Raw genomic sequence first — 288,358 nt, 5'->3', positions numbered from 1 at the left:
GTCAACTGTTCTCAAAGAGCAGACGATAGCACACGAGACTGTTCAGCCGCTGACTCGATTTCGATGCTTGCTACCACCCCACGTCCAGTTTTTGTATCGCTCTGTTATTCGGTTTTAGGAAACCAAACGAACAACACCGTTTCTGGCAAGCTGTTCGAATTTTCGCGCGCAATGACCTGATTGTATAACTCCAATGCTAGTTAAATCTGAAATGGTGCAATTTATCGAATTTTTCTGTAAACAGTTTCTCTCAGTGTAGTCTACCGTGCAAGATCCTTCCAAGCCTTACAGACTGTTTCTGTAAGCACAAGCTTCCGAAGAAACAATACTGTGCAACAGACCATTAAATTTTGTTAGACAATACCAACTCTACAAAAGACGTCAAGCACATTTGCAAAAGGACAATTCTTAGGTCATTTTATGTGGTTATCCGTATTGTTGTTTGAAACTAACTTTTCGCAGTGACATGAGTTCTCCGTTAACATGTACGAGAGAGCAAACCCAAAACCACCTAAATATGGATAGCCGAGTGGGAAATTGAACCGCCGTCCTTCTAAATATGAGTCCAGTATCTTACCACTGTCCCACATCGTCAAGTGATGAGGATGTCTGTACTGTTCCGCATTACGCAAAGAAAGTAATTATAGGTAACAGGATACAACGTAATTAATAAATAAAAAGTAAATAAATATGCGAAATAGCCATCTCCCCTTCTTATCGAAACCCACTGGAGAAAGAGAGCGTTCTAAGCTATTGGGAAAACTGGACAGTTCGTCACTATGTTCAAAAAGTCATCGGACACATGCACATAATAACGGACGTCTATCATCGACGTAAATATGTTTTAAGATAGTGAAGCAGATCTTACGCTTGCATCTTATGACCGTTTTGGATGAACTCGTCGTCGGGAAGCCGGGAGTTCAAATCTGTCTATTCACATTTAATACCCTGGTGTTTTCGTAATTCACTTAACACAAATTGCAGGACTATTCCTTTATACACTGCAGTGACAAAAGTCTTGGGATAGCGATATGTAAATATAAAGAAAGCGGTAGTATCGGTACACAAGATATAAAAGGCAGTGCATTGGTGGAGCTGACGTCAGTACTCAGCTGATGTGAAAAGGTTTCCTACGTGATAATCTACATCTACATCTACATTTATACTCCGCAAGCCACCCAACGGTGTGTGCCCTTTACGTGCCATTGTCATTACCTCCCTTTCCCGTTCCAGTCGCGTATGGTTCGCGGGAAGAACGACTGTCTGAAAGCCTCCGTGCGCGCTCGAATCTCTCTAATTTTACATTCGTGATCTCCTCTGGAGGTATAAGTAGGGGGAAGCAATATATTCGATACCTCATCCAGAAACGCACCCTCTCGAAACCTGGACAGCAAGCTACACCGCGATGCAGAGCGCCTCTGTTGCAGAGTCTGCCACTTGAGTTTGTTAAACATCTCCGTAACGCTATCACGGTTACCAAATAACCCTGTGACGAAACGCGCCGCTCTTCTTTGGATCTTCTCTATCTCCTCTGTCAACCCGACCTGGTACGGATCCCACACTGATGAGAAATACTCAAGTATAGGTCGAACGAGTGTTTTGTAGGCCACCTCCTTTGTTGATGGACTACATTTTCTAAGCACTCTCCCAATGAATCTCAACCTGGTACCCGCCTTACGAACAATTAATTTTATATGATCATTCCACTTCAAATCGTTCCGCACGCATACCCCCAGATATTTTACAGAAGTAACTGCTATCAGTGTTTGTTCTGCTATCATATAATCATACAATAAAGGATCCTTCTTTCTATGTATTCGCAATACATTACATTTATCTATGTTAAGGGTCAGTTGCCATTCTGCGCACCAAGTGCCTATGCGCTGCAGATCTTCCTGCATTTCGCTGCAATTTTCTAATGCCGCAACTCCTCTGTATACTACAGCATCATCCGCGAAAAGCCGCAAGGAACTTCTGACACTATCTACTGGGTCATTTATATATATTGTGCAAAGCAATGGTCCCATAACACTCCCCTGTGGCAAGCCAGAGGTTACTTTAACGTCTGTAGACGTCTCTCCATTGAGAACAACATGCTGTGTTCTGTTTGCTAAAAACTCTTCAATCCAGCCACACAGCTGGTCTGATATTCCGTAGGCTCTTACTTTGTTTATCAGGAGACAGTGCGGAACTGTATCGAACGCCTTCTGGAAGTCAAGGAAAATGGCATTTACCTGGGAGCCTGTATCTAATATTTTCTGGGTCTCATGAGCAACTAAAGCGAGTTGGGTCTCACACGATCGCTGTTTCCGGAATCCATGTTGATTCCTACAGAGTATATTCTGGGTTTCCAGAAACGACATGATACTCGAGCAAAAAACATGTTCTAAAATTCTACAACAGATCGATGTCACAGATATAGGCCTATAGTTTTGCGCATCTGCTCGACGACCCTTCTTGAACACTGGGACTACCTGTGCTCCTTTCCAATCATTTGGAACCTTCCGTTCCTCTAGAGACTTGCGGTACACGGCTGTTAGAAGGGGGGCAAGTTCTTTCGCGTACTCTGTGTAGAATCCATTTTGGAAATCGTTAGGGATTTCAGTATTCCGAGAACCGCCGTGTCAAGAGTGTGCCGAAAATATCAAATTTCACGCATTACCTGTCATCACGGACAACGCAAAGGCCGATGGCCTTCACTTAACGACCGAAAGCAGCGGCTTTCGTATAGAGATGTTAGTGCTAACAGACAAACAACACTACATGAAATAACTGCAGAAATCAATGACTGACATACAACGAACGTATCCGATAGGACAGTGTGGCGAAATTTGGTGTTACTGGACTACTGCAGCAGACAACTGACGCGAGAGCCTTTGCTAATAGCAGATCGCCCTCAGCGCCTCTCCTGGGGTCGTGACCTTATCGGTTGCATCCTAGACGACTGGAAAGCCGAGGCCTAGTCAGTTGAGTCCCGAATTCGGTTGGTAAGAGCTGAGGGTAGTGTTCGAGTGTGACGCAGACCCCACACAAGTTATCAACAATCCACTGTCAAAGCTGGAGGTGGCTGCATAATGGTGTGGGCAATATTTACATGGAATGGACAGGATCCTCTGGTCCAACTGAACCGATTATTGACTGGAAATGGTTATGTTCGGATACTGGAAGACCATCTGCGGCCATTCATGGACTTCACGTTGCCAAACAATGACGGAATTCTTGTGTATGGCAATGCGCCATTTCACCGGGGCACAACCGTCAGCGTTTTGGACATTCTGGAGAATCCGAGCGAATGATTGGGTCACCCAGATCGTCCGACATGAATCCCATCGAACATTATTGGCTCATAATCGGAAAGATGATTCGTGGAGAATCTCCTGCACCGGCAACACTTTTCACTACAGGGGCAGCATGGCTCAATATTTCTGCAGGAGACTTACAATGACTTGTTGAGTCCATGTCACATCGAGCAGCTACACTATGCCGGGCAAAAGAGGGTTCAACAAGATACTAGGAGTTTCGTCATCTAAGTATGAAGCATGTGTTCGACTGTCTTCATGAGCCTTCCCCAATGCGACGTTGTGCTCCGTGTCTATGACCCTGACGTCGAAGTAACCTTAAAACCCTATCTTATTCTTCCTCCGTTGACTTTTAGGAGAACGAAACACTGTATGTTTGAAGACTAGAGAAGCCCAAGTTGCTGGTAAATCTATACTGCGTAGCAGACAGTAATGACAAGCAAATTAGAGTCATAAATGAGATTTTATTTAATGCAAAGCATACATTTTGTCTGAAACAATATTTGGTATCGTTTTTTGTGCTTACTGAGTCATATTTCCAGAATTTGATGACATGTTATTATGGGCTCCTCTCTTATCCATCATCGAAGTGAAAAAGTGGGATTTCAACAAAGTGATGAAAAGGACAAAGAACTGAACAGTGTATACACAAGTTCAACATCTAGAAGCATTACATGTATTTCAGTGTATGCGGAGTGCCCTAGTGCAATATCAGAATAGTCCGTGATCACATTATCAAATGACGCAACCGAAGTACCAGCCTCGTAAGCGTATCTCTGTCTTGCATGTGTTAAGATAGTCCGTATTGCGGTACAGGAAGTTAATTGCAGATAAGAGTGAAGACAGATGGTGAAATATCAATCACGTGAAGTGTAAACTATCTGGTGTATATTGTTAGAAATGATGCTGATCGCAGATAATGCTGCTGTATGTAGAACCCAGGAGCAGCAGTACTAAAAAATGGTGGAGAACACTTATTTGTGCAAGCGCTAGAAGTACGCTTTCGTTATTTGCTGTCCATACTGTTGCAAGTTTTCGGTTCATTTACCGAAGCGGTGGGAATCCGTCGAAATAAGATTTTTATAGAGTAGATGCTTACAATTAGCAGACGTATGTTAGAGATAAGATGGTATTTTTGAGGGTAACTGTAACAGGTAAGGTAACGGTTCGTAAACTATCTGTGCAATAAACAACTTATATGCTGTCGAGGATATACCGTATCGTCGAATAAACTACGAAGTGTTGTACAGTATGCATTAGACGTCTGTACATCGAGTAATGCTATAAGGGGCTTCCTGTGAGTGAAAAGCCATATTACAGACCTGCTACGAATGGGAGATTAATCACAATCCTAAACGAAGTCAAAGTCTTATTCGTGGACAAAAGCCAGACGAAGCTAAATTAAACGTACCAAGTTCCATGTATAGAGGGTTCAATGAATTTAAATGTTACATTTTGCTGACCCATCTCAAGAAATTGCCAAAATAGTTTTAGCCATTTTGCTGACCAATCTCAAGAAAATACCAAAATAGTTCTAACCATACGTATAATAGATGAACTGTTTCCTTTAGCACAACTTTCTGAACAACTATTTCCGTCTAGTAAACAATTACGACGACCTGTTGAAGTAATGCCTCCGAATGTTTAGGTGAAAACTTTTAAAGGGTTTTACATAAAACAAACGTTTTTATGATTCTATGTATTTATTCATCATGTCTGCACATTTGTAGCCCTCTGTCGCTAGAGGACTCAGAATACTAGCATGTAATATGGCGGTGTATAACTTCACTACGTCGGTGCATGAGAAAGAGCGTACTGTGATCGAGTTTCGAGCCGGAAATGTTCGCCCACACATGCAGCAGCCTCTCCTTCTTCACGATACTGCCAGACCACACATGAGCGCTGCGACATTTGCAACATTCCGACGCCTTGGGTTTACTGTCATCGATCACCCTCTATACAATCCCGGCTAGGCACCATCCGACTTTCATCTGTTTCCTAAACTTAAAAAACGTCCTCAAGGACATCACTTTGATAGTAATGAACGGTGCATGCGCATATGAGGTTGTGGCTGCGTCAACAAAGTCGCACACTCTACAGTGACAGTGTCTGGTTGGGAGAGATGTGTTCCTCGCCCGGGTGACTACACTGAGAAATAAATACACTCCTGGAAATGGAAAAAAGAACACATTGACACCGGTGTGTCAGACCCACCATACTTGCTCCGGACACTGCGAGAGGGCTGTACAAGCAATGATCACTCGCACGGCACAGCGGACACACCAGGAACCGCGGTGTTGGCCGTCGAATGGCGCTAGCTGCGCAGCATTTGTGCACCGCCGCCGTCAGTGTCAGCCAGTTTGCCGTGGCATACGGAGCTCCATCGCAGTCTTTAACACTGGTAGCATGCCGCGACAGCGTGGACGTGAACCGTATGTGCAGTTGACGGACTTTGAGCGAGGGCGTATAGTGGGCATGCGGGAGGCCGGGTGGACGTACCGCCGAATTGCTCAACACGTGGGGCGTGAGGTCTCCACAGTACATCGATGTTGTCGCCAGTGGTCGGCGGAAGGTGCACGTGCCCGTCGACCTGGGACCGGACCGCAGCGACGCACGGATGCACGCCAAGACCGTAGGATCCTACGCAGTGCCGTAGGGGACCGCACCGCCACTTCCCAGCAAATTAGGGACACTGTTGCTCCTGGGGTATCGGCGAGGACCATTCGCAACCGTCTCCATGAAGCTGGGCTACGGTCCCGCACACCGTTAGGCCGTCTTCCGCTCACGCCGCAACATCGTGCAGCCCGCCTCCAGTGGTGTCGCGACAGGCGTGAATGGAGGGACGAATGGAGACGTGTCGTCTTCAGCGATGAGAGTCGCTTCTGCCTTGGTGCCAATGATGGTCGTATGCGTGTTTGGCGCCGTGCAGGTGAGCGCCACAATCAGGACTGCATACGACCGAGGCACACAGGGCCAACACCCGGCATCATGGTGTGGGGAGCGATCTCCTACACTGGCCGTACACCACTGGTGATCGTCGAGGGGACACTGAATAGTGCACGGTACATGCAAACCGTCATCGAACCCATCGTTCTACCATTCGTAGACCGGCAAGGGAACTTGCTGTTCCAACAGGACAATGCACGTCCGCATGTATCCCGTGCCACCCAACGTGCTCTAGAAGGTGTAAGTCAACTACCCTGGCCAGCAAGATCTCCGGATCTGTCCCCCATTGAGCATGTTTGGGACTGGATGAAGCGTCGTCTCACGCGGTCTGCACGTCCAGCACGAACGCTGGTCCAACTGAGGCGCCAGGTGGAAATGGCATGGCAAGCCGTTCCACAGGACTACATCCAGCATCTCTACGATCGTCTCCATGGGAGAATAGCAGCCTGCATTGCTGCGAAAGGTGGATATACACTGTACTAGTGCCGACATTGTGCATGCTCTGTTGCCTGTGTCTATGTGCCTGTGGTTCTGTCAATGTGATCATGTGATGTATCTGACCCCAGGAATGTGTCAATAAAGTTTCCCCTTCCTGGGACAATGAATTCACGGTGTTCTTATTTCAATTTCCAGGAGTGTATGTAGACAAATGTATAACCTTTGTTTTATTTAAAAAGCTGAAAGCGTTTTCAGTTAAGAAATTCGGAGTCATTGATTTTTAGCACGCCTTCGTAGTAAATAATATAATTTCTTCTTATTGTGTATATACGGCATAGTTAATAGTTAAATCTGTACTTGATTTGATGGCACACAATTTACCAATGTTGGTTCACAGAGCTGTCACCACCGGTAGTAAAAATGGCTCTAACCTGGCTGGCCATAGAGTCGAATTGAGCGTAAATGATAGATACATAATATCTAATAATAATCTGCTTCATCTGTGCGTCAGTGGCAAGCAATGCCAGTCTTTCGGGAGTTCATGGTAACCTGTGTTCAATTGATTGCAGAAAAATTTATAGTCTGGGCAACCACAGTGCGGTAAATCATGCAGAGAAATAAAACCACTTCAGCTGTAAAATTCTTTTATTCTTAGGCACGACCGGTCTCACAGAACTTACAGCTGCATCTTCAGGTGCAAATCTGTATGTAAGTGGAAAGAAATATGTAGAAAAGTATATAATCCCAAGCTAACACGAAACCGTAATGCAAAATTTACTCACGGGAGTCAAGTCATCAAATACCTAATGCACACTGGAGTGACAAAAGTCATGGGATACCTATCAATATCGTGTAGGACTTCCTTTCCCCGGCGTAGTGCAGCAACTGGACGTGACATGGACTCAATAAGTCGTTGTAGGTCCTCTGCAGAAATATGGAGTAATGCTGTCTGTATAACCGCCTCTAGTTGTAAAAGTGTTGACAGTGAAGGAATTTGTGCTCTGACTGAATTTTCGATTACATCCCATAAATGTTCGGTGGGATGTTTGTAAGACGACCTGGGTGGCCTAATCATGTGCTCGAATTGTTCAGAGTGTTCTTAAAATCCACCGCAAACAATTGAAGCCTTGTGACACGGCGCATTGTCATCCACAAAAATTCCATTGTTGTTTGGGAACACAGAGTCCATGAATGGCTGCAAATGGTCTCCAAGTACCCCAACATAACCATTTCCTGTCAGAGATCGCTTCATTTTGATGACAGAACCCAGTCAGTCCAATGTAGAAACAGTCCACGCCATTGGGGCCCCAACCAGCTTGCACAGTCCAGTACTGACAACCTGGATCAACGGATACGTGGATTCTCTGCCATACTCGAACCTAACCATCAGCTCTTACCAACTGAAAATAGGACTCATCTGACCAGGCCACGGGTTTTCAGTCGTCTGGGGTCTAAGCGACATGGTCACGAGCGCAGGAGTAACACAGTTGGCGATGTCGTGCTGTTAGCAGAGATTTGCTGGCATAGCCCATTAACGCCAGATTTCACCGCATAGTCCTAACGGATTCGTTCGTCGTACGTCCCACATTGATTTCTGCGTTTATTTCAGGTAGGGCTTGTCTGTTACCACTGCCAAGACTACACAATCGGCGCTGCTATCGGTCGTTAAGGGAAGTCTGTTAAACCGAGTCTTGCTGTCATAATCACCTCTAAATAAAGAATAATGACAGCTCCGCCAATGCACTGCCATTCTGTACCATGTGTATGCGATACTACCGCCATTTGTACATCTGTTCATCGCTATCCCATGTCTTTCCTCACCTCAGTGTATATTCCACCCGGAAACTGCTATTTTACATTCGGTCTTCAGCCTGCTATCTGTTCATATTAGTACAGGGGTATTACTACTACAGTCATTAAGAGGGACTAATTTTGAAACTTTCCTATGGACGCCCCTACAGTTAACAACTCCTTCACTTTACTGATGTGTCTGGTCGTTGCCATTTGCGAGTTTGTCGCTTCGCATTTTATTCATAAACTCCGATATCTTTTTACGCGGAATAAGAGTTAAAAATTTGTAGATTATATTATGCCTCCATGCCCTGTCCTCAAGTATAGGATGTTGCAAATTCTTTGAGGATTGCATGGAATGTCACTTCTGTGAAAGTGGTAAAGCTCAGTAGCTGATCTGGACAGTTGCACATGGAATCTTGCTTGATGGTTCACTTCTCATAACATTTATTTTTGCTAGGGTTCTCCTGTACTGACGTTTCTAGCGTTCACTCAAGATTGTAACTGGTCACTAACCTTTTTTGCCACGACCTTGGGGTTTCCTGACTTATGCAGAGCTAAGTTTTCAATTTTTTAGATTCGTTAGAAAGTAATCTGTGTAGTACGTCTGGAAGGAGCAACAAATGCTTCCTGTGTGAGAGATGTTATTAGTGAGAAATTAATTTTGTATTACGTCAGTTGCTGTAGCTTTATTAGTTTGATGCATTTCCATTATCCGGTTGCTATCCTGTATATCGGATGTGGAAATTATCCAAGTCATTTCCTGTTGTTGTGGGTCTAACATTGTGTCTGATCTCTGTAATGTGTGATCTCTTAATACTGTGACTCAGTTTGTGGGTGAGAGTGGGGTTTGACTGGAGATTGTGTAACAGTGTGCTTTTAATCAACCTTTGTTTTATTAAACAACAATTAACAGTGTTTCCAGAACGCAATTTTCACTCTGCAGTGGAGTGTGCGCTGGTATAAAACTCTCTGGCAGCTTAAATCTGTGTGCCGGAACGAAACTCCAACTCGGGACCTTTGCCTTTCGCAGGAGAGCTTCTGTGAAGTTGGGAAAGTAGGAAACGAGGTACTGGCGGAAGTAAATTTGTGAAGACAGGTCATCAGTCGGTAGAGCACTTGCCTTCGAAAGGCAAAGGTAACGCATTCGAGTCTCAGTCCGTCACACAGTTTTAATTTGCCACGAAGTTTCAACAATTTACAACGCGCGACGGCATACGAATACAGCAAATCCTCGTGCTCCAAGTACTTGCAACAAAAAACTTCAGATAACAAATAGCAACAAGAAACAATTATTTGTACAAAAACAATAAAACAAACTGATTTCCATGGTGAGCAACAATACTAAACAGTGAAGGTTTATCCTAAGATATAGGCATATACTGTATAATTAAAAAAATATTGTTTCTGTCCAAAAATGACTTAACATTTAGTTTTGGCAAGAAAATGATACCCCAAGAACATACATTTGTAGATGCCCAAATTCACAACTTCCACAGTTTTGATCTACTTGATGTCATTGTTTTGTTCACCAGTGCAGGTCCACGGTTTCTTCTGATAACTGAGGTTATTTTATTGTTGCGTTGCCAATTAATGACGAAAGAAGCTTTATGTAATGTTTGATCATTTTTTATTTCGATTTCGAATAAAAATATATGGACGACACAAACAGGAACATTGGCCAATAATTTCGAGGTGGCTGACTTCAGAGGTGACACCATAAAGTTATTACAAACCAAATATTGTTTTTTCACGTCAAGTGACATATTTTGTGTGTCATTGTCCCCTTGATACCAGCAGTTCCACCGAATCTAGGAGTAATTTCAGCTACTTTCTGTTCTTGTTTCCAAGTTTTTTAAGTGGTGCCACCTTTTTTCAGACTTTAAATGTCCCTATAAGTATACAGCAATTCGCTTCCAGGATATCGCTCATATAAAAAATTAATTTATATATCGGTTCAGACCCTAACACAGAGTCTAACTGTTGGATAAACTCAGTTGCAGACTGTCTCAAACCAAACGGAAGAACTCTACCTGTAACTGGCAACCATACAGAGAAATAAAGTGTACGTTCTACAACCATAAGTTAATGGCTGCAATGCTGGTTGATAATGTAGCTTTTACTCTTGAATGTATGCAGTATTTTGTCCATGTTTTCAGGAGAGTTCGTTTCTCTTACGGCTGTTTTATTCAGATGCCTGCGATCTAATACCAGTGTAAATGAGCGTCCTTCATTCTAACGATCAACAAAGTATTATAATACCTATATTTGCATCCCTACAGCACTTCAATTTTCTCCAAACTTCAGCTCCTTTTCCACAGCAGGCAAGTGGCGCTTCTAATGGTTTGCTAAGAATGGTGTATGGGTCAATGTTTACAGTATTCGTAGTTACTTGCTGCTGTCTCTTGCAAAACACATTATGCCTGTTTCACGGTTCACTCCAAATTCTTGCTTATTTTTTCTGTTAAATTTCTTGTATTTTATTAACCTTCATATCATTTAATTCTATTGTAGTCTCACTCTGAAGTTTATTTTGAAATAATGCCACATGTGAAAAACATTCACGCATTTTATTTGGATTATATTAATATTATTTTCCTTGTGCACCACAGCTTCACTGAATCACAACCGAACTCAATTTCCCTGTGAAAGCAAAGTTAGTATTCGTCTCACGCAATTTAAGTAGTGTTTCAGCTTCACTGATCCAGTCCATTGCTAAAACAATATTAACACACATCTCCGATACAACTAAACGACCTGTTTCAATCCTAAATCTTGTAAGTCATTTTAACTTTCTTCTCTACAAAGTTATTTTCTCTTCCAGCGTCTTCTCTAATTTTTATCCAGATTTCTTTTTATTTTATTGTATGACTAGGGTCCCCCGTCGGGCAGACCGTTCGCCGGGTGCTGGTCTTTCAATTTGACACCACTTCGGCGACCTGCAGTCGATGAGGATGAAGGGATGATGATGAACACAGCACAACACCCAGTCCCTGGGCGGAGAAAATTCCTCGACCCAGCAGGGAATCGAACCTGGGTCCAGAGGATTGACACTCCATCACGCTTACCTTTCAGCTACCGGGGCCTGAGTTTATCCAGATAAAGGCGTGTCAAAACAGTTTCTCACAGGCTGAAACTTGTCTGTTCATTTGACAATTCCATATATTTTTGTTTTTCATAAATCGTGATGCCATTGTTGCCATATTTTGCGTGTCTCTGCTATATCAGCTTCGATTGCTAGACATACGTTCATTGAGCAATCTCCTTAAATGCCCACTCAACAATTTTCGCATCCTTGGCAGGTCAGTTTTGGCTTTCAGCCAACAGTTAGAAGCCACAAAGTGTTCGCCGTCTGGAAGTGCTTCCACCATTCTGTGTTCTCGTTCTGGTTAAAGTCCTACTTCAGTTTGGGGGAAGACTGGCTTTGGTTGATTTGTGTGAGCTGCGTCGAAATTTGTACAATGTTGATGAAAGCCGGTGAGATTATTATACGCTGTATCAAATCTTAAGCGACATGTTAGGTCATTTTGGAAGTGCATTCTAAGGTTTTGCGCAGTTTATTCACAACTACTATGTGCTCAGGCTTGTGGCAATATCCATCTGCATAGCACAATAGAACCTCGTATGGCGCACAATTTTGGTTAAATAGAAGCTGATCATAGGAGGGAAATGTGAGCTTTTAAACCAGCTGCATTCATCTCGTAACATACATTGATAATATTCTTCTCTCAGTTATTTCCATCGAAATCAGGTCATTTCTTTCTTATTTGTACACAACGCAGCATATTGCTACGCACGTGAATATTCTGATGCTTCATAGGGAGTCCGTTGTGTTAAATCTGCAATTTCAACACATTATCAATTAGTATTTTGTCTTTATATGAAATTAAGAGTACAGATGTAGAATGGTAAGTCGACAACTGCCGTTACACACGAGCTCTACTTTATGATTATGCTATGGTATGACGTGGCACTTCGTTGAGATATTGGGTGGAACTGATAAACGTTTGTGCAGATCCTAATGATTCAAAAATTCTTTCACGCTTAGGAGCAATCGTTAGATGGCACTGGTGCATGTTTATGCACAGGGCATGTTTACACACACCACTTTTCTCAGGAATCGGGAACCATTGTTGCTGGACCACTACCGACAACGGAGAGTTAGTACTGCCATCTGCTGAGGGCACTCATGAACTGCACAGCACCAGCTTCGTCAACGTTTTTACTCAAATATCGAAGCTCCTAGATATATGTTTTACAACTGAGAATAGAAAAATATATGCGCGGCTTCTTTTTTCTTTTTGAGTCTTCAGTCTTCTGACTGCTCTGGTGCAGCCCACCACGAACTCCTCTCCTGTGCCAAACTTTTCATCTGAGAGTAGCTCTTCCAATCTACCTCCTCAGTTATTTGCTGGATGTATTCCAATCTCTGTATTCCTCTACAGTTTTTAGCTTCTATAGCTCTCTCACTAGTGTCGTGGAAGTTATTCTCTGATACTGAACAGATGTCCTATTAACCTCTCCCATCTTCTTGTCAGTGTTTTCTATATATTCCTCTCCTCTTCTATTCCATGAAGAACCTCCTCATTTCTCACCTTGTAAGTCCATCTAATTTTCAAGATTCTTCTGTAGGACCACATCTCAAATGCTTCTCTCCTGTTCCCGTTTTCCCACAGTTCATGTTTCACTAATATACAAAGTTGTGCTCCAAACGTACTTTGAAAAGTTTCAAGATGCTCCCTCCATTGACAAAAGATTCCGAATTAATCCCCCATTCGAATCTCCGGAGGAGGACTGTCAAGGAGAAAGTCACTACTAGAGAACAATTGAATAACCAAAGAAAGGGTTATGTTTACGAGTTGGGGATGAAATGTCAGAAGTTTAATGTAGTACGGAAACTAGAAAATTTGGAAAGGGAAATGCTAAAGCTCAATCTAGATATGGTGGGCCCAACTGAAGTGAAATCGAACGTAGATAAGATTTCTGGGCAGACGACTATAGGGTAATATCAACAGCAGCAGTAAATGGTACAAGGGGAGAAGGAGTCATTATGAATAGGAAGGTAAGACAGAGAGTGAGTTACTGTGGATAATTCGCTGATAGGGTTGTTCACGTCAGAGCCGACAGCAAACAAACAGCGAGATCAACAGTTCAAGTATTCATGCCGACGTCGCAAGCAGAAGATGCAGAGATAGAGAAAGGATATGAGGATACTGAACGAGTAATTAAGTATGTATAAGGAGAGGAAAATCTAGTAGTTATGGGGGATTCGAATTTTGTTGTGGGGGAAGGATAAGAGAAAGGATTACGGGGGAAAAGTATAGATTTTGCATTAGGAATAGGAGAGCAGACAGAATAATTGCGTTTTCCAGTAACTATAAGCCAGTAATAGTGAGTGCTTTGGTCAATAATTACAAGGGGAGGATGTACACTTGGGAAAGGCCGGGAGATACGGCAAGACTGCAGTCAGATTACATCGCGGCCATGCAGACATTCCGAAATCAGATATTCGATTGTAAGGCCTACCAAGGAGCAGGTATAGACTCAGATCACAATTTGGTAATGACGAAGAGAAGGTTAAAGTTTTAGAGTCTAGTCAGGATGAATCAATGCACAAAGAAGTGAGATAGAGAAGTAGCCTACTAAGAAATGAAGAGACGCGCTTGAAGATCCCTGAGGCTATAGATTCTGCAGTAATTAATTGTTAAGTAGACAGTTCAATTGAAGAGAACTGGACATCTCTAAAAAGGGAAATCACAGAAGTTAGGAAGAAAAACATGGGTACAAAGAAGATAGCTGATAAGAAACACTGAGTAACAGAGAAATACTTTAGTTGATCGACGAATGAAGGAAGTAGAAACATGTTCTGGGAAATTCAGAATACAGAAATGCAAATCACTTAGGAATGAAGTAAACAGGAAGTGCAGGTAACCTAATGCGAAAAGGCTGCATGAAAAATGTGAAGAAATCGAAAAAGAAGTAATTCTCGTAACGAGGGACTCAGTATATAGAAAAGTCAAAACAGCCTTTGGTGAAACTAAAAGCAAGGGCGGCAACATTAAGAGTGCCATGAAAATTCTACTGTTAAATGTAGAGGAGAAAACGGATGGATGGAAAGAGTACATTGAAGGTCTCTGTGATGGGAAGAATTATCTCATGACGCCAGAAAACAAGTAGGAGTCGATATAGAAGAGATAGGGGTCCAGGGTTAGAATCAGAATTTAAAAGGGCTTTGGAAGACTTAAGAACGAGTAAGGCATGAGAAATAGATAAAATTCCATCACAATTTCTAAGTTCATTGGAGTAACTCGAAACAGTACAGTTTTTCTCATTAGTGTGTGTAATGTATGTGTCTGGCGATATACCATCTGACTTGCGGATAAACGTCATCCATACAATTCCGAAGATTGCAAGAGCCGACAAGTGCGGGTATTATCTCACAGTCAGTTTAACAGTTCACGCATCCTAGTTTCTGACAAAAATAATGTACAGAAGAATGGAAAAGAAAATTGACGATGCGTTAGACGAAAATAAGTTTGCCTTTAGGGAAGGCAAAGAAACCAGAGAGGCAGTTCTGACGTTGCGATCGATAATGGAAGCAGGAATGAAGAAACATCAAGACACGTTCATATGATTTGTCGACATGGAAGAAGCGTTCGACAATTTCAAATGGTGCAAGGTGTTCGAAATTCTGAGAAAGAGTAAGCTATAGTGAAATGGTTCAAATGGCTCTGAGCACTATGGGACTGAACTTCTGAGGTCATCAGTCCTTTAGAACTTAGAACTACTTAAAGCTAACTAAACTAAGGACATCACACACATCCATGCCCGAGGCAGGATTCGAACCTGCGACCGTAGCGGTCACGCGGTTCCAGACTGAAGCGCCCAGAACCGCTCGTCCACTCCGGCCGTACTTTAGTGAAAGACGGGTGGTATACAACGTATAAAAGAGCCAATATGGAACAATAAGAGTGGAAGACCAAGAACGAAGCGCTCGGATTAAGAAGACTGTAATACAGCGATATAGTCTTTTGCCCCTTCTATTCAATCTACACGTCGAAGAAGCAATGACGGAAATAAAAGAAAGGTTCAAGTGATGGATTAAAATTCACGGTGAAAAGGATTTCGGTGATGAAATTCGCTGATCATATTTCTATCCTCAGTGAAAATGAAAAAGAATTACGGGATCTGTTGAGTGCAATGAACTATCTGGTTAGTATAGGATATGGACTGACAGTAAACTGAAGAAAAACAAAAGTAATGAGAAGTAGCAGAAATGACACCAGTGAAAACGTAATATCAGAACTGGGGTTCACGAAACAGACGAAAGTCAAGGGATTATGCTATTTACGCAGCAAAATAGCCCATGATGGGCAGAGTAAGGAGTAGATAAAAGCAAACTAGCACTGACAAAATGGGCATTCATGGCCAAGAAAAGTCTGCTAGTGTCAGACATAGGCCCGAATTTATGGATCAAATTTTTAGGAATGTACGTTTACATGAACATATTCTACTTTAGAAATTACATTTATCTAATCTGAAATCCTAAAAGTTACTACTGAAATTTCGGAAATAACTTTTTATACGTTTACACTGTTGTGTTGAGGCACCATTACGCACTATGTTGCATTGCCCTCCTGACTGGTGCCCCAGTCAAAGAAACTTTAGGAGAACAGCAATAGAAAAAGCAGTCTAAAAAAAGCCCAAGAGAATAAAAGGTAGAAAATGTTTTAAATAAAGCTACCTTAACCTAATGAACATAACGAATCTTAAGCAAAAAGATGTAATGCTATAAAAGCAAGGACTGGTAAGGGCAAGAAATTGCTAAAACCGAGAACATAGAAAAATGTGGGTAGGTCTACTTCTCGTATCATCAGTGTTATAGCCAAAGGAAGGTTTAGACGTGGTAACTCTCCATGCTCTCCTGTCTTCCACCATCCTCTTCGGTCCGCGCAATTTCGGCTTCACTTTACGTCGTCTGTCATATTGTATCTTCACCTCCCTATCAGTCTCCTCTAGAAAACGAGTCCTTCCAAAGAGTGTATTAGCAAGTACTCCCGTCTCAAGGAATGTCTTCATCTACATCTACATCTGAATACACACTCCGCAAGCCACCGCACGGTGCGTGACGGTGGGTACGCTGTACAACTACTAGTCGCTTCCTTTCCTGTTCCACTAGAAGACTGAGCGAGGAAACAACGACTATCTATATGCCTCCGTATGAGTCCTAATTTCTGGTATCTTATCTTCGTGGTCGCCACGCGAAATGGTGGCGTCAGTAGGATCGTTCTGCAATCAGCTTCAAATACCGGTTCTCTAAACTTTCTCAGTAGTGTTCTTCGAAATAAATGTCTCCTTCCCTCCAGAGATTCCCACTTGAGTTCCCGAAGCATTTCCGTAAGACTTGCATGCTGATCGAACCCACCGGTAAGAAATCTAGCAGCTGGCCTCTGAACTGCTTCGATGTATTCTTTCAATCCGACATGGTGCGGATCCCACACACTCGAGCAGTTCTCAAGAAAAGGTCGCATTAGCGTCCTATATGTGGTCTGCTTTACATGTGAATCACACTTTCCTAAAACAATCCCAATAAACCGAAGTCAACCATTGCCTTTCCTACCACAGTTCTAACATGCTCTTCTATTTCATATCTCTTCGCAACGTTACGCCCAGATATTTAAACGACGTAACGACGTGACTGTTTCAAGCAGGACACTACTAATGCTGTATCCGAACATTATGTGTTTGTTTTTCCTATTCATCCGCGTTAACTTACATTTTTCTACATTTAGAGCCAGCTGCCATTCTTCACACCAACTACAAATTTAGTGTAGGTCATCTTGCGTCATCCTGCAGTCACTGATCTTCGACACCTTCTTGTACACCAGAGCATCATCAGCGGACAACCACAGATTGCTCCCCCCCCCCCCCCCCCTATCCACCATATCTTTTATGTATATAGAAAATAGAGCAACTGTCCTGTCAGACTTCCATGGGGCACTCCTAATGTTATCACTGTCTCCGATGAACACTCGCCGTTGAGAAAAACGTACTGGGTTCTATTACTTAAGAAGTCTCGGAGCCAGTCACATATCTGGGAGCCTATTCTGTATGCTCGTACCTTCGTTAAAAGCTTGCAGTGGGGTGCTTTTCGGAAATCTAGAAGTATGGAATCTGCCTGTTGCCCTTCATCCATAGTTTTCATGTATTATGTGAAAAAAAGAGCAAGCTGGGTTTCACACGCGCGATCTCTCTAAAGCCGTGGTGATTCGTGGACATGAGCTCTTCACTCTCTAGGAAATTTGTTATATTCGAACTCGGAATATGCTCTAGAATTCTGCAGCAAACCTATGTTAAGGATATTGGTCTGTAAATTAGCGGGTTCCGCTATCTTACCCTTCTTATATACAGGAGTCGCCTGCGCTTTTTTCCAGTTTTTTGGTAGTTTGGGCTGTTCGAGAGATTCGCGATAAATGCAAACTACGTGGGAGACTAATGACGTAGAATGCTCTTTGTAAAACCGATTTGGCATTCCACCCAGACCTGGCGACTTATTTATTTTCAATTCTTTTATTTGTTTCTCTACGTCAGGGATGCTTATTACTACGTCATCCACATGGGACTCTGTGTGCTAGTCAAATGACGATGCGTTTGTACGATTCTCCTGCGTGAACGATTTCTCAATTGTGGAATTTAAAACACCGGCCTTCCTCTTGCTGTATTCTGCTGTTAAACTAGACTGTTCAAAGAATGACTGGACTGAAGCCTTAGACCCGCTTAGCGATTTTACACAGTACCATATTTTTTCTGGTTCTCCGTCAAATCTTCAGCTACCGGTATGATGGCAGTAGCAGTTGTATGATTCGCACATAGATCTTTTCACAGACGCACGAATCTCTACTAATTTTTGCCTGCCGTCATTTTCGCGTCCTCTTTTGAATTGAGAATGCAATCGCCTTTGCTTCCTGAGCATTTTTCGAAATTCGTTATCGTGCCACGGTGGGTCTTTTTCGTCCTTAATCCACTCACTAGGCACATACTTGTCCACAGCACAATTTACAATCTGTTTAAACTATGCCCATAATTTCTCTATGTCCATGATGTCTCTAGAGCTAAATGATTGCAGTTCATTGTCCAGGCGAGATGCTAACAGATGCCTATCTTCTCTTTCTAGAGGAAACACTCTCCTAGCCCTCTTGACTGGTTTATTAACTTTCGTGACCGTACTCGCTATGATGACGTCATGATTACTAAACCCCGTCTCAGTACTGACGCCGTGAATAAGGTATGGCCCGTTTGCCATGGATAAAGTATGGCCTGTTTGTAGCTACAAGATGCACTATGGGTTTGGTTGGCACTAGCCGCCTAGGTTGGTCATGCTTTCTATCAGGGGTGAGGTGACCTCTCGTGGGGTCGCGGGACATTAGCGGGAGAGAGAGTCCTGGTGGTGGCGCAAGTAGAAAGGGAGAGTTGCGGACGCAGCTAAGTGTGGGAGCTGTGTTGTGGAGAGCAAGTGACGTACCGGAATGTTGGACATAAGTAGAACCCGCCAGCTGGACGTGAAGATTGCTTCCGGATGATGCAGTGTCATTTTCCGTTCACTCGTCTGCAGCGTGCCGCTCATGGATGGCTCATTTGTTCCTTGTGGGACTTGAATTATATACCCCACGGCAAACTGGTTTTGAGAGTGCTTATTACCGAACAAGAATAAAGTTCTATAGAACCCCCTCACCCCCTGGTTGCTCCTCTCCTCTCCCATCCCCGCCCCCTGCCACGTCTTCACCGTTGTGTCCCCCCTACCCTCCATCTCTACACCCTACATCTCCTTTCCCAAGGTGGCTTCCATCAACTCCCCATCCCGGACGATGCCCTCTCTCCCTCCATTTACCCCTCCTATCAACTCTGATCCTCACTCCCCCTCCTTTCCTCTGTCCTTTCCCTGGGCTCCCTCTTCCCCCCCTTCCGTCCTGTTTTCTCCCCACTAAACCTCTCCCTACCTCCCTTCTCCCCCCCCCCCCCCAAGTCCTTTTGTATTCCCCTCGTCTGCCTACCCCACTCCCTGTCGCGTCTGCCCCCCACCCCTCTTATGGGTCCTCATCCTCCATCAGCTCTTTCCCGGTTCCCCCCTTCGCTTTTACTCTCCTTTACCCCCTTTTTTGTTTTCCCATCATCTGTCCAGTTTCCCCCCACCTGCTCTCGGCTGTGGTATGTCACATTTGCCAACTTTTTAGTGCAGTGTTCCAGTGACTATTCAATGTTGTTCGTCTTTCTCGTGTTGCGAACAGAAACCATGCTGTCGCTAGGTGTGAATTTTATGTCTTTTGCGAACAGAATCCAGACTGTCGCCGTGTTTTTTAATTGGCTGTCTATTGTTTTACCTGTCTGCTTCGTATGTATTTTATTAGCATCATCATCCCTCTGTTCTTTGTTTTAAGTTCCACGATTTCTTTTCGCCATGTTACTCTTTAAGTCTCCGATTTTATCGCCTGTTTTTATTATTTATTCTCTTCATCTTTCTCACAAAGTCTGTAGGCTGAAGAGCGCCATACTAAGCTGCTGCCAGCCCGCCCCCTTCGGGGGGAATTGAAATTCAATAAAGAAAAAAAAAAGTTCTATATACCTTGTATGAGCACGTCGCGTGTGCTTATTGGTACTAACTAGTATTCACAAACTAGCTTCGTACTGTGTCACTGTTTATGGAAGCTCCAGTGTTTATACGTTGTGCGTCGCTGGTGTGTAATACCGTGCTGCTGCAGGTGCGACCTGAGATTTTTTTATGTTGTTGTCTTTTGTTATTGAACATGCTGGTACGATCCGTACTCGAGGACTGGATGAAAGGGGAGCACCGCAGGGGATCCAAATTTACAAAAAGGAAAGGGAAGGAACGAGGTATGGGTTGTTACCTATCTGTGGATTCCTTTCCTGACTGCCGTATGTTGGTTTACCGGTGACTGGAAGGTATTTGTTTCTTACGTATTGTGTCGGTTCAGTTTAAAGTCAGAATATGACGATTATAGCATCCAGATATCATGTCTAGTCTGTTATGATAAATTCCTGTACTGGACAGAACGAAGCGTAGACATTAATAATTTTTTTTATGTTATCTATGTTCTAAGGCCTATGGTCTAATATTCTTTCTTTGTATTTTTTTGTGGGTAATTGTTGATAAAACGACCGACGGAGCTCCAAAGAATATTTTGCGGAAACTGAAGTAAATGTTACTAAGATTAATAAGGCAAACCCTCCTCCAGATTTCACATATGAGAAAAGTCAAATGTCTTTGGTGGCTTGTGTACATGGTAGCTTTATTTGTGCAACAAAATGCTACATTCGCATTCCTGTCTGATGTTTCAATTTACAAGCTTCAAGGTCCAAGATATTTCCATTACGTACGGCTGTAGAACTAGCTGCTCAAGAGTTTTCGGAAAGCGTGTTCAAAAGTACTTCACAAGAATGTCTGTCTGTACCCCCTGCAATGAATTCATGTAAGTCCCTTTCTATGCTCGATAGGTTAAAGTCACCATCAACTAGCATTGCATGATCTGGGTATTTATGCACAAATGACCATAGACATTCTCTGAATGACTCTGGAACTGTCACAGCGGAGTCGCATGGTCGGCAAAAACATCCAATAATTAACTTAGTTTCACCTAGAACTGTTAAGCGCGACCAGATAACTTCAATATCACACTCAATTTCAACTTCAACAAAGACAATATTTTTGTAGACTGCAATGAATACTCTCCCACCTATGTCGTCTAATCTGTCTTTCCGATAAACAGTCCAAGATTAATTAAATATCTCAGAACTTTTTACTTGGGCTTTAGCCACTTCTCAGTAATAAGACTAATTTGAGGTTGAGAACTTTCCTGGAGGAAATTTGGAAACTTTGTTACAAATACTTCGCTTATTTTACCGAAAAGTTTTTTACAGTCGACCTGCCTTCACTCTGAATGCAGCCTGATTTCCCTATATGCGTATCGACTGGCGAGTTTTCAGGAGAGTACCTCAAACTACCGCCTAGCGTAAAAAAGAAAGAAAAAAAAACCACATGCACTCCACAAGTACTCTGCTACCCGAGTAGCTGCTTCCTTTGTGCAGTGCACCCGTGACCTATCAAAGGGAGTCTTACAAATCTCCATCCTTTAAATCTGCAACCAAGGCTGACACAGAGACAACGAAGCCTTTGGTTGAGACCCTCCACTTGGCTCCAAACCAAAGGACCCCGATCGACTCTGGGAATGATGCTGTAATCTGCGAGCTCTGCCTGCACCTCGCATGCAAGGCCAGCAATCTTCACCAACTCCGCCAGCCGCCTGTAAGAACTTAGAATGGCGTCAGAGCCCTTGCAACTGGTGTCGTTCGTGCCGACGTGAGCCACAACTTGCAGTACTGTACCCTGGACGCTCGATAGCCGCACGCTCAGATGAGGCCCCCGTCAGACATATGGAGCGCACATTGGCTTTCTTTCCAGCCCTGAACGCTATCTTCCTAGGGGGCTCCATAACGCTCCTAACAATGGAGCTCCCAGTAACTATCAGACCCCTACCCACGTGTTCCTGCTCAGACCCTGCTGAAGGAAGGGCCTCCTGTTTACTCACAGGGTGAGTAGGCGAGGCCAGCCTCCACATTGACCCTCCGTCTCGAGTAACGTGAACGCATTAACACCTGCCTCTCACTCTACGAATCCATCATGTCTGGTACACTAGAAGGTGCCTCAGCTGTAGAGCCCTCTGGCGAAATAAGTGACATGTGGCGTGGCCCCTGCGACGCTCCAGTATCTTCGCCACCGCTAAACCCCAAGACAGTAGCCAGAAGGAGACTGATCGCAGTCGAAACCACATTCAACTGTTCACGAACTGCGTCTTCACACAGCAGTCACACATTCTACTCATCATAGCAAGTCTAACAGAAGTGTGAACAACAAAATCTGCCAGGAACCAAGATAAGAAAGTTGTTACCCTCCTGAAGTGTAACCAAGTGACGCTGATACCTCAGTCAACTATATAGCTGCCTGCTCAGAAGAAATGAAAACTGAGCTACAGACTGCTTGAATTTACACTTACAACTAACAAAAAACGCGAGCCTAACTTCTTAAATACCAAAACATGCAATCAATGAAACAAATATACAAGGTGGTCGGAAATTCCCGTTACAGAATTCTAGGACTTGTAGAGGGGAGTGAGTATACCGTATTTTGAGCAGGAACCCATGTCCGGAAACGCCATCCAACGAGACTACAGAGCGTCAAAGTTATAGGCGCGGGCGTCTGTAAATGTACGTATACACGGGGTGATTCCATGATGATGTTACAGACTTTCTAGGATGATGGAGAACGATAAATGTATTAATTTGAAGCAAGCATCCCTGTACCGGAAACGAACGAATCGAAAGTTATAAACGAAAACCGTTCTGATACCTCTGACAGTTGAATACATGTACCGGTTCTTGTGTTGCGAAGAGTGAAGGGCTGGTAACTTTCAGTGGTGGTAGTGAGGAGAAAAACGAGAAAAAATGTCCAATAAACGTGGGCTCTAAATTGCATACCTGAGGAGCTATGACCATTCGTTCATCTTCGCTAATGTGAAACACATTTCCTCTTCTGAGCAAGTGTTAATAGCTGTTAAGGTACGCACTTCAGAGCACAACGGCTTGGCATACTCTGGATCAGGTGGTCGAGCAGCTTCTGGGTTATAGCCTCCCATTGTTGCACCAGTGCCTGTCGGAGCTCCTGAAGTGTCGTGGGGGTTTCAAAACGTGCAATGATACGTCGACCGAGAGCATCCCAGACGTGCTCGATGGGGTTTAAGTCTGGAGATCAGGCAGGCCACTCCATTCGCCTGATAACTTGTGTTTTAAGGTACTCCTCCACGATGGCAGCTCGGTAGGCCGTGCGTTATCATCCATCAGGAGGAAAGTGGGACCCACTGCACCCCTGAAAAGACGGACATACTGGTGCAAAAAGACATCCCCATACACCCGATGTGTTACAGTTCCTCTGTCAAAGACATGCAGGGGTGTACGTGGAGAGCAATAAACAAGGAAATGGGAATACCAAAGACCCATGTGGAGACAAAAAGGAGAACAGGGCTCAAGTGGACTGCCTAGCCTTTGCAGACGACATAGCAATAGTAAGTGAGACGGAAGAAGACGAAAAGACACAACACGACAACTTAGGTAAGGTAGCCAGAAAGGTGGGACTGAGGATCGCCTATAACAAGACAAACACATTAAATACCACTGCAGACTGGGAAACACCGGAAGGCACTGTGAAAATGGTGAACAAATTTAAATACCTAGGAGACTTTATAACAGGAAGCAAGGACGGAATAACAGAGAGGATAAAGTTGATGAGGTTAGCCTTCTGCATGACGAGAGAGATATACAATAAAAAGAATATATCCACAGAGGCAAAGATAAGCCACTACAATGCAACGGTGAGGAATGCAGTATTATATGCTGCTGAGACGATGACACTAGGAAGAAATGGGGCAGAACAACTAGAGAAAGAAGAGAGAAAAATACTACGTCCCATAAGAGGTGGATAGAGGGGGGATGCGAAGACCTAGGGACGAATTTTACGGGAACATGAGAACAATATCCGGGGAAATCAGACTCAAAAGGGCAAGGTTTTCTGGACATGTAGTTAGGATGAGTATGGACAGAATGACGAAGAGAGTGTGGGAAACAACAGGGGGAACAAGGGGAAAGACAGGAACCAAATGGGTTGTTGAACTTCGGAAGGACTGGTTGGAATTAGGGATCAAGGTCGAAGGAAAGGAAAATTGGAGGAACAAATATACACCGACCAATATGCCGGAGACCAATGACAGAAGAATACGGGAAAAGGTTATTATGTCACCAGTGGAGCCGACAGGAGAAACGGACACTGAAGATCTCGGAAGAAGAGCGGGAGAGTAGAAGAGACAGAATGAAGAGGTTCTGGGAGAAGAAGAGGAAAATGCAGTCCACGAAGGGGCTACCCATGGTCCTACAGAGGCCGTGACGCAAGAAGAACAAGACGAAGAAAAAGAGGAACAAGGAGCCAACCAGAGGACAAACAGCTCCTCTTCCATGACGAAGTGTCAAGGAGTAATAAAAGAGCGCTGTTCCGAGTGTCGATAACGACCCCGATGGCGTATGATATGAAGCGGAGACAGTAGACACTATGAACGCTAAAATAAGTTTGAGATACGCCTCAGAAAAATAAAAGGGCAGATGGGAAGTTTAATAGTGAAAACCGGGAATAGTAAGAAAGACGAAAAGAAGATAAGTTATTTTTCTTTTTTCCGTTTTCAAAGACGTTTCAAAGACGTAAGTAAAGAGAAAATAACAAAGAGGAAAGAAAAATTTGACTAACATTTTTAGCATCGTTATCGGATTAGTTGGTAGCAGATTTATATCTGTATTAGTATCTGCATTAGTCTATGAGAGATTATAGGAAACTTTCCTTTCATTACAGATTCTGCAGAGAACCAATTCATTGCTTATATCCATCTAGTTTTCAAAATCCCTCTATAGGTTCAAATCTCAAACACTTCGATTCCCTTATTTTCTGTGCGACGTTACACAACATTTATTGTTCTGAGTAGCTTCCCTAACCAGCATTCCACACGGTCAAACCAACTGCGACTTCACATGATGTTTCTCGCACCTTAGGTGGTTGAGCTATCCACGTCTCTGTTTAAACGAATAGCTCGACAATGTCGAAGGTTGAGATGCACACGTTAGCTTACATGACCAGCAGCTAACTTGCTGCAATAATAACCTGTAGCTGTGATCCTGCAGTCAAATAGTCTATGCATTGGCTAGAACTGTGAATTAGCTATAAAAGAGAAGTATTAGATAAAAGACAAATGAAGAATTAATAAACAGGATTCTATTCTAACATTAGTAATTGATGTAGACAACATCAGAGAATTCTGTTAAGTAATGTTTATTCAAGAAAACAAACTTCAGATGTATGGGAAGAGGTCCTACAATAAGCACCTATATTACAGACAGAATGTAATCTTATTAAATTCAGTAAAGTTCCGTTGAGAGCGTTACGAGTATAGTAGTAGAATTCCTAAATTAAATAGTCTTTCAAGACTCGTAAAAAGTAAGGCCATTTCATGATCTCAATACACGAAATACTCACAGCTCAGATCATTAAGAGGTCAGCATGACAATTTACACGTTAATACACGAAAGGTAACGAGCAGAAACTCATACGCTGTCTATTCTCAATCCCATAATTCAGTCAGAAAAGTTAAAGTTCTGTACAGGAGCACATTCAGACCTCACGAAAACTAGTTAAATTATTGTAGCAGCTGAACACCGCCCAGAACCTACGACTTCTTCCAGAACTCACTTCAAAGTGTCCCAGTCGCTCTCTTGACCGCACCAATCAGCTAGTGTCCGTCTCTACTTGACTCCAACTGAGTTTCGCCACTGTCTGCTTCTCCATTGGCTGAAGTCCATCCCTACCCAAAATACATCCTTCTTATGTTCAACAGACATGTTCTTGACTCGCCTTGACAACTTTCCCCGCCGGCCGCGGTGGTCTAGCGGTTCTGGCGCTGCAGTCCGGAACCGCGGGACTGCTACGGTCGCAGGTTCGAATCCTGCCTCGGGCATGGGTGTGTGTGATGTCCTTAGGTTAGTTAGGTTTAAGTAGTTCTAAGTTCTAGGGGACTTATGACCTAAGATGTTGAGTCCCATAGTGCTCAGAGCCATTTGAACCATTTGAACAACTTTCCCCTCCAAACTAATCTCTTACAATAATATTTAAATAAAGCGATTGTCTAAGTATTTGGTCACAGATGACAATAAATGTAAACAGTAGATTGTTCATACATAAATAAGCTAGTATTATTGCGCCAGTGTGGCCACTTTAAATGACAACAGATATCATTAAATATTGTTTAAATAATTATTTGTGCCTGCTTGACAGAAGCATCTTTTGATACTCTTTCCAATGGTGGTTTCAGTTAAAACATGCGATTGATCAGTGTTTTGTGTTATCGATTGTAATTGTATTTGAATAAAGTTCTTGGTGAAATAGTAACAAATTCCTTAAACAACTACACAAGTATGATATGATATGAGGTATTCATGCAGCATTCAGTTGTTATGTTAGTAAATCAATAAATAAAATAGTTACAGATGCGTGGCTTTCAGGTATTATTGCTACAATGCAGTGCTATCATGTGAGGTACATTTGTTGCAGTTCCATGAAGCGTTTATAATTCGTTATTACTAAGTTTCTTTGTGAGAATGTTTAGTTAGTGTAAATTACTAACTTGTTGTAGTTTTTAACTTATTGAAGATATTATTGTTGCATTGGACGCGCCTCATTTTTCTGAGACTGCAGATGTATTCAGATTCGCCTTATTATGTAACTGTGATTTATTACAGAATTTCTGTGAGTTCTAGGAAGCCATATTTCAGACTGTCTTAAAGTCCACTATTTCTGGTACATCTCTTGCACCCACCATGTGAGCAACCGACATCCAACTCCCTCTACTTTGGGATTTACCCTTTTCTGGCCACTCTGGCTGCCTTGGTACCTGAGCTGACATGGAGCAGCCAAGCAGCCTCCTCGCCACACCGACTCACATCCATCCAATCAAGCAAATTCACCTCTCCTCAGTAGAAACACTAAATGGCCGAATAGCTGACTTACATACATGTAACGTCACATGTAATATTACCATAGTCTGTGATTCACTATCACATAACGCTGTGGAGCAACGAACATTTCCGAAAATTTCTTCCTCAAATTTAGGCCTATGCTTGATACTAATAGACTCCTTTTGCCCAGGAATTCCCTCTCTGCCCAAGCTAGTCTGTCTTTTGTGTGCTCCTTACTTCATCCATCATAAGTTATTTTGCTTTCAAAGTAGGAGAATGACTTCGCTTCATCTACATTGTGGTCACCAACTTTGATGTTATATTTTTCGCTAATCTCATTCTTGCTACTCCTCATTACTTGGTCTATCTTTGGTTTACTCTCAACCCACATTTGCGGTCAGCAAAATATTCGTTCCGTCCAAAAGGTCTTGCAGTTCTTTTTCACTACACGGAGAATAGCAATGTCATCCCAGTAACTTATCATTAAAATGCTTTCAGACAGAATTTTAATCGCACTCTTAACCCTTTCTTTTATTTAAGCCACAGATTTTTCGAAGTACAGATTTAACAGAAGGAGTGAAAGCCTGCATCCCTGTCTAATCTGAGCACTCCGTTCTATGTCTCCCACTCTGTTGCCTCTTGGTTCTTGTACATATTGCCAGCGGAAAAATGATCATATTGGAGCACAAAAAACGTGAATACAATCTTCCTGTATGTTTAAAAGTCTCTGACTAAAACGTGCCAGCTGCCTCATTCCACCTTTCTCAGTACCTTTATAAATTTTCCAGAAAATTTTGGCGTGCTAACATACTCAAGATTTTTTTAACATGCAACTCACTTCAAACTTCCAGAAGTTCCTCTAACTGTAACTGACTTAAATCCACTAGTCCATCGCTGGAAGTCGCTCATACCCATCCAATCCCTATTGCTCTTTCTCACTCACACGTTCATCCCAGCTCATTGTCCTTATCTCTTTGTATTTTTTCTATCATTCTCTCCTGTGTCACTGATACAGCGCCCTTCGGTCTGTCCTACTGCTAATCTCTCCCCTCACTGTCACTGTCTCCCACTTATTGTCTCTTACTGCTAATATCTCATTCGTTCCTTTGTACTGCTTCTCCTCTCTCCTCTCGCTATCGTTACCTCTCTCTTCCTCCCTGACATTGTCGTATACTCTGTCTCTGATTATCATTGGCTCTCATGCACTTCCCTTTCTCTTTCTCGTTAGTCTTCCCCTCCCCCCTCCCCCGTCCCCCCTCACCCTCCGGATACTACCCACTTCCCTCTTTTCCTAGCGCTGTTCCATCAGTGTGAGCCATGCTCCACTGCCACTCCGTCCTTTTCATTTTTATTAGTATAGTTAAACATAGTAAAACTAAGTGCCAAGGATCTGAATATACGATATGTCGACCTAGCGAAAGCGTTCGACCATGTAAAGTGGTGCAAGGCGTTCGAAATCCTTAGAAGATATACACTACAGTGGAGGGCTGGTAATACAAGAATCAAGATGGAACAATAAGAATAGAAACCCGGAGAAAAGTTCTCGAATTAAAAAACGCGTTTAGTAGTGCCACATGTCGAAGAAGCGATGAAAATGAAAATAAAAGAATCAGAAGAATAAGTAAAATTAAGGACAAAAGTAACCAACGATGTGAATTTCTGATGATATTTCTGTTCTCTTCGAATATGAGGAAAAATTAGAAGACTTTTCGAATGGAGTTATCGGTATATTAGGCACAGAATAAGGAAGAAAATATTTACAATGAGGAAAATGAGATTACCGACAAACTTAATATCAAAGTTAGAGACAATATTTAGACGGATGATATATAGTTACTAGTAAAGCAAAATTACGTCTGACGGACGTCGCAAGGAGGAATTAAAAAACAGACTTTTGTAGGTAATCGACAGATCACTGCTGAAAAATATGTGGATGGATAAGATATGAGAAGGTTCTCCGCAGAATGGCGAAGAAACGAATGCATGAAAAACTATGAAAGAGATATCCTAATATCATAAGTTATAGTACATCATGAAAAAATCCATGATACTATAATGAGCCCTAAACACAAAACTGTAATACAGAAATCAGAATATATCGAATAAGTGATGTTATTCCACAAGGAATATAGTATAAGAACAGCTAAAAGATTCAATAAAAGTGCTCTTTAATATAAGAATTAATTTGCATTCTGTCGTTACATGAATTTCATATTCGCAGTTAAGTCATCGGAATTTTGTCGCAAGAAATGTGAAGACATTACTATTCATCAGACTGTAAGTCTGTGTTCTCAGTAATACCCTAAACTACTACAAATTATCAGGTAGCACGTACTTTCATCTACGTCCTTCCTTTCGTTTTCTGTGGCACTTACAATGCCAGCTGCACATGAAGGGTCACAATCGATCACATACAATATACGAACTCTTGATGCACTACGTCTACGGAATAATTATTTAGCGTAGCTGATGAGTATGTAGGGAACCGACTCAGTGTCCCGGTCTGAGCTATGACTGCATGCAGGTAGCAGCAACTCACCGCACGGCACACAGTTTATACCAAGCATACTCTTTTACCTCGCCTTCTTGCAACTTACCAGACTTTCGTTAAAGGAATGAGACATCAAAAATTTTGTTTCGGCAGAGAAAGAAGTCTAAGTAGAGACGGTATGAAATGTAGACTGCCATTAACAAGAAAATCATGCCTGAAACAGAGAAATATGCAAAGGTCGAATAAAAGAAGTCTTTCTCAAGGTAATTGTATGAGTGTAGTAGCACTGTACGCAAGTTAAACGTGGTCGATGAACGTTGCAGACAAGAAGATAATAAGAGCTACTGAAACGTGGTGCTACAGGAGAATGTTGAAGATTAGTCAGGTGGATCGGATAACTAATAATAATGAACAATCCAATTGGAGAGAATAATTTATGTTCTATCTTAACTAAAAGAAGAAATCGGTTTATAGGAAAGATCTTGAGGCATTACGAAATGGATAATTTTTAACAGGTGAAACTGTGGTGGAGGATGGGGAGGGGGGATATTTTGGAGGAGGAATAAGGCCTGAGTACTGTAAGCAAGGTCAGGAGCCAGAATGACGGAACGCAAGTGTTATGCTAAGAATTAATTTTGCACAGAATACATCAGCTTGGAGAGCTGCATCAAAACAGTATTCGGATTGAAGATCGCAACAACAGGCGTGCATAATGAATATCCTTCAATAATAATATATCATCTTTCTAAGTTAATGTGTTTTATGAAAATGGTCGTTTCATCTGATTGTTCCTGTTTGAATCAACGCGCTGGGTGACGCCTGCGTCCAGGCTTCCCGGCCGAGTATTATGTCGTGCAGTGTTGCGGCCAATCAGGCAGTTCTTGGCAAAAGCTGGTCTAGGGTGCTGGCTGGCTGGCTCTGAGCACTATGGGACTCAACATCTGTGGTCATCAGTCCCCTAGAACTTAGAACTACTTAAACCTAACTAACCTAAGGACATCACACACATCCATGCCCGAGGCAGGATTCGAACCTGCGAACGTACGCGGTTCCAGGTTAAAGCGACTAGAACCGCACGGCCACACGGACCGGCCTAGGGTGTTTGGTGTCTATTAATTTATTTTCTCGTCATCGGAAAGAATGGGGTATGTGTTTTTCAAAAGCCCTCACGTTCCGAGGTTCTCGCTAATACCAGTGGTTATTTTTACTGCATAAACATCCACCCTCGAAGATGTTTTGAAATTGTAATTACCAGCTTTTGAAGACTGAATTTCTGATTACGAAAGTGTCATGCACAAAACTACCAGATTAATTCGAAAGATTTATACACATCTCATCTGTTATAACGCAGTAGATGCTCAGTTATTTTATGTGCTTTGAGCTTTCCACATTTCAAATGGAGCCTATAGGACATCTATTCTGTCTTCAAGGTAGACATCAAATTTGGTAACTCCGTAAAACGAACGGACAAAAGCTTAACATAAATGAGAAAAGTTGCAACTGCAGTTTCTTACAACCAAGATAAAATGCAATTTTAGTTAAACGGGTGAAAGAAGGGTGTACTTACCACTCCAAAGGAATGATACGTAATCTATCCATACGTGTTCTTACTGATGAATGATAGTCGTGAGTGAAAACCATAGCAAAATTCGCTGTAGAAGGCAGCACAGACATTGCGTGGATTTTTTACTTTCTTTGCACGTAGAGAAACCACATTGACAAGTAAGTTAAACAAATTTTTTTATCTTGCGAAACTCGTCGGCCAACAGCTACAAAACAGTCACACGGTGAGCACCAAATTTAACTTTGGATCATGGTCTCTCTGTCATAGACATTGCACAATCCGTGGACACTCTCGGCGCTATGAAAGCACAAAACATTTTAAAGGGAACAAATGGGGATGCCTTCCATAACCCAAGAAACATCATATTTATTTACATTATTTATTTAGTTAAAGAAGCTAAACTTAATTAAAATACGGGAGGATGAAGAAAGATGTTGTCATAGTAAAACAACACTTCACTTGTACTAGATACAGTTACACTAATATATATGGTGTAACAAGACATGAATCCACAATAGTAGAGGACACTAACGTGACACAATACTTGACAGAAATATGACAAAACGGACACCACTAACAAGGATAACGCCGTAATAGACGACAAGACAACTTAAAACACTGTGGCCCGGACACTGACGACCCTCACTGACTCCCTAGAAACGTCACTCAAAACTGAGCAACACAATGGCTGCAGCACAAAGTCACTTAAACCCACGCTCTAGGATACGCGTCACATTGTGTACCAGTGCGCAGCACTAAAGAGGGATACAAACAAGTAGCCACTACCAGAAGAGATGCTCGGTCATCCACAACGAACGGACCATGACTTCACTCCGGGGATTACTAGCGTGGTGGCTATTTGCCCTTCCTCAACCAAAGGTGCAAACCATGTTGATGTATTCGCGTCACTTCTGCATTCATCCGAACGTGACAAGCATTGCATGAACTGGCACACCGTGCTTCGGACACGTGAGCAAGAAGATGTCAGACAGAGAGTCTGCCATCATTGCCTGAAAATCTGCAGCATCCGTCTGGGTGCACGGCAGCAGAAAAGGGCAGACACACAGCCAGTATCCAGACTCCCTCCAACCAGACGCCGGCAGCGAGCAAATGACAGACACCTTTGACATATTGCCAGCGGGTCGGCACTGCCGACGTGGCTCAGCGGTCGCACCTCGGCGACTTCGTACATGCTGGCTGCTTCCCAACGCACTCCAGCCGATAGTGTGTTGACTTCCTCGTCCGCAGGCAGACTGTAACTCAGACTCCACAGTAGCCGATGCTGCTCCACTTACCCTTAGACACAGATTACACCTGCCACATTGCGGTCGCGGCAAGCCCATCTGGTATCAATGGCAGAGACGCCCTGGAACGGTTCAGTTATGAAATAAAGCAAATCAACTGTTAGTTGAAGGTCATTCTGATTACATCTTTCCTTGTATCAACTTGTATACAGTGGTGTCATGATGGTGATGTTTAATGTTATTCAAAAGAAATTGTATGTGTTCTGGACAATTAAAGGACTGTATGTACAAGAGGTATCCGTTCAATTATTGAAGAAAAATAAAAATTACAATGTAGCTCTTTTTTCCAGTAAGCAGAGAGCAAGAGGAGGATACCAAGCTCTTTATCGTCGCATCCAAGGCAAGGACGAAGAAAGTAAGATATCAAGAATAACGATATTAAATCTGCATTAAGTAATTCACAGCTAGGCCAAGTGAAACACTGCTAGCCTTGTCTGCTTTGTGGTTTGGTCTACAGAGACCGTAAGACCCGGTTACCAATCGAATGCGAAGAAATACAAGTTATCTTGAAGACACTGGAGCTGATGAAACGTATTCTAATAACAAAACTCTTTATCTGCTTCGACTGCCAAAGAGTCCGGAAACCGACGATTGAAGTAATCGGCAAAAACAGCAGTTCGGATCACCCACATATCTCTCCTTCACGAACGTCTAAGGAAAGAGGTGTGAATTTGGTGCACTTAGTCGTGGATACAGCTGCCATGGAGGTTGCAAAACATACTCTGAACGTCCTTCCTTCCTCTTTCACCTTGTGATCTCACGGTTTAGGCTTACATACAGAAACTCTTAGGGGGACCTCTGTCATTATGACAAACAGAAAATAGCTTTTAATTACAACATATTTACTGAAGTGAAATGTAATGAAGCACATAGTATAACGATACAATAATATCTTAAATCCTTGCAGACAGCATCCAGAGACTCTTCTGGCGTCCGTCATCTTACATTGTCCACAACATTAGGTTCACCGCATTTATACCTCCGTGGTACACCGCTTGGAAACTTCCCCGTAAAATCACTCTCACGTGCCCGTACCCAGTTTCGGCCGTTGGGGATATCATCGACTTCTGTGGTCGTATCCCAGGTAGCATATGATGCTTTGATTGTGTGGAGACGTAGTTGTTTCATCAAAAACACCAACTTCCGTTGTTTACGGGGGGTGCTAATCGATCCTATCCTAAACTAAAGTTGAAGGCCATATTCACATTCAAAATGGTCGAAAATTCGATTTTTAATTTCATTTTTTGAAACGTATATGTGTGTAGAATGTTGGAACGAAAAGTTTTTTCAATCAGTACGTTAAAAACGTTTCTGTAGCCCATTGTTTGAAGCAGTGTCACGGTCGCCGTGGGACACTGCCAGCCGGAGACGTCCGGTTCACAAAATGATTTTTATTGCAGTACGCATGGAAACTTATTCGCCGAAAAATTTGAAGAACAAGGTGTGTAAGCAGCCGAACGCAGCATATCTGGCTCAGCCAGATCTACATCTATATCTACATCCATACTCCGCAAACCACCTGACGGTGTGTGGCGGAGGGTACTTTGAGAACCTCTATCGGTTCTTGCCAGGAAGCGCGAGGGAATTGCTCTCCAGGAATGATTCGAGTTAGTAGAAGGGTTGATAGAAGGTCCCGGAATTTCAGGCTAAACCTAAGTAACGGAAACACGTTTTTTGGTTAAAAGGTAAGTGTTAGTCCACCATATTGAATTGGTCATTTTGAATTTTGAAAATATAACTTCGGATTTGTGTTCAGAGGATCAAAAACATATAATAACATGTAAATTTTTATGCAAATTGAACTAATAATACATGTAAAAGTTTTCCGTAAGCTTTAAACAGGTTTTTCTCTAAAAACGACTTTTCAAAACTGCGTGCTGTTTAAAAGAAAATAGTTCAACTTATTAGCTTCTACCTTTGATGGCCGAAAACTAAACACTTTCTTGGGAGCTTATACCTATGGTTTATGAAATTTATTAATATTAACTATTTTTTGTAGAGCCATATGGAGTTAAACAAATCTCCCAAAAAACCTATTGTTAAATTTAAAGTTTTTTCATTGAGGTTAGGTATAAGCGTCTATAAATTTAATGTAGTATCGACTAATGTTATTCATTTTTCATTCCCGATAACACCTGAGGGGCTACACTGCAACAAGTCAGCGTCCTTCAGACTCGCAGGCCCTTCATCAAACCATAATTATGGGGACCGTATTGTTGCTTCTTTTGTATTCAAAATCTAAAATAAAGTTTAACATATGATCAATCGTAATCCCCATACAGATCTATTGCATGTCTTTTCATTTTCTCAAACAAAATTTCCAAACTTTGACTATTTGATGCACATTTGAATTAGCACCTGGCCTTAAAGGTATCACATCTCATTCAGAAGTGAAGCCGTTCAAGCAACGTTTTCTTTTTTTTTTCTTTTTTTTTGTATTCATGAATCATGGTTGTGCTGTTTACTTTTATTGTTTCCTGTGTCTTCACTACCTTCCAAACCGCAAACTGTCCGACATCCGAGCCACACTGCAGAAACGCAGAACACACGGCTACGTGAGCCCGCTGATTTTGTTGCTACATCTCACACCTTAAATTCCCCTCTCCTCCCTCCTTCCCCCCCCCCCCGCCGACAATTATTCATTCTTTACATTTCCTACATTTCCACCCTCTCTTTAGAAAGGATTCTAGTTAGACAAGCCGAACACAACGGTCATCTGTGTGTGAGTTTTGTGCGTATGATTGTACGAGCGTTGCACAGAATGTAATGCAAAACAATTTTTTCTTCAACAGTTGTTTATTGAACATAATGAGAAATACACACCCTAGTTTTCCATGTAATCTCCATCCAGTTCTATGGCCTTCCTCCAGTGTGAAACAAGTGCGTGTATGTCCTGTCGGTACCAATCCTTGTCCTGGTGGCGGAGTCAGTTCTTCACTGTGTGAATGACCTCCTCATCGTTCTCAAAATGTCTTCCACGAATTGCATCCTTTAATGCTGAAACAAGTGGATGTCCGAGGGGGCTAGCTCAGGACTGTAGGGTGGATGGGGTAACACTGACCATCCCTGTTTTGCGATATGTTCAGCAGTCCTCACACTTGTGTGGGGCCGAGCGTTGTCATGTTGCAGCAAAACATCTCCTGGGGGTGCTTTGGCGCAAAACATAATTAAAGAGGTAGTTTCAAAGGTTGCGAATGATTCCGAGCTTCTGCTCCTCCTGTACCCGCCTCGCCATCGACGAGACATTGCTTAGTACAGGGGTGCATGAAAATATGGACACACCACAAACACAAGACATTACCATTCCTAACATGATCTAGGGAAACTGTTGGTATTTAAAACGACTTTCATGTGGCATGGATAAATACAGGTCTTCTGTGGTTTTCCAGGGACTCTTGTTCTATTTCTCCTGTAAAATAGTGGCAAGTTCAGGTAATAGTAATGGAGATGTCTAGCGATCAAGCAGCCTTCCTTTCGAAGCGGGCCACAAAGACTCAATAACATTCAGACCTGGTCCCTGGTGGGTGAGGAAATGGCGACAATTTCTGCTCGTGCTCACAAAACCAGTCCTAGTCGATGCGAGCTGTGTGAACAGGAGTCGTGTCCTCTTGGAACACAGCGTCACCATTGGGGAACGAACATCATACCACGGGATGGATCTGATCAATAGAAACTGCTATGGTGTTGGATCCTTGGCAATAGTCCGACCTCACGGAGTAACAATGGGGTCCACGGAATACCACGATACCGTCGCCGAAATCATCACGAAAGTCCGTCATATTTTACTCTTGCATCGTAAACTAGACAGGAAGTTAGGAACAGTGTGAAATATGACTCATCCTACCAAATGACATTCTTCCATTACTCCATAGTCTATGTTTTACGGCTTCGGCACCACGTTTTCCTAGTGCGGCCATTTGAATCACCGATCAGTGATTTTGGAATTACAGCTCGCCTGCATTTCCCAGCTTACAAAAATTCCTTTCGATTTGTTTGATACTGACTGGTTTCGTGAGCGCAACAATCAGTTGTGCAATGACTTTTGCAGCTCTCATCCCCTTATTTTTCGTTTCAGTCCTCTTCAGTGACCGTCTGTCACGATTATTCAACATATTTTTTCGACCGCGGTGCGACTTAGCGGATGTTTTCCGCTTTCACTGCAAGTAGTATGAATCTTCGATATGGTATGTATTAAAACATCAAACATTTCCCCCGCCTTGGTTACGAAAGCACAGCCATACTAACAACAACAATTTGCCAGAGTTCGAATTCACTTAGCTGCGACGTAATTTATGAACAACTACAAAGAAGACTCTTCTGACCATGACTGATAATGGCAACGTATTGAGGATATCGCAAAGGCACCCCTTGTGCTCACATACAACAACGCAGCTTCTACATCTACATCTACATATATATTCCGCTAGCCACCAAGCGGTGTGTGGCGGAGAGTACAATTCGTGCCAAAGTCATATTTCTCCCCTCTCTGTTCCACTCGCGGATCGCGCGAGGGAAAAACGTCTGTCTGAACGCCTCAGTACGAGCTCTAATTTCCCTTATTTTGGAATGGTGATCATTGCGCGATTTGAAAGTTGGTGGTAATAATATATGCTCTACATCATCGGCGAAGATCGGATTTCGGAATTTAGTGAGCAGCCCCTTCCACTGAGCGCGTCGTCTATCTGCAAGTGTGTCCCACTTCAAACTTTCTATGAGATTCGAAACGCTCTCGCAATGGCTAAATGTAGCAGTCACGAATCTTGCCGCTCTTCTTTGGACCTTCTCAATCTCTTGAATCAGACCCAACTGGTAAGGGTCCCATATAGAGGAACAATACTCTAAGACTGGACGAACTAACGTAATGTAAGCAATTTTCTTTGTTGAAGGACTGCATCGCTTCAGGATTCTACCAATAAGCCGCAATCTAGAGTTCGTCTTGCCCGTTACTTGTGTAATCTGATCATTCCATTTGAGATCATTTCTAATAGTCACACCCAGATACTTTACGGATGTTACCGCTTCAAAAGACTGGGAATTTATTTTGTACTCGTATATTAATGGGGATTTTCGCCTTGTGATACGCAGTAGGTTACACTTACTAATATTGTGTGATAACTGCCAGTCATTACACCACGCAATGATTTTCTGCATATACTCATTGATTTGTTCACAGCTTTCGTGTGATTCTACTTTCCTTTTAGACTACAGCATCATCGGCAAACAGTCTAATGCCGCTGTCAATACCATCAACCAGATCGTATATGTAAATCGTAAAAAGCAGCGGACCTATTACGTTGCCGTGGAGCACACCTGAAGTTACGCTTGTTTCTGTTGAAGTCACCCCATTCAGGACGAAATACTGCTCCCTGTCTGTTAGAGAACTTTCTATCCAACCGCATATGTCATCGGATAGACCGTAAGCGCGCACTTTTTGGATCAAGCGGAACTGTGTCGAACGCCTTTCGAAAGTCGAGAAATATGGCATCAACCTGGGAGCCGGTATCTAGAGCCTGTTGTATATCATGCACAAAGAGGGCCAGCTGTGTCTCGCCTGACCGCTGTTTCCTAGAACTGTGCTGGTTTCTGCAGATGAGCTTCTCAGAGTCTAAAAAGGTCGTTATGTCTGAACACAAGATATGTTCCATGATTCTACAACAAATCGATGTCAGTGAAATTAGCCGGTAATTATGTGCATCCGATTTTCTACCCTTCTTATAGATTGCTATGACCTGGGACCTCTTCCAGTCCCGTGGAACTTTCCGCTGTTCCAATGATCTATGATAGATGATGGATAAGAATGGTGCTATATTTGTACCATGTTGTTGTTGTTGTTGTTGTGGTCTTCAGTCCTGAGACTGGTTTGATGCAGCTCTCCATGCTACTCTATCCTGTGCAAGCTTCTTCATCTCCCAGTACCTACTGCAACCTACATCCTTCTGAATCTGCTTAGTGTATTGATCTCTTGGTCTCCCTCTACGATTTTTACCCTCCACGCTGCCCTCCAATGCTAAATTTGTGATCCCTTGATGCCTCAAAACATGTCCTACCAACCGATCCCTTCTTCTAGTCAAGTTGTGCCACAAACTTCTCTTCTCCCCAATCCTATTCAGTACCTCCTCATTAGTTACGTGATCTACCCACCTTATCTTCAGCATTCTTCTGTAGCACCACATTTCGAAAGCTTCTATTCGATTCTTGTCCAAACTGGTTATCGTCCATGTTTCACTTCCATACATGGCTACACTCCATACAAATACTTTCAGAAACAACTTCCTGACACCTAAATCTATACTCGATGTTAACAAATTTCTCTTTTTGAGAAACGCTTTCCTTGCCATTGCCAGTCTACATTTTATATCCTCTCTACTTCGACCATCATCGGTTATTTTACTCCCTAAATAGCAAAACTCCTTTACTACTTTAAGTGTCTCATTTCCTAATCTAATTCCCTCAGCATCACCCGACTTAATTTGACTACATTCCATTATCCTCGTTTTGCTTTTGTTGATGTTCATCTTATATCCTCCTTTCAAGACACTGTCCATTCCGTTCAACTGCTCTTCCAAGTCCTTTGCTGTCTCTGACAGAATTACAATGTCATCGGCGAACCTCAAAGTTTTTACTTCTTCTCCATGAATTTTAATACCTACTCCGAATTTTTCTTTTGTTTCCTTTACTGCTTGCTCAATATACAGATTGAATAACATCGGGGAGAGGCTACAACCCTGTCTCACTCCCTTCCCAATCACTGCTTCCCTTTCATGCCCCTCGACTCTTATAACTGCCATCTGGTTTCTGTACAAATTGTAAATAGCCTTTCGCTCCCTGTATTTTACCCCTGCCACCTTCAGAATTTGAAAGAGAGTATTCCAGTCAACATTGTCAAAAGCTTTCTCTAAGTCTACAAATGCTAGAAACGTAGGTTTGCCTTTTCTTAATCTTTCTTCCAAGATAAGTCGTAAGGTCAGTATTGCCTCGCGTGTTCCAACATTTCTACGGAATCCAAACTGATCATCCCCGAGGTCGGCTTCTACCAGTTTTTCCATTCGTCTGTAAAGAATTCGCGTTAGTATTTTGCAGCTGTGACTTATTAAACTGATAGTTCGGTAATTTTCACATCTGTCAACACCTGCTTTCTTTGGGATTGGAATTATTATATTCTTCTTGAAGTCTGAGGGTATTTCGCCTGTCTCATACATCTTGCTCACCAGATGGTAGAGTTTTTTCAGGACTGGCTCTCCCGAGGCCATCAGTAGTTCTAATGGAATGTTGTCTACTCCCGGGGCCTTGTTTCGACTCAGGTCTTTCAGTGCTCTGTCAAACTCTTCACGCAGTATCTTATCTCCCATTTCATCTTCATCTACATCCTCTTCCATTTCCATAATTTTTTCCTCAAGTACATCTCCCTTGTATAAACCCTCTATATACTCCTTCCACCTTTCTGCCTTCCCTTCTTTGCTTAGAACTGGGTTTCCATCTGAGCTCTTGATATTCATACAAGTGGTTCTCTTCTCTCCAAAGGTCTCTTTAATTTTCCTGTAGGCAGTATCTATCTTACCCCTAGTGAGACAAGCCTCTACATCCTTACATTTGTCCTCTAGCCATCCCTGCTTAGCCATTTTGCACTTTCTGTCGATTTCATTTTTGAGACGTTTGTATTCCTTTTTGCCTGCTTCATTTACTGCATTTTTATATTTTCTCCTTTCATCAATTAAATTCAATATTTCTTCTGTTACCCAAGGATTTCTATTAGCCCTCGTCTTTTTACCTACTTGATCGTCTGCTGCCTTCACCACTTCATCCCTCAGAGCTACCCATTCATCTTCTACTGTATTTCTTTCCCCCATTCCTGTCAATTGTTCCCTTATGCTCTCCCTGAAACTCTCTACAACCTCTGGTTCTTTCAGTTTATCCAGATCCCATCTCCTTAAATTCCCACCTTTTTGCAGTTTCTTCAGTTTCAATCTGCAGTTCATAACCAATAGATTGTGGTCAGAATCCACATCTGCCCCTGGAAATGTCTTACAATTTAAAACCTGGTTCCTGAATCTCTGTCTTACCATTATATAATCTATCTGAAACCTGTCAGTATCTCCAGGCTTCTTCCATGTATACAGCCTCCTTTCATGATTCTTGAACCAAGTGTTAGCTATGATTAAGTTATGCTCTGTGCAAAATTCTACAAGGCGGCTTCCTCTTTCATTCCTTCCCCCCAATCCATATTCACCTACTATGTTTCCTTCTCTCCCTTTTCCTACTGACGAATTCCAGTCACCCATGACTATTAAATTTTCATCTCCCTTCACTACCTGAATAATTTCTTTTATCTCGTCATACATTTCATCTATTTCTTCATCATCTGCAGAGCTAGTTGGCATATAAACTTGTACTACTGTAGTAGGCATGGGCTTTGTGTCTATCTTGGCCACAATAATGCGTTCACTATGCTGTTTGTAGTAGCTAACCCGCACTCCTATTCTTTTATTCATTATTAAACCTACTCCTGCATTACCCCTATTTGATTTTGTATTTATAACCCTGTAATCACCTGACCAAAAGTCTTGTTCCTCCTGCCACCGAACTTCACTAATTCCCACTATATCTAACTTTAACCTATCCATTTCCATTTTTAAATTTTCTAACCTACCTGCCCGATTAAGTGATCTGACATTCCACGCTCCGATCCGTAGAACGCCAGTTTTCTTTCTCCTGATAACGACGTCCTCTTGAGTAGTCCCCGCCCGGAGATCCGAATGGGGGACTATTTTACCTCCGGAATATTTTACCCAAGAGGACGCCATCATCATTTAATCATACAGTAGAGCTGCATGTCCTCGGGAAAAATTACGGCTGTAGTTTCCCCTTGCTTTCAGCCGTTCGCAGTACCAGCACAGCAAGGCCGTTTTGGTTAATGTTACAAGGCCAGATCAGTCAATCATCCAGACTGTTGCCCCTGCAACTACTGAAAAGGCTGCTGCCCCTCTTCAGGAACCACATGTTTGTCTGGCCTCTCAACAGATGCCCCTCCGTTGTGGTTGCACCTACGGTATGGCCATCTGTATCGCTGAGGCACGCAAGCCTCCCCACCAACGGCAAGGTCCATGGTTCATGGGGGGGATTTGTACCATAGTCGACATATAATCTTCCGGGGAACCGTCTGGGCCAGATGCCTACCTGGCGTCTAAGGATCTTAACTGTTTTACAATCCCAGATACACTAAACACTATGTTAGTCATCCTTGCGTTTGTTCGATAATTGAAATGGGAAATGGTGCTGCAGTCCTGCATCTTAAATGAGTTTTTGAAAGCTAGGTTTAGAATTTCGGTCTTCTGTTTATCATCATCCGTAACATTACCCGTACTGTCAGCAAGAGAAGGTATATAGGCTCGGCTGTCATCGGCACTTTTGTTAAAGCATGCACTTCTCACTGTGCTCGGTGTTTCCCTAGTTTTGCCCCCCCCCCCCCTCCTTGTGCGTATCATACTCCAAGAAATCAAGAAATAGACGGTACACTTTACAATTTACTCTTAATGGTTTTCTATTACTCCTTTACAGGAAAAATCCTATTGCATCGATTCATTAAGTCTAGCAAGTGACGGGTAATTCAAAAATTTTATAAAGAAGAAAGAAGCAACGGATAACCGGGGAGGTCGCATGACCATCTTTACCCAGAAAAAAAAAACCATTAGATACATAATGATGGACTTGACAACAGGGTATGTATAAAACCGTCTGAAGAAATGCAGTGAGAGACAATAGGAGGCAACAACAAAAATTCACAATTGCGACTCTCAATAAAGAAAGAAGAGTGAGAAGATGTGTAAGAGGGCTCTATATAATCACGACTTATGTGTTGCTTGAGGCTTTCGCGACTTACGTTGCTGTCAATCAAATAATCCTGAAACGGACAAAGCTGTCCTCGAACATTCCTGCAGACGGGTGCTTTACATAATTTTCTATAGATTTTTAAAAAGAGCAGTTCATGATTCCCGCCCTAGAAGCCGCTGGAGAAGCTGTTGAGCGCAAAGGGCGCTACGCGGCTCTGCTGAGATGCGCCGGAAGTCACCGGGCGGCACGCGGGGGCGGCTCTGCCACCAGCCAGCAGCCAGCAACAGGTGAGAGCGCGAGCGCGTGCCGCCGCACACATGCGTACACGCAGCGCCGACGCAGACACAAATAAACGCCCCGGCCCGGCCTCTGCTTTAAACTTCCTCCCTGCCCCGTTTCCGGGCTCGCGCCCTCCTGTACTCGACTCGCCGCACACCGTGTTCACGCATCTGCCTGTCACCCCTGCCGGCTTGCTATATTGCGCATACATAGGAAAAATAAATCGACTACTGCACAGCTACACTATTCGTGGCAAACAGTTGGAGACAGCGTCTGCCGTAAAATATCTAGGCGTAGCTATCCAGAGCGATCTTAAGTGTAATTACCATATAAAACAGATAGTGGGAAAAGCAGGCACCAGACTCAGATTCATCGGAAGAATCTTAAGGAAATGTAACTCATTCACGAAAGAAGTGGCTTCTAAGGCGCTTGTTCATCCGATACCTGAATGTTGTTAATCTATCTGGGATCCCTATCAAGTAGGACTGATATAGGAGATAGAGAAGATCCAACGAAGAGAGGCGCGTTTCGACACGGGATCGTTTAGCTGGCGAGAGAGCTAAACAAACTCCACTGGCAGACGTTGCAAGAGAGACACTGTGCATCACGAAGAAATTTACTACTGAAATTTCGGAACAGCACTTTTCAGGAGGAGTCAGACAACATATTACTTCCCCCCACATACATCTCACGTATTGACCACGAGGAGAAAATTCGAGAAATTATAGCCAATACAGAGGCTTACCGACAATTATTCTTCCTACGCGCTATGAGTAAGTGGAACAGGGTTGGAGAGATCAGATAGTGGTACCGAAAGTATCCTCCGCCACACACCATTAGCTAACTTGCGGAGTATGGTGTGGATATATACAGGCTGTTTCACGGTAATTTATTTGATTCCACAGATTCCAGCTTCTATATCAATGAAGATAGAAGCAGGCTAAATTTTAATACCGCCTAGATCTACAAACTCTTTCTTATCGAAATAAGTAGTCGTTTTTACAATGATATATCTTCTGCAAAATCTGCATGTATGTGTACCGTGGCCGTGGATGGTTAGGCGAGGTAACCCTACCATCACTAAAATGAACGATGAAAGCTTAACATAAAATGCAAACAAAGAAAAAAGGAAAAAAAAGAACGCATCCGCTGGTGAATGTGTACCATCAATGGCCCTGGTTAGTAGATGTGTACAGTAGAAGAGTATTAACGGTGCATCCAACAATGATACCAGGCATGGGCATGAATGTAACTGTCATCAGTTGATTATTGTTATGTTTTACAGCAATGCATCTACGGTCGACAGCAATGCAGCTATGGTCCGATCAGCGAACTTCTACCAACACCTTACCGTGGAATGGCGAAATCACAATTATAACTGCATATTCATGAACAGAAAGATCGCCGACAACCAATCTTCTTCAAATTAGTGTGTTTGATGCTAGGATGTGCTTCCCCACATGTCCCTGGACGTGCATGTGCCATTGATTTGTCTGTTCATTCAGTAAAATGTGTATCTAGATTGAATATTGCGGGACTATGAAAATACTACAAGACAGTTCTAAAACATACTGTTACGAGCAAACTGAACGAAATTACGTAAAGTTACAACCACTAGCAATGTTGCACTAAAACGTCACGTACTGCAATAACGGGAGAATTGCGAGGAATTTTAGGAGTACGTGATTGTTTGGTAAGCGATATCATAAATGGAGGACAGGCACGGTGACGTTATTTCTACATCGACGCCGGTAGCATCAACAAGTGCTTGAAGGAAAAATCTCATCATCGCATAAATTCGTTTAGCAACACCACGAAGAACCTACGTCAAATTTTCCAGGTGAATACTTGAACACTGACAGTTCGAAAGTATGTCAAATACTGCACTACCTCTTTTGTATGATGCAAAGTAACCTAATGTTATATTTAATGGCGCTTTTCACTTCATACAAGCTTTAATATAATCTAAAAGTCATAGGGTGCATTATAAACACCTGTACCTCCACGAAATGTTTCTCGATGTTCATGTTCTATTGTATTTAGTTATATTCCTTACCACAAAATTTTGATGACATGAAAGACACCGTCATTGTATTCAAGCGAATTTTTCGTTGTTTCCAATATACTATTTTAATAAATAGTGACTCGCGTTTCAGTAAAGAAGAGCAATGACAACCTTCCTAGACGCGATGCAAATCAGATAATCTACTGCCTCGTCAAAGCGTGTTACGCGTCGATGGTTGCTTAAATGAAGTGTATGTAACAATTATTTCAATCTAAAGGGTCACCTGCTGTAACAAAAGCTCGTTTATTGACATGTCAAGGAAATGGGAATACGATGGAAGTGCTACATTGGCTTGAGGAATCCCTGCTAGGAATCGCTTCAAGGGCGGAAAACGGGAAAAAGGTAGAAAGATGTATCTCTACGTTTCTTCGAAGCACCACCTCATAAAATAATTGTTAAGCCAGTAGAGTGAAGGACGGCGTTCTCGTACCTGGTTTACCGACACGTTAAATTTCTCAGATTTACAGTTCTTATTCAGGTAATAGCGCGATTTATGACAACCGTTCGTCGAATAGACACTGCTCAAATGAATTAGGTGAACATGACTTTAAGCGTGTGCCATACTCCACTGAGCAATAACTGTGGAGGGTATGTTACCAAATTTATCTTTATCTTTCATGAATTAATTACACAACAAAACAGCATTACATACTCGATTGTTTACATAAAAACGAACTAAAATGTCCGAACAGGTGTCGAAAACAAAGTGGAAACACTCATGCATCCCGCCATTCTGGGTGCTTTTCACTGGAATTTGGGAGCTTCAGTAAGGTGTATGGTCTCCGTGAGCGTTTGCCACTGTCTGACACCTACGTAGAATGCTCCGTATAAACCAACGGAGGTCACCCTGTTGTATCCCTTCCCATTCTTCAACACAAGCCGATGAAAGTTCTGGGAGAGTGTGTTGGAAGAGGACAACCACGAATACGTCTGTCAAGTATGTCCCACTTGTGCACGATGGGGCACTGGAAGGAATTCAGGGTCACCACCGTATACAGCACCCATCGTATTGTACAACATGATCTGCTCTATGTACTGCCTGAACGACCATGGATCTATATGGCTGTCAACACTGAAGCCTTCCGACAACATCACAGAATACTGGAAATCTGTCGATTCCCTGGACAACATTTGGAACATACCACTCACCAAGGTCTCTGCGCACGAACACTGCCATCAGAGGTTATCTCTGACTGATGACCCACGTCACACGAGATAACATAATAATGCCCCACCTTGGTCAAACGCGTCGCTTTTGACCAAATATAGAATAATGTGTGACCTAGGACTGTGTTCTAATATTCATATATTTTGACTCGTCTGTGAATAACACGTCTGAGTCTGTACATTACAGCCTGATCGGACACAGTGGCTGTAGTAGACCTTTCTGAGCTCATCTTGCAGTGCTCTGGTGGTATCCGTACCACTAACTCCACAACGCACAGATGGCCGGATATCGGTTTTCACGTGAAGTGACAATGCGTCGACGACTTTGTCCAATTCTACTTGTGTACTGAGCTCTCCCCCTGAAGCGTGTCCACAGCCTGTGGATGACACATGGAGAGGCATCGGCATCTTGAACAACGCGGCCGAAAGACCATGCTTTTTTGATCATGCAAACCTCCCCTGCAACTTGCACTACACCACTATGTCGCATTGCATGTGCTTGTTTGGCTACAACGTCCACAAGTGACAACTGTAAAACACTGGGACAACGGTACACACTCCTTTCTGAGGGGTCACCTGACACTTTAATGCATAGCACAGTCAATAGATACTGAATGATTTTAATTGTTACCTACATTGAAAGCGAAGACCTCAAGCCATGCGGTACTACCACAGGTACAGCAGGTATCAAAATAGATTTAACATAACGAACGTTGACACACGTGTGCTCTCCCCCCCCCCCCCCCTCCAGTTCTTTCGAACAGCGTATCTTTTGTCAACATAGCTGCTTCTTGCCATACATTCGATCCCTGTAAGGTCAGCAGATCCCCTGAAATCCCATCCGAACTCCTGTCACCAGAGGATAGCGTAAAGTAAAGCTCTTTTATTTGCGTAGCATAATAAGTGTCGAGTTAATAACCATGCAGCTGGCTCCTCCCTCATAATTAAAGGGGCAGCGGGTTGCAGGCTGCTGCGCAGTGACGGGGTTAGCCCACCCTGTGTGACAGGCGCCCCGCCGTCAGGTGACGGAAGTCGGTCTGCGAGCAGAGCAGGAAGCAACAGGGTTGAAGTCCAGGTGTCCTGACACGCCGCACATGCGCCACGCATAACGCCGTGGACTGTGGGATGCCTGCCGTAATTGGCAGACGCGGTTTTGCTGCAGCAGACGTTACCAACTGTGGGTTACTCGTAAGCATCGCCACAGAAAGAAGACATCTTTTCAGTCTGATGCTAATGCCTCCTGTGCCACCATCCACTGCCGACCGACGTATCTGTTTAGCGAAATATGCAATCATATTTCTTTATGCCGCAAACTGCCACAGTGATTGACATTTTATATTATATTAACGAGACACTGATTTACAGATTTTCAATTTTCTTGAAAATCAAGATTTATTACAATGTATGTCAGGTTATTGAAAGTACGTTTCACTCGTAAATAGACCATCTTCAGGAATAAAGAAAAGACATTAATTTCAGATCATGCGTCCAGTCATTATCATGTACAGGGTGTTACAAAAAGGTGTGGCCAAACTTTCAGGAAACGTTCTTGACACAAAAATAAAGAAAATATGTTATGCGGACATGTGTCCGGAAACGCTTAATTTCCATGTTAGAGCTCATTTTAGTTTCGTCAGTATGTTCTTCCACCTACGCTCAATGGAGCACGTTATCATGATTTCATACGGGATACTCTACCTGTGCTGCTAGAACATGTGCCTTTACAAGTACGACACAACATGTGGCTCATGCACGATGGAGCCCCTGCACATTTCAGTCGAAGTGTTCGTACGCTTCTCAACAACAGATTCGGTGACCGATGGATTGGTAGAGGGGGACCAATTCCATGGCCTCCACGCTCTCCTGACCTCAACCCTCTTGACTTTCATTTACTGGGGCATTTGAAAGCTCTTGTCTACGCAACCCCGGTACCAAATGTAGAGACTCTTCGTGCTCGTATTGTGGACGGCTGTGATACAATGCGCCATTCTCCATGGCTGCATCAGCGCATCAGGGATTCCAGGCGACGGAGGGTGGATGCATGTATCCTCGTTAACGGAGGACATTTTGAACATTTCCTGTAACAAAGTGTTTGAAGTCGTGCTGGTACGTTCTGTTCCTGTGTGTTTCCATTCCATGATTAATGTGGTTTGAAGAGAAGTAATAAAATGAGCTCTAAAATGGAAAGTAAGCGTTTCCGGTTACATGTCCACATAACATCTTTTCTTTATTTGTGTGTGAGGAATCTTTCCTGAAAGTTTGGCCGCACCTTTTTGTAACACCCTGTATGTAAAGTTGATGTGGATACAAAAGACCATGACTGGACGCATGTCCTGTACTTAATGTCGTCTTTTATGCTTGAACATTGTCTGTGTTCCGAGTGAAACTGGTAGTTTTAATATAATAACGTACAGCTAGTGTAGCGAAATACGATGTTCCAAAAATAAATTATTAATTTTTTCAAAGCTACGTAATCTATGTAATATACAGGGTGATTATAATTAAACTTTCAGAACGCTGTAGAAATAACACCACTGGTCAGAATGACGTCAAATTGCAACGCAATATTATCGGAGAACGGGGAAAACGTATGGCAGAAGAAAAATATAGTGTCAAAATTGATCACTAGATGGCGCTGTATGTGTCAGAATACGTAAATTGCCGGCCGTGGTGGTCTCGCGGTTCTAGGCGCGCAGTCCGGAACCGTGCGACCGCAACGGTCGCAGGATCGAATCCTGCCTCGGGCATGGATGTGTGTGATGTCTTTAGGTTAGTTAGGTTTAAGTAGTTCTAAGTTCTAGGGGACTTATGACCACAGCAGTTGAGTCCCATAGTGCTCAGAGCCATTTGAACCATTTTGAACCAACACGTGAATCAAAACACCTGTCATGCGAACGACCCACTGAAGTTGATATAAACACACACCGGGTACACGGCTTTTCTTCCTTTCGCGTCTGCGACGTTCGCCACGACTGTCTCAATGCATGATCGCGCTCTGCTTGTAAAGCTGTATTACAAGAATAGTGACTGTGCACACGTAGCTCTGCAGAAGTTCCGGATACTGAAGGGTTTGAAAAAAAGCGCTGGTCGGATGACTGCCGTGTGACTGGAGAAAATAATTAAGAAATTCGAAAAGACGGGTTCTTCTGGTGTGCAACCTGGTAGAGGGAGGACACGAATTGATTCAACGTCAGTAGAAGCAGTGGCCACAACAATGCAGGAGGAAACGAGTGGTGGTGTGCAAACGTGTACTGCACGGAGAATTGCCCGAACATTGGAGCACGGTGCGTTATCCTAGGAAAAAACCTTATTTGTTGTTGTTGTTATTGTTGTTGTGGTCTTCAGTCCAGAGACTGGTTTGATGCAACTCTCCATGCTAATGTATCCTGTGCAAGCTTCTTCATCTCCCAGTACCTACTGCGGAGCCGGTTGAATTGGCCGAGCGGTTCTAGACGCTACAGTCTGGAACCGCGCGACCGCTACAGTCGGAGGTTCGAATCCTGCCTCGGGCATGGATGTGTGTGATGTCCTTAGGTTAGTTAGGTTTAAGTAGTTCTAAGTTCTACGGAACTGATGACCTCAGAAGTTAAGTCCCATAGTGCTCAGAGCCATTTGAACCAAGCCAGTACCTACTGCATCCTACATCCTTCTGAATCTGCTTAGTGTCTTCATCTCTTGGTCTCCCTTTAAGATTTTTACCCTCTATGCTGCCCTCCACTACTAAATTGGTGATCCCTTGATGCCTCAGAACATGTCCTACAATCCGATTCCTTCTTCTAGTCAAGTTGAGCCAGAAAATTTCTCTTCTCCCCAATTCTATTCAATACTTCCTGATTAGTTATGTGATCCACCCATCTAATCTTCAGCATTCTTCTGTAGCACCACATATCGAAAGTTTCTATTCTCTTCTTGTCCAAACTATTCATCGTCCATGTTTCACTTCCATACATGGCTACACTCCATACAAATACTTTCAGAAACGACTTCCTGACACTTAAATTTATAGTCGATGTTAACAAACTTCTCGTCCTCAGAAACGCTTTCCTTGCCAATGCCAGTCTACATTTTATATCCTCTCTACTTCGACCATCATCAGTTATTTTGCTCCCCAAATAGCAAAACTAGTTTCCTACTTTAAGTGTCTCATTCCCTAATATAATTCCCGCAGCATCACCTGATTTAATTCGACTACATTCCATTATCCTCGTTTTGCTTTTGTTGATGTTCATCTAATACCTTCCTTTCAAGACACTGTCCATTCCGCTCAGCTGCTCTTCCAAGTCCTTTCCTATCTCTGACAGAATTACAATGTCATCGGCGAACCTCAAAGTTTTTGTTTCTTCTCCATGGATTTTTATAGCTACTCCGAATTTTTCTTTTGTTCCTTTACTGCCTGCTCAGTATACAGATTGAATAATATCGGGGATAGGCTACAACCCTGTTTCACTTCCTTCCCAACCACTGCTTCCATTTCATGTCCCTCGCCTCTGATAACTGTCTTCTGGTTTCTGTACAAATTGTAAATATCCTTTCGCTCCCTGTAATTTACCCCTGCCACCTTTAGAATTTGAAAGAGAGTATTCCAGTCAACATTGTCAAAAGCTTTCTCTAAGTCTACAAATGCTTGAAACGTAGGTTTGCCTTTCCTTAATCTGTCTTCTAAGATAAGTCGTAGGATCAGTATTGCCTTACGTGTTCCAATATTTCTATGGAATCCAAACTGATCTTCCCCGAGGTCCGCTTCTACCAGTTTTTCATTCGTCTGTAAAGAATTCGCATTATTATTTTGCAGCTGTGACTTATTAAACTGATAGTTCGGTAATTTTCACATCTGTTAACACCTGCTTTCTTTGGGATTGGAATTATTTTATTCTTCTTGAAGTCTAAGGGTATTTCGTCTGTCTCATACATCTTGCACAACAGATGGTGCTCTGTCAAACTCATCACGCAGTATCATTTCTCCCGTTTCATCTTCATCTACATCCTCTTCCGTTTCCATAAAATTGTCCTCAAGTACATCGCCGTTGTATGGACCCTCTATATACTCCTTCCACCTTTCTGCTTTCCCTTCTTTGCTTAGAACTGGGTTTCCATCTGAGGTCTCGATATTCATACAAGTGATTATCTTTTCTCCAAAGGTCACTTTAATTTTCCCTTAGGCAGTATCTATCTTACCCCTAGTTGTCCTGTAGCCATCCCTGCTTAGCAATTTTGTACTTCCCGTCGATCTAATTTTTGGGACGTTTGTATTCCTTTTTGCCTGCTTCATTTACTGCATTTTTATATTTTCTCCTTTCATAAATTAAATTCAGTATCTCTTCTGTTTTCCAAGGATTTCTACTAGCCCTCGTCTTTTCACCTACTTGATCCTCTGCTGCCTTCTTTACTTCATCCCTCAAAGCTATCCATTCTTCTTCTAGTGTATTTCCTTCCCCCATTCCTCTCAATCGTTCCCTTATGCTCTCCCTGAAGCTCTCTAGAACCTCTTTTTTGGTCAGTTTATCCAGGTCCCATCCCCTTAAATTCCCACCCTTTAGCAGTTTCTTCAGTTTTAATCTACAGTTCATAATCAGTAGATTGTTGTCAGTGTCCACATCTGCCCCTGGAACTGTCTTACAATTTAAAACCTGGCTCCTAAATGTCTGTCTTACCATTATATAATCTGTCTGAAACCTCTCAGTATCTCCAGGCTTCTTGCATGTATACAACCTTCTTTTCTTATTCTTGAAGCAAGTGTTAGCTATGATTAAGTTACGCTCTGTGCAAAATTCTACCAGGAATGTAGAAGTACGGCTCGTCGCCGAATGTACACTCAGTGCTACATCTAAAAAAATATAGCGTTCTATTGTTGGGGTGAAGTAAACAATACCTTAGTCGATATAGTAATTATTATTTTGCAGAATATTGAAAACACATTGTATTCCAGAATTACCAAAAAACAAACAGAGATTGACATTTTTTCTCGATGTCATGCTGGGGCTCTGCCATAAACAGTTGTCTTCAAGCAAATGCTGCCACCTACTGGAACGATGCAGAAACGAAAACAAGTGATGTACAGAAACCACAAGGTGTAAAGTATATACTACAATGGAGCATTGCGAAGTTAGTTTGCTCCCTGAGGCGGAAAAAATGAAAGTTGGATGTGGCAGAGGACGTTAAGAAGGAGATACGTGCGTCGGGACGTCAGCAGCGAGACGTTCCGCGGCTTGTAGTTGCTTCCGGCCAGGAGCTCTATGAGGAGGAACAGCGCGCAGCGAGCAGCGGGCGGCCCGGGTTTCCTTGTTCTCGCGCGTGCCTCGGTGCGCCGTTGCACCAGAAATAGCCATCCACGCAGCCCGGCGTACACAAACACCGGCCGAGGAGAGCGGGGCCGGGCCATCTGTAAACTTCCGACGCGGAGGCAACCACCGCCAGCGATGCAGCAGCAGCCGCCTCCCGCGGCCGCAAGTGGTCGTCCCCGGTGTCTGAGGTAAGGTTTGGGCCCCCACGGGAAACCCGGGCCCGGCAACCAACTTGTGACATCACACTAGTTAGCGTGCCCGAGACACATCCCGAACGCTCAGCTACGTCCGGATTCAGGCGGGAAATTAGGATACACTTCCTAGAATATTGCTCATTTGCATAGGACCCATAGCAAATAAGGGGATCAGTGGATTCAGAACTGTACAAAGAAATACAGCTCGGATGGTCTCAGGATTGTATAAGCCACGAGGAAACGTCATATATATGCTAAACCGGCAGACGTTTGAAGATAAAGGCAAACTATCCCGTGAAAGGCAACGTACTAAATTTCAAGAACGAGTAATAAGTTAGTAATCTAGAAATTAATAGATTTCGGACTCATAGGGAACGTAAAGATAAATTTAGACTTATTATGTCGCACATTAAGGAAGTTAAGTAGTCATACTTCCGCATTCGATGTACGAATGTGATAGGAAAAAGCCCTAATATAAGGCACAGTGGGATGTACCCCCTGCCAATCACGTCAAATGGTTCAAATGGCTCTGAGCACTATGGGACTAAACATCTGAGGTCATCAGTCCCCTAGAACTTAGAACTACTTTAACCTAACTAACCTAAGGACATCAAACACATCCACGTCCGAGGCAGCATTCGAACCTGCGACCGTAGCGGTCGCGCGGCTCCAGACTGAGGCGCCTAGAACTGCTCGGCCACAGCGGCAAATATCCCTTCTCAGTGATTTGCAAAGTATGTATCTAAATGTAATTTCCTGTAAGTGATCTACCTGTAGACGCTAGCGTGCACAAAGGAGTCGATAAAGTAGTTCCATTGGCACCACGTAGGCTGCAGAGAACCTCTACCACTGACGCATTTTTAAAATTTTCGGTGACAACAGACAGGCCTCCATCGATCTCAGTAAGCTACTCGTAGTTACTCCTTTTGCCCGCAATCACACAAAGTAAGTTTTAATTCTAACTTCTCATTTTGGTGTTCCAACCGATGTTGTCTAACATGCTCCCTACGTGTTATAGTCCTCTTCATTCATCTCCTACGACGGATCTCATATCATTTAATACATACAACAACAAAATGTTTCACAGTCATGATACTTAGGTTGAATTCTGGAACATCAAAGATCATATTACTAAAGTTTGTACTGAGATTTTATACATCTACATCTATACCTACGTGATTACTCTGCTATACACAATAAAGTGCCTGGTAGAGGGTTCAATGAGCCACCTTCAAGCTGTTTCTCTACCGTATCACTCTCGAACGGCACGCGGTAAAAACGAGCACTTAAATTTTTCTGTGCGAGCCCTGATTTGTCTTATTTTATCGTGATGATTATTTCTCCCTATGTAGCTGGGTTTCAACAGAATATTTTCGCAATCGGAGGAGGAAACTGGTGATTAAAATTTCATGAGATGATCCCGGCGCAACGAAAAACGCCTTTGTTTTAATGATTGCCACTCCAGTTCGCGTATCATGTCTGTGACACTATCTCCCCTATTTCGCGATAATACAAAACGAGCTGCCCTTCTTTGAACTTTTTCGATGTCGTCCGTCAGTCCCACATGAAGCGGATCCCACACGCACAGCAATACTCCAAAATAGGTTAGACAAGCGTGGTGTAAGCAGTCTCTTTAGTAGACATGTTGCACCTTCTAAATGTTCTGCCAATGAATCGCAGTCTTTGGTTTGCTCTACCAGCAATATTATCTATGTGATCATTCCAATTTAGGTTATTTGTAATTGTAATCCCTAAGTATTTAGTTGAATTTACAGCCTTCAGATTTGCATGGCTTATCGTATAATCGAAATTTAGCGGTTTTATTTTAGTACTCATGTGAATAACTTCACACTTTTCTTTATTCAGGATCAACTACCACTTTTTGCACCAAACAGATACCGGTACCTTATCTAAATCATTTTGCAATTCGTTTTGGTCATCTTATGATTTTACACGACGGTAAATGATAGCATCATTTGCAGACAATCTAAGACGGCCTTCTCCTATGTCATTAATATAGAACAGGAACAACAGAGAGCCTGTAACACTTCCTTGGGGTACGCCGAATAAAACTTCTTTTTCCTCCATGACTTTCCGTCTATTACTATGAACCCCCCCCCCCCCCCCCCCTAGAACCATGGACGTTGGTGGGGAGGCTTGCGTGCCTCAGCGATACAGATAGCCGTACCGTAGGAGCAACCACAACGGAGGGGTATCTGTTGAGAGGCCAGACAAACGTGTGGTTCCTGAAGAGGGGCAGCAGCCTTTTCAGTAGTTGCAGGGGCAACAGTCTGGATCTGGTACTGCGAACGGCTGAAAGCAAGGGGAAACTGCGGCCGTAATTTTTCCCGAGGGCATGCAGCTTTACTGTATGATTAAATGATGATGGCATCCTCTTGGGTAAAATATTCAGGAGGTAAAATAGTCCACCATTCGGATCGCCGGGGGGGGGGGGGGGGGGTGACTACTCATGACGACGTCATCATCAGGAGAAAGAAAACTGGCGTTCTACGGAATGCCAGATCCATTAATCGAGCAGGTAGGCTAGAAAATGTAAAAAGGGAAATGGATAGGTTAAAATTAGATATAGTAGGAATTAGTTAAGTTCGGTGGCAGGAGGAACAAGACTTTTGGTCAGGCGAATACAGGGTTACAAATACAAATAGGGGTAATTCAGGAATCGGTTTAATAATGAATAAAAAAGTAGGAATGTGGGTAAGCTACTACAAACAGCATAGTGAACGCCATATTGTGGCCAAGATAGACACGAAGCCCACGCCTACTACAGTAGTACAAGTTTATATGCCAACTACCTCTGCAGATGACGAAGAAATTGAAGAAATGTATGATGAAATAAAAGCAACTATTCAGATAGTGAAGGGAGACGAAAATTTAATAGTCATGGGTGACGGGAATTCGGTAGTAGGAAAAGGGAGAGAAGGAAACGTAGTAGGTCAATATCGATTGGGGCTAAGAAATGAAAGAGGAAGCCGCCTGGTAGAATTTTGCACAGAGCACAACTTAATCATAGCAAACACTTGGTTCAAGAATCATAAATGAAGGTTGTATACATGGAAGAAGCCTGGAGATACTGACAAGTTTCAGATAGACTATATAATGGTAAGACAGAGATTTAGGAACCAGGTTTTGAAATGTAATACATTTCCAGGGGCAGATGTGGATTCTGACCTGAATCTATTGAACTGTAGATTAAAACTGAAAAATCTGAAAAAAGGTGGAACTTTAAGGAGATGGGACAAACTGACTAAACCAGAGGTTGTACAGAGTTTCAGGGAGAGCATAAGGGATCAACTGACAGGAATGGGGGAAAGAAATACAGTAGAAGACGAATGGGTAGCTTTGAGAGATGAAGTAGTGAAGACAGCAGAGGATCAAGTAGGTAGAAAGACGAGGGCTAGTAGAAATCCTTGGGTAACAGCAGAAATATTGCATTTAATTGATGAAAGGAGAAAATATAAAAATACAGTAAATGAAGCAGGCAAAAAGGAATACAAACGTCTCAAAAATGAGATCGACAGGAAGTGTAAAATGGCTAAGCAGGGATGGCTAGAGGACAAACGTAAGTATGTAGAGGCTTTACTCACTAGGGGTAAGATAGATACTGCCTACAGGAAAATTAAAGAGACCTTTGGAGAAAAGAGAACCGCTTGAATGAATATCAAGAGCTCAGATGGAAACCCAGTTCTAAGCAAAGAAGGGAAAGCAGAAAGGTGGAAGGAATATATAGAGGGTCTATACAAGGGCGATGTACTTGAGGACAATATTATGGAAACGGAAGAGGATGTAGATGAAGATGAAATGGGAGATACGATACTGCGTGAAGAGTTTGACAGAGCACTGAAAGATCTGAGTCAAAACAAGGCCCCCGGAGTAGACAACGATGCATTAGAACTACTGACGTCCTTGGGAGAGCCAGTCGTGACAAAACTCTACCATCTGGTGAGCAAGATGTATGAGACAGGCGAAATACCCTCAGACTTAAAGAAAAATGTAATAATTCCAATCCCAAAGAAAGCAGGTGCTGACAGATGTGAAAATTACCGAACTATCAGTTTAATAAGTCACAGCTGCAAAATACTAACGCGAATTCTTTACAGACGAATGGAAAAACTGGTAGAAGCGGACCTCGGGGAAGATCACTTTGGATTCCGTAGAAATGTTGGAACACGTGAGGCAATACTGACCCTACGACTTATCTTAGAAGACAGATTAAGGAAAGGCAAACCTACGTTTCAAGCATTTGTAGACTTAGAGAAAGCTTTTGACAATGTTGACTGGAATACTCTCTTTCATATTCTGAAGGTGGCAGGGGTAAAATACAGGGAGCGAAAGGCTATTTACAATTTGTACGGAAACCAGATGGCAGTTATAAGAGTCGAGGGACATGAAAGGGAAGCAGTGGTTGGGAAGGGAGTGAGACAGGGTTGTAGCCTTTCCCCGATGTTATTCAGTCTGTATATTGAGCTAGTAGTGAAGGAAACAAAAGAAAAATTCGGAGTAGGTATCAAAATCCATGGAGAAAAATAAAAACTTTGAGGTTCGCCGACGACATTGTAATTATGTCAGAGACAGCAAAGGGCTTGGAAGAGCAGTTGAACGGAATAGATAGTGTCTTCAAAGGAGGATATAAGATGAACATCAACAAAAGCAAAACGAGGATAATGGAATGTAGTCAAATTAAGTCAGGTGATGCTGAGGGAATTAGATTCGGAAATGAGAGACTTAAAGTAGTAAAAGAATTTTGCTATTTGGGGAGCAAAATAACTTATGATGGTCGAAGTAGAGAGGATATAAAATGTAGACTGACAATGGCAAGGAAAGCATTTCTGAAGAAGAGAAATTTGTTAACATCGAGTATAGATTTAAGTGTCAGTAAGTCTTTTCTGAAAGTATTTGTAAGGAGTGTAGCCATGTATGGAAGTGAAACATGGACGATAACTAGTTTGGACAAGAAGAGAATACAAGCTTTCGAAATGTGGTGCTACAGAAGAATGCTGAAGATTAGATGGGTAAATCATATAACTAATGAGGAGGTATTGAATAGGATTGGGGAGAAGAGAAGTTTGTATCACAACTTAACTGGAAGAAGGGATCGGTTGGTAGGACATGTTCTGAGGCATCAAGGGATCACCAATTTATTATTGGAGGGCAGCGTGGAGGGTAAAAATCGTAGAGGGAGACCAAGAGATGAATACACTAAGCAGCTACAGAAGGATGTAGGTTGCAGTAGGTACTGGGAGATGAAGAGGCTTGCACAGGCTAGATTAGCATGGAGAGCTGCATCAAACCAGTCTCAGGACTGAAGACCACAACAACAACAACAACAACAACTATGAACTGTGACCTTTCTGACAGGAAATCACGAATTCAGTCGCCCAACTAAGGCGATACTCCATAGGTACGCAGTTTCGTTAGAAGACGCTTGTGAGGAACGGTGCCAAAAGTATTCTGGAAATCTAAAAATTTGGAATTCATTTGTCATCCCCTGTCGATAGCATTCATTACTTAATGAGTATAAGGAGCTAGTTGTGTTTCACAAGTCGATATTTTCTGAATCCGTGCGGACTATGTGTCAACAAATCGTTTCCTTCGAGGTACTTCATAATGTTCGAACACAGTATATGTCCCAAAACCCTACTGAAAATCGACGTTCATGATATGGGCCTGTAATTCAGCGGATTACCGCTACTTTCCATTTTGGGTATTGGTGTGATTTGAGAAATTTTCCAGTCTTTAGGTATGGATGGCTCTGTGAGCGAGCGGTTGTATATAATTGATAAATGTGCATTGTAAACAATGCATTGCATCTTCAGGACTAAAAAATGTTTAAAACATATTATTTTCAGCTTTTACGCAATTCAAAGTTAAGTCAACGAATTAAGACAAAAAACACTCATAGCATAATATATACTAGAATGTAAGTGTGACAGGGTTACAGAAAAATGCATAATATGTGGCTTCTAATTATCGCTATGACCTTGAATATGTTCCAGAGGTGCCTACTGACACATATTTTTGTACATGATAGTGATGAACAGGAAGCTACCTAATAATAGCCAGCCAAGGTAAATGTGTAAGATTAAGGAAACAGTGGCATCCGACGTTATCCGAAAAGACTTGAGCATTACTCACCATATATGGCCAAAAATTCTACTATTCAAATGTGGCGTATGGCAGTTTGGAGCAGGAAGCTTCGAAACTATTATACCTTTCTAATCAGCACTCCACTGAAGCCGTCTAAAATAAAAATACAGTACAACGGCACTTGGGGTAAGAATGCTATCCGCAACACATAGCGTAAGGGTTTGCTCCATACTGCTCCACTTACATCGTACTGAACAAACACAGCATTACAGTCATGCATACAAAATCGCGATCATCTCATCTTGTAAAAATGTTAAGCCGTATGGAATTGTTGGCTGCGAGACCTCCAAAGGATAGGTTCAGCTGCTTAGTCGGTTTTCTGCCCCCACACACAATGGACCCCTTCCCTGCTGATATATGAGAATTGTGTCTTATGAGTATTTTTTGAGTGTAGCTGTGTGAACGGATTTGTGTATAGTGCGGCGTTATGTTTGTGTATCATGATAAGGCGAAATACAGTACCGGCAGATAGTCTACTCCTCTTGAATAGCATCAAGAGAACCACAGGGCTTAACATCCTCATCCGACGGACGGACTGCAGTCAACAGTATTACACAAACTCATTTCGCGAGACAAGGCAGGGGAGGTCTGGTGATCAGGAACGTTCCTCCGTCGGTTCTTCTCTGCTTACCGGCTAAATAATGGTAGTGGAAATCTTATTCGTCACCAGGATTCGAACCGGCTTACTTCCGAGTCGAGCGCCACCACACAGATATGCGCTAGGGACTTCGGCTGCAAACGCTGCTATTCCGTGCTTTAACAATCCAATACTCGTCCATCGTTCAGTATGACCACATTTTGCTCACTGATTCCACATGCTCCTCAGTGTCAAAGCATCATGTCCTGTACGTCGCTGTTTGATAAATTCATTCCTTTATCCACAGATGAGCCACTGGTGATGAGTCTTCATTATCAAAAACGGAACTGTAGTGCAGCTAGAATGTCTTTTCCCCAGAAGCAGACACCACGCAAGAGGGCCCAGTGGTTAACACATTAGAATCTTATTCACGGGGAAGGCAATTTAATGGCAGTCCGCCGAGTCCAGCTTTAAGTTTTCCACAGCGTCCGTTAATCGCTTAGGGCAAATGCCGGGATGCTTCTCTTGAAAAGAACACGGCCCAATTCCTTCTCCACCCTTCCTCCAACACGAGGTTGTACTCCAACGAACGTCGTCGGCGGGACGTGAAACCACAATTGTGCTTGCTTACTTCCTTCATTCCGAACTGATTTCCCAATCAGCTATTTTTTATGCAGGAACTATTATTTCTTATATGCTGATTGCTACTGGATAATTCTCTCACTGAGAAATATTATTATTGCAAAGTTACCACATAAGTATGTTTATGTGAAGAATATGTTGTGCAACTTCTCTTACCCCCCTACCCACCACCCTCTCACCTTATTTCATTCCCGTAAACAGGGAATAACAATGGTCGGCGTTCCATAGAACAACCCCGAGTATTTTCTAGTTTTATAACCATAGTATTTGTGACAGTTTTTGAGTCGTATTGGAACGTACGTCCTCGGAACCACTTGCTTGTTGCGACTCCAGCGTATCTCGAGTCTGGGAATTTGCTTATTTGCAGCCAGATGGTGCAACGTCGTTTGGAAGTCCAAGGACTGTCAGCACGACGAGTATTGTGACTGCCCTTCGCACCGCAAGCAGAGAGATGCTGGCCGGGAGGGTGCGCCCACCGACCATAAACAACGTTTCAGTGGCTCCATGTGGTCTTATTAGCTGATTCCTAATTCTACGTACAGAATCATCATGGACATATCCGTGTATGGCAGGCTACGAGAAGGAAGGTTGACGGATTTCGTTCGTCATCGGCACACCGGCCAAGCACATCTTGTGGTATTATCGGCTGCTGCTGGGTACACAACACGATCACATCTAGCTGTCATAGTCGGTTAGCTGGGCATTGGCCGCTGGTGTGTTAAGGCCGGTAGTTCTGAGAAGAAAATATCCTCGGTGTAGTGAAGCAGCTTAAATCGTTAATAAAGGCAAGGCCTCTGGTAGTTTTGTCCTATCTTCAACAACAAACGCAAGCCCGAAAGTACCCTGTGTTGTCCTGAGCTACATTCAAACAGAGAGCGTTCGGCTGTTACCCTTTCCAGTAGGTTCTTCAGAAAAAAAATGGTTCAAATGGCTCTAAGCACTATGGGACTTAACACCTGAGATCATCAGTCCCCTAAACTTAGAACTACTTAAACCTAACTAACCTAAGAACATCACACACATCTATGCCCGAGGCAGGATTCGAAGCTGCGACCGTAGCAGCCGCGTGGTTCCGGACTGGAGCGCCTACAACCGCTCGGCCACCGAGGCCGGCGGGTTCTTCAGAACTGCCACTCACTGAAAGCGTCTAGTCATGGGTTGTATATCAGTCAAGGGACTGTATAACAGTTAGTTTCCTTTCAGAGTTTACTGATAGAATAGTTCCTTACTTAGAAAATCACACATCAAAAAAGTTTTGCATCACCTCGGTTCCCAGAAATCCTGAAGATAGACGTTGACTGTGAGTATTGTATCACGGACACAGTCCTTTTGACTGCTCAGAGGTGTCACTAAACCCGCCCAAAGACGTAAACAACAATGCATGAGCAGCGCCTATTAGACGGAGGGGGTCCGACAGCCGATCAGTTACAATCACTCCACCACGATGGAGGCACACGACTTGTATTGTCTGTAGTTCAACCACGCCTAAACGGTCAATACCGCGAGTCGATAGCGTCCGCATTGTTACTTTGTGCCAGGAAAGGCACTCAACAAGGAGAATGTCAACAAGTCTCGGAGTCAACCAAAGCTATGTTGTTCGGACGTGGAGGAGATACAGAGAGACAGAAACTGTCGATGATATGCCTCGCTCAGGCCTCCCAAGGGCTACTACTGTGGTGGATGACCGCTACCTAGATTATGGCTCTGAGTAACCCTGACAGCAACGCCACCATGTTGAATAATGTTTTTCGTGCATCCACAGGACGTCGTTTTACGACTTCAAACTGTGCGCAATAGACTGCATGATGCGCAACTCCACTCCCGACGTCCATGGCGAGGTCCATCTTTGCAACCACGGCACCATGCAGCGCGGGACAGATGGGCCCAACAACATTCCGAATGGACCGTTCATGATTGGCATCACGTTCTCTTCTCAGGATTGGCATCACGTTCTCTTCACCGATGAGTGTCGCATATGCCTTCAACCAGACAATCGTCGGAGGCGTGTTTGGAGGCAAACTGTTCAGGCTGAACGCCTTAGACACTATCCAGTGAGTGCAGCACGGTGGAGATTCCCTGCTGTTTTGAGGTGGCATTATGTGGGGCCGACGTACGCCGCTGGTGGTCATGGAATGCGCCGTAACGGCTGTACGATACGTGAATTCCATCCTCCAACAAATAGTACTGCCATATCGGCAGCATATTGGCGAGACATTCGTCTTCATGGACGACAATTCGCGCCCCATCGTGCACATCTTGTGAATGACTTCATTCAGGATAACGACATCGCTCGTCTAGAGTGGCCAGCATGTTCTACAGACATGAACTCTATCGAACATGAAAAAGGGCTGTTTATGGATGACGTGACCCACCAACCACTCTGAGGAATCCACGCCGAATCGCCCTTGAGGTGTGGGACAATCTGGACCAACAGTGCCTTGGTGAACTTGGTACAACATGCAATGTGTGATTTTCATGAGCAATAAAAAGGACGGAAAGGACGTTTATGTTGATCTCTATTCCAATTTTCTGTACAGGTTCCAGAACTCTCGGAACCGAGGTGATGCAAAACTTTTTTTGATGTGTGTAGTATACAACAGATTGCTCGTCAAAAGGTCGGTACATATGAAAATGGTTCAAATGGCTCTGAGCACTATGGGACTTAACTTCTAAGGACATCAGTCCCAGATGAATTACAGACCCATGTTGCCAACACCGATTTGTAGTACATACCGATTTTGGAACATACACTGTGTTCAAGCACTATGAGTTATCTCGAAGATAACGATTTATTGACAAACAGCCAACATGGATTTAGAAAATATCGCTCTTGTCAAACACAAAGAGCTCTTTATTCTAACGAAGTATTGTGTGCTACTGACAGGGGATGCCAAATTGATTCCATATTTTTAGATTTCCAGAAGGCTTTTGACACCGTACCTCAGAAGTGACTTTTAATCAATTTGGGTGCCTGTGAAGTATCATTTCAGTTGTGCCACTGGATTCGTTATTTCTTGTCAGAAACATCACACTTCTAGTAACTGACGCAAAGTCATCGAGTAAAACAGAAGTAATATCCGACGTTCCCCAGGGAAGTGCTATAGGCACTCTGCTGTTTCTGATACACACAGTCGATTTAGGAGACAATATGAAAAACACTCTTAGATTGTTTGCAGATGATGCAGTCATTTACCGTCTTGTAAAGTCATCATATGGTCAAAACTTATTGCAATATGACTTACAAAAGATGTCGGTATGGTGCGAAAAGTGGCACTTGCCTTGAAATTATGAAAAATGTGTAGTTATCCACGTAATGTAGCTTAATATATTTCCTGTAACAGTTATTAGTGTTGTCTTTTACCCTGCTTTTGAATCACGTTCCATATGTAATATCTAAAAAATGGTTCAAATGGCTCTGAGCACTATGGGACTCAACTGCTGTGGTCATAAGTCCCCTAGAACTTAGAACTACTTAAACCTAACTAACCTAAGGACAGCACACAACACCCAGCCATCACGAGGCAGAGAAAATCCCTGACCCCGCCGGGAATCGAACCCGGGAACCCGGGCGTGGGAAGCGAGAACGCTACCGCACGACCACGAGATGCGGGCTATGTAATATCTCTTCTGGTTGTTCTTAACTGTGCATGTCTTGCATTAATTTTATCTTATTGAGGCTGATGATTTAATTTAAATTATTATGTAGGCTATTAGTTTTCTACCTTATACGCATATTCTCTTGTGTTGAGTAGAATTCCTGCTAACGTTGCTCTTCTCCCGTTCAGCTCATCTTCACTCACATACAGACAAACAGTTTCTCAAGGTTTAGTGTAATGTTTCTTTAATTTTGTTCCCTTTATATTTACTTAATACTTAGTTTTTAACATTTTCAATTACGTTTCTACTGCACTGCCAAAATTGAAATTTATTTATTTGACGTGTTTGTGCCTCATTCCCGATGTTTAACGATTGTTGTTTACCGATATTGTAGCTTCTTTGACGATTATAGCTGGTTAAAGTTTTGTGATGTGCTTGTAAGCCGAAAACTGGTTAACTAAAGAAATTAATACTATAGACTACATTCAGCTTTTCATTGACAATGGTTTGTACGAACATTCGTCAATGTGACTTCCAAATATTGGAAAGGTAGTTATGAGTGTATTTCTTCTTTCACAAGAAAATAAACAATATAAAACGATATGTTATAAACGACGCTCAAGCACAAATTTATCTTAGCATTTGACGACTTCAGATGAATCGAAAATTGTTATCTAAATGCCTATAAAATGTACCCAGCACATTCTCAGATCTCTCTTTTGATTAGAAAAGTCTCATTCTACCCTCACTCTGCATGTCACCTTGTAAACTTAGCGATATTAAGTTGGACTACGCCTCCTCGTCGGAGTATTTGCACCTTTGCGTTTAGCGTAATGAAGTTCTGGACGTAATATCCACAAAATGAAAGAGAGTAATGCAAACTGGTGAGAGCTATGTGGGATGCGTCCTTGAAGACACAATGAGAAAGAAGTATTTGCTATCAGTCAAAATAACATAACAAATGTGAGACTTCGCATACATGTCTTAACAGAAGCACTCTGCTCAGCTCAGTAGTTTCTGAAACAGAAGAGGAATTAACAATTTTTTGCCTGCTTAAATAGTTTCAGAGAACTTGAATCCGCCATGATTACACAGCGCTAGTTCTGCCTTGCGCGTGCTGACGGTTGTCTCCTAACACCTGGCAGGTGTTGGGGCGCGTTGGAATTACTTCTCTGTGTGAGTCCGTTGCGCCGCAAATAGCTGCACCCGCAGCACGTCTAAACTAGAAGTTCTGCGAAGACCACCATTCCTGGAGCTGCAGCTGTCCACCTAGAAACTTTCCAGATAACGCCAGCACACACACACACACACACACACACCACTCTCCTCGTCGATCACACTGCAAGATAATGCAAAGATAACCGTCTATGCGAATTCCTGTTTGTAAACGTAAATTATCTTTCCATCCAGTAGTAAGTTTCCATTGGCGGCTTTCCGTCTCTCATTTACGTGAACGATGAACCTATTTATTATTTATAAATATTAATTTTAGACACACGTGACATTCACTTTATCAGACCAACATTTATCTTGGAAACATATAAAGAATAAGATACTACGTAATACTTAACATTACCATGCATTTTGATGGGACAATTCTGCTTGCGTCCTTGCAAGGACTGAACCTTAATGTTTCCCCAACCTCCTTGTTGATGCTGTTTTGTTTAATTTGTCAGCTCTGGATCTACTTTCTCCGGATCTCCTACCCTTAGTCATTATTGAAATATATGTAATTCGATTGAAATTATGCTAACCCTGGGTGGATATCCACCACTGATCAGTTATAATTCCCCTGGTTTTCCTCGGCAAATACGTACTCCGCTTTGTCTTTCAGTCGCAGGTGCCAACACTTTATACCATCCAACTCATCTGCTTCCTAGAGCGTCATTGACCCCCCATTCGTTATGAGCAGTACTTGATTCTCTCATACTGGCCCTTGCAGTCAGCAATCCAAACAGCCTACAGCACCATTAAATCTATATCGCACCTTCCATGCACCTAATGCATGTCCGCCATTTTTCGTCGTAATACGAACTACATCATTTTAGCTAAGAGAGAAAGCAACCCCGATTTTATAGTATATCCTTTGTACTGTCCCAACCTTTCCTCTCTTTGCATCATCTACACTGCCCACTCCCATCCACTTGCCCACTGTATCCATGCACCTCTACCCCCCTCCCCCCCCCCCCCCCATTGCCACTATGCCACCACGCTTCCCTGTCCCCTTACCCTCCCGCAAAGAAAAAAAAAAAGTTTTAGTAATGAGGACAATCAAATTAATTATCTCTTTACCAGAATCATGACCACTATCTCTCCTTACAGCCACAGCTATCATAAACGACTGAGAGAAGCTTCCTTTGCTACAACATGTCATTATATTCCATCTTATAAGGTGCTGTAGAACTGTGCAACAAAGAGATCTAGAAATATTGATCTGTAATTCTGTGCATATGTTCATTTACCCGTTTTGGGGTCTGAAGTCTTTTCCAACCGCTTGTTGTAAGCATACGTGGTCTATTTGTTTGGCAGAGACTTCTTTCTCGTACGATCCATAGCTATGTTTGTGAGTCGGCTGCTCTGGGGAAATTCACAGGTGAGCGACGCAGAGCAACATATGGATTCCCAAGTCTAAAATTTTCGGAAATGACGGCCCAATTCAGACGTTAGAGTTTAATTGTCGCTATTTAAAGAACGACTGTGGGTGGAAAGGTACTACAGTGGAGTGCTTCATTTGTCTCGTGAAAATTTGTTTGCGTTTGGCGGATAGTGCGTCAGACCGCGAACACAATCTTAATAGTCATCTCTAAAGTTTGAGAAATTTGGTCTGTTAAATTAAAAGATCAAATCAGAAGAAGTAATGATATAAAAATAATTAGTAACATCAAGCAAATGAAAAATCTTGCTGTCATAATTTCTCCAGCTGCCCAGCAGAGACACCACACAGTCGACGTACAGCGGAAGAGAAGAAAAAGATTGCAAAAAGCCATACTATTTCTGCGTTAATAATTTATATCAGCGCAGATAGTTCCCGGCCGACGCCCATCATCAGACGGTAGCGCTGATTTCACGTTTTTGTCTGCAGGAAGTGCTCCACTGAGGTACCACATGCTGAACCATACCGAGACTGAGGACAACATAGCTGCCACTTTGAGTAGGATCGATTACTTTTCAGTACCGGAGTTGCCTATTGCAATACCGCCCTTTTCCGAGATTTTATGGCGGTAAAATGATAGCACAGTTATTTTTGTAAATGCACTAATCGAATCCACGATATGACATGTTGACATAGCTTCATTTACTTAACGTAAATCAGAATTCCTGAGTTTTTCTGAAAGTTCTTCCACCAAGTTCTGACTGTATAAATTATTACAGGTTTCACATAAAGGTGTTGTTATGAAAGCATGAATTTTATTAACTTCTTTCTATATTCCTTTTACCCTTTTTCTGCGATTTTATGATCATACACCGCATCAGACCTTTGAACTAACTGGTAAACACTGTTGTCTACTGCGTCGCTGCATGAAACTGACAGAGGCTAATCGATTTTGTAGGCTCTTTGTCCGTCCGACTTCTGACGGTGTTATAGGTGCACTGAAATATGATGAATTATAATCTGTGTAGTACTGTACGTGTCTCTGTCGTCTATAATGTACATGTCAGTCCCTGAAGTTTCGTGTAAGGGTCATCTTGGCAACAGAAGAATTTTTGGCTTCTTGGCCTAACGAGTTTACGACATTGTGGACTGAAGGATTTGTTTTATCACAAAACTTGGTCATTTTCTGCTCGATGAGAGGGAAGACTGATGGTTGCTTTTCACTCCGCTGCAGAGTGTAAATCTCATTCTGGAAACATCCCCCAAGCTGTGACTAAGCCATGTCTCCGCAATATCGTTTCTTCAAGGAGTGCTAGTTCCGCAAGGTTCGCACAAGAGCTTCTGTGAAGTGTGGAAAGTAGGAGACGAGGAACTGGCATACCTGAAGCTGTGAGGACGGGTCGTGAGTCGTGCTTGGTTAGCTCAGATGGTACAGCACTTGCCCGCTAAAGGCAAAGATCCCGAGTTAGAGTCTCGGTCCAGCACACAGCTTTAATCTGCCAAAAAGTTTCGCTTTTAATGGTGTCTAGTTTGTGCATTCACCGTACATAATTTGGTGATAACTCGAAAATCTCTGTTCTGGAGGTTCTGTAGATGTTTCAGGAGACAGTCTATGGCTACTGAGTGCATTCCAGAATCATATAATTTTGGGAGTGTGATAGTGCGCCAGACGGTTAGTTTTGCGCCATCAGATTGTCCATCACTTTACACATCTGGTACTACTGGTAAAATAGATTGCACCATTCGTTGATTGTACAGAGTATGTGCGATCACCATGTCAGTATCTTCTCTATTATAGAACCAAGGTACTGACTCAGTCAGAACAAGTCTGTGTCACCAACAGTGAGTTGGCGGTTTAGGTGCATCGGTTTGGTAGCAAGCACAGTTGCTTAGTTGCATCGGTTTGGTAGCAAGCACAATTGCTTGGCTTTTGTTGGAATTTATTTACAATTTCAATACCTGCGGAAAGCAAATCGACAATTCAATTCCTGACATGTCAGTCACATTGGTCAACCTTAGTAGACGACCACTTATAACCACCATGCACCATATGCACCAGCGTTTCTCTTCTTAATTATAATGTTCTCTCATTGCCTTTTATTACGAGTGTCTTGTTGCCTCCGTTAATCTGCCTGTCCTTCCCAAAACCATGGTTGACTGCCGTAACATATAACTTCAGACTCGCTACAGAAAACGATAATATTAATAGTTTAATCACTAATTTAGAGTAAACTTAATTATCTTATTAATATTGACCGCACTCGTGCCTGTCTGAATATTAATTAAGCTATCGTACTTCTTCCAGAGCGTTTAATGGACAAACTAGGGGATCGTCATATCTATAAACAAAGTATACACTCCATCATTACCTCTAATTATCATTCTGATAATTAATGTTTCCAACTAAAGCATAATGACAGTACGTACAACCGGGTCGGGAATCAATAGCAGCTCGCCTTGGGAAGTTTCTTCCTGAAAACCAATAATTCTACTTACTAATTCCGGTCGCCATGTCCCGAAAGGATGAATTTTGAAAGTCTATTCATTCAACTTAGAACAGAAAATCAATTTATAATTCCAGAAAAATAATTATAGCTATTTCTACTAGAGTGAGACTAATAAGATGACTTCCTTTTCAAACCTTACTTTATGAACTTTGTCAAAAGAAAATAATGTTACTAATTCCATTAGATTGAATGTACTATAATCTTGAGACTTCTAGAAAATGAATTTACCAGACGAAATTTAATGAAGTATTGTAACAAAGCGACCTGTCAAAATTTCGTGTCTCCACTTTCTTAATTTCTTACTTCTTATTTTTCCACACACCACATCTTAATTTTAAGATAAGATTTACTGAAAGTAAACGATAGGTACTTGAAGCAAGATAGTAGCACTTGTTGTAATTGACTGTCTATATACTCCACATTTTATTTTAACGCTTCCTGTACATAAATAATGAAATAAATTGTCTGTAGCTTGTCTCGTCAGAAGCAGTGCAGTTGAGGATGTTGTGGAAAAATACTTGAGCAGATTCTTCACGCCTCTTATTAATTAGCTAGATCAAAAGATGCATCTATGACTACCATTGATAGCCGTTGTTGAAGTGAGGTGGCGTAGTTCTTGCAAAGTAGTCTTTTGCTTGGAAATGTCTTGCACCCACGGCTACATATTGCATGGGATGAGTTATTATTGCAGAAGAGCCAATTATCACCATCCTCCTTAAATCGTACCAAAGTTAACACAAAATACTTAGTAGCTTGACGAGCTCACTCAACCACTGCTGGCTGGATACCTTCCAACAGTTCAGTCTCTTTGCGGTATACTACCTTCCACATAAAAATTACGTTCACAAAATGGAACGACAAGGAAGAATGCTTGGCCGTCCTCAGGTCTAATGGCTAGCTCATCTTTTTGACAGCATATCACTCTTTTTCGTAATAATAAAATATAACATTGTTAGGACGAGCATAGAATTCACAAATGTGATTGTTTTAACTCCTTAAGTGTGTAACAGTGAAATCAAAGTCAAGTTACTAATTTCAGTTTACTTTTACAATTATCTGATAACATTTCTTTCTCATAATCATCACTAAATAATCATTAACTAATCATTTCAAACATCGACAACACAATGTGAGAATGTAAAACTAACGCTGCTCCGTTACACATTGAGTTCAGAGGAGCTGTCTATCCTTTAACAGGGAGAGTATTTCGCTCTCATCCCCAGAACTTTACTTAAGGAGGGTGTAAATTCGAAAATAGGGGGAGCTCACTGAAGCCTTCGTTGTGAAAAAAACTAAGGAAATGCAGTCTGAAACCGCTAGGTACTGCGTCGAGCAAAATCATCAGCATGCAACCTGTGAAAAAGACCATTTACAGCTATGAAGATCCGACAAGCGTTTTTTGATTCCATCAGCTGACACGGGAAACGCAGCTATTGTAATGAGGACCGAAGACTATGAGCAGAAAATACGTGATCTAGAATATATAACAACTTGCCGGGAGCTAAGCATAGATTCACAGTACCGGATGACAAGGAATACTAATCATTAATCAAGGCGGCTTGTCTGTAGGCAGACATCAGAGGAACCTACGCTACATGGAATCTCTCCCACCGCGTCTGTATGGATACCAAAAACCCATAAAGATGGTGTACCATTATGACCGATTATAACTGCTCCTAGCTCAGTACTGTGTAAACTGACAAAACACTTCGCCACTTTACTTCAGCTGCACAAAGAAGAGAATGACATGTACATAAAAGTCTTTGGATGTTTAAATGAGAAGTTGAGGAAACTTGGAATACATGACACGCCGGTCAGTTTTTTTGTTGTTTTTTTTATTTTTCCAGAGTGCCACTTAATGACTCTTTCGATCATATCAGTTCCATTTTCCCGCTGGATATCATAATTTCTTTCTTGGATGCCTTACCAGGAGCTAATTTACGAGCAATGGCAGTTTCTACAAATATATAAAAGACATTGCCAAGGGTAGCCCACTTAATTTGATGGTTGCCAATTTATTTATGTCGCATTTCGAAAGACAGAAAAGCTGTACTTGACATCTTGTAGATCTGTGATGTGGTACGGGCACGCTGACGAGAGCTTCGTCACATGGAGCCATGGTGATGAACAGCTCGGTGACTTCCTTAGACATCTGGATTCTCCAGGCAAGCGTTGAATTTACGACAGAGCTGGAAAAGGATCAGTAACCACCCTATCGAGATGTGCTGGTTATGAGTGAGAGAAACGCCCCTCGTCCACTGAAATTTGAACTACCGCCGCTAGTCATGCGCAGCGCTGCTGACCGTCGTGGCACATCCTGGTGGTTATGTTTCCCCGGACTAGGTTGGAGTTCCTCTAGAGTGCCGCCGAACAGGGTGGATGTGGCCATCAGCCGGTTTCACCTGCCACGCTATCGAAGAAGCGTACTTTCACGTTTAAACACTGATGTGAGGCGTGGCACATATGTATGTCGGGTTAACCGGTTGTCATACGTAGAAGAGTGCACTGGCGAACTTAGTATGAAGCTGAGTCAAGGCCAAGGTTGCTTGTGTATCTAGTGGTTCTTTCGTGGTTGCAGACTGCTGTGAGTCTTATGCATCAGGCAAAGTCGGCTACGTTGCATAGAACTTGCCTATACGTTAGGAACTGACTAAAGCTCTGGCCAGGCGTACTGGTAGGTACCTGCAAGAGCTCTGATGTCGCAATTCTTGCTGTCCGTTCCTTATTGAGTTATTAGTTTCGGAATTTTGACTCGTAATAAAAACCTTTATGATGCAGTATTATTTCTGCAATTCATTCACAGCGTGGAAGTGTTTGTGTAACTTGAAAATGTAAAAGCAGGAAGAAAGATGATTTCCTCTGTGCCATATGGGTAAGATTTCCAAGCAACACCAACAAGAAGCATTTTCACAGTAGGAAGAATACGATGGAAAAGGGCAACTGAATTTCGGCGGCAAAGCAGATCCATAATCCACAGTGTCTATAAATATTTAAAACATCTTGTACACAATAATGGTATACTGTTAGCAGTCCGCAGCTCGTGGTCGTGCGGTAGCGTTCTCGCGTCCCGCGCCCGGGTTCCCGAGTTCGATTCCCGGCGGGGTCAGGGATTTTCTCTGCCTCGTGATGACTGGGTGTTCTGTGATGTCCTTAGGTTATTTAGGTTTAAGTAATTCTAAGTTCTAGGGGACTGATGATCATAGATGTTAAGTCCCATAGTGCTCAGAGCCATTTGAACCATTTACTGTTAGCACCTACATGCGCGTTCAAGAAATCCAGTAATATGTTCCCGAGGAAACAATCAATATAAGAAGAAACCTTGCTAGCGTTCAGGCAATTTGTGTTGCAGCTTCTAACGTTGGTCTAAGAACTATCCAGCGCGTGTGTCTTGACGGAAAATTCCCGAAGTTCATTTCTGCAAGGAAAAACATTAAACAACATGGCTCCTTAACCAAACTAGAGAACTTACCAAAAGAACTTGTCAGGCGGACAGTCTATTAATTTTACAACTTCGAGTACTCAACATCAGAAAAAGTGAGAAAAACGTTAACTGAAAAAATAAATTTGACTGGATTGCTAGATCTGTTAGACGTATATTAAACGATATAAGATATAAATAGAAGCGTCAGAATGACAGCAGACAATTCTTACTTTAAGGCAACGACATAGTGTCCTCCATGATTAAATTTTTGTGGACGATGAGTTCGCTGCGCACTTCGGGTGAAATGCGACCTGTATTCATTTTGGATGAAACTTGGAATATTCAGAACCATTCACTAAAGCACATATCGCAGAATTCCAGTCAAAATGGGGGCTTTAAGTTACCATTTTGGAAAGAGATCAGTTAAATTTTTGTGCATGTGGGGTCAACGAAGACTGGTTTTCATAAGGAAAGTAAATTAGCTATCAGCTCTATCAAAACAAACATGTCAGAATATTACCATTCGGAAATGAACACAGGTAGATTTGAGCAATTAAGCACTTTATTAGCGTGCTAATTTGCTTGAAATTCCAGTAGCTATAATATATTGTACCCCGATATTTTTTCAGTTATTTACGTACATTTACACTTCATATAAGCATATACTACCTAATACTGTCTACAATAATTTTACGTGCTGTACACTGCAAATAATGAACTCAAAAGCAAGGCTTTTAAAATGTTTTTAAATTCAAATAATGTACACATACAGTACATTGCTTTCATAACGATATGACTGGCATAACCTAAATCAATATTTCACCGCAAAAACGTAATTATATGGATTTTGACCAGAGCAGAGACTATTACAACTAGTAACAAAGTTGCAAGTGATTATCAAGTGCTTGTGACTCACATTTTGGCAACAGCGCACTAACAGCCACTTGCCAGTATGCATGAGCAGAGCTACATCTGACCTCGATGCGAAGGCAGTCACTGTCCGCGTGAGTGCGTTTCCTGGAGCACAGTGGCATCACGCTTTGGTAAATCGAGTTTTGTGTTTCGTGTTTTGGATATGTACCTATACTGTTACATGCGAACCGCCTAAAAGCTCACTCACTGATTGTGTTTGTCGGTTACCGTCCACTTTCTGCTGTTGATTGATCCCGTCGAATTACTGGCATTGGCATTGGAGCTTCGTAGTATTCCTTTGTTACAGAGGTTCTGAGTTCTGTGCAGGATGTGGGTCGATGAACATCATGCAGGGGAACATCATAACTGAGTTTGTTGTTTGTTGTACGAAAAACTGGCAACACTGTGAGTGTAGTCAAACCAATGTTGACTACACAGTTGTTCAGTCAACTATGCCTCCGTTTGCTGTCAGCACAAGGCCCATTGTGAAAGCTACGTCTGAGAGACGTGAAGTTAGTTATATTCTGTTTTATGTATATCGGTTTGTGGTCTCCACTGAGTTTTAATTTAATTTCATCCATCGTGGGAACTCTTAAGCAAGTATTTGCACACTTGTGGGTGGAAAATTTGATGTTGTTGATTGCCTGGCTGTGACTGCTTGGTGTATAGCAGTCATTTAGTCTTTGGTGATTTTTTCAACGTGTGCGTGTGTTGGTTATTACACAGGATATATATTAATTAGTACAGTATATTCAATGTGTTTAGGTGTTGCTGGATGTTAAAGAATAGGTGCCTGAGCGCATAATGTTTGTCAGTGGCGAATAGCGTTAGTACGCTACCACTGTCTAATTCCAAATTAAGGCTGTACTTTAATAATTACTTGACAAATAGTCATACTTGCGTGTGAAGAGAGGGCTGCTTCCAACCATTAACTAAGGTACACTTGGTATTGCAGGTAGCGCCGCATCGGAATAAATTGGTTAGTGCCCGACAGCTTAAGTAAAACTTAGTATTAATGGCTATTGCCATCTTCTTAACGATACCTATTAATAAGTTAAGAGTTATCTAACCAGCGCTATAAAATATGCACTAGCTGTTTGTTAATAACTGGATATATGACAGAGGTATTGTGTATGATCCAACGAATCTTGTTACTGATAGTTTTGACCAGTACTTACTTGTGTTCATCATCCGTCTGTGATGCTTTGTGATGGGTGTCTTTGCGAGTCTGGCCGTGCAAGCCGATCGGAAAATTTTTGAGAGATTGCAAATTTGTCATTAAGGCTTTAAGGATATCGTTTATCAGATATTATTGAAGGCAGTCGTGTTTGGTATTTTAGGGAAATGTGTTTGTTTTACAGGATAGTGAAAAATTTTAATTAAATGTGTGAAACCCCAGAGTTGTGAAAAATAATTTCTGTTGGAATAAACGGCGAGGCAGATACATCCTTAAGAATCAACGCTGGATTAAATGTGTACAATGGATTACATTAACAGTTTAGAAGATCGCGGCTTTAGCAGTGACACTTAAATTAGAATATTCACAATTTATTATTCAAAAATATGTATCGTGATAGAGGATTTAATAACTAAGTTAATCAAAAGCATGATTTGCACAAACCCTGAATTCATTACAAAAGTTTAGGTGCAATAAAAAATGAAAAATGGTGTAAAATGAAGTTACTGGATACATCGTTAAATGTTGATTACATCGAAACTGCGATGATTCGAATAACGATTGACAAAATTAATTGGTGTTGAATTGGAATTTCCTAAATATCATTTTCCTTTCCTAAAGTATTTACCACAACGTGCCTATATATCAATAACAGTGACTAGCTTGAAAGAGGAACAGAAGTTATCCATGCAGCTGTGACTGCACTGTCATACATGGGAAGGTTCAATTCCCCTCATCTTAATGTGCCGGTGCTGCAAGTTCCTCTCCCCATCCTCGTTGGTGTAATGTGAGCAGACCACTGACGGTCAATCCCATCAAACATGAATCTGGAAGTGCTCTTCTGTGGTCTCCGACAGTGGACTCTGTCTGTCTCCTCTGCAGAGGAGAGCTGCTTCTGAAATCTGCCTTCCCAGTTAAGAGTGAAGCCAAGTCGCTGCCATGTCATATCGCCTCAAAAGCCCAAGTCATCTGATTTAGAAGGTAGAACAAAGCCTCTTCATGTCTAGAAAATTTCGTCCACCAATCCTTATAAAGATAAATTTTCTCTGCCAATGGCGTAACTCTTTGTTGTTAACAGTATCCGACCAGAAGTCAGCGAAGACTTCCAATCCAGTAGACTCGCTTTCCGCCCCTCTGTTCTCGCAAATATCGACTCAAATGCTACGTCATACTACCGACACACTACAGACACCAGCCTGTGGTCTTTTTAAGCTGCTAGAGTGGTTTCCTCTAGCTGTGGGGAAAGACTTAAGAATAGAAAGTAACTTCATTCGCTAGCGACAGCCTACGGGCAACGTGGGAAGCTACAATTCTGTTGAGTCATTTTCCCGTGTATTTTACAAGAGCTGAGAGATATCTGTCTCGTAGAAATAAAATTTTCTGTGCACCTCTCTCTAACTGGGCACAAGCCATAAACATCAACTTTCCACAGGTCGACCACTCGTTTTTGAATATGTCTGTCGCCTTGGCTCACATTGTTCCTGAACCACTAGCGCCGCCATGCGAGAGTCATTGAGCCTGCGTCCAGTGTTCCACTTTCACGCTGACAACGCATATTATGATCCTATCCACTTCCACCAATGCCAACCAGCTGCAAATCCTCATAATCGGTACTTGTTCAAATTTGCTTTCGTTTCACTCTGATTGTCCTGTCCCACGATCTGCGCCACACTGCAGCTTGAAAGCTCAGCCAGAGAAATAATTATAACGGCATGCACTAGGTTAACTGTAATAAAGAAAGAGAGGGAAATGAAATCACCCCTTGCAATCACTGATATAACATTATCTACCATGAAAAGTGTCCGCACGATCTGTATAAATTTTAATACGTTAAGTCAAATCCACGTAGTAACAAAAATGAAAAGCGACTAACCAAAACAGCTTGACGATTTTCAGATGTTAAAATCATTGCAAGTTTTAAACGCTTTCTTGTATTATGGTGCCACTGAATGTTTAGAATACTTCCATCTGCCAAATCTGCAACGTTGCTATAAGGAGTGTGTCAATAATAAAAGGCTATTTATTTATATAGTTCTCTGTTTCAAAGCAAACTGTTTGTCATGTCTTGTTGCAGTCCACCCGCAGCCACTACGTAGTAATGTCGTTGCTGGCCCCAGTGACCAAGAAGCAGACGTCCTGAAGGCACAGGTGGACTTATTTTCTATGAAACATTTAAGTAAAGGAAAATTCAGCTCAACCGATTATCAGTTAATAAAACCTAGACCAGCTGTCCATTCCCAAACGATCTTACATGGTACATGAGGAATGGTGGTATCCTGGGACACAGTGTGCTTTAGGGATGAACAATATTATGAAAACGATAGTTGCTACTTACCATACAGTGGAGATGTTGAGTCGCAGATAGACATGACAAAAAGACTGTCGCATAGTGCGCTTTTGGCCAACGAGGCCTTTGTCGTAAAAAGACAACAGACACACACACACACACACACACAACTCACACACACACACACAACTCACACATGGATGAGAACAGTCTCATGGTAGCTGAAGCCAGACTACGAGCAGCAGTGGATGATGGGAGAGGCAACTGGTTGAGGGTAATGAGGAGGCTGGGGTGGGGAGGGGGAGGGATAACTGGGTAGCTGTGGGGGACGGTAAAGTGGTGGTAGTGGGAGCATGCAGGCTGAGGTGAAGAGAGGGTAGGGCAGCTAGGTGCAGTCGGCAGGTTAGATAGAGGGCGTGAGAGAGAGCGGCGTAGCAGAAAAGAAGTAAAAAGACTGGATTTATTGGTGGAACAGAGGGCTGTGTAGTGTTGCAGTGGAACAAGGGAGGGGCTGGGTAGGTAAGGACAACTACTAACGAAGGTTGAGGCCAGGAGGGTTATGGAAACGTAGGATATATCGGAGGGAGAGATCCCACCTGCACGATTCAGAAAAGCTGGTGTTGATGGGAAGGATCCAGATGGCACAGGCTGTGAAACACGTAATGTTATGTGTGCCTCACTGGTTTTTTTCTTTAGCTTATTTGTGCCTGATTTTATTCTGAGAAGCTCAGTAATGTATGTAAATAACGTAAATGTAAATGTGATTCAGAAAGTACTTGAAGTGAAGTGAAGCGCAGCTGGACAGCAACAAACTCTTTAGCGCGCAATCCCTGTAACGATAGTAGTTGTGAATCTTTGAGTATGGACTCAAAAAAAAAGACAATTGATTTTATTAAAAAAAAAAGACTGTTAATCTGTATCTTAGGAAAGAGAACGTGTTGCTATGCCGTCGCTCAGAACGTATTGTTACATTTAATGAAAATTGATATTTTACTGACAAAACCGAGTGAAGTATGTGTAAGAGTTGCCAAACAGTTATGTATACAAATTTTCTGGAAGTGAAGAATAGAAATATCTTGTTTTTGGAAAAGGAGGTGAACTTCATTGTCGTTGCCGTCTATCAATCGACAGAATTGTTAGTGTACAAAGTTCACTAAAACACAGGAAAATAAATGCATTCTCTATAGTTTTCGTTCAATAAGTAACAACCTCTCATAATTTCTTAGTTACAGTAATTGGATTATGTTCTTGTACAATAGTATGGTGCTGAACTCCACTGACCAATTTTGGTGTAGCAGGACGTGTAGTTTGAAGGAAGTTTGTGTGCCAAGCAATCTCCTATTCTCACGAAAAGCAGATTGCTGTTTGATCTTACTTAATTACAACAGTGGTCCCATAGGTATGAAAAGCTACGAAAACATGGGCTCAAAGCTATCCGCAATACTAACAGAGTCGTATTTTAAATCGTATTTTAAACCTTAAAGAACAATAACTTCCTCCAAATTGCTATACGTCAGCAACTGGTGCAGAAGCTGATCATTCAAGGAGCCAGCAACCAAAATTCAGATACCAGTTACGACTTAAAGTAAAAATCTCAACCAAAAATCAATCTCTCTCTCTCTCTCTCTCTCTCTAAACACATATTTAAATATTGATATTATTATTTAAAAAAGTCATTTTTATATTGGCGCCCGAACAGTGACGCGAAACGAAATTAAAAAATATTTCATGCTGTTCGAAACGCCTTTGTAATTATCTTGTTACTGATATCAAGAACATCAAGTTGGTGGCGTGCTCAGTAATGGGGTGGTCCATTTGTTTCTTGACCATTCGTGCAGACAGATAGCTTGTTGGTTGTCATGCCCATGTAGAATGCAGAATGGTGGTTGCAGCTTAGTTTGTAGATTACATGACTGTGTCACAGGTAGCCATACCTTTGATGGGATAGGTGATGCTCGGATTGTACTAGAGTAGGTGGTGGTGTAAGTATGTATGGGACAGGTCTATTACAGAGATATGAGCCATGAAGCAAGGGTTTGGGAGTAGGGTTTGCTTAGGAATGGACGAGGATATTGTGTAGGTTCGGTGGATGGTGGAATACCACTGTGGAAGTGGTGGGAAGGATAGTGGGTACGATATTTCTCATTTCACACTACGACGAGAGGTAGTCGATACCCTGGCAGAGAATGTAGTTCAGATCCTCCAGTCCTGGATGGCACTGAGTCACGAGGGGAAAACAACGCTGTAGCCAACTCCTCCCCGCACCCCATTCGTTCTGTTCTTTATTCCAGTTCCCATCTACTAATTTCACGTAATACAGTCGCATCTGCCGCCCTCCTTTTTCACACTTATTCACCCACAGACCCAAAACCAACATTAAAAATTTTTTTATTTACATTTCTTATATGGTCTCATTTTGACTTCACACCAGTTTCAGTTGGTTTTCGCCTTTCATTATCGACGTACTTCTTCAGTTTGCATCTTGTTTACCCTTATTTCATCCGTTTGATCCTTTTTATGAGTTTTTCCACGTATTTGAGATAATTTTTGCGTTTTATTCGGACGTAATTCTACGTTATTTACGTATTTTTTCGCGGCACCACTATAGATACTTGCTCCTTCCATCTACGTCAACACGGATATCTTTCCTTATTCCTAGCCGGAACCCACTCCCATATAAGGTTCCTGTATTGTTCCTTGGCTCATGGAATCCTCCCAAATGGCCTTACCATCAAATTAATCATCTCCAGCTGCCACCCTTCCTTCCATAATGACATTCATCTTATCAGAATCCGCCAATTCTTAGTCCTCACTAGCACAGTCCTGCAAAACCACATTAATCATGCCCAAGCCTCCTTGCAACATCTTCTCACCATCTGTAAAATTCTCCTGCTATGCAATCCCAAATTCCTGGATCCCATAACACACATTGAAACACTTGCCTCTAGGAACTAAAGAAACATGCACAACGTTACCTCAAAAAACCCTCCACCTTGCTCACTCCGTACTCCCACCTTGGACTACCACTGTCCACCACACCAACAACAACTTCCAAACTTACCCCACGGCCCCTCATAGCCGACAAACACTGTCTCACAGACCTACTATATTTATCCCAAACTCTTCCTCTGACAACCACATAGGGTCCAGAAACTAAACAGACTCAAAAATAGTAATGAACTTTTCTTCCAAAGGTCTTAGCACCACAGAAATATCAGCCCTTTCCAAAGGCCTTACATTTTGTCAATCTCCCAAATTCAATCATACTGGACTTTTTAAAGACCTGCTCTCCTTCTCCAGGCTCCTACAATGGGAACACTTTTTGCCACCAACCCTACGAATTAAACTCAACCAAGGATTAATGTTGAACCCTGCCTGACACTTTTCACTCCTCCATCTAACCATGACCCATCCACATTGACCCCAAATCACCCCTGTTAACTTTCCAGAATTTTTTAACCTTGAACTTTCCTTCACCATAATTCCCCAAATCCCCTAACATGCAAACTGACCTTACATCTGCATAAAGAACCGCAATGCACCACTTAAAAACTGATCCCAATCTTATAATCCTACATGCTGAAAAAGGCTCCACCACTGCTGTTTTGAACTGCAAGGATTACCTGGCAGAAAGACTCTGCCAGCTGTCAGATTCATCCACATGCAAACAGTGCCACAGTGACCACTTTCCAGAAATCCAGCAGGATCTCCAGTCCCTCCTCAAATCCTTAGACCCATCACATCCCTGGAATCCATCTCCCTCCTCAACCCTACTGCTCACTGCACTCCTACCTTCCACGTGCTTCCTAAAGTTCTTAAACTCAACTATCCATGATGCACCATTATGGCCAACTACTGCGCCCCCACTGAGAGAATCTTCACACTTGTAGACCGACACTTTCAGTCTATTAGCTGTAACCTACCCTCCTACATAAATGATATCAACCATTTCCCCCATAGACTCTCCACAATTCCTGTTCGTTTACCACACGGTGCCCTGCTTGTCTCTATTGGTGCCATCTCCCTTTACACTAACATCCCTAATGCCTATGGCCTTATTGCTGTTTAACACTACCTTCCCAACACCTGATAAATTCCAAACCAACAATCTCCTTCCTAATCTCCATGGCCAACTATATCCTCCCCCACAATTACTTCTCCTTTGAAGGCATTACCAACAAACAAATCTGCAATATGGGTATGGGCAACCACATGGCACTATTATATACCAACCTGTACATGGGCCATCTAGAGGAATCCTTCCTAAACATTCACAATCCCAAACCCCTCAACTGGTTCAGATCCACATTTTTGTGATATGGATCAAGCGTGATGACACACTACCCACATTCCTCCAGAATCTCAACACCTTCTTCCCCATTCCCTTCACCTGGTCATACTCAACCCAACAAGCAACCTTCCTCCATTTTGACCACCACCTCAAAAATGGCTATGTCAGTACCTCTGTCCAACCACCAGCAATACCTCCACTTCGACAGCTGCCACCCATCCCATACCAAGAAGTCCATTCCATACAGCCTAGCCACCCATGGCTGTCACATCTTCAGTAATAAGCAGTCCCTCTCGAAATATAATGAGGCCTTTACAGACTTTAATTATACTCTCACTCTTGTACACAAACAGATCTCCCACTCCTTATCTGTTCAGTCACCCACCACCTCCTACATTCCCACCATCTGGCCACAGGGAGCATTCCCACCATTACTCAGAACCACACAGGAATGAAGCAACTGAACTGTGTTCTCTGCCAGGGTTTTGACTGCCTCTCATTGTGCCATGAAATGAGATATTCTCCTACCAATTATCCTTCCTACCCCTTCCAAAGTGGTATTCTGTCATCCACCAGCCCTACACAATATCCTCATCCATCACTACACAATCCCTGCTCCAGACCCCTTGCCTCATGGATCACATCCCTGCAACAGACCTTGATGCAAGACCTCTCCCATACAGCCTCAAACCACCACCTACTCAAGTCTGATCACAAACATCACCTATCCCATCAAAGGCAGGTGTATCTGTGAAACCAGTCATGTGATCTACAATCTAAGCTACCACCACTATGGCTGGATTCTATGTCAGAATGATAACTAACAAACTGTCTGCATGATTGGCCACTGACAAAGTGTGGCCAAGAAACAACCGGACCATCCTATTTCTGAGAACGCTGCCCAGCATGATGTTCTTCATTTCAATAATTGCTTCACAGCCTGTAGCATCTGGATCTTTCACACACCCACCAGCTTTTCTGAACTGTGCATGTGGGAACTCGTCCTGCAATATATCCTATATTCCCACAACCCTCCTGGCCTCAACCTTCGTTAGTAGTTGTCCTTACCTATCTAGCCCCTTCCCTGTTCTCATTACAGAAGTACATAGCTCTCTATTCCACCAATAAATCCAGTCTTTTTACTTCTCACATTTTCCACTACCCCCATTCTCTCACCCCTCTCTGTCTAACACCCTGACTGCAACTAGCTGCCCTAACCACTCCACCTCATCCCTGCATGCTCCCACAAGCACCACTTTACCATACCTCACTGCTATCCTGGTATCCCTCCCCCTCCCCACCCCAGCCTCCTCATTACCCCACCCAGTTGCCCCTCCCATCACCCACTGCTGCTTGAAGTCTGGCTTCAGCCACCGAGAGACTGTGGTTGTGTGTGTGTGTGTGTGTGTGTGTGTGTGTGTGTGTGTTGCTTTTGCGTGGGTTTGTGTGTATGTTTATTTTCTACAATGGCCTTGTTGGCTGAAAGCTCATTTTGTGACAGTCTTTTTGTTTTACCTATCTGCGACCCATTATCTCCACTATATGATGAGTAGCAACTATCCTTTTCATAATATTGTTACACTCCATCTTGAATTTTGCATTGTTTGAGTAGTAGGATAAAGTTTATTATGGGACGATGTAAATCAGATTGTTATCAAATTAATTTTTCCAATTAATTAATTGATCGGTTACTCTGATGACATCATAGGTTTTCCCCAGCTGGCATTTGTCCCCATTCAAATTTGGGCAGGAAAATATGGCAAATGCGCAACCTCGACTAACCCACCCCAGCCCTCCCACTCCTATGATTCACCCACATGCTATGACCATCACACGCCTGGAAATAGTGGGAAATGGTCAGTCTCTGTACAGCTACAAGAGAAAGGTTAGGTTAACGTACTTTGCTTGTTTTTGGTGGGAAACTGAAAGATCGCTGCTAATTACTCATTGTCACGCAACTGGTGTTACCTTGCTGGAAAAAAAGATTCACAATACGACTTGAAAGGGCCGGCCGATGAGGCCGAGCGGTTCTAGGCGCTTCAATCCGGAAACTCACAGCCGCTACGGTCGCAGGTTAGAATCCTGCCTCGGGCTTGGATGTGTGTGATGTCCTTAGGTTAGTTAGGTTTAAGTAGTTCTAAGTTCTAGGGGACTGATGACCTCAGATGTTAAGTCCCATAGTGCTCAGAGCCATGTGAATGTGAACCTCTTGAAACTTTTAGCAACGGACACTCCCTTCACATACAAGTCAAAATAAATGAAACGCTAAGTGGTCTCAGTTTATACTTGTTGCTTGAGTCAGGAATGTTGAGACACTTATTGTTCATTTTCCTTACTTTTCGAAGCATAGTTCTACAATAGCAAACCCACATTGGTCTCTACGTACAGATGGGAATATCAGAACAAATACATGTCTAAAAGTTCATTACATGTTTCGAAATCCACTAAAACTAAAACTAAACTCCTCCCGAATAGGCCATCAAGGCCTTAAGGTACCGACCGGCCGCCGTGTCATCCACAGTCCACAGGCGGCACTGGACGCGGATATGGAGGGGCATGTGGTCAGCACACCGCTCTCCCGGCCGGATGTCAGTTTCCGAGACCGGAGCCGCTACTTCTCAATCAAGTACCTCCTCAGTTTACCTCACAAGGACTGAGTGCATCCCGCTTGCAAACAGCGCTCGGCGGACTGGATGGGCACCCATCCAAGTGCTAGCCCAGCCCGACAGCGCTTAACTTCGGTGATCTGACGGGAACCGGTGTTACCGCTGCGGCAAGGCCGTTGGCTTCGAAACCCACTACACATCGTGGAAAAAAAAGAAAGAAACACAGACAAACAGTAGAGTGGATGTCTAAAAGATTCGTCTAGAATTCCTATCCTACAGATGAGGAAAATTGCTGGAATTTTCGTTGTCCTATAATGTTGGTCTGGAGATGTTCTAAAACCACAAGGGCGGGTGGAGGAAAGCTTGAATATTTATAATTGTCCAGCACAAATACTCGCCATATTGAAACAGTACTTAAAAGTACTTCTCTGTATTCTCTACCAGTCACAACCGTGTGGTGTCAGCTAACAATGACATTACAGAGCAGTTGCTGCATGGTTCTTAACAATATTCTGCTGTATACATACAAGTTGACTGTTATCTTTGATGCTTTCCTGGAAAAGAGAACCATCTGCCTCTAAACTGACATGGATCTGCGTTAAAGTATCATAGAAAGTAGATGGAGTAATCGACTGAGAGGGTATGAAATGAGGTATAATTTAATGATAGAATGATGGTGCTTTCTAGAGAGAGGAAGATGTTGTGGCAGGGATTTTATCACACATTTAACCATTTTCTCCATTGTTCTCTCGGGGTGTATCAGTTGTGTGGTATGACCTGAATTTCACTCGTATACAACTGCGTGTTCTGTGTGTGACTTATATCGCTGTCTGCCTGCAATCGACCTTAACAGCAAACTTCTCCATTCCACGGTCAGCAGAGGACTTCTAATTGATGTTTAATGAATCATATCCACCAAACTGGTGGCAAAACTATTTCGGCATACTCCTCTAGAGTATGCGAGGTACTCTCTTTCCCTGCCACATCTTGGACATGAATCGAGTCTTCAGTTTCATAACTGCAGTGATTGTACGTTAGTGACTGGGGTTTGTGAGATACTGCGGGTGGATGAAAAGCGAACTAATACTCAGTATGTGCTGGGCAGGCTTCGCGATCAAGTGTGTGGCGAATATTCTCCGATTTTTATGTGGAAATCAGAGGAGATTCAAGATGACCGTGCTTCGATACCAATGTGGGTTTCTCATTGTAGAACTGTGCTTCGAAAAGACAGTAAAATAAATATAGTGCGTTCACACCCCTGACTCAAGCAGCAGATACAAACTAAGCCCAGTCAGTGTCTCATTTATCTAGACTCGTAGGTGAAGGGAGCATCCCCTGTAGTGTTGCTATTTATTTTGAGTCCACTGCTACTAGTCTCGAGTGGTACTGTGAATTTTTTCCCAGCAAGCTAACACAAGCTGTGTGACATAATCAATTTTGAGCCATACTGCGATTTAAGGACTTGTTGTGTAGCACTATGCATATAGATGTGTAATTAGAACCCATCATTACTTCTGTTTCCATCGAAAGTAAATAAAATACACTAACCTAACCTTCTTCTGCTGTAGTTCGACAGAAACTCACCATTTCCTGGCATTTCCAGGGGTGGGATGATGGTGGGCAGTGGGTGGCATCATAGGAGTGGAGGGAGATACGTTAGTGAAGTAGCCTAATTGAGCTACAAATAAATAAATGAATAAATAAATAAATAAGAAAATACCCACCTTCCTCTCCAGCACATGATTACTATCTCCCTCCAAAAATAAATGAAGCACACTAACTTAACCTTCCTCTCCTGTGGCTGGACAGAGAATGACCGTTTCCCTCCATTTCCAGGGACTGAGGGTGGGGGACGGGGTCATGTCATCGGAGTAGTAGGAGTGAGGTTAAGGGAGGTAGCCCAATTGAGATATAAATAAAAAAAATTAACTACCCTGCCTTTCTCTCCAGAATAGAATAACCGTTTCCAATCAACAATAAATAAAGTGCACTAACCTAACCATCCTTTCCTCATGCTGGACAGAGACCGACTGTTTCCTGCCATTTCCAGCGATGGAGGTGTGGTGGAGGGTGGTAACGTCATCGAAGTGAGAGAGTTAGGTTAGTGGAGGTAGCCCAATTGCCCTATTTTCCCGCGAAAAGTTGAAATTTCCCGACATTTTTTCTGGATTGGGGTGTGGAGAGGACGGAAGGAGAGTGGAGGGGAGGGGTGGGGCAGGGATTTCCCAGAGCAGTGGTGGGGGAAGGGGACATGTGCCAGCCGTGGAAAACCCATGACGTCATCAGGTTGAGGAGTAAATTAATTGATCAATTGATTAATTTGCACAATTAATTTGATATCAGTTTGATATAAATTGGACCGTGCGGTTCTAGGCGCTACAGTCTGGAACCGAGCGACCGCTACGGTCGCAGGTTCGAATCCTGCCTCGGGCATGGATGTGTGTGATGTCCTTAGGTTAGTGAGGTTTAATTAGTTCTAAGTGCTCAGAGCCATTTGAACCATTTTTTTGATATAAATTGTCCCAGGACGAACTTTATCCTTCTACTCATAAAGTGTGGAAGACATATAGTGAGCAGCAGCGCCTCGGACGCAAGGTGCATCTCCTGGAATGCATTCCTAGGAGCAATGGATACTACATGAGTTTGTAAGAAGTGCCACGCAACCTAAAAAGTGGTGAAGTGAGACGTCAGAAGAATAAATATCTGGTAGATCCATTCTGCCACACATCCCCAGAGTGACGGAGAGAAATGATTGTATATTACGCAACAGGGCTTAAAAGTTATTTATAAATTGACCAAGAAGTTCAGTGTCTCAGATCGGCAAAATACAAATAAACTTGCTAGCAATGTCGAGACTATTCCACATACCGTGTATGTAAGAAAATGTCTGTGTTGCAATGCCTGGACGACCCATCGATACTAGGATCGTTGAACATAAACAGTGTTGCAGGGTGAAACAGGTGAAAAAATCCCTCACGGTGGAGCACGTGCTGTGTGAGACGAATAAAATTCGTTGAAAAGCAAGTTCTCGCTGTAATGGTGAGGTACCACGCCTGTTTTTACAGGGAAACCATACAAATAAGGATAGTGTTAACAAGAAAGACGAGGAGGACATCGAGGTAAACGGTTCCTTGAATCCCGTATTGTAGCAAGCGACTGTTGCAAGTAACAAAGGGAGAACAACAGCGGTAGTGACCATGGAAACGCTCTCACACGTTAGCGCTATAGGAACCGATACATAAATAATCTCCAGCCGTACGCTCCACTCCAGACCGCCACCTGCTGTGGAGAGAGAACTTTTAACAGTGCCAGCAAGTCGTGTTGACGAAACTCAGAAAAATCGTTAGTCATAGATATCGAGATCAAAGCGAACAGGCCATACGTCACTTGGTGATTTCGTATAATATCTCTGAAGGCGTCTGGCAATGTAACTTGTGACAATACTTGGTTAGACATATCTCGAAACTTGCGGCTCTTTACCCATAAAATGGTTCAAATGGCTCTGAGCACTATGGGACTTAACATCTGTAGTCATCAGTCCCCTAGAACTTAGAACTACTTAAACCTAACTAACCTAAGGACAGCACACACATCCATGCCCGAGGCAGGATTCGAACCTGCGACCGTAGCGGTCACACGGTTCCAGACTGAAGCGCCTAGAACCGCACGACCACATCGGCCGGCTCTTTACCCATAATTAGTTTTATTCTGATGCAATGCTTGTCATTCCTGATGAAGAACCGCTGACCCATCAGGAAGGAATATGTAACGACCATCCTGTTTCATTTAATTTGAATATGAAGTAATTATAGCAGGAACGGTCGAAAGGCGTATCTACGTTTGTTAACACACCACCGATGGTCTCTCCGTGATTCTCCGTTGTTCACGTGTAGTGTGTCAAGAAAGCAGACTGCTGGTTCGCAGAATTCGAACGGTTCTGCTATTTCTGGAGTCCGTGCTGTACAAAAATCTCTGTAGCTTTTGTAGCAACTAAAGATGGGAGGCTGTTCTGTAACTTTCCGGAAGGAGCAGGTAATCAGGGGGCTTAGGAAGAGCGACAATTTTAGCTGTTCCATCCTCGAAGTGAGACTCAGGAAAAATAACGTCTACGGCTGCCAATTTAATGCACCAAAACTTCAATTTAGCTGCCCAGTTTTTGTGAAATTCTAAGACCAGGAGTGCATATGAACGAAGCTCCAAGAAGTCTTGTAGCTATTTAACCCTTGCATGAGTGTTTACTTAGTTATATAAGAAGTTGGTCTTTAATCTCTTGCAAATTGGTAGTAGACGAAATATCATCACCTGAAAAAATGTGAAATTTGTTTAAGATCTGTTTTAGACTTATTAGTGTTTTGCTTTTGTAATCCTCTTACAGGAAAATGTGAACACAAGCACCAGTTCCCATGTCTCCACTTGCTGTTGCCTGACATATGACTAATGACATTCCACGCAGTACTCAGACTATAATTCCTTCAAATGCGTCGTTCGCAAAACATAGCCACGTTGGGCGTCAGGCGGAAGATTTAAATGGAACGTGATGTGGGCATAATTCATTCAATTTGGCTGCGATATCCGGTATTTGCTTATTTACTTTGTATAGAATGTCATTAGAGAGAGAGAGAGAGAGAGAGAGAGAGACAGACAGACAGAGACTAAGTGTATATAATCTATTTACATACTTCCTTCTTTCTCTCTCTCTCTCTCTCTCTCTCTCTCATTTCATCTCGAATTTTTGAATTGAGATTCATTCATATCTTGAATGTTCATTTCACTGACATGGATATTTTACAGCAGACAAAATTCTGTTTTCTTTTCTCAACAGTACATTTTTCGCAGACCGACTGAAACACATCATTAGAGGCTCGATGCGCGCTTTTACTCTCTACTCTGAGAAATTTCTAACTTAAAATACATCACAAAAGGACCTGACAAATTTCAAAGTTTGCTTCCAGCCTTGCAGTGGCAATTTCAAAGGTACAAATCCTCTGAAGAGTTATTTCGAGAGCGCAAAGATTGTATCTAGTGTGGTGTAGGAAACTGCCAAAGTTGCAAAATTCAGTTCTTTTTATTTAATTGATGGCCGGTTTCAGGTATCAACATCCATTCTCAGAATTCTGCACAGCATCCAGCTTCTTTATACCAGACAAATATGGTTTCATCGTCATTAATTTTCCTTTTGTTACGTGCTCTCAAAACAGTAGACATACTGATGTAAAATATGATTTGCCGAGGTCCTTGTTAAACACCTCCCCGACGTTGAAGATACAATAGGAGATAACGTCTCTAGTATTTGCACTCACGAGACCTTGAATTGACTTAATGTTTGTAGCACAAATTAAGGCGACAGTAAACCAACAATTGCCTTGGGTTCTGTTATCATTATTCTCTGTCCTAATATTTAAAACAGCACCAACAAAAACAGATAGAACATGTTGTGCACCACATGGCTTGTCAGAAATATTAATGTTAACCACAGATTATGTGGATCTGAGGTGTTTAACAAGGACATCGGCAAATCATATTATACATTCAGTATGCCTCCTGTTTTGAGAACACGTAAAAAAAGGAAAATTAATGATGATGAAACAGTATTTGTTTGTTGTAAAGGAGCTGGATGTTGTGCAAAAGTTACTGTTAATAGTGACCTTATAATGTATTATCATAAATAAACGTTATTCTGTATAAACGAAACACTCTTCTTTCTTGGCTCCGTACGGAGCTATTACGTAACCTCTGTTTACTAGCTTGGCATTCTGAGATCATTCTCAGAATGGGTTCTGATACCCGAAATCGGCCATCAATTAAATAAAAAGAACTGAATTTCTCAAATTTTGACAGTTTTCCTCATCAAATTAGATACAACAATTTCCTGGAGCTGCAGTCCTTCACCAGTCAACATTAACGTAAACTCTTCTTTATTGTAGTTTCTTTCAGCTCTCGAAATAACTCTTCATTCTCAGAATGGGTTCTGATATACGAGACCGGTCATCAATTAAAGAAAAAGAAATGAATTCCGCAACTATGGTTGTCGTCTACATCAAAATGGTTATTACAAGTTGCTGTCCCGTTATTAACCGAGCATACTGGAAATCCAAAAACTGTTGTATCGTTTGTTATAAGAGAGAAACACAGCGCTTAGATATGTACATGTCGTAAGGATAACCACGGTAACCGTGTGAATAGCATGTTTCTATACAACACTTTGGGCTTGAAAAAAATTTTTTTTTCAATTCTTATCCGCTTCAAATTTACTAACAACTAATTTTTAGATCTACCTCTGGCTTAGAAGCAGAGTGGCTCGAGAGGGTTCCTGTGTCACAATGGTGGCTCTGAAGATGGATTGATTGTAAATCGAAAATTAGGTAATGTCTTAACGGCGTTTTAATCCCATACTGCTAACAACGGAAACCCCCTTCGCACCTCCCATCCCCCCTCCCCACATTCAGATTTAGTGGTAAGAGGGCCCAGCGGACAGCCTGTCAAAAACTGAACACACATCAAGCACGAAAACGGGAAGAAGGTGTAATGAACTGTGTAATATACAGCAGACTGTAAGAACAACAGCGTCGTCGTCAAGTATTCACGGTATTGGACTGACAAACAGGCGAGCTGTGTTCGATCGTCCCTCGAGCCATTTTTCTTTGTCTCTGTGTCGTGGTGTAGCGTTCTTTTGCAACAGCGAGGTGTAAGGTAGGGACCGCTAATGACAATTGATACTGCACAGTTACTCTATTGACAACCGAAAGGAAGTGGCTTTTGAATGGGAACAGCGAACAATTGATGAAAGGCGACAAGACAACCGAATCCTCCACCAGAAAACACACCCCGTACAGTGGCGCCGACTTAGGGGGGCAAGGTACTTTGTGCCCCCCCTCCCAATAGTTAAAAGTAGGGGCCTCGCTCTCACCCCCCCCCCCAATATTCAAACATGCATTTCTCATCCTTTACTGGGAAATTTGTTAAAACTTACACATACATTTTTGCCTAATAGTATGTAATGATTATGTAGGGAAAAAATACCGATTTTACGAGCTACTGCGTATTCCTTTCTGCTACTCCTCCAACCTCTGCATATGACGAACTGTCGTGACAGGGTTTGTCTCCTGCATCTGTACTAATCGCACACTTTTACTGTACGGAGGTATGCGGGGAGCGAAAGCTCATCATGAGCTCGCAGCGCTTTGTCTGCTAGGACGAGCTCCACTTCCTCCCAAAGCAGCCTGCTGGCAACTTGTAAAAGAAACTAATGAGTAATAGTGACACCGAATTTGATGGCGATCGCTAGAAGGACTAGGTAACGTTAAAGACTCTTCATTCATTTTTGTAAATTCTATTGACAATCACTAGGTACAACACCACACAAATCAGCACCGGCTCCAGGGATTTTGCCGCCCCGCGCGAACATGTCAAGCAACCCGCCCCCCCCCCCCCACCCCCCCTCACTTTTTCGACATAGTCACTTTGTCCCACAATATATTTCATACATGACGCCTTATTTTCACATATCACACTCATTTGTCTCTTTGTTGTGAATATGTCTTTAAGATCAAAGCAGCAGTCAGTGATACGTTTACAGTGCAATATATTTCAAGCCATTTTTGTAGGAGGAAACGTTTCTTTCGTAAATCGGATCACACTGTTTCTGTACCATAGATAATTTTCAATAAGACCCTTGATTTTATGAATAATTTGTATTTCCAATTTATTCTCACATTCCTTCATTTACGCAAGATGGATTTGCCGCCCCAAAGAACCTGTCGCCCTGGACGACGGCACGGTTCGCCCCCCCCCCCCCCTCCCCTCACCCCTTAGAGCCGGCCCTGTCAATAATCAACATTATTGTTACATGGCTACTTCTTGTTAGGCGCACAGTACTGTTACGCAGGCCGCAGCTAATGTTGGCAGTGAACGTAAATATTCCGGAGCTGGGCATCGCCAGTGGTCAGTTAGTCTTACTGTGATCGATTACAATAAGGTAAAAGATGTTATTTTTTGCAAAATTTGCCGACAAATGTTTGAAGAAAATCGCTTTCAGATTTCGCACAAAATGGAATAAACGTTAATGGAAACTGGTTTTTCGAACAGGAAGAAAGGGGTAGAAAAGTTGAAAGCGCATGAAGCAACAGAGAAGCTGCACTGAAATTCAAATCCTTAAAATCGAATGTCAATGTATTTAGCCAGATTTCCAAAGAAAAACTGACACAAATGAAAGAAAACCGAGCTTTTTTACTAAATATCACATCTTCCCTCCGCTTTTTAGCAGTGCAGGGGCTTGCAACACGAGGGCATATTGATGAAACAAGTAACTTTGACAATTTATTACACCTTCGATGTGAAGATAACCAGCTACTTTTAATATGGCTACAGCGCGAAACTTACAAATGGACATCCCTTGATGTGCAAAACGAAATTTTGCCCATTTTAAGTCATACACTTCTTAGAAAATTATTGGAGGATATCAAGAGTGCAGCGTATCTTGCAATAATAGCAGACGAAACAACAGACATAGCCACCAAAGAGCAATTTAGTATCTGTATAAGATTTGTTGATGCTTCGCTAGAGATAGAAGAATATTTTTTAGGGCTATACTCGATACAAAGTACCACAGCTAAGGCTCTGTTTGATATTGTTATCGACATTTTAAGACGATTTGATTTGCCTACATCTAATTGTAGGGGCCAATGCTTTGACGGTTCAGCTAACATGGCCGGATTATATAATGGTGTCCAGGCAAAGTTTATGAAAATGGCGAAGAGGGCTATGTTTGTGCACTGCCTTGCACATTGTTTAAATCTAACACTACAAGACACTCTGAAAGCAGTTCCAGGACGTCGAAATGCATTGAATGTTATGAAGGACTTAATACATTTTGTGAGAGATTCACCTAAAAGATTAGATCACCTGAAGGCATATGCCTCTATAAATTTGAAACCACTCTGTCCTACAAGGTGGCCCGTAAGATACTAGGCAATGTCTTCAGTTTTGTCCAACTATACAGACCTTCAGGAATTTTTTCTAAATGTTTCAAGAAAAGACAATTCAGACACTGGGACTATAGCAAACGGCTTTTTGATTAATATGCAGACATATTATTTCTTTTTCATGTTATCACTTTTGGTAAAACTGTTTGGTCACATTGATACCGTAAACATAGCACTATAGAGGAAATCCCTACACTTAGAGGAGGTGATTAAATTTATGAGAACAAATTTGAATCATTCTGGGGTGAAGTAACTTCAAAATTTCAAGATATGGATGTTGATTCCCCAAAATTACCCCGTAGAAGAAAAGTCCCTAAGAAATACGATGACTCCATCAATTCATCTGCAGAAACATTCACTGAAGTATGTGACAAATATAGAAGATTGTACTATGAAACAATGGATACATCCATCACGGTTCAAAACTCAATCATTCATGTTTGTAAATCAAATTGAACAATTTCTTCTTGGTAACAAACATTCATTCGATATTTTTTTATCTTTCTACGAATCAGATTTAGACACAGAACGCTTGCTTCTCCACCGAAGCATGTTTTATGAGATTATTCAAAGTAGTGATTCTGCGAATATTAGTTCGTTGGATGACATAGTGAAATACCTAAAATAGGAAAACCACCTGTTTGACCTACCGCCTGAACTAGTGAAATCCATACGTATAGTGCTGACGATTCCGGTAATGTCCTGCACCGCTGAGCGATCGTTTTCTTGTCTGCGGAGGGTGAAAACGTATCTTTGTTTTATAATGAGGCAGGATCGTCTTAATCCCATCGCCCTTCTCAACGCCCATAGAGATGAATCGATGGAACTCGTCCTTGATGCCATATGTGACGAGTTCATATGCAGGAATGATCTGACGAGGAGTACATTTGCCATCAAAAATTAGGGTATGTTTCTTCAACTTTATTTATGTATTTGTTTTGTACCACTACTGACCTATACTCCGACTGAAATGACATTGTGATTGACGTTTCAGCGAGTCGAGGGGTAGGGGCTAGTCGTCAGCCAATCGTAGTTTGCATGATTTTCAGCTGTTTGCATTTTTCACTATCCCACAATCTTTTTTTGTTTCTTGAAAGTTGTTATGCTGTGAGGGGAATTTCCCAAGAATATGATGTCATAACTCAAAAGGGAAAGTATGGGTGCATAATACACCTCTCACCTTCAGCACTTGTGTTGTTCCATATAATTCTCATTGCATAGGTCATTTTAGATAGCTTATAATTTAAGAATGTGATGTGGGAATTCCATTTCAGATTGTCTTGTAAGTAAACAAAGCAATTTTTTTCAGTGACACTTAATTTTTGGGCTTTCCAAAGAAATATTTGGTTTTAATGGATTGTTAATTTTGCTGTGTGTGGAATTATATACTGGCGTTCTTTTTGTGTGTGGAATTGTACAGTGGCGTTTTTGTTTTTTTGTTTTTTTAAGGGTTAATCAGTAGGTTATTCCTCACAAACAACTCTGAAATCTTTTCATTTCTGATTTCAACATACAGCCTAAGAGACGTTCCATTTCAACCTTCAATCAATACAATGGTGTCATCTGCAAATATGTGGTACCTAATTCTTGCCACCCCCCCCCCCCCCAAAAAAAAAATTTTTTTTCAAGTCGGCGCCTCTGACCCCGTGTGTCATACACACACGATAGGAAACTGTTATCGATGAACCTAATTTGGACGCCTGGTAAGTCAGTGAGATATGCCTCCATGCCCGATTTAGGCATTCGTGTGAATGTGATCACTCCCAAGGAAAAGATGAAATCATAATAGCTTGTCACATAAGCTGAAACAAATCAACGCAACAATTTCACAATGACACAGTTCTTCCGAGCTGTTTCGAAACATATGTTTTTAACGTTTTTGAAGGTGTGTTCCGTTTTGGAAGTTTTGACTCTTCAATTACTTTGTTGTAACATAGTTCACACCGGTTATTTGTTTGTTTTTTTGTTTTTGTTTTTGTTTTTTTGTTTTTGTTTTTTTTTTCATTTCTGTGAGACGCCTATGTGGTATCTCGCCTACTCTCACAATTCATCTCAGAAAATTATTTTGAAGAATTAGTTCATGAGCCCACTCGAAGCATAAATGGTTGCGAAAGCATACTTGACCACTTAGCAACACATAATCCTGGACAAATAGGGAGTATCATGAAGAATTCAGGGATCAACGACCACAAGGCGGTTGCTGCTAGGTTGAATACCGTAACACCCACAGCCATCAAACAGTAACCCATAGTACATCTATTCAAAAAAAGCTGATAAAAATGTTCTTAAGAGACAGTCTCCATTCCTCCGATCTGACATGTAAGAGTAGGAAAAATGTGGAATGATTTCAAAGAGATAATATCAACGGCAATTGAGAGATTTATACCACATAAATTAATAAGTGATGGTACTGATCCTCCATGGTACATAAAACGGGTCAGATCACAGTTGTAGTAGCAACAAAAAAGCATACCAAATTTGAAAGAACGCAAAATCCCCCAGATTTGCAGAAATTCGAAATACAGCGCGTACCGGTACTTCACTGCGAGATGCTTTTAGTAATTTCCACAGATAAACTCTGTCTCGGAATCTGTCAAAAAAACGAAAGAGATTCTGGTCATACATAAAGCATACCAGTGGCAGGACACAATCAATACCTTCACTGGGCGATAACAACGGTCAAGTCACTGATGACTGTACCACTAAAGCAAGGTTATTAAACACGATTTTCTGAAACTCCTTCACCAAAGAAGACGTAAATATTCCTGAATTTCAAATAAAAGAGCAACAGCCAAGATGGGAAACATATAAGTAGATATCCTCGGTGTAGCAAAGCAGCTTAAATCACTAAATAAAGGCAACGCCCCCGGTCCGGATTGTATATTAGTCAGGTTCTTTTCGGAATATGCTGATACAGTAGCTCCATATTCAGCAATAATATACAACCGCTCCCTCACAGAAAGATCCGTACCTAAAGACTGGGAAATTGCTGAAGTCACACCAATACTCAAAAACGTCGAAGAAAACGGTTTATTGACACACAGGCAGCACGGATTCAGAAAATATCTTTCTTGTGAAACACAACTAGCTCTTTATACTCATGAAGTAATGAGTGCTATCGAGAGGGGATGTCAAATTGATTTCATATTTTTAGACTTCCATAAGGCTTTCGATACCTCACAAGCGTCTTCTAACCAAACTACGTGCCTATGGAATATCGCCTCAGTTGTGCGACTGGATTCGTGATTTCCTGTCAGAAAGATCACAGTTCGTAGTAATAGACGGAAAGTCATCGAGTAAAACAGAAGTAATATCCATGGTTCCCCAGGGAAGCGTTATAGGCCCTCTATTGTTCCTGATCTATATTAACGACATAGGAGACAATCTGAGTAGCCGTCTTAGATTTTTTGCAGATGATGCTGTCATTTACCATCTTTTAAAGTCATCAAATGGCCAAAAAGGATTGCAAAATGATTTAGATAAGGTATCTGTAAGACATGAAAAGTGGCAATTCACGCTAAATAAAGAAAAGTGAGAAATTATTCACATAAATACTAAAAGAAATCCGCTAAATTTCGATTACAAGGGATAAATGGTTATCGCGATAAAATAAGAGAAATCAGGGCTCGCACAGCAAAATTTAAGAGGCCGTTTTTCCCATGTGCCGTTCGGGAGTGAAACGGTTGAGAGACAGCTTGAAGGTGGTTCATTGAACTCTCTGGTTGGCACTTCATTGTGAATAGCAGAGTTATCACGTAGATGTAGATGCACTTGCGACGTACGTATTCTTACCTTATGACTTATATTCTATAACCAATGTATGACATGACAACTGCCGAGACTACAACAAGAAAACAAACAGTTCAATGGCCGGAGGGACAGTTCATAACGTAGTAAAAAATAAAATAAAAGACACTAGGGAGCTCTGAAGACGATTTGTCCGGTTGGCAATCTAACACAGTGACCATTTAATTACGATGCCGCGGCTCCTCATAATTTTCCCGTATTCCACTTGTTATGCTTGGACAGTTCATTGTTTTTATTTGCTTTTTTCACACTTCCTTACACTCTCTTCCTGTTTTCATGTTTTATCTATGTTTAGTCTTTGACGGGCTATCCACTGCGCCATCTTACCATTAAATCTGACGGGCGTGGGGAGGGGGGGGGTGCAACAGGGATGGGGAGTTACCGTTGTAAGTAAAAACGTGTCAAAAACATTATGTTACAATATTGTGACCAATTGTCACTGAAATTTGCGAATTTTGGCTGCTGGCCACAATTCCTTCCCTTAAATGTAATTTGGATGAATATTTATCGCTCTCTTATGAACAACTGTAACGGAATAAGATGAAGCTTTTTAGCTGCTCATTTTCCACATAATCCCCATGATGTGTGCCACCAATAAATCAGCTACACGTAGCAAACTATGCTGGGAACAAAATCCATATCCATCAATGATCGAAATCAGAACTCTGATGGTTATCAATGTAACCAACAATGCTGCCACAGTTGCAATCAGTCAGAAATAAAAGTAATCGTTGGGTTTTGGGTTTAATACGAACAAATGCGACCTTTGTGTGTTGGTTATTCTTTAGGCTAACAGCTGGCACCAGTTTTAATGTTTACGAAATTCTTCGCTTGTGACTGATTAATGTGATGTTTCATCCCTAATGAAAGTCTACCCTCAGCAGAATAATAAATTTGTACATTGCATCTCTAACAGATAATGTATAACTTACTGACATGTCAAGCTCGGGTTAAGTTCGAAACGTCCGAAGAATGGAGCATCAGGAACCCTAATTAAAATCACGCTATAGATGGTTTGTCAAGTATCAATTAGATTACCGAAGGGAACACAGAGAAAATTTAAGTAATATGGATTCACATAGGGCCTCGTGAGAGACCAAACGAGGGATGGATTAGATGTGCACGGCATTAGATAATGACTTGGTTTGCTGGCTGTAGCATGTTTGGGTGCAGTTCGTCTAGCTCCATTCAGATGGTGCGTGACGTCAGCCGATTAACTTGGTACGCGACGAGTCTTCTCTGACTAGCATCGAATTGTGTGTCAGGGATAAGGCGCTGAGGTCCAGCGTTCAAAGAAGCAAGAGTGGAAGTGGCACTATGGTTTGATGCTAGGCATCCAAGAGAGACCATAACGTACTTCGTGGGGAAGTAAACATACTGACCGTAACGGCAGCCTTTCTCTTAAAGTTCCTTAGCCTGTACCACTACAAGCGCCAAACCATTTCACAATCGTATATCCTCCCGCAAGAATTTGGATAAGAAAGTCGTTCCGAATAAAATAGCCATTGCAAATTCCGGCAGTTATGACGTTTAAAATAGTATTTAATAAACGACCATAGATATATAGGTCTGACATTCAATACCCAGACATTCAGTTCCCAGTATCTAGATATCACATGGCACCTCCCAACAGGTATGAGCATACATACTCTTAAATTTACAGATTAAAAATAAATACTTATCAAATAATTAGTTAAAGTTGTAATGACGATTGTACAGGCATAAGAAATAGAGCCAGGTGAGGATCGGAGAGAAGAGTGTCCGAAGCTAGCTTTTCGTAAAAAAAAAAAGTGAAATGATGTAACCTTGCAGTGTACTCTGAAATTACGTACACCTGGGATGGGGTAAAGGACGACTGCCGGTCTACCTGATCGAATACAAGAAATGGAATAGGCAGCGTGAGAGGAGGCTGTTAACGTTCGAGTGGCTGGTGGCCGGCCTTGGAGAACAGAGCCACAGGCAGACTGCAGGAAGCCGTTTGCTTTATCTGATGGCTGAAGTGTAGGAGTAGGCTATAGTTGAGTCAGTGTTAGCTGACCACTGATAGTTGCAGTGGTCTGGGCGCTGCAGATTCCCTGCCTAGCTCAACCAATATCGTAACGCGATTTCGTAAATTTATTTAAGGCAATCCGTCGCTGTTGTACCAACTCTACGGACCGTTTCTGTTTTCGCCTGCAGCTGTTATGGCTTCGCACTTTGGCAACAGCGGTGCTATCTCTCAGGGATCTCCTTACGCCGTCTCGACTATAGGCTGTGTTCTGACCTCCGAGACCCTCCATCAACCACAGATATGCCTCTTTCCCACCTTCCCTATTGGTCATCCTGGTGGAAAATGTAGCTGGTTCAATCATCAGAGTGGTGGAAAACATATCCTATCAGTAATTCTTACCAGAAAAGTGACGTTGATTCACCAGTTCAAAAATGGTCCAAATGACTCTGAGCACTATGGGACTTACTTCCGAGGTCATCAGTCCCCTAGAACTTAGAACTACTTAAACCTAACTAACCTAAGGATATCACATACACCCATGCCCGAGGCAGGATTCGAACCTGCGACCGTAGCGGTCGCGCGGTTCCAGACTGTAGCGCCTAGAACCGCTCAGTCAACCCGGCCGGCTTCACCAGTTCTCACAGGATCGTTAAATCCTACTCTGTAGGAATCAGCATGGGTTTCGAAAAAGACGGTCGTGTGAAACCCAGCTCGCGCTATTCGTCCACGAGACTCAGAGGGCCATAGACACGGGTTCACAGGTGGATGCCGTGTTTCTTGACTTCCGCAAGGCGTTCGATACAGTTCCCCACAGTCGTTTAATGAACAAAGTAAGAACATATGGACTATCAGACTAATTGTGTGATTGGATTGAAGAGTTCCTAGATAACAGAACGCAGCATGTCATTCTCAATGGAGAGAAGTCTTCCGAAGTAAGAGTGATTTCAGGTGTGCCGCAGGGGAGTGTCGTAGGACCGTTGCTATTCACAATATACATAAATGACGTTGTGGATGACATCGGAAGTTCACTGAGGCTTTTTGCGGATGATGCTGTGGTATATCGAGAGGTTGTAGCAATGGAAAATTGTACTGAAATGCAGGAGGATATGCAGCGAATTGACGCATGTTGCAGGGAATGGCAATTGAATATCAATGTAAACAAGTGTAATGTGCTACGAATACATAGAAAGATAGATCCCTTCTCATTTAGCTACAATATAGCAGGTCAGCATCTGGAAGCAGTTAATTCCATAAATTATCTGGGACTACGCATTAGGAGTGATTTAAAATGGAATGATCATATAAAGTTGATCGTTGGTAAAGCAGATGCCAGACTGAGATTCATTAGAAGAATCCTAAGGAAATGCAATCCGAAAACAAAGGAAGTAGGTTACAGTACGCTTGTTCGCCCACTGCTTGAATACTGCTCAGCAGTGTGGGAACTGTACCAGATAGGGTTGATAGAAGAGATAGAGAAAATCCAACGGAGAGGAGCGCACCTTCGTTACAGGATCATTTAGTAATCGCGAAAGCGTTACGGAGGTGATAGATAAACTCCAGTGGAAGACTCTGCAGGAGAGACGCTCAGTAGCTCGGTACGGGCTTTTGTTGAAGTTTCGAGAACATACCTTCACCAAAGAGTCAAGCAGTATATTGCTCCCTCCTACGTATATCTCGCGAAGAGACCATGAGGATAAAATCAGAGAGATTAGAGGCCACACAGAAGCATACCGACAATCCTTCTTTCCACGAACAATACGAGACTGAAATAGAAGGGAGAACCGATAGAGGTACTCAAAGTACCCTCCTCCACACACCGTCAGGTGGCTTGCGGAGTATGGATATAGATGTAGATGTAGATGTAGGGTCTGCACAGTTGTAAGGAGTGAAGCTGGACAGGTATTTGAAAGACATGGCTGCTGTCTCTGAATTAAAATTTTGCGTAACAGTTCTAGAATATGTTTAGATTGTCTGGTCATCCTGTACACAATGTTCAAATTTATCTGTATGCTACAATTTTTGTCACAAACCATCTGACAGATCTAAGTCTTTGGTCTGAGCATAAGTTGTAACGTTGTAACTCCCCCCCCCCCCCCTCCACAAAAGGAGATATAAAAAAGTTAATCTATGAAATAAGAACCGCAGAAATATAAATTGTCTCTACTTCTTTTAATAGTTTACGTTTGCAACGACTCAGCTGATTAATCGAAGTTTTCATTTGTGCACATGTTAGTATATTAATCAAAGTAAAATGAAAAATCTAACATCACTGTGGAGGTTCGTTTAAGCAGTTCAGTGGGACTACGTAGTTTTACAGAGTCTTATTCTTTTGTGACAGAGGACCTGCATGTACTGGGTAACTCATCCAGGAGTTGGAACCCAAAACTACAGTGACGTGACAAGAGTCATGAGTTACGTTCTAACATCTTGTCAGACACCCTTTTACCTGACGCAATGCCACCACTCGACTTGGGATGGACTCCGCTAAAGTACGCGTCATTTATGTTGGCGGCCGAGTTTAGGTTCGTTCTACGCATCTGACGTCACAAAACACAGTCTGCCAATGAACAGAGAACGACGTTGCCAGATCTCGACTGCAGTGCAGAGCACGGACGAGTGTCTTCAGTTTTAGAAACGTTCAGTCATAAATAATGTAATAGAACAAAAGCAATGTCTTGATAGCAGACTTTCTTTTATAGAAAGTTTGGAAAAAGCATTCTTTACACCAATTGCTTCATATTCTATTAATTAATTAAACCAAACAAGAAATAAGACTCCTAATTCAGGCGATAGCAAGGAAAGGTGTTTGTATCAATCACACGAACCGCTTTTTCGCAATAAAGAACAGCGGTAATTGTTTATTTCCTATTGTACTTCGACGAAGCATGAGTAATTCATAGTCATACCAACAGTGTTTGTCAGTATTTTGCGTGACGTGTTAGAGTCTTCGTGGGGCTCTGTAGTCAGACGATTTGCGATAGCGTAACGGTTAAGGTGGTGGGCTTCTACGCGAAAAGTTATGAGTTCAAACCTTGTGCAGAGTGTAATATTTTCATTATTTAAAAACAATATCGAAGTGCGTTACTTCACGAATTATATTCGTTTGAATGCAATTTTTTTTTAATTTCTAGTGCTTTGTCTCTTTATTTAAAATAAAGCCAAACGTGCTCAGTGTAAATAAAACTTTTGTTACAGTCGGGAAAGACGGAATATTTCTCAATATTACATACGGCACCTATCTGGTACTTAAATTAAATGAGATATTGTTATACACTAAATTTTATATGAAATTTAGCTGTCTTGTCCACATTTCATTCTCAACACTGTGGCAACTATAATTGACCATACGGAAAGTATATGCTATAGACTTTTACCTCTGCAAACTCTTCAAAATTTCGTACAGAGGTTTACCACATTTAATGCTGCACAATAACTGCGTTGAACGTCGAACCGAAATTGAGTCATTTATGGGGCTAAGGTATCGGTCAAGAAGATGTGTAAAAATCTAATTTTTGGGCCAAATAGTTTTTGTGGAATCGAATGATAAGACTGTCAAAGCAGTCGGAACACGATGTGTCTGCACAGGCGAGCAGTGCAGTGACAAAATCGCGCACTGCGCGGAATGCGGGGAGCACGTCTCTGTAGCAGCGAAAGGGTTAATGAAGCCGCGGTGGCTTTACTTCATGAACTGCGCGCACCCCTAAACGTAAGTTTGCGAACTATACTATACTATGGCGCGGCTTCTATTGGCGCGTGCGTCGTTTGCAACTGGCAACGCAGCAATCTCCCGCGTCTGGGCGGGCATGCGCGAGCCGCCAAGATAAAAGAATTGAACTATAGTAGCTGGACGACTTCTAGAGATATATTAAGCCACGCTGTCTCTATTGCCGCCCACAAGTGCGAAAGTTTTGGTGCAAAGTTTTGTGCAAGAACTGATCTCTCAAATATGCCCCATAAACGTTCGACGGCTTTCCTGTCGGTCAGTCTGGGCAGCTATATCATTCGCTCGAATTGTCCAGAATGTTCTTCAGATCAATCTCGAACAATCCGCACATTGTCATCCATTATAAATTCCATCGTTGTTTGGGAACATGAAGTCCATGAATGGCTGCAAACGGTCTCGAAGTAGGCCTACGGGAACATAGCCATTTCCAGTCAATGATCGGTTCAGTTCGAGCAGGGGACCCAGTCTATTCCGTGTAATCACAGCCCTCTCCATTATGGAGCCACCACGAGCATGCACAGTGCCTCCTCGACAACTTGGGTCGATGGCTACGTGGGGTCTGCGCCACACTCGGACGCTGCCATCAGCTCTTACTAACTGAAAATGGGACTCATCTGACCAGGCCACAGTTTTACAGTTGTCTAAAGTCAGTCCGATATGTTCACGAGCCCAGGATAGGGGCTGCAGGCAGTATCGTGCTGTTAGCAAAAGCACTCGCGTCTGGCGTCTGCTCCTATAGCCCAATGACTCCAAATTTCGCCGCAGTGTCCTGTTGGATACGTTCGTCGTACATCCCACATTGATTTCTGCGGTTACTTCACGTGGTGTTGCTTGCCTGTTGGCGTTAACAAAATGGCTCTGAGGCTATGCGACTTAACTTCTGAGGTTATCAGTCGCCTAGAACTTAGAACTAATTAAACCTAACTAACCTAAGGACATCACACACATCCATGCCCGAGGCAGGATTCGAACCTGCGACCGTAGCGATCGCTCGGCTCCAGACTGTTTGGCGTTAACAATTCTATGCACACGCCAATGCTTTCGATTGTTAAACGAAGGCCGTCGGCCATTTCTTTGACCGTGGTGAGAGGTAATGCCTGAAATTTGGTACGCTCGGCACATTATTGATACTGTGGCTCTCGAAATATTGAATTCTCTAACTGTTTCCGAAATGAAATGTCCCATGGATCTAGGTCCAAGTACCATTCCACTTTCGAAGTCTGTTAATTCTTGTCTTGTGGCCCGCTACCACGGAGGAAACCTTTTCACATGATTCACCTGACTCAAAACGACAGCTCCACCAATAGACTGCCCTTTAATACCTTGTGTGCGCGTTACTAGCGCCATCTGTATATGTGGATATCGTTACCCCATGACTTTTGTCACCTCAATGTAAACCCACTAGGAGCGGAAGTATCGCTGTTAGATGAAAGCAACAAGAATGCAAACTACTGGTCATAGATGGCGTTCTGTGATTGCATATTACTATGGAACGATATTCCAAAATATGTAGGTGTCACTTTCGATAGGTTACTTACCTACGAAAACCATTTTTCAAAAAAATTGCGAAGGTGGAAGTACTGTAATTACTTACTGTCAGTGATATCTGTAACTTCATGGGGAGAGAAGGGAAACTCTGAGAACGACATCATTTACTTTAACTTATCAGTCATTACAGTACAGCCGTATGGCTGAAGAGTTCCAACACCCACACAGTGGCCGTTCAACATTGTATCTGGTACACTACTACATGCGCCTATTCAGCGGTCCAGATACTAAACAATGCCATTCCACTTGACTTAAGACAGCAGCAAGCGCTCGCTCTATGATGGATAAGAATCGGAAGAACTACTGACTTCACACACGCGATACAATCAAGCAAGTTTTTTCCTTTTTTTGGCTCTTCTGAAATACTGAAGAACCACCACAAATTAGATAGGCAGTGCTTTCATTCTTGAGGCTGCCTTGTAACCAGAGTGGTCACCCATCCCAGGAAGGCTTCTTGCGAATCGAAAACTCCACTCTAAAACTCTCGGCTTTCAATCTTCCTCGCTCCATGGCACCTGATGTGGACTAGAAAGAACGACTACTACTTACTATCCACAGCTGGGGATGGCGACACTCTCTCAGTTGTGAATGCAGCGATTTGCCGCAGACGGTGATACATCCCGTATTGGACTGTTTCTTCCGTGCTTACGCGGAACAAGTAACGACAGTCACGAATATGATACCTGATTTGGGGCGGAAATCACTGAAATAAAGGCGTTTTTCTTTGCAGCGAGTTCTTTTCACGAAATTTCAATTAAAATGATTCAAACGGCTCAGAGCACTATCAGACTTAACTTCTGAGGTCGTCAGTCCCCTAGAACAATTTTTTTAAATCTTTATTTTTCATAACAATAATAATTATACAAAATGACCCACCACCTTAATGATTAGTGGGTCTTATATTTCTAGTGTTATAATAGCAGCTTCTACATTCTACTTGACTACAGACAATACTATATTTGTTACTAGGCAGACTACTTCTAATTTTACCAGTGTTAGCATAATTTCTAGTATCTACGAAAGGTTAGTATTGACTGCCTGCAGCGTTACAGTTGTGCCAGTGTTAATAATATAAACCTAATTGAATGCCTCGCTCATAGAGCTAATCCCTATGAGCATGCCCCTGGCACAGGGCAGGCAAGAAGTTATTTATCGCTGCAGGTTCCTAACTTACTATCATATTCTATTTAACTAAATCTACTACCTATTGTACGTCATAGTTGGTGCGTTGTCTCAGTTCGTGATGAGGATCTCCCCAGTCCCCCTAGTCCTGCACGTGGCGGATTCCAACTGTAAAGTCGACCTATCCACGAACAGACGGTACGGGATTGGGGCAGTGGTCACAATCGGTGATTTCTAGTTATCTAGTCACGAAGGTCTCTCAGAAAAGTTGTTAATACTTTTTGTGATACCTCGTTGGCTAGCGTGTTCAGTCTCTGAAAGGTCTCCTCTTGTCTTAGAAGGTCATAAGTCTACGGTATATTGATAATTTTCACTTATGGACCGTCTGACAGCAACTGAATAAAACACAATTTTAGTGCCATACGCGTTTCGCCTTTATTTTCTGCAAGGCATCATCAGTGGCAGGTTGCGTAGACAGTTTCTTACATATTACGCTCCTGTTGCATTTTTCGTGTTGTTCTTCTTCCTATGAGCGCCAATTTGCTGTTTTTTCCACATTCCACAGCACTATGCACTGAACGCTTGTTTTAATTGAAAATTATCAATATACCGTAGTATTACGCGCAACTGAGGAGGACAGGACCACAAAAGTTGAAGATGTCAAGGTCATAAGTGTTTGTACTTGGTAGTTGTCGTCTTAGTGTGTCGGCTACATCATCGAAAAGGGGGCACTCGTAAACCACATGGTCAGGAGTACCCTCCAATGCGCCACAGTCGCACGCGGCCGTTGCCCTTTTCCCGAAACCGCCATAGATAAGTCGGATAGGGGCCATGACCAGTGAGATAGTGGAACAATCCCCGAGTTGGCTCGAAGTATTTCATTTCAATTCTTTCCTTAACATCTGGTAGGAACTGAAAGGTTCTTCTACCAGCTTCATCTGACTCCCATATCTCCTGCCATAGATCTTCACCCCTTCCCCGTATCTCCCCTTTTTCCCTAACTGGTGCCCTCATAATTTCCTCTACTTTTGTGATATTATCTTTCTTGGCCCAGTACCATGCGGCCTATTCCTTAGAACTTAGAATTACTTAAACCTAACTAACCTAAGGACATCACTAAGGACACACATCCATGCCCGAGGCAGGATTCGAACCTGCGACCGTAGCGGTCGCGCGGTTTCAGACTGTAGCGCCTAGAACCGCTCGGCCACTCCGGCCGGCGAAATTTCAATCACTATCTTTGTCCTCTGTATGCAAAAACATTTTGTTGACGCCCACCTACATACAGAGAAATTGATCATCGTAATAAGACAAATAAGAACTCACACTGAAATAGTTAAATGTTCGCTTTTCCCACGCCCTGTTCGAGAGTAGAACGGTAGCGAAACTCTGAAGATGGTTCGATGAACCTTCTACCAAGCACTTAAGTGTGAATTGCAGAGTAGTAAGTCAGATACACATACAGACTAATGTAGTTTACAACAGATGCTATTGCACAAGATAAATTTCTCGCAGGAATCTGGGTTTGAAAATACACTATATGCAGGGAGTGAACAAAAATATGGTAAAACCAAAAACCCAACACAATAAAATCTATCCTTAATACGGTGTAGGAAAACCGTCAGGATTCGAAACACCTTTCAGTTGTCTCGGAATGGATAGATAACGTCGTGTATGGTTTTGAAGGAAATTCTATACCACTCTTCTGTAAAACAGTGGCAAATTCAGGTCAATGTGATGAAGGTGGGTAGCAACCATGCACCTTTCTCCCCGAAGTAGACCGTAAAGGCTAATTAATATTGAAATCTAGTGCCTGTGACCCCAAGGTAAGATGCAGTTCATCTTCGTACTCACAAAACCAGTCCTGGACGATGTGAGTTGTCTGTGCAAGGGCCTGCCGTCTTGGAAGACAGCATCACCATTGGGGAACAGACATTTTACCATGAGATGGAACTGATCAGCGAAACTCGTTACATAATCCATGGCAGTAATGCGACCTTGCTAAGTAACCAATGGGCCCATGGAATACCACGAGGTGGCTCCCAAAATCATAAATGGACGTCTGAGATGTTTGACTCCTGGAAATCATCCAAAAATGGAAAAAAATATAAAACAAGACCTTGCTCCATAGTCCAGGTTTGGTGACTTTCGCATCAGTTTCCTTTTTATGGGCATTTGAAGGAAGCAAGATTGGATTTAACGTCCAGTTGACATCGAGGTCATTAGAGACGGAGCACAAGCTCAGATGGTGTCAAAGATGGGGACGGTAATCAGCCGTGCTGTTTCCAAAGAATCGTCCCGGCATCTGCGTGGAGCGATTTAGGGAAATCACAGAAAACGTAAATCGGGATAGCCGGATGCATATTTGAACCATCGTCCTCCCAAAGCGACGGACATTTGCATCACTGAGGAGTGGTTTTTAAATTCCAGTTCGTCGTGGAATTCCTTCCTTAGGGAGCTCTCTTCACGTTGTTTTGATGCTGACAGGGTTCACGAGTGCGAAATTCAGTTCTGCAGTGATTTTTGGAGTTCTCGTCCTCCTCTTCAACGACCTTCCGTCACAAAGACTCAGTTCAGTCCGCCTTGTGACATAGCGGATGATGTTCTACCGCTTTCTCTGCATGTCTTATAAATCTTCGATACGATGCCTCTTGAAACAGCAAACGCTTAGGCCACCTTCGTTACGGAAGCAATCACCATATGAGCACCAGCAATTTTCCCACGTTGGAACTGACTTTCCGTCGACGTAAGACACTCAAACTACACGGAGCACTGTTCTGATCACGATTGACACTTGGACCGTATTCTCGGTCAAATAAAACAGCGCACACTGCAAGCTTGGCTAGGACCTGTATTTACTGTATGTTCAAGCATGCTTTTTTCATGGTGTTTCGCACGAGTTTTCTACAGTTACCACGAAAACAACGTACAAATTTTATGTGAAGTTTCAGGTTATAGATTTTCGTAGCGAATATATCTAACGTATGTGACTTTACTTGGACACAAAGGAAGTATCGGAAGTTGGCTTAAATATGTAAGTATGTATAAGGGGCATTCAGATCAAACCCGGTAACTAGTGTAAAGTAGTGATAACGATTTTATTAACTCAGAAATGTAGTTATACACAGTACTGATACTCAAAAATAGTCGCCAAAACTGTTGGCACATTTATCGCTTTGCGACACTAGTCGGTCGATTCCATCCTTGAAGAAGCAACTAGGCTGCTGTCGGATCCAGGCCTGGACCCACTCACACACTTCGTCGTCCGTTGCGAATCGATGGACCTCGTCCACGGTGATTCTGCGGTTATCTAAGACTAAATCATTCACTTCTGCAACCATTTCCGGTGTGATGACACGATGAGCCTGTCCAGGACGAGCATCGTCTTCCGGCGACTCGCGCCTCTCAAGGAATCGTTTTCGCCGTTCTACAGCAATTGAACGACTCAGAATGTACTCACCGTAAACAGCCTTTATCCGTCAATACATTTCCCGGCCTCCAACTCCCTCGGCCGCCAAAAATGGAATCGCTCCTCGTTGTTCCTGCTTACTCGCCTGCATGTTCGGTTGTCGACGATAACTTGTGTGACCACCTTCATTTCGGCGTGAAACCACACTGACGCAATGCAACATCAGACGGTGCGCAAGCATCAGTCTCTCTACCAATAGCTGGCGCCACCATACCCGCAGTTATGTGTTACCACCTTACGTGTAGGGCAAAGGTAAACGCACTGACCATGTTTAATTTGAATGAATCCCGTAGAAATAAACCTGCGTAATGCACAGATTTTGCATTTGGCACCTTGTACATCAGCGCACCAAAGATGAACTCCAAAGGTATATCATATGTGTGTCCAAATAACATCTGCGAAAATTCTTTAGCACTACAAAGTATGTCTTCCACACCAGGCGCAAGTAATATGTTCTGGAATCGTACGTGGAAGCCTTATGTTAAACTGGATTCGAAGCAATCGATTGGTCTGAAATCATGGAAAAAATTTTCAGCTTCTGCTTTTGTTTACTTTACGTGGTGTATATATTATTTTGTTTATGCTAATAAATGAATCCTCATTGTCTAACAAAGAACCCGTTGAGTCCGAGGTACCAAGTAAACTACTTGCCATTAAATTGCTACACCAAGAAGAAATGCCGATGATAAATGGGAATTCATTGGACAAATATATTATACTAGAACTGACAAGTGATTACATTTTCACGCAGTTTGGGTGCATAGATCCTGAGAAATCAGTACCCAGAACAACCACCTCTGGCCGTAATAACGGCATTGATACGCCTGGGCATTGAGTCAAACAGAGCTTGGGGGCGTGTACAGGTACAGCTGCCCATGCAGTTTCAACACGATACCACAGCTCATCAAAAGTAGTGACTGGACTACTGTGATGAGCCAGTTGCTCGGCCACCATTGACCAGACGTTTTCAATTGGTGACAGATCTGGAGAATGGGCTGGCCAGGGCAGCAGTCGAACATTTTCTGTATCCAGAAAGGCCCGTATAGGACGTGCAATTATCGTGCACTATCCTGCTGAAATGTAGGGTTTCGCAGGGATCGAATGAAGGATAGAGTTACGGGTCGTAATACATCTGAAATGTAGCGTCCACTGTTCACAGTGCCGTCAATGCGAACAAGAGGGGACCGAGACGTGTAACCAGTTGCACCCCAAACCATCACGCCGGGTGATATACGCCAGTATGGCAATGACGAATACACGATTCAAATGGCTCTGAGCACCATGGGACTCAACTGCTGAGGTCATTAGTCCCCTAGAACTTAGAACTAGTTAAACCTAACTAACCTAAGGACATCACAAACATCCATGCCCGAGGCAGGATTCGAACCTGCGACCGTAGCGGTCTTGCGGTTCCACACTGCAGCGCCTTTAACCGCACGGCCAATTCGGCCGGCAATACACGATTCCAATGTGCGTTCATCACGATGTCTTCAAACACGGAGGCGACCATCATGATGCTGTAAACATAACCTGGATTCATCCGAAAAAATGACGTTTTGCCATTCGTGCACCCAGGTTCGTCGTTGTGTACACCATCGCAGGCGCTCCTGTCTGTAATGCAGCGTCAAGGGTAACCGCAGCCATGGTCTCCGAGCTGATAGTCCATGCTGCTGCAAACGTCGTCGAACTGTTCGTGCAGATGGTTGTTGTCTTGCAAACGTCCCCATCTGTTGACTCAGGAATTGAGACGTGGCTGCACGATTCGTTACAGCCATATGGATAAGATGCCTGTCATCTCGACTGCTAGTGATACGAGGCCGTTGGGATCCAGCACGGCGTTCCGTATTACCCTCCTGAACCCACCGATTCCATATTCTGCTAACAGTCATTGGATCTCGACAAACGCGAGCAGCAATATCGCGATACGATAAACCGCAATCGCCATAGGCTACAATCCGACCTTTATCAAAGTCGGAAACGTGATGGTACGCATTTCTTCTCCTTACACGAGGCATCACAACAACGTTTCACCAGGTTACGCCGGTCAACTGCTGTTTGTGTGTGAGAAAACGGTTCGAAGCTTTCCTCATGTCAGCACGTTGTAGGTGTCGCCACCAGCGCCAACGTTGTGTGAATGCTCTGAAAAGCTAATCATTTGCATATCACAGCATCTTCTTCCTGTCGGTTAAATTTCGCGTCTGTAGCACGTAATCTTCGTGGTGTAGCAATTTTAATGGTCAGTGGTGTACAATCTTTAGTAAGGTTCATTATAAAATGTATTTGCAGTTATAACAGGAAAAATATTAGCTACTAATGACTCACCAAGTGCTTCAGGAGAGCGACAGAAGATAAGTGTCAGAGACGTGCAGAGATCAAGCTTCCATGGAGTGTATGTATCGCACTTCACAAAACGGTTATTGTCGATATTCAAGAAATGTTCAGAACGAACCATTAACTTAACGGCACTCCATAGTGATCACAGAGGTTCGCACCATCGGTTTCGAAGGCGATCTCCTTGGGAGCTACAAACCGTTCAGGACGTTCAGCTAGGTATCTACTCTCATATAGTATCAAATCGGTGCAACGGGGTGATGAGAACTAACGTAATGTGTTGACATGCAACTAAATCTGAAACAATTTGCTGTGGAGCTTATCATGAAACTGGCTATCCGTTAAGCAAGGCGTAGCTGCAAATAGTACGATAATATGTTTTATAGGCAAGGAAAAAAGCAAACATCCAGAGGGTGAATTTTTCCAGTGGTTTCAGGGGGTATGAACTGCAACTTAACACACTTTTCAGGAGTGATAGGTTGATCTAAAGGAAAAGAAGGAAAGAAAGTTATTTTGAGCAGCTGTTTGTCAAAGGCAGTGCTCATACCATAGTTGTTCTCTTACGCCAATTTTCCCGCTGTTGCTTGCTGTGACGTAAATGTACCCTACTACCCTTGCAAGATCACGCACACGAGAAAGAATCAAGGGTGTAGAGCACCTCCAACTTTTCGCAGAACAAAAAATAACTTTCCAGACCATTTACCATCCAGATTAACAGCCGGGATTATTGTACACGAATGCGTTAAGGCATTGGCGCTAGCTGGTCCTGATACAACCCTGTTAGTACCTCAAAATTTGCATGGTTCCTGTCATATACTTTTCCTCCTCAAATCCCGATTGGTCGGAGTTGGGAACTAATTCCTTACTGAACGATGGGATAAGTGTGATTATCTCATATACAGATTTTCGGGTCGATTCTGCAGTTTGCTGTCCATCGTCAAGTTGACGCTTTGTTTGAGGGCGAGCAGGAGATCAGTGTTTAACGTGCCGTCGACATCGAGGTCACTAGAGACGGAGCGCAAGCTCAGATTATGAAAGGGTGGAGGACTAAATCGGCCGTGACTTTTCGAAGGAACCATCCTGATATTTGCCTTAAGCGATGAAGTTCGTTATCGTATGTCTTCCAGTTCTGTATCCCTGTTTAAAGTTATGCAACCATTCATTGTTTGCCTTGAAATCACTGTAATTTATATGTCCCGCGTAATATGATGTACATAACGTAGCAGGTCTTTTACATGCCACAAACTGTACCGAGCATCCCCTAAATACGCAAACGCCAATTTTTGTAGCAAGTGCAGCCTGTCCTCCGTTGAATGTCCTTAGTTTTTCCGGGGCGCTAAAGGTCATATTGCTGTGGACTTACTCGAAATCTCTTCTCACTTTTTTTTTGTTTTACTGTGCTGTGGATGATTTTTCATGTATGTAATTATACTTACTACCCGTTTCTTGAACAACGATTGTCCATTACTATGTTTCACTGGAGACGGTATTTGTGACTTCCTATCCAACAAGGATGATGAACTACAAGGCTCGACACCTGTTTCCATTTTCCATAATACTTCCACTTGTTAAACTCGTGGTTATTAGTATTGGTCAGAGAATGTTTCTGAATGGCCACACGGTAGCTAATAAGTTGAAGATAAAAGTATATCGCATTACGAGGAACTGTTCTTCAATTTTTGTGTTCTTAAGTTACAACCAAGCACGATAGGCATTTTATTTACGAAATTCACATCTTTCATTACAATACAATGGATGTTGATCACCGTACAACGAGTATCACTGTACTGCTCTCGTAAATTTTCCGCACAATCGAGCTTATACGACACCACACATTCCACTGGCTCATCTTGCAGAAACGCTAATATTTCATCTGCCAGTTCTTTCTCACTCTGCGAACTGTTGTTGTAGATATAATGCAATGTTTCCTTTGTTTGTCGTTGCCATTGCTCTCCGTTGTATCAACACAACTAGCGCTGTAGCACTGCTGCGAGTTACTTGTCGACTAAGCAGTTCAACTTCGCTCCGTAACCTCGTGTTGTGCTCATCACTGGATACCTCCAGTCCCGCCGCCTGTTGCCTCTAGCAGCCACTATTGTGGTTACACGGTAGACAAAATGTGGGGCGTCGAATACTGTAAACATCATTGGCCTCTTGCGACCTCGTACTCGAGGGGTTCCATGCAAACGCGTCAAACAGTAAGCAGTACAGTGAAGTCAGAAAAGAAGCTCGGGAAATGAGGAGCTCCTACAATGTACAGTGCAGCCCGTGTCCACGGCATTGTCGCCAGCAGCTGCAGGGTACGTGTCGGCGCCACATGAGCCGAGACAGAGCGCCGCGGTTTTTGCGGCGAGTGTCTGCCTGCTGCTCGGCCGGAGCGTCCCCCCTGGGCTGCGCCGCGAGGCGGGAGGCGGGAGGCGGCGTGTGTTGTGTGTGCTGCGTGAGCCACGCGTGTGGCACGCGCGGCTAAAACTGGAGCCTCCAGCCGCGCTCCTACTGCTCCAGAGCTCAAGGGCACCCGCCGTGCTCCTGCTGTCCCGTCCCGCCGGCGCTCTGGAGAGTCCCAGATACCCCCCAACCAGCGGCGCGACGGCAGAAGTTCTCTAACAGACGACCTTAGAAACACCATTCCGTGTCTATCATCTGGCAAGAGAATGTTGAAACATGTAATTTTCCTGAATGCTGCAAACACTCTGTGTTATATTTATATACTTTATAGGACTCCGACTTACGCCACACTGTTTTGACGATGGTACCGAGGAGATCTATAAATCTGTAACGTGTTCTCACCAGGTCAATTAATACCAAAAGGTGCTAGCGTCTAATCAGAATCATCATCATCATCAGTGTTCTGCCAAAAGGTAGGTTTTCACATGGTAGTTCTCCAGGCTGTCCGGTCTTCTGCCATCCTCTTCAGGTCTGCATAATTTCCTCTTCCCTTTATGTCTTCTACCATCTTGTATCTCCTTCTTCCTCTCAGTCTTCTCTCACAAACCAGTCCTTCCATAGCATCTGCTAGCAAGCACTCCCTTCTCAATGAATATCCCGACCAGTTCTTTTCCCTTTCCCTTACAACCTTCAGCAGGCATCTTCTCTCACCAACCCTTTCCAATACTCCTTCATTACTCACTAATTCCATCCAGCTTATTCTCTCCATTCTCCTCCACATCCACATCTCAAATGCTTCTCACATTTTTTCATCCTCTCGTCTCAATATCCATGTTTCTGCCCCATATAGTGCCACACTCCAGACAAAACATTTTCCAAGCCTTTTCCTTAGTCCTTTATCTAATTTGCTACATAAGAGTCTCCTCTTTCTGTTGAATGCCTCCTTCGCTATGGCAATTCGAGTTTTCAACTCCTGGTGACATCTCAAGTCTTCAGTTACTGTGCTTCCAATATATTTAAATTCACTTACTTGGCTAATGGTAGATTGTCCTATTTTAGAACTGGAGAGTCTGTGTCTTGTACTGATGACTATACTCTTTGTTTTTGCTGTCTTTATTTGCATCCCATATTCCACACAAGCTTCATTCAGATCTTTCAGCATGTTATTCACTGTCCGCTCACTTTCTGCCACTAATACCATGTCATCAGCAAATCTTATACATTCTATTCTCATTCCACCAATACATATTCCTCTTTTCCCATCTACGCTTTTCCAATAATCTCTTCAAGGTATACTCTAAACAACAGCAGGGAAAGGCAACAACCTTGTCTAACACCTCGTCCAATGCTACTTCCTTCTGACATTTCATTTCCAATCCTTATCCTTACTTTCTGGTGTAAATGTAGATTCTGTATCAGTCGTCTCTCTTTCCAATCTACTCCTTTCCTCTTCAAAATATCCATCAGTTTGTTCCACTGAACTCTTGCAAAAGCCTTCTCTAAATCTATAAAAACAGCAAAGATTTCTCTACCTTTTTTCCCCTATAGTTCTTAACAGGCCAATAGCAACTCTTGTTCCTTTTCCTCTTCTAAATCCGAACTGCTCCTCTGCAATCCCTCTATCCAGCTTGCCATATAACCTTCTATTCAACACTCTCAGCAAGATTTTAGCTGCATGAGAAATTAGACTGATGGTCCGGTGCTCTTCACAATTAGAATAAGAAAACAAATATTACAGGACGCGAGACAGTTTATCTTGACGTTAATTACATAGTTACAATGGCCGCTGTGTCCTCTGATGGTAACGTCTGTGTTTGCTACGTTTTATTTCATTTGCGATTAGCTAATTTCGGCCACTTGGGCACCCTCAGGCGACATCATACAATAACTACGTCATGTGCTAACAGCACGTTAAGACCCACACAACAGAGTGAAAAGAATATCATGTGATTACGTCACTAATAAGAATGCAGCACAGTCGTAGCAGGTTCGGGCAGAACAGTCACGGTAGTGAAGTTGTATGAGAGTTGCACTTTTGTTATTCTACATATAGGAGATTAGTTGAATATGGTGAGGTAAATAATGCGAGCAGCGGCGACAGCTGTTAACAATGCTCGTAATACGGTGATCAACATCCATCATATTGTAATGAAAGATGTAAATTTTGTAAATAAAATGTCTATCATGCTTAGTTGTAACTTAAGTACACGATATTTTTTGTGACTTTCACAAAAAATTGTAGTATAGTTCCTCATATTGCGATATACTTTCATCTTCAACTTATTAGCTACCGCGTGGCCATTCAGAATCATTCTCTGACAAATACTAATAACCACAGATAGGGAAACCAGTGGTTTCGCCGGTAAGTGCATATTTCCTACCTGGCCCACTTATTGGTCGTCCGTACCTTCATTTCTTGCAACATAACCTAATTAAGATGGAAGGAATATTGGGTTTAACGTCCCGCCGACGTCAAGGTCATCAGAGACGAATTACAAGCTGGAATTGTGTCAACGACGGGGAAGGAAATGGGCTGTTGCCTATCAAAGGGACCATCCTGGCATTTGCCTGGAGCGATTCAGGGGAATCCCGGACAGCCTAAATCTGCATGGCCGGACGCGTGTTCGAACCGTCGTCCTCCTGAATGCTAGTCCAAACACAAGCTAATCAACTATTTTGATGATATTCCTTATGGTGAAAAGATACAAATGTGGTACATACGAATACATGATGCTGCACCATCTGGCTCTTCGGGAATACCTAGCACAAATCTTCGACAATATCGTGGTCTCCCAGGTCCCTCGACTTGAACGCATTGCACTTTTTTCTGTGGGGATATTTAAAAGCTTTGGAGTATTCCAGCCCTATTGATAGTGACGATGAACTCTGGAAACACCTCGCGCATGGATGTGAAGCCTGTGTCGCCAGAGCAACTCATGTATGTAATATATGGTACAGTAGGATGTAGTGCACGGGAAGTGCCAGCCTGTGTGGCCACGCGGTTCTAGGCGCTTCAGTCTGGAATCGCGTGACCGCTACGGTCGCAGGTTCGAATCCTGCCTCGGGCATGGATGTGTGTGATGTCCTTAGGTTAGTTAGGTTTAAGTAGTTCTAAGTTCTAGGGGACTGATGACCACAGATGTTAAGTCCCATAGTGCTCAGAGCCATTTAAACCATTTTTGCATGGGAAGCCGGACGAATGCGTAAGGGGAAGGTTCTCAACAGACTCATCCTAATTGTATGAAGCTATAAATGTGGATTGAAATATCGGAGAAAGTGATTCGTTCAAGCCGCAGCTGCTGAGCAATCCTGCTGCAAAACATTGTTTACGCTATAGGGGGAAGGTTTATCAGTAAGCATCCGTCATTTTTTCCATAGAAATGCACACATCGAACAATAGAATGTTGAGAGCGTTGGTGGGGGAGCAGTTGACCCCCACGAAAAAACGATGTGCGCAATTAACGTGGCCAAATGATGATCAACATAGAGTTCGTTTCTATTAATGAATCATGAAGTATTAATCTGTTTTGAGACTTGCGGTCGTCCCTTTGAACAAATGATTGAGGCTAGTTCCTTATCTCGATGTACTCACTTTACTACTTACTTTCCTCTACTATTTGTACATGTGGGTTTTTTAGTATAGAGAAATCCGTCAACAGGATAGATAATGCACATTCTGAACCCAGAACTAGTATCCCTTACAAATAGTAATAATGACCACACAGTAGGTGGGAGACAAAGCCGCCTGAATCCAAATTAAGACTGGAATTTATATCGCAAAGACAGACGGAACGCCGGTGGTGGAGACATGTTTATAGCTGTAAATAATACAATAATGTCTAGTGAAGGTTAGTACAGATTCTGAATGCGTAATAATTTGTGGGAAGAAAGGTGTTAAAGGTCGATAAAGCATGATAGTTGGATGCTTCTTATAATTCCTCGGCACCTGTAGTGGCGTAACATTTGATAACATTTGAGCGAAGACTTCGAGATCACGGAAATATTTCAACTTACCAATTGTAGACTGGGTGACTAGAATGGTTAGGGCGGTTGTACGGACTGATAATCGCGTGAAAGTGTTCCAAACGTTTAGCACTTAATCGGAGAAACCATTTTTAAACGTAGCATTCCAGATCTCGATCTTTTCGACTCAGTTAACTAAAAACCAGAGGTAATAAGCTGTTACAGAATCAGTGAACACGGCTCCACATAAGAATATAAAGAAAGGTAGAAAAATAGTTCTGCTCAGAAAATGTGACAGGAAAAAGATTTTTTGAGTTACTGAGCGGTTAATATGAAACTTTATCAGTGGGTCTGAATATGAGTGTTAATGGTTGTTGAAGAGCATTGTGCAACGCGCCGTAGAGAAGTAGGTGCCGAGCAAAGTTGTGAGGTGTGTGAAAGCTCCTCTTAGTACCAGAGTCGAACTAAAAAGTTTCTCCCAAAGCTAAGATAGATTCAGTGCAGATTTAAACATAGCTAAATCGCCATACACAAACAAAAACTGAACGCAGCCAAAATTAGTGTAAGGAGAGAAATGCGTGAATTGTTCATCTTAATCGAAAGTGAAATTTCATCTGTCGGTCTGACAGAAAACCTAAGAAGTTTTGGTATTATGTTAAATCCGCAAACGTCTCAAAGCCCAGACACAGTGTGACCACAATGGCATCGGAACGTAGGATGGCATAGAGGCAGCAGAAATATTCACTGAGTCGGAGAAACGTACCGGCGTTCCCCTTCTAAGTCATCGCACGAACGTCACTTGACAGATAACGAAACAAGTGACAGCGAAACAGAAAACATACAAAAATCGCTTAACATAAAATAGGTAAGTAAATAAAATCGCATGGTATTGTTGGCTGGAGACCCCAAGGGGAGTGTTCAGCCGCATAGTCGAACTGAGTTTCCTTCATCAATACACAGCGGCTGCTTTCCGTGCGCATATGTGACAGTCGTGTTTTGTGTGTGTCTGTTGAGTGTAGAAGAGTGTAATGAATATGTGTATAGTGTGGTGTTATTTCTGTGTTGTATGATGATAATGAGAGAAGGGACAGGGAGAAATTTGGTGCCGCCACATAGGCTACTACTGTCGAACAGTACCAAGGGCGCCACTAATATCGAATAGAACCAAGGCCACCGCCGATCCTAATGTCCCCATCCGAAGAACAGATCGCCATCAACAATGTCACACGTAGAGGATAAGTGACTGGACGAGATGAGATATCTATACCATTCAAAATAGAACATCCAAAAGAACTTTCTCCTCTTTTAACAGTAGTGTAACACAAGGCACTGGAAAAGCGAAGCGTTCCCAATAATTGGAAATTTACTCGGGATGTTCCCGTTTTCGAGAGGTTCATCGAACAAACGCGTAGGTGCGTGTTTTATGCTCGCATATTAACCCTAGCTTTTTCGTTCTGCTAACGACCTTGTCAAAGAAGGTTAAGAGCGAGAAGAATTTCAGGCAACTTCTTGCCCCTAGGGTGAAAATCAGCAATAATCTATGGCATGATGGTGCATAAGGCAATGGAAAAGACTGCACTAAAGAAACACAAGCGTATCCTCCGCATATGTAGCCTGTAATTGAAATTGTAATGGTGATCCCTTCATTGCCAAAATATTCCTTATTAGGCCCCCATTCAGATCGCCGGGATGGGACTGCCAGTGGGGAAGGAACCATCATAGAGTAACCAACGTACTCCAAAGTCGGGGTAGGGAAGCTAGAAAATCTGAAAAAGGTAGTACAAAGTCTCAATCTAGATACTGTGGGAATCAGTTAAGTGAAATGGGAAGTAGATAAGCATAAGATCAATAGCAGCACAAAATGGTATTACGAGAGTAGGATTCATTATGAACAGGAAGACAGAGTTGTATCGATTTGACAACAAACGAGAGCTGATAAGAATAGTTCAGCATACATGTCTACGGTGCGAGCAGATGATACGCAGACAGAGAAAGTGTATGAGGATACTGAACGAGTAATTAAAAGGAGATCATAATCCAACCGTCATGTAGGATTGAAATATAGTTGCAAGGGTAGAAGTGGTGCAAATGGTTCAAATGGCTCTGAGCACTATGGGACTTAACATATGAGGTCATCAGTCCCCTAAAACTTAGAACTACTTAAACCTAACTAACCTAAGGACATCACGCACATCCATGCCCGAGGCAGGATTAAAACCTGCGATGGTAGCGGTCGCGCGATTCCAGACTGTAGCGCCTAGAACCGTTCGGTCACACCGGCCGGCAGGAAGAAGTGGAAGAAAGAATTACGCCAGAATATGGGTTCAGTAGTAGAAACGAGAGGGAAGAAAGACCAACTGAGCACGCAATAAATTTCAACTAGTAATAGCGAATACACAATTCAAAAATCACAAGAGGAGAAGGTATACATGAAAATTCGAAAATAAAATACTGGAACGTAAACCGCACCCAGACATAGACTTGGGTTGCAGTTTAGTAATGATGAAGAGTGGGCTTAAGTTTAAGAGAATCGTCCGAAAGTATCATTCTACAAAGAAGTGGAACACTGAAGTACTGGGGAATGATGGCATGCGTCTGAATTTCTCTGAAGCTATGTATACAGCAATACCGATTACCGTAGTAGACAGCTCAGACGAAGGGAAATAAACTTCTCTAAAACAGGCAGTTACAAAAGCTGGACAGACAAGCATACATACAAGGAAACTAACTGCGAAGAATCTTTCGTTAGCAGAAGAAATACTCCAATAGATTGAGGAAAGAAAGAGGTACAAATTTATTCAGGCAAATTCAGGAATACAGCACTATAATTCACATTGGAGTGCAGTGCAGAGAAGACAAGGCGAAATGAATGCAGGAAAAATGTAAAGAAATCGAACAAGAAATGGTTTTCGGAAGAACTGATTCAGCATACAGAAATCTCAAAACAACCTTCAGTGAATTTAAAAGCAATGGCGGTAACATTAAGAGTGCAAAGTGAACGCCACAGTTCAGCACAGGGGAGAGAGTGGATAGGGACAAAGAGTACACTGAAGGCGTCTGTGAGACGGAGGACATGTCTGACGACGTGATAGAAGAAGGAAGTCGAGTCGATGTTAAAGGCATAGGGGATCATGTACGAGGCCTGTTCAGAAAGTAAGCTCCGATTGATTGCCAAATTGAAACCACAGTGAACATCAGAAATGTTTTACTTGTAACAATTAGCTACACCTTTCAGCTACTTCTCTACGTAGTCGCCGTTCTGACTTAGACTTTTGTCATAGCGTTGTACCAACTTTTCAATAGCCTCATCATAGAAGGCGGCCGCCAGTGCTTTCCGCCAATTCTCCACGCTGGCCTACACCTCGTTGTCTGTGTCAAAATGTTGTCGTCAAAGACAGCGGTTCATGTGACCAGAGATGAAACTCAGGGGGAGACAATTGCGGACTGTATTGTGGGTAATCTAACATTTCCATTTGCAAACGATGCAGGAGCATCTTCATTGCCCCTGCAGAATGCGGCTGAGAATTGTCTTGAAGACGAAACAGCACGACAGTTATGTAATGTTAGCTGCATAGCTTCAGGCGAAATTTCTCACCAGGCCCTCGTACTTGGCGGCAGACACTATTTTCTAGACATCTTTACGCACTCACTGCGAGCTCAGAAATGAGAAGAGCGACGTGATGCTAAGTGGGGTTATACTAGAGACACTACCCAACACATGTGTGCAAAGCTCTATCGGATTTTCATAGTCGTTTCCATTTCGCGACCGATCGGAGCTTACTTTCTGAACGCCCCTCGTATTAGAGCCTTCGGAAGAGTTACGACGAAATAAAGCAGAAGGGGCAGAGGACATTCCTTCGGAACTTCTGAAACCATATGGAAAAGTTGCAACGCGGCGGCTGTTCAACTCGATGTGTAGAATCTATGAGTCTAGAGTCATACCATCAAAATTTTGGACAAACTCCATCCACACAATCCTGAAGACAGCAAGGGCAGATAAAAGCAAGAACTATAACACAATCAGCTTCAAGACTCATGCGTGCGAATTAGTGACAAGAATAATATAAAGAAGAATGGAATACAAACTTAAGGATCTGTTAAATAACGATCAGTTTGGCTTTAAGAAAGGCACAGGCCACAGAGAGGCAGTTCTGATGTTGAGATGGAAAGTCAAAGCAAGACTTCAGAAAAATCGAAACTTCAGAGTTTGTCGATCTGGAAAAAAACATTCGATAATGTAAAACAGTGCAAGATGTTTGAAATTTTGAGAAAAATAGGAGCAAGCTATAAGAAAAGACATAAAATGTACAATACGTACAAGAACCAGGAGGGAACAATGAAACTGGCATGAACTTTACACTAAAAAGCATAAGATATGGATGCAGTCTTTTCCCCCTACAATTCAGTTTATACATCGAAGAAGTAATGACAGAATTAAAGGAAAGGTCTAAGAGCGGGGTTAAAGTTTAAGGGCAAAGGATTTCATGATAATATTCGCTGAAGACGTTGCTATTCTCAAAAAAATAAAGAAGAATAACAAGACATGATGAATGGGATGGAAAGTTTAACAAATACAGAATATACACTACTGGCCATTAAAACTGCTACACCACGAAGATGACGTGCTACAGACGCGAAATTAAACCGACAGGAAGAAAACGCTGTGATACGCAAATGATTAGCTTTTCAGATCATTCACACAAGGTTGGCGCCGGTGGCGACACCTACAACGTGCTGACATGAGGAAAGTTTCCAATCGATTTCTCATACACAAATAGCAGTAAACCGGCATTGCCTAGTGAAACGATGTTGTGATGCCTCGTGTAAGGAGGAGAAATGCGTACCATCACTTTTCCGACTTTCATAAAGGTCGGAGTTGCTCACGTTGGTCGAGATCCAATGACTGTTAGCAGAATATGGAATCCATGGGTTCAGGAGGGTAATACGGAACGCCGTGCTGGAGCTCAACGGCCTCGTATCACTAGCAGTCGAGATGACAGGCATCTTATCCATATGGCTGTAACGAATCGTGCAGCCACGTCTCAATTCCTGAGTCAACAGATGGGGACGTTTGCAAGACAACAACCATCTGCACGAACAGTTCGACACGTTTGCAGTAGCATGGACTATCAGCTCGGAGACCATGGCTGCGGTTACCCTTGACGCTTCATTACAGACGGGAGCGCCTGCGATGGTGTACTCAACGACGAACCTGGGTGCACGAATGGCAAAACGTCATTTTTTCGGATGACTTCAAGTTCTGTTTACAGCATCATGATGGTCGTATCCGTGTTCGGCGACATCGCGGTGAACGCACATTGGAAGCGTGTATTCGTCATCGCCATACTGACGTATCACCCAGCGTGATGGTATGGGGTGCCATTGGTTACACGTCTCGGTCACCTCTTGTTCGCACTGACGGCACTTTGAACAGTGGACGTTACATTTGAGATGCGTTACGACCCGTGGCTCTACCCTTCATTCGATCGCTGCGAAGCGCTACATTTCAGCAGGATAATGCACGACCGCATGTTGCACGTCCTGTACGGGCCTTTCTGGATACAGAAAATGTTCGACTGCTGCCCTGGCCAGCACGTTCTCCAGATCTCTCACCAATTGGAAACGTCTGGTCAATGGTGGCCGTGCAACTGGCTCATCAGAATACACCAGTCACTACTCTTGATCATCTGTGGTATCGTGTTGAAGCTGCATGGGCAGCTGTACCTGTACCCGCCATCCAAGCTCTGTTTGACTCAATGCCCAGGCGTATCAAGGCCGTTATTACGGCCAGAGGTGGTTGTTCTGGGTACTGATTTCTCAGGATCTATGCACTTAAATTGCGTGAAAATTTAATCACATGTCAGTTATAGTATAATATATTTGTCCAATGAATACCCGTTTATCATCTGCATTTCTTCTTGGTATAGCAATTTTAATGGCCAGTAGTGTAGATTGAGAGTAAACGAAATAAAGGCAAAAGTAGTGAGGAGTACCAGAAACGTGATTACTAATAAACTAAAAATTAAAATATGTGGACACGATGAAGATGATGTGCAAGAGTGCGCCTACCTTGGAATGAGGACATAAAAAGCATATTAGTACAGGTAAAGAGAGCATTCCTAGCCAAGAGTGCTCCACCTTGAAATGAGGACATAAAAAGCATATTAGTACAGGTAAAGAGGGCATTCCTAGCCAAGAGAATGATAGTATCAAACATCGGCGTCAATCTGAGGAAGAAATTTCTGAGAATGTACGTTGGTAGCATAGCATTGTATGGTAGTGGATCATGGAAGGTCGGGAAACCGGAAAAGAAGAGAATTGAAGAGTTTGAGATGTGGTGCTATGGAACACAGCTAAAATTCAGAAGGTCTGATAATATAAGGAATGAGGAGGTTCTCCACAGAATGGGGAAAGAAGGACCGCAAGGAAAACACTGACGAAAATAAGGGACATGATAATAGCTCATGTGTTAAGGCATCGTGAAATAACCCCCATGGTAGTAGAGGGAGCTGTAGAAGGTAAAAATTGTAGGGGAAGACAGAGATTGGAATACACCCAGCAAAGAATTCCGGACATTGGGTGCAAACACTACTCTGAGATGAAAAAGTTAACACGAGAAACAAATTCATGGCAGGCTGCATGAGAGCAGTCACAAGACATTAATCCACAAAAATATTTTAAACGTGTTTCTGGAGACCACATGTCTCCTCTGTATGAATCAATACGAATTCTGGAAACAATGATCGTGTGAAACCTTATTCAGTTTTTTCATCCATGATGCCCACGATGATGACCTGGTTCTTGAACTACGTAAGTCACTCGATACAGTGCTGGATTCTCGCCTCACGAACAAAATACTAGCGTACCAGATATTTCATCAGCTTTGTCCTGAGATTGAAGAGTTCATAGTGATAGAAGATATCATGTCATTCTTAACGACTGGTCTGATTGTAATGCCGTCTTTATGTATTTTTGGCAAACCATACAGTTTAGGTCGTCTAGAAGCGTGAAGCTGTTAAAAATCTAGAGAACAAGCACGGAATTTATCAAAAGCAGATCCATTTTTCTTTCGATTACGGAATTCGGATCCCTCTTGGATAATCAACGTGTGCTTTCAGACAGTAAGCCGGACACTTTCTTACGATAATCTGGAGAGTGAAGGACCACAGACACATTTCCTGTATCCTCTGGCGGTACTGGTACGTCATTGTTACGTAAGAACCGGAGACCTCCCCGCAAAGTTGATGTTGTATGTGAGTGATTTAGCCTTTGAAATGGCGCGGTTTGTTGTTGGCGTTACCTCGTTCCTTGCAACTTGACAGTGTGTTTCAACCCACCGGTAATGTCCACGACTGGTAGTTGTCGCAGAGTCGGTGCAAAATTTAAAGCTTCACTCAGAGTCATACAAAAATTGATCCGAGAGGTTGATAACAGTCCACTCAGCCAAACTTGTTCACTTGACTCGCGGTTACTTTACTTAGGCTAACGTGCTGCTGGGCAGTGGTTGTCGAATATACCCAGTCCCACTGAGAAAGAGAATCTCGCCCTCCAGGTGACATAGCTGCGCTTTTAGAATACTAAACCACATCACCCAACCAAGGACATTATTGAATGCTCCTTTAAGAAAAAAATTTGCTCCAGCCAGTCATTCCCGACTAAGATGATGGCGATTTGAAGAGAAACATCATTCCATCAGGGAGAATTTTAAATTAGTACTTCATTAATAATCAAATTAAAAATTAATAATATATTGCAATTTTAAAACACAGCCTGGTCCGACGATGTCTTTGTTGATCCAGAAGAAGTTGAAAATGGTGATTAGCTTACAAACGTCGAGTTTTAGCTAATATTTGACGCTGTAAGAACACCGTGACGTTTTTACACAAGGATGCTGCACGAATATCTTTGATCTCATACAAATACTACAACGGTTTCTGACTTAAATACGTTTGTTAATAGCGTTCATAAAACGTACTGCATGTCAGGTTTCATATATTTGAGCCTCCTGGGAGCCTTCAGAATAAATTTAACAACACAGGTACGGCAGAGTTTATAAACTTTTATTTTAATTTGTACATCAGGCAGAAAGTTAACGTACTTGTATGTTACGTTGTTCAGCAAACAAAGGAGAACATACATAACTAGATTTCGTTACTGTTCGAAGTTGTCGCAGCCGGTCGTAGTGGCCTAGCGGTTCTAGGCGCTTCAGTCTGGAACGGCGCGACCGCTACGGTCGCAGGTTCGATTCCTGCCTCGGGCATGGATGTGTGTGATGTCCTTAGGATAGTTAGGTTTAAGTGGTTCTAAGTTCTACTGGACTGATGATCTCAAAAGTTAAGTCCCATAGTGCGCAGAGACATTTGAAGTTATCGCAACCATCTGAAGATGTACACCCAATAACGACGAAGTCTTACGCGATCGATTTCTTAAGTTAAATAACCTCGTTCACTTATCATGTTAATTCTCTATGAAACTCCAGGCTCCTGATAATATCCACCTCTGTAAACGTCAGAAAAATAACTGTCAATAGAAGACGCAAAGAAATTACAGAGCTGTAGTAGTGCCCACTGCGACCAGAAATAACATTAGGGCGTCGACGACCAAACGTCAGTCGCAGGATCTTTCTTTCCATCACAGTGTCGAAAAAGTGACATATTCCGGAGATAAATTAAAATTGTTCCAATGGCTAATCCGGCCAAGTTTTTCAGGAGGTTTTCCTGGTCATCAGATGAATGCCGGAACTTGAACTCCTCCACTCTCCACCTCCCACCCCAAAAACTCATGGTTGGGATTCCCTCTGTCCCACTACCAGCCAGCTAGATTATTTGTCTGAAAGGAAGCAAGTTCTACAATAGCCCGTCCTGCTCTCACAGCAAGAATGAAAGGAAAGAAGCATGTGCAATAAAGGAAAGAAGCATGTGCAGTCTTTCGTTATGAAGTGCCCGCACTTTGAGCTGCTCGAGTATGAACTCAACATCTGTACTGAAACTGTTCGCACACTTTTGATACGTGAAACCTCTTTGATGATTGGGTCCCAATACATTCACTGTTACAGTTGTCTTTCAGTACGGCGAGGAGAGGAATCTTCTACATGTTGTAGATCAATGGCTTCCTTGACTGCTAGTCTAATGGCTGGTCGTTTGAGTTGAATAGTCATTTTCAGCGGAAAGTAGTTTGTTCTATACCATGCGCTACATAGTTCATTCATTTGTCCCACGAAGCCTAAATACTCTCTTCACTTTTCGTCTGTTTCATATGTGTTTCCATCTAATTTTAAATACACTACTGGCCATTAAAATTGCTACACCAAGAAGAAATGCAGATGATAAACGGATATTTATTGGACAAATATATTATACTAGAACTGACATGTTATTACATTCTCAAGCAATTTGGGTGCATAGATCCTGAGAAATCAGTACCCAGAACAACCACCTCTGGTCGTAATGACGGCCTTCATACGCCTGGGCATTGAGTCAAACAGAGCTTGGATGGCGTATACAGGTACAGCTACCCATGCAGCTTCAACACGATACCACAGATGATCTAGAGTAGTGACTGGCGTTTTGTGACGACCCAGTTGCTCGGCCACCATTGACCAGACGTTTTCAAATGGCTCTGAGCACTATGGGACTCAACTGCTGAGGTCATTAGTCCCCTAGAACTTAGAACTAGTTAAACCTAACTAACCTAAGGACATCACAAACATCCATGCCCGAGGCAGGATTCGAACCTGCGACCGTAGCGGTCTTGCGGTTCCAGACTGCAGCGCCTTTAACCGCACGGCCACTTCGGCCGGCCCAGACGTTTTCAGTTGGTGAGAGATCTATAGAATGTGCTGACCAGGGCAGCAGTCGAACATTTTCTGTATCCAGAAAGGCCCGTACAGGACGTGCAACATGCGGTCGTGCATTATCCTGCTGAAATGTAGGGTTTCGCAGGGATCTAATGAAGGTAACACATCTGAAATGTAACGTCCACTGTTCAAAGTGTCGTCAATGCGAACAAGAGGTGACCGAGACGTGTAACCAATGGCACCCTATACCATCACGCCGGGTGATACGCCAGTATGGCGATGACGAATACACGCTTCCAATGTGCATTCACCGCGATGTTGCCAAACACGGATGCGACCATCATGATGCTGTAAACACAACCTGGATTCATCCGAAAAAATGACGTTTTGTCATTCGTGCACCCAGGTTAGTCGTTGAGTACACCATCGCAGGCGCTCCTGTCTGTGATGTAGCGTCAAGGGCAACAGCAGCCATGATCTCCGAGCTGATAGTCCATGCTGCTGCAGACGTCGTCGAACTGTTCGTGCCGATGGTTGTTGTCTTGCAAACGTCCCCATCTGTTGACTCAGGGATCGAGACGTGGCTGCACGATCCGTTACAGCCATACGGATAAGATGCCTGTCATCTCGATTGCTAGTGATACGAGGCTGTTGGGATGCAGCACGGCGTTCCGTATTACCCTCCTGAACCCACCGATTCCGCATTCTGCTTACAGTCATTGGATATCGACCAACGAGAGCAGCAATGTCACCATACGATAAACCGCAATCGCGATAGGTTACAATCCGACATTTATCAAAGTCGGTTCAAATGGCTCTGAGCACTATGGGACTTAACTTCTAAGGTCATCAGTCCCCTAGAACTTAGAACTACTTAAACCTAACCAACCTAAGGGCATCACACTCATCCATGCCCGAGGCAGGATTCGAACCTGCGACCGTAGCGGTCGCGCGGTTCCAGACTGTAGCGCCTTTAACCGCTTGGCCACCCCGGCCGGCATCAAAGTCGGAAACGTGATGGTACGCATTTCTCCTCCTTACACGAGGCATCACAACAACGTTTCACCACGCAACACCAGTCAACTGCTGTTTGTGTATGAGAAATCGGTTGGAAACTTTCCTCATGTCAGCGCTTTGTAGGTGTCGCCACCGGTGCCAACCTTGTGTGAATGCTCTGAAAGGCTAATCAGTTGCACCTTCTTCCTGTCGGTTAAATTTCGCCTCTGTAAGGCTTCATTTTCGTGGTGTAGCAATTTTAATGGCCAGTAGTGTAGTTACAATATATGATAGTATAGGTAATGTTTCAGTCTACACGACAAGACAGAATAGAAGACCCGGCTATTTCCTTGATTTTGGTGAGCTACAAACAATTTTCCGGCGCAGTAGAATTAGCTGTTGGTGTTTCCTAACATTACTCTTACCGAAAGCCGACGCTTCATTGATAAAGAGCTTCGAGCCGGAGAGTCGGAATAATCTGGAGGTGGAAGATGAAAGCCGACGGGAAAGACAGCGTAATTAACCGCGCGGGCTTCTCGCAGGCGCGCCTTTGTCATCTGGCCTGCCGGTAACGAGAGTGGGTACGCACGGCGCGGCAGCTGGCGTCGCTCAGTGGTTGCGATAAGAGCGGTCGGCCTGCAGCGGGGCGACCGGTGTATTTCTAGCCGCCGTGGAGCGGCGGCGCTGGAACTGCAGCTGGAGCTGGAACTGGAACTGGAGGTGGAGGTGGCGGCGGCTACCGAGTCGCGGCTATCGCAGTCAAGAGTCGGCGCCTGGCGTCCCTCCGCCTTATCTGCGCTGTGGCGTCGCGTGGCAAGGCGAGACCTCTGTCCCTCCAGGCACTGCTGACTAACATTTATAGCCTCGGGAAGCTACGTGCATACGAGGCTCATTACTAGTATCGAAAATCGTGCGTCCACGAGACCCAGGACTTACCTCTAGAACAGTACGTAGACTACACTGTCAATGGTAACTTATCAACCAGACAAGTACGAAATCCCAGGACTTACCGCTATCGAATATCGATGTCATATGCTCGTCTTCGCGTCAGCGAGGTTAACATAATATTTCACTCTTAAGGTACGTTTACACTGGGATACATGTATCGCGACATGTATGAGCGACATGTCAATTTGACATGTCGCGATACATCACCTCATACAAAAATTCACGGAACTTGTATGCGGACCCTCGAGCTCATACATGTCGCGTATACATTTTGTATATCGCTTTTTGGCCATATACGCGACATGTATGAGCGACATTTGAAGAACTCGCGCATGCGCAGTAGAGTTGTGGCGATTCGTGAATGAGTCGTTCATTTGAACGACTCTAAATAAAGAATCGTAAGAATCGAATCGTGATACGGACGAATCGTCGTTCAAAAGAATCGTAAGAACGATTGCGTGTTTCCGAGTCGTGACGATTCCAAGTTCCAACGATTCATCGATTCTTGTTAGTACGCTATGCTTCGAAGGCAACTTCCGAATCATGCCGAGTCGTGCCGAATGATTACGACCGCCAGACGACAGTCAAGTGGAGGATGCGTGTGAACAAAGGAAGCTCGGAACGAACAAACGAAGTTCGTGGGCCGTGATATTACTCGTGAAAACCAAGCTGACACTTGGCGGTGGCTGACGGGAACGAGCGTAAAGGCATTTCCCATTTACTATCGCTACCATCAGCCACAGCGCCGACGTCCGCTTAGTTTGCGCGAGTAATACACGAACTAGTGATGACAGAAACGATATACAGCGAGTACACAGCTCCCAATACACACGATTAAAATGAATAAATACGAACGTCTTATTTGTTGCAGATGCAATGCAAAACACACACACCTTTTTTTTTTACACATGAGCAATAGCACTTGGATTATGTATTATATTTCGCGTGTCTCGAAAACGGCCCTAACGATTTGGATGAAATTTTGTATTTAGACTGGTTTTTGCTTTTTGAGTTCACCTACATAGTTTTAGTTGTTACTATAAAACGGACGTCTGTAGTTAGATACGTTCAAGCCACACAACCAAACTGGCATATCACGTAATTTTGCACCACCTTTCACAGAAATCGACTCCTCTTTCCTGGCATACTGAAATAAAACAATAGATGCAATCAAATCAAACGTGACCTTTCATCAATTAAGGCATTACACGTATAAATCGAGAATCACACTTGTAACGTCATATGTATGTTTACTTATAAATAAACTATTTCTGGCATATCTTATCATGACACAGTTCGATTCTAACCCCATTGACAATTTCAGACATGTCCTGCCATCTGTGAGTAGGATGTAGAACTTTTTGCATTCCGTAAGAGTCGTGCCATCGCAGACTAGGACGAATCGTGAACGAATCGTAGGAATCGATTCGCAATGTGAGATTGAATCGTAGGAATCGAATCGTGAAAAAGAATCGTGTTGCCCAACTCTAATGCGCAGTACTATCATTTCCTGTCGTCTTGTCGACTGCCGCTTATTTCGACGATTAGCGCATGCGTAGTACCAGGCTCTTTGGCGGCTGTTTGAGTTTTGAAGGCGCCGACTGTCGTTTCGACGTTAATGTATCTGCATAGAATATCAAAAAGTGCCATATGCAACATTATTCTTCGTGTTTGCGAGGCCATTGTGCAAGTTTTATCGCAAGAAGTGAAGGTAAAAGTTTTATATATATCAGAGTATGTAATACATTATATTTATTTTTTTCATGCATCTGGCACGTATATCAATGTTTGGCTGTTATTCCGGCTGCCTCGCGTGATAATGTTGACAACGGATGCCGACAATCGTGTGTGAGACGTTGGCATTAGCAATCGCGCGACAATGCAAATGTTTTGTCATGAAATCTTCGTTTTACGAGGAATCCCCAGTGGCTAAAAAACGGAGTGTTACTGCCAACTGATCCTCTGGTGGAATCGCTTCCCGAAAGTTTGTGTTGGTTTTGGACACAAGAGGAGCCACAAGTGATAACAAACCGCGGAAATCCTCCATACTCATCCTAACATAATTTCTAAAATATGCGCCATCCTCTAGCGTTAATTCGCGAGAAACTCTCTGTGCCACCATCTACGCTTCCTCCGCCTTTTCTTCCTATCATCTTCCAAAAGAGCAAGTGTATCAGCACATAAAAATGTGAAAACTTCCAAATCGTCGTCGGAAGCTATCGCACAGTGATACATATCAACCAGTGTAAACGCACGCTCATACATGTATGAGGTTGATACTTGTCAACTCATACAAGTCGCGATACATGTCGCAAAGTCGCATATACATGTATCTCATACATGTGCCGATACAAATCGCAGTGTAAACGCACCTTTAGTACGAGATAACCGAGATTATCAGTTGTGCATCTTATTATTGAAGCCATTTAAAGAAGTCCGCTCAGGAACGCATATACAGAGTGTCCAAGGACTCGGGGATAAGCCGGCCGTGGTGGCCAAGCGGTTAAAGGCGCTACAGTCTGGAACCGCGCGACCGCTACGGTCGCAGGTTCGAATCCTGCCTCGGGCATGGATGTATGTGATGTCCTTAGGTTAGTTAGGTTTAAGTAGTTCTAAGTTCTAGGGGACTGATGACCTTAGAAGTTAAGTCCCATAGTGCTCAGAGCCATTTGACTCGGGGATATGACAGGAACGATCATTCGAAGTAAAACGGTTTAGTAAACATGAGCTCTATAACGCGTTTTTTGAGACCTATGAGCAGTTATTAAGCTTAAACAAATGTCTTCTACTGCCAACGCTGACACATAGGAATATGGACCAAAACAAGAAAGAAACGTCCAGTAAACATGAGTTCTAAAGCGCATACCCTAAGGCCTATGAGTACTTCTTCGTCTTCGTTACTGTAAAACACGTATCTTCTACTGAATATTAACCATTTCCCCTGGGTCACCCGACATACGAACGTTAATAAGCTTTACTGACGCAGGGAAAACTGCCAGTATGCGTTACATAATGGTTCAAATGGCTCTGAGCACTATGGGATTTAACTTCTGAGGTCATCAGTCGCCTAGAACTTAGAACTACTTAAACCTAACTAACCTAAGGACATCACACACACCCATGCCCGAGGCAGGATTCGAACCTGCGACCGTAGCAGTCCCGCGGTTCCGGACTGCAGCGCCAGAACCGCACGGCCACCCTGGTTCGCTACGCGTTATACTTTGCGGAACTGTCACAAGGGTGACAGTAGGCAATACTCCAGTTTCTTCGTAAGAGCAACAGGTGCTGGCCGTTGTGGCCGAGCGGTTCTAGGCGCTTCAGTCCAGAACTGCGCTGCTGCTACGGTCGCAGGTTCGAATCCTGCTTCGAGCATGGATGTGTGTGATGTCCTTTGGTTAGTTAGCTATAAGTAGTTCTAAGTCTAGAGGACTGTTGACCTCAGATGTGAAGTCCTATAATGCTTAGAGCCATTTGAACCATTTTTGAAGAGCAACAGGTCGTTTAACATTGTGCACAGAGCAGAACAGCTTGTTCTAGAGGCAAACAGCAGCGACATAGGAGGAGTGTGCGAATGTTTTTGTTTCGTGGATGGTCGCAGCTAGGACACCACATAAGTGAAACCTTTACAATTCGATCATGATGAAGTGAGGGGCGCTTAAGCCATGATGTGGCGTACTGTGGTGTTTGTTCACTGAAGGGACGATGAAGTAAACATAGCATGCGTTAGTCACGTAATTTGCCTGGCCGCAAACAACCTAACTGAGGGCATGAAGTACTGACATGGTCAAATACTCGGATGTTGCTAACAACGCACACAAGCAGTCATGATTAGTCCTAGCCGTCTAGTGTTCTCACTATTTGTGCTAGGCGGAATGCATCGTTGTAGTGGAGACTTGGTAGAACGAGTAATTGTGCAAGTTTCCACATGCTGTGGACATACGTTCTGATACTTCTTAAGGGCAAGCGGAAGTGTTCTTGCATGTGGCAGTTGTATATTCTGACCAGCTGACATACTTATCCGAAGTTGCAATTAAGTTAATTCTATATATATATATATATATATATATATATATATATTTATTTATTTATTTATTTATTTATTTATTTTTGTAGAGGGTATTAGAATACTGTCGAGGAAAGGCACAACGATTACAAAATCTTACACCCAAAAAGCGTTACATTTACGACACATGAAATTAACGTTCGTTAGTTTACTGTCATCTACCGGCAGTTCACAGAAATCCTGACAATGCGCCTCACAGATCTTCTTAGACAGTGCTTAGCCAATAGGACAGAACAGTACATGGTCTACACTGTCAACGGGAATTTATCAACCAGACAAAAATGAAATCCCGTTATTGCCTAGCGTTGATAGGCTTGTAAGAAGCATTTGATTCGGCCAGCCACACAGACCCTACTGGATCAAGGGGAAGGCCAAGCTACGAGCCAAAGTATCCACCAGAATATAGCAGAACAGCAACGGTACTCGTCTCTGGTGGGGAAGCTCACCGAGGAATTTTTCATCGAAAGAACAGTGAGCTAGGACACTCAAGATACTCATCTTGCCGGCCGCTGGTAGCCGAGCGGTTCTGGCGCTACAGTCTGGAACCGCGCGGCCGCTGCGGTCGCAGGTTCGAATTCTGCCTCGGGCATGGATGTGTGTGTTGTCCTTAGGTTAGTTAGGTTTAAGTAGTTCTAAGTTCTAGGGGACTTATGACCTCAGCAGTTGAGTCCCATAGTGCTCAGAGCCATTTGAACCATACTCATCTTGCGGTTGAAGCTCATTATTGTGTTCATGTCTGCATACAAATAAATTTGTCTTACGACAAGTACCTCCTTGATGGCGTAAGTAAATATTTAGATGACAAACTAAGATATTTCTACCACATTCCTACAGCAGTTGCTGATGCGAATTACGAGTTTCTTTTGCAGATATGAGAGGCACAATCGGCGTCCTTTCTTTCGTCACCACTTCTTCTTCGTTAGCCTTCCCTCTTGCAGCAGCTTAGCTCGGAAGCATCAATTTCATTATATTAAGGAGTTTAATAACAATAACTACAATCTCAAGTTTCGTCTATGTCTCATTTAAAGAACTCTGCTGCTGCCCTTGTCACTAATGATACAAAAGATTTCTATTTTTTCAATGTAATTGAAGTTGAAAAGAAATCATTTTCGTGACGTATCGATTTGCACCCCCAACCACGCTCCATTACGTGCAAATTTGCGCACCTCAGATAGGTCGAACATTTGCAGTCTAAATTTACTACACGAAGTTAGATCTATGTTATTCCACGTAATGCAAAATTATTCCTTCTACCACGTTTAAAACGAACACTGTCCACCGTCACCAAACTTATCAGCTCGCCAACAATTTTTGAGTACCTGACTGCCACCACAGCAGATAACAAAATTAATCATAATAGACCATTCGCAGTGAAAACTGTAATGCGTCTTCATTACTTGCTTCAGTGCTGATTTTTATATTTGTTTCCTGCTGTGGTCATTGTGACTCATCCCGACTTCCAAATAATAAGACTCGGAAGAATGCTACATGAGCGAATTCCTGGAATTTAACTTCCGCTGCTATCTTTTATCGGATGAGTTACAGTGGATAGAAAAGAACAACAACTTTGTGTTCGTTTTCCCCCCGCACGCTGTTCGAGAGTGGAACGTTAAAGAAATGGCTTGAAGGTGGTTCGATGAACCCTCTGCCAGGCATTTCATTGTGAACTGCATAGTATCCATGTAGATGTAGATGTGCATGGTAGATGTAAATGCATATGTGTTTGCTCAGGGCGGAGCATATCCAAAAACAAATTTAAGGAGATTTATCGTTGTCAAAACTGTTTCGAGCTCTGTTACAAAGGGCCATGCTCCATACGAAATGGGAGTTAAGTGGATTCTGAATTTATTAAAAACGGTTAAATTGTTCACGCTCTTCAAATGATGTACTCCTAGCTAACAATGTACGTATATTGTAGTTTCCGATCCTGTAGAAGAATGGTAGGCGTAAAGTAGAAACAGCGAAACCGACATCCAGCAAGACAGTATAGAATGAAAAAGTAACTTTTAGAACAAAGATTCTAAAGACAGTTGCTCATTATGTGTACTGTAGTCAGACGACATTAAACTGGTGTCTTGAGGCCATTTGAAAAAAAGATCGATTGTATTCAAGTTCAAAGTGCCAGTAGACTTCAAAAAGAAGATTTTTGAGCACTGTGTTCTCTATTTTTGACTTACTCCTGAGCAGGCGCGGCTCGTGGTTTCTATACTGGGGAAGGCTGCGGCATTTATCGATCGGAGCCAACATAGACCTCGGGTTACGCTACAGATTAGTCTGATATAAACAACTAAGAATTCAGGGGGAGGGGGTGGGCAGATCACTCTCTACCCATAATTTTACGTACTGTATCTTCTATAATCAGGTATTAAATATCATTAGAAGCTAACTTCGAGTTAAAATCTTTGGTTAGTGTTTTTATACGTCATCACTACATTTTCTGACACTTTGAAGCAAATCATATGAAAAGATGCGTTTCTGAGAGATCTTTAATGCGGGTCTGGATGCACCAAGTTCTTTCACTTTCATCCTATGGCCGTGTTCCAAGTTTTTACCTATCAAATTGCACACTGAATTCATATTGCGCTTGTTTCACACTCGCGGTATGTCGCAGATATTCACCAGCAAGTAAAACTCACTAAAATCTTGCAAAATACACTCCGAAAAAGAAACTTGCTAATATCACCCGGTATCAACAAAAGCAGTCAGCATCAGCAAGCAAGGGAAGTAAAGTAACGGGACAAATTTCGCGCGCTTTGTCCTCTAACCACTTATGAAACTCTCGCTAGATGGCAGTACTGGTATGTTACTGTAGTCTAGTGCACTCTGGCGGGATATTTGCAGACTTATTCTAAATGTGGATAAAACAGCCTATGGCAGAAACAAAACAACTATGTATAACATTATCAAAACAATAATACTAAACGTCGATTAATGACGCATCGAAGCGTAGTAGAGATGCGCAGAGACAGAGATTGGATAGCGAAGTTTCGGCCACTCTATATTCCTTTATTACGTAGTTAGTGGAACCTGAAAAATGTGTGGTGGTTGGTATGACACCCTTAGGCTGCAAGCTCTGAGCCTTCGGGTCGCCCATAAAGAGCAGTACTATGTAGAAGCCACGCCCCCAAACCGCTACTACATGCAGCTTACGGACGTTCCAAGGCGCAGCCTAAACACTACTAACAGTTCGGAAAACATCTATCGATACAAACAGTTCCAACAACGTTGACCGTCGTTATTTTAATCGGGATGAGAAATATGCGAAATTCGTCCTGATAATTTAAATTATGTAATACGTTCTTGCGAAATTTACTTTAACATGTATTTTGGGGCGGCTCCGCCTCAGAGCCTTTAATTACGAGCCGCGCCTGCTCCTGAGAAACTAGGATACTAAGTGAATTCGTGGAAGGGAAATTGAGAAGTGTGCACATGACTATGAAAACATCGATGCTAACCTTAACCCGAAGGAAACAGGAAATGAGCTGACAACATTTACGCAGTAACCACATTCAATGACGTGCTACCATGAATTCCAGGCACTGAAATTGAAATGGATGAGATTTGTAGCAAGAAGAAATGATGGGAAGATTGACTAAAGCTGTAGCCAGTTGGAACCCTAGAGGAAGGAAGCATGAGCATCAAAGACTTCCAGCCTCCTAGGATAATGACAATTGGCAGTTGGCAGCTCGAGAAAGACGCTAACAACAAGAACGTTTAAGCACCTATTGTTGAACAAGAGATTTAATGTAGATGTGTAAATAAAAAACGAAAAGAAACTGATTAAACCTTCTCTGGCGATTATACATCGTAGTTACAGCACTAGAACGAACCTGCACCCCTAAGATCACACACTGTTCGAAATACGATTCCTTCGTTACCCATTTCTGATAAAATACATGTCTATAATAATTATGCAGTGTGAACGCACGTATACACGAGGATTGCTTAATGAATCATATCCCACAATTTCTTCCTCAGAACATATTTATTATCGAAAGTTAGAATTTGGTGACAATATCAGTCAACAGTTCTTTTACATCTGCTGTTTTTCTACATTATCTCCATCACATTCTGTGGTTTTACGCCAGTGTTAAATAAGAGAATGTATTCCTGTTGATAGAAACACGTACCCTTCATTTCACTGCGTGAGTTACGCTCTCATCGTCTTCGAGGCGTGTGTTACGTAGAGAATCCTCATGTGACCCAAACAAGTGGAAATCTGAGAGCGCCAGGTCACGGCTAAAGAGTGAATGAGACAGTGAAGTCCAACCGAATTCGGGTTCTGAGACTTCTGTGTGAACGAGAATCGTCGTCTTTAAGCAAGACATCTGTTGGATTCTTGTCAGACCGAACGTATCGTTTGATCCTTTTGCCAACATATCCCCAAAAATGAGACTGTCTGCACAATCCTAAAATACAGTCATCATGACTTTGCCAGCAGGATAATTTTCCTTGTATTCCTTCCTTTTTAGTTAATGTGAATGGTGCCACTCCAGTGACTGATTTTTTGTTCTGGCTCAAAGTGTTGCACTCATTTCTCGTCATCTGTAGCAGTCCGTGACAGAAAGGTCTCTCCATTAGCCTCATACTGCTCCAAGAGTTCTGAGGAATTATGTGAATGTGTGGTACATGTTCTTTCGGACATTCACGAAAGAACAGACACCATGTGGAATCCGCAGCTGTGACACATATTATGAAGGTGGAGGAGGTGGGGGAGGGGAGAGAAAGGAAGGGAAAGAGGAAGAACTGCTGATATCAGCTGCATCGGGACGTCATGCGGAATCGGCGGTGACGAGTGAAAATGTGTACTGGACAAGGACTCGAACCTGGAATCTCCTGCTTACTTGGCAGGAATATTTATTTAATTTCAAGTATTTAAATGTAAATTCAGTATTTCAAATATGTTTCATTATGTTTGTGACTGTGCGTTGGTATGAAGACATGGCGCGAGCGCTCTAGCCAGTCACAGCGCTCGTGAATGGGGAGACTGGATGGAAGCGGGTTTCCGCAAAGGACACGAGGCAGTTCTGGAAGTGCTGGAGGGTTACAGCACTGGACACGGGGGTGAGTGCTGGACGCGGACAGTACAGCGCGACGGACGCACAGTCGGTGGAAAGACTTGGACAGTGGAGCAGTTTGCGCGTGGTCGCGGAGGACAGAAATACTTCGGAGTGCCGACCTGTGCTCTTGTGTGATTTCCGTGGCTTGACTTCTGCAGTAAAGACGTAGTGTGCGTTTAGAAGTGAATGTCTCGCGAGCTATGTTGTTGTTCATAACTAATTACGTCCAGTAGGAATCTATTGTTCCCCTGTTATCCAACTTATATTTTATTTAATTGCTGGACCATCGACACCAATAAGTGCTTTGCAGAAATATACCGCATTCTCAAAAGTACTTCTACTATCGTACTCATCATTTAAAGTCGTTAAGATGGTACCTGCAGATTTTATTTAATTGCAATCTATCATTTATAAACGTCTTTGTTACGTTCTAAACTCGCAACTGCTGAGTGATAGAAACCTTCGACCATTCGATTCATGTGTGTATTCTTAACATATACTGCACACTCAGCTGTATTTGGCCTCTAATGCGGCAACTATGTATCCCAGCCCCTAGACAACGAAACCAGCCAAAACTTATAATATTTCACCGTTGAGCCGGAGGGTGCGTAGTTGTTAGAAAGCCCGCACCGTTCATGTCCGCAGAGGAAATGGATTGTCTTGGAATCTTGTGGTCTGTTGTAAGCATTCGTGTAACCCATCTTGATCACACCTTTAAATGTTCACTACCAATCTCACCAATACCTGTAGAGGCAACTGGGGAGTAGTGATGTGCCGTAAGAATTATAGCATCCATGTGATTCATCACGTCGGAACCAATGGCTGTGTCAGGGCGCACCGAAGGTGTTCGATGGTGGAGCTCAGCTTCAAAACTTTGTGGCACTTTACCTCTCTCTATCCATTACCCAACAGTACTCCTATCGACTGCATCATTAGCATACTCTGTACACAAACATTTACGGATGTTCACGAGGTTTTTTTCTGCAGCGAACAATTTTCTTACAGCACGTTGCTACTAGTGTCTTGAGTGGATACCACTTGGATGCTTCTCTACGGCTCTGAAATCTGTTGGAAGTGTTCGAAACTCCACACAACAAATTTAAAGCACCTGGAAGGACGTCTTCCTGTGTATAGTTAGGGCTATAAAAATGGCATTATGTATTGAACGACCATCGAACTCTCGTATACATTGACTGATATTGCACAATTGAAATCCATTGGGATGCATCGCGAAGTAATGTAAATGAGTACAGAAGGAAAGATACCATTAGCACGGGTGTTCATTGAATGCAACTACTGCAGCTTGACGTCAGATTTCTACCGTATGCGCACTGTAACTTGTCCCTTCCCCCAGTTGATGCCGGGAACGATTGTAAGGCATTACACGACACCTGTTGGTCTAGGGCAGACAAGCAGCAACCCGACAACGGACCAGCCGACGGTGTGTCCTGCCGTGTCGCATCTGCATACATCTGCGTTGCATGCGGACACCTGTGGAGGGGCCGGAAGCCGTCAGCGGCGGCCATCCGTCGCCCAGACTCAGGGCGGCTTGCGTAACAACCCGTACCCCAGTGACCCCGGATCGTCCATTCAGCTGCCTGCAGTATGCAGACGCCGCGCCAGCCCTCCATCTGATAAGGATGCGCCTCCACAGGTACCAATAATTCATGGCCTCCGTGACCGACACACACTGCGACCCTCCGCACCAAGTTGTGCATCTGAAGTATAAAAATTAGGTTCTCTGAATGTAATTTCGTCCAAATACTGAACCGCGACGTCCGTAGATAGGTAGACGCATTATGCGTTCCATATTTTTGAACTGTATGACATAACACTATTTGACGTCCAGAAATCTAAATGAGCTACCTAAGAAAATATTTGCCGACTGTTTAAGAAAAGCATCGTATCATGATAGAAAAATATTCGTTGACGTCATAAAAATTTATTAACATTTGGTTCATAGCCATGTTCTTCAGAGTTACGTACTTTCACATAGTTCTATTCACTGTTATTCTTGTAAATAATTGGAAAATTGCTTCAAAGTGTGCTATGCCCTTGGAAGTTCGAAACTGCTTATTATTAAAGGCGTTATCATTCTACATTAACATGTAAGTCTTTTTCTTTAATTTTTACAGACTTCCTTACTTGTGAGGCTATCAGCCTATATGTTATCTTGTGCATACAAATCATAAAAATGGATGTACTAAGTATGTACGTATGTCCCACACCTCCTCCTAAACCGCTGGACCGATCTGGCCGGTTTCAGACACACTTGGTACATACATCACTTATTGTCTAGAAACAATCACTGGGAGGGGGGGGGGGGGGGGCGGGGCAGTGAGAGTAAGAACCATCCACCTAACAAAGGGTTGGGGCGGAGATAAAAAAGGAGCACCAGTATTACATGAAAGAAATTAAAAGCCGGCCGGGGTGGCCAAGCGGTTCTAGGCGCTACTGTCTGGAACCGCGTGACCGCTACGGTCGCAGGTTCGAATCCTGCCTCGGGCATGGATGTGTGTGATGTCCTTAGGTTAGTTAGGTTTAAGTAGTTCTAAGTTCTAAAGGACTGATGACCTCAGAAGTTAAGTCCAATAGTGCTCAGAGCCAATTGAACCATTTTTTTGAAATTAAAAGTTTAAGTTGCTTTTTCAAACTTTGTCAACATATGCTTTCATGTAATAATGTTTAAACTGTTAAGTCACAGATAGATTAGGTCAATATTTTACCTAAATACATCGTTTTAAGAAAAAAACTAATGGCGCTAAATAATAAAGCTAGGAAGCCATAAATTGGTCATAATGTGCAGATGTATGTAAAAATTACCTGGTATAAGTCTCAACGTGATTAAAGCAATATTTTGGTCAGATTCCAAGGCTTTAGGAAAAATTAAAGGCGCTAAATATTAGACTTAGAAATGTGAAAATAATAACTACGTGACCCCATTAAGCTATTTATAATAGTTTTCGAGTAAGTTACTGAAAACTAAATTTGGAACAAAAACGCCCTTATTTGTAGCAGATTAAGTATCTGTTATATTAATGATAGAAAGTTTTGGTTACAGCACCTGATGAAACCTGTTAAATAATACAGCTATAACAAGTTTTAGGACCTGGATATTAGTAACAACCATACAAGGTCTCTTAAAGTTGTAGTTCAGAGGCCATGTTCTACTGTCAGTTCCGTTCTAGAAATTCTAGAAGGCAAAGTTTTAATGCAGGCGAGCTAAAACTTTTTCTGTGATTTTAACCAATGTACCTACATTCATACAAAAATTACGAAGATCCTAAATGGATCATAACATTGTTATTAAATATTGTGTGTCTGAGAAAGCGGCCGTTTAGAGACTGCTACCGTGTGCATTGAGCGGCTGACAATATGTGTTCCCTTGGCCGTCCGCTGCGCCACATACACTCCTGGAAATGGAAAAAAGAACACATTGACACCGGTGTGTCAGACCCACCATACATGCTCCGGACACTGCTAGAGGGCTGTACAAGCAATGATCACACGCACGGCACAGCAGACACACCAGGAACCGCGGTGTTGGCCGTCGAATGGCGCTAGCTGCGCAGCATTTGTGCACCGCCGCCGTCAGTGTCAGCCAGTTTGCCGTGGCATACGGAGCTCCATCGCAGACTTTAACACTGGTAGCATGCCGCGACAGCGTGGACGTGAACCATATGTGCAGTTGACGGACTTTGAGCGAGGGCGTATAGTGGGCATGCGGGAGGCCGGTACGCCGGTACGCCGGTACGCCGAATTGCTCAACACGTGGGGCGTGAGGTCTCCACAGTACATCGATGTTGTCGCCAGTGATCGGCGGAAGGTGCACGTGCCCGTCGACCTGGGACCGGACCGCAGCGACGCACGGATGCACGCCAAGACCGTAGGATCCTACGCAGTGCCGTAGGGGACCGCACCGCCACTTCCCAGCAAATTAGGGACACTGTTGCTCCTGGGGTATCGGCGAGGACCATTCGCAACCGTCTCCATGAAGCTGGGCTACGGTCCCGCACACCGTTAGGCCGTCTTCCGCTCACGCCCCAACATCGTGCAGCCCGCCTCCAGTGGTGTCGCGACAGGCGTGAATGGAGGGACGAATGGAGACGTGTCGTCTTCAGCGATGAGAGTCGCTTCTGCCTTGGTGCCAATGATGGTCGTATGCGTGTTTGGCGCCGTGCAGGTGAGCGCCACAATCAGGACTGCATACGACCGAGGCACACAGGGCCATCACCCGGCATCATGGTGTGGGGAGCGATCTCCTACACTGGCCGTACACCACTGGTGATCGTCGAGGGGACACTGAATAGTGCACGGTACATCCAAACCGTCATCGAACCCATCGTTCTACCATTCCTAGACCGGCAAGGGAACTTGCTGTTCCAACAGGACAATGCACGTCCGCATGTATCCCGTGCCACCCAACGTGCTCTAGAAGGTGTAAGTCAACTACCCTGGCCAGCAAGATCTCCGGATCTGTCCCCCATTGAGCATGTTTGGGACTGGATGAAGCGTCGTCTCACGCGGTCTGCACGTCCAGCACGAACGCTGGTCCAACTGAGGCGCCAGGTGGAAATGGCATGGCAAGCCGTTCCACATGACTACATCCAGCATCTCTACGATCGTCTCCATGGGAGAATAGCAGCCTGCATTGCTGCGACAGGTGGATATACACTGTACTAGTGCCGACATTGTGCATGCTCTGTTGCCTGTGTCTATGTGCCTGTGGTTCTGTCAGTGTGATCATGTGATGTATCTGACCCCAGGAATGTGTCAATAAAGTTTCCCCTTCCTGGGACAATGAATTCACGGTGTTCTTATTCAATTTCCAGGAGTGTATATAAATACAGCCCGAGAGGCAAGACGAGGAGGCACCGACAAACGGAGTCGCTGAGATGTGCAGCCGCGAGAAGGACGTACCTGCGCTTGCTAGCGACGCGAAGGGTGTGGCAGATCGCCGTCCGGCCGCGCTTGCGCCGTCGGCGGCCCCATGTGGCCCCCCACTTACGACGACCAATGCTATGGCTATGGATTTGATGGACACATCTCCGGAAACCATGAAGACAGCGCTGTCTGCTCCGCTCCCCGATTCTGAAGATGAGAGCTCCGCCGCCCCTCAGCCACGCGGACGAAGCGGGAAACAGAAGAGGAGGGCAACAGCCGCGACGTCCGTTGTTCGCAGCTCGCCGATCGAGAAGAGGGCCAAGCAAGATTTCGCCCCTGACGCCGATGGTTTTGTCCCGGCCCGGCGAACTGCACGACGCATGCAGTCCTCGACGACGCTTCCAACTGCCGTCGCCAACTCATTCGACGCGCTCGCTGACGCGCCAGACCAACTGACGCGGGTCGCCGACGTTCCGGTTCAGACCGAAGATCTTCGCTCCCGGAGAGGCCCTGTGCAGTGCTTTCGCTGCCAGGGGATCAATCACGTCGCGCGCCACTGCTCAATGCCGGACAGATGTGTTAAATGCGCCGGCGCCCACGCAGGACGTGCGTGCCCCCGTCCGCCCACCGAGAAGCCGACATGTGCACTATGTGGCGGTGCTTACGTGGCCAGTTATCGTGGGTGTGAGGTGTGGAAGCGTGCCATCGATTGCCAACGCGGCCAAACGCCAGCGCCGCGTCCGAAGAAACCAGCAACGAGACGGCCCGGCGTCTCTTTCGCGGCGGCAACGTCAGGGGCGCCCTCCGCCGTCCCGGCTGCGTCGGCTGCTCCTGCTCCTGCCGCCTCCGAGGCCGTGCCGCCACCCGCGGCTCCTGCGCCTCCACCACAGCTGCTAGTGGCGGACCCGGGTACTGCCTCTCCCGGGACGTCAGCCGGACCACGCCCCGCCGACCGCCGGCGCGAAGGTTGCCGACCCATGGGTGCCCAGCGCTCAGCACCGTCCGTCGCGCAGCCCCAGGTGGACTCTCCCAGCGAAGCAGCCACGCCTCCCCCTTCCAGCGACGGGGCCGCGCCGGCTGCTTCCACCGCTGACCTGGCCAACCTCGTCGCGCAGCTCACTGCCCTGGTGACCAGTGCTACGAAGTTGATTGAAGTCCTGTCGCAGCAACTCACCGCTGCAGTGCCGATGGCCTCTCTGGCCCCGATCGCTGTCAACCCTCACCAGTTGCACCATGGGCAGCGTTAGAGGGCTCACGGTCGTAGCGTGGAATGCCAACGGCGTCCGCACTCAAGCTGGCGAACTTCGCCAATTTCTTCGAGATGAAGCCGTCGACGTCTGCCTTATCAACGAAACCCATCTGAAGCCTGGGGTCGACGTCAGGGCGGCCAACTACTCGTACTCCAGCTACCGCACCGATCGACTGACGGCGGGTGGTGGGACAGCCGTTTACGTCCGCAATGGCATTCGTCACCACGTGATACAACTTCCGCCACTGGCAACGCTGGAGGCCACTGGTGTAGTCGTTCACACCTCGGCGGGCGCCATCACGTTCGTCGCTGCCTATCGACCGCCGTCTCGTCCACTGGGCCCTGCTGACATCGATGCTCTGCTCTCCTTGAGGGGGCAGGTGTTCGTCGCCGGGGACTTCAATAGTAAACATGTCTCCTGGAACTCCAGGATCACCAATGCCGCTGGCCGCTGCCTGCTCCGGGTAGTGGAACGTCACCATGCGCTTGTGGTGGGACCGTACGACCCGACGATCTTCCCTGCCCGTGGCCTCCCGGATATAATCGACATAGCGGTCGTCAAGGGCATCCCTCATCAGATCACCGCCACGACGAGGGCGGCACTGTCTTCTGATCATGTCCCACTGGTTTTTGATATCGACCTGGGCGCCCTCCAACAGACCCGGAGAGGCATCTCCCTCGCTGGCATCGACTGGGACAGGTTTCAAGCAGCCGTGACGGACTCACTCGCCGCCGCGCCGCCCCCTGCGGACGCTGGAGCGGACGCAGCACTTCTGCACTTCGCGGCCACCACGATCGACGCTGCCACTATAGCAACGCCGCCCCGACCTCGCCCTCCACCAGACTACTCCCGACAGCTGCCGCCGGACATCCTTGCGGCCATCACTGAGAAGAACCGGGTATACCGGGAGTGGCAGAGGACAAGAACTGCCGACACCAAGCGCCTCCTCAACAGGATGCGTCGGGACATCCGGGCTGCCATTGACACCCATCGCTATCGCGACTGGAATAACAAGGTCGCCACCCTCTGTCTTGACGACGGCACGGCCTGGCAGACGACGAAGCGTTTCTTACGCCGCACGCAACGTGTCCCTCCGCTGCTGGTCCATGGTCAGGCTGTCTGCGAACCAGCTGCGAAGGCTGATGCCCTCGCAGACGTCTTTGAGGCTGCGTTTACGCCTATCGAACGCCCGACCGACGCTGTCCACGACGACCTGGTTGCTGACCGGCTCCCACGCTACTTGGAGGCACGCGACGACGATGACGTCATTGAAGAGACGACGGCGGAGGAGGTGTCGTCCACCCTGCGTGCCCTGAACCCCAGGAAAGCTGCGGGCCCAGACGAAGTTTCCAACGCCCTCCTCCAGAAGTTGCCGCCGGTGGCTGTCGCTCATCTCGCCGACGTCTTTAATGTAATCCTCCGGGCCTGCAGTTTTCCTCAGTCCTGGAAGCATGCGGAGATCGTCGCGATTCCGAAGATGGGGAAGGATCTGCGTCAGCCTGCGAACTACAGACCTATTAGTTTACTGCCGGCCGTCTCCAAGGTCTTTGAAAGGGTGTACATCAGGCGGCTGCAGCGCCACGTTGACGAGGAAGGCCTCCTGCCCGAAGAGCAGTTCGGCTTTCGCAGGGGCCACTCGTCAGTTCACCAACTCCTTCGGCTAGTGGAAGATGCGTTCGTCGCCCTCGAGCAGCGCGAGTTCTTCGGCGCGGTGTTCCTGGACGTGTCGCGTGCTTTCGACAGTGTGTGGCACCGCGGCCTCTTATTCAAAATTTTTGAACTTGGGGTCCCGACGTCGCACGTCCGTCTCATCCGTTCCTATCTTGCCGATAGGACCTTCCATGTGCGGGCCGCGCATGGCTTGTCCTCCGTCCGCCGCATCAATGCCGGTGTTCCACAGGGCTCGGTCTTGGGGCCGTCCTGTACTCGCTGTACACTTCTGATGCGCCGAAGATCGACCGTGTGCGGCTCGCCCTGTACGCGGATGACACGGCTCTCTATACGAGGAGCCTCAATGCCGCCGTCATGCGCCGACGTCTGCAGCTCGCCGTTGACACCCTGGCAGCCTGGGCCGTCAAGTGGCGTCTACAGTTCAATGGGGCCAAGACGCAGTTCCTGATCGTCACCAGGTGACTCGTTCCTGCAGGTCTGCAGCCGCTCACCGTCGGTGGCAGCCCTGTCCCGTGGCGTCCAACGGCGCATTACCTCGGCGTCACCATCGACCGCCGACTCACGTGGGTTCCGCACATCCGCGAAGTGAAGACCAAAGTGCGGAACAGGCTCCGCATCCTGTACCCGGTGCTGAACCCCGGCTCCCAACTACCACCGCGGCTGGGCATCACTCTCTACAAGGCGCTGCTCCGCCATGTACTCCAATACGCCCCGTCGTCTGGGGGAACGCCGCCGACACGAACCTGAAGAAGCTGGAGACACTGCAGAATCGCATCCTTCGGCTGGCATTACACCTGCCTTACGATTTCCCAACCGCTTATCTTCACGACATCGCGGAAGTACCTCTGCTCCGTGACCTCTTCCAGGCGACCGCCCGCACCTTTTACGAACGTGCAAGCCGGTCACACAACGCCCAAATCCGGACGCTGGACCGCAAACTGCCGCGCAGCGTCACCACCCGCTGGCCACACCTGCTCGCTGCATAGCTAGCACTGCAGAACTGTGCTGAGGAGACACCCAAGAAGACAATCTACATCGGCATGCATGGGAGGCAAAGCAATAACTGCTGCGAACTCCATCACACATCGGAGGCCAAGTTATCTCCGTGCAGATCCACACACGATCCACACACAAGACGAGGCTTCACTTCGCACCCAGCCACCGTAATATGCGCGTCAGCCAAAATGCTAGAGTGCGCGCTGTCTCGGATGACATCAGAGACAGGCTATTACAAAAATGCTCACTTTCAGTAATAACAGAAAGTGAACTCGCAAGGACTGATCACCGTCCTGGATTGCTTAGGTTTCGCAAAACTTACTGTTAGAGTGCCGCCCATCATGTTAACAAATCCGCGTGGCAAGTAGTGACAATTATTTTCCACTTTTGTGGCGAGCATATATTTTGATTATCAGTAGTCATGGCCAAAGACAATTCAGTAGGAACTTACCGTAGAGGTCGCCTCTGAACTCCTCATAGTGCTGTTTAGGATAGAGAGATATACTGTCGGTATAAACACAATGAATATTACATTGTTGTGTGTGTGTGAAACTTTACCGAATATGTGTATCAATTAGAACTCAAAATTTTCATTTATGATCATAGTCCTAATCCCGCTGAGCAATTAGAGAATGAAACATTTCTTTCAGTGGGCTGGACAAGAATGCGGACTTGCAGAAAATGGTTCAAATGGCTCTGACCACTAAGGGACTTAACATCTGAGGTCATCAGTCCCCTAGAACTTAGAACTACTAAAATCTAACTAACCTAAGGACATCACACACATCAATCCCGAGGCAGGAGTCGAACCTGCGACCGGAGCGGTTGCGCGGTTCCGGACTGACGTGCCTAGAACCGCTCGGTCACAACAGCCGGCGCGGAACTGCAGACTGGGAACTATAGTCAGTATGTTCGGTATCGCTTTCTGGCTGACCACTGAAATAGTTGCCACGCTCTCGTAAAAGACGGCGAACAATATCTACAACAATATTCTAATATTTCCTATTACTTAAGGATTTCATGATTAATATCAACCCGCTGCCCCACAATACCCACACTTCAGTAATCCATTATCTGAGAATGAGAGCACTTGATACTTGTGACAAACTTTTCAAGTAATTTCAAACCATTAAGAAAATTTTTCTCGATGACATGCCCCACAACATGATGAAAGGAAAAATAAAGTTTGTCGCTTACTACATTTTCGCTGTTCTTGCAGTAAGACTACCACGTGAAGCATTAAGTTTTAATTTTTTACTTCTTTACTAACAATTGTATTAATGACATATTTTGCAGACTATATTCACATGTACTGCTAAATGTACCAGTGAGTTACATCACTGTGCGACATTTAATTCAGTAGATACGCCTTCGTAAACAGTGAAATGCGTGAGAAACTGCATAATCGTGTGGGACGTTTTAATTTACCACTGTTTTATACTAATTCTATTCGCAACACGTTTCTCACAAGGTGTCCACATATGTCGAAGAATGTACCTGGAAAAAGATATCATTGTACAACCCGTGGTTCGGGAGGTATGACCCCACAAACAAACTGCAACATTATGCGTGATGTTTTAATCTATTACTTCTTAACTACTATCGCTGTCTACAACACTGTTCTCGGTCTTCAGGTAAAAGTGTATCGTTGTACAGCACATAGTTCAGGAGAGACGACGCCCTAAACATTAATAAGCATAAAAATAAAGCTGAAGGGCTAAATTCGCTAGACATGCAGATGAAATACGTGTAAAAGTATGAATGAAATATGTTATATATTTGTGAAATATATTTTACATGTCCGTATGTGAGCGAAGCTACGGGAAAAAACTTCATCCTAAACCTCTGCAACGATTTAATCAATTTTGTACACACATTACCTACAATCTGAAAAGAAATACTGCAAGTGTAAGAACCTATTGAGGAGCAATGAGGAGATGAACAGAGAGAGTGCAGGAGATTGACAAAGAGATGGGGAGGAGGGATGTGGAATTAGAGGGGGAAGAGGATATCGAATTATATCGAATTAGAGAGGGAACAAGCAGGTGGGCGATGGGGAAAGCAGCAGATTGACAGTGGTGGTAGGAACATATAGACAGGGCAGGAGGAGACGAACAAGGAGTGGGGGGGGGGGCAGACAGAGGAGATGTTGGAGGACAGAGAGAAGGAGAGGTGGAATGGGTGGACAGATAGGAGAAAATGGATAGAGAAAGGAGAGAGGAGAGGTGGATAAGGAGGGGTGGTTAGAGAGTGGGGGCAGGATGAGGTGGATACGGGTGGGAGGGGGGGGGGGGGGAGAGAGAAGGAGATGGACAGCAGTTAACACAAATCCACATCACACCAGAAACGCAGGACGTCTGTGAAATGTGGGATGAGTTGCTACTTAGCTCTGCTCGAACATCCACTCGACTGCTCGTACTGGAGTGAACAAGGGTTGCAACAAAACTGAGGTGCCCACGTTAGAAAATGTGGGCAAGTAAACATGGTGTTGCTACGAGCGCCATCTAGTAGCCGCAGAAACAAATAGGCTACTGTACATTCAAAATTAGACACATGAAATTGTGATGAAGCTAATTCAGGCATAACGTAAGCGCTAATAATAATAGGATGAAGTTACACATTTAACTGCTTTAAACAGAGATACATTTTGTAACGTAAAAAAAGTCAGTTATGACATACAAGAAAACAGCAAAGATGTAACAGGAAAACAACATTTCGGCAAACTGCATGAGGGAATCTGAATCAAAGATCAAGCAATGGCTTTATACAGTCGAAAAAGTGTTTATTTCGCAGCTGCAGCTGTTCGTTGAGAACGAGGCCATCAGGACGAGAGAGATGTTTGAAAATCTCCAATTCCTCTAAAACATCTAACCTACGCCCCTTCTTTTCGGTATGCAGAATATTGCTATCGCCTATGGCTTTAGGCACGTGTCCAGTAATTAAGAGATGATCGGCAAAGGATGAATTTAGGGGATTGGTGCCGTTCTTTCTCAAAAGATGTTCTTTATATCTGATGGTGAAAGCGAGGCGATGCTACCACGCTTCGTAGTTGGTTGCGTTGATGCGTTGAAGAGGCAGAAGTTTGGCTTTCATAAGCTGACTTTTGTGATGCACATCTGACGACGGCGAAAGGTCTCGAAGTACACATGAGATGGTGTGTAGTATCCTGGTGTCAAGCCGCGGCATCTTTTTCACATTGGACAAACTCCCTCTTGATCACTGGCTTCGCACAAGTCATCCACCACAGTAACGGTAACAGGTACCCAAGAAGACGTTGTTCGCAGGATGTCCATGTAGAAGCCAAGTGTTGGCTACAAACCGGGTCTAGAGGAATAGAGGTATTGAGCTTCCAGGGATCTCGACCGCGTCAAGCTCTTTCTGGCGGCAGGAATAAGGCGCAGATTAACGTGCAATGGTCGGAAAAGGCCAAAGGCCATATTTCCGCGGAGGACACACCGCCAGAACGGTTGCAAAACATAAATCCGATCGAGTCGGCTTCCTGAATGGCTTGTCTGCTGGGTGTAACCAGGGATGTCACCATTTATGATCTTCCATGCTTCATTGAGGTGAATATCATCCACAAACATACGTAAGTTCAGACTGTTGAGTAGACAGGAGTCTGGTTCTTCGGATGGAGGAGGCTGTTGAAATTGCTTCCTACGACGTAACGATCGGCCTGCAAATAATGGCGCTATTTCATCTGTGTGGTGTCACCGCCAGACACCACACTTGCTAGGTGGTAGCCTTTAAATCGGCCGCGGTCCATTAGTATACGTCGGACCCACGTGTCGCCACTGTCAGTGATAGCAGACCGAGCGCCACCACACGGCAGGTCTAGAGAGACGTACTGGCACTCGCCCCAGTTGTACAGCCGACTTTGCAAGGAACGGTTCACTGACAAATACGCTCTCATTTGCCGAGACGATAGTTAGCATAGCCTTCAGCTACATTTGCTACGACCTAGCAAGGCGCCGTATTCAATTGATATTGAGATTCTATTAATGTATCATCAAAAGCGATGTTCTACAAATGTGGATTAAAGTTAAGTATTCCAGAAGCTACGTACTTTTCTTTATAGCATTCATTACGTATCCTGTTTCAGACCTCACGCCAGCCTGCGTGAGTTTAAGCGCGTGCCTTTCGGCTTCCTCTCATTGTGTCTAGGCTGTCTTGTCTAGACACAACAATCTGTGTAGAAAGTAATTCGTCAGTGTGTCGAGGCTGGTGGGGCCGTTAAATTGACGACCCGTTTATCAAATAATATGAGGCCCATACGCCATCCGGACAGGAGAACAACCACATCTGTGTCCAGGATACGTTCCCGGACATAGAGGGCCACACCACACTCTATGTGACTGCCAACTAAGGGAAACAACTAGAACCCATAAAGAGTTTGAATGGTAGCAATACACACCTATTGTAGAAGGGCGACTTCAACGTCTGACGGCCTGACCATGTCGTGAAAGACTTGCAACTTCCCTGTGTTGCTGACCTTATTGATACTGACCGTTGCGAACTTGTAAGTGTGGCGTGTTGATGGTGAGAGCAGGCCTGCCCTAATCAGAAGTGGTGGAAGGTGGGGTCGACGAATGTCGCCGGAATCCTTAAACACAAGATGGGGTAGGACAAGGAAAGCATATAAGGGTGAACCCAATAACAGCGTCATTTGTCGTTTGGACAGTTACATTTATTTAACCACCACACAGTAGCATGAGTAAATAAATACAATGACAAATAATTATGAGCGACAGGGTAAGACTAACAAGTTGCTTACTGCAATAATTGGCTTTAACAAATGATTTTATCTCAACATGCCACAAACCACATTGCCAGAATAAATATAAAACAGTAAAGTTAAAAAAAAACTTCTTTCCCTATAAAATAGAAGCTGGTCAAAGGGCAACGGCAAAGACATCTTTAAGACAATTTAAGTAAAGATCATTTGAGGATTTCAAAGGATTTTGGAAAACTAATTAAGTTTTACTTGAAAAAAAGAGACAGCATTGGTCGTATATTTTTTTACTATTGCAAAATCGATTTTCTGTCACTGAGTCTATGTGATCGCCGTAAGCTTAGTGACAACAGTGCATCCCAATTTAAGTTATACAATATAGCACTGAAGATGGTCACTCAGTGACAGAAAATCGATTTTGCAATAGTAAAAAAATATACGACCAATGCTGTCTCTTTTTTTCAAGTAAACCTGTTATCTGGTCGTGGTGCACAGGACAACATGGAGTCGCCAATCAATAATTAAGTTTTATTTAATCAAACAGGTCCTTAAAAAACAAGAGAGCAAACGCACTTCTAAAAACAACATAAAATCTACTGCAAATTTTATCAAGTATCAAAACAGTAAAATAGATAGGATTGTTCATACTTGAGCCATATACAATCCCACTTTAGGCTCAAGCCAGTAATTATGGCTGGATGATTTGAAAACATTCGCACAAGACAATAATGAAGACAATATCGTGTGCGTAAGCAAGTTTGAAAGAAAACTTAGCTACCTAAAATTCATAACATGGGTAATAAAAGCATATTGCAAAGGAGACGAACAACTTTAAGTAAAACTTCAAAAAAGATCCCATAGATCAGAACATTAAGTAATATAGCCACACAATCACGGAGGCGCCTCAAAGGCAGCCAATAAACACCAAGGTGTTATGCAACAGCAACGAGCCCCCGCGGCCACCAACCGCTTGAAAAGCAGCCGCGAAGCTCGGAAGACTAAGCAGGGCTGTTAACAAATACCACTCACGTGAAACATACGAGGCCAAACAAACAAGTTAAGCACATATTGATGGTAATCGCCGCGAGAAATGGTCAGCGTAAGGCCTCTTAATATACCATCAGATTTCAAAATTTATAGGATGAGATTTTCACTCTGCAGCGGAGTGTGCGCTGACATGAAACTTCCTGGCAGGTTCAAACTGTGTGCCGGACCGAGGAGGTTCGCAGGAGAGCTTCTGTAAAGTTTGGAAGGTAGGAGACGAGGTACTGGCAGAAGTAAAGCTGTGAGGACGGGGAGTGAGTCGTGCTTGAGTAGCTCAGATGGTAGAGCACTTTCCCGCGAAAGGCAATGGTCCCGAGTTCGAGTCTCGGTCTGGCACACAGTTTTAATCTGCCAGGAAGCTTCATTTCAAAATTTTTCTTTAACCAAATTTACAAGATATCAAGAATACGTAGCATCGGCAAAGGTAATGCGTCTTAAGCCATTCAGCTGAATAAAATCTGATAAATAAAACGTAATAAATGCCCGGAGAATCAGATTTGACAGTAATTTGCCTAAACTACACGGCAAGGAATCTTGCGTGAACCAAACAGTCACGCAAGGAAAATGACAAGCTTAGCTCTATGAGGCGATACTTACTAATTAGATCTACAAGCAATGCTTCCTTCCGTGGTATTTAGACATGGAAATCTACAACACAGTTTTAACACATATATTAAATACCGGAAGTTTCTTTTAAAGCAAACAGAATTTGAAATAAAACATGAAATGCAAAATCCCTAAAAACACTTAAGATCACAATTTAACACGCAAAATTTTTGCCACAGCTTATTGCCAACACTCTCCCGGAATACTGCTGCGCAAGAAGGCCGACGCCATATCAATGAGAAAATCTAACATTAAGGTTATCCACTGAATTTAGTCTTCCACACTTCGTACAGCCAGCACAAATACACAACAATGAAGCTCTCAGTGGTGTCCAGAAATCCCCAATGCAGGCACAGTTACATATACAGCCAAATATTCGACTCATCAGAAATACAAATAATCTGAAGCAACAGAGCTTTAGCTCAGAAAATTATGTTCAAATATTTCAGTAAGCCACCAAGTGAAGGCGATAGAGATGAGCGTATCGTAGTGTGAGCAATACTGACCATAAACGCACAATGAGGCAGATATCTGATAATCCAGGAAATATGCAGTGCGGCTCCCAGCACCCAGTGCCATAGGATTATCAAAGACGGACAAATTAGTGGGCGCGGACAGAAGTTTGCTGTACTCAGCTCAGTGTCGTAACTCTCGTTTCACCAGTTACGGAATCTTACAGCTTATAGCAAATTAGGATGGTAGGAGGAACGGTATTGCAGAGTTCTATTCTTGGTCTCACCCATCCACTTACAGGAGAACATACTGTTTAACGCGGACTCTGAACATTGGTGCAAATTGGTATTTTTCACAGGTACAAATCTTTTCCAGAGTGGGAAAGAAACGGTAAGTGTCCGAAAATTCCTAAGACCGATGAGTATTGAACACCGAATCTTTGTATACCTACCATATTTACCCAAATTGCCATTGAGCCACATACAATGAAATAACGAATGAATGTGTATAATAAGACTAGAACAGGTAACATTTTAATTTTATAGGACAGAACACGTAGCACTACAAAAGTTTACTTGAGAGTGTCACATTGAGACTTTATGCACAAAGTGAATGCGCTGTCTTCGTCTTCAGAATGTCACTTACACTGGCATGAGAACACTTATTTACTTTGGTTTTTCTCACTCAGTTATGAACGTTGTGCTATGTTTATATTATTCTGTACATACACAAACGATAATCTTAGTTCAGAAAAGGAACGTCACATTGCTGCACGGTTTTCCTCTGACTAACTTCTTATGGACTTTTTTCCAATAGTCTCGGAAAGTAACACAACTATACCTGTACATCTATCCCATCACGGAAACGTTTGCGTCTCAAAAATGGTAATATACTGGAGTGGGGCAAAAATATGGAAAAAACCGCGAGATATGCGTGCTTGAACATAAATGCAGATCCTAGCCAAGCCTACATGTTGCGCTGTTGTGTTTGACCACTAATGGCATCTATGCAATGCCCTCAGTACGTTCCAAGTGTCAGTGGTGGTGAGGACAGTGTTGTATGGAGCTGCGAGGGCATTACGTCGGAACTAAGTGAATTCGAAAGTGACACACCTGTTGGTGCTCAGCTGTTGGATGTTTTTAACAAAGGTAGCCGAAGTGTTTGGTGCTTCAAGAGGCACCGTATCAAGGATTTATAATGCGTACAAGGAAAGCGGGAAAATAGTGCTCTACGTCACAACGCGGACGAAACTGTGTGTTGAGTGGTGGTCACAGACGCTGATTGGATTGTGACGAAAAATAAGAGGACGACAACTGCAAGTGCTACTGCAAAACTGAATGCCCTACTCACGAACGTAGCCAGCACGAAACAGTTCCACAAATAGAGAACTGCAGAGCGAGCTGGGATTCCAAAACCAGTCATCAGTGATACAAATGTCAGCAGCATGAAGACACGGTGCTGAATCCGCAAAACCTGGGCTGTGGAGCAATGGAAGAATGTCATTTGGTGTGATGCGTTTGAAGCCGTTTTCAACTTCTCGACGACTTTACGTCTGACGTGTGCCGTGGTAAACCTAAGTCGGAGACTGCTTGCGGCCAAGAGTGAATCATGGCGTGGCTTCGGTGATGCTTTGGGCACCCATTCCCTGACACTCCATGGGCCTCACGGCTTCTCTGCAAGGTCGCATTACTGTGAGTGATTAATTGTGAGACCATTTTGGTTATCAGGTGAATCCCGAACTGTGATTCTGTACTCCAAGATTACAGGTTTCCAGTTCACACAGGTGGGCACGAGGCTGGGTTGTCGAATCTCCCTTGACCACCACGGCCATCAGATCCCATTATTACTAAGCCATTTGGTCTACTTTGGAGAGAAAGGTGGGTGATCGCTGTCCCCCTCTCTCATCGTTACCTGATCTCGCCACGATTTTGCAGGGAGAGTGGCACAGAAATACCTTTAGAAGGTTACACAGCCTGCATTTATCCACTCCGAGACGACTGGAAGCTGTTCTGAATACCATCGGTTTTGCCACAACGTATTAGGCAAGTCAATGCGTTGTTTTTATGGCGTTTCCATATTTTTCCTATCCCCTGACTACTGTTGGTGCGAGTGTCTGTACGTGTCTAAAAGTGCTAAGTCATGTTCTGTAGATAGGAGGGACTGAAACTCTCGTCCATATCGAAGTTGACCAATAAAACAGAGCTGCCAGAACGGTCAGTCTGGACTCAAATGACGTATGATACGAAATTTACACTACTGCCCATTACAATTGCTACACCACGAAGATAACGTGCTACAGACGCGAAATTTAACCGACAGGAAGAAGATGCTGTGATATGCAAATGATTAGCCTTTCAGAGCATCCACACGAGGCTGGCGCGGGTGGCGACACCTACAACGTGCTGACATGAGGAAAGTTTCCAACCGATTTCTCATACACAAACAGCAGTTGACCGGCGTTGCCTGGTCAAACGTTGTTGTGATGCCTCGTGTAAAGTGGGGAAATGTGTACCATCACGTTTCCGACTTTGATAAAGGTCTGATTGTAGCCTATCGCGATTCCGGTTTATCGTATCGCGACATTGCTGCTCGCGTTGGTCGAGATCCAATAACTGTTAGCAGAATATGTAAGCGGTGGGTTCAGGAGGGTAATACGGAACGCGATAATGGATCCCAACGGCCTCGTATCACTAGCAGTCGAGATGACAGGCATCTTATCCTCATGGCTGTAACGGATCGTGCAGCCACGTCTCGTTCCCTGAGTCAACAGATGGGGACGTTTGCAGGACAACAACCATCTGCACGAACAGTTCGACGACGTTTGCAGCAGCATGGACTATCTGCTCGGAGACCATGGCTGCGGTTACCCTTGACGCTGCATCACAGACAAGAGCGCCTGCGATGGTGTACTCAAAGACGAACCTGGGTGCACGAATGGCAAAACGTCATTTTTTCGGATGAATCCAGGTTCTGTTTACAGCATCATGATGGTCGCATCCGTGTTTGGCGACATCGCGGTGAACGCACATTGGAAGCGTGTATTCGTCATCACCATACTGGCGTGTCACCCGGCGTGATGGTATGGGATGCCATTGGTTACACGTCTCGGTCACCTCTTGTTCGTATTGACGGAACTTTGAACAGCGGACGTTTCATTTCAGATGTGTTACGACTTGTGGCTCTACCCTTCATTCGATTCCTGCGAAACCCTACATTTCAGCAGGATAATGCACGACCGCATATTGCAGGTCCTGTATAGGCTTTTCTGGATGCGGAAAATGTTCGACTGCTGCCCTGGCTAGCACATTCTCCAGATCTCTCACCAATTGGAAACGTCTGGTCAATGGTGGTCGAGCAACTGGCTCGTCACAATACGCCAGTCACTCCTCTTGATGAACTGTGGTATCGTGTTGAAGCTGCAAGGGCAGCTGTACCTGTACACGAAATCCAAGCTCCGTTTGACTCAATGCCCAGGCGTATCAAGGCCGTTATTACGGCCAGAGGTGGTTGTTCTGGGTACTGATTTCTCAGGATCTATGCATCCAAATTGCGTGAAAATGAAATCACATGTCAGTTCCAGTATAATATATTTGTCCAATGAATACCCATTTGTCATCTGCATTTCTTCTTGGTGTAGGAATTTTAATAGCCAATAGTGTATATTGGCGGTAGAGAGCTGTGCTCAAGTCAACAGTGAAATAAAAGTGGCACTTGAATTTGAAATTCAGAACTAGTGCCTGAACACGCATCCAGAGCGTCACGACGGTTCTGTGGTATTATCGCCGAATGATGCTCGGCCGCCCTGTAAGTTTCATTCGGTAGAGAGAAACGATATTTCCAAGCTCGGGACTTTTACCATTCGCGGAAGCGTCAGAGTAAGCCGAGGGCGTAGTGCGGCGTCGGGCGCCCCTCGCGCCGCGGCCGGCAGGCACAAAAACGCCGCCACGTGCCGTAAGCGTGCGGCGCGCGTGTCTGAGGAGGCTCCGCAGGACAGCGCAGCCTGGCAGCTGCCGCCACTGCTGCTGGCGCTGGTTGTGCGGGACGCCTCTTGCGCCACACAGCGCGCCAGCCCCACAGAGGCCGCAGAGGATCCCCGTCACGTCGACGCTCAGTGCCAACACTGGAGGTGTGGCTCCCATGTGCGGCTGCAGTGGATCGCCTTCGGTTTATTGAACACTTACACTCGACAGCATGTTCCCACTGATCTTACACGTATTTTTGAACGCACGAGTTACTAACACGTATGCGCGTGGGTGCACGAAGAAATTTATCCGGATGGGACGGAAGCGGGCGGCAAGACTCTAAAAATTGCCATTTTTGTGAAGGTTACACAGAAATTGCTACAGAGAAAGAAAGTATTGTCTCACCGCTATCAATCACGTAATACTGCAAGCCACTAAATGAGAGGATTAGAGCAATCACGAAATCGCAGAAGCGTATCCGAATTCTGTAACCAGTAAGAACTATACAGGGTGGTCCATTGATCGTGACCGGGCCTACTATCTCACGAAATTAGCGTCAAACGGAAAAACTACAACGAACGAAACTTTTCTACCTTGAAGGGGGAAACCAGATGGCGCTATGGTTGGCCCGCTAGATGGCACTGCCATAGGCCAAACGGATACAACTGCGTTTTTTTTAATAGGAACCCCCATTTTTTATTACATATTCGCGTAGTACGTAAAGAAATATGAATGTTTTAGTTGGACCACTTTTTCGCTTTGTGATAGATGGCGCTGTAATAGTCACAAACATATGGCTCACAATTTTAGACGAACAGTTGGTAACAGGTAGGTTTTTTAAATTAAAATACAAGGTCGTGGTTGACGTTTCACATGTGGCTGAACACTTCCTGTTTCCTTAAATAACGTATCTATCCGGCGAACGACCCGGACACTTGGATGATGTCGTCCAGGATACGGAGCAGCATACATAGCACACGCCCGTTGGGCATTTTGATCACAATAACCATACAACAACACGATATCGACCTTTTCCGCAATTGGTAAACGTTCCATTTTAACACGGGTAATGTATCACAAAGCAAATACCGCCCGCACTGGCGGAATGTTACGTAATACCATGCCATCTATCACAAAGCGAAAGAAGTGGTCCAACTAAAACAGTAATAAAAAATGGGGGTTCCTACTTAAAAAAAACGCACTTGATATCCTTTTGACCTATGGCAGCGCCATCTACCGGGCCAATCATAGCGCCATCTGGCTTCCCTCTTCAAGCTAGACGAGTTTTGTCTTTTGTAGTTTTTCCGTTTGATGCTCATTTCGTGAGATATTTGGCCCGGTCACTTCAATGGACCACCCTGTATACTCCGGATTCAAGAAAGGGGGGAAAGGGGTTGGGGGAAGAGTCCTGTATAGCTCCCCTTGCGTTATGTCTTTAAACCATCTCCTCCATCTCCGTCGAGCAGTGAAAGATACCGATGTATAGAAACTAGAGAGGTGCCGTGTATTACAAATTACGTCGGGTTCTCATAAAATTCTAAGTGTAAATGTACAAAACTACCTAATTAATTTTTTTTCTTGCAAGTATAAGCCTTCAGAACTGGTACACATTGAAATCCCCATGCCTACCTACCACAGTGAGCCGCTGAGGAAGCCAAAAGAAAATTCCACAGAATCTATGCTGAGATTCATATGAAACAGTGATTAGGTGACACAGACGTTTCCACTTCCACTGCGGTCAAACAACTCAGAAAAACGAACAACGGCGTGGCAGACCATCTCTCTGCAATCAACTGGGAATCGTTAGAAGAGGAGCTGATGCTCGAAGAGTGGAGTATCAGAGTCAAAGCAATAGCGGAAAAAGTGGAATTGAATCTTGGAATAGGATACAAGGCCTCGAGCCACATTATGAAAATGACGAAGGTCACCGCCGCCTCTGCGTTCTGCGATTGCTCACACCTGTGACAGAACCACAAAGCATTTGCTTCTTCGTAATATGTTGTCAGTCGCGTAGACGACTCATAACTATTACTGTAGTGTGTATTATACAGGGAGAGGGATGTCACGGTCATTGTATAAGCATTCTATCATTGGCAGTTGGTAACTTTATTACATTGTTATGCACTATGTAACTGGAACAACCACAGTTGTGAACGACTTTTCTCTTCCTGAAGAATGGATAATTTGTTATAAATAAAAGGATGGTATTCAACTACCGAAACAGGGAAATCAAGAAGTGTGTGGCAGACGGACTGCAGAACAGAGAGCAGTTAGCAAACAGTCAGTAAGGTTCACATGATAGTGCATTCCACAAAAATGTAATATTTTATGCTAAAAGTGGTGCAATTTATAGAAGGAGGCGATAATTAGCGCTTCTGCAGTAATAAGTCGTCTCATGTAAATTGTAGCCTTGGGTGTATGATGTTTCCTGACTAAATATGCTGCTACGAGAATGGTTGCAAAAGGTATACAATATAGCGTGTTTGGTCAATTCAAACAATGTGAGACGTAAACATACCGTGATGGTTCAAATGGCTCTGAGCACTATGGGACTTAACATCTGAGGTCATCAGTCCCATAGAACTTAGAACTACTTAAACCTAACTAACTTAAGGACATCACACACATCCATGCCCGAGGCAGGATTCGAACCTGCGACCGAAGCGGTCGCGCGGTTCCAGACTGTAGCGCCTAGAACCGCTCGGCTACCCCGGCAGGCAAAACATACCGTGAAAGCGCTGAGAGGCACCCACATGCCTTGCTCGTACTGTGGCATCAAGCAGTCAGGCCTGCAAGATGAGTGGTCTGCCAAGCGAGTGGATTCATTCTTATTTATCGAGTAACATGAAATCTCGTACTCACAATTAAGTTACAAATTATCCTCCTGTATGAAATATATGCAACGGAAACGCACATCTGACTATCAGTAAATTTACAGAACTCTGACAGTTCACTACGCACTGGCAATACCACATTTTCTTTTTGTCTTTTATTTAACGGCTTTTATCAACACGTGGCCACCGCACTGAATATGAATGGCGCACACATTATAAATTCGGGACATCATGACAACATACAATTCGAAGGAAAAGTCCACCAATCTTTTTCTTTTCACTAACTTATTTATTCCGATAAATTCTATAACCTAAACACACAAATTCTATAACCTACAACAATAATACATGAGAAATTCCGCCCAGTGGGCATGGCTTAACATTGGTGATTCTCTACCTTATGGTCTCGTAATTATCTAACGCTACAGTGCACTTTCTGGATAGGATGGTGGATCTTGTATTATATCCCACACTTCGACTCTCGCAATCATCATCACGAAACTTTCCTCCAGATCGAGCGGTACAGAAGGAACAAGCATAACCCACTAATCTTTTGAAACTACCTTGCTACTCTCCCATGCAAACCACACATACCCAAATTACATGACATACACCACACTACAACATGGAATACAATACAATAAATAGTCACAACACTATCACTTTCAGCTTTCCCACTTCAATTAGTATTTATCCCAGTTTCATACGACACTGCCCCACTTTGTAATTCTACTTTCCTACTATGAACTCTGGAGATATATGCACGTCTTCCTGTGCAATGCAAGCCAAGTGGCGTTGCTGGATAGACGGCCGACTCACCTTGCTTCTCTCTCAGAGTTTGAATCTAGCGTCACACGGAATCATATCACGCAAAGTAATATTAAGAACATATTCATCACACACGCGAGTCCTCAACTGATACCATGGACGGGTACTTCTCTTTATCCTTTGTCTCATACACAGATTGAGACTCACACAGTACTCACCACGTGGAAGTACTCGTCTCTAACTTCAAGTCCTGCACACGCCATTTCTTAAATATTTCAACTTATGGTACACACGCTATTTCTTAAATATTTCAACTTCTTGTACACACGCTAGTAATTCAGCTTAACTTAAGTGCACAGAAGTATTTCAACTTATTGCTACACGTGGTTTCATTGTGACCGTTGGGTCACTTCCGAAGATTACTACGATCCCATTAATATTACCTGCCTGACATTTAATTCTCCCCACAAAAGTTCCTGAAATAGAGAAATTATTATTTCAAACTACTCTTAAATATTCCACATGCATACCATGTCTCCACTCTTTTGTCTTTACGAAGCACACCTAAGAGAGGTCTTGACAGCACAAGATCCAGCGGCAGAGTGCTGAAACGTGGCCGTTCTTCAGGTTCTCTCGCACCTCTGTCGAAGTGGGGGAGCACCTTGCTACCGTATTGGTCAGCCACATTTCAGGCGTTCAGAGCTCAGGTAAATTTCATCTCTTTGGTCCCACCGAAGGTGGCCAAAGGATCGTCTCAAAGATGATCATATATTCACATTCACTATCTGCGGTTAGCAGACGACCATACATTCATTCATTTCACAGATCTCACCAAACTGGATGTAGGAATTTACTTTGTGGGAGTGCACATGTGATCAGTTAAATAAATAAATTGTCATTCTTTCCCACACTGGTATCCGGCTTCGCTGTATTAATTGAAATTGAGTTATTTTACAAAAAAAATGTGTTGTTCTGACAAAAGTAATGAAGTATGTTGTACCTATTTTCAATGTGGGGCGGTACTGTACCCTTTCAGCACGTTTGCACCATATTCTGAACGGTACCCGTTTTGAAAAGGCAAGCTACTGACAATCTATATCGTGCTTAGTATTGTAACAGGAAAGAGGGAACTTCTTTGAAAGAAACTGTAGTCAAATTTTTTTGAACAATGCAGTGATAACTCATTGTAAAAAGTGTTACATTTTTTCACAGGTACCTTATATTTACTTTTGCTTCAGTCATATCTAAAATATTATTTGTTTACTAGAAAAAGAGATTACATTGAACGCAAAATTTGTGTCGTTCGCTTACAGAAGGAAGTGGAGATACGCAAATTCTATGGCTCGTATTTTAGTAGTATTTGATTAAACTGACTTGCTTAGTTTCGCAATTCGAAAGTAAATTCACTCTGATAATAACAACTAAGTTCATTAGCATTTAAAAAGTTTGTCAAAGTTCGTTTTAAAAAGACAGACAATTATCAGGGGCAGTCAAATGAAAAGCGAACTCCCGCCACAAGCGGACAGTGGAATGGTTCCACACAAATCCCCAGACGCGTTAAGACATTTATCCCACTGGAAGACGAAACGATCAATTCCTGTTTCTTAGAACGCGATACGCCGCTGGCGGATCCACAACTGCACCCACACTGGCACTCCCTCGTCTGACTGAAATTGACATCCGACTGAAATTGACGTCCATCCGTGTCTTTCTCCAGGTGAAATGTCCGGGCTGTACGGAGCATGTTGCAGTCTTTACCAGCCGAATTTTAGAAGCGTGGCCTTCGTTCGTCTGGCAGTGTAGCCGGTGGGCGTTCTCGTGCAACAGGATGTTTCCGCACGACAGCATTCCCAGGCGTTTTGACTTTATGGCGCGTCGCAGTTTCTGCAATGTGTCTTCACAGATTTGCGCATTGATTGTGGTTCCACGCTCGAGGAACTCGACGATCAGAGGGCCCCTGCAGTCGGAGAAGGTGCTCATGATGATATTACTGGAACTTGCGTGAACAGCTTTGGATATCTTTGGCGGGGAGATGTTTGCTCTAGAACTGTCGGACAGAAATATCCTGTTGCACGATAATGCCCGCCATCACACTGCTAATCGGACGAAGGCTATGGTTCGGTGATTTCTTTGGGAAACAGTGTAACGTCTTCCGTACAGCCCAGGTATTTCACCGTGGGATTTTCACATCTTTGGCGACATGTAGAAAGACATTCGTGTAGGTCAGTTGCAGTCGGACGAGAAAGTGCAAGAGTCGGTGCAGTTGTGGATTAGTCAGTGGCCGACCGCTTTCTATGTCACAGAAGTTGATCGCCTCTTCTCCCAGTGGGATAAACGTCTTAACACGTGTAATGATTAGTTTTGAATGGAATCGCTCCATGGACCCGTAGTGGCGGTTGTTCGGTTTTCATTTGATTGCCTCTTATGTCTTGTTAGTTTCTTTCTATTACGAAGAGTATAATTGACTTATATAAATACAAATTCATTAACTATTAAAAGTTCAAAAAACAGAACAATTTTCAAAATTTGTCCCTTCTGGACTGGCGACCGAATTTAGAAGGCAAAATTATATATTTTCAGAAGGAACATACTCAACGTGTTTTGTACGTTTCCTGGCTCGACTGTAAATACTGACGCTGTGCTATAGTTAAGGTAAGAGTCCAGTGTGAAATGATGTTTCAAGAGAAAACAACCCCACCAAATTTCAACTAACTGCTCCGGAATAATCACCATACACGGCTACAAATGCTTAAAATTTATAAAAAGTGTTCAGTTTAAGTAAAGATACTCCTCTGTAAATTTCGTTGATCTTTGAGAGCTGGGAGTTAGACGAAATTAGCCATTCCGTCATGGTTGCAGCAAGTTCACGCAGTTTAGCAGGCGCGACCAGCCACAAGTAGTAAGAGACTACAGTACACAATGTTTGAGAGTACAGTATACCGGTAGGGTCGTTACCCATTCAAAGCGCCGGCCGAACCGAGGCGGCAGCTGTCAGGCCAATGCACTTAACTTATTCAGCCACCTAATCAAGAAGGACGAGTCCTCCATGTACAGGGTGACTTTAATTAAACTTTCTCTACACGAGAAGACCCTCATGGAAGATGAATGGTCGCAGAACAATGAAACTTTGTGGAAACATTTATAAGGATACGAGGAAGAAAAATACATTGAAACAAGCACATTTTAATTCCAAATGAGAGGGTAACATTTGCTAACTGCGTACCAGGTTCACGTTCCAGGTTACAAATGTTGCTCAGTGTGACGATTATCTGCATCCAGCAAAGTCGTGAACGGCACTAGAAAGTTAGTCAGTTAGTTAGTTGGTTGCGTGTTCCATTGATCAATCGCACGGTACGGAAGCCGTCATGATGTGGAACGTGTCAAGTCCACAAGAAACGCACATATGATACAAAAATTTTTAATATATATGTATATTAAAGTACAGTGTTAAAGACTCATATTTCTATTATTTACCCCATTCCCTTAAATGACACAACATGCTTATACTATATTAATAGATTTATTTATCCCTATTCAAGAATTCATCTATGGTATAGAAGGAGTTATAAGGAGATACGATTTCAGTTTATTTTTGAAGCTATTACTGCTGTCTGCCAGACATTTTATTTCATCTGGTAATTTGTAAAAAAATTTTATAGCCGCATATTTTACACCTTTCTGTGCCAAAGATATGTTGAGTAAAGGATAGTGTAAGTCTTTTTTTCTGGTATTACAACCATGAATGTCACTGTTGTTTTTAAACTAGTCCATGTTGTTGAGAAAAAATTTCATTAGTGAGTAAATGTATTGTGAGGCTGTTGTAAGAATCTGCAATCTTTTAAAAAGATGCCTACAAGACGCGCGACTATGAACCCTACACATTATTCTAACCACTTTCTTTTGAGCAGTGAATCCTTTTTTTGTAGGTGTTGAGTTACCCCAAAATATTATTTCGTACGACATCAGAAACTGAAAGTATGCAAAGTATGGCAGCTTACAAATTTCTATATTCTCAAAATTGGAAATTATTCTGACGGCAAAAGTTTCTGAACCTAGTCGCTTTAGAAGATCCAAAATATGAATTTTCCATTTAAGATTCTCATTTATATGTACACCCAAATATCGCTCTACTGCTGCCCGAAACATCTCATGTGGGAATCTGGGAACCTCCTTCGCGCGACTGCTGCGGTCGCAGGTTCGAATCCTGCCTCGGGCGTGGATGTGTGTGATGTCCTTAGGTTAGGTAGGTTTGGGTAGTTCTAAGTTCTAGGGGACTGATGACCACAGATGTTAAGTCCCATAGTGCTCAGAGCCATTTTTTGGGAACCTCCTTCACCACAATCGTCCTCAGTCCATTAGTGTCCCGTTGAGAAATCCTGTCCTTAATGTAATTCCATAGTCAGAAATCATACGGGTTCGAATCTGGCGGTCTTTGCGGCCACGCAATTTGGAACGATAGGCCAATGATACGGTTTTCTCCAGTTCTTTTACAGAGCAACCGAGTGACCTCACGAGCAGTGTGAGGTGCAACTCCATCGTGCATCAGTGCAATTGAGTCCTAACCATCTCTCTCACGCAGAGTAGAGATCATGTGTTTGCCGAAGCAAATCGCAGTAACGGCGCCGTTCACGCTGCATGTTGTTTGCCCTTGCGGTCTGAGTTCCTCAAAGAAAAATAGACCAGTCAGGAACTGCTCCGCTTAGCCATACCACACAATGACGCGTTCAGTATACAGGGGAAATTCATGAACGTTCGTTAGCGGTGAAGATTCTCAAATTCGGCAATTGTATCTACTGTCCCAGTGAGCGTAAACCGGGCTTCGTCGCGCCCCAATGTGTTCAAAGGCCACATGTTGTCAGGTTCAACCCTTAAAAGAACGTGAGAACTACGAGAATGTCTGCGTCACGTGGCAGAAGTCAGTGAGATATGTGAAGTTTGTACGGAAACCATTTCAGAATGGTCGCAGCACTTTTTGAATGTGGTTCCATGAAATATTCAGCTGTCGTGACGCATCCCTTGCCCTGCTTGAAGATCCCACATTGCGTCCAGTATTTTTAGCCATGACACGAGTAACTTCAACAATTTGTGGCGCAATTGGCCATCAGTCTCTACCAGGAGCAATTCCCAAATCGCCAGTTAATTCGAACTTCTGAATCAAAAATACTTCAAATCCCAGTAGTGTGGAAAGAGGAACTCTTCATATTCCTACAATGCGTCGATTCTCGCGAAGGGCAGCACCACTACTGCTGTCGTTTTGATAAAACAGCTTTACGAGGAAGCTCTGCTCACCTCGTCAGACCCATGAATGTCTGCTTGTGGAAGGCACACCGATGCTTGTGTTTCAGCCCTACGTCGCCATACCAATACAGGAGCATAACAGCAAGACATGACACTAACACTACTAACAACGCACATCCTGTACTGCACAATCTGAACATCACTCCTGTAACGTTGGATGCCCTTACGGTAAACACGTTTCCGCCTACAGTGGATCAAGTAGCGAATGTTTAATTATAATCACCCTGTACCCTAAGGCCCAGAAATAAAAGAGCAAACCAAGCAGTGGAAACTCTTGGATTCACTACTCCTGAATAGGGTGAATAAGTGCTCATCATCGGAGAAGATAATGTGTTTTTGTGACTGCCATGGTGTGGTGTTGACACATTATGCTCGTAAAACGCTGACCGTCACACGATCGCGCTACCGAAAACGCCTGGCGAATTTATGGTAGGAAGTCGAAACGGAACATCTCGGAAAGCTGTTTACACTGGCGCTTTTGTTCCGTGATAACGTCCCTTGTTCATTCTGCATGGGACACAGTCATACATGCTGCTTCTTCGGACTATCGCGCTACCGAAAACGCCTGGCGATTTTATGGTAGGAAATCGAAACGGAACATCTCGGAAAGCTGTTTACACTGGCGCTTTTGTTCCGTGATGACGTCCCTGTTCATTCTGCATGGGACACAGTCATACATGCTGCTTCTTCGGACTATCGAATGTTGCTTCTCTCTCCATATTCTGTTGACGCGGTAACCAGTTACTTTATGTTGTTACCTCGAACGAAAAAGTCTTCGTATGGCAGCAATTTCCAGATCGACGACTGCTTATTTTCGAAGTGAAACGTTTCCTGAACTGACCCCGCGCGGCCTAAAATAAGGGTTATCAGGATGAGTCCTGAAGCGTCAAGGGATAGGACGGTAAAAACTAAGAGAGACGAAGAATCGATTACTGTAAGCAAGTGCTAACCGATGAAGATTGCAGCAGTTGTGCAGAGACGAAGAGGCTAACACGGGATAGAGTAGCGTAGAGAGCTGCATCAAACCAATCTTCGGACTGAAGACCACAACATCAAGGAAGTTACATGCAATACAAAGCGTCTGTTAAAAACTAACGAGTTTTATCCTCATACGTTCAAAACTTCCCTGGAATGTTAACTGCTAAAACCAATATCGAGTAAAAGTCAGGACGACAGCCATTTATTGATTTAATATTCCCGAAAAAAATGGATGATAGTGCTCCATGTCACTGGACCACTATTGTTCGTGATTCGTTTGAAGAACATTTTCACAATTAGAGATAATGACTTAATCACCCATCGAACATTTATGGAACATAATCGGAAGGTCATATCGTGCACAAAATCCTGCATCAGCAACACTTTTGCATTTATGAGTGGCTGTAGGGACAGCACAGCTCGAATTTCTGCCACCAGCGGAAAGTACGGTGCTGTAAGTAGCGAGAATGTGGTGTGGGTGCAGGAACAGGTGAGGAACGATGAAACACATAATGATGGTGATTATGGCACGTTTATTGGGATATCGTCACAAGTTAGAAGATGTGTTTAATTTGGCCTCCCGTCTCAGCAAAATGCTGCATACGTAACAAGCCATGGTCGACAGTTGCTCGCAGCGTATCCGGTGTAATCGGAGCGATATATCAACTTATGAGTTCCTTAAGAACAGAAAGAGACTCGATACGCCTCTGATAGGCACGATCTTTCAGATACCGCCACAACCATAAGTCACTTGGATTTAGTCTGGGGGATCTAGAAGACCAAACATCTTGCCACTGGCTCTAGATAATGCGGTTGTTACCAGAGGTTTCTCGAAGCAAATATTTCACCTGGCAAGCGACTTGTGGTGTCGCCCCATCTTGCGTGAAGGTAGTGGTGTGGACATAGTTATGTTATTGCAAATCTGGAATCAGATGTTGCACGAGGAGGTCGTTATAAAGAGCAGATGTCACTGCACATATAACAGGCTCGCAAGGTGTCATCTCCTCGAAGAAAAACATACCGGGAATTAAACCACACCAAACATAAGATAAGCTGAGTACTGTGAATGTTTCTACACATGTCGCGGAGTATAACCCGATATGCGACATTTCCGTGCATTCACGTCACGGTGCAGATTAAAATGTGCCTCGTCCGTCATCCAAAGAATATCCCGCGGTCACGTGTCGTCCATTTCCACGCATGTTAAAAGACGAAGGGCAAAGTCACGCCGCTGCAGCCTATCTTGGCCCTTAATTTGGTGCAATTGTTGAGCAGGGGAGAGAGAATTTCTGTGTCACAGTTCGAGCACTGGTTGCAGAACTTGAGGCATGTGCTTCAGGGTCGACTATAGCTACAGCAACTTCATCAACAACTGCTATGTGAATGAGCCGCCTCCCTCTTTCTGCTGCACTAACCAATTAACCTGTTCCTTCAAATTCCTTGATCATTTTATTTAGCTCATTTATTGACACTGGGCCTCTTCACAGCTGTTTCTGTGCTCTATATACCCTCAATGCAGCGCTACTGTTGCTGCCGTTCTGATTAAACAAATTTACCAGCACTGCACATTCTTGCTTCTCAACAGCCATTGCCTTCTTACGTAAAACGTCAACCTTCTAAACCTCTTACACCAACAGTCATCTCACAAAAGAAATCAACACACGTTGCCAAGCGATTAACGGCATACAAGAGTCAAAACAGGAAACATTTGACATTCTGACTGCTTACAGCACCGTAAGCACCTTATTTTACCTGGTGGCAGAAAGTGAAACTTTTTTTCCAGCTTACTCCGCGAGTTCATTAATTAATTAACTACCTACGATGTTTCAGTATCTTGCGACGTATACAGTCCGCACTGCAGGGTGGAACAGCCATTTTAATTTTAACAACCTGGTATTAAAGAGCAACAGAAATGAGATTAGTGACAAATTTTTCATCGAAACTGAGAACCTTGCAGTAGACGAACTGAGAAAATTGTCCTACGTAGGAAGCAAAACCTCGTCAACAGAAGTATTCTGATTTCAAACACAAACCTTTACTTGAGAAATAAATTTGCGAGAATGTAAGTCTGGAACACAGTATTGTATGAAAGCGAATCCTTGATTGTGGGTAATTTGCGAAAGAAAGGACTCGAAGCGTTTGAAATGTGGTGTTACAGGAGGAGGTCGAAAATGAAGTAGAGTGATATGATAAGAAATAGCAGTCAAGATATCTTTATAAAGATCAGTAGCTACAATCATCCAAAAACACATAAAACTGAACAGTCTTGGTCACACTTTATTATTTGTAAGTTGATAACGCGTTAAACAATTCGTTGTACACATTACAAAGTATTCTTCTTAAGAAAAGGGAATATCCATGGGATGCACATTGTTTATATAGATCACAAATTGAGATTTACAGTTCTCAAATACATTGAAATGAAACTGTACTGGTAAATTTTAATTTTTCGCAAGAATAGCAAGATATCGCAGCCTTATGGATAAGTGCTGAACTGGTGGTAACGCGTTTCTCATTGTAGAGGTTTCTTTCCTTTTCTTAAGCCATAAGCACAACCCATGAACCATGGACGTTGCCGTCGGTGGGGAGGCTTGCGTGCCTCTGCGATACAGACTGCCGTACTATAGGCGCAACCACAACGGAGGCCAGACAAACGTGTGGTTCCTGAACTGGGTCAGCAGCCTTTCCAGTAGTTGCAGGGGCAGCAGTCTGGATCATTGACTGCTGTGGCCTTGTAACACTAACCAAAACGTCCTTTCTGTGCTGGTACTGCGAACGGCGGAAAGCAAGGGGAAACCGCAGCCGTAATTTTTCCCGACGGCCTGCAGCTTTACTGTATGGTTAAATGATGATGACGTCCTCTTGAGTAAAATATTTCGGAAGTAAAATAGACCCCCATTGGGATCTCCGGGCAGGGATTACTCAGGAGAACGTCGTTATCAGGAGAAAGAAAACTGTCGTTCTACGAAGCGGAGCGTGGAATTTCAGGTCCCTTAATCGGGCACGTAGGCTAGTAAATTTAAAAAGGGAAATGGATAGGTTAAAGTTAGATATAGTGGGAATTAGTGAAGTTCGGAGGCAGGAGGAACAAAACTTCAGGTCAGGTGAATACAGGGTTATAAATACAAAACCAAATATGGGTAATGCAGGAGTAGGTGTAATAATGAATTAAAAAATAGTGTAATTAGGCTGTTTATGTTTTCTTGTTGGCAACGTTACGTAGCGCTCTGTATGAAAATCACTGGCTGTGCTGTGTGCAGTCTGTGGCTAGTTTGCATTGTTGTCTGTCATTGTAGTGTTGGGCAGCTGGATGCGAACAGCGCGTAGCGTTGCGCAGTTGGAGGTGAGCCGCCAGCAGTGGTGGATGTGGGGAGAGAAATGGCGGAGTTTGGAAATTTGTAAGACTGGATGTCATGGACTGCTATGTATATTATGATTTTTCAACACTACTAAGGTAAATACATTGTTTGTTCTCTATTAAAATCTTTCATTTGCTAACTATGCCTATCAGTAGTTAGTGCCTTCCGTAGTTTGAATCTTTTATTTAGCTGGCAGTAGTGGCGCTCGCTGTATTGCAGTAGTTCGAGTAACGAAGATTTTTGTGAGGTAAGTGATTTGTGAAAGGTATAGGTTAATGTTAGTCAGGGCCATTCTTTTGTAGGGATTTTTGAAAGTCAGATTGCGTTGCGCTAAAAATATTGTGTGTCAGTTTAAGCACAATCATGTATAAATTTTTCAAAGGGGACGTTTCATATGTCGACCCTTAGCCGAGGATACCTCACTGGAATCTTCTGATTTTTTCTTGTAGTTTGTGTAATTAGTGTACATTTTGTTTATTGCTAGCGCGTAATTGTAGAGAGAATCTCCTTTGTAGTTGCAGTCTTTCATTGTTGTACAGTAAAACAGTTGTGGCATGCATGTAGATTTGCACCAAATATTTCGCATTTGCGCTTGCGATTAACTAGAAATTATTTTCAGTGCTATGTTAATGTGTTTTCTTATTTTTGCTCTTCAAATTGTGCTTTTCTGTGTTATCGTGTGAAATATTGTGACAATTATGGCGTGTGAAAAACGTAATACTAGGCTCCAAAGTAAACTGAGAAATGACAGTGAAGACGAAAGCAGTGTGTTAGCGCCACCGTGTAATGAATTAACTAATGTTCAACATAGTAATTTGGTAATTGTGCATAGGGAAATGGAGCGGGCTGCAAATAATGGTGTAGGCAGTGAAACAATTAGTGAACAGGGAAGCATTATCGATCGATCGGTCGGCAACAGCTCGCCCCAGGAATCCGAAATGACAGGACACAATCTTGCAAATACTGTAGATTCAGGTTTTGGGTCCTCACAGTTTTCTCAAATAAGTCAAGACACATTTTCTGCTTGTCAAAATGTGAATGTTGCCGGTGCAACTTCACTGCCGAAAAGCACTGAGGAACATGTTTTAGACACCAGTGCATTGTTATTACAGTTAATGCAACAAATGGGACAAAGGCTACAAAAGTTAGACACAACACTTGAACAAAATGAGAAACAAATGGGACAAAATCTTCAAAAGTTAGACACAATGGAACAAAACCTTCAAAAGTTAGACACAATGGAACAAAATCTTCAAAACTTAGACACAATGGAAGAAAATCTTCAAAAGTTAGACACAATGGAACATCACCAGAGACAAACACAGCAACAGTTAGAGGCAATGGAACAAAAGCTTCAAAAGTTAGACTCAGTGGAACATAAGCTTGAACAAACACGTGAAGATTTAACTACTGAGTTACATAACATTGAATCGAAATGTCAAAAGTCTGTAATGACGTAAAAACACAAATTTGTGAGCATTTCCAACCTATTTTTTCGCGTCATGAAAATGCATTACAGAATCACGAAGCAGCCATAAAGGAACTGCAAACTATTGTTCATGAAAATCACGACACCTTGCAAGCTAAAATTGACTCAGTTGCATCTACCGATTCGTTTACGCAACTTGCAAAAACTCATGAAAACTTAAAGGACACAGTAGATACGATTTCAACACAAATGGACACTCTGAAACTTGGTTCAGAAAAACACACAGAGGAAATAATTTCACTATCGGATAAAGTAGCCGAACTTTCAGATCAGTTCGCTAACTTATCTACAAAGGTAGATGATGATCTGAATGACACAAGACCTGTAGCCTTCACGGACACTGAAGAGTATGAACAAATTAGAAAATTCAAACAAAATCAAAATCAAATCAATACACAGTACAAAAGAGAAATCCGGGAAGTACAAGATCAGTTGGCACAAGTAATACAAGAATTACATATTTCAGAGGACACTCGCGCTCCAGTACGGGAAGAGGGACATAGAAATACGGAACAACCACAAAATAATAGCACAGGACACTTCGGAAATTATGAAAGAAATTGGCAAGGCGCATTGAATTTTGAGATGGAACCGCCGAAACGAAGTAACAATGAGCGATGTGCTACTCGCCGACACGATGATTTTGACTATAAGCTGTTCATTACTACACGTAAATTCAAAACATTTAAGAATTCTGGCAACGACATTCATCCACGAGCATGGCTTCATCAATTCTCTCATTGTTTTCCTCCCAAGTGGTCACTGGAGCAAAGGTTAGAATTTATGTGTGGCTACTTGGAGAATGAACCAGCTGTAAGAATGCGATCGGTCATTCACGATTGTCACAGTGAAGGAGAATTTTACCATGCCTTCCTCTCAGCGTATTGGTCTCAAGCTACACAAGACCGAGTAAAACATAGCAATATAATGATGAAACGTTTCGAACAATCTGAATTTTCCAGTCTTATGAAATATTTTGAAGACATGTTGCATAAGAATCAGTATCTTTCAAACCCATACAGCCCCTCAGAACTCATCCGCATTTGCTTAATCAAACTACCTGGATATTTACGACATACTATTTTAGCAGGACGTTGCAAAGACGACATTGAAGCTTTTCAGGGACTCTTACAAGAATTGGAAATTGACACTCACAATCGTGGAACGCGAAAACAGGAACACAACAATTACAGGTCACATCGGTCACAATTCCGCGATGAAAGAAATAATAACAGGACACGACAAGGCTATTCTCACAACACAAATCGTGACCAAAACGGACACCACCCGTATGACAACCGTTGGCAGAATAATAGTTACAGAGAAAGATCGCACTTCCGTAGTAATGAATATGACAGAGACAATCATAGAAACAGACAATATGGCAACCAGAACTATTATTATCACGGGAGACAAAATAACTTCAGACGTAATGGTCCACCGTGCAGTGACAATTCAGGGAGAAAGTCTCCACCACTTAACCGACAAGAAAGAAACTACAGAAACTACCGACATGACGACAGACGATATAATCGTAACGACAGACCTGAATTTCATCAGAACTGGCGGGTTTCAAACACGGCAGGACCCTCTCGGCAAGGTGAATTTGCAGAAGTTAGGTCTCCAAATCCCAATAACGACGCGCGCCAACAAAGAGACAGACAATGACTCGCACAGCAGGCAGCCGCGTGCGCCGGCTGGCTCAGTGAAAAATAACATAGACGCTACCCTTGAGAAAAATTCCAGTATTCTTTACCGACGTATACCGCATGATAATTGCGTTCAAGTTGAAACTCTGTGTACTATGAAGAGTAAAGGATTGCACCACATTTCACATGTAAAACCGTTTATTGAGTGGTAATCTGTTTTTTTAACTTAGCCTTTGCCATAAAACTTTTCACTTCACGCTACTAGTACAATTTGTCACACTGAGAAACTGTTAACATATAATTATGTTCTAAAGTTAACTATCCAGTCTAGAACCTAGGGAACATATTTAGACAGTAATTACGAATGCATTGTTATATCGAACAGACGACACAGTGTTATTGTGTGTGTACATTCTTGCTTGTTTGTTGCACGATTACGCAACGACTATAAGGCTTACATACTTAGAACATTTACCAGTACTGCTAATGAGATTTTAATGCAACATTTTGGTCTACTTGAAAATACATTCTGGATTTAAAGTACTTTCTGTGAGATACCAGATGACACAGTGGTTAGTTTATGTGACAGCTACACGATTTTATCACGACGCTACTAATGAGTGACAATTTACAATGTTGTTTTTGCGGTGTTTCTGTTTTATATCTGCACAGTTTTTCTGAATTATTCTGGAAAGTAAAACATGTTTTAGTAGTAACTTTTGTGGTATAGCTACAATGAGACAGCCTTTTCCATAGCACAACAATACGTTACAGCACAGTACTTTCTTCATCACGGCAATAAGCGTAATAACTAAGATATCTATACGCAAAGCATTTCACTTTTGTTTATCATGAGGTAAGTACATTGACTTCTGCAGAACTTAGCTTTCGGAGGACGATAACTACGATACTTCTACAGAGATTATCTTACAACAAGACGCACAGTTTAGCGCTACAGTACACGTATTTGAGTGATTAATTTTGTACTTATAACATTTATTTTTAAAGACATTTGAAGTACAATGATACAAAGGTTTTCCGTGATACATTTCATTCCATAGCTGTAATCTGTAACACCTGAGGGTATAATTACATTTATCCTCAGGGGGGTACACACTTACTTTGTGTACCATGTGTTTGGCAAGCACAAGGAGCCCTAGCTAATATGGTATTTGCTTATACAACTTTACACTTCGGTACCATATTTCTCTAACACAGAATTACACAGCTATCTGATTATTTAACAGAGAAAGAAACATCTTTTTTACTACTTCAGTGACAGATGTTTACGTAATTACACAGATGGATAACTTCACACTTATGAAATTGTATTTTGTCTGTACTTTGTGAACTGTTCATATTTTTTCAGAACCATTGTGATACTATGAGGGCTTTGAATGATATATTTGGTATGGCATCATGATTTTTAAAGTACGTTTGAGGTAGATGACACTATTGAAATGAGCAGAGAATTTTGTTTTAGGTTTTGAGACTATTGGAGGAAGCTACGACGATTTTAAGAATTGACTGAGATGTTATGATATTTTTACGACGACGATATGTATTATGCTGTTGAGGTACGTTTATGATCAATAAGCTGAGAATCGTACTTTAAACAGTTATGAAATGTGTGTACATGCGTGAATGTATCACAATGCCGCAAAAAAATTCTTGGACTCTGTTATATTGATAGGATTTTGTTTCTACACATTTGCAACGCAAATTCTCGACCTGTGAAATTTTTTATGTGAGACTGTCACTGTAGTGCAAACTGCTGTCATAAATATTTCGGTAAGAAAGTTGAGTGACCTGCACGGAATGCGTCGTGGCCGCCCAGCTGTGCCACCCGCCTGGAGAAAAAGCCATTAGTGTGTGCGTTTCAGCTGCACAGGTAGAAAAAAAAGGAGGCCATTATCCTCGCTATTGACATTTCTTTGTAGAAAGCATCGCAAATACGACACACTCAAACTTGAAAACATATGATTATACTGTGGAGCTCTTAATTTATGATATTTACTAAAACGCCTAATGAAATGATGAGAAACATTTTACGTCTATTGTCTTTCTAGTTGAAAGTTTGCTCATTTTGTTTAATATCTAGCTTCTAGCTGCACTGCAGCATTGCTTAAAAAAAATTTTAACGATGTACTAACATAGATATTTTATGGCTACAGATCTAGTAAATAATAACTTAAAAAAAACGATGGAGCACAAAAAGACATTTCCCTTCACAGGACTTGCATACATAATTTTCTTTTCAACTGTTGTTGTTGTTGTTGTGGTCTTCAGTCCTGAGACTGGTTTGATGCAGCTCTCCATGCTACTCTATCCTGTGCAAGCTTCTTCATCTCCCGGTACCTACTGCAACCTACGTCCTTCTGAATCTGCTTAGTGTATACATCTCTTGGTCTCCCTCTACGATTTTTACCCTCCACGCTGCCCTCCAATGCTAAATTTGTGATCCCTTGATGCTTCAAAACATGTCCTACCAATCGATCCCTTCTTCTAGTCAAGTTGTGCCACAAACTTCTCTTCTCCCCAATCCTATTCAATACCTCCTCATTAGTTATGTGATCTACCCACCTTATCTTCAGCATTCTTCTGTAGCACCACATTTCGAAAGCTTCTATTCTCTTCTTGTCCAAACTAGTTATCGTCCATGTTTCACTTCCATACATGGCTACACTCCATACAAATACTTTCAGAAACGACTTCCTGACACTTAAATCTATACTCGACGTTAACAAATTTCTCTTCTTCAGAAACGATTTCCTTGCCATTGCCAGTCTACATTTTATATCCTCTCTACTTCGACCATCATCAGTTATTTTACTCCCTAAATAGCAAAACTCCCTTACTACTTTAAGTGTCTCATTTCCTAATTTAATTCCCTCAGCATCACCTGATTTAATTTGACTACATTCCATTATCCTCGTTTTGCTTTTGTTGATGTTCATCTTATATCCTCCTTTCAAGACAGTGTCCATTCTGTTCAACTGCTCTTCCAAGTCCTTTGCTGTCTCTGACAGAATTACAATGTCATCGGCGAACCTCAAAGTTTTTATTTCTTCTCCATGAATTTTAATACCTACTCCAAATTTTTCTTTTGTTTCCTTTACTGCTTGCTCAATATACAGATTGTATAACATCGGGGAGAGGCTACAACATTGTCTCACTCCTTTCCCAACCACTGCTTCCCTTTCATGCCCCTCGACTCTTATAACTGCCACCTGGTTTCTGTACAAATTATAAATAGCCTTTCGCTCCCTGTATTTCACCCCTGCCACCTTCAGAATTTGAAAGAGAGTATTTCAGACATCATTGTCAAAAACTTTCTCTAAGTCTACAATTGCTAGAAACGTAGGTTTGCCTTTTCTTAATCTTTCTTCTAAGATAAGTCGTAAGGTTAGTATTGCCTCACGTGTTCCAACATTTCTACGGAATCCAAACTGATCTTCCCCAAGGTCCGATTCTACCAGTTTTTCCATTCGTCTGTAAAGAATTCGCGTTAGTATTTTGCAGCTGTGACTTATTAAACTGATAGTTCGGTAATTTTCACATCTGTCAACACCTGCTTTCTTTGGGATTGGAATTATTATATTCTTCTTGAAGTCTGAGGGTATTTCGCCTGTCTCATACATCTTGCTCACCAGATGGTAGAGTTTTGTCATGACTGGCTCTCCCAAGGCCATCAGTAGTTCTAATGGAATGTTGTCTACTCCCGGGGCCTTGTTTCGACTCAGGTCTTTCAGTGCTCTGTCAAACTCTTCACGCAGTATCTTATCTCCCATTTCGTCTTCATCTACATCCTCTTCCAGTTCCATAGTATTGTCCTCAAGTACAACGCCCTTGTATAAACCCTCTATATACTCCTTCCACCTTTCTGCCTTCCCTTCTTTGCTTAGAACTGGGTTGCCATCTGAGCTCTTGATATTCACAGAAGTGGTTCTCTTCTCTCCAAAGGTCTCTTTAATTTTCCTGTAGGCAGTATCTATCTTACCCCAAGTGAGACAAGCCTCTACATCCTTACATTTGTCCTCTAGACATCCCTGCTTAGCCATTTTGCACTTCCTGTCAATCTCATTTTTGAGACGTTTGTATTCCCTTTTGCCTGCTTCATTTACTGTATTTTTATATTTTCTCCTTTCATCAATTAAATTCAATATTTCTTCTGTTACCCAAGGTTTTCTATTAGCCCTCGTCTTTTTACCTACTTGATCGTCTGCTGCCTTCACTACTTCATCCCTCAGAGCTACCCATTCTTCTTCTACTGTATTTCTTTCCCGCATTCCTGTCAATTCTTCCCTTATGCCCCCCCTGAAACTCTCTACAACCTCTGGTTCTTTCAGTTTATCCAGGTCCCATCTCCTTAAATTCCCACCTTTTTGCAGTTTCTTCAGTTTCAATCTGCAGTTCGTAACCAATAGATTGTGGTCAGAGTCCACATCTGCCCCTGGAAATGTCTTACAATTTAAAACCTGGTTCCTAAATATCTGTCTTACCATTAAATAATCTATCTGATACCTTTTAGTATCTCCAGGATTCTTCCAGGTATACAACCTTCTTTTATGATTCTTGAACCAAGTGTTAGCTATGATTAAATCATGCTCTGTGCAAAATTCTACAAGGCGGCTTCCTCTTTCATTTCTTCCCCCCAATCCATATTCACCTACTATGTTTCCTTCTCTCCCTTTTCCTACTGATGAATTCCAGTCACCCATGACTATTAAATTTTCGTTCCCTTCACTACCTGAATAATTTCTTTTATCTCGTCATACATTTCATCTATTTCTTCATCATCTGCAGAGCTAGTTGGCATATAAACTTGTACTACTTTAGTAGGCATGGGCTTTGTGTCTATCTTGGCCACAATAATGCGTTCACTATGCTGTTTGTAGTAGCTAACCCGCACTCCTATTTTTTTTATACATTATGAAACCTACTCCTGCATTACCCCTATTTGATTTTGTATTTATAACCCTGTAATCACCTGACCAAAAGTCTTGTTCCTCCTGCCACCGAACTTCACTAATTCCCATTATATCTAACTTTAACCTATCCATTTCCCTTTTTAAATTTTCTAACCTACCTGCCCGATTAAGGGATCTGACATTCCACGCTCCGATCCGTAGAACGCCAGTTTTCTTTCTCCTGATAACGACGTCCTCTTGAGTAGTCCCCGCCCGGAGATCCGAATGGGGGACTATTTTACCTCCGGAATATTTTACCCAAGAGGACACCATCATCATTTAATCATACAGTAAAGCTGCATGTCCTCGGGAGAAATTATGGCTGTAGTTTCCCCTTGCTTTCAGCCGTTCACAGTACCAGCACAGCAAGGCCGTTTTGGTTAATGTTACAAGGCCAGATCAGTCAATCATCCAGACTGTTGCCCCTGCAACTACTGAAAAGGCTGCTGCCCCTCGTCAGGAACCACATGTTTGTCTGGCCTCACAACAGATACCCCTCCGTTGTGGTTGCACCTACGGTACGGCCATCTGTATCGCTGAGGCACGCAAGCCTCCCCACCAACGGCAAGGTCCATGGTTCATGGACTTGGTAATATTTTTCGTAGAATAAGTTGTGGTGCACCACTTTAATTACATAGACAGTAAGATGTGTATAGACATTTCCCTTATATCCATTGTTGTCCTTAGGTTACTATTCTTTCTGCTTGAGCTTTGTCATGTTTAGGTATAATTTATTGCATTTGCTGCTGCTGTGTGCCAGGCATAGTGCTAATAAATTTCACTTTGTATTACTCTGTTAAGTTAGTTTTACTACTGATTTATTTTTCTTGTTCTGCACATTGGCTCATATTAGTTGTAATGTTGCATTTGCTTTGCTAATTTATGCTGCTTGCTTTGCCATTTGTATTTTTTATCATTGCTGTTTGTGTTAATTGTTTTGTGCTGCTGCATTGCCTCGTTCCTTAGTTTAGCATCTGAGTTCAGTAGATTTAAGTTAGCTTAAGATGGGGTATGCTATATGAGAGAACGAGTTGTGATGAATTGGAAGAAATGCATTGAGAAGCTATAAGAAAATGGTTTGGCCAAAAAAAAAGTATTTTTGAAAGAGGATGTGAGCAAAAAAGTAGGGTTTATGGTCAACAGGTTTAGGTAGGATTTTCTTGGAAATAAATGATGAGGTAAGATAATGGAAAACAAATAATGAGGTAATAAATTTGTGAACGTATAAATACAGAAAGCATGCTTGGATTGAATTTTTTTTTGTGGAAACAAATGTTGAAATAAGAGGAAAGATATATGGAATGAAGTTTTGGGGTGGACTGCAGTACCAAATGTCACACTGAAAACAAACCCTGTCCTGTATTTTTGTGTTATTACACTATGTGAATTTGTGTTTTTCCTGTCTTAATGTGTTTAGCTAATAGGAGTTATGTTGTAGAATTTTTCTGATAATATGTTATTTTCTTTGTAAAGATGTTTAGACATTATTTATTCTGTTCTGTTTTAATGCTCATGTGTGAAGTTGATGTTTCAAAAGTTATTCTGATCTTTTATGTATGGACTTATGTCATAATTCCTGTAACACTGATGTATATGTATATTTCTATTCTTTTGTAAAGCCTGTTTTTTTACAAATGTTATCTGTATTGTTATCTTCTTTAATGATGTATTTTGTACCTTTGTTATTGTATTCTTATGTTATCAAATTGTAATTGACACCAGTTCATCAAATTAAGTAACTTGTAAGTTACATTTCACTGCACACGTTTCTCTTGGTCATAGTATATGGACAATATGTGACAAGTAGGGACTGATAGTGTTTACACGTGTAATAATAATTCAGCAAGGGACTGGTTAACAGCATTGCTGATTCTAAGGACAATTCCAAAAAACTTTGTGAGTGCACAAGTGGTGGTTTATGGACTTGCTATATTGTCCGCAAGACTCTTCGATGGTGATTGTGCACCTGCACAGTTGCAACAGATGGCTGCTGGCCGTCTCTACGAGGACTACAGTTGGTCTGCATCTCTGGTGGCCCACCAATACCATTATTTCTACAAGGACTGCAGTGGGTCTGCATCTCTGGTGGCCCACCAATACCATAATCTCAACTAGGACTAGAGTGGGTCTGCTCTGTGATGACCTACCAACCAATATTCGGCAAAACTTCGACTGACTCTGCGGTGAGTTTGCTCTGTTGTGGCCCATTACCTGTCTGCATGTCAAGAGTCAGCACTGTCTTTTCGTTGGAAGGACAAAACTGCTTCTTCAAGACTGCATGGAGATCCACTACTTCCGTGTGCATTTTCTTTTACTGCTCAGACTTTGAGAAAAACACTGCTATTTTACTCGATGAACGATCAGGACTGTCTTTATGGACTGTGAGAAAATTTTAGCTTTTGACCAACATTGTATCAATAAGTGTGTGCATTTGATTTCTTCGTTACTGTAATTATGAAAAATTTTATCAAATCATTATTGGCCACTGCCCAAAACAATTTGTAAAATTTTTTGTGGGGAGCATGGGGGCTATGTAATTAGGCTGTTTATGTTTTCTTATTGGCAACGTTACGTAGCGCTCTGTATGAAAATCACTGTCTGTGCTGTGTGCAGTCTGTGGCTAGTTTGCATTGTTGTCTGCCATTGTAGTGTTGGGCAGCTGGATGCGAACAGCGCGTAGCGTTGCGCAGTTGGAGGTGAGCCGCCAGCAGTGGTGGATGTGGGGAGAGAAATGGCGGAGTTTGGAAATTTGTAAGACTGGATGTCATGAACTGCTATGTATATTATGATTTTTCAACACTATTAAGGTAAATACATTGTTTGTTCTCTATTAAAATCTTTCATTTGCTAACTATGCCTATCAGTAGTTAGTGCCTTCCGTAGTTTGAATCTTTTATTTAGCTGGCAGTAGTGGAGCTCGCTGTATTGCAGTAGTTCGAGTAACGAAGATTTTTGTGAGGTAAGTGATTTGTGAAAGGTATAGGTTAATGTTAGTCAGGGCCATTCTTTTGTAGGAATTTTTGAAAGTCAGATTGCGTTGCGCTAAAAATATTGTGTGTCAGTTTAAGCACAATCATGTATAAATTTTTCAAAGGGGACGTTTCAATAGGACCGCGGGTAAGTTACAACGTACAGCGTAGTGAACGCATTATTGTAGCCAAGATAGACACGAAGCCCACGCCTACCACAGTAGTACAACTTTATATGCCAACTAGCTCCGCAGACGATGAAGAGGTTGAAAAAATGTATGATGAGATAAAAGATTATTCAGATAGTAAAGGGAGACGAAAATTTAATAATCGTTGGGGACTGGAACTCGATAGTAGGAAAAGGAAGAGAAGGAAAAATAGTAGGTGAATATGGAATGGGGGTACGGAATGAAAAAGGAAGCCACCTGGTAGAATTTTGCACAGTGAATAACTTAATCACAGCTAACACTTGGTTTAAGAATCGTGAAAGAAGGTTGTATACGTGGAAGAGGCCTGGAGACACTGGAAGTTTTCAGATAGATTATGTAATGGTAAGAGAGAGATTTAGGAAGAAGATTTTAAATTGTAACACATTTACAGGGGAAGATGTGGATTCTGACCACACTCTATTGAACTGTAGACTAAAACTGAAGAAACTGCAAAAAAGTGGGAATTTAAGGAGATGGGACCTGCAAAAAACGGAAAGAACCAGAGGTTGTAGAGAGATTCAGAGAGAGCATTAGGGAACGACTGACAGGAGCAGGGGGAAGAAATACAGTAGGAGAAGAATGGGTAGAATTGAGAAATGAAGTAGTGAAGGCAGCGGAGGATCAAGTGGGTAAAAATACGAGGGCTAGTAGAAATCCTTGGGTAACAGAAGAGATGCTGAATTTAATTGATGAAAGGATAAAATATAAAAAATGCAGTAAGTGAAGCAGGCAAAAAGGAATACAAACGTCTCAGAAATGAGATCGACAGGAAGTGCAAAATGGCTAAGCAGGGATCGCTACAGGACAAATGTAAGGATGTAGAGGCTTATCTCACTAGGGGTAAGATAGATACTGCCTACAGGAAAATTAAAGAGACCTCTGGAGAAAAGAGAACCGCTTGTATGAATATCAAGAGCTCAAATGGAAAAGCAGTTCTAAGCAAAGAAGGGAAAGCAGAAAGGAGTATATAGAGGGTCTATTCAAGGGCGTTGTACTTGAGGGCAATATTATGGAAGTGGAAGAAGACGTAGGTGAAGATGAAACGGGAGATGTGATACTGCATGAAGAATTTGACACAGCACTGAAAGATCTAAGTCGAAACAAGGCTCCGGGAGTAGACAACATTCCCTTAGAACTACTGATAGCCTTGGGCAAGCCAGACCTGACAAAACTCTACCGTCTGATGAGAAAAATGTATGAGACAGGTGAAATACCCCCAGACTTCAAGATGAATGTAATGATTCGCATCCCAAAGTAAGAAAGTGTTGACAGGTGTGAAAATTACCGAACTATCAGTTTAATAAGTCACGGCTGGAAAATACTAACACGAATTCTTTACAGACGAATGGAAAAGCTGGAAGAAACCGACCTTGCCGCAGATCAGTTTGGGTTCCGTAAAAATGTTGGAACACATAAGGCAATACTAACCCTATGACTTATCTTAGAAGATAGATTGAGGAAAGGCAAACCTACGTTTCTAGCATTTGTAGACTTAGAGAAAGTTTTTGACAATGTTGTCTGAAATACTCTCTTTCAAATTCTGAAGGTGGCAGGGGTGAAATACAGGGAGCGCAAGGTTATTTGCAATTTGTACAGAAACCAGATGGCAGCTATAAGAGTCGAGGGGCATGAAAGGGAAGCAGTGGTTGGGAAGGGAGTGAGATTGGGTTGTAGCCTATCCCAGATGTTATTCAATCTATGCAATGAGCAAGCAGTAAAGGAAACAAAAGAAAAATTTGGTGTAGGAATTAAAATCCAGGGTGAACAAATAAAAACTTTGAGCTTTACCGATAACATTGCAGTTTTGTCAGAGACAGCAAAGGACTTTGAAGTACAGTTGAACGGAATCGACAGTGTCTTCAAAGAAGTATATAAGAGGAACATCAACAAAAGCAGAACGAGGATAATGGAATGTAGCTGGATTAAATCAGGTGATGCTGAGGGAATTAGATTAGGAAATGAGACAAAGTAGTAGATGAGTTTTGCTATTTGGGGAGCTAAATAATTGATGACGGTTGAAGAAGGGAGGATATAAAATGTAGACTGACAATGACAAGAAAAGTGTTTCTGAAGAAGGGAAATTTGTTAATATCAAGTATAGATTTAAGTGTCAGGAAGTCTTTTCTCAGAGTATTTGTGTGGAGTGTAGCCATGTATGGATGTGAAACGTGGACGATAAATAGTTTAGACAAGAAGAGAATAGAAGCTTTCCAGATTTGGTGCTAGAGAAGAATATTGAAGATTAGATGGTTAGATCATGTAACTAACGAGGAGGTACTGCACGGAATTGAGGAGAATAGGAATTTGTGGCACAAATTGACTAGAAGAAGGGATCGGTTGGTAGGACATGTTCTGACGCATCAAAGGATCACCAATTTAGTATCGGAGGGTAGCGTGGAGAGTAAGAATCGTAAAGGGAGACCAAGAGATGAATACACTAAGCAGATTCAGAAGGCTGTAGGTTGCAGTAGTTATTCGGAGATGAAGAAGCTTAAACAGCATAAGGTAGCATGGTGAGCTGCATCAAACCAGTCTCTGGACTACAGACCACAACAACAACAAGCACAATTACTGACAGTAACGTATCAAATGTTCTACCATCAACCAGTGATGATAATCTTTTTTCTATTCAGGCCGCGCGGTTCTAGGCGCTACAGTCTGGAGCCGAGCGACCGCTACGGTCGCAGGTTCGCATCCTGCCTCGGGCATGGATGTGTGTGATGTCCTTAGGTTAGTTAGGTTTAATTAGTTCTAAGTTCTAGGCGACTGATGACCTCAGAATTTAAGTCGCACAGTGCTCAGAGCCATTTTCTTTTCATTCAACCTCGGCTGTGTCAACAAGCTACCGTAAGTGAATCTTTGACCTCATCTACACCAGTTTTTCTGGATTTTTTCTGCCCGCCACAAAATGGAGCAGTTATCGTAGCAGCAACGTCTTGATGTCCAACCTTGACCCTCCAACATTCCGAACCAAAGTAACTATTGCTCAGTATTAATGTACAGTTTTCTTGCTCAGTCAAGGGCGAACTTCAACAATATCGGATAATATTATCGTGCAGGTATGTTGGACGTGTAGGAGTCGCTTTTATTCACCGCGCACTAGGACGGGGAGATTGATAAGCCGATCACCCTAGCCACATTTTACCCCTAGGAAGGAGCCCCGGTTCTCATTTGACAGTAAAGCTGACTGTACCTGAAGCCGTCCTGGAGGGACTGGAAGAGAACTCTCCCCACTTTTACCAGGGGTTGAACCAAGGATCTTCAGACCTGGAGTCTAGCCCTCTACCTGCTAGAACAGTAGGGTCACGAAGGAAGCTTTAGAGGATAAGATTATGGGGGCAGACAAAAACTGGAATATATGGCAGAAATAATTAAGGATGTTTGGTGTAGTGTCAGAGATGGAAAGGAGTGGCACAAGAGGGTATACGGTATTCGGCTACATCAGATCAGTTTACCTGAGTCCCAACAATATGAAAAAATACATAATTTTAAAATTTTTCGCAAAATTAACCTTTATCATCTTAGTAAGCAACGAAAGCAAGAAGAAATTGGCAGGAAGTAAACCTCAATTGTTTTAATGAGGTGGTTTCATTTTGGAACCACCACGATACACAGACTTCAATTGTTCGTCATTTCAAGTGTTGTATTTGAAAGAGAATTCTCATTTTTCTTGGATACAATTCCACATCTCGAAACTTCCATGCCTATACCAAATTATAGTCCAAAGTAATATGTAAAATGGTCTTAAAATTTAATTAATTTTGTATACCACTAAATACTGCCCCGAGTGGTCTGATTTCTAAATCTCTCATAAAAGACGTGTCTCAGACTCAAATATCCCTCAGACCAATTTTAGGTACACTAACTTCACTGTCAATTTTCTCCCCAATATGGCGCAGAAAAAAAAATCATGCCACAATCTCCTGAAATCTCATAGCGTTGCCGGCCGGGGTGGCCGAGCGGTTCTAGGCGCTTCAGTCTGGAACCGCATGACCGCTACGGTCGCAAGTTCAAATCCTGCCTCGGGCATGATGTCCTTATGTTAGTTAGGTCTGATGACCTCAGATGTTAAGTCCCATAGTGCTCAGAGCCATTTGAACCAATTTCTCATAGCGTTATCCCTGCACCGACTGTTGCTTCAACGCTGTGAGTGACTGCTACAATCCACTATATTCGTAGAAGTGCCTCTGTGTGCTACTAAAATGTCTCTGCCTTGCCATAGTGTCGGTGGCTTCATGCGAAAGGCAGTGGCACTTCACAAAAAATTGATAAAATGGTGGTTTCAGGCAGAAACCGCTGATACTGGAAAGGTTAAACACTGACGACCTAAAAAAAAAAACTGTAAAAACAAAGAGGCGACAATGGGGAACTGTATTTCCTCCAGCGTCGTGGCTAAGTTTAAGACATCCATTGTCCTCTGCAGTGACTATATGTGTTAACCCTTTATTTGTCACACACCGGAATACTGTACAGAAAAACAGAAAAAATATTAAGTTATTTAAACGAGTACATGACCACGTGAACGATTTTACATGCTTTTTTTTTTTTTTTCAATATAAGCATGTTGCCTTCGCCGTTGCCCAGAAAAGGCAGATGGGCGCAACAATATAAATACTGCAATGTTGTTCCTGAGGCTGAAAAAACTGTCGGATTTTACTCTGTTTCATTTGAAATATCTTTAAAAATTCCATTTTGGTTCAAAGCACAGAACAATTTCACATTTTCCTCATTTTATAGTCCACTGTCCCTTAGGGCAAACTCTATATCTTTCATTTTAACCCATACTCTGGCCCGTGACTATAACAGTCGCATCGTACATCGTTCACTGGCACAGGAGCTGCTGTTTCTTCTTCTTCTAGTTTCGTTGTCCATCCAGTACTTAAAGACGGGTTTCCTCTTCCCAGAAAACGTAAGTTCATTTGAAATGGCCCAGGTAAAAATCCGGAAATATATTTGTACAATAAACCACGGTCTAGACTCCTGCTCTCCGCTAATAAGGAGTTTTTGTTGCACAAGAAGAAACAACGCGACAAAATCGAAAAAATAAATGCTACACCTGTAACTGTTGCTCACAGAACCTTGCACGGCGTCTGCTCAAGTTGAATACTATACAGAAACGTTTCACCGGAGGCATCAGAATATCGTAGTCTGTAGAGCTTAAATGTTGCCCACCCAAAGACGAAACTTGCAGTATATGGCAGAAAACAGCGAGAAATGTTGATGTTGGTTGAGAGCAACTTTGCCAAAAGAAGGGTTAACATCCTTAGTACAATGAGAATTCTCGCCATCACTCCTGCCACATCACGCGCAGCATTTACTTTTCAGCTGTGGACTTTCACGGAGAGTACCCCTTGCCATGCCGTGCACACAAGCTCGACATGCTCTCTAGACGTTTTTGTATGCCACCACGGATGTTGACAAAAACTACAATGCAGCCGGTACGCTGATGTTCCCCTCCCCCGGCGTGTCGCGTGCCCCTCCCCTCCCCTCCCCTCCGCCGCTGTGCCCCACCCCCGGCGGCCACCGTGCGCGCCCCCAGACAGCGGCCGGCCGCAGTCATGCCTCGGGCCTTCTTGGTGACGGCCCGGCGTTACAGCAGTGGGGCGCCCACGCCTGCGCCCGCCACAGACCTGCCGCAACACAGAGGTACGACTCCGCCACTTGTTCTACCCAACACTTGCGTGCTTCCCAGCAATTTCACCCCTTCTTTTTACACTCGTCGACATTTTCAACTATCTTTCTGTCCGCCACGTTCTATTCCCAGCTCCGCCTACCAGTGTTCTCAGTAGTCCGACGTCCGTACTTAAAACTATGTTCGCCCACGCATCTTTTTTATAACGACTGATAATTCTGCATGCCTCAACATGCACCCCAGGACTCTTTCCCCGACTTTCAAAGACTTCTTTCCTCATCGATTTTAATTAACTCTTCATTTCGTTTGTTGGTGAGGCCATTTCTCACAGCAAGTGCTTAAAATACGTTTTATAAATTCAAACGTCTTTTTCTTGCTTCAGTATCATATTTTATTACCTTCTAGTCTCGTTTCGTCTTTTTTTATCAAAGGATTTTAGTTACTCGCCTGTCCTGCCAAAATCTATTTTTCCTCTCACCTAGTCACAGATCAGACGCGCACTTTCACTTCACTTGCGGTTCATACTAACGTCTAGAATTTTTTTTCTTGTATTCGTAGATCGTTTTTCGTTAGGTAAATGATTTTAGATACTTCACTGCTGTCGTGGCAATTGCTTAATATTTATAATATGAGACATTATTAACAGATGTGTAATGAGCAGCTTTCCGTGATTGTACCTTATAGGTTAGGAAAATTTTGGTTAGTAACACGCCATAAGTTACAGTATTTCATTTTACCACTTTAGTCCAACGCGTTTCCAAGGATTATATTGTAGTACAGCCACAAGGAAGTTACATTATTTAAACTGCAAGGGTAAATGTGGAAGCCTTTTAGCGATCTAGAAAAAAAAAATGGTTCAAATGGCTCTGAGCACTATGGGACTCAACTGCTGTGGTCATAAGTCCCCGAGAACTTAGAACTACTTAAACCTAACTAACCTAAGGACAGCACACAACACCCAGCCATCACGAGGCAGAGAAAATCCCTGACCCCGCCGGGAATCGAACCCGGGAACCCGGGCGTGGGAAGCGAGAACGCTACCGCACGACCACGAGATGCGGGCTTTAGCGATCTAGGGGAAATAGTTTCACGGACAAACGAACATGATAAATTGAAGGAGATGTAACGCTAAAAACGTCAATGGAGTCCTGGAGAATTGAGCTGTACCTCAGCAACGCGTTGGGCTGAGGCACCACAGAAGACAGCGAATTATTAACAACAGCATTGCTAACCTACATACAAGAATTGTGACAATTGCTGCTGTGACACTGATGGCTCGCAACAGACGCCACGTAAAGAGTTTCACAGCATTTAGCTAACGAAAAACGTAGCATGAAAACAAGAAAACCCAAAGATCTCGATGCGAATATGTGCCGGATTATCGTAAGCGGGCTGAAAATGCGCTCTGACATACGACCAGATGGGAGGAAACGTAGATTTTTGCAGGGTGGACAGTAACTAAAACAGGGATGCATTGTTTTCCTTTGCTGTATCTCTCATGTGTCAATTTGCTTCCGAGGTAACAGAATTCCTACGGTTCATGTAGCACCTATTCTCCAGTTTTGATGTTTAATTTGTTGCAAATATCTTCTTCGCTGCTTCTCAGTACTTTCGTCTTTCATTGGTTTACTCTCTGTCCATATGCTGCGCTCAGTAGACTGCTCATTCACTTCAACAGGTCCCGTAATTCTCCATGATATTCACTGAGGGTAGCTACGCCATTAGCAAATCTTAACTCTTGTATATCTTTAAGCTGAATTTTAATCCATTTTTGAACCTTCCCTCTCGTCATTCATTGCTTCTTCGATATACAATTTGAAAATTAAGACGGATGATTTCATCCCTGTCTTAGATCTCTTTTAATTCGAGTACATGCCTCCTGATCTCCGATTCTTACTATTCCCTCTTGATTGTTGTACAAACTGTCTATAATCCTTCTTCCCCTACAGCGTATACCTACTTTTCTGAGAATTTCAAACATCTTGCTCCACTATACATTTTCAGAAACTGTTTCCAGGTCTAAAAATTCTATGTTAGTATCATGAGCGCTTGGGGTTAGCATATTTGTATAGAAACATATTTAGTATTCCATTCCAGTGGTCACAAAACGAAGGATAGCACCTGTATTTACGAAACCACAGAATTCCTTTATTGCTCTTATGTAGCTGTCTACTCCCAATAGATTTTCCGGTACAAGGTACGATTTTAGTGTCTTCTTAGATTCTGCTACTTGGAAGCTTTTCTTTTTCCTTCATAGCACACAGCTTTCGTATTGTTCACCTTTAAAGCATTGTAAACGTTACGGTGAGATTCTCTTCGTCTTACAGAGGGAAATATTGATTGCTGCAATTTACTCGTACAATATTTTCAATACCATAGGAATAATAAAAAATCAAGAATAAATTGATGCTTGCTTGGTCTCAGGAAATAGTCACCGTGAAGTCGATTTGTTTAAAAAATGTAGCTAATTTGTAGAAATGTGCTGTTCGTGTCTACCTGTGACGGAAATAATTCAAATTATCGAACAAGGTTTTTCTTTAAGTTTCCTGTTATACGAGGTCTTATAGCACGGCTAGAATAAATGAGTACAAAAAAGGGTACAGCTATGAGTAGTCGTGGTGATTTAAAGCAGCTAAAGATGGAAGTTTCTGTTTCGCTGGCTACTTTTTTTCCTGTTGCTTTTGGCTTTAGAATTTCAACGAATAACAGCAGATCATATGAGAGTCTAGTAAAGTATCCCACGTATTTTCTTTTGTTTCTTTGTCAGCTTTTTCATTCACTATTACGTTCATGACTTTTTGTGGGAAGAGCTTTTACCTAGATTATATTGTTTTTTTTTAAACCAATAAAAAAAGAAAGCAATCAACTTTTAAGCCTGAGGACTCCACAAGCCAGAACTAATCCAACGCCATGATTTTATGATTTAAGTAATGCCTCCGAATTTTTTATGAGAAAACTTTAAGAGTTTTCATACAAAAAATTCGGAAGCACTATTTTGCACGGCGTCTTGGTTGAATGTTAACTTTGTGATAAATACCGCCATACACCATCACTTCCGAAATGATTCCGATGTTAACTATTGGCCGCAAGAGAATACTAAATCCAAAATGTTATAAACGTAGGTATGTCTTTCTTCAGTATACCTTCTGCGATAAACCCTAGAGTTGTAGCTTCATTTCTCCGGAACCGAAACCCGTCTTCCTCGAGATCGTCTTTCCACACGTTCGCATGATATGTGTCACTAGCCTATTTTGCAATCATAAGTTATTAAACTGATGGTTCTATAATAGTCACATTTTTCAGCACTTTCATATTTTGTATCTGCAACAATTACGTTGGCGAAATTTGAGGATAGTGTGCTCTATTTGCTATTTAATGCACCATTTCTGCGTCTACATCTAACATCCCCCAGCGATAGCTGCATCTAGCTGTACGCCTTCATAGTTTTTGCAAGTGACTTCCGTAGTAACAAAGTGGTCCTGATAATTATTAGGAGAAACTCGTTAAAAAAAGGAAAAAAAAAACATCCTATCAGCAGCTGGTCACAGCACTGTAACTACGTTTGTTGTGTACTCGCGACGCCCATATTCACCACAGGGCAACTGCTGCATCAACAAATGTTGGGAAATCTTGCGAACGTAGTCGCGTAATCTCTACGACGTTTAACACAGCATATTGTGTCTGTCACCAGGTGGCTCGGTCAACAGAACCACTTGCTGATGACGCTACAGAGTGCTAGTGCATACCCGCATTAAACACACACAAATCAATTCTTGAAAAACAATAGTACGCTCCTACATGGCCACACGAAACTGAAAATTTAGTATTTTGTAACAGATGTATTGATTGTGACTTCTGAAGATCCAAAAGTCTCGACCACTGTACAACGAAGAAATATTTGATGCTCTGTCTACAATTAATGAACTTCAGGTAGTCAAATAACACCAAAATTTTGTATCAGTTAACAAGTTTCTACCAGTATCCGTCACAGAGTGTGACGATGAGTATCTGTATTCTGTCATTTATTTCTAAATCTATCATGAGTCAGTATCTCATCGACAATGTAGTCGTTTTGTCACCGCTAGCACTTGTCCGCATTAAGCTACGTTATTTCAGCAAAAAACTGTTTTTTTTTTCGACGATAATAATTTTACAATTGACTGTCAGCCATATTAGACTATTGTATTATTGAGTCAAAGCAGAAAACTTCAAGCGTCTTGTATCATACGTAAATACACTTCTGGAAATTGAAATAAGAACACCGTGAATTCATTGTCCCAGGAAGGGGAAACTTTATTGACACATTCCTGGGGTCAGATACATCACATGATCACACTGACAGAACCACAGGCACATAGACACAGGCAACAGAACATGCACAATGTCGGCACTAGTACAGTGTATATCCACCTTTCGCAGCAATGCAGGCTGCTATTCTCCCATGGAGACGATCGTAGAGATGCTGGATGTAGTCCTGTGGAACGGCTTGCCATGCCATTTCCACCTGGCGCCTCAGTTGGACCAGCGTTCGTGCTGGACGTGCAGACCGCGTGAGACGACGCTTCATCCAGTCCCAAACATGCTCAAGGGGGGACAGATCCGGAGATCTTGCTGGCCAGGGTAGTTGACTTACACCTTCTAGAGCACGTTGGGTGGCACGGGATACATGCGGACGTGCATTGTCCTGTTGGAACAGCAAGTTCCCTTGCCGGTCTAGGAATGGTAGAACGATGGGTTCGATGACGGTTTGGATGTACCGTGCACTATTCAGTGTCCCCTCGACGATCACCAGTGGTGTACGGCCAGTGTAGGAGATCGCTCCCCACACCATGATGCCGGGTGTTGGCCCTGTGTGCCTCGGTCGTATGCAGTCCTGATTGTGGCGCTCACCTGCACGGCGCCAAACACGCATACGACCATCATTGGCACCAAGGCAGAAGCGACTCTCATCGCTGAAGACGACACGTCTCCATTCGTCCCTCCATTCACGCCTGTCGCGACACCACTGGAGGCGGGCTGCACGATGTTGGGGCGTGAGCGGAAGACGGCCTAACGGTGTGCGGGACCGTAGCCCAGCTTCATGGAGACGGTTGCGAATGGTCCTCGCCGATACCCCAGGAGAAACAGTGTCCCTAATTTGCTGGGAAGTGGCGGTGCGGTCCCCTACGGCACTGCGTAGGATCCTACGGTCTTGGCGTGCATCCGTGCGTCGCTGCGGTCCGGTCCCAGGTCGACGGGCACGTGCACCTTCCGCCGACCACTGGCGACAACATCGATGTACTGTGGAGACCACACGCCCCACGTGTTGAGCAATTCGGTGGTACGTCCACCCGGCCTCCCGCATGCCCACTGTACGCCCTCGCTCAAAGTCCGTCAACTGCACATACGGTTCACGTCCACGCTGTCGCGGCATGCTACCAGTGTTAAAGACTGCGATGGAGCTCCGTATGCCACGGCAAACTGGCTGACACTGACGGCGGCGGTGCACAAATGCTGCGCAGCTAGCGCCATTCGACGGCCAACACCGCGGTTCCTGGTGTGTCCGCTGTGCCGTGCGTGTGATCATTGCTTGTACAGCCCTCTCGCAGTGTCCGGAGCAAGTATGGTGGGTCTGACACACCGGTGTCAATGTGTTCTTTTTTCCATTTCCAGGAGTGTATTTCATACCATAGTCAATACACTCCGTCTCCGACAATATTTCCTTGTACATACGCGAATTATAGGAGCAAGAAGAAAATGTTTTGAAATGCGTTTTAAAACGAAATTTTCCTCTCGAAAATAATCCTATAACTGAAGTTGCAATTGCAGTTACTAGAAATTACGCTGAGTTTTAGAGGCGAAAATAATGTCCTTCACATGGTGTATAAGATGTCTATGAAGCCAGCTCAAAACAAGGTAACCAACCACTAGCGAAGTGAGACAAGTTTCGTAAAATGAGACGTGTTCCACGCGTGTTTTTGAATTGGGTAGCCAGAGAAAACTCTCGACACCGCCAGCTTTTCCTTGATGTTGTCAGCGTACTGTATACCAAGATCAAGCTCTTTGGGAGATTACTAGTCGTTGGGCACTATAGCCCTAGTATAGTCAATGGACCGTTGAGTCTGGTGGAGACAGGTAGTATTTTAATGAACAAAGTTACGTTGAATATTAGTGAATATAAAACGTGAAATAAATGTCGGCGACGGTGAGTAAATTGATGAGAGGAACAATATTAAGTTGTGATACAGATGGAGAGGCTGTGATGAGAAATGAATAAAATAGTGGTTTGCTGATTTAAGTTACCACAAGTGATCAAAGTTAGCGACCAGGTGTGTTTGATAAGAAACAGTAATTGTGCTGTACGATGTTTGGTCCAAATGTTCGTGAGTTTTCACGGTGGAATTTAAGGAAGGCACTAACCAGAGTGAGAGTACTATAGTATATGACGAGTACATGTGCGATGTATAGCTGTTAGTGTTTGAAATGTTTGTAAAATAGACAGTGAATACATTTCCGTGGTTATTGCTTTCTTAATTATTGAATATAAATCCTGTGCATGGCACCATCTACGAAATTGTAATGAACAATAATCAAAGTACATTAAAATCTAAATGGACGTGGTTTGAGAACCAGGCATCCGATCACAGTTCTTAGTCTTCCATTTTTTAAAATGTATATCAGTTCTTCTTCCAAAACTAAACAATTTCCGGCTACCTTTAATAAAATCTGAGAGCGCTAATCTCCATTGACATACAGCACACAGAGGAGAATGGCAGGTTGCAATGTAAATATGAAAAGTCATCGGCATCTGTCGTGCAGGTCGGAGCGTGATGCTTTGCACGATGTGCGTCGAATCACCGCACTGAGTCAGAGTGTGCCTCAAATGAACAGAGTACATGCGTCATTGGATACATAATCAAGCGGCAGAATTTAAATACGAGAAGAGTCATCCGTAATAGTTCGGCCTGTCGACAAGCACTACGGCCGAGACTAACGAATTCACAGCCCATATCGACAGACATGTTCTCTTTTAACACAATGACGTCAATCGGGACAGTGAAAGTCACCTAAGCTTTACCGAATACGTACTGTTCAGAGTATCATGCCAAGGGCATTATAATTCGAAAACAGTCGCCGATTATAATGCTGAGTAGACTCGTGACAACAGTTTGTACGACATACTTAATGAATCTAACTAATGTTTCATTTGGCTGTACTGTATAGCACAAGAAAACAAATTTTCTAAAATACTGCGGTCTTGTTGTTGTTGTGGTCTTCAGTCCTGAGACTGGTTTGATGCAGCTCTCCATGCTACTCTATCCTGTGCAAGCTTCTTCATCTCCCAGTACCTACTGCAACCTACATCCTTCTGAATCTGCTTAGTGTATTCATCTCTTGGTCTCCCTCTACGATTTTTACCCTCCACGCTGCCCTCCAATACTAAATTGGTGATCCCTTGATGCCTCAGAACATGTCCTACCAACCGATCCCGTCTTCTGGTCAAGTTGTGCCACAAACTTCTCTTCTCCCCAATCCTATTCAGTACTTCCTCATTAGTTATGTGATCTACCCATCTAATCTTCAACATTCTTCTGTAGCACCACATTTCGAAAGCTTCTATTCTCTTCTTGTCCAAACTATTTATCGTCCATGTTTCACTTCCATACATGGCTACACTCCATACAAATACTTTCAGAAATGACTTCCTGACACTTAAATCTATACTCGATGTTAACAAATTTCTCTTCTTCAGAAACGCTTTCCTTGCCATTGCCAGTCTACATTTTATATCCTCTCTACTTCGACCATCATCAGTTATTTTGCTCCCCAAATAGCAAAACTCCTTTACTACTTTAAGTGTCTCATTTCCTAATCTAATTCCCTCAGCATCACCCGACTTAATTCGACTACATTCCATTATCCTCGTTTTGCTTTTGTTGATGTTCATCTTATATCCTCCTTTCAAGACACTGTCCATTCCATTCAACTGCTCTTCCAAGTCCTTTGCTGTCTCTGACAGAATTACAATGTCATCGGCGAACCTCAAAGTTTTTATTTCTTCTCCATGGATTTTAATACCTACTCCGAATTTTTCTTTTGTTTCCTTTACTGCTTGCTCAATATACAGATTGAATAACATCGGGGAGAGGCTACAACCCTGTCTTACTCCCTTCCCAACCACTGCTTCCCTTTCATGTCCCTCGACTCTTATAACTGCCATCTGGTTTCTGTACAAATTGTAAATAGCCTTTCGCTCCCTGTAGTTTACCCCTGCCACCTTTAGAATTTGAAAGAGAGTATTCCAGTCAACATTGTCAAAAGCTTTCTCTAAGTCTACAAATGCTACAAACGTAGGTTTGCCTTTCCTTAATCTTTCTTCTAAGATAAGTCGTAAGGTCAGTATTGCCTCACGTGTTCCAGTGTTTCTACGGAATCCAAACTGATCTTCCCCGAGGTTGGCTTCTATTAGTTTTTCCATTCGTCTGTAAACAATTCGTGTTAGTATTTTGCAGCTGTGACTTATTAAACTGATGGCTCGGTAATTTTCACATCTGTCAGCACCTGCTTTCTTTGGGATTGGAATTATTATATTCTTCTTGAAGTCTATTGGGAAGTGGAAAATATCTTTACGTGATGTAGAAACTCTGTGAAATTACACAATACGGCCGTTTGATTGAATGCTCTCAATTATAACATTTACCGTAAGAGTCATCACAAAATGGTTGGATACTTTCAACATACAGAAGAACGTAGATGAAAATAAAAATTGTGACTCGCTGAATACTATACACGTCTCTGTGTAAAAATAGAGAAAAACATTATTATGGTTATAAAGGAATAAACATAAAAACTAAGCTGATTAGAAATGTCTTGATGCATGTAATGTTTACAAAAAATGATTTGCGACATAAGGTAGGCTAGCCAGCCTGCATTCACGTATAGGCCACCCCTTCCAGTACATGACTCATCATGATTTTTCGGCAAACCTTCATAGTCTGGAAGAATTATCTGCTGTTAAACTGAAAAATACTCGTATTTCCTCCTTCAACCAGAATTTTTCAGTCCTCTGGACATTAGTATCACACGAGGTTGTTAAATATTACGTACTTCATATAAACATAGTTTATTGTGGAGTACTTGTTTATTCCGATTGTTACTATGATTAGAACTATCGTTTGTGATAACCTCGTCATTTAACCTTCTTGAATTTAAAAATATGTCTCGAAAGTGACAACACGGCACTCTGCTTTGACCAAAGAAATTTAGTTCAAAAATGGCTCTGAGCACTATGGGACTCAACATCTTAGGTCATAAGTCCCCTGGAACTTAGAACTACTTAAACCTAACTAACCTAAGGACAGCACACACACCCATGCCCGAGGCAGGATTCGAACCTGCAACCGTAGCAGCTCCGCGGTTCCGGACTGCAGCGCCAGAACCGCACGGAAAGAAATTTAGTGAAATAATTATAGGTACACTGCTCGTTCTATAATTTCAGGCGCAACATCCAGCTGAATGTGCGTATAACTGCAAAAAAACTGTGGTCGCCAACGTGGCAGGTACTCTCCGTCGGATTTGTTTGTGGACTCCCTACTTAAGAAATATGACAAATTATTTTTGCTCTTACGATCCACACACTTTTCGTGCTACCAAATTCATGTTGATTTGCGCTTAATGAGGATTATCATTTACTGAACTACGTTTAGGAATAAAAACGGAAGTAACACTCTGTATAATTTTACTCTAAGAACAGTTTACAATTATACAGATTTCACAGTTTCTGTTGAGAACCATTTTGTTTGTCGTCGACTCTGTTCTCTCTTGCAACTTTTTCAGTCAGTTCTTTAGTTTTAGTGTAATGAGTTATCTTTTTTTTTTTTTTTTTTTTTGTTTAACGACATGAAGCCTAATTTGACAGTTCTTCTTTTAATGTGTTGTGGTAGTCTAACAGGCTATACCCAACACCATTTAAAATAGATTTACATCATCTATAATAGATTTACCTATACTGTTCTTTGCCCTTCGTTACTATTTCCCGAATGACAAGGATACCTGTTGCGACAGTAGATGTCCCATTAACCTGCCACCTCTTCTTTAGTCATCTTTCCTTAATATTTTTTCGTCCCCTCTTCTATATGCCTACTTCATGATTAACATTCTTCTATGACATCGCATACAACTGATTACTATTTCATCTTCTGCGGAACTCCAATGGTCTGCTTTTCTCTCTTACACAGTGGTATGCACATTCAGGAACTTCTCCCTCACTCCCACAGCAATACGTTATAACATTATAGTTATTTTCTGAAGTAATTTTTCTACACCAATCTATCCGCCACATCTCCATTGATATCATCAACTTGTACGTAGTTTCTACCTAAATAGAAGAATTTTTCACTTGTTCCATTGCTGTGTGATTCACAAAGTTCATGTTAAACCAATGGGCAAGTTATTATACTATTTTTAGTATTCAGTAGAATCACCATTGCTTTGTTGAAATCTAAAACACACTGAGCTGGCTAAAGTCATGGGATACCGATATCAACATACACTGAAGAACCAAAGAAACTGGTACACCTGCCTAATATCAAGTAGGGCCCCCGCGAGCACGTGGAAGTACCGCAACACGACGTGGCATGGGCTCGTCTAATGTCTGAAGTAGTGCTGGAGGGAACTGACACCATGAATCCTGGGGGCTGTCCATAAATCCGTAAGAGTATGATGGGCTGGGTATCTCTTCTGAACAGCACGTTGCAAGGCATCCAAGATATACTCAGTAATGTTCATGTCTGGGGAGTCTGGTAGCCAGCGAAAGTGTTTAAACTCGGAAGAGTGTTCCTGGAGCAACTCTGTAGCAATTCTGGGTGTGAGGAGTGTCGCATTGTCCTGCTGGAATTGTTCAAGTCCGGTGTAATGCACACTGGACGTGAATGGATGCAGGTGATCAGACAGGATGCTTACGTACGTGTCACCAGTCAAAGTCGTATCTCATGTCACTCCAACAGCACACGCTCCACACCATTACAGAGCCTTCACCAGCTTGAACAGTACCGTGCTCACGTGCATGGTCCTTGGATTCATGAGGTTGTCTCCATACGCGTACACGTCCATCCGCTAGATACAATTTGAAATGAGACTTGTCCGACCAGGCAACATGTTTCCAGTCATCAACAGTCCAACGTCGATCTTGAAGGGCCCAGGCGAGGCGTAAGGCTTTGTATTGTGCAGTCATCAAGAGTACACGAGTGGTCCTTCGGCTCCGAAAGCCCATATCGATGATGTCACCTTGAATGGTTCACAAGCTGACACTTGTTGAAGGCCCAGCATTGAAATTGGCAGCAGTCTGCAGAAGCGTTACACTTCTGTCACATTCAACGATTCTCTTCAGTCGTCGTTGGTCCCGTTCTTGCAGGATCTTTTTCCGGCCGCAGCAATGTCCGCGATTTTGATGTTTTACCGGATTCTTGGTATTCACAGTGAAACATCCCCTTAGAAAAACTTATGAATTACTGTGCTGATAAACATCTTACGTTATTTGATTTTCAAACAGCTGAGCAGAACTGAACGTACTCAGACATTTCTCACTTTACTTATTCTGATCATCACTAAACTGACACACAATATTTTTAGCGCGACGCAATCTGACTTTTAATAATCCCTACAAAAGAATGGCCCTGACTAACAATAACCTATACCTTTCATGAATCACTTACCTCACAAAAATCCTCGTTACTCAAACTACTGCAATACAGCGAGCGCCACTACTGCCAGCTAAATAAAAGATTCTAACTACTAAAGTCACTAACTACTGATAGGCATAGTTAGCAAATGAAAGATTTTGATAGAGAACAAACAATGTATTTACCTTAATAGTGTTCAAAAGTCATAATATATATAGCAGTTCATGACATCCAGTCTTACAAATTTACTGTCTCTGATGGACACACGTCCAGATCGTCCGCTCTCAAAACTCCGCATCACTCTCCCCACATCCACCACTGCTGGCGGCTCACCTCCAACTGCGCAAAGCTACGAGCTGTTAACAGCCAACTGCCCAACACTACAATAGCGAATATTACAACAATGCTAACCAGCCACAGACTGCACACAGCACAGCCAGTGATTTTCATACGGAGCACTACGTGGCGTTACCAATATAAAAACCTAAACAGCCTACTTACAACGGTACACTCGTGAAATGGTCGTACGGGAAAATCCCACTTCATCGCTACATCGGAGATGCTGTGTCACATCGTTTGTGCGCCGACTGTAACACCACGTTCAAACTCACATAAATCGTGGTTGGTTGGTTGTTTTGGGGGAAGAGACCAAACTACGAGGTCATCGGTCTCGTCGGATTAGGGAAGGAATTCGGCCGTGCCCTTTCAAAGGAACCATCCCGGCATTTGCCTCGAGCGATTTAGGGAAATCACGGAAAACCTAAATCAGGATGGCCGGACGCTGGATTGAACCGTCGTCCTCCCGAACATAAATCGTGATTGCATGCCGTACTACCAGCAGTAACCAATCTAACAGCTGCGCCAGACACTTGTCTTTTATGGGCGTTGCTGACTGCAGCGCCATATTCTACTTGTTTACATATCTCTGTGTTTGAATACGCATACCTATACCAGTTTCTTTGGCGCTTCAGTCTATGCAGATGGTGGTGTTAACGTGTACACAAGGTATAATACGGGAGAGCTTTGGCGGTGCTGTCAGTTGTACTCAAGTGATTCACGTGAAAAGGTTACCGACGTGACTATGGCCGCTCGACGGGAATTAATAACAGGCTTTGAACACTGAATGACGGTTGGAGCTAGACGCATGTGACATTCCATTTCGGAAATCGTTAGGGAATTCAATATACTAAAACCCACAGTGTCCAGAGTGTGCCGGGAATACCAAATTCCATTATCTCTCACCACGGACAGCACAGATGCCAACGGCCTTCACTTAACGACCTAGAGCGGCGCCGTTCGCGTAGAGTTGTCAGTGCTAACAGACAAGTAACACAGCATGAAATAACCGCAGAAATCAACGTAGGACATACGACGATCGTGTCCGTTAGGACAGTGCTGCGAAATTTGACGTTAGTGGACTATGGCAGCAGACGGCCGACGCGAGTACATTTGCCAACAGCACATCGCCTGCACTTCCTCTCCTGGGTTCGTTGCGATATCGATTGGACCTTAGATGATTGAAAAACCTTGGTACGGTCAGACCAGTAGCGATTTCAGTTGGTAAGAGCTCACTGTTGGGTTAGTGTATGTTAGAGATCTCACGGAGCCGTAGACCCAAGTGGTCAACAAAGCATTGTTCAAGCTGATGGTGGCTCCGTAGTGGGCTGTGTTTACATGGAATGGACTAGGTCTGCTGATCCAACTAAACGATCATACAATAGAAATGGTTATGTTCGGCTACTTGGAGATCATTTTCAGCCATTCATGGACTTCCTGTTCCAAAACAACGATGTCATGTCACCGCGCTACATTTGTTGTTTGAAGAACATTCTGTACATTTCGAGGGAATGATTGGCCACCCAAATCGTCCAACATGAATCTCATCGAATATTTATGGGACATAATAGAGAAGTCAAGTCGTGTACAACATCCTGCACCGGCAACACTTCAGCAATTATTTACGGATATAGAGGTATTATGGCTCAATATTCCTGCAGGCGACTTCCAGCGACTTGATGATTCCATGCCACGTCGAGCTGCTGCAATACCCCGGCAAAAGGAGATCCGACACGATATTAGAAGGTATCCATGACGTTTGTCACCTCAGTGTATGTGCCGTCCTGGGTCTACTGTCGATCCTTTTCAACAAGTTTTCTAAAGTTCCCTTACATCTGCCTGCAATTAAAATGTACTCGTACATAAAGGAATAAAGTGAGACCGGTTTCTGAATGACTTAAGCTAACAAATCAATGCGTCGCTTCAGGCAGAAATGTCTGACTACATAACAACATATTACACATCTAAATTTCCATCTTTAGCTGAGAACCTTACAAAGCATAAAGTACGTTGTCGCGTTTCGATCACCGCTGTATAGCAGCAATGGTGAACGCATAAGTTGGCGAGTATGTTGATCGACTGTTGATTTCTCGGAATCAGAAAGAAGTGTTGCGGCAGGGCTAGAAGCGTTGAGACACAGCCGTGGTATCAACGTGACGCACAGCGTTGTTTTCGCCCGTGTCCCTGGACTCAGCAGCCAACCTGTTGCAACAAATCTGGCCGCGACACAACTGCGCACGCCGCTAGGTGGGGTACTGCCCGCGTGCAGCCAACTCCTGCACAGGGACCTCCTCCCCCCTCGGTGGCAGAACAGCTGTGTTCTTTTTGCCCTCATGTGTCACGAAGACAGTGGCCGGCCGCTGCCCAAGTAAAGTAATTCAGCAATGGACTACGTTTTCCAGCAAACTTCATAGTGGCAAAATAGAAAGAAAATAAAGGGGCTGAAGAATGTCGATGCATTTATGACGTCTGATAACTGGTAATTTTCGTATTGCTTAGAATGGTGATACTCAGCTCTCCATCCTGCATGCTATCTTGAGAATGCTATAGCAGAGGAGACGAATATCAAACTTATTTGCTAACCTGCTCCGAGAGCCAGTGTGATTCTAGCCATCCTGGGATATTACCCAGTCCATCGTAGACTTCCTTCTCCACCGACACGGGAGATGTTATTTTGCTAGGTGCCAATGAGAGATTTTCGTTAGTAGCTCACCCTTCATAAAGTGAACGGATCACCGCCATCTTATTTGCAGAACATAAAATACCATTTAATGGCATGCAACTGAACTCTATAGTAGCGTATAGACTTACGTAATTCGAAGGCCCGAAGCATAATCGTTGATAAAATAACTTCATAGTTACACAGGCCACTAGAGACAAACTTGTTTGTCTGAAAAGAATAGAAAAATCAATGCTGTATTGTACGTAAGATGGAAACCGCAAATCAGCGGGTCACAGTGACATTCTCACCTTTAATAAATCAGAGCTACAGTAGTGGAAATCAGTACAAAGGCAAGGATCCACCAAATTGATAGTACAATGTCTGAAGCACACTTTCATCGTATGTACTACGAAAGTAGTAGATACAAATAAGACTTAAACAGTCATGACAGAATTACGATGTTCCTTTCATAACATGTGTAACAAAATAAGGAGTATGCCTTTCGTGGATGGAACTTGGTACAAAGGCACTCACTGTCGTGTTGTGTTATTGCATTGTTAGTACTTTGTCCAACTTTCATTCTTCCTAATTACCTCAAAAATTCTCTTCTTCACTGATTTTGTTAGGGTTTGCATTTCTTGCAGTGGAACTGTAGCCCACTCGTCTCGTATAGCTCTTTTCAGCTCTCATACGGTCCCTAGTTGCCTTCCATTGCGATGAACACGAGTTGCAAGTATTCCACAAAGGCTTTCCACGGAATTCAAATTCGTGCTAAGTGCAGACCAGGGCAAGACATCGGTATCTTTAGTTTCAAACCACTTTTTGGTTCTAGCAGAACTATACACAGATGAATTGTGTTGTTGAAACCTTAGACTTACGTCCCTTAGGTAATCATACGTTCTAATCAGTTCTGCCTCTAGCATCACAGTGTACGTAGGCTTCTTCCTAGTGTTCAGCCAAGAAATGGGTAACTTAGCTTTAGCGCGAAGGCTGTCCAAATCATTACACTTCCACCGACAAAATTTCTTCTCTTCCATACCTGCTGTTCGGTTCTCAGATCACGCCAATAATATTTAAATCCATCATAGCCATCTAAATTAAACTTCTTCTCATCACTGAACATCGTGTATTCCCCTTGTGAAGTCCATGACACATGTTTTTCAGTAAACTCCAATCCAACCTCTTAATGTCTGCGTATTAATACAGGTTTCCGCAGTCGCTTCTTGAATGCAAGACGTTTGTGGTACAAGACTGGCAGTTACTGGCAACTTTAAATCGGCATGAAGTTCAGAAGAATAACGGTCTGTGCCTCTTACTTTGTGCAAAAGTAACTTTTTCTGTGCCTCAGATAATTTTCAATTTTCCGTTCTGTCCACAGGTGCGCCCATTCTAACGAAATTATCAATCATTGTATACGAAGACAGTAACTTGTTCTCTAAAGAACAGTTACTGTTGATGACCGTGCAGCTTTTCCCTGGAATAAATGATGACTAACTGACAACTTCAGCTGCCGACAGGTGTTGTTGATATACCTCGATGTGGACAGCTGAAAATGTGTGCCCCGACCGGGACCCGAACCCGTGATCTCCTGCTTACATGGCAGACGCTCTATCCATCTGAGCCACCGAGGACACAGATGAATAGCGCGACTGCAGGGACTTATCCCTTGCACGCTTCCCGTGAGACTCACACTCCCAACTGTCCACAATTCTACATATGTATTGTATATATGTATTGCGCTCACGTTGCCCAAACTCTTACGGGAATCGCCAAAGCGTGCGCGAGTAATGAGTGGGTGGGCAAATGTCTATAAGGTACAATACATATACAGAATTGTGGACAGTTGGGAGTGTGAGTCTCACGGGAAGCGTGCAAGGGATAAGTCCCTGCAGTCGCGCTATTCATCTGTGTCCTCGGTGGCTCAGATGGATAGAGCGTCTGCCATGTAAGCAGGAGATCCCGGGTTCGGGTCCCGGTCGGGGCACACATTTTCAGCTGTCCACATCGAGGTATACCAACAACACCTGTCGGCAGCTGAGGTTGTCAGTTAGTCATAATTTATCAATCATTGTACTTCAACAGTTCACCTTCTCGGCAATTTGACGATTACACAGCCTCATTTCCTTGTACGTACCGATTTTTGTTTTTTCATCATATGATAACTGTTTTCCGAGTCACACTGTCACAACCGTGGTTTATGTACACAGCATTCACTATCAGTAATTGTGGCTGTTTCCTGTCTGCAGTAAATGCACGTACTCACACGCTAACAGCGCACAAAGCCGACTGCATTTGCAAGAGTTCCATCCTCCACCACCTGAATCTTTGACGTCTTGCTATGTACTGTACTACTGATATCAAATGCGATACTATATCACGACATATGTCGGTGTACTGGATTTCATTCTACTGCAAATACGTCGTGCACAACTATACCAACAGACAATGCTAATTTTCTCGCAAATATCCGTACCTTTATACTGATTTTCACAACTCTATTGATAAAAAAATGTGGTAGGTTTTAAAAGACGCTTATCTTGAAACGAACACGTTATTAATTATAGACTTTGGAGTTCTGAAATTAGTTTGGGTGTTCAATGATAAGCACAACGGACAACAACTTAGCCACCCCAAGCAGTCATGAAAGTAATACCATGCAATAATACCGTCTCTGGTCTTTACAACCAGGTCATTTCGGCGAGGAGGAGTGTCGGAAAGTTTCTTCAAGTATGCCATAGCCAGATGAAGTATCTCATTTACAATTAGATCCCGCAGAGTTAAAGAACTGTGCGAATGTTGATTGCTACTTTTCATCGACTGTCCCAAACAGTCTCACAAGTCTTCTATGGAATTAAGATCTTGCTATTTAGCAGGCCACTCGAGTTGTGGCAGCTTTCCTGAGTATTCGCCAGACGATGAAAACACGGCGGTTCTCATGTTGAAAGATGGGATGTCCACGCCACACTAATCATGAAGATATAGAACAAAGAGTGATAGTAAGTCACATACAGTGTTGAAATATACAGTCCCGTTGACGTTTAGAATGACCTGAATGATTCGATCCAAAACGTGGAACGAAAACCATCCAAAAGCATCACGTAAGGTCGTCCTCCACACATTGCATGTTAACGTCTGATATGGCCCTGGGTGCATTCGTTGGAACCACATTGCACGCTTCCAGTCTGCTACTGCCCTCTTTCGTTTTTTTTTTTTTTTTTTTTTTTTTTTTTAACTCGTTGAAGAGGTGCAGCTTTATGTGCCGTTCTCAGCAGCGGCTATTCAGCTAAAATGTCCATTGCGTACTGCTTCCTTCGCTCATAAACTGGATGAAATGGACCTTCATTCACTCATGATAATAATTGCAAACCAGCTGTGAGACGCTGGTCACATACACACCTCCTCACTTCCTTGACTTACGACTGTGGTGGACTCGTGTTCGTGAGGCTCGCATGTTCATTCTAATTTTAAGTTTTTCGATTTTTCTTTAAATACCTTCAGGCTCTACTCAGTAGCAACAGGTTAAGTAATCACTCAATCCGATGTAATCGAACGTTACCCAATACCTTGTAAATGATGGGACATCAAACTCTGATATTTTGTCCCAAACCGTAGAATTTATACAATGGATGGCTCATACTATCTTCGATCACTTTTTCGTGATGTGTTAGGTTTTGCATTTTGCTTCAACTAAACAATAGACGGCTGTGTTCTCTTGCCACCCAAGAAGCTCTCTGGCCGCATGTTTTATTTCTAAAGTGGCGCTTTGCCAGTATTTTGTGAATGAGGGTATTGTCGACTTCCATAGGTAGTTCTAAAAACATAATGTATCGTTTCAGGTATTAGCTACGAAAATTTTTCGACTGGCAGCACAAGACTAATACAAATTTGTGTCAGTACAGTGCATGTGAAATCCGGGATGTAATACAGTGATGACTCCGCTGTAAAATCGAGATTTTAGTCCTGGATTCAAATATGGTTTGATTTTGGTAGGATTTATTCCAGATATACACCTGGAAAAATTAATAATACACTAAATGTACTGCCTTTATAGCTTTCTTTTCATTATTAAACTTTCCACTTATTTCACTGTTTAGCTTTTCCCAACAATAGTCTGTACAAGTATCATGACAAATGTATAATTTTAAGATATGTCGTGTACTTTGAATTGTGCATCATCAGGTTTAACTTCTTGCGTGATTTCCCTCGTTCTCTTGATGTAATGAATGTGAAGCAGAGTACTTGCATCCCCGACCCACGGGAGGGAGGCCACAATAGTACAGGCTGTACTGATGTCATAAGTTCATATCTTGTACATGAATGAAGATAGAAACTCGCAATGAACTTTAAATTACATATACTAAACTGTTAATTTCAAGAAATATGTGACCTTCTGCAAGCATGCGCATACAACCACTGAATACTTCTACAATCATGATTAGGACCAAAATTTCAGATATCTTTCATAAGCGCTCAATGTGCACCCCACTGAACACACATTAACCATCCACACGATGATGACAACCGGCGAAGGTGTCAGGAGTTGCTGCGTTCACCACTGTTGCTAGGTGGCGTCGCCGTTCACCCGTAGTTGTCGGAGGGTGTGGTACATAGATGGAGTCTTTTAAAAACCACCACAAAAAAAGAAATCACACACACTGTGATCAGGTGACCTTGGAGCCCGATAGTGGAATGCAGAATTCGAACGTCTTCTACACTGTAAGACGTGCAGTGCCGTACTCTCGAGGAAAAATATGTCAGACATTTGTAACTAAATGGCACCTGTTGAACAAGAAAAAGCAAAACGCGTTTTGTTGATGTGTTATCGTCATCTCGACGTGACGCACACAGCGTAAAGTACGCTAGCGAACTATTTGCACTCTTACCAGTAACCACATGAATCGGCAACTTACAACGGGTGCCAACGTAAACTTTCAGTTTCAATGCGTGAGTTCAAGTCCACCACAAGTTCCTATTTCCACTCATATAGAAGACATTGTCTTGGCAGATGGGTTGAATCGTCTTAGAACGCTCTGTATTTTCAGTCCACATCCAATGTGAAAGTATAAACTGTAAACAGAACAATAGTCTTTGAAACTACACACCGAATGTGTAGCGAAATTAAGCCAGTCCAGAAGCTAAGTAGTGTCGTTGTAGTCACAACGGTATAATAGTGAACTTACTTCATAGAGCATGGCACAACAGAATAACGACAGTCCGGCTGCCGTAGCTCGGTGAGAGGCGCCAATTCCGCCCCTTGCGGCCACAGACGATGGTTGTCGTAGAGATGTGCAGCATCTGTGTGTCACTACAAATACCCTCTGTAGGCGGGAATAATAAACTACACATTTAAATATAGTGCTAGGCCTTTCACCACTGACTTCTTCAGTCTCTAACAATTAAGAAATTTAGTTTGTCGTACCCAATCATCCCTACTTTTATGACGTATAAATTAATTTTCTCCGTCTGAAAACTCGTATGGAATGAGAAATCATGAAGCATTTGACAACTTAAAACTGTGAGGCAGAGTGTAGATCCCTGCTCTTTATTGGTAATGGGGCTACAAATTGGGTTATCTTGACACACCTCACCAGTCAGCTCGTATTTGCTACCTCTCCATATACCTTCCAAACATGAGTGAGCCGGTGAGGTGTTTATGCAGTGTATGCCTTGAGCGAATGAGCTGGACGTTTTATACAAAGCGCGTACCTTGAGTGAGTCAGTGAGGAGTTTTATATGTAGTATATGCCTTGAGAGAAACATTGAGACGTTTTATATACGGCGTATGCCTTGAGTGAGTCAGTGAGGTATTTTATGTACAGTCTATGCCCTGAGTGAGTCATGAGACGTTTAATAGAGGATGATTCTACTGCCCTTACCGCTGGGTTCTATGCAGCGCACAACGCCTTCAAATATCACTCACAAGATTTTCTTGTTCTCTTACTTGCTACATGCAAACTATTAGTCCTGCAGCAATAATGAAAAGGACATCTTTGTAAGAAATTTAATGTAGTTAAATTTTGTACTTGGATACGTTTTTGCTGGAGGCCAGGATTTTCTAGTTATTAAAAAAATGCGTTTGAATGTCACTTCTGTACGTTTTTCTTGAATATTTCTAAAATTATGACTTCTAGTGAAAACGCATGACAATACAAAATTTAACTACATGAAATTTCCTACAAACAGAGTGAGAGAATAGGAAAATCTTGTTCATGGTTTTCGAAGGTGATGCGGATTGCAGAAAAATCAGACGTAGGGCCAGTTGAACCACACTGTATACAGTATAAGCGGTGAGTGCGTCAGTGAGGCGTTTTATACACAATATATGCCTGGAATGAGTCAACGACGCGTTTCCAGACTCCACAGTTGATAGTTCAGTAGTCATGAGAGAAGGCACTTGGAGTACTGTGCCAGTTTGACACACTGTCTTAATTTTTTACATAAATTCATCACAGCTGTGACCTTGGAACAGATGGAAAAGAAAGTTCCACACACTGAGGCGTCTGAGTTCTGGCGTCGACGCAAGAGTGTCCCAGCTAGAGGTTTCGCATTACTGGTACAGACTGCTGTTGCTTGCAATAGGTATGGAGTCTACGCCGGCGCTCATGGAATGGAGACAACAACAAGCATAGTAGCAACAATTTCAGCTAGAGAAAACATAATTGTTAATTGATGAGAAAGGCTATTATTAAGCGTGAAACTCTTTGAATTACTTGCTTCAGACCACTATTTGCTTACATTTGGCAACCTTGGAGCCGCGGGTGACCCGCGCAAAACGACGATCCAGGCGTCATCGTTAACAGAAGTATCTGTCCGTTGTGTTGGGCAATGTTATGTGAGACAAACAAGAAGTCAAGATATGTGCTGGCTCGATGTCAAGGAGTAACTTCGAAAGGTTACCGACACAAATAGTTTTTTGTGCTTCGTATTGCTTTCTTTCCTTAACGCTATCTTTAGTGTAAGAGGTTGGAAAATCAATGGAAAAACCATGAAATTGGAAGAATCGTTTCTGTAGCTTCGTAAAACAGTCGTTCGTAGACTGATGACCATAGATGTTAAGTCCCATAGTGCTCAGAGCCATTTTCTGTCATTCGTAGTTTGTTTCCATCGCCTCGTATTCTAAACTATCACGTGCCTTTTAGCATATGGAGTCATAACAAGATGTGAGAGGCCATACTCCGGCTGTGTTCATTGGTTGTACCTCTTTAGAAGATTGCCATATTATTCAGTGAAGCAAATTAATTTTATGCTCCACACATCAATCGTTGCTGTATCAAATGAATTACTTTATGTATTACTAACATATGTTGCCCATTTATAGACGAATGTGCATATTATACTTAAGCTTAGCGGGAGCAAAAAAGATATGCTATTCTTCTACTTCATGTTCGTAAAACGTCCATTCGTAACATCCTTTATATTGATTATCAACATGATTTACGCAAAATAGAGCGTACGTAGCGCAATTAATTCCAGCAATAACAAAAAAGAGACAACACATTTGTCATTCATTAAATTTCCTAAGGACCCTGAGGTATGAAACATCGATTTAGATGACTGCTTCGTTACGATTCTCTAGAAATCTACAGGTATTTAGTGAAGAGTTTCTTTTTAGAAGCACGAGATAAAAGAAGGTAAACCTTTTCTTTTTTTTAGAAAAAAATCGTATACATACACAATAACGCGAAATTTCGTCAACAACACTTCAAGATAAACCAGCTAACGAACGCGATCCCAACTATTGCTGCAGAGGAAACGGCCATACAGCAGTGATAATACAGTACAGTTTCTAAGTCAGTATAACTAAACACAGAAGAAACCAATTCCACAATTGTTACTACATCAGTGTCATAAACATCAGACCCACAAGCATTAAAATCCACAACATAAAACTCTTAAAAATGACGCTTTTCCTAAATAGTCTTAGAAGTAGACTCTTCTCACAATCAGGTGCTGGAAGGTTTCTTGGGGAATGGCAGCCCATTCTTCACGGTGTGCTGCACTGAGGAGAGGTATCGATGTCGTTCAGTGAGGCCTGGCACGAATTCGGCGTTCCAAAACGTCCTAAAGGTGTCACGTCAGGACTCTGTGCAGGCCAGTCCATTAAAGGGTTGTTAGTGTCATGTAATCGCTTCGCCACAGGCCAGACATTATGAACAGGTGCTCGATCGTGTTGAAAGATGTAATCACCATCCCCGAATTGCTCTTCAACAGTGGGAAGCAAGAAGGTGCTTAAAACATCAGTGTAGGCCTGTGCTGTGATAGTGCCACGAAAAACAACAAGGGGTGCAAGCCCCCTCCATGAAAAAGATGACCATACCATAACACCACCAGCTCCGAATTTTACTGTTGGCACTACGCATACTGACCGGGCATTCGCCATACCCACATCCTGCCATCGGATCGCCAAATTGTGTACCATGATTCGTCACTCCACATAACGTTTTTCCACTGTTCAGTCGTCCAATGTTTACGCTCCTTACACCAGGCGTAGCGTCGTTTGGCATTTACCGGCGTGATGTGTGGGTTATGAACAGCCACTCGACCGTGAAATCCAAGTTTTCTCATCTCCCGCTTAACTATCATAGCACTTACAATGGATCCTGGTGCAGTTTGGAATTCCTGTGTGATGGTCTGGATAGATGTCTGCCTATTACACATTACGATCCTCTTCAACTGTCGGCGGTATCTGTCAGTCATCAGACGAGGTCGGCCTGTACTCTTTTGTGCTGTACGTGTCCCTTCACGTTTCCACTTCACTATCATATCAGAAACAGTTGACCTAGGGATGTTTAGGAGTGTGGAAATCTCGCGTACAGACATACAACAGAAGTGACACCCAATTGCCTACCCACGTTCGAAGTCCATGAGATCCGCGGAGCGCCCCATTCTGCTCTCTCACGATGCCTAATGACTACTGAGGTCACTGATGTGGAGTACCTGGCAGCAGGTGGCAGCACAATGCACCTAATACGAAAAACGTATATTTTTGGGGGTGTCCGGATACTTTTGACCACACAGTGTATGTTCAAATGCTGCTGCTTAGTTCACCAGCTAACGCCCCCATTATGTTCCGTCCGCCTTGTGTGTAAGTGAACACTGTGGCAATAGACGTCGGTGAGAAACACGGATGCCAGTCGGCTGCCGTTCAGCTCTTCACTGCGCTGTGTCCTGACTGCAGCCTGGCAGATTATATCGGCGCGAGGTGTGAGGCGGGCGGGACGCTGCCCCGGCAAGTCGCGGCGTGTCAGCGCCGGCTGCCGCAGACAGCCAGCCGTGCTCTGCGACGAGGCGGGGCGGCCGCCGTCACAACAACCCCCGCAGCTGGTGACGCAACCCCGGGCGCGTAGCGACCGGCCCGCTGGGGTGGCTGCCCCCCACCCTATAAATCAAATTCAGGCATTCTGGCTGGGGAGGACGGCTAACCCACACAGCGCGAGACCGTTAGAGGGAACAACGAGCGCAGAAACTGAGGAACCAAACAATGGAAGCAGCTGTATAATGAAGTGCTGGGCCATCTACTTTCTTAAGCAAACCAGTTCCGTACCTGAGTAATGGAACAATTTTAAACAGACGCTTGAATAGAGTGTAATGGGTGTTCGAAAATTACTCTTACAAATTTGTAAAACTTGCTTTAGAAAATTGAGTACACCATATTTTAAATAGGAACCCATATTCGAGAACCCACTGTTTCCGTTCTACATCATTTCAAATCAGATGCTCGGTCCATCCATTACTGTAAAGAAAATTTAACGAGGCACTAGTGAGCACATTCTAACAACCAAATTCATGTAAGTAAAAGTTCCAAGGGAAAAATAAATAAATCCATCCATTTATCACTAACTCTTCTTTCAGATTCAAAAATTTGTTTGCATCATTCCCTAGGGAAAAAAATTGCGGTTCAAATGGTTCTGAGCACTATGGGACTTAACATCTGAGGTCATCAGTCCCCTAGAACTTAGAACTACTTAAAGGGGGTAGGACTCCAAACGGGCCGACTTGGATTAGGAGAGGCACCACAGGACATTTTAATTTCCACTTTCTATACTTTTACAAATAAATTCATAAAACTTTAACAGCATCACCAGGAAGGATTCAGGATTCATACTCATAGCAGTGGAAGCTCAAAAACGTAACAAAACACATTTTTTTTACATGTGAAATTTCATCATTTTTTTCACTTACTACTGGGTGCATTTGTTGCTATAGGTACACTTTTCTTCCTAAGTAAGAGAGATTCTTCGATGACTTTTGCACAGCATACAAACCATAGTTACAGGTGTATCAAACTGTAGAAGTTATTTAATTTATGAAAAAATGAATGAACTGTTACATTTTAAGCTTCATGTTTAGAAAAAATTCAAGTTTTATAGTTAATTATCTCAATTTTTTCCACAGTTTTTTAATAGATTTGGAAAATTCTAGAGTTTCATGCACCTGTAGCTACTGTTTGTATACTATGAAAAATTCATCGAAGAATCTCTCTTACTTAGGAAGAAAAGTGTACCTATAGGAACAAATGCAGCCAGTAATAAGTGAAAAAATGATGAAATTTCACATGTAAAAAAAGGTATTTTGCTACGTTTTTGAACTTCCACTGCGATGAGTGTGATTCTTCATTCTTTCCTGGTCATGGTGAATTTATTTATAAAAGTACAGACAGTAGAATTTAAAATGTCCTGTGGTGACTCTCCTGCTCCAAGTCGGCCCGTTTGACATCCTACCCCCCTTAAACCTAACTAACCTAAGGACATCACACACATCCATGCCCGAGGCACTATTCGAACCTGCGACCATAGTTGTCGCGCGGTTCCAGACTGAAGCGCCTAGAACCGCTCGGTCACATGTGGCCGGCAAAAAAATTTCGAGTACACCGTGGTCAGAATACAGTGCTGATGCACAACAACAACAGTGTTGCTATGGAACAAACACTGTGCGTAAAAACATTATCTGACATCAGGTTATCGTGCGAATAATATCCATCATTTTGCCTACCCTGTTGCATACCCTAACAGGCAAATCGGAGACATCGCTCTTTCCCTCAAGAGATGCGGTGAGCTTAACACTTGATCTGAAATAGTTGTGAAACGGAAACGTTACGTTACCGGAGATGGATTCCTATTCGAAATCCTGTGTGCTCAGTCTATTCCACTAATCCTTAACTCTGTACTCGTGATTTCCGCACACCCTTTTGTAGCTCTTAGAGAAGCAAGATGACTTTCACGTATATGACGGAGAGATGGCCTCGAATTCCGCAATTTTAAGCAGTAAATCTGTGGTGTGGATCAGACTTTCCGTTTCGGAAGTTGTACCTTTCTCAAATAAATGTTATCCTCCTAAAACGCTTTGATGAGTATAGCGCTTGCTGCTGTACATGGCAGACGCTTTGTGAAGCATAGTGTGTTACTATACTTGTCGCTGGTGCCACTGCCACATACGCTGTAACAGTACCTCTGTACAAAAAGCAATCTGTTACGAGAACACAGTCAACGAGATCTGATTAGAGAGTTACCACTTCGCATACTCGACTAAATCAGCAACTGGCATCTGCGCTGCATTTTTCTGTCGCAAACCTCAGTGAAAATGTCCGAATATCTTTTCTTTTTTTTTGGCCTTTTCTTGTCACTTTACTAGTCGGCATGTTAATCTTCATAAGGCAACGTTAGTGGTGGAGGGTGGCCGAATACCCTTCCAGTCATTATCCAGGGTGTGGTATCAGATTACCTGAACGATAATTTCGTGGAACACTTTAGAATATCCACTGCCGGGCCCCCAGACGGGCAGCAGCCCTTGACTCCGCAACATCGTCATAAGCGCCCTATTACTACAGCGATATGTCTCCACGATAAATTTGTCGTCATACACAGGAACCTGGGCATCGTGGAAATCGCATGCTGTCAAATCATAGGAAACCGACGCTTGTTTTCCTTAAGACAAAAGTAAGACAGTTCACACAAAAGTCTTACGTACGCGCAGTACAATATCGGTTTTTAGACTTCATTTGTTGTCAACAGTCTCTCGACTTTCGAGTTCCACCAGCAGCTACGTGCAGGCGAGTGTAGCTGTTAGTGTAGCACCTTCTCAGATGGCCTCAGGAAAATAAAGAGCCTAATTCCTGAATGACGACTGTTCATGAAAGTACGTAACTCAGAATACTTTACACGGCACTCGTACACGTCACGCTCTAGGCAAACTTTTGATCGCAGTAAAGGGATATCATTGTGGTTTCATTTTGTATTCTTTCTGTAATCATTTCAAATTACAGAATCGACGTTCTTTACTCATCATGGACCTTACTTTAGCGTTTGTAGTCGGTTACTTTCCTGATGACCCTAAACCACTTCAAAGTAAAGGGCTGGAGTGAAGAAATGCCGTATACGCTAACTATCTGCGAATCCTTCAAATAGTATTATGTGTTCTGTTTTCATGTCATAACTGATTCTATGTTCCTGAGGCGGAAAATTATTGCGTCATTCGCACAAAACTGTAGAAGTCACGTCAACTGCGAGCCGAGAGTTAACAGTGGTACTGAGCGTGGATACCCGCCGGGTGTTGACCACACAAAGCAGAGCTGTGTGATCGACGAGCAGGTCAGCGTCAATACGCAGTTCACCTACCGCTTCCGACATCCCGGGGGGAGGTCGACAAATACGCCACGCGTCGTGACCTTGTTTCACAAGCAGGTAGCATAAGGCGTGCAACGTGCTTCCTGCAAGCATATTACTAGCAGTCCTGAGAGTAGCTTTTCAGATTGTTGCTGCCGTGGAAGTGAGCGAATAAATGATAGAAACACTGAGCAGTCCACTAAGGAACGTACAGTTCAAAGTACACGATAGCCGATTAAAGAGATTGAGAGGACCAGCTGCCATCCCAGGGTGACCCCCTTCATAGTACACTAGGAAGCCGTTCAGCACCTTTCTCAAATTACTCAACAAGTTCGTTAATGACACTAACTGAGCTGGTTACGCATCCATGCTAAGCGGCTGCACCGTAGGAAAACACTTAGTGGGCAATGTTTAAGACAGATTCCACCCGGCAAAGCTCAGCGAGCTTTCTCTACGCAGCATGTAATACCCAGCAAGGTTACTTCAGCAGGATACACTTAATTTCTAACCTTCCCTACTCCCCGTCCATCGTTACAGTCACTAGTTACTTTATGGTGTCTTAGATATTAAAATTACATGCCTCCCATTTATAATTTTAATTAATATTGTGTTTATACTGGTTGCTGGTAAGGACGAAAGTTAGTTATTAGTATTTTATTAATGATCTCATTCAAAAGCAGCCATATCACAGTCATCACAGTCGCTCACGAAAGTTATAACTAAGCTATACTTGTTTAATCAGAATCGGACGATAACTCTCCTTGTCCGCAGTCTCGATGATTCGAAGCGATCTGAAATCCTGTGTAAATAAAATGTCCTGGTTTTCTTGCGTTGCGTAGTCAGTCGGGAAACCTCAGATCAAGCGGAAAGTTTGCTTTGATACAGTTTAATTATCCGATGAAATAATGGAGCTCTTGTATCTAATAATTGCCGGTTCGTTTCCAATTCATCGGAAGTTCCCTTCTGATTACCAACGAAACGACACCTCTGTGCAAATTTCCAATACATATATAATGAAATTCCTTACACACCTTTGATGTAAATGCTCAGTATATATTTTCTTGAGTAGCATACAATGTATTTTCAGTCTCTTTCTTCCAGTAATCTCGATAGCAAAATTACAATTATTCAATGCGGCTATTCGGCACGGAGAAGATCCTAGAAGTCCCCTCAACACACCAGAGAGAATATTACAAAGAGTAATTATGCGCTCATAGAATAGTAACAGTGCTGTACTACTTTGCGCATCGATTCTGCGAGTATATAGATGGTCAAGTAAGAAACGTAATTCACTCATAGAATTGTGCAGCGATAATTAGTAGAATATAAAGAGATATTACACATTCTTCAGTTTTGAGTGCCGTTACATTCTGCTGAGTATAAGTTTCTTGTGTAGCTCTCATACACAGCCTTTATTAACAACGTTTTGGCGCAGACATCTACAGATACTAATGAAGCATAGAATGTAAATTTCCTATGAAATGGGTTCGCCGACCGCTGAGGCCGAGCGGTTCTAGGCGATTCAGTCCGGAACCGCGCTGCTGCTACGGTCGCAGGTTCGAATCTTGCCTCGGGCATAGATGTGTGTGATGTCCATAGGTTAGTTAGGTTTAAGTAGTTCTAAGCCTAAGGGACTAATGACCTCAGATGTTAAGTCCTATAGTGCTTAGAGCCATTTGACCATTTGAAATAGGTTCCACATAAAAGGCACTCAGAAAACTCATTTGGTTTGTTACTAAAGATGTCATCAGAAAATATTTATTTAAGTATGACAAAGTTACAGTCCAAATTTTTGTAATTTGCTTCCTTCATTTAGAAAATTATATTGTAACAGCGAAACGTATTTCCAGGCTTACTAATTTCATCTTCAGTTCTGCCGAAGAAACCAAGTATTTATTGAAGCAGTTTGATGTATATTTTACTACAAACTATTCAATACAGTGATTTTTATAAACAGCCTTCCACTATGTATCGTGATCTTCACGGTATAAGAGCCTTACAGCCAGGTTGCAGTGACCAGCGGTCAGGCGCTCGCTGTGAACTGAAATGTTTCAAGCCTCTGGGATGGTCAAGAGACCAGAGTAACACCAGTGAATGCCTTTGACTCTGCTAAGGAGTCGGCACCTTCGAAGAGAGGAACACGTTAGCCCCATATTTTTCTAGACGTAAAAAACTTGGTTGAGGAATGGCGGATCATTGTTGGTCTTCCATGAAAGCGTCGTAGGAGTAGGGACCGCAATACACAGGCAGCACAGTGGAAGACACCTTCGCCATTACTCGACAACGAGGCAAACATTGCGTCCCCTTCCATATGCACGAATTTCTACAGCAAGTATTATTGATAAAGGTACTGAGTTACACACACTGGTATGCACACTGTGTTATCTATACTTCAACAAGCTTGCTGCAGTGGTAACCCCGGTTCCCGCCAGATCACCGAAGTTCAGCAATGTCGGGCTTGACTAGCACTTGCGGCATCAGCGCTGTTGACAGTCGGTTTGCGCTCAGCCCTTGTGAGGCCCATTGAGGAGCTACTTGATTAAGAAGTCGTGAGAGCGGTATGCTGACAACATGCTCCTCCATATCTACAAGCAGGAAAGCCTATCGGTTGAGGATGACACGGCGGTAGGTCGGTACCGTTGTGCCTTCCGAGAGAGAGAGAGAGAAAGAGAGAGAGAGAGTTTTATCCATGCAATACCCCAAATCCCACGTTAACTGGCAGGCTCTTCATGTGATCAACCACTGACACATCATGTAGCACCATTAGCAGCAACACGAGCTCAGTAGCATAAACACTAAACCTGCAATAAATATCGTGTTTTCTTCTAAATGTTAGCTAAGTGCTGAACTAATTCGGATCTGTACTAAATCTGCGTCTTTCTACATTATAAAAATTTAGGTTGACTCTTTCAAAGAAGAAGACAGTAAGCAGCTACTATTGTTAATGTTATTTATTTATATAAATAGCGCCGTAACCGATTTTGAACCGACAAGTTGATCTTCAGACGGTTGTTCACATGAAGATGCACATCTGTTGACGTTTACATAAGTTTCTGGCTCTTTATTCCCCCCTTGTGATGATAGGTTCTTGGGATGGTAGAGCCCTATAGTAATAAACGATGCTAGAAACGACCTGCTTAGTCGCAACTATCCTTCATAATGATATAACTCAGTTTTAAACAATTATTTAATACAAAGTAGTAAAATATAACTACTCAGTAATATTAAATATTTATTTACATTATGTTCGACCGTTTATTGACATAGTTACGATTAAATGGGTCGTTTCTAGCATTGTTTATTACTGGAGGGGACCAGCATCCCAAGAATCTTTCACAACAAGGGGGAATAAAGATCCAAAATCTTATGTAAATCTTGATTGGAACAGATCTCTGAAGATGAACCTGTCGGTTCAGAACCGGTTACGGTGCCATTTACGTAAATAAATAGCATTACCAGTAGTAGCTGGTTGTTCCCTTCTTCTTTGAAATAGTCACCCTATATTTTGCACACTGTCACGGTATCAAAACGTCAGTTCCCGGTAAAGTATCATTATAAACATTTCTTTGAAATACGTAAAACGTACCAAATGACCAACTCTATAAAGATAACGACGACGAATGTTATGTCATCTTGAAAGCCAGCCACTACGTCAAAACGTCTTTCTATTTCCATGTCACATGCACTATTAGTTGTAAACTTAGCATTTAACGGGTTGAAAAACTGGTTCACTTATTGCCTATAGAGAACTCTCCACTACACCTTAATGATCGCAAAAGATATTAACTATCATGACGCAGACATAATCTGCCATTTCATTCTCTTCAAACACAGGAGCTACAAGTAATGTAGATATTCTCCGCGGCAAGATCCAAAAACAAACAATTTCTGTTGACTGATGTGGTGGAAAGGGAAGAACCTGGAAGTTGTCGCTATGTTCACAGAGGCGACAGGATGACACAGTTGGTTATAGTATGGAGAATTTTTGGACGTTTTTGTTGATAACGGTCCTCCATTTGAACGGCACTGGCAGTTGATTTAGTTACGAATCCATGCCCGTATACAATGTAAAAAGTATATTATGTCTGTGTGCTCCCATGTGCGAAGGTATTATTCTGGCGAGAGGGTCATACAGTCATAAATAGCCGGTTGCTGTAGCTAGAATACGACTAAATGTACCCAGTTCCTCGACCGTAATATTTGCAAGTCGTCGTATTCACTCAATGGATATTTTTCCGTGCACCAATTAGGGCATGTGCAGCAACCAGTGTAGGTCATATACTTATGTGAAATTAGCAGAAAGTTACTTTGCGTCTCTTAATACCAGTACCGAACACTGAAATTACAGTACACGTTAATTTATAGATTAAATACTGCATGTCTACTGTGTGCATGTCCTACACGTTGCGGAAAAAAATCAGTACCCCTCTTCAAAAAATGGATCAAATTGCTCTGAGCACTATGGGACTTAACTTCTGAGGTCATCAGTCCCGTAGACTTAGAACTACTTAAACCTAACCAACCTAAGGACATAACACACATCCATGCCCGAGGCAGGATTCGAACCTGCGACCGTTGTGGTCACGCGGTTCCAGACTGTAGCGCCTAGAACCGCTCGGCCAGCCTGGCCGGCACCCCTCTTCAAGAATAGTTTATTTCCGAAGAAGTAGTTTGTGTTCTTTTCACCCAGCGTAGGGAACTGGTGGTCCACTTTTCCTTCAAGTCTAGTACGTCCTCGTAAGAGCAGGCGGCCTCGTGCCGTTTAGCCATTGCCAGGGCGTGACTTGGTCTTGCAGCAGCCACGCTAAATGGGGCCGGTGGTTGCCGGTGCGGCCCATCGCTCTCTCCCTCCATCCTGGGAAGCCGCCAGCCCGTGGGATTCGAAAATACGGCATTAAGGGCGGCCGAGCACCGAGCAGCTGGCCGCGCTCCAGGGCTGCCACGACCACCGCTCGTTTGCTTGTCGGCGAACAGGTGGCCAGCCTGGCGGACGCTTTTAGCCCGTGCGTCAGCGCCACCTGCCGGACAGCGGCCGGCGGGCGCTCCTACATCCTCAGAAATAGGAAACTCCAGCCGCCGATGCCGCCACTCGCCACTTTGCGATTTTGTGTTCCGACGGCGTTGCCGTTCTGGCGTCTGTTAGCCACAGGATCGTCCTTCCGTCCACAGTGGGCTACTCGACACAGCTTACTGTACTGATACCGACAATGACGTTCAGCACTCACGTCTCGAACCGTTGCCGTTACACATCTAAGCTGTACAATTAATCAATAACCATCAGTCTCCGTCCTATCCTCGCTCTGCTTTACACAGCCAGCATATCTGTCACTTCTCCCACCCACCTATTCTTGACCGCCCACACCACATTCCTCAACACCATCTGGCCCTCCAGACATCCAAACGCGAACTTCGGCTCCACAGCAGAAAATTTCGATCCACACAGTGCGGTGAAGCAAACTTATATGAAAATAAGGTCACCCATGCTTAGCACCAAAAATGTAATGAGACAAATTAACTGTGTAACTGAGTTGTTATTCTCCCCACACTGGGTGCCAAAATGCAATGAACTGAAATTAACTGATAAATTGGAAATGAGGCTGTCCCCTGCTGGGTACCGAAAATTAAGTGGATTTAAACTGATAGAGGGATTAATACTTGCAAAGCAGGTCGCATTGCAAATGAATTGATTTAAGGATTAATAACTGAAAATATTAGCCTTTATTATTGTATCAAAACCACAAATTTTTTCTCAGTACCGATTTGACAGGACATTGATGTAACTCAGCAATACACCAAGCAGAGAGGGGGGTGAAGAACGGGGGGGGGGAGGCAGGGAATGGAAAATTTCATCTCATCACTTCATAGAGTCAGTTTTACAAGAGGTGTGTGAAGTAGGTACGATGTTGGTGGGGATGCATCGATCACCACTCGTAGTTTGCGTGGCTGTGGGTTGAAAACTGGCAGTTTTCATCTACTGTGTTCTGAGGCCCTGGATGGGTTAACTCGTTCCTTCTTCCGCGATGGCTGGCGTAGTCCCTATGGTACAGTGCAGCTCGGCAGCAGCATAAAAAAGCACACGGCAGACTGAAACAACCAATACAAATTAGATTCAAAAATGTTCAATTGTCCTTCTTCACTTTTTGCCGATGTAGATCGCCTCTCATTCAATCTGAATCTTCATGTTCAATTAACTAATTTGCCCTTTCCAGAAATTCCTCGTACATCTCAATATATAATGAACTTTCCGTGATTTTTATGACAAGAACAGTATTTTGCTCCTCTGTCTTTCCAGTTTTCGTCCACTGAAAAAATTATGGTAATATACGGTATCTCCCCTCTTTTACAACCACCGCACACACCATATTCCGTCCCAATGCGACTAAACTGTGCCAATATTTACCCATTCTTCAAATTATAATCGTAACAATTACCATTCTGTCGTCCGATTAAGACCATATTAGCCCTCCCCCTTCCACACTACTCCGCAGTTCCTAACCATTATCTCTTAACAACATCAAAGACTAGTACACGCTCCTGCTTACGGGCTACATGCTAAACACTTTCCACAGATCAACAACCTGTTCTTCCCTCCTCATCCGGTATTTATACGCACTGACCTTCCCGTATTGGCAGTTTACATCGCAATTTTATATTTTGCAGTTACTGGTAGCTGTTTCTTATCTGCACTATACAGTTACACGTGTGCCCTGTTGATGTTAAATACATTAATTCACCACATATATTGTTAACTCTCAGCAAACCCCTGTAGTTTAACGTCTACACATCAGCGCGTCCCGTTGGAGATTGAACGTACGTTCGAGATCTTTCGTGGTCCATTAAAACGAACCAGTCCAGCATTTTTCTCGGGTATATTATGGAGGCTACTTAATGATAATCCTGGATGACTGAAAAGATATTTGAAACTAGATCACACAGAATATGAATCCAGTCTCGTACGAACTGCTCAGCTGGTCACTGTGGCCGAACGGTTCCAGGCGCTTCAGTCCGGAACCGCACTGGTGCTACGGTCGCAGGTTCGAATCCTGCTCCGGGCATGGATGTGTGTGATGTCCTTAGGTTAGTTAGGTTTAAGAAGTTCTAAGTATAGGGGACTGATGACATCAGATGTTAAGTCCCATAGTGTTTAGAGCCATTTGAACCATTTTGAACCAACTCCTCAACTTCACTTGTGAAATTTAAATTAAAAGAATGGCAACGTCTTTTTGGATTTTTTTCATATTGATGCTGTATTTACATTTTACTGTGTGCGGCAGTTTATGAAGGAAATGTTAGACAGTTATTTGCTGTATTCGTTGATGGACGAATAGCAAACCGAAAATGCAGCCTGTAAGCAACGATAAGCGTTGGTACTCTCCCTCCACAAAAACGATGACGCAGAGACGATAATATGTTAATGTGACGGCTTGGAATGTTTCCTGGTGCCGGACTGTAGCCGAAACAAGCGGATGAATGTTTAAAGTCTTATTTCTTGTCACATCTCCTTTACGCAAATCGCCACAAAAACACTAGCGAAATTTCTTGACAACTTTACGAAAATATGTTAAGAGAAAGTGTTGCAGAAAGTTTTCCAACGTTGTTTTTTTTTCTTTTTTTTTCACGACGACGCTCCACATGCTTCCCCTCAAGACTTAGACAGACATGCAACTTTTTTGGGGATCAAATTTTGCCTCGCTCCCGTATTCTCCTTGCATGGCAACCAGAGACTTCTTCATCCGTCCTCGAGTGAAGAAACCATCGAGTCACTATGCGTTGATTTTAGACGTGGAAAACTTCCTGGACAGTCAAAATGCAGACTTCTACAACCTAGGTCTCGGCTGAGTTAGCCGTCGTGGGGAAATAGTGCTGCGTTGATGGGTGAATGTGTAGAGAACGACTGACAGCATTACCTTAATTCCACGATTCTAGTTTGCTATTTTCGAGGTGACAACTAGAACTTTATAACGGTCCATCATACTGGTTCCTTTCCAGGACACTTGCCTTGCACATAGCGATGGGTGTTGAGGGGAACGTAGGTTGCGCCTAAGGAGTCCGTGCCGCTTCCTGCTTGCAACTGCTGCTGTGCGTGTAGCTGTTACGTAGGGGCAAGATCACTGTCTATCGACGTAACGTCCCTACAGCCTCAGAGCAATGAGAAATATAACTGCAGCCGTACATCGACCGACTGAATAATTTGGTTATCACTTCACGCGTAATGAGACGGGGAAGGGAATGAAACGATACGACTACCAGATATCAACGCATGGTAACGAGCACTCACATTACTAAGAAACTGTCGTGGCCTATTAACGCGCACTTGGTTTTTGAGTCTGAGGTGCTTACAATGTAACAAGTTTCATGAACGCCTATCGACTCAGTGGAAGTGGACGTACAGTTTACTACAGAAGTGTTCTTGTGATCTACTATAACATGCCTTGTGCAAGGTCTGAGGCAAAACAATAACATTGTCGCTGCAGATTTATGTACTTGCCTAATAAATAGGTGCGACATTGCTCCTGCTTAACAGCTAATGGCCAGCACAAATAACTAGTCATTCTTGGGTGGCATCAGCTCACTACAGTGCTGCACATATTCAAGAAGAACAGAAAATTAAATCATACACTCGCAAATCATCGTAACACTGTTTTCTAATTAAGAAAGTAATGTAAAAGTCGACCTACATCCAAGGATGACTTACTAAAAGACAAATATCTATCTATTTATACTCAGACAAAGGCCCGATCGGGCCAAGAAGACCTAACCCTGCACACATGGATACACAGCTGCATCTGAAAAATCGTATATAATGGGATTACATCAATGCAACGCAAGAATGCAATGCTCTCACGAAAATTCCTGTATGCTGCCGTTTAGAAACGGTCATCTCAAATCAATAACAAGACAAATAGACTAAAATTTATAACATCGTCAGCGTGTAGCACGATGTAAACAGCGTCTCTCCGGCTCCGGGGTAGATAGGAAGAGTGCTTTGTCCAGATACACGAGAACGCTGGCCAGACAAACTCGAACCCAGGTATCTAACGACCTGATTGGTTGACAAGGCTCTGCGTTAAAAGTATTGCTTGCAGATATGCGACGTAACCAAAGGTAACACTGCCCTAGCAGACGAAGGCTTTGGCTATGTGGTCTTTGCACCCTACAAGTAACTCGCAATGGTGGTTTGATCTATAACATGAAAAATGAGTCTAACAGATCGTTTTCAATAAGCATTAGCATCATGAAAGAGGAAAACTACTTGATGCTGTGAATAGTATACTATAACACCCTGTATCTTGTACACTACTGTTTCCTGAGATTTATACCTTCCACGCGGCGACGGACTGTTTCCTATTTGTGGATGTATCTACGCTCATAAGGTCAGTATTCAACCATAGAACTTTCTGGAATTACGGTACTCCGAGGTGGCAAAAATCATGGGACAGCTGTATTCACATATATAGATGGCGGTAGTATTGCCTACATTAGGTATAAATGGCGAGGGCATTGGCGTCGCTGTTATTTGTACTCAGGTGATTCATGTGGAAAGGTTTCCTATGTAACTGTGGCGCATGACAGAAACTAACAGACTGTGAAAACGGAATGGTATTAGGAGCTAGACGCAAAGGACATCCCATTCCGGAAATTGTTAGGGAATTCAATATTCAGAGATCCACAACGTCAATAATGCGCTGACAATACCAAACTTAAGGCATTAGAAAGCAGTGGTCGACGACCTTTACCTAACGACCGAGAGCATTGGTGTTTGCGTAGAATTGTCTGTGCTAGCAGACAAGCAACACTGCGTGAAACGACAGCAGAGATCAATGTGGAACGTACGACTACCGTATCGTTTAGGACAGTGTGGCGCAATTTGCCGTTTGTGGGCCATGGCAGCAGACGACCGACGCGAGTGTCTCTGCTAACAGCACGACATCGCCTGCAGTGCCTGTCCTGGGCTCGTGACGATATCGGCTGGATCCTAGACGACTGGAAAACCGTGATTGAGTCAGAAGAGTCCAGATTTTAGTTGTAAGAGCTGATGGTAGGGTTGCAGTGTGGCGTAGACCTCACGAAGCCATGGATCCGAACTGTCAACAAGGCACTGTGCAAGCTGGTAGTGCCTCCGTAATGGTGTGGGCTGTTTTTACATGGAATGGACTAGGTTCTGTGGCCCAACTTATCCGACCATTAACTATACTTCGGCTACTTGGAGACCATTTGCAGCCATTCACGGACTTCGTGTTCTCAAACAACAATGGAATTTTTATAGATGACAATGAACCATGTCATCGGTCCATAATGTTCACGTTTGGTTAGAAGAACATTCTGACCTGTTAGAGCAAAATGCTTGGTCACCCAGATCGCCGGACAGGAATTCCGTCGAAAATTTGAGGAACATAATGAACTGGTCAGTTGGTGCACAAAATCCTGCACCGGCAACACTTTCGCAATTATGGACGGCTATAGAGGCAGCATGGTTCAATACTTCTGCAGGAGACTTTCAAGAACTTCTTGAGTCCACGCCCCATGGAGTTGCTGCACTATGCTGAGCAAAAAGAGATCTTCCACGATATTAGGAGGTATCCCATGACTTATCACCTCAGAATATTCATCGATGCTCTAATTCCTGTGACACTCAAAGAAAATGTTACAGCTACTTCTTAAACCGTTGGGCTACATATACCGCAAGTACTATGCGCTTGTTTAGCGTCTCGTCAGAAAATCTCTTGGCTTTTGGGAAAATCTCACGTGCAGGCTGCAGCTTAAATGTCTCCTCTTATTCTGGTGTCTGGTGATGAAGTATTACAGCAGTTTTTCATTCCTCTTCCAGATATACCTGACCGGTACCTGTATTCTGGATACAATTGCATCAGCCGCCTGCTCCTATTCCACATTTTGAACTTTCGTTGTGAGCCGCAATGAAACTTGTGGGAAGATTAAGACCACGAGTCACTTTCACTTGCCAAGGAGGCTTATATTCATATATTATTCAGAAGCTATAATTGGTTACATTGGTACAGTAGCATGTGTCAGAATTAAGATATGGCAAAACTGTTCGTCTTTTCTGACCAGTCTAACGTCATCCGTGATTTAATTTCAGTTATTCCTATGTCCTCAAGAGAATTGGTATCCACTAATCATCTTATCTAATGTTATATGTACCAACACAATACCTGATGAAAAGTGAGCCTGCTTAGTTGAGTAGTAACGTGTATCAATACCGTGCAACGTGCCCGGGTTAGATTCCCAGTTGAGCTGGAGATTTGTCTCCGCTTGTGAACTGGATGTTGGTTGTCCTCATCATCCTGTCATCTTCGTCACCAACACGCAAGTCGCCCAATGTGGCGTCGCCTGAAATAAGACTTGCAACCGGGCGGACGAACTTCCCCGGATGGGGCACTGCGGCCAATAGTGCCACACGATCATTTCATTTACCCGATGAAAAGTTTCTGTAAACGTTGGTATGTGCAGTGTCCGCACTTCGCCATTATGAGGGCCTGGATTCTGCTGGGGACACTTTCAGGGAGGTGTCTGTTTGGTCTGAGGAGGAATGGCAGCCCGTTTTAACTCAAGAGCCGAAACAAGAGAAGGTAGCTATGTTGCACGATGGACGCTTTAACTCATCCCGCCATTGTAACATAACACACATGTTACGAACCCTCCCAAGAACGCCACGTGTGGTGGCGATAGCGTGGGCGGCGCCTTTAGCCAGAAACAGAGGATGAGTCATGAATATGAAATCAGGTGACTGATTCGGGACATTCTGACGAAAAAAAAACCGCTGTTCTCCCCATCATTTGCACATCAGTTTCATTTCGAAGCATCTAAAGGTTCATCCACGAATTAAACCATCTAAATAGCTACTGAAACGAAAAAAAAGCCTTGTAATAATAATTCCATATACGGGGGTTGGAACTTTAACAGTGGCAACTATTTATTTACAACTCGTACAAAATAGATACGTGTTTTAAATCCTTACTGACTTTCAAAGTAGTCACCAGAATTCTGTATAATCCGTTGCCAGCGATGTAAGTCGTAGGATACTCTTAGCAGTGCCAGTTGTGTTGACAGTTCAAGCGGCGCGGTCTATTACCCAACAAATTTGTAGCAGTTCTGAAGCGAATGCCGTGAAGTGTTTCCTTCAGTTTAGAAATCGGCTTGAGCTCACGAGAACTTAAGTTAGGGGAGTGCAGTAGGTGGTATAGCACTTAGCAGTCCCATCAGTCAAACAAATCAGTAACAGCTTGCACTGTACGTGCTTGAGCATTGTCCTGCAAAATGATGGTCGGGTCCTGCAGAAAGTGTCATCACTTCTGTCTCTAAGCTGATCGTAGGTTGTGTTCCAAAAATGAACAGCAGAGAGACAGAAGTGATGACACTTTCTGCAGGACCTGACCACCATTTTGCAGGACAATGCTCGAGCACGTACAGTGCAAGCTGTTACTGATTTGTTCGACTGATGGGACTGCTAAGTGCTATACCACCTACTGCACTCCCCTAACTTAAGCTCTAATGAGCTCAAGTCGATTTCTAAACTGAAGTAAACACTTCACGGCATTCGCTTCAGAACTGCTACAAATTCGTTGGGCGATAGATCGCGCCGCTCGAACTGTCAACACAACTGGCACTGCTAAGAGTATCCTACGACTAACATCGCTGGCAACGAGTTGTACACAATGCTGGTGACTACTCTGAAGGTCATTAAGGCGCCACATCTACGGCCCAGCAGGCGACAGATAGACGCTTGACCATCCATCAAGCTGGCACCGGAACTACTTTTTACAGCCGTAGACATTCTGGTGTGAGGTACTGACCAAGTAATAAAAGCCATGAGTGTCGCCGCTCCACCTATTCTGGAACGTCTTCTTGGAAGACCCACTAGCTGTCGCCTCGCCCACGACTATCTCATGTCCACAGGTACACTCCGCCGGGCGACGGTAAAGATGAACGGTTCGTTGTTTCGGGAACATTCTAATAACGATGCTGGGACTCGCTTGCCGTTTCGGTTGTTTAGCGATCGCGAGTATTTCGCGATATTACGGAGAGCTGCAGCGCTAGCCATGAGGTAAGGTTCGCCGAATTCTGCCACCACTCTTTTGTTTCCGAAACTTGATTCTCATGATTTACGTTTCTGACTCCGAAGCGTTCTCACTAAAGATGAAGTCATTCTGTAAATGTGTCTATGTCAGCTACGGCTGTCCTCAGTTTAGAGTACGTTGTTCTGTGCTAATTTCGGAATAGATCTCTTTGCGGTACTTTCTAAATCTTTTATTTATGTTGCGATTTCTATCACCTTCCCCCAGTATGCATTCAAATCAATGGCTTCCCGCAAGTAGTGTCGTAGTCCATGACTTTCCATGCCTAAATAGTGGGTATAATAATAACATGAGATCCCAATGGCCTATCAATATTTATCTCTCCCACTAACTGGGGCAAGCTCTTTTCATTCAGGCCGCCTGGGATACGAAAACTGTGGCAGTCAGTTTATGTGTGCTAGCGCACGGTGTCACGTTGGATTACGTCGGTGCTCTGGGCAAGTCACTCCATTTCAAGAATCTGCCTCCTTAGTCGAGTGGTAAGTGCGTCTAACTGCCATACAGCGAGCTTGGGTTCGATACCGGCAGGATCGGAGATTTTCTCCGCTCTGGTAGTGGGTGTTGTTGTCATCATCATTTCATCATTATCGACATGCGGGTCGCCCAATGTGGCGTCAATTGAAATGACATGCAACTACATTTCTTGGATTGTGATTCGTCTAGCCACCATCAGTTTTGATGCACGGTGTTGAGTTTTAATTGGTTATCTGTGACACTCAATATTATTGACACAGCAATATGTCAATATATTGCTCGTAAGTGCGATGCCAAGAACGCACAATATTCCGCAGTTTTTAAGTGCGGGAAGTATAATTTAGAACTTTACTTTCGTAGCGAACATATCGGCGCTCGACGATGAAGAACTCACCTGCATTCTAACTGAGTTGCTTGCCTTGCAAAACAAAAGCAGAAGTTATGAAGAATAGTTGAAATGAATCTGATAAACTTCCAGTGAACATTTAAATAGACCAGGATCTCATTTACAGCAACAAAGTTTCGAAAAGCACAACAACAATTAATTGCAAATTAAACAAGTGAACTGCGCGATTTATAGTGCACACGTGCTGATTTGTATGTATTTCTCCACTGCTGTACCAACTGGTACCAACGAAATGAAACAATTATATACCGATTACTGATAGAAATTTTACATAATCTTGTATCTGTGCTGTGACAACTAGTGCAAGAAAAAAAAGACATATGCACACTAGACAGCCGACCTGATACTATTTGTCAATTCTAAGACCTCCTACATGTAAACATTCATGTTTAGTATCATGACACTATGAGCTCGAGTTTCTTGTGCTATTGTGTACAATGCGGTATCTCAAATTTCCTGATTAGTCAGGAATTTCATTTTCCAAACTACTGCGACGTGCTTTCAAGTACATCTTTCAGCCCACATCCTGATATTTCGTCATTTAACTTTTGTCTTCAATTCTTTGGAAAATTCTTTCAGATCGAATTAAATTTCTCTCCGTCTCGGCAGAAACTGTCCCCTTACAGGCTACCCTTACACTGTACCCTTAAATGGTATAAGATATTGAAAGAGAATCACTATTCTTTATGCTCTGCAGCATTCTTCACTATGTTACGCCAGCCGTCAATACCTGTCTCAGATGGTCTACATTACTGCGCAAAACTCAGCATTGCACAATACACTGGGGTGACAAAAGTTATGGGATCACGATATTCAAGTACACAGATGGTGGTAGTATTGGGCAGTGCATTGGCAGAGGAGTCATTTCTGTTCAAGTGATTCATGTGAATAGGTTACCGACCTGATTATGGCCACACGACGGGACTTAACAGACTTTGAATGGGGTGTGTCGTAATTCAATTCTGGGACATCCACAGCGTCAAGAGTGTGCCGAGAATACTACATTTCAGGCATTACCTCTCACTACGGACGATGCAGTGGCCGACGGCCTTGACTTAACGACCGAGAGCAGCGGCGATTGCGTAGAGTTGTCTGTGCTAGCAGACAAGCAACACTGCATGAAATGACCGCAGAAATCAAAGTGGGACGTACGAAGATTATACCCGTTAGGACAGGGTGGCGAAATATGGTGTTAATGGGCTATGGCAGCAGACGACCGATGCGAGTGCCTTTGCTAACAGCACGACGTCGCCTGCAGCGCCGCTCCTAGGCTGATGATCCTATTTGTTGATCCCTAGACAAGAGGAAAACCGTGGCCTGGTCAGATGAGTCCCGATTTCAGTTGGTAAGAGCCGATAGTAGGGTTCGAGTATGCCGCAGCAATGGACCCAGGTTGTCAACAAGGCGCTGTACTAGCTGGTGATGGCTCCGTAATGGTGTGGGCTGTGCTTACATGGAATGAACTGGATCCTCTAGTCCAAATGAGCCGATCATTGACTGGAAATGTTTATGTTGGGCTACTTGGAAACCATATGCACGCATTCGTGGACATCTTTTTTACGGATGACAGTGCGCAATGTCATTGGGTCACGGTTGTTCGCGGTTGGTTTGAAGAACATTCTGGACAACACGAGCGAATGATTTGGGGGCATGAATCCCATAGGTCACTTATGGGACATTATCGAGATGTCAGTTCGTGCACAAAATCCTGCACCAGTAGCACTTTCGCGATTATGGACGGTTATAGAACCAGCATGGTTCAGTATTTCTGAAGGGGCGTCCAGCGACTTGTTTAGTCCATGCTACGTCGAGTTGCTAGATCACGTCGGGCGAAACGAGGTTCGACACGATATTCGGAGGTATCCCATGACTTTTCTCACCTCAGTGTAAATATTGAGAGTATGATGGTCCCTTTGGTTTCCATTACTTCGACTTGTTGGAGACCGGTCCATTGTCACCAGGATGAAAGCTGGAGGTAACCGCTGCTGCGGAGAAGCCGCTAACTCAACTCCTAATTAGTATAACCAGTGTTTACTCTATGGGAGACAATTAACGGTACATCGTGGCTGATAGGCGACTGCTGCGGCGATTCCTGAGTTGGCAAATGCGCCACCTCGCACGGCCACCTGCTCGCCAGCCCTATTCTGTGTGCCCGCCGTGGCTCCCTAATGACCGGCAGACTCGCTCGCTCCGAAATATCTCGCACACAGAGCGGCCATTTATAACGGCTGCGGCTGCGGCTGGCGCCTCGCAGAGGCCACTGTTGGGCGCAAATACACTATCCGGGCCGCGTCCGTCATACGCCGTCCGCCGGACCGGAGCTTAATATACGTAAAGCTGGCTGGCCACTCCATTCCTCCATCCCTCATCTCGACTGACAGAGTAATTTACTAGTCGGATCCACCTTCGCTCATGTTTCTGGCTCCTATTTATAAAGACCTGGAGCATGACGCCTCTGATACATCTTCTGAATTTCCAGAATATCAGTCGTGCGGTTCCAGTTTGAAGCGCCTAGAAACGCTCGGCCACAACGGCCGGCCCGGTGAACACAGTATTCTATAATTTCTCGGACAAGCGTCACTAACATCAGCACTTCACCTAACGATATTTCTTCTATGAACCTTCCTTAAATAAAGTCTGGTCACAAATATAGGAACAACCGTCCTCAATTCGGAACTGACCGCCAGATGTCACGAAATGCGAACCTGCATGTGCAAAAGGTGTGGAGTATTGTTTTGTCAGATGAGAAGCAGTAACATCAGAATCGAAGTGTCAGGAGAGCTCAGTGTCCTTCAGGGACATTTCAACCCTTCTAAATCTCCCCAAGTCGGCCGTTGGCGATGTGTTTGTGAAGTGGAAACGAGATGGAACAACTTCAGCTAAACGGAGACAAGGCAGACCCCATGTACTGATAAGACAGCGGAGTCAAGATTGCGAAGGGTGGTTGTAAAATATCGCACGACATCAGCGGAAGAAATCACTCGTGAATTCCAGAATGGTGCCAGCAGCCCAGCCAGCGCAATGACTGTCTGCAGGGAATAAATGCAATGGCGTACAATGGTCGGACAGCTCTTCACAAGCGACACATTTCTGCAGTCAGTCTTAAATGACGCGTCAGGCAGTGTAAATAAAAACGCCGCTGGACAGAGAATAACTCGGAACGATCAATTTGGAGAGATGAATCACGCTGTGCCTCCCGGCTATCCGATGAAAGGATTTTTTGAGTTTGGTGAAAGGCTGAAGAAAGCTACCTTCCACCATGTGTAGTGCCAACACTGAGGTATGAAGGAGGCTGTGTTTGGTATGGTGATGATTCTCGGCTTAGCACGTAGTTCCCTTACTACGATTAAAAAAACGCTAAATGCAGAAGGATATGAACACATTTTACGACACTGTGTAATTTTTACAGCAGAGGAACGGTTCAGAGACGACGATTGCTTGTATGAGCTCGACAGCTGCATCTCTGAGTCAACTGTTTGTGAACAATAACAGTCCTCAAATTAATGGTGTCCATATTATCGATATGAAACAATGGAACACCTCTGGAATTAGTTATGATGTCGACTTCACTCCAGACCCCAGCGTCCAAAGTATCTTCTTTGGTTTCAGCTTTTGAAGAAGAAAGAGTTCCCATTCCTCCACAAACCATTCAGGCACCTCATTGAAAGTGTTGCCAGTGGCGTTTAAGAAGTCATAAAGGCGAAGGACGCACACACCCTGCAGTAATGTCCGCTAAAAACGTCCGCAGACTTTTGATCAGATAGTATAATGTATACAAAACTGGGTGGAACTATATTTAGTTTAATTCTGGGACAACACGTTCTAGACAACGAATACGAGATCCTAGTGTATGTACAAGTGCATGCGTTTACACTCCTGGAAATGGAAAAAAGAACACATTGACACCGGTGTGTCAGACCCACCATACGTGCTCCGGACACTGCGAGAGGGCTGTACAAGCAATGATCACACGCACGGCACAGCGGACACACCAGGAACCGCGGTGTTGGCCGTCGAATGGCGCTAGCTGCGCAGCATTTGTGCACCGCCGCCGTCTGTGTCAGCCAGTTTGCCGTGGCATACGGAGCTCCATCGCAGTCCTTAACACTGGTAGCATGCCGCGACAGCGTGGACGTGAACCGTATGTGCAGTTGACGGACTTTGAGCGAGGGCGTATAGTGGGCATGCGGGAGGCCGGGTGGACGTACCGCCGAATTGCTCAACACGTGGGGCGTGAGGTCTCCACAGTACATCGATGTTGTCGCCAGTGGTCGGCGGAAGGTGCACGTGCCCGTCGACCTGGGACCGGACCGCAGCGACGCACGGATGCACGCCAAGACCGTAGGATCCTACGCAGTGCCGTAGGGGACCGCACCGCCACTTCCCAGCAAATTAGGGACACTGTTGCTCCTGGGGTATCGGCGAGGACCATTCGCAACCGTCTCCATGAAGCTGGGCTACGGTCCCGCACACCGTTAGGCCGTCTTCCGCTCACGCCCCAACATCGTGCAGCCCGCCTCCAGTGGTGTCGCGACAGGCGTGAATGGAGGGACGAATGGAGACGTGTCGTCTTCAGCGATGAGAGTCGCTTCTGCCTTGGTGCCAATGATGGTCGTATGTGTGTTTGGCGCCGTGCAGGTGAGCGCCACAATCAGGACTGCATACGACCGAGGCACACAGGGCCAACACCCGGCATCATGGTGTGGGGAGCGATCTCCTACACTGGCCGTACACCACTGGTGATCGTCGAGGGGACACTGAATAGTGCACGGTACATCCAAACCGTCATCGAACCCATCGTTCTACCATTCCTAGACCGGCAAGGGAACTTGCTGTTCCAACAGGACAATGCACGTCCGCATGTATCCCGTGCCACCCAACGTGCTCTAGAAGGTGTAAGTCAACTACCCTGGCCAGCAAGATCTCCGGATCTGTCCCCCATTGAGCATGTTTGGGACTGGATGAAGCGTCGTCTCACGCGGTCTGCACGTCCAGCACGAACGCTGGTCCAACTGTGGCGCCAGGTGGAAATGGCATGGCAAGCCGTTCCACAGGACTACATCCAGCATCTCTACGATCGTCTCCATGGGAGAATAGCAGCCTGCATTGCTGCGAAAGGTGGATATACACTGTACTAGTGCCGACATTGTGCATGCTCTGTTGCCTGTGTCTATGTGCCTGTGGTTCTGTCAGTGTGATCATGTGATGTATCTGACCCCAGGAATGTGTCAATAAAGTTTCCCCTTCCTGGGACAATGAATTCACGGTGTTCTTATTTCAATTTCCAGGAGTGTATATGAGCACAGTGTATAGTCGACGACTCGCGCTAATTGTCCAGTGTAGCTGCGTCGCTATTGATTGGAAGTGTGATTGGAATTGATACGAACGGGTTTCCAAGTGTGTCTATATACACAATGATATCCGAGAATCACGTGATTGCAAATAAATTCAAAGCCATTGTGAATCAGAAGGTAGTTAGACATTAAATGTTTCACGACAGTCGGAATGTTAGGCAGTGAAGATTCAGAAAAATATTCCTTTTTACGGCGTGAAATAAGAAGTTTCAGTGAATTTTCAATTTGCCTATTTTTGCCTCAGTTGAACGGTTCGTCAGTCCACTTGCGCTTCCTCGTTAACTACATAATCGCAAAAGGCTAAGACTGTGTCGAATAATTTAACATTTTTGTCATCCATGTAATATCAGTGGAAATGCACAACGTTCAACCAACGCAGTTTTATAGGCTGTTGTTGGAGGGTGTACGATGCACTGTTCTTGTATAGTGCATGTGGATTTTTCTGTGTAACTTTTACCGTACTGGCAGGGAATTTCATATATTCCCGCAATCAGGTAAGGAGAACTCTACAAGCTATAAATAACTGCACCCAGCCAATTAGAGAGGAAGATTAAAGCGATGTTGCAATGTCCACGGTCTCTTAGAAATATTTCTACAGATACTGCCAGATCAATGAGGAAACGTAACTTACGAAATTCAGGTGGATGAAAAAGTATGAGATAGGAGGTCTGATTTCCAAAAGAAGAAAATCCTCTTTCGTAAGGATAATGAACTTGTTCACAAAAGTGGTTCAACAGTGTGAATACGCTGTCAATCAGGTTTAGTGTAGCTGAGCTTAATGAATTCCCGAATAATTTTCTGGCTGGAATTTGTTTCGTGCCGAAGAAGAGATTCTGATCACGATATAGATCAGTATTTCGACAGGACTTGTAAAATCTCTCTTCAGTAATGGAATGATCTCACTGGAAAAATACTGGGAAAGTGAATTGCCCTAAATAGGCCTAGGTCGAAAAATAAGTGCTTGTTGTATCTAAAAAAACACCATCTTTCCTACTGCCCCTGACAGCTTCACCGTTAGTTTCCTTCTGCCAAGTTCTCCAAAACTGAGAACTAGAGAAATTGGTGTAATGAATATTGTAAGAAAGCATTGTATTTAATTTTTCTTCTTTAGGGACATCAGCATAGTATCTGTCTGATAACGACATAATTATTAGAGCCCGATTATTAGAGTAGATGCACTTTTAATATGTAATCTTTATTCACGACAGACTGTTTCGATTTTGTCGCCATTTTCAAGTACGTCTAGACGGATGTGACATTACGTCGTAAGAGTGGAACTGTTAAACTACTGTCACATCGTAATTAACATTTTATTTTCAACATGTTGAAAATATTCACATCATTTACCATCTTATTAAAACAGTGACAGTTGTAAGACAGTCCACTTACGACGTGATACGGACGTCACATCAGTCCAGACGTACTTCAAAACGGCGATAAAGCCGAAACAGTCTGTCGTGAATAAAAATTAGTTATTATAAGCAGCTACTTGGTGAATCTACTCTAATAATCGCGTCGTTAACAGACTTTGTATTTAACCTAACATTTAGAACGTATTTTGTAGAATTCTGGTATACAGAATTACGCTTATTGCCAGCCTCCGGAGCCGAGGCCGCCAATTGACGATAGTACCGTGGCGCTCGACTCGGAGGCAAGTCTGTTCCAATCCTGGAGATGGCTCAAATTTTCGCTGTCAGTATTTGGCAGGGAAGTGGAAGAGAGGTTGTGACGCAAAGTTCCTGATCATATTCTTTGCGCCGAAGTCCTAGACTCTGTTTCGGATCTCTGCGCAGTGTCTCATGAAGTGAGGACATGAGGCACTGTTTACGGTGATCCGTACGTCGGATGGGGACTTTTAGCTCGGGGGCTCCTTGATGCTACTCGCGAGCAGTAGGCTCTCCCTTCTTTTCATCCATAATATCTCTCTCTCCCTCTCTATCTATCGATCTATCTCTCTCTCTCTCTCTCTCTCTCTCTCTCTCTCTCTCTCTCTCTCTTTCCGGCCGAACAGGCGTCGGAAGGCCCAATGATACCGACCGACTGCGGTGTCATCTTCATCACATAATCGTCACTGCGCTGGATGCGGATACGGAGATGCATATGATCAGCATACCACTCTCCTCCCCGTTGTCGGTTTTCGTAATCGGAGTCGCTCCTTGTCAGTCAAGTACCTCCTCAGTTGGCCTAACAAGGGCTGAATGCACCTCACTTGCCAACAGCGGTCAGCACCCTCGGACGGTCAATCACATGGGTTTTAGCCAAGCTCGACAGGCTTAACTTCGATGATCCGAACAAGCGCATTACTGCACTGTCCAAAACACTCATCATAGTCGTGCACACGACACGGATACACACATAACAATTCGTATCTGGTTGGAGGAATCCAACGGCAAACCATCTCCACTAGGCCACTTGGACCTTACCATGAGCCGCGTTGCAGGGTTCCTGCCTCTGCTCCCCTAAGCTCATATCCTGAGTACTAAACATTGCATTACGTTACTGCTCGTCACGGCCTTTGGACTTGATTTCGTAGGGAGGAACGAACGGGCTGACCAAATGGTTCAAATGGCTCTGAGCACTATGGGACTCAACTGCTGTGGTCATAAGTCCCCTAGAACTTAGAACTACTTACACCTAACTAACCTAAGGACATCACACACATCCATGCCCGAGGCAGGATTCGAACCTGCGACCGTAGCGGTCGCGTGGTTCCGGACTGCGCGCCTAGAACCGCGAGAGCACCGCGGCCGGCACGGGCTGACCTTTGGGTTCCCAATCGCACAAAACAGGCTTAATAGGGAGCAGGAAAGTACGGTACTGTCCACGGGCCTTCGGCGGTAATTATAGCCGCCGCCGTGACAGCTCCATTGTTTGGCCACTGGGCGCCAGCCTCGGCCCGGATTGCGGCAAGTGGTCGCCGACGCCGCCGCTGTTGGCAGCCCTGGGCGCCGTGTTTACCCGCGCCGTGGCGCCGCGCCAGCGCTGGCGGCAACTTGTTGCGTGGGACCACCTGGCAGCCGCGGAGGTCGACCCGCGCCGACATCGTCCGCTGCCCTCCGCATCTCCACCGGCGCGTGACGTGATGTATCTCTGCTCAGCACTCGGCGTGTTGGCGAGTTTAATGCGCGTAAACAGCCGAAGGGGTCCATTAGTGTTAGTTTACTCTACCGTTGAAAAATCACTGGAAGCAGTAACAATCACAAAATACCTTAAGTGAACGACCACAACTGTATTTACCCACGTTTATTACGTCACAAGTGTGACCTAAATACAGCGTGAACATAAATCAACTGTGAAGCACAAAATGACCAAGATTAAACTGGAATGACCACACAAAACAAATTTTAGGAAAATCAGATGCCAGGCTGGAATTCATTGAAGGAATCTTAAGGAAAGGTAATTTAGCCACGAAAGGGAAAGTTGAGCGAAGAGCGGAACGTGTCTCGGGATCGCTTAGTCGGCTCTAAACCATTACAGAGATGCTCAGCAAATTTTGTGCATCGTGGAAAGTATTATTGTGAAATTTCGAAAGAGAACGTTCGAAGAAGAGTCGAGCAATATATCACTTCCCGCCACACATGTGTCTCGCGAAATTACAACGACCAGAATAATAAGGCAAATTACAGCTCATACAGAAATTTATAGACGGTCGTTCTTCCCACGGGACCATTCGCGAATGGAGCAGAAAAGGAGGGACGGAAAGTGACACCCCACCCCCCTCCCCTCCGGACACACCTATTAAGATGGCTTGCGGAGTATTGATACATCTGTAGAGGTAGGGATTTGCGAGAAAGAGGATCGTAGATAACCCTACACTGGGGTCCATAAGATAAGATATCTACAAGTTTCATTAACAAAAATTGACCTTGGGGTTACAGCGAGGACTACACCGTCACTGACAATACGTACATAGACGGTGCTGTCAAGAATACGGTGAATGAATTTTTTTAGCAGCAGCAGATGACGCTGCAACCATTTGATGTAATTCGTCCGATAGCCTCATCCGTTCAGATAAGTAGCGTCAGGCTGCAACACGTTCTGACTTGTCAGTCAGGGACCGCGGACGCTAGAGTAAGGTTGCCTTTATCGTGTCTGCCGCACATCACGAACTTAAAACAACGCGTGAACGTTAAGTTATTTCAGGTTGCAAAAAATTGACAAATAAACTCATGAAATTTTAACATTTGTCTATGGCGATAATGCCGTAAGTCTGAAGACTATTTGTAAGTGGTATGACCGATTTAACAGGGTAAAGGAGTCGCTGGGAGACTAGCAACGTTCGCGCCGTCCATTAGCCTTCAAAACAAAAGAAAACGAGCAAAAGGTGGCAAAAATTGTTTGTTGAAACAGGTGAATAACTATTCGAGAGCTTACGGTTCAGTACATAGCATCTTAACAGATGATTTTCAAATGAGACGTGTGAGTGCAAACTTTGTTCCCAGATGTCTGAGTGACGAACAGAAGGAAAATCGTATGTCAGGTTTTAATTCAGATCAGGAGGTATATCCAAAATTGTAACTGGAGATAAAACTTGGGTCTATGGATATGATTCTGAGATGAAAATTCATTGTTCCCAATGGAAAATGTACGAATCTCCCAGCCCTAAAAAGACATGTCAATGAAAATCGAATATCAAAGTCATGCTCATTGTTTTTTTCGATATTGAGGGCATAATGCGATCAGAGTTCATTTCAAGGGGAACAACTGTAAACGCCGAATTTTACAAGGGCGTACTGCAACATTTGTGAAACGGTGCACGAATAATGAGACAAGAAAGGCCAATGACCTCTTTCTACGTCGCAACAACACGTCGCGCCACACCTCACTTTTGATTCGCAGCTTTTCGGACGGAGAAAGTGTTCCTGTCTGTCCACATCCACCTCACTCACCAGATTTAGCACCATTCGACTTCGGGCTCTTGCAGAAAAATTAAACCTGTGCTTAAACGGAAATGTTTTGACATCATTCCTGACATTGAGAGGGCCACGAAAGAACAGTTGAACGCCCTTCCAAAAGAAGCCTCCCAGAAATACTTCTATTCATTAATTCAACGTTGCGATTAGTGAATTGTTAGCCAAGAATAGCGTTTTGAAGAAGATTAAATAAAATTCCATATAAGCTTTTTACTTTGTTTCTAATAAATTATTCAGCGTATTTTTTGATCACACCGTTTATTATGCTTTAAACAGACCGTGCAGGCAGTTGTCTGGGGTGTATGATTCTGCCTGCATGTCGTGCGCGTCTGACACACAGTATCTAGAGTCCTAGGGAGACATGTTGCCAACTGAATACCTTTGGATGTGCTGTGGGATCTTCGGCTTATTAGAGGAAGGCTTGAGGTGGACTGTGGTTGAATGTCACACGAGATGTCTTATCAGATTCCCGAAGACGTTTACAGAACAGCATCCGTGAAGGCTAAAGTACCATACTTCCCGGCAGCCATTGAGCCACACACCATGTTGTTGCCTTCGAGATATTACTCTGTATGCTTGGCGCCTTGCGCTATGCATAATATCATAAAAAGGCATACAGGGTTTCACCGAATGTGATGCAAAGCACACTCTAAGAGAACCCAGGGAGAAAAGTATCTGTCTTTTTCACGAATGGCCGGCCTCTGTGTCCGAGCGGTTCTAGGCGCTTCAGTCCGGTACCGCGCGACTGCTAGGGTCGCAGGTTCTAATCGTGCCTCGGGAATGGATGTGTATGATGTCCTTAGGTTAGTTAGGTTTAAGTAGTTCTAAATTATAGGGGACTGATGACCTCAGATGTTAAGTCCCATCGTGCTATTTGAACCATTTTTGTTCACGAATGAACCACAGAGTAATTATGGCCGTCTGTTTACCTGGTGCGCTCCAGGAGGATTTAAAAGCCTATCAACATTGTGTTCCAGGCTGGAGCAACACAGTTTCAAGAGCGCATACACGACGTACTGCAGGGGCTCTTTATCATGCAAAAGACCTATTTTGTACTTGAAAATCGTCCTTGGCCGTAAATATTTCCGATTATCACCCAAGATGCGAATGCAATTTGTGATATTTGTAAATTCTGTGCCTGTTTTGAGTCTGAGCACTGTATTCGGAGTTCAGTATTATTTCAAAACCCAGTACATATCAGATTCTATCTTGTAAAATCTCTAGTGTTGCTTTAAAAAAATATATTGGTGGTACCGTCGCCTGGTATGTTGCTTCGGCGATCTCTGATCAGATTCATGTTCTCAGTGATAAATGAAAAAGGGTTATGAAACGAATCGTGAAGCAGGACAATCATATGAAAATGTTAAAACGATTGCCGGCCGTAGTGGCCGTGCGGTTCTAGGCACTACAGTCTGGAACCGAGCGACCGCTACGGTGGCAGGTTCGAATCCTGCCTAGGGCATGGATGTGTGTGATGTCCTTAGGTTAGTTAGGTTTAATTAGTTCTAAGTTCTAGGCGACTGATGACCTCTGATATTAAGTCGCATAGTGCTCAGAGCCATTTTGTTAAAACGATTCAAGCAGGAATCGAATTACTTTCTGTAGAATGGGATTGAATAGCTTGTTTCCAATGAAATAAATCAGTTTTTTTTATTTGTCTTAAGTGACTACGAGGGTCAGTCAAAAAGTAATGCCTCCTATTTTTTTTTCTACGTTTAATTGTCAGGAAATTTAAATGCAATTACATAGGTTGAAAACCACAACATTGAGGATCATTTTGTCATTTTTCAATGTAATCTCCGCCCATCTCTACAGTTTTGGTCCATCTTTGAACAAGGGCATGTATCCCAGCACGGTAAAAATCACAGCTCTGCTTCCTAAGCCATTGACGCACGGATGTTTTGACGGTCTCCTCATCTTCAAAATGAATCCCACGATGAGCTTCTTTTAGTGGCCCGAACAGATGGAAGTCTGAAGGTGCCAGGTCAGGGCTGTATGGGGGATGAGGCAAAACTTCCCATCCAATTTTGACAATCTCGTCAGAGGTGTGACGACTGGTGTGTGGTCTTGCATTGTCATGCAAAAGAAGAACATCTGCCAATGATTTTGTTGGGCGAACTCGCTGAAGACGTGCTTTAAGTTTTTTGAGGGTTGTGACGTATTGAACAGAATTTATTGTGCATCTCTGCTCCAAAAAATCAACCAGACTCACACCCTCTGTATCCCAGAAAACTGTTGCCATAACTTTCCCTGCCGATCGCACAGTTTTGAATTTTTTCTTCCTCGGCGAGCTTGTGTGACGCCACTCCATTGACTGCCTCTTTGATTCGGGTTCAAAAAAATGCACCCATGTTTCGTCCCCGGTCACAATTTGTTTCAGAAACTCATCTCCCTCCAAACGGAAGCGCTGCAAGTGTTGGGAGGCTATTGTTTTCCTTGCCTCTTTATTCTGATCGGTTAACATTCTGGGAACCCACCGTGCACAAACTTTTGAGTACCCCAATTGTTTAATAATCGTGATCACACTGCCTTTACTAAGAGAAATAATGCGACACACTTCATCTGCAGTCACCCGACAGTCACCACGAATGATGTCATCAACTTGCTGAATGTTGTGTGGAGTCACTGCACTCACCGGCCTGCCGCTCCGCTTTTCGTCAGTCAACGGTGTTTGCCCTTCAGCTTCCTTACAACGACGAACCCATCGTCTAACAGTGCTGACATCCACTGTCACAACACCATACACCTTCTTCAGTCTTTCATGAATGCGTATGGGCGTTTCACCTTCTGCATTCAAGAATTCAATCACACAACGCTGTCTCAAACGAACATCGATGTCGGCCATCTTACAAACGTCTGCTGTGCTGCCACCTGTTGACACAGAAAGTTACTACTGCAGTGGATTGCAGAAGAAGGTTTGAGGAATGGCGCCAAATTCAAATTTTTCACTTAACTTAATTTCTTTAAGTAGAAAAAAAATGGGAGGCATTACTTTTTGACCGACCCTCGTATATCCGTAAGGCATGTATTTCATGGTGGCACAAAAATGAAGTCATCGCGAACATTCTACATTTAGTTATTAAACTGAAAGTAATAAACTGCGATAAATTATTTACAAAAAGCGAGAAACAGTAGCAGTATTTGCTTAGGGTTGTATCACATATGCGGTTACAGAGAGCAAAAAGAAATTTTATCAAGGAATCAGAATTTTTAAAATAAATTGGGTTTTTCTCGTCTTACTTGCCTCCCAGGAATTGTATGTATGTAGTAGTTTTATATGTCGCGTTGTTAGCACTAATACAGCATTGTTTATAATTAAGTTGAAAGTAATAAAGTTATTGGTTAACCAGATACTTTTGCACAACATTTTTGTGTTTAAAATTAATATTACTTGATACTATTTTTCACTTTTCTCTGCATATAGCGACCTAGGGACAACCCTTCCTTTTCTACAACGACGCCCGAATTGCACACATCTCATGTTTTTGTGCAATGAAACCAAACTGAAGGAAAGCCCAAAAAAATAATCAGACTTGAAAAATAAGGGACACCTTAATGTGCACGCTCACTGACACACAACACTCGCCTGATATAAGAGGAAAAAGCCTAAACAGGATTCCCCACCTGCAGACGGGAACACACTTCGCTAATCTCTCAGCTGTCTGTACTTTAAAAAATGTTTCGTGGATCTCACTGCATCACTAAATCTCCGAAACTGAAAACGGAAACACTCTGGCATCTTCGCTACAGAGAAACCAAGTCTCCAACATCCATGGGAGATGCAGATCGAGTGCTGGCTTCCTGAGTTTGAAACCACTCCGCGAAAACTGCTTCAGACCTCAGGATTCCAACTAACACGACTCAGCAGCTGCAAGCAGACAGTTTCGTTGACGATTACCCTCTTACGCTAACGATATTCCACTGCAGAATTCAGCTTCACACAAGAGGCTTTCAAACGTTTATTTCCAACAGGTGTTCGGGAGTGACTGTCAACCTGGTAAAGTCATTCGCCCTCGAGACTGCCCCATAGCCTCCACCACAGCCCATTTAGGAAGATTAGAGAATGGCCGGTGCACCATTTCCAGGCTGGAGAAAGACTCCCGGATGCCGGAACCGACTCTTGTGTAGACAATTGTCAAAGGGCGAGCACATAGGCGAGGCCGGCGTAAGACGTACTGTAGCGTTTATTTCGGATCTGCGGCTTCTCCTACAGCCCCGACACAGAGGACAACAGTTTTCGAGGTGTTGCTGTATTCTGAGGGGCAGACGGCGGAATTCTCCGCAGCGCGCGGCCACGTGCTCGTCTATTTGCGGCGCCGCCGTCCGGCCGTCGCTCCGTGCGGCATCTGCCTCTGGCTGTGCCCCTGGGAGAGGCAGCAGGCGGCAGAAGCCAGAAGCCAGGGGACAGCGCGCGCCGGGAATAGCACTTGTTGCTCCGCTGCAACCTGCGCGCACACCCGCCGCTCACGCCTCGCTCGCGCCTGCATTTGGTTGCCCAACATCGCTGCTGCAGCAAGTCTGGCACCTTGTTTTCTACCTGTGTGTGGGCTCTCCGCGACAAAGTGGAAAGTTCACGCCTTCCAGTTAGAGACCATATTTGTTAACCGAAAAATATCATAGCACGTGATTTCATCGGCATCCACCTTTGGATTTTTGCCCAACGTTGTTCATGTGGGCAGATTCCGTGCCTGAAGCTCGATTCTGGGACAATCAGAATGTAATCCAGCAATGTATTTCCTAAGTTGTAGGGACCAGTGGAAGATGGAGAGTACAAAACTTGTGTATGGGGTGGATTTTCAACCATTTGTCATTTCAGTTGCTCAGTTTCCCATTCCAAATCAAATTCCTTTTCCCTGAAGATCATCTACCTTTCTTTAACTTTCGTGCAGGCCTTCATTGCACATTTTCTTATCCAGATGATCATGAAGAATCGCGTAGTATTGCTGTTATTGTTTTAACCTTTTTCGAGACACTCTAGTTTTCATCCCATAAAACGCTAGTTGTACACTACTGGCCATTAAAATTGCTACACCACGAAGATGACGTGCTACAGACGCGAAATTTAACCGACAGGTAGAGGATGCTTTGATATGCAAATGATTAACCTTTCAGACCATTCACGCAAGGTTGACGCCGGTGGCGACACCTCCAACGTGCTAACATGAGGAAAGTTTGCAACCGATTTCTCATACACAAACAGCAATTGACAGGCGTAGCCTGGTGAAACGTTGTTGTGATGCCTCGTGTAAGGAGGAGAAATTCGTACCATCACGTTTCCGACTTTGATAAAGGTCGGATTGTAGCCTATCGCCATTAAGGTTTATCGTATAGCGACATTGCTGCTCGCGTTGGTCGAGATCCAGTGACTGTTAGCAGAATATGGAATCGGTGGGTTCAGGAGGGTAATACGGAACGCCGTGTTGGATTCCAACGGCTTCGTGTCACTAGCAATCGAGATGACAGGCATCTTATCCGTATGGCTGTAACGGATCGTGCAGCCACGTCTCAATCCCTGAGTCATCAGATGGGGACTTTTGCAAGACAACAATCATCTGCACGAACAGTTCGACGACGTTTGCAGCAGCATGGACTATCAACTCGGAGACCATGGCTGCTGTTAGCCTTGACGCTGCATCACAGACAGGAGCGCCGGCGATGGTGTACTCAACGACGAACCTGGGTGCACGAATGGCAAAACGTCATTTTTTCGGATGAATCCAGGTTATGTTTACAGCATCATGATGGTCGCATCCGTGTTTGGCGACATCGCGGTGGACGCACATTGGAAGCGTGTATTCATCATCGCCATACTGACGTATCACCCAGCGTGATGGTATGGGGTGCCATTGGTTACACGTCTCGGTCACCTCTTGTTCGCATTGACGGCACTTTGAACAGTGGACGTTACATTTGAGATGCGTTACGACCCGTGGCTCTACCCTTCATTCGATCGCTGCGAAACGCTACATTTCAGCAGGATAATGCACGACCGCATGTTGCAGGTCCTGTACGGGCCTTTCTGGATACAGAAAATGTTTGACTGCTGCCCTGGCCAGCACGTTCTCCAGATCTTTCACCAATTGGAAACGTCTGGTCAATGGTGGCCGAGCAACTGGCTCGTCACAATACACCAGTCACTACTCTTGATCATCTGTGGTATCGTGTTGAAGCTGCATGGGCAGCTGTACCTGTACCCGCCATCCAAGCTCTGTTTGACTCAATGCCCAGGCGTATCAAGGCCGTTTTTACGGCCAGAGGTGGTTGTTCCGGGTACTGATTTCTCAGGATCTATGCACCCAAATTGCGTGAAAATGTTATCACATGTCAGTTGTAGTATAATATATTTGTCCAATGAATGCCCGTTTATCGTCTGCATTTCATCTTGGTGTAGCAATTTTAATGGCCAGTAGTTTAATATTTGCCACATTTGAAATCGATGTGGAGCGCTATCGAATACTGTCCAGAGCTTTGACTGCTGTTTCATTACTGGGGTGAAGTGGTGCACCTATGTTGCAGTCACAGTAATAAACTGGCACACAAAACCAACTGAGCTTCTTTTAAGATCCTCAAAGGTTGCTACCAAATTGGGTTTTTCAATTTCCTTCACGTCTGAGTTCAAGGAACGCAGAACATAATATTCTAAAAAAATTTTCAGTGTTAATTCTTCACGAAAAATGTTCCCTACACTTTAATCTGGTTTTTCTACGTTCTTAGCTTTTGTATACATTGTAATCGTCGATTGTTGCATACCTTAATGTGCACATTCTTTATACGTTTATCTGTGGTTCTGGTTTTTTTATCTTCTTAAGGCTTTAGCATCTTCACGTTTGGTTTCGGCCAACTATTCAGTAACTATAACTGCTGCTGAACAGGCTCCTCGTAAAATTCGTCAGAAACTGAACATTTAATGTTTTCCAGTGGCGAGGGAATTTTATGACGGTCACAAAGAATGATATTGTAAATGCAGTCCAAATTACTTTTAACACAGCAACATACTGGAACAATAGTCTTATGTGAAAAAGTTTGCAGTCATGAAAGGTGAATGTATGATTTATTCACGTCATACAATAACATGTCAGAACTGCCGGATCGTGGTAGACAGCTTCTCTGGGATCCGATTTTCTGGTGTTCTTATCAAATGGATGAACAGTAGTCGTTGTAATCTGCGTAATAATCATACAAGACGTGCATGGCTGTGTGCCGTATCTCAAATTTCTGCATAGTTTTTTGATTGTGTTTGTCTTAATTTATGACCTGTCTACATAACTAGAGACTACACGACCTGTGATGGACAGTCTCCGTCTGACCAGCACCAAATTCGTAACTCCAGAATGCCACGCGAACCCGTGAATAGGTTATGATTACGTACAAAACTTAGGAGAAGGTGATTTTTACGTAGTAAGTAGTTGGTATTTTGCCATTAAAAGTCAAATACCACATATAAGTGGAAGTCAAATGGAAATGAGGTAAATGGAAAAAAGTAAATAATCTGTGTAGTATTTCAAAAGTAGTCTCCAAAATGTTAGTAAATTTATTTCACTGTGAGACAAAACGGCCAATACCTTCATGGTAAAATATTTGCTGTTGCATACGGAACTATGATTGTACTCAGGCGTCCACTTCTCCGTCCGAAGCAATCCGACGGCCACGAATATCTTTCCTCAGGACTCCAAACATGTGCAAATGTCATGGGCAGACGCCGGAACTGTACGGAGCATGTATAAGGGCTTCCCAGCGGAAGTTCCGCAGCATACGCCAAACAACCTTGGCAACATGCGGAGCCGTCCATATGTCTCACAGTGAGATAAATGTGTTGACAGTTATGGTGATTGTTTATAAATAGTTTACTTACTTTGTTTAGTCTCTCTCGTTTCCATTGGCCTGTTCCTTATTGAATGGATACTAGATGGTAGGATGTGACTGTGGATATTCTTCTAAATTTAGCTGTCAGTAGATTTCTTCCATATGATTTTTCTCATTTTTGTTTACCAAGGTGTCACAAATTTGATCGTTTCTCGCAATTTACTGAGAGAAATTTCCTTTTGGACATGAAAGAGGACAGTAGAGTATATCCTGATTAAAATTTTGGTGTCACAGTTATACTGATTTGCTGGTCGGTGCTTCGAGGTCTCCATGTGATAGTTAAGCGTTAATCATGCCTGGGACTTGGTTAACATCGTTTTTACTGTTACAGGTACTAAAAAGAGTGCTTCGTTTTTGTTTTACATCGGCGAAATCTCTTGTGATAGGCAAAATGTTTAAAAATGTTAGCTTTGAAAATGAATCAGCACGGAGCCCACCTAAAATTTTCTTGGCACGCTGCCCGACGTTAGAAACATTTGTGATACGTGTCTCAATTTGCTCACTATCGAAAGTCTTATTGCACCGAGATTTTAGAAGAGATTTAATGATCGGTGACTGATTTGTTTTAGCTAGTCTGTGTCATGAGACTGTACGGCCAAGGAACTTCTCTTTCGCCATACGTCGGTGGCACATACGTTACAGATACTTTTCATTCATTTACCGATCCCGTAGGTGTTCTGAGCTCTTATTGATCTACGCTCACAATAACCTTTATGACCACGATCATTCCTTGCTCTATTACTCATTACGCATATGGTGAAGGTTGTTAAAATTTAAAGAAAGAGTACTTGGCCCTACATTTCATTGCCACAGTTGCTCTTAAGATAAGTCTGCTTTATTTATAAGTTGATCAGGAGCTACTGGTGGCTAGAAGAGGTAAAGGGCCAGGCAAGTATGTAGGGTGAGACATAGTGACGGAAGAATAACATGGAATAATAAAATGGAAGATTATCTGCTGGAAGGGGAACTCATGAGCGTAGGTGCTGGAAGCCGGTTTGGTAGTGCAAGGTATGCGGCGTGTGGCGGCCGGAGGTGGCTGGTGAGGAGCAGATGACCGCCGTCTATTTCTGGAGGCTTCCGGCTGCGCCGCGCTGTTTACGTGGGTGGAGAGCTACGGGGCCCTGGCTTGCACCGTCAGGCCGGGACGCTGCGTCCCTGCCACCAAGTCCCTTGTCGTCGTGCAGCTGCGCTGTCCCTGTGTACAGGCTTATCTCGCACAGTTATGGCTGGCATCTTCGCAGGAACTTGCTGAAATCATTCTGCGACAGATTTGCCAGCACGGGAGCGAAGGAGACTACTTTTCCAGCCGCTCAGCTAAAATTCACCATCAGCAGTAAGAGTACATGTCAGATTAGCAACGGTAACGACAACTGGAATACTGTCATCTCTTTGAGCAGATCAACAAGATGTTAGGTATTGAGTTTAGTGATCGCGAAACATAAAATCAGCCAAGACTTGTCTAGAGTGAAAAGGCGTCTGGGCCGTGTACCGGATACCTCTCGCGCGACTGTAATTTCTCCCTTTTCCTGCTCCATTCGCAAATGGCGAGTGGGAAGAGTCTCAGTACGTAAACTTCTGGGTTACCTCCGATTTTTCTGATTTGCTTGTCGCGATCATTTTGACGGGACCTATGTGGGAGAAAGTTGTATACTGTCGACTTCTCCTGGACTGTAATCTTTCGATATTTCTCGAAATTTCGATAGCACATCTCTCCGTGGCATAGAACGCCTCTCATGTAGCATTAGAGTTTGTTGGTCACTACCGTGACGTTCTCGCATCGATTAAACGTTCCCGTGTTGAACTGTGTCGGTCTTTCTTGGATTTTTTACATCTTTTATTAACTGAATCCTGGTAAGTGTACCAGACTGTTAACCAATGCACAGAAATTGGTCAAACAAGTGTTTTCTGGGCCACTGCTGTCATATACGCATTACACTTCCTTTAGAATTTTTCTATGAAGTTTAGCTTGGCATATGCTTTCCCTACAATTTGTTTTATGTCGTGTTTGCACTTTAGGTCGGTTTGTATGTTTACTCCTAGGTACACTCCTGGAAATTGAAATAAGAACACCGTGAATTCATTGTCCCAGGAAGGGGAAACTTTATTGACACATTCCTGGGGTCAGATACATCACATGATCACACTGACAGAACCACAGGCACATAGACACAGGCAACAGAGCATGCACAATGTCGGCACTAGTACAGTGTATATCCACCTTTCGCAGCAATGCAGGCTGCTATTCTCCCATGGAGACGATCGTAGAGATGCTGGATGTAGTCCTGTGGAACGGCTTGCCATGCCATTTCCACCTGGCGCCTCAGTTGGACCAGCGTTCGTGCTGGACGTGCAGACCGCGTGAGACGACGCTTCATCCAGTCCCAAACATGCTCAATGGGGGACAGATCCGGAGATCTTGCTGGCCAGGGTAGTTGACTTACACCTTCTAGAGCACGTTGGGTGGCACGGGATACATGCGGACGTGCATTGTCCTGTTGGAACAGCAAGTTCCCTTGCCGGTCTAGGAATGGTAGAACGATGGGTTCGATGACGGTTTGGATGTACCGTGCACTATTCAGTGTCCCCTCGACGATCACCAGTGGTGTACGGCCAGTGTAGGAGATCGCTGCCCACACCATGATGCCGGGTGTTGGCCCTTTGTGCCTCGGTCGTATGCAGTCCTGATTGTGGCGCTCACCTGCACGGCGCCAAACACTCATACGACCATCATTGGCACCAAGGCAGAAGCGACTCTCATCGCTGAAGACGACACGTCTCCATTCGTCCCTCCATTCACGCCTGTAGCGACACCACTGGAGGCGGGCTGCACGATGTTGGGGCGTGAGCGGAAGACGGCCTAACGGTGTGCGGGACCGTAGCCCAGCTTCATGGAGACGGTTGCGAATGGTCCTCGCCGATACCCCAGGAGCAACAGTGTCCCTAATTTGCTGGGAAGTGGCGGTGCGGTCCCCTACGGCACTGCGTAGGATCCTACGGTCTTGGCGTGCATCCGTGCGTCGCTGCGGTCTGGTCCCAGGTCGACGGGCACGTGCACCTTCCGCCGACCACTGGCGACAACATAGATGTACTGTGGAGACCTCACGCCCCACGTGTTGAGCAATTCGGCGGTACGTCCACCCGGCCTCCCGCATGCCCACTATACGCCCTCGCTCAAAGTCCGTCAACTGCACATACGGTTCACGTCCACGCTGTCGCGGCATGCTACCAGTGTTAAAGACTGCGATGGAGCTCCGTATGCCACGGCAAACTGGCTGACACTGACGGCGGCGGTGCACAAATGCTGCGCAGCTAGCGCCATTCGACGGCCAACACCGCGGTTCCTGGTGTGTCCGCTGTGCCGTGCGTGTGATCATTGCTTGTACAGCCCTCTCGCAGTGTCCGGAGCAAGTATGGTGGGTCTGACACACCGGTGTCAATGTGTTCTTTTTTCCATTTCCAGGAGTGTATTTTACGGTACTAGCTGTTCTCGGCGATTTGTCGCTAAAAGTTTAATCGAATAGTAGCGGATTCCTTCAGTTATTTCAGCACATTCCGTTACGTTTCAAATGGTTCAAATGGCTCTGAGCACTATGGGACTTAACATCTGAGGTCATCAGTCCCCTAGAACTTAGAACTAGTTAAACCTAACTAACCTAAGGACATCACACACATCCATGCCCGAGGCAGGATTCGAACCTGCGACCGTAGAAGTCGCGCGGTTCCGGACTGAAACGCCTAGAACCGCTCGTCCACCGCGGCCGGCCGTTTCGTTTATTGAGCGTCAAGGTCAGCTGACAATCACTCGAGAATCATCAATGGTGACGTATTTCTTGACTAGAGGAAGACATTACATACAGTTCCGTGCTCTCATTTGGTGAATAAAATACGAACTTACCGAACATCGGAACACATTTGTGACTGAATTCAGTACTCCTCGCGGGTAGAATTCAATACGTTATTCTTAACGGAGCGAGATAGACAGATGAAGAGATAATTTCAGGAGTATCACAAAGAAGTGGGTAGGGTCGCTTCTTTTTATAACGTACATTAACGATCTAGTGCGTAATGTTGGGGGCTCCGTGAGGCCACTCGCGAAGGATGTCATTTTCCATTAGAGGACCGCACAGCCAGGAGCCTGTGGCGCAACTCAGAACGACATGCAGATCATGGATGATTAGTACAGGTACTGCCTGTAGACTCCAACTGTAAACAAACATAACATACTGCAACTAAACAGGCGAAGAGACCCCTGCTGGCCGATTACACTACAGACCAGGATCGTCCATGGCGTGCCAAACTTTATTCGGCTGGCTGTGTGGGCAGTATGCGAACCAAGGTCCGGCCTGTCTTCGATCTGCTTGTCCCTTCCCGCAAATACTCGGTACAGAGTGACCTTTCATTTAGCATTGCGGTGTGGCATTTTCAGGTCGGCACAATTCTGTTCAGTTCCGCAGAATGGTGGTGTCGGTGTTGTTTACCCTTCGCTACTTGTTGGCAGTATGAAGGACGATCACAGGTGCAGTGGCTGTTTGCACAAAAAGAGGCAGTCTAACGATCAATATTCACAAGCCTTTAAAACTGAATGGGAATAACTGAAAAGAAGGATGAGGATTCTCGATATACACACATCAAAGAAAGTTTAGCAACACTCCGGTTCCCAGAATTCCTGAATATATACTTTGACTGTGGATATTGTATCACAGACACAGTTCCTTTGACTCTTCAGAGATGTCACTGAACACGCCCAAAGATGTAAACAAGCATGCATGAGCAGCGCCTATTAGACGGAGGTGGTCGGACAGCCGATCAGTTCCAGTCATTCCACCAAGAAAGAGGTACACGGCTCATGTCGTCTGTAGTTCAGCCATGCCTAGACGTTCAATACCGCGGTTCGATCGCGTCCGAATTATTACTTTGTGCCAGGAAGAGCTCTCAACAAGGGACGTGTTCAGGCGTCTCGGAGTGAACCAAAGCGTTGTTGTTCGGACATGGAGGAGATACAGAGAGACAGGAATTGACGGTGGCATGCCTCGCTCAGGCCGACCAAGGGCTACTACTGCAGTGGATGAACGCAACCTCCGGATTATGGCTCGGAGGAACCCTGACAGCAACGCCACCACGTTGAATAATGCTTTTCGCGGAGTCACGGGACGTCGTGTTACGACTCAAATTGTGGGCAGCTTCACTCCCGACGTCCATGGCGATGTTCATCTTTGCAACTACGACTCCATGCAGTGCGGTAAGGATGGGCCCAACAATATGCCGATGGAACGCTCAGGATTGGCATCACGTTCTCTTCACCGATGAATGTCGCATATGCCTTCAACCAGACAATCGTCGGAGGCGTATTTAGAGGCAACCCGGTAACGCTGAACGCCTTAGACCACTGTCCGAGTGCAGCTAGGTGGAGGTTCCTTGCTGTTTTGGAGTGGCATTATGTGGGGCCGACGTACGTAGCTGGTGGTCATGGGAGGCGCCGTAGCGGCTGTATGATCTGTGAACCCCATCCTCCTACCGATAGTGCAACCATAAAAGCAGCATATTGGCGAGGCATTGTCTTCATGGACGACAATTCGCGCCCCTATCGTGCACATCTTGTCAAAGTCTTCCTACAGAATAACGACATCTCTCGACTAGAGTGGCCAGCATGTTCTCCAGACATGACCCCTCTCGAAAATGCCTGGGATAGATTGAAAAGAGCAGTTTATGGACGCGTGACCCACTAACCACTCTGAGGGACCTACGCTGAATCGCCGTTGAGGAGTGGGAGAAAATGCTTCATATGGCTCTGAACACTATGCGACTTGACATCTGAGGTCATCATTCCCCTAGAGTTAGAACGACTTAAACCCAACTAACCTACGGACATCACACACATCCATGCCCGAGGCAGGATTCGAACCTGCGACCACAGCAGCAGCGCGGTTCCGGACTGTAGCGCCTAGAACCAGTCGCTACAGCGGCCGGCGAGGAGTGGGACAATCTATACCAACAGTGCCTTGATGAACTTGTAGATAGTATGCCACGACGAATATAGGCATGCATCATTGCAAGTGGATGTGCTACTGGGCATTAGAGGTAGCGATGTGTACAGCAATCGGAACCACCACCCCTGAAGGTCTCGCTGTATGGTGGTACAACATGCAATGTGTGGTTTTCAAGAGCAATAAAAAGGCGGGAAATGATGTTTATGTTGATCTCTGTTCTAATTTTCTGTACAGGTTCCGGAACTCTCGGAACTGAGATGTTGCAAACCTTTTTTGATGTGTGTATATTATGGAGTACTGCAAATTTGCTATGCCACGACATTATAGTACCATGAAGAAAGAATTTAAAGATTTAGTAGACAATGAAAAAGCAATAATTTACGACGATCGACAGATGGGATTCACTGTCCTACACATCAGTAAGTACTTCGTGCTAAATTTGCAGGCATGCAGCACGTGAATAAATTGCTGTTATGAATAATAAAATATGTGTAGTTGCACGCGTTATTCCATCGTCATTTGCGACAGTTTTCGATGGAATTGACCCAACAGCGTGGAGACTTCATATTTTACTGCAAAGTACGTTGGTTAAGTGAAGGGCCATGTCTGGAACGATTTTTCGATTTTAAAATCGCAATTGTTGAATTTATGAAGGAAAAAGGAGTGCAGGAACAGAAATTAGAACATTGAGAATGGATTGCAGACCTCGTGTTTTAAATCGACTTGACTGCACACTGCTCACAGTAAGGAATTGCAAGGCGAGAAACAACTTCTTTCTGATTTGAGATAAAGTCCAGTTCCCTAAGCTCACTGACGTTAACGAAAACGCGAGGTTTTAAGAATTCATTTTTGCCTTGATAGAATTACGAGGACAGTTTCGTAAACGTTATGAGGATACTGCCCCTCTTAACATCTGTTTACGAGCTGTTATCGGCACGGTGCGCCGTTTCAGTTGAACCCGCCTCTGAGCATATATTAATGTAACTAGCTGACCCGCAAGATAATTCCCATTTTAATGACAAATCCTTTCCTGTTCAAACAGTTCAAACAGTTCTGGTAGAGGTTTCACGCGAAAGTGCTAAAATATTTCGATCGGTATGTTTGTGTGACAGAACATTTTTCGATTATGAAACTAAGTCACGAATACGTGGCAAACATAGCGGCAATATCTTTGAAATTGTCTGCATAAGTCCGTATGCCAATAACCTGTGCCAGATAAAAATTATACATGTTAAGTACTCAGTGCGCCAAAAATAATTAAGTAGTACTGAAAACTTGTTTTGTTTGTAATCTGTGTTCTTACGGATTGTGAGATGTAAAACGAAGTCGTTTGCAGTGTGACTGCACTGCCATTTAAATGTGGCGCATTCGCAGTTTCCCTTTCTTCCCCTCCCCGTGCTCAGACAGCGTACCGTGGCGGTGGGGGAAATACGCAGCGGGGCTGAGCCCAATGGCACTCGTGCCCAGGCATAACTCGTGAGCCGAATCCTTGACCACTCCTGCTATAGACGATAAATCATTAGAAACAGAAACTGCCATAAATGCCTATGAGTAACCCACCGCCAAGACACAACCTGGATAGACCACACAAAACAAATTATAGGAAAAGCAGAGCGGAAGCTGAGTTTCATTGGGAAAATATTAAGGAAATGTAATTCAACCAAGAAAGAAGTGGTTTGAAAAGAGTTGCTCAACCGAATCTTTAGTATTGCTTACACGTAACTTTGGGACCCTGACCAGGTTGCCTTAATAGAGGAGATGCAGAAGATGGGCAAGTTTCTTCGTGGGATCGTGTAGTTGGTGTGGGAGTGTTACGTAAGAGACGCTCAGCAAACTCCAGTACGAGAAGCAGAAGAGAGCCTGTGTGCATTGAGGAGAGGTTTACTACTGAATTTCTGAGAGAATACTTTCCTGTATGAGTTGGACAACACACTATTTCCTCCCACATACGTCTCGTGAAAGGACTATGAAGAGAATATCGGACACATCAGAGGTCATACGCAGGTTTACCGACAATATTTCTTCCAACGCGTCACTGGTGAATGGGGCAGTGGAGCGAGGATCAGATAGACGTACCAGAATTACCTGCCGATACTCACTGTAAGATGATTCACGGGGTACAGACCTAAACGTACAGTATACGTTCATTAACGAAATCTAGAAACTGTGTGCAGGTCATGACAGGTAAAAACGTAACGAAGAAACATTTTCTCGGTATATGGAAAATTACCTTCAGTTTCAGAATTGTATGTGCACACTTATGTGTGTACTTACAAAAAATTTCCTCGTGCTGAAAGCTATCATTTTTTCTTTTCTTGTTTCCATCACTTACTAGCAATGAAGCATGCTATTGCTCAAGTGATATGAGAGGTATGCTTTTGTATTATGTTTCAGCGAATGGAAATAGCTTGGAAGCCCGTGTACACTACGCTGAAGAAATCCACATCGCAGACTACTATCTGATAAGCTGTTCGGTCACTAATTCCACACGTTTCCTAGCTCCGAAAAACATAAACAATGGGAAAGCCTCGCTCTGTCTGAACGTCGGAGATGCAGGAGCGTGTGCTACATTTAGTGGCCTAAAATCCTGGAACTAATGTGAGATGATTAGCTACAGCTGAAGGCGTGGAACGTTTTCCTGTTTGGACGACTGCTGCCTTCAAATAATTGGTGACTCCTTAAACCGAAGGTAGTTGCCGTGGCTGGATATCAAGTTGAGCACCTCTTATAAGCAACGGACCTCACTTTAAATGTATGCAGATATCAGAAAGTTTGCGTTTCCAGACTCATAATTACTGGACTTCTACTTGTTTTGATGAGCACACTCTCTTTCAAAGTATTCGCCACTATTTTTGACATGCTTCATTCTGTCTTCTTATGAATTTTATTCGATGATTTTCCAGGAATATATGAGCTCAAGACGACAGTTTCTCGGCGTAGTACTAGAAAGCAGTGTCATCGGTCTCATTTAAAATGAATGCAGCTTTTACAATTGTTTTACAGTAAGTAGATACCATACCTTAAACTGCCTTGTGTAGGATATGTAAATACCCAACATCGCTGATAAAACATCTCCATCAGATTCCAAAGATTTTACAGCGACAACTTCTCTATACCGGCTGTCCCTCCGAAGAGACGTCAGATGCCTTGTGTTTCACAGATATTTGCATTTTTTTTAGCTCGTGTCGTCCAGTGTCGACGGAAGCCGCCGGTTTGTTTCCTGTTGCAAACAAAGTTATTTTTAAAATGGAATTTGAGGTGCCCAAACAACGAAGCAGTGCCAAATTAGTGTAGTGCAATATCCGTTTCATTGATATGTATTAACTGGGACAGTGAAACACAAAGAATAACCAGTATTCCAGCAACTTCTGAGCAGTGCTGCTGCATGCCGGTAGAGGTCAGCGTGGGCCACGGCGGTGCTGTTGCTATTGGAGTACTTCGTGTTTTACTGCCCCTGCTAATACATACCGTTAAAAATGAATATCGCAGTAGACGAATTTGGATCCGCTCCATCGAATGTGCAGGTAGAATTTCCCTTTAAAAATCATTTTGTTTGTGACGGTAAACAAATGGTTCAAATGGCTCTGAGAACTATGGGACTTAACTTCTGAGGTCATCAGTCCCCTAGAAATTAGAACTACTTAAACCCAACCAACCTAAGGACATCACACACATCCATGCCTGAGGCAGGATTCGAACCTACGATCATAGCAGTAGAGCGGTTCCGGACTCAAGCGGCTAGAACCGCTCGGCCACCGCGGCCGGCGACAGTAAACAAACCGACGCTTGCCATCCTCGCTTGAAAGACGAGATAAGCGGCATTTCTATGACCTAACTTCAGATACAAAAACGAGATTGCAAATATTATCCGAAACGCCAGAGAAAACGCGCCTGATGGCTCTTAGGGAGAACACCCTGTGTAGTGGATTAGGTGGAAATCAGAAGGTGAACAAATGTTGAACAGTACGATGTTCCGACAATCACAATCAAATCGCTGTTTTCCCATGGAACCACAATTACATGAAATCAAAAAAAGTGAAGTAGCGATACGATAATAAACTTTTTTAATTCCAAAAATTTTTGAAATTTTTAATTTTGTGATATATGGTACACTTGTTAATAATATAATCATAAAGGTACTGCAGTAATAAGCTAAATAAACTAAGCTATCACCTGTATGAATTTATTACTTATGTTACTGCACAACATACACGAACGTAATCAAAAAGGGTCTCTGGTACCAATATAATTTCTATCCCATCTCTGTTCCAGGCCTAACACAGCGTTTGTAGTGTATTTGATGCAAGCACATGTAGGCAGTTCATGCGTAGAGTACATACTGAACATGGGTAAAGCATCTACCGGTGTCTGAAAGAAACTGATGTTCTGCTTGCAGAATGTATGTTTGTCCCTTTGTGTGTGTGTGTGTGTGTGTGTGTGTGTGTGTGTGTGTGTGTGTGTGTGTGTGACAAAGACTGGCAGAAGTTCGCGGAAGCAGAAAGGATTTGTGGAGACATGCGCAGCTCGCGGCCTGCGCCGTTGACGCCGCCACGTATTTTTAGCGACGAGAGGGGCCGCGAACAGCGAAGCGGCCACAGCATTCCGGCAAGTGGCGCGGTTTCCTAGCAACCGACAGACAAGCCTCGGTGGCACCAGATCTGGCTGCTGACGCCGCGGGATTTACGCGACTCAAGTGGCCGAACAAAGTCGCTCCTCAGTGACTCTGGCTCAGCCAACGCAGGAGCTTCTACCATATTCAGAAAGTGCATTGCAAAAATCAAGGATAAATAATAAACAGTAAATCTTACGTTACCAGTGTCACTAAACCTCAGGTAGAACAAGGAGAAAAGGAATTTCAGCAGTAACTTATGACAGATTTCAAACGTGGGAAATAATTTCGTCGCTCTGGTACAGCATTAACGTACTCTGTAGAGTTTAGGTGGGAGAACATGCGCTGAATCTTTTTGAATATAAATGTGCACGAGACGAAGCCCCGTTCTCACCTTGTGGGAATAAACCTACACAACGAATTAGCATCGAGGATGTCAGCTGTAGAGGCCTGATGGTCAGAGGAGATTACTGTCGTTCAACAGAAGGAAATTTGTACGTTCTGAGAACGAAGGAAGAAAAGTCTGAAACTATGTAACAAAAGAAAAACAAAGTGTTTAATATCGACATTGGTGCTATCTGGGCGTTCTTTCTTTTTATAGCAGTTACTTCGGTTCCACTTCCTTCTTTCCAGTTTAATGTCGAATAGTGCCTTTGGAGTCCAAAGTTTTTCTCAGCTTTAAGCATTTTCTTTCTTTATTCCGATTATACAGCATTCTGCCTGAAGGCTCTCTGTGGACTATGTCGGCCTTCTCTTCTCATCGTTCGGCGAAAGTGAGAAACTAAAGACTATATAGGAATACGATTTGCGATATGAATGTTGGTGGGCTATAGGCCAGTAATGCTCTCAGCAAACATAGACGTCTACTGCAGGGACACTCAGCGACCGTAGTCGTTAATGTACTGATAAACCGCAACAGGTCGAGAAGTATTTGAGTAGTTTCGGTTAACAGACGCGAGAATCTTCAGATATTCATTGCCTTGGCGGCAGCACGTTAGCGGTTTGAAGCACCGTCCAGTGTAGTTGTCAACAAGTTTTGTGTCAGAATAATGCCTAAAAAACGGGAGGTCAAATAACGCTTTCTTTCTTTTGCAATGTATTTTACCGCTTTATTCCGCGTGCAACACGTCTTCAGTAAAAAGTTTTGGTTACACTTCCTTGGTCGTTCCCTAGACGAAAAAGGTGTTATCAAATGAACAAACTTCGAAAATTTCCGCTTCATCACTGTCTTGTCTATCACGATAAGGAACTATAAGTTAACGTTCAACTAGTTAACACTAAATTTTTAAATTGTTTGAAACCTGAGGATTCAAATAAAGTAATGGTTTCAGACCATAGATTCGGAGGCATGTCCCTGTTATTAAACCTGTCAGCCTCAAGACGCAACAAAGTGTTCCTTTCGTGTAGTTAACCTAAAAATTTCTCACAATCCCGATACTACCGGAGAAAAGAAACTGATCTGAATTTCACCGGTTTTCGTCCGAAGTCTGTACCTTCGGACCATGAGACCGGCTGCACTGAGACCGCGCACACTGATTTGACGGCTGACGGTGGGATTCGACGGTGCCGGTGCCACTGTGACCGCAGCCTGATTGCCGTAGAGAGAAGATAAGAGAAATCAGAGCAACTGCGGACGCGCATAGACAGTCGCATCTCCCTCGCTCCATTTCCGCGTGGAACAGGAAAGGGAACGACCAACTATGGTATAAGCTACTGTCCGCCACGCACCGCAGGATGAACTGCGGAGTATGTACGAACACTGCTCTGCAAAACTTAAGGACGAGGTGGATAAAATAACATAACATATTAACTACTCCGTGGAAAGCGGAAGAATGTTGTCAGATGTCTCCTGGTTGTGGTCAGAAAGCTGGAATGAAATTAGAATTATATATTAATACCTTCAGCTGCTGACGGGCTTTGATATATATCAACAAGGACAGGTGAAAATGTGTGCCACAACCGGGACTCGAACCGCGATCTCGTGCTTACATGGCAGACGCTCTATCCGTCTGAGCTACAATATCCATATAAGTACACTCCTGGAAATGGAAAAAAGAACACATTGACACCGGTGTGTCAGACCTACCATACTTGCTCCGGACACTGCGAGAGGGCTGTACAAGCAATGATCACACGCACGGCACAGCGGACACACCAGGAACCGCGGTGTTGGCCGTCGAATGGCGCTAGCTGCGCAGCATTTGTGCACCGCCGCCGTCAGTGTCAGCCAGTTTGCCGTGGCATACGGAGCTCCATCGCAGTCTTTAACACTGGTAGCATGCCGCGACAGCGTGGACGTGAACCGTATGTGCAGTTGACGGACTTTGAGCGAGGGCGTATAGTGGGCATGCGGGAGGCCGGGTGGACGTACCGCCGAATTGCTCAACACGTGGGGCGTGAGGTCTCCACAGTACATCGATGTTGTCGCCAGTGGTCGGCGGAAGGTGCACGTGCCCGTCGACCTGGGACCGGACCGCAGCGACGCACGGATGCACGCCAAGACCGTAGGATCCTACGCAGTGCCGTAGGATCCTACGCAGTGCCGTAGGGGACCGCACCGCCACTTCCCAGCAAATTAGGGACACTGTTGCTCCTGGGGTATCGGCGAGGACCATACGCAACCGTCTCCATGAAGCTGGGCTACGGTCCCGCACACCGTTAGGCCGTCTTCCGCTCACGCCCCAACATCGTGCAGCCCGCCTCCAGTGGTGTCGTGACAGGCGTGAATGGAGGGACGAATGGAGACGTGTCGTCTTCAGCGATGAGAGTCGCTTCTGCCTTGGTGCCAATGATGGTCGTATGCGTGTTTGGCGCCGTGCAGGTGAGCGCCACAAACAGGACTGCATACGACCGAGGCACACAGGGCCAACACCCGGCATCATGGTGTGGGGAGCGATCTCCTACACTGGCCGTACACCACTGGTGATCGTCGAGGGGACACTGAATAGTGCACGGTACATGCAAACCGTCATCGAGCCCATCGTTCTACCATTCCTAGACCGGCAAGGGAACCTGCTGTTCCAACAGGACAATGCACGTCCGCATGTATCCCGTGCCACCCAACGTGCTCTAGAAGGTGTAAGTCAACTACCCTGGCCAGCAAGATCTCCGGATCTGTCCCCCATTGAGCATGTTTGGAACTGGATGAAGCGTCGTCTCACGCGGTCTGCACGTCCAGCACGAACGCTGGTCCAACTGAGGCGCCAGGTGAAAATGGCATGGCAAGCCGTTCCACAGGACTACATCCAGCATCTCTACGATCGTCTCCATGGGAGAATAGCAGCCTGCATTGCTGCGAGAGGTGGATATACACTGTACTAGTGCCGACATTGTGCATGCTCTGTTGCCTGTGTCTATGTGCCTGTGGTTCTGTCAGTGTGATCATGTGATGTATCTGACCCCAGGAATGTGTCAATAAAGTTTCCCCTTCCTGGGACAATGAATTCACGGTGTTCTTATTTCAATTTCCAGGAGTGTATATACACTCCTGGAAATTGAAATAAGAACACCGTGAATTCATTGTATATACAGTAGATCTCGCAATACCGGCCATGACCTTCTCCTTCTGTGCGGATGCACAAATATTACCCGAACTCTTACGGGACGTGGTAAGAATGTCTTCCACGATTAATGAGTGTGTTGGGTAGGGACACTATGAATGTAGCGTGTGGACATATAAGGTAAGAATGTGGGTCTCGCGGGAGGCGTGCGCGAGATAGACCATGCAGTCGCACTATCCTCTGTGCCCTCGGTGGCCAGATGGATAGAGCGTCTGCCACGTAAGCAGGAGATCCCGGGTTCGAGTACCAGTCGGGGCACATTTTCACCTTTCCTTGTTGATGAATATCAACGCCCGTCAGCAGCTGAAGGTATTATAATATATAATTCTAATTTCTTTCTAGATGGCTGCAGGTCATCAATGGTGTCTGTTCTTTCAGACATGTCCGAAAGAACAGACATCATATCCGTATAAGAAAGCTGGAAGTCACACGACTTGATGTCAGCGCAACTGTAACGCCAAATGAGGCTGGCACCAGAATATAAGGCAGTTGAAGGAACGGAAAAAATGGACTGTATACGTTGTATGTTAACCAGGGACCTAGAAACGACGGAGAGGCTCCGTCCCGGCCGCAGCCGCAGTGGTCCACAACCCCACGACGACTGCTGCAGTCCGCTTCACCTCTCCGCCGCCCAACGCCAAACTCAGGGTTATTGTGCGGTTCGGCCCCCGGTGGACACCCCCCCCCCCCTCAGCGAACGTCTCACACCAGACGAGTGTAACCCCTATGTTGGTGTACGCGTACATGGAGAACTTGTTTGCGTAGCAGTCGCTGACATTCTGTAGCTGATGCGGAATAAGGGGAACCAGCCCGCATTCGGCGAGGCAGATGGAAAACCGCCTAAAAACCATCCACAGACTGGCCGGTTCAAAGGACCTCGACACAAGTCCGCCGGGCGGATTTGTGCCTGGGACGAGGCGCTCCTTCCCGCTCCGGAAAGCCGTGCGTTAGACCGCTCGGCTTATCGGGCGGGCTTAGTGTATACGTTAATCACCGAGCAAATGCGGTGCACTGTGCTGGTGTTTCTCAATACGACACGTCCCGGAAGTAACATTTTGATGACTTCAGAGGAAAGACTAAGTGTAATTAGTGTAGCCCAGGCGTTTGATTTTGCTGACAGCTTTGTTTCATGTGCATAGGGAGCATGCGCATTGATGTTCCTGCTGCGGACGGAAGTCCACGGTACTTCTGGTACCAAATGTCGCAAACTCTTCGTGTGTGGTATCTCAGTACACCACACTTGAAGTATGTATCCTGAAGCCCATGTTTACGAGACAATGTTTTTCTTGTTTAGGTACGGACCACCTCCCCTAACATACCAGGTGATCAAAAAGTCAGTATAAATTTGAAAACTGAATAAACCACGGAATAATGTAATAGAGATGTACAATTTGACACTCATGCTTGGAATGACTTGGGGTTTTATTAGAACCAAAAAATACAAACGTTCAAAAAATGTCCGACAGATGGCGCTTCATCTGATCAGAATAGCAATAATTAGCATAACAAAGTAAGACAAAGCAAAGAAGATGTTCTTTACAGGAAATGCTCGATATGTCCACCATCACTCCTCAACAATAGCTGTAGTCGAGGAATAATGTTGTGAACAGCAGTGTAAAACATGTCCGGAGTTATGGTGAGGCATTGGCGTCGGATGTTGTCTTTCAGCATCCCTAGAGATGTCGGTCGCTCACGATACACTTGGGACTTCAGGTAACCACAAAGCCAATAATCGCACGGACTGAGGTCTGGGGACCTGGGAGGCCAAGCATGACGAAAGTGGCGGCTGAGCACACAATCATCACCAAACGACGCGCGCAAGAGGTCTTTCAGGCGTCTAGCAGTATGGGGTGTTTTTTTTTTTTTTTTTGTTCTAATAGAACCCCATGTCATTCCAAGCATATGAGTCAATTTTTACCTCTCCATCTACATTATTACGTGGTTTAGTAAGTTTTCAAATTTATACTGACTGTTTGATCACCCGGTACATATGGAAAGCATAGAGTTTCCCGGAGAAGAGGTCCACTATCTGAGGTATCAAAACGACTTTCGCTTATAACATTCAACTCAGTCGCTTCCGGACTAGAGTCCCTTACTTAGGACTGATTCGCTCAACCTTCTCCATCATCACTGAAAGTCTGTAATATCATCAGGAATCGCTTTACGGTAACACGTGCTGTGATAGTGACCGCCTCACTGGAGCCCGCGCGGCCGCTGTTGCAGAGAGCAGCCCGGAGCGGCGCGTCAGCCTGGCAGAGGCGCAGCCCGCGGCCGAGTCGGCGTCGGCGTCGGCGCCGGTGTCGGTGTCGGTGGCGCCGCCGCAGCCGCAGCCGCTGGCGGTGTGCCTGCCGCTGCCCGAGCCGGCGCCCGACGACCTGTACAACCTGACGCAGCTGGCCGAGGTCAGCCTCGCCGCCGCCGCGGGCCGCCTCTTCTGCTGGACCGACGCCGACGACCGGCCGCACACTGTGGGCCACGGGCTGCCCCCGGCGCCGGCCGACCGCGCCGCCGCCGCCGCCACCGGGGAGCCCTGCGTCCCGGCACAGCCGACGCCGCCCCCGGAGACCGCCGCACAGCCGCACCAGCCTCCCGAGCTCGTGAGTCTGCAGCATCCGCACTGCTATACCGGGTTCTAAAGACGACTGCGCGAAAACTACAAAACTTACAGAAAAGTGGCACCTGTCAATGCACTGAGCATCTCAGCAAATTTCAGTTCGTAAGACGCGACACGGTGTAGTTGCAGAGCGGGCCACAAGGGGGCAGGCGTGTCAGAACAAGTACAAGAGCCATTCGGAAAGTAAGTTTCGATTGGTCGCGAAATGGAAATCACTGCGACAATCCGATTAAGTTTTGCACAGATGTGTTGGGCTGTATCTCTAGTATGCCCGCCGATCGTGTCACGTCGCTGTTTTCAGTTCTGAGTGCACATAAAGATATCTAGGAAACAGCGTCTCCCGCCAATTGTGAGGACCTGTCGAGAGATTTTGCCTGATGTCATGCAACCCACATAACACAACTGTCATGCGGTTCCTTCTCAATGACAGTTCTCGGATGCACTCTACAGGGGCAATGAAGATATTCCTGCGGCGATTTCGATGATAAGTATTTTGTCACTCACAATACAGCCCGTAATTGGGTGTCCCTGAGTTTCATCTCTGCCCACATGAATCGCTGGCTTTACAGATAACATTTTGGTACGGTCAGCGAGCTGTAGACCAGCGTAGAGTATTAGCGAAAAGCACAAGTGGCTGCCACCTATGAGGAGGTCTTGGAAAGTTGGCACAACGCGACGACACATGTCCACGTCAGAGCGGCGACTATGTAGAGAAGTAGTTCGAAAGTGTAGCTAACTGTTGCAAATAGAAAATTTTTGATTTTCGCAGTGGTTTTCATTTCACGACCGATCGGAACTGACTTCCCGAATAGCCCTCGTAGACAAATCATCGCTCCGTATTGTTGCGTAGATTTCGTTCGTGCTTGTAGATAGGCAACCCAATGAACAGATTCCCATAGCGCGTTGCTTTCTTTACGCCTTCCCAGGCAGGAACAGTCCAATGAATTTCACGTTCGTATTGATGTCTGCCGCGTAACAAACGATGCCCGTATTGATCATGTGTTTTATTTCTTTCTTTCCTCGTTCCCCTCGCGTTTATCCAGTCTGCTACCCAGTCCGCTTCTCAGAACTTGGCAACCGTTATTTTATTATTTTAACCCTGTGGCTGGATGCCCTTCCTGACACCAAAGCCATCATGCTAACCCAATGGCCCCAATTGTCTGTGAATTGCGTAAACTTTTGTCGTATTTTCTGACGCGATATTCGACGACCACTCCAGCATTTGCTTAAAACTGCGTGGAGAACCGCCTAAAACTACATTCAGGTTCATCAGTGTACCAGCCCACCGGCGTTATCCACTGTACAGATTCGATCCGGGACTGGCCCAGCTCCTCGCCTCACGAGGTAAAGCATTGCTCTGTGCACTATATATACATGTCACGTACTGAGCACCTGTAATCTGAGTTTCAAAGTTGGAAAGGTGGTGCTCCGTTAAGCGATGTGCGTACATATTCTGTAGTTTTCGTGCAGTCGCCTTCTGAAAACCCGGAGGTATTTACGAATAACCCTGTGGTATTCATAGGTTTCGCGATGTGCTTTCTTTACGTCTGCTGCTGGTCAGAACCGTCACTGCCGAGGCACCTCTCTTATGGCTTGAGATGGCATGGCTACTCTTTTACTAGCCGCACACGCTGGGCGTTCGTTCTGTAACCACCTAATGATTCCACTTCCCTCTCTTCTAAACACTAACAGCAGGGTGATGTACTAGTCCTTGGCTAACGCCCCTTTTACCTCTTAGCATTTAGAACCCAGATCTCACGTATGTGTGATTGAAATTTGGTTTCATTACGTGCTTTGTTGCGTCAATAGCAGGTACCTGCTCCAAAACTAGCTTTCTATAGGTGTCAAGATCTTTATAATACATTTGTACACTAAGAAATTGAAATTTGTCAATTTCTGCTGTTAGTTACTTTTCCAAGTTTGCCACAACCATGAATGCCTTGTCTACAATAGTCAAAAAACTTTTAGGCAATCCCAATACCACAAACAACATTAGTTTGCCATGTAATAGAATAGCATCTAAACGAGGAATGCAGGTGTTTCATTTATTACGTTTGTTAGGTGTTCAATGGGATTTAAAGTACCTACAGAAGTTGTTCTCTTGGAGCACTGGATGACAGCCGTCACTGATGGCATTAGCTACATTTCGTTAATCGTGTACTAAACACACTGATAAAACTCATCCTTTCCTTGTGACCTTCACATTCTTATTATGGTTATCTGTTGCTTATATAAGAATAGAAATGAAAATTCCAATAGTCTTCTGGCTGCCGTGATGAGTTCATTCCATAACCTCACAGAACTTTCTACGAAATATGAAAAATGTATTGATTACCGCCTCGATGTTGCTGATGAAATTCTTTATTTAACAACTAGTTTCGGTCTACAGACCATCATAAGGTCCCTGTACACCAAACTGAAATTATAAGTACGCAGCATTACAAGACTAAACTGTCATAAGTCTATTTACCGATGTAAATGTTAACAATTACACTCACGTAATAATATGTCACATACTTAAAAGCATTTACAGCATCATTTTAGGAGAATATAAAATCATTGACGTCAGTTAATAAAACAACAAATTTAGTACCGAAAATACAATATGACACACACAGTGACATAACCAACTATGAAAAACTCTTGAAACAGAGCACAGTTTATATATTGACAATATTATCTATATTGCGATGTGACAACAGGCAACATTACATACATACAAAGCGTTTACGTGTTTGTTGGTGTGATTTGTTCATAACTTGTAACATCACTGTGTGTACCATATTGTTATCTTCAGTGACAAATTCATAGCCATATTACCTGAGAACAATGATTCGCCTAATATGATACTGTGAATCCTTTTAAATGAGGGTGAGACGTTTTATTATGAGCGTGTTGTCGTTAACACTTACGTCAGTTAACAGATTTGTGACTGTTTACTCTTGTAATGCGACTTAAGTATCACATCGGTTTGGTTTACAGGAAACTGATGACGGTATTTCGATTGAAACAGGTTGTTCGATACATAATTTTATCAGCAGCTCGTGGAGGTAACGATGACTTTTTCAAATGCTCACAAGATGTGGGACACCAAGTCAAAAAATACACACATCAAAAAATGTTTTGCATCACCTCGATTCCGAGAGTTCTGGAACCTGTACAGAATATTGGAACAGAGAGCTACATAAACATCATTTCTGCCCTTTTTATTCTCATGAAAATCCACACACTGAATGTTGTACCACCATACAACGAAAACTTCAGAGGCGGTGGTCCAGACTGCTGTACACACCAGAACCTCTAATACCCAGTAGCACGTCCTATTGCATTCATGCATGCCTGTATTCGTCGTGGCATACTATTCACAAGTTCATCAAGGCACTGTTGGTCCAGAATGTCCCACTTCTCAACGGCGATCCGGCGTAGATCCCTCAGAGTAGTTTTGGGTCACGTCATCCATAAACAGCCCTTTCCAATCTATCCCAGGCATGTTCGATAGGGTTTATATCTGGAGAACATGCTGGCCACTCCAATCGAGCAATGTCGTTATCCTGTAGGAAGTCATTCACAAGATGTTCACGATAGGAACGCGAATTGTCGTCCATGAAGACGAATGCCTCGCCAATATGCTGCCGCTATGGTTGCACTGTCGGTCGAAGGATGGCATTCACGTATCGTACAGCCGCTACGGTGCCTTCCATAACCACCGTCGGCCCCACATAATGCCACCCCAAAACAGCCTTCCTGCACTCGCTGGACAGTGTGACAAAGGTGTTCAGCTTGACCGGGATGCCTCTAAACACGTCTCCGACGATTGTCTGGTGGAACGCATATGCGACACTCATCGGTGAAGAGAACGTCTTGCCAATCCTGAGCCTTCCATTCGGCATGTTGTTGGGCCCCTCTGTATCGCGCTGCATGGTATCATGGTTACAAAGATGGACCTCGCCATGGACTTCGGGAGTGAAGTTGCGCATCATACAGCCTACTGCGTACAGTTTGAGTCGCAACACGACGTCCTGTGGCTGCACGAAAAGCATTATTCAACATGGTAGCGTTGCTGTCAGGTTTCCTCCGAGCCTTAATCCGTAGGTAGTGGTCATGCACTGCAGTAGAAGCCCCTGGGCGGCCTGAGCGAGGCATGTCATCGACAGTTCCTGTCTCTCTGTATCTCCTCCATGTCCGAACAACGTCACTTTGGTTCACTCCGAGACGCCTGGGCACTTCCCTTGTTGAGAGCCCTTCCTGGCTCAAAGTAACAATGCGGACACAAACGAACCGCGGTATTGACCGTCTGGGCATGGCTGAACTACAGACAACACGAGCCGTGTACCTCCGTCCCGGTGGAATGACTGGAACTGACCGGCTGTCGGACCCTCTCCGACTAATAGGCGCTGCTCATGCATGGTTGTTTATATCTTTGGGCGGGTTTAGTGACCCCTCTGAACAGTCGAATGGACTGTGTCTGTGATACAATATCCACAGTCTACGCCTATCTTCTGCAGTTATGGGAACTGGAGTGATGCAAAACCTTTTTGATGTGTGTTCATTCATTGTCACAATCTGTGTGCCAACAGTCTTACGAACAGTAACCGTGCTCAAATCAGCTTCACGCAGCCATATACACTTAGGAAGAAAAAAACACGCCACCGAAAGTTGGCAGCCGTGATTCTGCCTGTGAAAGTTTATGTTTATTCACATTTCGCGTAAGTCGCGTAATAGTATCCCTACTAGCGACAGTATGCGGATGCAAGTGAGGATTGCTTTAAATACACGCTATAACGATCGTGAGCGTTAGTTACATTTGAGATTGGACGCGATGAGCTGATGTTAGCCAAGAGTGATTTTAAAGTGACGAAGACGCCCCTTATCAACATCTCACTGAGTTTGAATGTGGTCGTGTAATAGGGCTACGAGGAGATGGATATTCCCTGTGCAGTATTGCAGAAAGGCTTGGCAGGAATGCAGCCACTGTACATGATTGCTGGCAGTGGCGTTCACGAGACTGTTCTGCCCCGGTGCCGTTGATGGCCGTCTGTTGGTTAGGAAGCAATCTGAGGACCTGCAGCCAACCGGTTTACGTGCTAGACACACTGTACCTACACCTGAGTTATGGTCTGGGGTACGGTTTCGTATGACAGCAGTATCATTCTGATGTCGACCAAGACAGTGGCATCACGTGAGCCAACAGACCGTCCCAATAAGGTGGCGTAAGGTCGACACATTGAACGGAGATTATAATGACAAATTGGATTTTGTAGCCAACAGAGTGGGGTATAAGTGGTGTATTGGAATCCCAAATAAAATCAACATGCTTTCAGAAAAAAAAATGTTTCATTGCTTACTGGACACATTTCGTACACAAGGTTTTACTGTTAACTTGCAGTTGCGCCTGAAGATTGGGCTGAGATCCCAAAATTGTGATGTGTAAGACTTCAGTAATGAAAATTTTGCATAACTCAAGCGGAAATTTCAATTATGAACAATTTACGAAACAGTTGTGGATGTCCCGCTAACGGAAGACTCGTGGAACCAAATTGCTGAGGACAAAGGTATAAATTTGTCTGTTACGGTACTTATCAGTAAACTGTGCCATAGGTCTGTCATTACTATGACAGCATCGTAATTAAGTATACTTCGTTTGTCCTTCCTTTCCCAGTCGGAACTTGTTAAGCTCTAATCTTGCTGCCTTCCTTAAAATCAGCCTCCTGCTTAAGGACCACTAGCTTTAGATTGAGTCTGCATTATGGCGCAGCACCAGTCGGTGGACACGGCCCCCTGCCTCAGGTGCCGCCGCCGCCGCCGCCGCCGCCCCCGCAGAGCCCGGCCCACGCGCAGGCGCAGCACGCGTGCCCGGACTGCGGCAAGCGCTACAGCACGGCCAGCAACCTGGCGCGCCACCGGCAGACGCACCGCGGGCCGGCCGACGCCAAGGCGCGCCGCTGCGCGCACTGCGGCAAGGTGTACGTGTCCGTGCCCGCCTTCTCCATGCACGTGCGCACGCACGCCCAGGCCTGCCGCTGCCCCTACTGCGGCAAGTGCTTCTCCAGGCCCTGGCTCCTGCAGGGGCACATCCGCACCCACACAGGTGAGGCCACATTCCACTTTAAAATTTAGAGATTGCATCAATATACATAAGCAGACGGAGTTATTGAGGGAACAATTGGCAGGAGCGACCAAGGATACCATACATGCAACAGATCGTGATTGACGTTGGGTGTAACACATCCGGGGAAATGAAGAGGAAGTCGGACAGAAGAGAGGACCTCAGGGTTGAACACTAAAAGAAGAAGACCAATATACAAAAAAGTAAATACGAGTAATCCACTGAATTACAGATCTATATCAAAATGGCTCTGAGCACTATGGGACTTAACATCTACGGTCATAAGTCCCCTAGAACTTAGAACTACTTAAACCTAACTAACCTAAGGACATCACACAACACCCAGTCATCAGATCCATATCACTAACGCCGATTTTCAGTTGGTTTTTCGAGCATATACTACGTTCGAACAACACTAATTACATCGAAGAAAACGATTTATTGACAACACTTTGTGAAACTGTGGTGTGCGTACTGTAAGACCTTCAGTACACACACCATCAGATTATTTGACTTGTCGCTCTAGCGAAGTAGGCGTGTGTCAGCAATGTGTCTCGTGGTCTTATCGTGGCGTGTTTATCTTCTGCCGTTAGGTCAGACGATAGAAATGCCACTTGCACGCTTAGAGCAGCAGATTGACGGTGACCAACTTTAAACAGAACTTGATTAAGTTTCACACACATTTATTAAAATAATAAGAAGCGTAAACATTACGTAACTTGATTCTGGATGCTATTTACAATTGACAATCTGAAGTTCCTTTGGTCTTGGTACGTTAATCTTATTCTCACATATCTCTGATACTTGACAAAGTGTCTATAGATTTATCTTCATGGCTATGAACAGGAATATGGTAATCTTGTTAGGCGCAGACTGAAACTTGACTATAGACTGGTACAGACTAATGCAGACTGGTACAGACTGGTGCAGACAAATGCAGACTCACTAATCGAAGGTCTGTACACTCGTTTAATACCTCGCGCGTTCAGGTATCACTGCGCGAGTGTGATCCGCGAGGAGAAAATTTTCTACGTTAGCAGCAATCTAATTGGCTGCGTTACATATTAATACGCGGATCGGCGGAAGCAGAATTTGGTCCGTCTCTAAGGCAGCGCCATCTCGTAGTGTGGAGACGGACGAGCGATGCGCCTGCGCTGTTGTGCTTAGCGGGGCGCTCTCTAGTGGGAAAGTTGTGTACGCGCTGACTACGCGGAACTATGTACACAACAAAAACACAACTAGCTCTGTACAAAGAGGTGACAAAAGTCGTGAGATGCCTCCTAATATCGTGTCGGACTTTCTTTTCCTGGCATAGTGTAGCAATTCGACGAGATATGGAGTCAACAGGCCGTTGGAAGTCCCCTGCAGAAATACTGCACCATACTGTCTCTTTAGCCGTCCATAAACTGCGGAAGTATTGCTGATGGAAGATTTTGTGCACGATCTGAATTCTCGATTATGTCCCATAAATGTTCGGTGTGATTCATTGCGGCGATCTGCACATGAATATTGTTCAAACCAATAGCGAAGAATTATGGCCTGGCGACATGATGTATGATAATTAAATCGTTTTCTGGGAACATGAAGTCCTCGATTTTTGATCGTATGGCTTTGATGACCGGAAACCCCCACCTGGGGAAGTTCGGCAGCTGATTTGCAGGTCTTTCCAGTTGACGCCACACTGGGCAAGCCGCGTGGGGTAGCCGCGGGGTATGATAGCGCCTTGTCACGGTTCGCGCGGCTCCCTCCGTCGGGCAAGGGCGTGTGTGTTGTCCTTAGCTTAAGTTACTTTAGGTTGGGTTAAGTAGTGTGTAAGCTTAGGGACCGATGACCTCAGCAGTTTGGTCCCAGAAGACGTTACCACAAATTTCCAACAACTACACTGGGCGACTTGCGTATCGATGATGATGAAATGTGAGGACAATACAACAGCCACTTCCCGAGCAGAGAAAATCTCCAACCGGAGATTGAAGCTGGGCCTGGTGCATGGCAGTCAGGTGCGCTGACCACTCAGCTAAGGGGCCGGATATGAAGTCCTTGAATGGCTGCAAATGGTCTCCAAGTAGCCGAACATAACCATTACCTGTAAATGATGGTTCATTTCTACCAGAGAACCCAGTCAATTCCATAGAAACATACTCCACACCACTATAGAGCCACCACCAGCTTGCTCACTGCCTCGTAGACACCTTGGGTCCATGGCTTCGTGGGATGTGAGCCACGCTCGAACCCTGAACTGAAATCGGGACTCATCTGACCAGGCCACGGTTTTTGAGTCGCCTAGGGTATGGTCACGAGCTCTGTAGAGGCGCTGCAGGCGATGTCGTGTTGTTAGCAAAGGCACTCGCATCGGTCGCCTGCAGCCGTAGCCCATTAACACCTGCATTGTCCTGCATTGTCCTAACGGATACGCTCGTCGTGCGTTCCTCGTTGATTTCTGCTGTTGTTTCACGTAGTGTTCCTTGTCTGTTAGCACTGACAACGCTATGCAAACGACGCTTCTCTCCGTCGTTAAGTGTAGGCCGTCGGCTAATGTCTTATGCGTAATGCTTGAAATGTGGGTATTCTCGGCACACTCTTGACACTGTGGATCTCGGAATACTGAATTCCCTAACGATGTCCGAAATTGGGAGTCAGGTGCGCCCATCTCCAGTTACCATTCTGCGTCCAGAGTGTGTTAATTCCCGTCGTGTGGCTACAGTCACATCGGAAACCTTTTCACATGCATCACCTGAGTACAGCTCCGCCAATGCACTGCCGTTTTATACCTTGTATACGTGATACTACAGCCATCTGTATGTGTGAATATCGTTAGCCCATATCTTTTATCACCTCAGTGTATTCTCAAGAGGGAATTTGTGCTATCGACAAGGGATGTCAAATTGACTCCACAGTTTTAGATATCTAGAAGACTTTCGACACTATTCTTCACAGGCGACTTCTGAGACTGAATGCTTATAGAGTGTCGCCTCAGTTGTGCGACTGGATTCGAGATCCGTTGTTAGAAACGTCACAGTTCGTAGTAACTGATGAAATGTCATCGACTAAAACAGAAGTGATATCTGGCGTGCCCCATCTCCTCCCCCCCCCCATTTCCCCCCCTCATTTGTCCAGGTCCCCCCCCCCCCCCCAATCTACCCTTGCCTGTGGTGTGTGATTTTCGTGCCAAATTTCGAGTGCAGTGTTTCCAGTGATTGTTAAGTGTTGTGCGTCTTTTCCGAAGTGTTGCGAACGGACATCATAATGTCGCAGGGTGTGATATCTCTTGCGCACAGAATCCAGACTGTCGCCGTCTTTTTTAATTGTCTGTCTACTATTTTCCCTGTCTGCTTCCTGTGTATTTTATTATCATCGCCCACCATTTGTTTTATGTTTTAACTTCCCACAATTTTCCATCTTACGTCACCGTTTTATCGCCTGCTTTTATTGTTTCTTATCTTCTTATGTTTTAAAAATTCTGTAGGCTGAAGTACGGCATACTAAGCTGCTGCCAGCCCGCCTCCTTCGGGGGGAATCGAAATCCAATAAAGAAAAAAAAATGGCGTGCCCAAGGAAGTGTTGTAGGCCCTCCACTGTTCCTGATGCATATACACGCTTTAGGAGACAATCTGAGCAGCCGTCTTAGATTGTCTGCAGATGGTGCTATCATTTAACGTCTTGTAAATTCACCAGAAGATCAAAACCAATTGCAAAATGATTTACACAAAATACACGTATGGTGCAAGAGATGTCAATTGTCTCTGAATAGGGAAAGTATGACTTCATCCACATGAGTACAAACACAAATCCGTTAAGTTTCGGTTACACAATAAAGCACACAGATCTAAAGGCTGTCGAATCACATAAAGACATAGGGATTATAATCACGAACAACATAAATTGAAACGATCACATAGATTATGTTGTGGGTAAGGCCAACGAAAGACTGCTTTTTATTGGCAGATCACTTAGAAGATGAAACAGGTCTACTAAGGAAACTCCGTATGCTACTATGTCCGTCCTCTCGAGTACTGCTGTCCAGAGTGGAATCCTTATCACGTATCAGTAATTCCGTCTTGTGCAAATGGAATAAGACAGTAGGTGATCGAAGACTTGAAGACAGTAGATACCAACAGCCGTAATTTTATTTAGCTACCAGTTTTGGTGCCTCATAGGCACTATCTTCAGGCCGGTATACGCGTAGCTAGTAAGTCATCCAATCGTTCGTGCTATTTTAGGGCCACTGTATCCAACTGGTTTCCGTAAACTTCTTCTTGGTACAAATGGACCATTCACAAATATAACGGCAACAACCAAGAAGAAGTCTACAGAAACCAGATGGATATAGTGGTTCCTATAATAGCGAAAACCATTAGATGACTTATGTAGCTACTTGTGTAGGGGGTTGAAGATGGTGCCAATGGGGTAGCGAAACTGGTTGCTAAATGAGATTAGGGTTGTTGGTATCAATCTTCTTCAAGCCTTAGCAGATACGACTGACGGAAGACATCTAAAAAAGAAGATCAGCTCGTTTTGTATTATCACGAAATAGCCGGGAGTGTGTCATGAATACGAAAGCGGTTTGGAATCGCAACCACTAAAGCAACGGCATTTTCAGCCGTGGCGAGATCATTCCACTAAATTTCAATGACCAACTTTCTCCGCTGAATGTGAAAATATTTTACTGTCGCCAACCTATATGGGGAGCAATGTTCATCGTAATGAAACAAGAGAAATCAGAGCTTGTAAAAAAAGATTTAAGTGTTCGTTTTTCCCACGCGCAGTTAGAGTGTGGAACGGCAGAGAAACGGTCTGAAGGTAGTTCGATGAACCATCTGCCAGACCCTTAACTGTGAACTGCAGAGTAATCATGCTGATCAGTTGCTCTCATACACGGAAAATGGCACGCGAGCAAAGCGAGGTGCAGAGAGTGTTTGCACGGGGCATCGGTGCAACTAGGCTTTATTCGCCTCAACTCGGCTTGCATGGAAAATGCGCCGTTGTGTGCTTCTGAGCGCGTTAATACAGGGCTTATTCAACACTAAAATAGATAAGTGCAATACAGTTACTATAACAATGGAACAACCTGCGGAGAAAAAAGCAAAGATTTCCGAAACTCCATTTAGACAGGAATGGAAACTATCTTATTTTTTTGTTAGTTGTAACGAATAAGCCAAATGTCTAACCTACGGAACATTAATTATCTCTGCAAAAAAATCGTGTATTCAAAGTCACTACATCAGATTGCATTCAGAAAAATATAATGAAATCACGAGGGACGCCAGGGAGGGAGACTTAAGGACCTTGCGAACTCTTGTAGAAGAGAATTCTTATCCACAAATGAGATTTTACAGCCCTTTAGCTTGTTTAGTTTGGTTAAGGGTCCTGCGAAGCGAATTAAAATTTGTTTACATTCCTCTCAAATGTGTATTCGTTATTCGTATTCGTTTTCGCTCGTATTATTCTTAACACAATTCTTTTCCTCTGACATAGAGCGAAGAAGATGAAGGGTATCGCGAAAGGACACTTAGAACTAGTTATTAAGTTCTTCTACGTTCAGCTGGAGCTGCGAGGTCGTTTATAGAAGGTCTATTAGTAAAGAACATTTTATTTCACAAAGTAGAGACAATTAATTCCACATTAGCTCCCGCATACAGCGGAATATCAATTCCAGTATGACAATATCTTGGCGAATCAGAATACTAGCAACGCAGCTCATTTAGCCAATTTTCTTTTTCCTTTTTTTCTTTTTTTGCGCAGAGTGGACGGAACCAACCCGTAACGGAAGAGCTTCTGGACTTTACTTCGATGAAGGACGCCGTTTCAAGTGCGAACATTTTAGAAGCTGTGGAAATGACACCAGAAGAAATAGGACCCAATATGGTAAAGCTGTATTCCGTCACCACAGACGGGGCGTGAACAGTGAACGGAAAGTTAAAGGGTTTATTGTTCTACTGTGCAAAAAGCTTAATATGCCGGATTTAGCTTCCGTTCATTGTTTTGACACCAAGAGGCTCTTTGGGTAAAACACATCGCTCTTCAAAACGTGATTACTTATACTTGTCCTCACGGGCTCAATCCACGCAAGTTAAAATAATTTATGATTTCATTTGAAGGTTGAGTATCCAGGTATCCCATACCACGCCAAAATACGCCGGCTGAGCAAAGGGAAAGTGATTTTCCAAGTTTTTCGACTACATCGCTTTCTGGCTCAGTTTTGGAGGACAAAGGACGTCTGGAGCCATATTTTCATGACCCTGAAGGCATGGTTGATTTAGGATCTTTAGCAGACATTACAGCTCTCTTGGTTCCACATGTGTATGTGAAAGGTTTCCTTCAACTTCGTCTTCTACAAAAACAAGATCGCATACGAGTATTTCTGATTGTAGTTTCAAAGAAAATGCTCGAAGAATTTCTGTCAGCCGAGTCCTTGTTCCTGATCTCAGTAGTATGACTGCAAATACAAAAAGGGGAAAATACACACATCAAAAAAAGATTTGCATCACCCCAGTTCACAGAACTCCTGAAGATAGACGTTGACTGTGGGTATTGTATCACAGACACAGTCACTTGTCTGTACAGAGATGTCACTAAACCCACCAAAAGATGTAAACGACCATGCATGAGCAGCGCCAATTAGACGGAGGAGGTCCGACAACCGATCAGTTTCAGTCATTCCACCAGGAAGGAGGTACACGGCTCGTGTTGTCTGTAGTTCAACCATGCCTAGACCGCCAATACCGTGATTTGATCGCGTCCTCATTGTTACTTTGAGCCAGGGAGGGCTAACCAGAAGGGAAGTGTCCAGCCGTCTCGGTGTAAACCAAAGCGACGTTGTTCGGACATGGAGGAGATACAGAGAGACAGGAACTGTCGATGACATGCCTCGCTCAGGGCACCCAAGGGCTACTACTGCAGTGGATGACCGCTACCTACGGATTACGGCTCGGAGGAACCCTGACAGCAACGCCACCATGTTGAATAATGCTTTTCATGCAGCCACAGGACGTCGTGCTACGACTCAAACTGTGCGCAATACGCTGTATGATGCGCAACTTCACTCCCGACGTCCATGGCGAGGTCCATGTTTGCAATCACGACACCATGCAGCGCGATACAGTTGGGCTCAACAACATGACGAATGGAACGCTCAGGATTGGCATCACGTTCTCTTCACCGATGAGGGTCGCATATGCGTTCAACCAGACAATCGTCGGATACGTGTTTGGAGGTATCCCGGTCACACTGAACGGCTTAGACACACTGTCCAGCAAGTACAGCAAGGTGAAGGTTCCCTGCTGTTTTGGGGTGGTATTATGTGGGGCCGACGTACACTGATGGTGGTCAGGGAAGGCACCGTAACAGCTGTACGATACGTGAATGCCATCCTTCTACCGATAGTGCAACCATATCGGCAGCATTTTGCCGAGACATTCGCCTTCATGGGTGACAATTCGCGTCCCCATCGTGCTCATCTTGTGAATGACTTCCTTCAGGATAACGACATCGCTCCACTAGAGTGGCAAGTATGTTCGTCCATACATGAACCCTATAGAAAATGCCAGGGATAGATTGAAAAGTGCTGTTTATGGACGACGTGACCCACCAACCACTCTAAGGGATCTACGCCTAAACGCTGTTGAGGAGTGGGTCAATCTGGACCAACAGGGCCTTGATAAACTTGTAGATAGTATGCCACGACGAATACAGGCATGCATCAATGCAAGAGGACGTGCTACTGGGTATTAGAGGTACTGGTGTGTACTGCAATCTAGACCACCACCTCTGAAGGTTTCGTTAAATGGTGATGGTGGTAGAACATGCAGTGTGTGGTTGTCATGAACAATGAAAAGGGCGGAAATGATGTTTCCGTTGATCTCTGTTCCAATTTTCTGTACAGGTTGTGGAATGATGCAAAACTTTTTTTGACGTGTGTAGAATAGAAAATTGTAGATATAAATGACTCAATCATCAGAGTACACCTTGTTATTCTGCATCCAGAAACTCACTGTAACATGTCTAAATATCGATTATGTAAGACTCTGCCTTCATTAGCAAGTAAATATACGGTATGATTTTGTTGAATGGGGACATACTGCAGGAAACAAATACTGAGAGGATAGGGAGAAAACAGCTTAAAATGTTTTCCATGGAAGGTACACTCACTTGAAGGTGGAGTTAAAAGATCTTTGACAATACAAGTTTCAGTTGTTGGAAGTACACATGAGAACGTGCCAGGCAACAGGGAATGTTCAGTCTGTAATCGTGCTTTAGTGATTCGGTGGCAGCAAACTATCAGTAACGGTTCATCCTAAATGTGTAGCTGGAGTAGATTCCGTCGAGATGCTTTCGCACGGAAATACTGAAGTGAGCTGGACACCATCATGTAGAAGCCGCATTACCTTCATACCCCTAAAAGCACGTCTTGCCCCACGTGGCGGTCGCCAAAAATTCCCCCCTCCCACACAATGGAGGTGAACCAGCGCTGATGGTAAGATTTCCATTTGTCTAGCGTTTTCTCATACGTGCTTTCAACACTGTCAAAAATATTGCAACACTTTTCCAGCTATATATCCGTTCGATTTTTGTTTTCCTTCTTATCCTCTGAGTGACCGTTCCCTGCACTTCGCCCCCAATTTAGCAAAATCACTCTGTATGGAGGCAGAATCGGACTTCCGTTTAGTCATCTCTGCACGACAACTGCTCATGTTTGTACCGTTGCTGAAGGCGTCCCGATATTTAATCCACCAGTTACAGGACGAAGAACGGAGCGGGAGGGAACAGGATATGGGGATCCAATATGTGCAATTGGCATTGAAGCACAAGCTGCCGAAGGAAATTACAGTAAGACGACAGAGCTTACGGCGACCATTGAAGCCCGTAACAACTAACATACGATACCGGGAGGAAACATTTTCATCCTCCCGGACTCCAAATCTACGCTCTCTCTCCTTAAATATTTTCATCGATGGCGTAAAAACCACTTGATAACTCACGAGATAATAGTGACACGTACTGGGAAACGAGATCGCTAACTCTCTTGCTAAGAAAGCAGTGACCTAAGTTATAGAGGGACTATACACAGGTTACTTCATAAGATCTATTACCGATTTACCGGAAGTGGGTTCGGAATGGTTGGGAGAAAGAATGGTTAGCTTCTCAGACAGCAAAACTAAAATACTATGCACAAATAACGCCAGTGCTACCAACAAGCTCTTCGTACTAATGACTCATGTGTACGCGGACATTTCCAATTACCGTAACACGGTCGAATTCAACCATTGTCGCCTTGCACAGCACCTAAACGGCATGAATATAGACCATCTTCATTTTACGACTAAAGCAAAGTAGAAGACACAAATCACATAATTTTTAGATGCATCAATCGTTGGGATCTCACGTCAGAGTTGCTAAGGAATTTTGTGAGTAAGAAATACCCATTATCATGACCTCTGTGCGTATATTTAGCAACGGCAGAGGCTAATAAATGATAGGCTAATAAATGATATACAGAAACTATCTTTATTTTTAAAGTTGGTTGTCTCAAGACAACAGGGGTAGTTATAAAATTCTAATAATTTCCTCCAGTGATTAATTACGTAATTAATTGCCTGTTTGTGTGCCGGCACAGGCCTGCAGTTCTGTTACAAACTGAAATGCTGTGGCCACAATACCACCGCACGCCACTATAGGAGATCAAAAAAAAAAAAAAAAAAAATGGAGCAGCCAATTGTCACAGTGGAACATGGGTTTTATACTTTGTCTTCGGCAGCGCCGTAAACGTTGTGTATGCGTCAGGTCAATCGTGGCGGGCAAAGAAGTCATTTGGATTGGTGTGAACCAGCTGCAATACTTACGCTGCTGCGTGTTAGCAGTCGAGGAACCCACTTGGGGGCAATCTTTGTCGCTCTTCCATGGTTTTCCTCCGTGTTTCTTTAAGGGTGTGAGGAGGGTTCCAAGAAAAACACAATGAGAGTTTTGGCTGATCCCAAGTGTACATTATACGTATTCGTAGTAGCGAATATGAACAACCATTATCTGCAGAATGGCTTAACAACAATGACAATTTTTGCAGGACCGGGTCTCGAACCCGGATTTCCCGCTTATTGCGAGCAGTCACCTTACTTTCTGACTATTCTGGCACGTCCACGACAGACCGAAACCTCCATATGCCATCAACCATGTATTTATAGCCTGTATTCGTACATCCATTACCTAGATCTCCGTACAGGTGAGACATTTTACTCGAAATTCGCTTGCCCAGTGTCGACGGATAAATCCAATATTACAGTGGCTGTGTTAGTCCGAATTACGATGCAAGGTTCCTCAAGACATGCATGCATGTGCAAAGGCTATTTGCATTGTAATTCCGAATAACACAGGCACTGCAACGTTGTACGGCCCGAAATATAGTCACACTGGCTCATGTTAACAGATACCGCAGTCCATTCAATTCGGCTGATTGCTGCTCCTGCAGGAAAGTGTTCAGGAGATGGACTTACCGTTCCTTGAATTGTTGTCTCAAACGACGAATTCAACAACGAAATGTTGACTGTGTGGCTAGACAGTAGTTTGGTGAGTTCTGTACACTCGATAGCAACGAAAGGCTTCTGAGATCGGCATAACATACCGGCCCAAAGCGTGAGTGAATCGCTGCCATAGTGAACTTGTGGGGTTGCGTACCTAAGACGCGCAGTGGAACCTGTCTATCATGTGTCAGGCATCCTTTGCACTCTTTGCTGAAGAGAACTCAACGCCATTTGTCTAGCTTGTAAGCCTTGTACCCTCTTTGTAACTGAACTAACTACATGAGCACATTTTAATGCTGCAAAATACCCTGAATGTGTGCCTCTTTTATAGAAAATTTTGTTCCAAGAAATAATTTATAGCTCTCTTTGACCATAGTTATGTAAAAAAATCCAAGAGTAGGAAATGCTTACATTGTGCAATGAAAAGAAATGGACACCTCCACGAACGTCTGAATTAATTTCTCGCTGTTTTATAATCTGATAAGGTAAAGGTATAATTGATGTTCCTTGTAGATAGATCAAGTCCTGTGGAGATGTGAGCCTCAGATAAGCTGACATCTGCCCACCCAAGAACTTGAAATGTAATATATACAACTCACATCTAGCATAATGTGCTAAACCGAAAGTAGTTTCGGAGACTCTGCAGCATTACTTACATTCTAAGCTGTAGAGGTGTGCAATAAAATTCAAAAAGGTTTCTGTTGGTTACAGCATGACTTCGCACGGATTAATGTTTCTGCTGAAGGTAGCTTTCACAATAAAGTTTGTGGCCAAATTGAACGCTGATTCGAAAGTGAACACACAAACACGTATGCAGTCAAACCTTGTTATGGATTTCATGAAGTGGATCAGCAAGGAAAAAAATCAGGTACTTTAGTTGAATTCCATCAGTTCAATAGCAGCAACAAATGTCAGAGTGCACTTATATTATCATGGACCACGTGGTATACAGGGCCGCGATATATAAAAAACTGAACAAAGAAAGATTTTAGACACATCAGAAAAACGTTAAATATTTTGAACTAGTGGCAATGTAATGTAACCAGTACCCCAACTGCAAGGACGAACAAGTGAAATTCCGATACTTTATTATATGCATGGACCGCGATTTATCCATTTAAACAACGCAATTTAAATTTGAACACGAATGAAGGCTCATTTAAAGACGGTGATAATGTTGAAAACAAAGAATTTCACCCAGCTGCAATCGCCGTACTTATCGTAACTCATTGCACGAGAACGGCCATCAGAAAGTAACCTCAATGTAAGAACCCAGCATCCATAAATAAGCTGCCACACCAGTTGTGCTTTGCAAAACTTGGATACGGCGAGTCCACTAGTTATACACAGTGAGAGAAGCAATCGATATCCTGGTACAGGACGTCTTTGGACGACTCTTCCAATTCAGAACTTACGTAAGAATGAATAATGTGTCAGTTAAAGTTTTATCGAACGGCTTTCAGTGTTCCATTCCAGGTGTTTTTTTCTTCGCCCACCATGGTGTTAGGGTTTTACTACACTGTTTTTAATGAACGCCTAATGGTCAAATTGATCATATTGAGACTGTTGCGTGCTGCGTTCATTGACAGAATCTTTCTAGCTTCCACCAAAAACAATTCTGTTGCAATCTCCTCCCGAGCCATTATTTGTAGATTGGTTCGTGTGTGCCCGCGGTTTGGCATCGAGGATAAGTGAATAGATGGGTTTCCTTATTGGTGAGCAATCGATTTCTAGTGTTAGACACGTAGTTCGCACAGTTCATTTCTGAACTTACACTGAAGATACTCCGAAGTAGAATGACAACTTTGATGCTTATGACAGTCCGTTATAACTATACGATCGACTATGTAAGTACGCCACTAACGTCGTATAATACTCTCTTTTCCGCGAGCTATGTGCAGGAACATAAAATTAAGCTAGTTTCATCACATATTTATAGCCCCCTTTAAAACTCTGAACAAGTTTGGGACATTATTGTCGTTTTTAGAGAAGCATTCTTCTGGTACCGCTCCTTCATAAAGTCATGTTTGCCACACTGGATGTGCTATGAATGAGTGAACATATGGGTTGATTCTGATGCTGAGGCTCTGTTCTGATAGTCAGCTAACCGTTCTTATTTCTTTTCCGTTTCAGGCGAGAAACCATTCAAGTGCACCATCTGCGAAAAGGCATTTGCAGACAAGTCTAACCTGCGCGCCCACGTGCAGACGCACTCCAGCACGAAGCCACACGTGTGCTGCCGCTGCGGGAAGGCGTTCGCGCTCAAGTCCTACCTGTACAAGCACGAGGAGTCCTCCTGCGTGCGCCTGCACTCACGCGGTCCGCAGTGCGCAGGCGTCGTGGGGGCAGCATAGGCGGCAGGGGCAGCGGTGGACCCGACCACGTAGTGCGACTGTGAGCCGATCCTTGTCGGCCCCTGTACAGGCGTGTGATCACAAAGTGGTCACTGTCGTCGCTACAGAAAATTCATAAACATTGAAAGAAGAGTGCAACAGTTGTAATAAAAATGTAGAAGTACCACATACAAGGTTTTTAATGCAAATAACACTACAACAAAACGCACAGCAGTACCTCGTACAGTTTTTTCTCTGCTGTATTCGGAATTTCTGATTACAGCAACACAACGTTTCAGTGATCATTGTTCACATTTAATATTACTATTGCAATTCTGGCAATAATTTCAACTTGTAAAACGTAACGAGAAACTGGGTTCATCATAATGTAATGTAACTATAGTAACACAAATTGGCAGTTCTTTGGTATGAGGAGAAAATACGTGACTGTAAATCTATCACTGGGTATTCATATGGGTCGATAACCTGTGCTTCCTAAAAATGTTACGTGAATCAAAATAATTTGATGAAAACCGCTGAACGCTTACCCGATGACGAATGTGGATTTGGAGACAGCACTCGTAGTTGTATTCGTTTCACTGGACTTATAACGTTCCGTAGTGTGTCGGCTTCAGACGTTATTACTCGTAGTTAAACGTAAGACTGATTTCTCTTACCAAAATGAAGTCTTTGATCACAATAATACACATATCCTGCAAGTTGAGACTGATATCATGAAAGTATGTCTCCAGAAGTGATCTCACAGCTCTGGTGACGTAAGAGGATCGTTGTGTTTGTTTTTTTGATGCACAGTCGTCCATCATTCTGACAACTACCGTTTCTGCAGCTACTCTGCAATCCACTGTACAGAACATGATGGTCGTACATCCTGTATCCTAGTAACGTTGTATCTGCTAGAGGGTATTTTAGGTAAAGATCATTTATTTTTCCCTGGGATTCCAAATACATCGGCGATGGCGTAACTGTTTTCTATTTGTTACACTCTACGTACGATTCGAGTTCAGTTCGCAGCTGTGGGTTTCAAATCATTCCTGGTTATATGCAATCATAACTGTATCACTCATAAGTTGTTAAGTTTCTACTTTCCGTATTATTTTTGATAAACGAGAAAATAACAAATATGACTACCATTCGTCTTTGTGGATGCAGAAAGCTATCTAAATATCGCACCAAGGATGATATTCGTGGGGAATCCTCAGTAATATCTCAACAATCCTACTAAATCTGGCGATGTTCTGTTCCCACTGTCGCTCGGCTGGATTTACTAATGTCAGTCGCGTACATTTCAGCAGCTGCATTACTCTATAGCTGCATCACTCTATAATGATGTCACTGTACAGAATACTGTTATAGAAGAATTCTAGCCGAATTCGTAACTCATATGCTTAAGAACTGTTAGATGGTACAATTTTTCGGTGGCATACAACAAACAAGGGTCCTCTGTTTCCTCGTATCTACTGTGGTAACTTCTGTTCTAATGATCCAGGAGATCCTGACAAGATACCTGCCGAACTTTGAAGACGGCCGTACCAAGATCTAACAGATCACTACCTGTTACACAGAAGCAAATTCAAATTTCAAAACTGCTGGCGATATACAGTGGGTTATCTTGAATCAACGTCTGAGAATTACATTTGTGGCGTAATTTATGAAACTTTGTAAACTTTTCAGTAATTAGTAAACTGATTTACAAAAACATATCTCATAGTATGCATGCACTAACTATTTTTTCACTATTTTTGACTGACCACTGTCAAATACACGAACAGACGATCCGTATTTATTCCTGTCCCATGAGAATTGCCTGATAGTTCGATTTCAAGTGTCGCTCTTGTCTTGCTCGTTAGAAATTCTTTAAAGCCAAATTAATTTTGATTTTAAACGCCTGTGGAACTTAAATATGAATTTACAGCTATGGCATTTCTTCCTCATGCCAAGATTAAAGAGTGATTTTTTCCCATTCCGTCATAAAATAGTGACGTACTAAATAACACAGATACCTGTAACACGTATTTTTTTGTAGTAGTAAAAATGTTTCCTCGATCTGGGACCATGTTTTCTGTGAACAGTTGATAATTTTTTTATGATACGTACTAGCCTGAATGTAGAATAAATGTTTTTATGAACTGAATGGAGATAGTGTATTTTGATGTGTATTTTGTATACCAAACGTTTTAATAAGCAATATTTTTCTGAAGATATACTGACGTTGTTTTGAAGTCTGATGTGTTGTAGTGTATTCATGTGTATATTGGACGTTAAATGTCAAAAGAGAAATATTGGATAGATGCTGGCTGTTATTGTTACATTCATTATATACATCGTTAGAAATGAAGTGCTGTGCTGATAACGTAAACAAAAGTTTAGGAAACATAAGTTGTAATATGTTGCCCTGACTTTTTAGATGAAACAACAGATTGATGTTGCGTTTTCAAATCAGAGTAATATTCACGTTCCAGCTGCAGCCGAGTCTATAACAGCAATCTAATAAATGTTTCTCTATTTTATATGTGATATATGAATCACACAAGTACTTAAGGGTAGGTTTGAAAACTGAAAAATTGTCCTTCTGAGAGCAGCTACGGTCATAAAGTGTTCTTTTGTATATGTTTCGTGCAAATGCAGAAAATGTCACCGAAAAACTTGTTAATGTGTCTAGTGGTATTGAAACTTAGTGTTTATTTTTATGTCAGATTATAGTTGTCTGAGTTTTGTTCGTATCTCTGGATCCCTTATTTTATTTAATCACCCGACCATCTAACAGCAATCTGCAGTGCTTCCTTTCCTTCCAATGGTGTGCATAATTCTCATTTCGTAAGAATGCAGCTTGCTGGAGGTATGACGTTTTTGTCTCCGCATTCCAGCACTTAGCACCACCAGGATCCCAAGGTTTCTGGTTATATTCAACTGAGTCACTAGCCTTGTACTCCTACATTTTTAAGCAATTTCAGAATGCCATAAGTTTGAGGTAAATGTTGTAACATTGAATACCGATAGAAAAACAGTGCCTGCTACTTGAAATGTGGAACATACGTTTCATGAATTAAAAGCTGGGCTGGGTCTGTAAATTTAACGTGGTCAGCACTGCAGTTTGCTTCTTTCGGCCGGCGTGTTTACTTCTTTGTTTATTTTGGTTTCGGACGAGTTCTGCTAGTCGTCGGTGGCGGCGCTGAAGGCTGCCAGCACGGCACCGACTGTAACGTCCTGTGACGAAACCTTCAGTTGCGGTAGCATATGGTAGCATTACGAACTGGCATCATAGGAATGAAATGAAAATACGAGAAGAGTTTTCAAAATCTGATTTATAATAACCGAAATCTTAAACAAATGCTGCTACTTTGTGACTAAAAATAACTCCGAAAAGGTCGCTGTACAGAAGCAGTGTACGAAGTGCTGTCCGAAAGTCCCCGAAGTATATTAATTAAAATTATTATCTTTCGCATAATCTTACTCTGCATCACCTTCGATGTAGTCCCCTTGGGAGTGAGAACATCGGTCCCAACCATTCTACCACTCCTGAAATGCGTCCTGAAAGTCTTCTTTAATTAGGGTATTTAGTAGCATTAGCGATTCGTCTTGAGCCCATTGTATCAAATTTTCAACACAGAAACGTATCGGCATCTCGATACAAGCATTTGGAAGTCTCTTGACAGGTGCCAAATGTTATTGTATCCTCCTCCGTGTGACCTTTCGCTGCCGCACTCGGGACAAGTCACAGAGAGCGCTGCGGTACGGTTGCCCAAGACGGCCGGCCCGCCCCCAGTTTGTACAGTCGTAGCTTAGGAAACATTAACTCCAGCTAACAGCATCTCTAACGCGAGGCACCCCGTGCCTCGGCGCCGCTAGTCAGACTCATACTTTTAGTTCACTTCTCACTCATTTTACTTAATTTATTGTATTATTTATTTACTTATGCTCTAGTTATCATTATTTATTTCTTTAGTTGTTTAGGTTAGTTAGGTACATATTACTCGTTCAGTTCTTTAATTAAAAGGTGATACAACAAATGTATGTGATTATGTTTTATGTCCAAGACCTATGTAGTTGAGAACTGTGTAATTATATGTCAAGAAGCTTACACTCTGTATTCTCTTTTATTTATTTTATTTACTACTGTATCCTCCAGTATTTAGGCATCCAACATAGAAGAGAAAGGAAATTTACCCCCTACAGAAATATCAGGCTTAAGCACTAGTTCATTTGTGTATGGGTAAGCACGCAGTTAACTACCTCAATAAGTGCCTTAAGAAATTATGAATCAAAATTATATTCCCAATTAGATACCTGTGCCTCGAAACAAAACAGGCCACTGAATGCCACCACTGAAATTACATGAGATTACATTTGGTCCAAAATGAATACCCACACACACAAAACCCATATATATATATATATATATATATATATATATATATATATATATATATATATATATATATTCTCCCCATCTCTCCCTGTCCCTCCTCCCCACTCTCCCATACATTCTATACAGCCCTTTCTCTCTGTCCACGCCTTCTCTGTCTGCCTCAACCACCAAAATCATGATGTGCCAGTCGTGCAGGTAAGCTTACACATCAAGAACTTAAAAACCGTCTCCTGCCCCTGGAACGTAGGCTCCTCTGCAAAGCAGGTTGGTAAGGCAGGCCCGTTCCACACCCACACTTCAAATGTTCTGTGTAGGGTAGCCCATATTGCAAGGGCTTGAAAAACACTTATTTCCCCGTATTTCTGCTCTTATTGGAAGGAGATCACAAACAGACATATAGTCTGCTTTATACATATTCACTGACAGAAAAAAATCACAACACCAAGAAGGATTTGTGTGAGATAGACGTCAGTTAGTATGTGTGTTCCTACATCTGAAAGATGGCGTCTGTTCAGATTTAAAGCCAGTCGTGTTAGTAGTGCAATTATGAGGATGCAGGTTTGTTTTAAATTCACACTGTAATTGTCGTGAGTGTTAGTTACTTTCCAGATTGGACGTGGTGAGTTCATGTTAGTTAAGAACTCCTTTAAGGAGACAAAGACACCATTATTAACACTTCAGTGAGTTGCACGACATCATGTAGTACGACTATGAGAAGCTGGATGCTCCTTCTGCGATCCTGCAGAAAGACTTAGCAGCAATTTAGCCAGTGTACTTGGTTGCTGGTTGTGGTGCTCACAAAAACGTACGATCGCAAGAAGACCGATTTGCAGATGGCCACGTGGCACTACTGAGGGGGAAGACTGTTGTGTTCGGCATGCAGCTCTGACACGTCCCATTGCATCTGAAGCAGCAATTTGAGCGGTAGTTGACACCACAGTGAATTAGCGAACTGTTAGAAATCTGTTACTTCAAGGACACCTCCGAGCCAGACATCCGGTACCGAGCATTCCACTAACCCCAAACTACCACCACTTCATTGGTGTCAAGCAAGAGCTCATTGGAGGGCGGGGTTGTGGGATGTTGTTTTCTGATGAAAGCTGGTTCTGTTTGTGTGTCAGTGATGGCCTAGTGTTGGTTAGGAGACCAGGTCTGGGGCTGCAAGCAACCTGTCTCCGTAACAGATACACACTATCTACACCTGGATTTATGGTCTGAGGTGATTCCGTATGACAGCAAGAGCACTCTCGTGGTTATCCCATGCACCGAGACTGCAAGTTTGTATGCCATTTTTGTGATTCGTCCTGTTATGCTGGCAGTCATGAACAGCATTCCAGGTTATTTTTTTCCAACAGGGCAACTTTTGCTCACATACTGCAGTTGTAACCCAACAAGCTCTACAGAATGTCGACATGTTGCCATGGCCTGCTCAATCACCAGGTCTGTTACCAGTCAAGTACATGTCGGACGTCAAAGGACAACATTCCAGTGTCATCCACAAACACTATTAACTGTCTCTGTCTTGACTGAACAAGTGCAAAAGGCACGTAACTCCATCCCACAAAATGACATCTGGCACCTGTACAACACAACGCATGCACCTTTGCTTGCTTGCAATCACCATTCTGGCAGTTACACCGGTTTCTAATGTACACACATTTCAAATTTGCAAGGCTTACCTCATGCTTACATTAACCTGTGATCCTGCAACGCTAGTCACTTTAATATGGAACTTAGACAAATGTATTCCACCTGCCGCTGTGGCCGAGCGGTTCTAGGCGCTTCAGTTCGGAACTGCGCTGCTGCTACGGTCGCAGGTTCGAATCCTGCCTCGGGCATGGATATGTGTGATGTCCTTGACTCTTCATTCTCCCCCATCTCTTTGCTAATACTCTTATCTCCTTCTGTCCATCT

The 288,358-nt window shown here is 43.6% G+C and overlaps 1 protein-coding gene and 1 pseudogene across 1 annotated transcript; one reads left to right on the top strand and one right to left on the bottom strand.

The window, feature by feature from the left end:
* Positions 1 to 83,100: 83,100 nt before the first annotated feature.
* On the bottom strand, positions 83,101 to 83,218 carry LOC126261094 (5S ribosomal RNA; annotated as a pseudogene).
* Positions 83,219 to 142,118: 58,900 nt separating this feature from the next.
* On the top strand, positions 142,119 to 286,156 carry LOC126260613 (proline-rich protein 36-like). The gene is made up of 8 exons (XM_049957950.1): positions 142,119 to 142,624; positions 142,781 to 143,241; positions 210,813 to 211,074; positions 219,033 to 219,374; positions 236,412 to 236,648; positions 262,682 to 263,093; positions 268,898 to 269,198; positions 281,858 to 286,156. Exons 1-8 carry the CDS (start codon positions 142,119 to 142,121, stop codon positions 282,076 to 282,078), a joined length of 2,742 nt encoding a protein of 913 aa, XP_049813907.1. The 3' UTR covers positions 282,079 to 286,156.
* Positions 286,157 to 288,358: the final 2,202 nt, after the last annotated feature.

The sequence above is a fragment of the Schistocerca nitens genome, chromosome 5 (assembly GCF_023898315.1).
Source record: "Schistocerca nitens isolate TAMUIC-IGC-003100 chromosome 5, iqSchNite1.1, whole genome shotgun sequence".
Lineage (NCBI taxonomy): Eukaryota > Metazoa > Arthropoda > Insecta > Orthoptera > Acrididae > Schistocerca > Schistocerca nitens.
Note: the sequence above shows the minus strand (reverse complement) of the source record. Positions and strands in the feature narration are given on the sequence as shown.

Bases quoted from the DNA above. Each gene is read 5' to 3' on its own strand.
- LOC126260613 (XM_049957950.1), top strand. From the start codon at position 142,119: ATGTGCAGCCGCGAGAAGGACGTACCTGCGCTTGCTAGCGACGCGAAG. The intron at 142,625-142,780 runs GTGCTTTCGCTG...TTACGTGGCCAG, and splicing joins TCCCGGAGAGGCCCTGTGCA to TTATCGTGGGTGTGAGGTGT. The intron at 211,075-219,032 runs GTTAGAGGGAAC...TTGGTCTTGCAG, and splicing joins AACCCACACAGCGCGAGACC to CAGCCACGCTAAATGGGGCC.